At 49.4% G+C, this 286,261-nt stretch overlaps 7 protein-coding genes and 1 non-coding gene across 8 annotated transcripts; 4 read left to right on the forward strand and 4 right to left on the reverse strand.

The window, feature by feature from the left end:
• The first annotated feature begins 25,348 nt into the window (after nt 1-25,348).
• Nucleotides 25,349-25,450, forward strand: LOC130030823 (U6 spliceosomal RNA). Its single transcript, XR_008793503.1, has one exon. It is a non-coding gene; the product is annotated as a U6 spliceosomal RNA (small nuclear RNA).
• A 12,631-nt stretch (nt 25,451-38,081) lies between these two features.
• Nucleotides 38,082-39,621, reverse strand: PI3 (peptidase inhibitor 3). Its single transcript, XM_056121959.1, has 3 exons — nt 39,541-39,621; nt 38,428-38,713; nt 38,082-38,230 (listed from the first exon to the last, which is right to left on the reverse strand). Exons 1-3 carry the CDS (start codon nt 39,617-39,619, stop codon nt 38,227-38,229), a joined length of 369 nt encoding a protein of 122 aa, XP_055977934.1. The 5' UTR covers nt 39,620-39,621; the 3' UTR covers nt 38,082-38,226.
• A 23,384-nt stretch (nt 39,622-63,005) lies between these two features.
• Nucleotides 63,006-67,411, forward strand: WFDC5 (WAP four-disulfide core domain 5). The gene is made up of 4 exons (XM_056121985.1): nt 63,006-63,170; nt 66,683-66,820; nt 66,987-67,127; nt 67,339-67,411. Exons 1-4 carry the CDS (start codon nt 63,086-63,088, stop codon nt 67,341-67,343), a joined length of 369 nt encoding a protein of 122 aa, XP_055977960.1. The 5' UTR covers nt 63,006-63,085; the 3' UTR covers nt 67,344-67,411.
• A 9,421-nt stretch (nt 67,412-76,832) lies between these two features.
• KCNS1 (potassium voltage-gated channel modifier subfamily S member 1) lies at nt 76,833-81,649 on the forward strand. The gene is made up of 2 exons (XM_056121607.1): nt 76,833-77,877; nt 81,136-81,649. Exons 1-2 carry the CDS (start codon nt 76,840-76,842, stop codon nt 81,598-81,600), a joined length of 1,503 nt encoding a protein of 500 aa, XP_055977582.1. The 5' UTR covers nt 76,833-76,839; the 3' UTR covers nt 81,601-81,649.
• Nucleotides 81,650-93,117: 11,468 nt separating this feature from the next.
• On the reverse strand, nt 93,118-189,145 carry STK4 (serine/threonine kinase 4). The gene is made up of 11 exons (XM_056121639.1): nt 189,026-189,145; nt 182,980-183,060; nt 173,446-173,574; nt 171,239-171,353; nt 169,225-169,389; nt 165,754-165,921; nt 163,354-163,491; nt 161,550-161,678; nt 160,312-160,498; nt 135,349-135,506; nt 93,118-93,365 (listed from the first exon to the last, which is right to left on the reverse strand). Exons 1-11 carry the CDS (start codon nt 189,058-189,060, stop codon nt 93,207-93,209), a joined length of 1,464 nt encoding a protein of 487 aa, XP_055977614.1. The 5' UTR covers nt 189,061-189,145; the 3' UTR covers nt 93,118-93,206.
• A 10,307-nt stretch (nt 189,146-199,452) lies between these two features.
• TOMM34 (translocase of outer mitochondrial membrane 34) lies at nt 199,453-212,505 on the forward strand. The gene is made up of 7 exons (XM_056121786.1): nt 199,453-199,702; nt 204,854-204,953; nt 205,648-205,800; nt 206,294-206,427; nt 208,980-209,127; nt 211,990-212,116; nt 212,242-212,505. The coding sequence occupies exons 1-7, from the start codon at nt 199,576-199,578 to the stop codon at nt 212,344-212,346; spliced, it is 894 nt and encodes a 297-aa protein (XP_055977761.1). The 5' UTR covers nt 199,453-199,575; the 3' UTR covers nt 212,347-212,505.
• Nucleotides 212,506-213,672: 1,167 nt separating this feature from the next.
• On the reverse strand, nt 213,673-242,653 carry PABPC1L (poly(A) binding protein cytoplasmic 1 like). The gene is made up of 13 exons (XM_056121516.1): nt 242,461-242,653; nt 240,663-240,856; nt 233,753-233,868; nt 230,952-231,091; nt 230,745-230,839; nt 227,516-227,653; nt 227,150-227,245; nt 220,049-220,315; nt 219,457-219,544; nt 216,459-216,565; nt 215,601-215,721; nt 214,004-214,134; nt 213,673-213,753 (listed from the first exon to the last, which is right to left on the reverse strand). The coding sequence occupies exons 1-13, from the start codon at nt 242,651-242,653 to the stop codon at nt 213,691-213,693; spliced, it is 1,749 nt and encodes a 582-aa protein (XP_055977491.1). The 3' UTR covers nt 213,673-213,690.
• A 955-nt stretch (nt 242,654-243,608) lies between these two features.
• On the reverse strand, nt 243,609-251,993 carry YWHAB (tyrosine 3-monooxygenase/tryptophan 5-monooxygenase activation protein beta). Its single transcript, XM_056121844.1, has 5 exons — nt 251,691-251,993; nt 249,355-249,478; nt 248,131-248,294; nt 245,833-245,928; nt 243,609-245,562 (listed from the first exon to the last, which is right to left on the reverse strand). The coding sequence occupies exons 1-5, from the start codon at nt 251,988-251,990 to the stop codon at nt 245,506-245,508; spliced, it is 741 nt and encodes a 246-aa protein (XP_055977819.1). The 5' UTR covers nt 251,991-251,993; the 3' UTR covers nt 243,609-245,505.
• Between the last annotated feature and the right edge of the window lie 34,268 nt (nt 251,994-286,261).

Here is a 286,261-nt window from a genome sequence, read left to right on the forward strand (position 1 = left end):
GAGCCTGCAAGATCCCGGAAAGTGACTCGCAGTCCAGAGATTAGCAAGAACATGGGGTGCTCCAGCTCTGGGTACACAAGGGGCCTGGCAGATGCCATCTGGGCCCCAACTCAGGACACCTGAGTGCACTGTGAACTCGAAGTCTCTGAGTCAGAGGACCATGAGCACTGTGCCTACCAATGACCTTGTTTTCTGGCTGGTCACTCACAGGCTGCACTGAACAGTCCAGCTACTGGGGAGGAAACTGGTGAGAACAGGAAAAATGATGACCCCAGGACACTGAAATGGCATCCCATGCAGAGCCAGGGACTGACTTTCTGTTTAGGGAGTATTGTGTTGTGATGTTGAATCGCCCGAGAAAAACAATCACACTTGTTTACTGAACTAAAGAGCCGTTTTAACGTGCAGGGCCAGCGCAGTCTCGGAGCAAGGGTCCCGTCTGCTCGACAGTCCCAAACCTGGATCCAGGTCAAGTTTCATGGCGTCCTTTCTCACATCCCATTTGGCCACAACAGATGCCTTTATTTCAGCGAAGATCAGCACCACAACTTGGCTACAGAAGCCAAATGTGCTGCGCTTTCCCTTGAGTGCTTACGTTATGTTTTTCTCTCCTCTGGCAGCATCAGAGAAAAACACATGCTGACTATCTTGTCTAAATACAGTGTGTGTCCAGGGTGTCTTCTAAATATGTCTGGGTGTCCAGACCCGTTTTTCTCCTCTCTTCCTGGGTCACCTCATCCATCAGCACCTTGTCACAATTGAATTCTAGTGGGATTCCTCTCACTGTCACCTCCCACTTGTGAAGCTTCTTTGGCTTGAATCCACTGCCTTTGAATTCCTGATTCCACCTTGGCCTTGATTTCTGCTTCACTTAAGAAAAATAGTACAAGAAGCATTTTTGCAAGTTTTAGTCCTCCTACCTTCGTTGATATCCTATGAAAGGAAATAATCACATAATATCTTGACAGTTGGTTCCCAGTCCCAGTTTTCCTAAACTCCAAGTGTGAATTTTGTGCCTTGGTTTTCATTTAATTATTTTTAGAGAGGGACTGTAGAGTCACACCCAGCAATGCTTATACCAGATTCTTGGCTCTGTGTTCAGCGTCACTCTGGCAGTGCTCTGGACAACATAGGCAATGTTGGGGATCCAACAGGGGGAACTACATCAAGGGCAGCCTTAAACAATGCTAGAGCTCTCTGGCCCATCCTCATGTGAAGTTTGTTGTCCACACACTAGACTTCAGCTCTCTCATGTGAGGAGGAGGGTGAAAGTCTGGGCTAAACCAGATTCACTGCATGCTTAGAGCTTAGGGCAACTGTGTCAAGTGGATGAGCACCCTGTACTGACAAATATGACTTATCACTCCAGTCTCCAAGGGTCAGAAACACACCATCGAGTAGAATGGTCTTCTCATTCAAAGACCTTAGGACAATGATCCAGTGACTTCTCATCCAACAAAACTTTCCAAACTCCACTGTGGACACCCAAGCACCATATTGTGTGTTGTGCTGGTGACTGAAGTGGCTGGATCCCAAGTGTCACTGAGATCATGGCAAGGGGCACAGGCAGGAGCAGGAGATATAGTGTCTCAAGCTCATCAGACAAGGGGAACTCAGTCAGCTTTCACCTTATTTTTTATTTTAATTGTTAAATTTTCTACTTATTTATGAATATTCAATCAAGTTTTAAGCAAAACCTGGAGCTCTATTGACGTGACTAGAACAGGCCCATCAGGAGGTGACCTCACACGGCTCATATATGATTTCACTTCCAAGTCTGCACCGGTTGATGTGCTGGTGTGTCTGGACATGCTGAAGAACAGCAGGACCATGAAGGGGCACTGGCACCACTTGTGGCAACCACAGTGTCAGAGCCCTCTGCAGCAGTAAGAAAGCCCGTCCCACAACAATCCAAATCTCATCTCCCAGTGACCACTAAGGCCAGCCCCACACTCTGATGTCCTCAGTAGCAATTCCTGTTCAAGTCATTATGAGGACAATGTTCACACCAGGATTCATCTGTGTCCCCCTGATGAAGAGGACGGGTTTGTTGTCTCCTCAAACATAGAATGGTTGAACAGGAAAAACATTTACTTGATCCACTAGTGATTTCTCCTTTAAGTTTTGTGTCAAAAGAGGTGGAAGAGAAGCATAGGAAGATGCCTGGGATAGAAAGGCGAGCTCTCCTAACTCCTTAAATCCAGAGACCTTCGAATTCTCTTGTATCCGTCCTCTGGAAGCTCTCCGGATATCACCTCTCAGTCGATGGGAGGCCTGGGTCCTTCCAAGAAGTGACAAGGGGAGCCACCCCCACCAATGCTTCACTAGCTCTGTGGTCCTTAAGGCCTATTATCAGGTCCAACCATGCAGTCAGCTTTGGTCTTTTGGGCTGCGTCACCATGGATGTTTCTCCCAACATGCAGGAAAACTTGTGGGACAAGTTTTTAGACTCCAAAAAAACTGAAGGTGCACAAATATACAACCTGGAACTCATTGTTTCTTTCCTTCCTTCCTTCCTTCTTTCCTCCCTCCCTCCTCTCAGTATCACTCTTTCATTGTTTCTTTCTATTTTTTTCTTCATCCTGGCTTCCTTGGGCGATACCCATCTGTACATATGTTTAGCTCCTACCTCTGTGCCCAGGCTTCACTTCTTATAGTGCTCAGAGCTCATGAAGGGATGGACATCGAATCAGAACTGGCTGGGAGCAAGTCAAATGATATATCTCATGACTAATATTTGAAATTTTCTTCTATGTTTTGAAAGCATTTATCTCCCAAGTTTTATCTGTATATTTTGTACACATGACTTGACATCAGGTCTCCTGGGCCTTCACGTGTGGGTATGGGAAGCAGGAGAGATTGATCTGACACAGGATCTGATCTTACAAAAGTGCTTCTGACCGGGGGAACTGAGCCACACCCGTGGTGGCCGTGGGCAGGTACAATATAAATGGTCCTGCCTGCACCATTACAGAGCAGGGAGCAGCACCATGAAGCGAAACAGCCTCTTGCCACTCGCCCTGATCTTCCTGGTCTTCTGTCTGCATGTGGCACAACCTGGATTCCGTAGTCAGGAGACTAAGGGTCAGTAAGTGGGACTCTGCGTGGTTGGCTTAGGCCCAGGAAGCTTTTTTCAAGGATTCTGTGGGAAGAGCTGGCTCTGATGCTGGGAAGGGAGGTTGGGATAACAATGCTTCAGGGTTCCCACATCCCGCATGCTGTTTTAATTTCCATTTTAATTTCAGTTGTAGTGAAGCCTGGAACCTGCCCACCACCCATGGCATTGTGCTCAACCGAACCCAAAGCAGATTGCAAGGATGATTCCAGTTGTCCGGGAGCCCAAAAGTGTTGTTTATACATTTGCAAATATCAGTGCAAGGCTCCTATCGAGAACGAGAGTGAGTTGGGTAGCTCCAATTCTCCCCAAAATCACCCTCAGCCTCTCAGAGCTGGCTAAACACTTCCAGTGCCCTGCAGGAGTGTCCAGGACAGAGCTGGGCATTGATTCATCTCTGACAGTGGCCTGAGGGGCCTTGAGAGGGGTCCCCAGTGTCACCCTCACCCTCGCCTACAACACTTACAATTACTCTGGGACACGGGTAGCTCCCTGCCTTGGGGGGGTTGGTTGGACAAGACTGTCTCTAGTTCTTCAAGCATGAAGAAAATGTTTATGATTATTTATAATTGCTTCTTTTTCCCTTTTAGCACAACATACAAAATAATAAATAACATCCAGTTCACTTAAAAACTAAGGTAAAGGATTTTATGCTTTTATTTATTTTTTTTATCATTTTTTTTTATTAGTGAAACACCATGAAGTACACTTATAGACTAATAAATTTTTGTGCTTGGGTTTCAGTTATACAATGATCAAGTACCCATCCCTCCACCAGTGCCCATCCTCCCCCACCACGGGTCCTAGCATCCCTCCCACCCCCCAACCTCCCCCCCACCCCCCCATCCCACCCTGCCGCTGTGGCAGGGCATTCCTCCCTGTTCTCTCTCTCTTCTTTTGGGTACTGTGTTTTGCCAGAGAGGCATTGAGTGGCAGTCATGTTTGGTCTATAGACCACTTTTAGCATGTCTCTCCCACCCTGGGAGGGTCTTCACAACACCCTTTATTAGGTGCTCTCTTCTCTATCTGAGCTTCCTTCTCACCTAGCACATGTGGCTGGCCTTCAAGTCATGGAGCTAAATTCCTGGTACTAATCTGAGCCCTTCCTGGGTGTTAGTCTCCCGTTTTGTTGCTTTATGTTCCCCAGATGAATGCAATCTTTCTGTGTCTATCCCGCTCTTTCTGACTCATTTCGCTTAACATGATACTTTCCATGTAGTACCACTTGTATGTAAATTTCATAACTTCATCTTTTCTAACAGCTACATAGTACTCCATTGTGTAAATGTACCAAAGCTTCTTTAACCAGTCATCTGTTCTCGGGCACTCAGGTTTTTTCCAGATTTTGGCTATTGTAAAGAGTGCTGCAATGAACAAACAATTGCAGATGTCACTTCGACTATACATTTTTGCCTCTCTGGGATATATTCCCAGGAGTGCTATAGCTGGGTCAAATGGGAGATCGAATTCTAATTTTTTGAGGATTTTATGCTTTTAAATCTTAAGTTGACTTGCATAAATTAGGTATCCAGGCATTTCGATTCCTTGGCAAAGGTTTAAGTATTCTCAGGAATGGAGCACTGGGCTGGGAGTCCTGGGAGTTGGGCCATGTCTTCTGCTTGGGTACTTCTCATGCCCCACTGTCTCTTCTCTCCTCCTGCAGACGCCAATTCATTCCTGCAACTGCGAAGATGTTCCTGCAAGCTCAGGCCTGTATGCCGCATCTCCAGTTCTCAGTGCTCATCACACAGAAACATCCTGTTACTGCAGCTAAAGGCGAATCAGTATGAAACTCAATAAAGGAGCAAAGTGCTCTGTGCCAGCACCTTGGGGTGTCTGCCTCCTTCCTCTGTCTCTTTGTTCATTGGGGAAAGGATCTTTTGGGTGTGTGAAAGGGACCTGATTGCTAGATGTCACAGCTTTCATTGGCCAACCCTGCATCTCCCTTCTGCCATGCCTCCCTGACACGTGACTGGAGGATTCTCGGTCAATGTAGGGAATGTGGCATGTGTTTTGGTGTTTGGATCCCGTGTAGGAGACCCATGTCAGATTGGAAGGATGCTCATTTGTCCCCATCCTCTCTGAGAAGAGCAGTAGTGTCTGTGTTCGTTTGGTTGTCACTGCAGTGTGCTCTGGACTGGAGAGGACCAATGGGCAGGAATGGAGGTCTGGCCTTCTTTTTTAGGTTATGGGAGGCTGTAATTCTCAGGCTGTTCCAAAACAAGAAAGGACATCTTGTCAGCAGGGAAACACACCTGCTGTTAGCAAACAAACAAACCAACAGAAACCAAAACGGGAGCAAAATAAAACAAAACACAGACACTCCCGAAGGAAGCTTCAGCAAAGTACTCAATCTTGCACCCAGTTAGTCCTTGGAGGTGTCTTTGTTTGGAACCAAGTGTCATTCAGCATGACAGAGAGTCGAGAGCAATGAATGAAATTCACTGGGAAAATCGCCCCTCTGTCCATGTAGAACTGGGGTGTCAAAACTAGAAGGAGATGTGCCCCAAAGAAAAGGGAGTCATAGCTTAGTGGGAAATTTTTCCAGCTGGTGGGTTTTGGATTTTGACAAAAACGAATTGTGCCACTAAAGACAGTTATAGAGTTGGTTTCAAATATCCAAGTCAAGGTAACCAAATCGTAGAATGTATGAAAAAAAATCTTTTTTATATTCATCATTCACCTAAACTCTCCTCCTGATTTGCGTGTTGGCAAGAGAGGATAAAAAAAAAAAAACAGGATTTAATAAGGGCCTTTGTGTTTGCTTTATTCATCCTTTAGCCAATGCAGCTCTCAGCAAATAGCAAGGATAAAAAAAATGTGTTAAAGGTTACAAGATGATGAAACACCAAAAACACTAGGAACAGGATCAAATCCCTAGAAAGGGTACAGCAGGATGGGCGTTTGCCTTGCACACAGCTGACCTGGGTTTGATCCCCAGTACCCCTTATAGTACCCTATAAAACCCAGCTCCCGGAAGAGAACAGCTCAGAGTCTCCTGCCCCCATACCTGGCTGTCCTCACCAGGGCCCCTTGGAGGGGGGTGGTTGAGTTTCCCTCCCTGCCCCAAGCTGAGCCCCGGCAGCTTAAAACCTCAGGAACCAGTCACACCCATGCTTAAGACCACTCTCCACATGTTCGGACAAGCCTCACGCATGAAGGAACTGGCAGAGGAACCCAGGTGTGCAGGACCTGGTGCTGAGATCTCCAAGCCTGCTCAGATCAGGACTGGGCCTCCTCCACCCAGATCCCCCATCTTCCAGTAGCTAGGCATTACACCCACCAACTGCCTCCTTCGCCGTGATATCCCATCAACGGCCAAGACCCAGGGACTATAAAACCCAGCTCCCAGAAACATGCAGCCGCATTTGCGGCCACACATCCTCTTATTTTCTAGTTTTCACTCTTGGAGAACCCAACAGGCTACCGAGTATATCCTACCCGTACGGCAGAGTCTGGCAAGCTCCCCCGTGGCATATTTGATATGCCAAATCCCAGTAACAATGATGGGTCTCATTCCCCTGACCCTGAAGGAGCCTCCAATGTGGCACTTGCTAAAATCTCAGAAATAGGATGAATGGAGACATTGCTGGTGCCTGATAGAGGAAAGCAATGAACAACAGGATGACAGTGATACAGTGATACATCCCCCTGGACTGCTTCATGATAGGAGTAAGCCCTGAACACTGAAAGGATGGTCCCCAAAACAAAAATAAATAAAGGAAAACAAAATAAAATCAAAATCAGACCAAATGTAAAATTCTAGGCAAATTTCTGGGATCATTGCAGACTTACCACTTGCACCTTCACAGGCAGCTGTGGTCACCTCTCTGCCACTCACTTCCAGGCAAAAACACTAGGAACAGGATCAAATCCCTAGAAAGGGATCTTGGTGTCTCCTGTCCCCACCATCAGCCTGACAATGGCAGAGCAGAACCTCTGCACCTAACACTCCCATGGAGACATCGGCAGACTGTTCTAAAAGGCAGCTGAAGCACAAGACTCTCTGTTCAACCCAAATTTCAAATAAGACTTCTTCGTGTGAGTCTCACTGAATTCCCCTCATTTGTTTGTAAAGCAAATTCTGCTACTCAGATGAGTTGAAATCAGATCTCACTGTCAGCCTATATTTTTCTTTGCTGAAAATGGCAACCTGAACCCCAAAACCATTTGTCCTGATTCCCCAAATCCATATGTTTGGGTGAGTCTTTATTTTGATTACTGAACAAAAAGTTGTAATATAGACCATTAATTTCTCTGGATTATGATTTTGATTTCCCCCCTTTGTACTGATTTATCTTCCTTCCCATCTGCGTGTTTGGGGCTGGCAGACATTTCTCACTCTCTTCACATGTTGAAGCGCAAACACTGACTCTGCTCCAGGCTCTCCTTTGAGTATTGGGAACTTGCAGAGGAAGCAGAGAGCTTTCACTGGCTATTCTGAAATAGGAAGGGCGTTTTAAAAATGAAAAATAGAAGTCTATAATTGATACATGACTTGTGTTATTCCTTCTCTGAAAAGAGTCACTAGCTACAGAATCCCTGGAAGACAGTGACTTGGGAACATTAAAACACCTACAATGAAGTATTTGTTGGAGAGAGGAAAGGTCCCCATTCTCTCCAAATCTACAGGCTGGTGAAATAATCAGTGTCAGCAGTGGAAGGACATCACTTGAATCTCATGCATCCCGAGCCCAAGAGTATGAACTCTAGAGAAAATCCCAAATGATTTTGTGTTATCTTTTTTTAGACAATAAATATTGGAGAAATGGAACATTTCCAGATTAATGAAAAAGTGACCAATTCCATTGACATTGCCATTTTGACCCTTTTTTCTTTTTTTAAAAATTTTTTATTAGTGAATCACCATGAGGTACAGTTACAGACTTACAAACTTTTGTGCTTGTGTTTCAGTCATACAATGCTCAAGTACCCATCCCTCCACCAGTGCCTATTCTCCACCCCCAATGATCTCAGTATTCCTCCCACCACCCCCCCACCTCATAACCCCCACCCTACCCCACCTCTATGGCAGGGCATTTACTTTCTTTCTCTCTCCTTTTGGGTGTTGTGGTTTGCCATAGAGGTATTGAGTGGCCATCGTGTACAATCTATGGTCTACTTTCAGCACACATCTCCCATCAAGAGCGGGTCCTCCAACCACACTTTAATTGCTGTTCCCTTTTCTCTCTGAGTTGCCTTTTCCTCCAGCATGTGAGGCTAGCTTCCAAGCCATGGAGCAAACTTCCTGGTACTTATCTATACTATTCTTGGGTGCTAGTCTCCCATTCTGTTACTTTATATTCCACAGATGAGTGCAATCTCTCTATGTCTGTCTCTCTCTTTTTGACTCATCTCACTTTAGTATGATACTTTCCATGTTGATCCACTTATATGCAAAATTCATGACTTCATCTTTTCTAACTGAAAGATGCAAATCAAAATAACTATGAGATAACACCTCACATCACAGAGACTGGCACACATCCAAAAGAACAAAAGCAACTGGTGTGGTGTAGTGTGGATGTGGGGAGTAAGGGACCCTCCTACACTGATGGTGGGAATGACCCTACATTTTCATTTTAGGGCAATATATGGCTGTCTTTGGTCCTTGTTCAGTGTAGAAGTACTTTTCACACAGGCATTTCTCTATTTCTTATGATAAAAATGTTACAGGGAGCTACTTCTTTATTTCTCTTACAGGCTGCTACTGAAGTAACTTGACTTCAAAAGAATCAGAGTGCCAAGGTGGCCCATTTTTGGAATTGGGCTCTGATCTCCATCATAGTAACTACTCAAAAGTTTTTTATATGGGTCAGAGAAATAGTATAGCAGGCAAAGTGCTAGACTTGAATGTGGCAGAACCAGGTTCAATGCCTGAACTAAACTAGTGTGATTTTTGAATATAGATAGCCAAGAGTAACCCCTGAGCACCTCTGAGTGGACCCCAAAAACAAAATGAAAGTTTAAGACATATGTGTGGAGAGAAAATGAAAGTTGAAGGCTATTTACAAGAATCCTTAGTCAAGACTAAATCACAGAGCTCGGTGAAAAACAACAACACTGAATAACACTTCATTAAGGCTTGATTCAAGTCTCCCATGTGTTGACGTCGAAACTAACACTCCAAGGGACTTAGTGTGTCCACAGACACAACATCCTTTTCCACTTTGGAACAACCTGAGGCTTCAAGCCTCATGTAGCCTAGAATGAAGGCCAGGCCTCTATTTTCTGCCCAGTAGCCCTCTCCAGCCTAGACCTTACTAAACTGACCAGTCAAACAAACACAGGCAGCTCATGCTCACTCAGAGAGAATGGAGCCATCTGATAAAGTCCCCTACATGGGATCCAAACACTACAACACATGCCACACCCCTCAATGTGACAGAGAATCCCCAGTCATGTGACAGGGAGGCATGGCAAAGGAAGATGCAGGGTTGGCCCAGGGAAACCTGTGACCTCTAGCAATCAGGTCCCTTTCACACACTCAAAGAATCCCCTCACCCCATAAATGGAGAGGGAGGGGAGGACAACCAACATGCAGGCAGCACCGAGCCCCCACAGTGCTGGCACAGAGGACTGTGCTTCTTTATTGAGTTTCCTACTGATTAGCCTTTAGCTGAGTAACAGGATGTCTCTGCGCGAGGAGCCCAGAGAACCGGAGACCCAGCATGCAGGCCTGATCTTGCAGGAACAACATCTTCTCAGGCCTGGGGACAAATCGGTATCTCCCTGCAGGAGGAGAGAAGAGACAGTGGGACATGAGAAGGAGCACCACATGCAGAAGATATGGGCCAACTCCCGGGACTCCTAGCCAAGTGCTCTGTTCCTGAGAATACGAAAACAAAATTCCAGGATACCTTATATTAGGCAAGTCGGCCAAAGACTTAAAAGCATAAAATTCTTTACCTGAGTTTTTCAATCAACCGGGTATTATTTATTATGAGGTGCTAAAAGGGAAAAGGGGGCAATTGTAAATAATCATAAAATTTTGCTAATTCTTGAAGGATTAGAAGGTCTTGTCCAACCAACCCCCTCAAGGCAGGGAGCTACCCGTGTCCCAGAGTGAATTGTGCGTATCACAGAAGACAGTGAGGGCAATGCCGAGGGCTTCTCTGTAGGCCCCTCAGGGCCACTGTCAGGGCTGAATCAATGCCCAGCTCTGACCTGGGCATTCCTGCAGGGCATTGGCAGTGTTTAGCCAGCTCTGAGAGGCAGACGGGGCTTTGGGGGAGAATTGGAGCAATGCAACTCACTCTACTTCTTCATAGGTTTGAAGCACTGATATCTGCAATCATAGACACAGCACTTCAAGGGCCCCGGGCAATCGTCATCACTGTAGCAATATGGGTAGTAGTCTTGTGGGCAATCATTGTAGTTCGGTGGGCAGCTTCCACTCTTGTCTAGGACTGAAATTAAAATTGAAATTAAAACGGGGTGGGGGATGTGGAAACCCTGGAGCATGGTTATCCCAACCTCCCTTCCTGGCATCAAAGCCAGCTTGTCCCACTGAATCCTGGGAAAAAAAGCTTCTCGGCTCTAAGCCAATCACATGGGATGACACGGGCTTATACTCACTCTTCAACAAAATTCCAGGCTGTGCCACATGTAGACAGAGGACCTGGAAGATCAGGGCAATTGGCAAGAGGCTCTTCTGCTTCATAATGCTGCTCTCTGCCCTGTGATCGTGCAGAGCAGACCATTTATATTGTACCTGCCCAGGGCCACCACAGTGAAGGCCTCTGCTCCCCACGTCAGAAAGACTTTACTAAGATCAGATTCCATGTCAGATAAATCTCTCTTGCTTCCCATAACCACTCACAGAGGCCAAGGAGACCCGGTGTCTAGTCATGTGTGCAAGACGTACAGATGAAAACTTGGAGATAAATGTTTTTAAAACACATAAAAAATTCAAAATATTGTGTAAACTCAAAAAGAGCACAGCAGCAGCAGTGGTCTATCTGTTCCGCCGCCAGCATTTGGCAGTCTCGGGCTCCTTCCCCCACCCCGGGGAGGTCAATGGTGATGGGCAGGCGAAGGAAGGAAACGAGGGTCAGGCTGGTCGGTCTTAGTCACAGTTTATTCCAATACTCTCTCCATTCATTCCTGTCTCTCTCCTCTGCCTCCCCCTGCCCATTCTTACAGTCTCATCATATCCCCCAGCATGAGGGATTGGGGTAACAATTACACATAGGTGCGGTCACAATCAATAGGGGTAGAATTCTTTCCCTCGGGGAAATCCATTCCTAGGACAGATTCTCATTATCAGATCAATCCACCCTAGAGCAGAATCCCCTGGGTAAGTTTCTCCTCTCCTTGTCCAACAAACATATAAGCATATGTAATATAAATTATTTTGTATGGATCACTTGATCACTTGATCCCCCGTTATTTATCAATTTACTCAAGCGGGTGCCAGTAACGTCTCCATTCATCCCTGTTGCATGCTAGCGTAGCCCAATGGCATCTGTTCATTCTAGGAACATGCAGAGCCTCAAACCGATCATTCAGGGTCTTGACGAAGAAGTCTGACCATCTTGTAGGTGGGCGTCCACGTGCGATCTTTTGATGTCCTGTGGAATCCAGTCAGTAATGGCTCTAGTCCAGTGGTTGTCTGTAAACCTCATTACGTGTCCAGCCCATCTGATTTTTGATGCCTTGGCAAATGAGATAGCGTCCCTGATTCTTGAGCGTTGACGGAGATCAGAACTCCGGATTCTATCTCTCATTTGAGTGAATCGTGATATTCCAAGCATAGCTCTTTCGATTCCTCTTTGAGAGACCCTAATAGCGTTCTCATCCTGTTTTCGTAGGGTCCAGGTCTCTGAGGCATATGTTAATGCAGGAAGAACAGTGGAATCAATGAGATGTGCTCGTAGCTGGAGGTTCTTTGTCCTCTTAGTTATTTCTTCAATGCTCTTGAAGGCATTCCAAGTCGCTCTCTTCCTCCTGCGCAACTCAGGTGTTAGGTCATTCATCATGTTGATTTCTCGACCTAGGTATATAAAACTGTTGCATTCGGAGATGGTGGTTCTGTTGAGAGCGAATGGAGCGTCAGGAACGAGGCTCTTTCTCATAAACATTGTCTTCATAAGATTCAGCTGTAGTCCGACCTTTCCACACTCACGGTCAAAGTCGGTCAGCATTTGTGCCGCTTGACTGATGTTTGGTGTTATTAGAACGATGCCATCAGCAAAGCGGAGGTGGTGTAGTTGCCGACCATCTATCTTCACTCCCATTCTTTCCCATTCCAGTCGTCTCATGATGTTCTCGAGGGTAGCACTGAAGAGTTTTGTTGAAATGGTATCACCCTGCCAAACCCCTCTCTTGACATGGATGATTACTTCTTTGTAGAATAGTGAGATCCTAGTAGTGAATCCGTAATAGAGCTCACGAAGGATCCTGATGTATTGAGTTTGTACGCCCTGATTGGCTAGGGCTTCTATGACCACTTCCGTCTCAACAGAATCAAAGGCCTTCTTTAAATCAATGAACGTTAGACAGAGCGGCATCTTGAACTCCTGAGAAACCTCAATGAGCTTAGTCATCGTGTGGATATGGTTGATGGTACTGAATCCTTTTCGGAGTCCAGCTTGTTCACATGGTTGTCCTTCATCTAGTGTTCTGCTAATCCTATTCAGGATGACTCGAGTGAACAGTTTGTAGATGACAGACAATAGGCAGATTGGGTGATAGTTGCCAATGTCGTGGAAGTCTCCCTTCTTGTATAGTAGTACAGTCCTGCTGGTTTTCCACTGGGATGGAACCTTGCATGCAGACAGGTAACGTGTGAAGAGCCAAGCCAGTGTATTGATGAGTACTGATGGTAAGTTCTTCAGGTGTTCAGGTCTGATCTTGTCTGGGCCAGGTGCTCTTTGTTTCTTTACCAACGAGATAGCATGTTGGATTTCAGAAGGGTGAACATTGGGAACGACATATCCATCATGCGGAATGTGGTATGTGGGCAAGTGGGCGTGGTATTAAAGAGATCTGAGTAGGAGTCCTGAATAATCTTCTCCATTGCCCTTCTGGAAGATGTGATAGATCCATCAGGATGTCGGAGGGCAGTCGTCTTGGTCTTGTAGTTGGTGAAGGACAGGCGGGCATTAAGAATGCTTTTCCCGGCTTCTGCCGCATCTACCAGCACTGCTGCTCTCCTGTCTTTGAGGTCATCCTTGATGGCTTCTCTGCATTGTTTTGCCAGCTCGAACGTTCGCTTGCGGTTGCCTGAGGCATGTGCCAAGCCACGTTGGTGAATAAGTTCAAGAGTGTTCAAAGAAAGGCGGTTTTTTGTGGTTATCTCTCTCTTGGCATTCCTCGCACAATCATGGAGGTGCTGAATCATTCGATCGTATTCCTCATCAATGTTGTCAATGACGGCATCTTCCCATGTTGCCACAACAGAGCCAAAGAGCTCCCAGTTGGTGGTCGTTCTGGGAGTTCTCTTCTTAAACTTTGCATTCTTTTCTCCTCGTTCTGTGAGGTAGAATTTTGCACGAAGGAGACAGTGGTCCAATCCCGTTTGGAATTTTGGGACAACAACAACAACTTCGGTTAGGCAAAACCGCCGATTGAATATGATGTGGTCTATTTCATTGTGGAACCGTCCACCGGGAGACTCCCATGTCCAACATTTAGATTCAGCCTTTTGGAACTGTGAGTTACCATGGAAGGTCTTGGTTGACATGATGAACTCAGACAGTCTGTCACCCTGTTCGTTCCATTCTAGGCCATGGGTCCCGATGTGGAGTTCATCGGCTGATCTTCTTGGTCCTATCTTGGCATTAAAATCACCGACAATGATCTTGTAAAAGGTGCGATCTTCTCTATAGAACTTCTCCAGCTCCATGTAGAACTTCTCAATTTCTCTTTCACCATAATTGGATGTTGGTGCATAGACAACAAAGATAGAAACTGCTGGCAGTGAGCCACATCTATTCAAGTGTAATCGTCCGATTCGGGTTGTTAGGCATTCAAATGAATCTATGCTCATGGCTAAGTTTGTATTGACAAGGATACCAACACCACCGACGCCTCTTTTCTCACATGTTCCAAGGAACAGTTCTTCTCCAGTGTCAAAAACGGCGTGATATGATTAATGTATTCTCGTTTCAGTCAGACCAATGATGTCGTACTTGAGCTTTCACGCTTGTACCATCAGGTCCTCGATGGATGCATCAGATGCCAGCATACGTGCATTAAAAGTACAGACAATCATTTTTGTCTTTCTTCATTTTGGCAGCCTATTTCTGCCTTGGGATTTTATCAGCTCTCCTTCCACATCCTTCTCGACTCTGCCATATTCAGGGTCAGGGGAATGAGATCCATTTTTTTACTGGATTTGGCATATCAATTATCAAATAGACCACGGATACAGTATGTATGGATACAGTAAGAAATACCTTAAACTTATAAAATTGCCCTCCTAGGCCATCTTGATCTCAGACTACAGTGCTCAGGCCAGATAGTCTTTCCTATCCCTAGCAGGGTCCTAGTCTCGTTGTCACTTTTGGATCATGACAGCATTTGTCTATGATCAAACTCTTAACTTATAGTTAAGAATCGTGGCACTTTGGCCTGACCCATTTCGATACCAGGGTAGCTCATCACTTGCCCTGGGTCCATTCAGTCCCTCGTTGGGACCCTGCTTTTGGGGTGTTAAGAACCAAGGGCAACTGAGGCTTAAGTCGAGAAAGCAGGTGCCCAGGAGTGAATAATATTCAAAACCAATTAAATCCTAAGTTACAAAAGCATAATATTAACTGTCTTTCTGATCTATACAAAAAGGACATTGCATTAAACTATTCAAAAGACATAAGGAGAAGAGAAAGGCAATATTTCACTCATACATATAAAATCATAGATTTCTGAGGAATCTAACCTTACAAGGTAACAGAGTCTCTTTAGGGGGAAAGCTGATTAACTGGTAGGGGAGGAGAGCATAGGGAAGAATTTACAGATAAACACAATGGAATGGAATTGCCTCAGGAGCACTGTAATAAACTTGAGTTCCTAGTGGCAAGGGGGGAAGGGCAATCCAATGTTAAGCCTAAAATATTTGGAGCCATATTCCAACAAAATATTAGGCATGAGGATAGTGCAAGGAGTACATCACTTGATTTACAGCCAGTGCCAATTAGATCTCCATCCCTGCACAAGCTCTGAGCACCATAAGAAGTGACTCCTGAGCACAGAGGCAGGAGCAAACCATGTGTGCTTCACTGGGAGACACAGATGGGTGTCTCCCAGTGAAGCCAAGAAAAAGAAAAAATAGAAAAAGCAAAAGAAAGAGTGGTACTGAGAGGGAGGTAGGGAAGGAAGGAAAGAAGGAAGGAAAGAAACAGAATGGGTTCCAGGTTTTATATTCCAGCACCTTCAGTTTTGGGGGACTATGAAAACTTGCCCCACAAGTTTTCCTGCGTGTTGGCGAAAACATCCATGGTGACCCAGCCCACAAGACCAAAGCCAACTGTATTGTTGGACCTGAACATGGACCTTAAGGCCCACAGAGCCGAGCAAAGCACTGGTGGGGGTGGCTCCCCTTGTCACTTCTTGGAAGACCCCAGGCGTCCATCATCTGAGAGGTGAGACCCAGAGAGCTTCAAAAGGGCGGGTTGAAGAGGAGTTGAGGATCCAGGATTTGAAGAAGTGCAGAGAGCTCATCTTCCTCTCTCCAGGCATGTTCCTATGTGTCTCTTCCACCTCTTTCTGACACAAAGCTTCAAGGAGAAAGCAGCAATGAAGCAAGTAAATGCTTTTCCTGTTCATCCATTCTACGTGTGAGGAGAACAATAAATCCGTCCTCTTCATCAGGAGGACACAGATGAATCCCGGTGAGAGCATTGTCCTCATGATGACTGGGACAGGACTTGCTACTGAGGGCATCAGAGAGTCGGGCTGGCCTTAGTGGTCACTGGGAGATGAGATGTGGGTGGGCGTGGGACAGGGTCTCTTACTGCCGCATAGGGCTGTGATGCTGTGGTTGCCACAAGTGATGCCGGTGCTCCTTCGTTGTCCTGTGTTCTTCGGCATGTCCAGACACACCAGCACATCAACCGGTGCAGACTAGGAGGTGAAATCACAATACGAGTTGTGTTAGGCCGCCTCCTGATGGGCTTGTTCTAGTCACGTCAATAGAGCTCCAGGTTTTGCTTAAAGCTTGATTGAAAATTAACAAATAAGTAGAACATTTAATAATTAACATGAAAATAAAGTGAAAGCTGACTGAGTTCGCCTTGTCTGCTGAGCTTGAGACACTATATCTCCTGCTCCTGCCTGTGCCCCTTGCCATGATCTCAGTGACACTTGGGTTCCAGCCATCTTGGCCACCAGTGCAAACCCACAAGTTGGTGCTTGGGCTTCACAGAGGAGCTTGGAAAATCTTGTTGGATGAGAAGATGCTGGACACTAATCTCTCTGCAAGAGAAGACTAGTGTAGCCAACAATGTGTTTCTGGTCCTTGGAGACCTGTGATAAGGCCTGTTTGTCAGTATGGCTGCTCCTTCACTTGACAGAGTTGCCCTAAGCTCTAAGTGCCCATGGATTCTGGCTTGATCCAGGAAATCACCTTCCTCCTCACATAGGAAATCTGAAATCTAGAATAGAGACAGCAAAGTATCCTGACAATGGGCCAGAGAACTATAGCTATGGGTAGGAGCTTGCCTTGAAGCCACTCATCCTGGTCAATGCCCAGCATTGCCTCTGGTCTCCAGAGTACCACCAAGAGTTACCTGAACACAGAGCCAAGAATTGGCCCTAAGCACTGCTGGGGTGGCTCAGCAGTCCATGCTTCAAAAGCACAAAAATATCACCTCCAAATTTCACATAAGGAGTTGAGGCTGAGCTGGACTGGGAACCACCTGTCCTGATATTATGGGACTTCCTTTTTATAGGATGTTGACTAAAACAAGAGGACAGGAGCCTTCACAAACACTTTCCATACTATTTTTATTACCTGTACCAGAAATCAGGGACACAGCAGGAATTCTAAGGATGTGAAGTGACTCAGCCAAATATGGTGTGCATTATGGGAGGGAACAGTTTGAGGAATCCAGCTTCAAAGCAATAGTTCCCCAAACAGAACGTCAGTCCTGGCTCTGCATGGGGTGCCATTTCAGTGTCCTGCAGCCATCTTTTCATCCTGCTCTCACCAATTTTCTTCCCAACAGCTGGACTGTTGTGTGCAGCCTGTGAGTGACAAGCCAGAAAACAAGGTCATTGGTAGGCACAGTGCAAGTAAATGGCCCTCTGCTGAGACTTGAGTTCACAGCACAGTCAGGTGTCCTTACTCGTGGCCCTGATAGCACCTGCCAGGCCCCTGTGCACCTAGGGCTGGAGTGTCTTGTGTTCTTGTTAATCTCTGGTCTGTGAGTCACTTTCCGGGATCTTGCAGCTTCGGTGCTGACCATCCACGTGTGTTTGTCTCTCAACGTCTACAGTGTTAAAAACCATGGACAGGTTCCAGGTTCTTGGCTGCTGGTAACAGATGACACAATCTTACACCATTTGAAGTTCAAATTCCAGTTATTTTTCTGAAGAAAACTGCCTTCATATTTCTCCTGGAAAGACACTTTGTTAGTCAGAAGTGGAGCTGGCAATGGATGTTGTTTTCATTCCAAATCTTTTTGGAACTAGAAACCAAGTCATGGGATTGAAGGTGAAGGTCTTTTCCAGGAAGACACTGACAGAGTTGTTTTACCCAACCCTGGACAAACTCTCTAGGTTCTAGGTCAACACAATCCCTCATCTTCTCCAAAGTGGGGTCCCTGGACTTCCCTACTCATTCCTTCCTCCACCTGTTGAAAGTTTCTGCACAAGTTTTTTTTAATTAATTAATTTATTTTTAATGAATCACCATGAGATACAGTTACAGACTCACAAACTTTTGTGATTACGTTTCAGTCATACAATGGTAGAGTACCCATCCCTCCACCCTGTGCCCATTCTCTACCACCAATGTTCCCAGTATCCCTCCTGCCACCTCCTCCCCTTCCCACCGCCTGCCTCTGTGGTAGGCAAATTCCCTCTTAATCTTTCTCTGCTTTGGGTGTTATGTTTTGCAATACAGGTACTAAGAAGCCATCATGTTTGGTCCACAGTCTACTTTCAGCATGCATCTCCCATCCCAAGTGATCCCTCCAAGCATCATTTACATAGATAGTCCCTTCTGTATCCCAGCTGCCTTTTCCCCCAGCATGTGAGATCGCTTTCAAGCTGTGGAGCGATCCTCCTGGCCCTTATCTCTACTATCCTTAGGCATTTGTCTCCTATTATCTTACTTTATATTTCACAAATAAGTGCAGTCATTCTATGTTTGTCCCTCTCCTTCAGACTCATTTCACTTAGCATGATACTCTCCATTTCCATCCACTTATATGAAAACAATCATGATTTTAACTTTTCTAACAGTTGCATAGTCTTTCATTGCACAGATATACCAAGTTTTTCAACCAGTCATCTGTTTTTGCTGCACAAGTTTTTTACTACATTTTTTTTCTCTCATTGATTAACATTAAGCCATAGGCACTTTACCACTGGAAGAATCTGGGAAGATTTTTTGTTTGTTTGTTTGTTTGTTTGTTTTTATTGAATCACTGTGGGGAAATTTACAAAGCTTTCAGGTTTAAGTCTCGGTCATGCAATGATCAAACACATTTCCCTTCACCAGTACTTATTTTTCACCACCAAGAATCCCAATATACCCCCCCTCCTGTCCCTCCCAATGCCTGTGAGGCAGATGAATTCTAATTAACACTCTATCTACTTTGATTAGATTCATTGTTTCGACAAAAGATGCACCATTATTGTTTAGAGTTTACACCCCAAAATCAGACCTGCTGAAAAGGTATTGTGAAATAATTTGTTTTCTACAGCTGGTTAAGTAAAGTAAAGGCCCTCCCGTTGATCGTCGATTTGCTCAAGCGGGCCCAGTAACGTCTCCATTGGAGACTTTGTTGTTACTGTGTCTGGCATATCGAATACTCTCGGTAGCTTGCCGGGCTCTCCGAGAGGGGCGGAGGAATCGAACTCGGGTCGGCCATGTTGGTTACAAGAACCAAACGATGTCACGATTTTGGATTTCTGATATTTTACTTATTAAGCCTGGAAGTATTTCTGCTGAGAGTCAGATAATTATGAGATTGGTTTCTGTGGCTCTGGAGTCATGGCCTTACCGGAGAGCCACTCATGGGGGGCAACCCGTGACCTCAGTAGGGCATGAAGGGCGAGACAGGAACGCCCATGAGGTTTCAGTTGCCCCATTACCACCGGCTCATACCTGGCTTTCCAAAAACTCCGAGGCAGCCGCCATCTTGCTGTCCAGGGGGAAAAAGGTGGAAGGGAGCAACACACTTTCCCTCCTGGGCAGGCATGGTGCCGTGGATTAATGCATAGTCCATTCACTTTTCTGCCATAAGCTGCTGGCCTTTGCATTAAGTCCTTGTGCTTCTGGAGCCATGGCCGTGCTGGAGAGCCACTCATGGGAGGCAACCTGTGATCTGATAGGGCGTGAAGGACAAGCTGGGAATGCCCCCCTTGGGAAGATTTTTTTAAGCAACTTTTTTTCATGATATTTTTATAGCTTAAGTTTCTAATTTATCCTTAAAGCAAGAAATGTTATTCTTTTTTAAAAAAAAATATTTTCATTGAGTTGTTCACATTAATTGATTACATTCAATATTTCAACACCAATTCTACCACATTTACACCTTCTCACCACCATTATTTAAAATGTTCCCATCACCACCCTAGCCTTCCCCAAAGGCAGATGCTAAATCATTTATTTTTTATTCCTTGTTACGAAAAATTGACTAATAATGATGTAAAAAATTGTATCTCATTGGAGCCCTTAAGCCCCTGTTTTTAGAGTTGTTAGAGTTTGATCCTCGTGTGCTAATATACATATATATACATATGTGTGTATAAATGTATAATTTTAATCAAGAATGGTTGTCTTTTACCTCACACCCCACCAAATGTGGTATGCTACTCTTCGTATATCGGTGGAATAATATTGAAATGCTGTGCAGCGCTTTTGCAGCCGTGCATTCTTGGAATTCTAAAATTTTAAATAGAGTGCTAGAACTGAAGTTAAACATTTTAACTGGACGGTAATTTGGGGGCCCGAAGGCATCTCTACAAAGTGTTGCACTCTTCTGAGATTTATTTGTGAGTCTCTGGATCATGGTGCTTAAATGGCACCCAGTGGTAGTTCGTGGTCATGACTGCCAGGAACTCAGAAGCAGAGGGAGATGGGAGGTGGAGCCCATTCCTAGCTCCAGGTGAGCATGGAGATTTCAGTTACAAGTCCTGCGTACTTGGGTTTTTCAGCAGATTCATTCTCATGCATGTGGGGCTTGGGGCGAGCCTGTGAAGGACGAACAGGAGCATGGCGTTGATCGGATTCTGGAGGTTTTATAAGCTGTCGGGCTTCTTTCAGGACAGGCAGAGGGACACACTTGCCCCCCTCAGTGGTGCCCAGAGGAAATCAGCCTGGTGCAGGGTGGGGAGATATTTATTTGAGTTCTTTTATTACCTTTTTGGGGTTTAAAATAATTTTGCATAGTGATGATAATAGCACTGTCCTCCTGTTGTTTATCAATTTGCTAGAGAGGGTACCAGTAACATCTCCATTGTAAGACTTGTTGTTACTGTTTTTGGCACATGGAAGACGCCATGGGAAGCTTGCCAGCCTTTGCCATGCTGGTGGGATGCTCTAGGTAGCTTCCCGGGCTCTCCAAGAGTGGCGGAGTGTGTAAACTCACACAGAGTGGCGGTGGCTCTATCTCTCCCGCCGCCCGCGTTCGGTAGTCTCACCCTTCTCCTGCCCCGGGGAGGTCGATGGCGATGGTCAGGCAGAGGAAGGAACGAGGGCCAGGCTGGTAGGCATTAGTAGCAGTTTATTTCATTCCTCTCTCCATCTACACCAGTCTCTCTTGTCTGTCTCTGCTTCTGTCTCTCCTCTGTCTCTGCTTCTGTCTCTGCTCCCCGCTTCCTCCCCCATGCTACTTCATTCTCCTTCTCCATCCCCCTTCATCCTCCTTCTCCTCCTTCTGATCTCTGCTTCTTCCTTCTCCCCCTTCTGATCCCTTCTGAACATCCAGCCCACTCCTACAGTCTAGTTAAATCCTCTCTCCATGTGGAATTGGGGGAACAATTACACATGGGTGTGGTCACAATCAATAGGGGTAGAAATCTTAGCCTCATGGAAGGCCACTCCTAGGACAGATCCTTTCTCAGCAGGAGGACCCACCCTAGAGCGGAATCCCAAGGGTGTGTCTCTCCTCTCCTTGTCCGACAAGCATATAAGCATATATAATATAAATCATTTTGTATGGATACAGTAAGAAATATCTTAAACTTATAGAATTGCTCTCCTAGGGCCATCTCGATCTCAGACTACAGTGCTCAGGCCAGATAGTCTTTCCCAACCCTAGCCGGATCCTAGTCTCGTTGTTACTTTTGGATCATGACAGCATTTGTCTATGATCAAACTCTTAACTTATAGTTAAGAATCGTGGCACTTTGGCCTGGCCCATTTCGATGCCAGGGTAGCTCACTGCTTGCCCTGGGTCCATTCAGTCCCTCGTCGGGACCCTGCTTTGGGGGTGTTAAGAACTAAGGGCAACTGAGGCTTAAGTCGAGAAAGCAGATGCCTGGGAGTGAATAATGTTCAAAGCCAATAAAATCCTAAATTACAAAGCATAATGTTAACTGTCTTCCTATATCTATACAAAAAGGATATTACTTTAAGGTAAAATGTTCATAAGGCATAAGGAGAGGAGAAAGGCAATATTTCACTCATACATATAAAATCATGGATTTCTGGGAAACTGATCTTACAAATTAACAAAGTCTGATTAAGGGGAAAGCTGATTAACTGGGTGGGAAGGAGAGCATAGGGAAGACTGCTTACAGATAAACACAATGGAAGTGGAAGTGCTTCAGGAACACTGTGATGGGTGTAACCAGATAAACCTAAGCTCCTTGTACTCCAACAGCGGAGGAATTGAACCTGGGTAGGCCGGGCAAACCAATTGCATGGCAAACGCCCTACCACTGTGCTATCACACCAGCCCAGGAAAGTGATGATAATATCATTTGGAGTTTTTTGTATGTTCTTTGAACATATTTTTCAAATTTAGACAAACTTATTCAAATCTTTTACTTTTTCTTGATTATTTCAGAAAACTCTTTTTCCTCCCTCATTAGAGTACCAGATCCTAAGATTTATTCACTTTTTCTGTTTTCCACCTCACTGGTTTCTGCTTTCAACTTTATCCCTACATTCCTTTTCACTTCAGAAATGCATTTTTTTCTTTAGATTTCATGGAAGTCTACTCTAATGAGTTTCATAATTGAATGCTACCTTTCATCTGCAATTTCATTTTCTTTTTCTCTCTGGCTGGAGCGATAGCACAGCGGTAGGGCGTTTGCCTTGCACGCAGCCAACATGGCCAACCCGAGTTCGATTCCTCCGCCCCTCTCGGAGAGCCCGGCAAGCTACCGAGAGTATCTCGCCGGCACGGCAGAGCCTAGCAAGCTCCCCGTGACGTATTCGATATGCCAAACACAGTAACAACAAAGTCTCCAATGGAGACGTTACTGGGCCCGTTCGAGCAAATCGATGCTCAACGGGAGGGCCTTTTCTCTCTCACATTTTTGTTCGCTGGATTGGGCCACACCCGATTGTGCTAAGGGTTTGCTCCTGGCTCTGTTCTCAGAAACCACTCAGGGGACCCTGCGCAGCGCTGGAAATCAAACTAGCATTGGCTGCGAGCAACACAACTGCTTTACGGCCCTGAACTATATCTCAGCCCAACATTTGCAACTTTCTTATGGTTTTGAAACTATTTATCTCCAGGATTTTACAGTATCTTTTATACACATGACTAGACAAGGGGAGGGTTACTGGGTTTCTGCCTTTGGGTATGGGAGGCAGGAAAGATTTTATCTAGCAGGGACATGGGGGGTAAGGGGGTGTCTGATTAAAGACTGACCTTGGGCTCTGGGGAGCAGAGCTCCCCCTGCCGGCGGGCCGCGGGGTGAGACTAGGTAAGAGGGTCTGGCGAGCAGCATTATGAAGCTGAAAAGCCTCTTGCCACGGACCCTGGTCTTCCTGGTCCTCTGTCTCCATGTGGCGCAGCCTGGATTCCGTAAGAGTGAGTGCCGGGCGTGGGGTGTGGGTGGGGGCAGAGGAGCAAACAAGGATTCCTTGGGCTGAGTTCTGGTGCCAGGGAACAGGCATCCAGGCAACTATGCTCTATCCAGGGTGTCTGCTCTCCCTTCACCCCGGGGCCTTTCTATTCAGTCCTACAGAAGCCCGGGTACTGCCCGGATTCCAGGTTTGTGTGCCCGGCCTTTCTGCTCCCAAAGTGCTGGATCGATTCCAACTGTAAGGAAAACAAGAAGTGCTGTTTCTACCACTGCAAGCAGCAGTGCGTGATGCCCGTGTCGAGACAGGACCCTGGGCAGGACGAGGACCAGGACCAGGAGACCGACCATGCAGAGGAACCAGAAGAGGGTGAGCTGACCCACCGCTATGCACCCCTGCCCCCCAATGTTTAAGCATTCCCAAGTTCCCTGAGTTGCTTAAACATGGCCAGCCCCCTGCAGAAATCCCTGCTATCAGCACTTTGCTGGTGGCCAGGCTCTGTCACTGGCCAGAGACGCCTACAGAGAGGCCCGCAGCCCAGCCTGCAATATGCAAAATTCATCCTGGGACATGAGGGGGTTCGTGGAACAAGATTATCTCGAGTCCCTCAAGGGTTAGTGACTATATACGACTTTTTTTTTTTAATTTTTATTAGTGAGACACCATGAGGTACAGTTGTAGACTTACAAATTTTGTGCTTGGGTTTCAATTATACAATGATCAAATACCCATCCCTCCACCAGTGCCCATTTCCCACCACCACGGATTCCAGTATCCCTCCCCCACACACACACCACCCCCCATCCTACCCTGCCTCTGTGGCAGGGCATTCCCTTCTGTTCTCTCTCTCCTTTTGGGCGTTGTGGTTTGCAAAAGAGGCATTGAATGGCAATCACGTTTATTGATGGTTTTTATTTTCACTTACAGAGGAATACGTGCCGGAAATTTTTTATGGTTAAACTGTGAGGTAATGAATTTTATATCTTTAATCAGACACCCCTTTGGTCCTCATGTCCCTGCTAGATAAAACCTTTAAATCTCTAGGCTGGTTTGCCTAAAATAAGTTATCCAGGAATTTCGATTCCTTGGCAGATTGTCTCAGTGTTCTTGGGAGAGCAGCACTGGGCTGGGAGTTCCTGGGAGCTGGCCCATGTCTGCTGTATGGGGTGCTCCTTCTCATGCCCCACTGTCTCTTCTCTCCTCCTGCAGGGAGACGCCAACTCATCCCCGCACCTGAGAAGATGTTGTTCCTGCATGCTCAGGCCTGCGTGCCGGGTCTCCGGTTCTCAGTCCTCCTCACACAGAGACATCCTGTTACTCAGCTAAAGGCTAATCAGTAGGAAACTCAATAAAGAAGCAAAATGCTCTGTGCCAGCACTGTGGGGGTCTGTGCTGCCTGTGTGTCGGTCGCCCTTCTCTACCTCTTCGTTCATGGGGTGAGAGGATCCTTTGGGTGTGTGAAAGGGACCTGATTGCTAGAGGTCACCTGCTTCCCTGGGCCAATCCTGCATCTCCCTTCTGCCATGCCTCACTGTCACGTGACTGGGGGATTGTTGGTCATATCTAGGGGCACGTGGCATGTGTTTTGATGTTTGGGTCCTGTATAGAGGACCCCTGTCAGATTGGAAGGATGCACTTTTGGGTTTCAATTATACAATGATCAAATAACCATCCCTCCACCAGTGCCCATTTCCCACCACCACGGATTCCAGTATCCCTCCCCCGCCCCACACACCACCCCCCATCCCACCCTGCCTCTGTGAAGATCATGAAGATCTTCATGTGAAGATCATCTTTCTTAGAAGATCATGAGCTGCCCTTGTCTGTTTGATTCGTCAGTGCAGTACTCTGGGCTGGAGAGGGTCAGCGGGCAGGGAATGGAGGTCTGGCCTTCGTTCTAGGCTATGTGAGGCTCAAAGACTCAGGCTATTCCAAAGCAGGGAAAGGACGTCTTGTCTGTGGACCGGCTGAGTCCTTGACGAGGGTTGGCTGGAGGGAAGCACTAATTGAGCCAATAATAAAGTGTTATTCAGCGTTGTTGTTTTTTTCACTGTGCTCTGTGATTTGATCACTTGATCAAATCGCTTCGGCAGCACATATACTAAAATTAGAATGATACAGAGAAGATTAGCATGGCCCCTGCGCAAGGATGACACGCAAACATCCCTCAAAACTTTCTTTTTCCCTCACACATATATCTCAAATTATTTCACCATCCAGTAGAACCACACTCAGTGGTTCCAGGGGTTACTCCTTACCCTGCACTCAGGAAGAAAGAGATCTATGTTTTGTTTGTTTGGGGTTACACCTGGCAGCGCTCTGGGCTTACTCCTGGCTCTGCACTCGGAGGTTACCCCTGGCAGTCTTAGAGTGCAGGGGATGGAATCCAGGTCCTCTCGTTGTTCGTCGATTTGTTCGAGCAGGTCCAGTAATGTCTCCATTGTGAGACTTCTTGTTACTGTGTTTGGCATATTGAATACTGTCAATAGCTTGCCAGGCTCTCTGAGAGGGGCAGAGAAATCGAACCTGGCTCGGCCAGGCTGGCTGTGAGCAAGGCAAACGCCCTACTCGCCGTGCTATCACAACACAGCAGGTAGGGCATTTGCCTTGCACGCAGCCAACATGGCCAACCCGAATTCGATTCCTCCGCCACTCTCAGAGAGCCTGGCAAGCTACCGAGAGTATCTCGCCTGCACGGCAAAGCCTGGCAAGCTCCCTGTGACATATTCAATATGCCAAACACAGTAACAACAAAGTCTCACAATGGAGACATTACTGGACCCGCTCAAGAAAATCGATGAACAACAGGAGGACCATGACAGTGACTGCACTCAGGAATTATTCCTGGAGGTGGTCAGAAGGACCAGATAGGATGCAGGGGACTGAACCTGGCTCGGCCAAATGCATGACAAGCACCTTATCCACTGTGCTTTCTCTGGTGCATATCTTCAACGTTTGAATAATACTACCCTGAAGTTCAGAGCAGGCTTCCAAATATGTCCGCCTTTGGCACTATGATAATTTTGAAGTTACTTCAGTAGCAGCCTGTAAGAGAATCAGTAAGCAGATTTGCTTTTTTTGGTTTGTTTGTTTGCTTGCACAGGACAAATTCTGGTTCTGTGCTTGGTGATCATTCCCGGAGGTTCTAGAAGTCTATTTAATGTGCAGGACCAAACCTGGGTCAATAGCATCTAGGAAATTGAGGCCACTACGCAGCCACTGACCTGGAACCTGCCCTTCTGATTGGTATGGGGGATCCCAGGTACCTGCTTCCCACCCAGGTCCTTGGGATTCATCAGGCCAGAAGCGCGGGCACCGCTCTCTCCAAGCACAGAAATGCCCCGTGTAGAGAGTGCCTGGGAGACTGATCTGAAGCCTCTTTGTCTCTGTGCTGTGCCAGGGTAAAGTGCCTCAGTGCCCTGAATCTTCACTCACCCAGTTTCAACTCATTACACAAGATTAACCACATGAAGAGCTTCTCTCAGCCCAAAATGAGAGCAGCAGGACCCGCAGGACTTTCCAATGCTCTCTCTGTCCCCGTCCCAGTCAGCAGCCAACAGAGGCTGAGAAAAATACACTGGGCTGGAGTGAGAAGCAGGCTAGAACCCAGGATCCCTCATCCGGAGTATGTGCAATTTCCAAGACCCCTGTGAGAGCTCCTGCCAGGTTCGTCCTCATGGGCCCCTGCTACAAGAGTGCAGAGCAAGTGGCTCTACTGCAGAGTCAGGAATGGGCCCAGCACCTGCCCACCTCTCCATCACTACTGGAAACAGCTCTGTGGCAACGCACGGGCCTCCCAGAACACTGGTCGCCCAATCCAGTCACGCAGGAGCACCTGAGTGAGTGCCCCCTCACTCCCATCTCAGGGGGACATCTGGGACAGGACCCTGCAAAGCCAAGGGTCTTTGTGCGCAGGGAGGCCGCTCAGGCAAGAGCGGGGACTGTGAGCAGAATGGCCCTAGCAGTCACCTGTCCATGTGGGTGATGGAGGGGACAGGGAGATGGGCAGGGAGGGGGCAGCAGGAGTGAGAGGCTAAGTCACAAGGGAAACTCAGTCACGTGGGGTCCCCTGTGAGGGCTGACAGTTCCAGGCCAGGTCTGGGGGGTTGATGGGGGGAAGGTCACTGGCTGCTCTTTCAGCCACATGCCTCCCACCTCCTGACTGGCCCAGGCCAAGTTTGGCTTTCCCTGTCCTGGTGATGTGGATTTTGCCACCTGGGGTTGGATCCTGGAGTCTCACTATAAGCCATAAATGTAAGTTTCAGGCCTGTGGCAGCCCAGTGTCACTAGTTGCCTTGGAGGCTGCTCACCCAGGTTTGATCACAGCATGCCACATAGTCCTCAGCACCTGCAGGAGTGATCCCTGAGCACAGAACCAGGAATCAGCCCTGAGCACCGCCAGTGTGGCCCAAACAAACAGAAACAAAATAAAGCAAAGCACAGACACTCCTGAAGGCAGCTTGAGCAAAGGACTCGAATCCTGCACCCAGGAGGCCCCCTGGGGGCTCAGTGCTCAGGCTTGGAACAGGTGCCCTTGTGTGGGAAGCAAACTCCATCCAGCCAGGTGGAGGCTGGGGTGCAATGGCTGAAACTCACTGGGAAAACCACCACATCCGTCCACCCAGAACTGAAGAGTCAGACACCAAGGACTAGAGGGACCCAAAGAAGAGGAAGTCACAACCCAGTGGGAAAACTACCTAGATGGTGGGTTCTTGGGTTTAAGCAAAGAGAATTGTGCCACCAACTGAAGTTAGTTTCCAGGGCCAGAGCTAAAGTATAGCAAGTAGGGCATGTGCTTTGCATGAGATTCAATCCTCAGCATTCCATATGGTCCCCCAAGAACCCCCAAGAATGATTCCTGAGTGCAGAACAAGGAGTAACCATAGAGAATCGCAGGGTATGATCCAAAAAGCCAAAAAATAAAAAGAAAAGTTAGTTCCCATTTCTCCAAGTCAAGGGAGCCAAGATGTGGAAAGCACTGTAGCTCTGTCCTCCCGTTGTTCATTGATTTGCTCAAGCGGGCCCAGTAACATTGTAAGACTTGTTACTGTGTTTGGCATATCGAATATGCCAAGAGTAGCTTGCCAGGCTCTGCCATGTGGGCAAGATATTCTTGGTAGCTTGCCAGACTCGAGAGGGGCGGAGGAATCAAACTCGGGTCGGCTGGGTCGGCTGCTTGCAAGGCAAATGCCCTACCCACTGTGCTATTGCTCCAGCCCAAGATGTGGAAAGGTAGAAGAAAAATACTTGAATTTATTGTTCACTGACCTTATCATGGTGTGTGTGGTGAGGGGTGGTAAGACTCGAGGGCAGGAGGTGGGGAAGGCCAGATTTGGAGATACGGGAGAAAGGAGAAAAGCCATCAGAACTCACAATGGTCTTTGTGTTTGCTTTTTCACCCAATCACTATGGTAGGGGTAAGAAAATGCATTAATAGTTACAACATAATGAAACAATAAGAATACTAAAAATGGGACCAAATCTGGGAGACAGAACAGCAGAGAGGACATTAGTCTTGAACATGGCCAACCTGGGATGCATTCATGGCATTTCTTATTTGGAATGGTGGTGTCTCTTGTCCCCACCCAGCCTGACAATGGCAGAGCAGAACCTCTGCACCTAACACTCCCGCAGAGACATCCAAGGTCTGTTATAAAAGGCAGCTGAGGTACAGGACACTGTTCAATCTGAATCTCACTAACTTTTTTTTTTAACTGTGTCTCAATGAATCCCCCTGCCCTTTGATTTGTAAGGGAAAATCTGTTAAACTGATTAACTGAAATCAGATTTCACTGATCAGTAAATATTATTTCTCTTTGTTAAAAACGACAACCTGAAACACCGAAACATTTATCCTGATCTTCTGATTCCTAATTCCATGTATTTGAGTGTGTCTGCATATTGGTTATTGGGCAGAGATTTGTATTATAGAGCATTATTGTATCTCAATCATCAAATTTGGTTTTCTCCCTTTTGTACTTATTTGCCCTTTCTCTCCATCTGCATGTTTTTGGGTTGGCACACAGGTCACTCCTTTCCCTTTTTTCTTTTTTGTCACACCTGGCAGTGCTCACAGGTTACCCTAACAGTTACCCTGACTCTGCACTCAAGAATTACTCCTGACAGGCTCCGGAGATCTTATGGGATGCCAGGGATTGAACCCAGAATGGCCATGTGCAAGGCAAGTGCCTTACATGATGAGCACAGAAAGTTGTGACCCAACCAAGTGAAGGAAAAAAAAACCAGAAAGATAAAGAATATAAAATTGCAAAGAAAAACACATTCATTATGAAACTCATTAAAGTAGAGTTCCATGAAATAAGAAGAAAAATACATTTCAGAAGTGAAAAAGAATATAGGGATAAAGTTAAAAACAAAAACCTGTGATGTAGAAAACAGGAAAGGTGAATAAATGTTAGGATTTGATACTCTAATGGGGGAGAAAAAAACTCTTTCTGAAATAATCAAGAAAAAGCAGAAGATATGAATAATTTTATACAAATTTGGGAAATATGTTCAAAGAACACAAAGATTTCTATTGATATTATCACGAGGCAAAATTATTTTAAAGCATAAAAAAGTAAGAAAGGAACTCACAGTAGTTGATTTAAGGATAAATTTAAAACTTATGTTATCCAAATATCATGAAAAAATATGCCAAACACAGTAACAACAAGTCTCATGATAGAGATGTTACTGGGCCCGCTCAAGCAAATCGATGAACAATGGGAGGACCGTGACCGTGACTGTGACTTTAAAAATCTCTGTCCCAGAACTGCCAATGGTAAAGTGCCTATGATTTAATGTTCATCAATGAGAGAAGAGAATTGTAGTAAAAAAAAAAAACTCATGCAGAAACTTTCCTAATGTGGGAGAGAAATGGGTAGGACCAGTTCAGGGCCCCCATTAAAGTACCCAGGAGAAGATAAGGGATTGCACTGGCCTAGAACCTCCAGGGTTGGGTCAAGTCAATCTATCATGTCTTCCTGGAAAAGACCTTGAATCCTATGACTTGGTTTCTAGTTCCAAAAAGATTTGGAATGAAAATAACATCCATTTCCAGCTCTGCTTCTGACTCACAAAGTGTCTTCCCAGGAGAAAGATGAAGGCAGTTTTCTTCAGAAGAATAACTGGAATTTGAACTGCAAATGGTGTAAGATTGTGGCACCAGCCAAGAACTTGGTGCCTGTCCATGGTCCTTATCACTGTGGATGTTTGGAGACAGACACAAGTGGATGGTTGCAGCACTGAGGATGCAAGATCCCGGAAAGTGACTCACAGACCAGAGATTAGTGAGAACACAGCACAGGGGGCCTGGCAAATGCCATCTGGGCCCTGGCTCAGGACACCTGACTGTGCTGCGAACTCTAAGTCTCAGCAGAGAACCACCAGCGCAGTGCCTACCAATGACCTTGTTTTCTGGCTTGTCATTCACAGGCCGCACTAAACAGTCCAGCTGCTGGGGAGGAAATTGGTGAGTTTGGGGCAAAAAGATGGCCCCAGGACACTGAAATAGCATCCCACACAGAGGAAGGGATTGACGTTCTGTTTGGGGAACTATTACTTTGAAGTTGGATTCCTCTCACTCTTCCCTCCCATAACGCACACCATATTTGGCTGAGTCACTTCACGTCCTTGGAATTCCTGCTGTGTCCCTGATTTCTGGTACAGGTAATAAAAATAGTATGGAAAGTGTTTGTGAAGGCTCCTGTCCTCTTGCATTAGTCAACATCCTATAAAAAGGAAGTCCCATAATATCAGGACAGGTGGTTCCCAGTCCAGCTCAGCCTCAACTCCTTATGTGAAATATGGGGGTGATATTTTTGTGTTTTTGAGGCATGGACTGCTGAGCCACCCCAGCAGTGCTTAGGGGCAATTCTTGGCTCTGTGTTCAGGTAACTCTTGGTGGTACTCTGGAGACCAGAGGCAATGCTGGGCATCGACCAGGATGAGTGGCTTCAAGGCAAGCTCCTACCCATAGCTATAGCTCTCTGGCCCATTGTCAGGACACTTTGCTGCCTCTATTCTAGATTTCAATTTTTCTATGTGAGGAGGAGGGTGATTTCCTGAATCAAGCCAGAATCAATGGACACTTAGAGCTCAGGGCAACTGTGTCAAGTGGAGGAGCAGCCGGTACTGACAAACAGGCCTTATCACAGGTCTCCAAGGGCCAGAAACACATTGTTGGCTACACTAGTCTTCTCTTGCAGAGAGATTAGTGTCCAGCATCTTCTCATCCAACAAGATTTTCCGAGCTCCTCTGTGAAGCCCAAGCACCAATTGTGGGTTTGCACTGGTGGCCAAGATGGCTGGAACCCAAGTGTCACTGAGATCATGGCAAGGGGCACAGGCAGGAGCAGGAGATATAGTGTCTCAAGCTCAGCAGACAAGGCGAACTCAGTCAGCTTTCACTTTATTTTTCATGTTAATTATTAAATGTTCTACTTATTTGTTAATTTTCAATCAAGCTTTAAGCAAAACCTGGAGCTCTATTGACGTGACTAGAACAAGTCCATCAGGAGGCAGCCTAACACAACTCGTATTGTGATTTCACCTCCTAGTCTGCACCGGTTGATGTGCTGGTGTGTCTGGACATGCCGAAGAACACAGGACCACGAAGGAGCACCGGCATCACTTGTGGCAACCACAGCATCACAGCCCTATGCGGCAGTAAGAGACCCTGTCCCACGCCCACCCACATCTCATCTCCCAGTGACCACTAAGGCCAGCCCGACTCTCTGATGCCCTCAGTAGCAAGTCCTGTCCCAGTCATCATGAGGACAATGCTCTCACCGGGATTCATCTGTGTCCTCCTGATGAAGAGGACGGATTTATTGTTCTCCTCACACGTAGAATGGATGAACAGGAAAAGCATTTACTTGCTTCATTGCTGCTTTCTCCTTGAAGCTTTGTGTCAGAAAGAGGTGGAAGAGACACATAGGAAGATGCCTGGAGAGAGGAAGATGAGCTCTCTGCACTTCTTCAAATCCTGGATCCTCAACTCCTCTTCAACCCGCCCTTTTGAAGCTCTCTGGGTCTCACCTCTCAGATGATGGACACCTGGGGTCTTCCAAGAAGTGACAAGGGGAGCCACCCCCACCAGTGCTTTGCTCGGCTCTGTGGGCCTTAAGGTCCATGTTCAGGTCCAACAATGCAGTCGGCTTTGTTATTGTGGGCTGAGTTCACCATGGGCACCCTAACATCCAGGAGTGCCTGTGGGGTAGGATGGAACTTAGACTCCCAAGTGCAAAAACTGAAGGTGAACCTACAATCTAAAATTCGTTTCCTTCCTTACTTCCTTCCTTCCTCCCTTCCTCCCTCTCTTCCTCCCTCCTTCCCTCCCTCCCTCCCTCCGTTCCTTCCTTCCTTCCTTCCTTCCTTACTTCCTTCCTTCTTTCCTTCCTTCTTTCCTACTTTCCTTCCTTCCTTCCTTTCATCCTCCTTTCTTCCTCTTTTCTTCCTCCTTTCCTTCCACTCTCTCTTTCTCTCTCTCTTTTTTCCTTTCTTTTTTCTTTTTCTTTGCTTCATTTGGAGATACCTGCTTTACATATGGTTTGCTCCTGGTTCTATGCTCAAGAATCACTTTTGGGGCTGGAGTGATAGCACAGCAGGTCAGGCGTTTGCCTTGCACACGGCCAACCCGGGTTCAATTCCCAGCATCCCATATGGTCCCCCGAGCACCGCCAGGAGTTATTCCTGAGTGCATGAGCCAGGAGTAGCCCCTGTGCATCGCTGGGTGTGACCCAAAAAGAAAAAAAAAAGGAATCATTTCTGATGGCACTCAGAGCATATGCAGAGATGGAAATCGAACTGGCACTGACTGTCAGGGCCTTCCTCTTTGCACTATCTCTCATGCCTAATATTTGAAATTTTCTTAAATGTTTAGAAAATATTTATCTCCAAACTTTCATCTGTACATTTTGCACACATGACTAGACAGCAGGTTTGCTGGGTCTCTGCCTGTGGTATGGGAAGCAAGAGAGATTGATCTAACCCAGGGGGGTTTGATCTGATTACAGTGTTTCTGACGAACCGCTTTGCACATGCTACAGGGACTCCAACCATGAAGGGGAACACCGCGGCAGCCGTGGGCAGATACAATATAAGTGGGTCCAGCCGGCACCATCACGGGGCAGGGAGCAACATCATGAAGCGGAGCAGCCTCTTGCCACTCGTCCTGATCTTCCTGGTTCTCCACCTGCGTGTGGCAGAGCCTTTCACAGAGAGGTGTGAGCAGAAGTGCTGGCCTGCGGGGGGGTCTTGTGCAATTGGCTAAGGGCAGAGGAGCACTTTTCAAGGATTCTGTGTGATGAGCTGGCCCTGAGGATGGGCAGGTGGTTAGTGTTACCATGCTCCGGGTTCACCCATCTTCCATCCCCCAGTCTCCTTTTCAGGCCTCAAGAAGCCAGGACAATGCCCGATTTCCTATATATATTGCTCAGACGAACCGTTGTTTGCATGCTACAGGGATTCCAACTGTGAAGGGGAACAGAAATGCTGTTTGTACAACTGTTTAAATCAGTGCATGATTCCCTTGAAGAGCAGAAGTGAGTCGTGTCGCCCCGTAATCAGGCCCCCTCCTTGGCCCCAAAGCCCCCTCAGCCTCTCAGAGCTGGCTAAACACAGCCAGTGCCCTGCAGGAGTGCCCGGGTCAGAGCTGGGCATTGATTCAGCCCTGACAGTGGCCTGAGGCACCTACAGAGGGGTCACCAGTGTCACCCTCACCCTTGACCGCAACGCTTACAATCACTCCGGGACACGGGTCGCTCCCTGCCTTGAAGGGGTTGGTTGGACAAGACCGCGTCTAGATGTTCAAGCATTAGTAAATGTTTTTAGGTTGCCTCTCTTTCCCTTTGAGCATATCATAATGAATAAATTCCTCTCCGTTGACAAACTGTGAGGTAAGGATTTTATGATTTAAATCTCTAGGCTAGCTGGCCTAAAATAAGGTATCCAGAAATTTCGATTCCTTGGCAGATTGTCTCAGTGTTCTTGGGAGAGGGGCACTTGGCTGGGAGTCCTGGGACCTGGCCCATGTCTCCCGCTTGGGTGCTCCTTCTCATGCCCCACTGTCTCTTCTCTCCTCTTGCAGGGAGACGCCGATTCATCCAGTTGGCCTGAGAAGATGTTGTTCCTGCAAGCTCAGGCCTGCGTGCTGGGTCTCCAGTTCTCTGGGCTCCTCACGTAGAGACACCCTGTGACTCAGCTAAAGGCTACTCAGTAGGAAACTCAATAAAGAAGCAAAGTGCTCTGTGCCAGCACCGTGGGGGTCTGTGATGCCTGTGTGTCTGTTGCCCTCCTCTACTTCTGCATTCATGGGGCGAGGGGATCATTTGGATGTGTGAAAGGGTTTTATCTCTAGAGCTCATGCTCCTGGGTTGGGGGTGCACAAGATTCAAGTGATCTCCTCTCACTGCTGTCAGTCGTGACACTGATTATTTCACCAGCCAGTAGAATTTGGAGAGAATGGGGACCTTTCTCCTCTCCAACAAATACTTCCTTGTAGGTTTTTGGTTTTGGTTTGTTTTTTTGTTTTGTTTTGTTTTGTTTTTCACTTTTTTGGGTCACGCCCGTGATGCACAGGGATTACTCCTGTGGTGCTCAGGGACTATATGGGATACTGGGACTTGAACCTGGGTCCGCCATGTGCAAGGCAAACGCCATACCCGCTGTACTATCGCTCCAACCCCCATTATAGGTGTTTTAATGTTCCCAAATCACTGTCTTACCGGGATTCTGTGCATAGTGAGTCTTCCTAGAGAAGGAATAGCAACCTGAGTGACTAGCATATATACATACATATTTTTTATTTTGAAAACACCGTTTTTTTTTAAATTTCAGCATAGCCAGTAAAACCTCTCTGCCTCCTCTTCAAGATCCCAGTACTCAAAGGAGAACCTGGAACAGAGTCAGTGTCTGCTCTTCAACATGTGGAGAGGGTAAGAAATGACCTGTTCTCACCAGCCCCAAACACGCAGATGGAGAGAATGATAAATCAGAACAAAGGGAGGAAATCAAAGTTGTAATCCAGAGACAATAATGATCTATCTTACAACTTTCTGTCCAGTAACCAATATACAGACTCACCCAAACTGATGGACTTGGGAGATTCAGGACACATAGTTTGGGGGTTCAGTGAAATCTGATAGCCATTCATCAGATTAATACATTTTTGTTTACAAATGAACAAGAGGAGATTCACTGGGACTCACTTTATTTATTTTTTTATTAGTGACACACCATGAGGTTCAGTTGTAGACTTACAAATTGTTGTGCTTGGGTTTCCGTTGTACAATGATCGAATACCCATCCCTCCACCAATGTCCATTCTCCACTACCACTAATCCCAGTATCCCTCCCACCCCCTCATCCCCCCATCCCACCCTGCCTCTGTGGCAGGGCACTCCCTTTTGTTCTCTCTCTCCTTTTGGGTGCTGTCGTTTGCAAAAGAGGCATTGAGTGGCAATCATGTTTGGTCTAGAGTCTACTTTCAGCATGCTTCGCTCATCCTGGGGGGATCCTCCCAACACCCCCCATTTGGTGCTCCCTTCTACATCTTGGCTGCCTTTACCCCTAGAGTGTGAAGCTGGCCTCCAAGCCATGGAGTAAACCTCCTGGTATTTATCTCAGCTATTTTTGGGTGTTAGTCTCCTATTTTTGTTACTTTATGTTCCCCAGATGAATGCAATCTTTCTATGTCTATCCCTCTCTTTCTGACTCATTTCACTTAGCATGATACTTTCCATGTAGTAGCACTTTTATGTAAATTTCATGACTTCATCCTTTCTGACAGCTATGTAGTATTCCATTGTGTAGATGTACCAAAGTTTCTTTAACCAGCCATCTGTTCTCAGGCACTCACGTTTTTTCCATATTCTAGCTATTGTAAACAGTGCTCCAATGAACAGACAACTGCAGATGTCGATTCGACTATACTTTTTTTGCCTCTCTGGGGTATATTCCCAGGAGTGGTATTGCTGGGTCAAATGGAAGCTCAATTTCTAGTTTTTTGAGAATCGTCCATACTGTTTTCCAAAAGGGCTGAACCAGTCGGCATTCCCACCAGCAGTGAAGGAGGGTCTCTTTCTCGCCACATCCACGCCAACACCTGTTGCTTCTGTTCTTTTGGATGTGGGCCAGTCTCTGTGGTGTGAAATGATATCTCGTTGTTGTTTTGATCTGCATCTCCCTAATGATTAATGATGTTCAGCATTTTCTCACGTGCCTTTTAGCCATTCGGATTTCATCTTTGAGGAAATTTCTGTTCATTTCGTCGCCCCATTTTCTGATGGGGTGAGACTCACTTTAAAATACTATTATTTGAAATTGGGGTTTAACAGAGTGTCCTGTGCTTCAGCTGCCTTTTAGAACAGTCTCTGGATGTCTCTGCTGGAGTGTTAGGTGCAGAGGTTCTGGGGAACGGGGGAGTGGCAGGAGATACCAGGAACCCTCCAGATGCTTCTGCCTGGCAGTGAGTCATCCAAGAGATGACCACAGCTGCCTACCATCATGCCCCTAGTTGCCTAGCGTTTTACATCGGTCCAATTTTCTTTTCATTTTATTTTTTGGGGGGAGGGGGGCACACCTGATAGTGCTCAGGGCTTACTCCCAGGTCTGTGTTCAGGAATCACTCCTGGAAGTCTATGGATACTATCACGGATGCTGTGGATAGAACTCAAGTCTGCTGTGTGCAAGGCAAATGCCCAACCTGCAGTACCATCCCTCTGATTTGGTCCATTTCTAGTATTGTTATTGTTTCATAATCTTGTAATTGTTACCTCTGCTAGTTGCTGAAAGTGTACTGGGGCTAGAAGTAAATAAAGCAAACACAGAAGTCCCTATTAAATCCTGGCTGCTTTTCTCCTTTCTCCCAAAACCCCAAATTCAGCAGAGAGAGTAAATAAATGATGAATTTAAAAAAATTTTTTTCACAATCTACAAGTCAGCTCTGGGCTAGAAAAATAGCACAGTGGTAGGGTGTCTGCCTTGCATGCAGCTAGCCTGGCCGAGCCGGGTTCGATTCCTCCACCCCTCTCTGAAAGCCCGGCAAGCTACCGAGAGTATCTCACCTGCACGACAAAGCCTGGCAAGCTACCTGTGACGTATTTGATATGCCAGACACAGTAACAACAAGTCTCACAATGGAGACGTTACTGGGCCCGCTTGAGCAAAATCGATGAATGGGAGGACAGTGACAGTGACAAGTCAACTCCATTTACTTGAATAAATTGAAACAAACTATGATATGACTTCAGAAAAGAATTATGATATAATTCTTTTTGCTCAAAATTAAGAACCCACCAGCTGGGAACATTTCCTGCTGGAATGGGACTTCCTCTTCCTTGGGGTAAACTGGCAGTACTCAGCCATCTCTCAGTGTCTTCTTGGAGGTGATGATGATGGTGGGAGCTGGGTGACTTGCATGGAGGGGGCTGAGTAAGAGGCTGAGTCACAAGGAACCGTGGATTCCCGTGTCAGGGCTGACAGATCCAGGCCAGGTCTGGTGGTCGATGGGGGGGAAGGTCACTGGCTGCTATTTCAGACACAAGCCTCCCCGCTCCGACCTTTCCCAGGCCTACTTTGGCTTTCCCTGTCCTGGTGAAGTGGATTCTGCCATCGGGGTTGATTCCTGGAGTCTGATGTGAAGCCCCAACCTGGGAGCCCGGGCCCAGCCCTTGTGTTCCTCAGGGGACCAAAGTGAGCTCTCAGAGACCCCCGCATCCCTGCCCTTCTCTGCAGAGACTCAGTCCAGCCTCACTCCCATCCCTTGGAAGTACTCCAGGAAGCAGACTCAAGGAGACACAGAAGCACATGGAGCAGACCCGGGTTTTTATTGGAAGCTGTTGAGAGAGGCCGGCCAAAGGGAGGGAGAGGGGGACATCCGGAAAGAGATGGGGAGGCTGGTACCCAGGGACCAGGGGCTCATCTGGGAATCTGAGGAGGTGTGACGAACACAGGTCTACCTGCAGGAGAACAGATAACCAGAGACATGAGATGGCAGGTGAGAGCAGGGGAGGGGGACCAAGCTCCCATTAGTCCTCGGGGCCCCCTCTCTGCTCCTCCCCCCTCCGTCTGCTGTCTTCTGCCGCCTGGGATTGTTCCCCACCCAGCGTCTCTGAGCCCCGGGATCACTTCCTGCCCTCCCCAGCTCCGGCCTCACCTTGGATCCATACAGACTTTCCCGCACGCTCCCTCGCAGCACTTCATGGCTCCTGAGCACTCAGCATCACTCTCGCACTGGTTGGGTGGGTTGAACATGGCGCAGCGGATCATCACCTCGGGGCAAGAGCCGGGCTTAGTGGAGACAGATGGGTTCTGCCCTTTGACTGGATCTTGACCTTTGATGGGATCTTGACCTTTGATGGGATCTTGACCTTTGATGGGATCTTGATCTTGGGCTGAATAATGTCCTTGGAATGGACCACGGCCTCTCGCTGGAACACGACCTTTAAGAAATAAAACTGGGGCTGGAGCGATAGCACAGCGGGTAGGGCGTTTGCCTTGCATGCGGCCAACCCGGGTTCGATTTCCAGCATCCCATAGGGTCCCCTGAGCACCGCCAGGAGTAACTCCTGAGTGCAGAGCCAGGAGGAACCCCTGCAAAACGCTGGGTGTGACCCAAAAAGCAAAATAAATAAATAAATAAATAAATAATAAAACTCTTCATGGGGAACATGCGCCCTCATTTAGACCCAACACCCTTGTTTCCAATGCCTCTTCTTCCCTGTATGTCTGGCTGCGACTTACTTTAGCATCCCCTAACTGTGGCCGGGGTGGGGGTGCGAGTTGAACTAGCTGGGTTCTGGGATCTTAGGAAGCTGTACCCCTGCATCTGGAGAAACGACTTCCTTGGATCACCACCTCCCCCTTCCTCAGTTCCCAGGGGCAGTGGTCTCAGGAAGGAGGGGCAGGCAGGAGGGACCCCAGAGGGGACAAGGGACTTGGTTGGGCAGAAAAGGGCCCTGAGCTGAGGGTGGAGACAGGAGCCCCCAGCTCGCCCACATGCTGCCCGCCCACTGCCCCCTGGCTCTCTGACCCCGGGGTCTCCTCCTCAGGCATCTTCAGGCAGTGGGATTTCAGGTTCTTGGGTCCCATTGGTTCCTCACCCCCCTCTCGGGAACTTTATGGGGGAAATAGGCAGGAAACGGACCCCACGGCCAGAGCCCTGGTCCCTTCTTTCACACTGGAAGTGCAGGCTCCAGATCTGTCAGGGCCCATGTTGCCTGCACAGTGCAGCCCATCTCCAGCCGCACTCAGACCCCTGCCTACTCACCTCCTGTGACAGTGGCCTGGACAGCCAGTGTCCCCAGGATGAGGAGCACCGCCAAGACGCAGAGGCTGCTGGTCCTCATGGTGTCAGATGGGAGTGTGGGAAGAGCTGCAGCTGGCCTGGCCTTATACAGCCGGGCTGGGCTGGGCTCCTGGGGTGGGGCTCTGCAAAGCACAGGCATTTCACACGCTTCCGTCATTCTACCTGGAATACCCGCCCCTGGGCTGGACGCAACTTGGGACTTTCCTCAGTTCCCTTGGCAGGGACAAGTGCCAGCAATGTTACGTCACCTCTGATTGGCCAGGAGCCGCCTCACTTTCTCACAGAGATGCAGGGCTGACTGGCCCCCAATCCCGACCTGATCCTGCACATCTGCAAGGAGATAAGGTCACTCAGCAAGTTAGCGAGCCACCCAGTAGGTCCAGGATTCTGGTTTCCACACCTCTGTGTTCCCACATACTTCCTGTTCTGACAAGTCCCACCTAGACCTGCTCAAGCCTCTCATCACCCCAGCTTTTCCCTGGACCCCAACAAAATCTCTCAAAGGCTGGGGCTGGAGCAATAGCACAGCAGGGAAGGCGTCTGCCTTGCACACGGTCAACCCAGATTCAATTCCCAGCATCCCATATGGTCCCCTGAGCACCGCCAGGGTAATTCCTGAGTGCAGAGCCAGGAGTAACCCCTGTGCATCGCCGGGTGTGACCCAAAAAGAAAAAAAAAGAAAACTCTCAAAGGCAATACTGCCTTCCAAGTTTAATGGTTAGGGCTGGAAGCACAGCTCAGGGGCCGAGCATGTTTCATATTCAGGAAGCCCAGAGTAGACTCTGACCACTCTATGGTCTTGCCAGCACTGCAGGGGGTGACCCTTGAGCCCAGAACATGGAGAAGCCTATGAGCTCTGATAGATGTGCTCCCCCACCCCTAAAACAAAAAAAGTTGATGGCTTGAGAAGCAACTCAAAGGGCTGGATCACATGCCTTGGAGTCCTGGGTTCAATCCCTGGCACACCTGAGCCAGCCCCAAGCCCCACAGCCAGGGCCCAGATATCTGGGATTCCTCACATCAAGCTGGTGTTTGTTCAAAACACAAAACACGTTTCATTATTGAGATTGTGAATATGGCTCGGAGCAATGGAGCAGAAGGCCCTGAGTCTGATCACTGCCACTACACTACATCTTTCCTGCCACAGTCCCAAACGCCACTGGGAGAAGGCCTGGTGTCCCCCCCTGAGCAATGACTGAGTGGCCCTGATGGCCCCCACTACCACAGGCTCCTGAGCACTGCAGTGCCAGCTCACACGACCAGGTCAAGTATTACTGGAAGAAGCCCCTAGCAGGCCCCACACCATTTACCATATCACTTGCTGGGTGTGGCCCCTATTTATTTTATTTTTTATTATAACACAGTGATTTACCAAGTTGTTCATGATACAGTTGTTTCAGCTATTCAATGTTCCAACAGCAAACCCACTACCAGTGTGAACTTCCCTCCATCAATGTCTCCAGTTTTCCACCCACCACCCAAGGCTTTTGGCAGGTATATTTACTTCATATTGCTTATTAGAACACAAAGGCAAATGGAATTATCCAAAAAGAGATCAATAAGTCAATTCTGATCATTGTTATGTCTCACAAAGGTGTTACTAAGTCGTTGATTGAAGATTTACTGAGCTGGTTGGTGCTAGTTGAACCTTCTGTGTTATTGTTTGCACTCGTTGAGCTTGGTGGGATTCTAGGCAACTTTCCCATCAAATTTGCTGTGGTCCTATTGGTGGCCCCTATTTTTTAAACCTATTTTCAAAATGGTTTGCTCTTTGCCACATCCTAGTAGTCTCTGGAAGGAGGTATTGAGCTTGAAGTACCAATGAGCAGAGTGAAAATGTCAGGAGAGGCTCACAGAAATTCTGACCGTGATGGCCATCCTGGGTGAAGGGAGTGTGTGTGTGTGTGTGTGTGTATGTGTCTGTGTGTGCGTGTGTGTGCCTGTTTGTGTGTGCATGTCTGTATGTATGCCTGTCTGTGTGTGCGTGTGTGTGTGCCTATCTGTGTGTGCCTTGGTGTGTATGTGTGTGTATACCTGTCTGTATGTGTGCATGCGAGTATGCCTGTCTGTGTGTGCATGTGTGTGTGTGCCTGTCTGTGTGTGTGCATTGGTGTGTATGCCTATCTGTGTGTGTGCATGTGTGTATGCCTGTGTCTGTGTGTGCATGTGTGTCCCTGTGTGTGTACGCGTGTGTCTGCCTGTGTCTGTGTGTGCATGTGTGTATGCCTGTCTCTGTGTGTGCGTGTGTGTCCCTGTGTGTGTATACCTGTCTGTATGTGTGCATGTGAGTATGCCTGTCTGTGTGTGCATGTGTGTGTGTGCCTGTCTGTGTGTGTGCATGTGTGTGTATGCCTATCTGTGTGTGTGTGCATGTGTGTATGCCTGTCTTCGTGTGTGCGTGTGTGTCCCTGTGTATGTGCATGTGTGTATGCCTGTCTCTGTGTGTGCATGTGTGTGTGTATGCCTGTGTCTGTGTGTGTGTGTGTGTGTTGAGGCTATTGAATTCTTTATTTGAACAAATGCTAAGGGCAACCGGTCCTGTTGATAACAATGAAAACCAGGAGCTCTGAGTCCAGGCTGGGAGGAGCTCAGTTGTACGAGAGAAAGGAAATGGAGCGCAGAAGACCCAGAGGGAAGATGGCAGGAGCATTGGGGCCCACGCCCTTCATTCCCCTTGGCTCAGTCATTCCTTCCCACTCCTGCTCCATAGCCGGGTTACACGCCATAAATTCACCTCCTGCTTCAGCGAACTGGAGTGCTATTTTGTCACTGCTAACAAAAGTTTTGAGTAATAGAAATTAATACCGCAAGCTGGGCGTTGCCAGGCACAGAACCTATACTTTAAAGTGACTGAATTGAGGGCGGGTTGAGAGAAGTAAGAAAGCAAACTAATTATGAGATATTAAAACCAGTTGGCAAATCCCTGTACTTTGTCTCTTTGGGATTAATATCACATGCCAGAGTGCCTGAAAGATAAGGAGGTCATGTAAGCAAACAGAAATTTACAGTCTTGTTGCTTATCCTAATTCTTTCCTCTCCCTCCCTCCTTCCCACTTTCCTGAGTTGTCTTAATTAGCCTATTCAAGTATCTTTTCAAATTTTAATTGTGTTGGTCGTCTTTTTCTTACTAATTTTTTAAGAAAAGAAACTCTGGAGCCAGAAAAATAGTAGAGTGGGTAAGTCACTTGGCTCGCATATGGCTGACCTGAGTCTGCGTTCAATCCCCAGCACTAATTATGGTCCCTGATGTTCCACCAGAAGTGATCACCTCAGAGCAGAGCCAGGAACAAGAAAGAAAGACACATGACAAAGAAAAACAACCAATATTGACAAGGATTCAGGGGGAAAGGAGACACATTCACTGCTGCTGGGAACGCCAAATGGCCTGACCTGAACTTCTGTGTTCATTGCAGCACTATTCACAATAGCAAAAATCAAGATTGCATTCATCTGGGGAACATAAAGCAACAAAATGGGAGACTGACACCCAGGAGTGGCTGAGAATAGTACCAGGAATTTTGCTCCATGACTTGGAGGCCAGCCACACGTGCTAGGGGAAAAGGAAGCTCAGATAGAGAAGAGAGCACCAAATAAAGGGTATTGTGAGGATCCTCCCAGGGTGGGAGAAGCATGCTGAAAGTAGACTATAGACCAAACATGACTGCCACTCAATGCCTCTCTTGCAAAACACAGGACCCAAAAGAAGAGAGAGAGAACAAGGGGGAATGCCCTGCCACAGAGGCAGGGTGGGATGGGAGGGAAGGGAGGTGGGAGGGATATCTGGGACCCGTGGTGGTGGAGGATGGGCACTGGTGGAGGGATGGGTACTTGATCATTGTATAACTGAAACCCAAGCACAAAAATTTGTAAGTCTATAACTGTACCTCATGGTGTTTCACTAATAAAATAAGGTAAAGGTAAAGGCCCTCCCGTTGATCGTCGATTTGCTCGAGTGGGCCCAGTAATGTCTCCATTGGAGACTTTGTTGTTACTGTGTCTGGCATATCGAATACTCTCGGTAGCTTGCCGGGCTCTCCGAGAGGGGCGGAGGAATCGAACTCGGGTCGGCCATGTTGGCCACTTGTAAGGCTAACGCCCTACCCGCTGTGCTATCACTCCCTACCCATGATAAATGATAAATAAATAAATAAAAATCTGGAAACAACCCGAATGTCCAAGAGCTTGGATAAAGAAACTATGGTACATCTACACAGTGGAACTATACTCAGTCATAAGAAAAAGATGAAGTCGTGTAATTTGCTGCTGCGTGGATGGATCTAGATAGTATTATGTTGAGTAAAATTATTCAGTGGGAGAGAAACAAACTCAGAATGATCTCTCATATGTGGGGTACAAAGAAACTTCCTAGGAGGAATATCAAATGCCCAAAGGCAACAGAAATGAAGAGAAGGAGAATTGGTCTTCAGTAGGAAGCTTGCCACTGGGCCTAGGGTGGGAGTGGGGGAATAAATTAGGAAAGGGCAGAGTAGGACAATCTCAGAGGGGAAATATACCTGCCCCAGAGGTACAGGCTGGGAGGAATGAGGGAAATTAAGGACATTGGTGGAGGGCAGTGGACACTGGTGAAGGGATTGGTGTTGGAACATTTTACACCTCCTATTCAAACACAAATATCTTTGTAACTTTGTAATTCATGATGATTCAGTGAAATATATGGAGGAAGGGAGGAAGGAAGGAAGGAAGGAAGGAAGGAAGGAAGGAAGGAAGGAAGGAAAGAAGGAAGGAATTCTGGTGCTTATGAGAGTCTGATAGGTAAAGGCAAAGGTAAAGGCCCTCCCGTTGATCGTCGATTTGCTCGAGCGGGCCCAGTAACGTCTCCATTGGAGACTTTGTTGTCTGATAGTCTATGTTAATACAATCTGTTGAATATAGATTAGTATTGCTAGCAAAATTGAATCTGTGCAGTGTTTCATCCAGCAGTTATACTTCTAATTGCATACTTAAGATAAATATTCCTACATGTTTATCAGGAAACATACGCAAAAATATTTATAGCAGTACTGTTTTTAATACTAGCAAGGAAAAATAGAAACAAATTACACTACCCACAACTAAATTAAGGATAAATGTGCTATGGTATATATCAATAATGAAATACACATCTTGAAAATAAATTAACTCACATAATATAAACATTTGTCTAATATATAGACAAAATGTGATCGATTAAAATCGTGCTGAATTAAAATTTCAAGTCCCAAAATACAATATTTAGAATTAGATGTGTTTGTTTGTTGTGGGGCTACACCCAGCAATACTCAGGGGTTACTCCTGGCTGTTTGTTCAGGGGTGACTCGTGGCTGTGTTCTGGGGAATGTATGTCCTGCCAGAGATCAAACCTGAGTTGGCCACATGAAAATACAACATTTTAACCCCTGTACTATCTCTCCAACCCTAAAATTATATGTTTTTCCATAAAACTCATAACCAATGAAAATTTAAAAATAGATTGTCTAGACACTTGTAAGAGGTTTAAAAAAATTTTTTTTCATCACATAGGATCGAACCCAGGAACCAACTCAACCAAGCATGTGATCTACCACTGAGTCACATCCTTGACCCTTTTCTGGGTTTTACCTTAAACACTAAGGTAAGCACAATAGTCACTAAGTGAGAGAAGAAATATTTTGGGGTGAGTGGGAAGTGATTACGCAGGTGGAAGTTACTGGTCATTGGTAATTCAGGTGTGTGTGTGATTTAAGTCCACAGAGTCAGTCATCTGTGGACTGCCTTAGCTTTTCATAAAACCATATTGTTCCACTCTTTGTTCCAGACTTCTGCTCTTACAAACCACACCCCCATGTGGTTTTCGTGTGCTATATTGTAACTAGGTTTGCTGGCACAGTTTCAAAGGTTCTCCCAGTTTAAGATATGGTTGACAAACAAAAAGTGTATATATTTTAGGCATACCATGTGATGTTTATATATATACGTAGATGTATATACGTGTATATACATATATACACTTTGAGAAATAATTACCACAGTCAAGCTAATTCAATGTCAAGCCTCTCACCTAGTTACCATTTTTGTTTGCTTTATTTTGTTTGAGCACCACACCTGGCTTTGCTAAGGGCTTACTCCTGGCTCTGTGCTTTGAGATTACTCCTGGGAGGCTTGGGGAACCAAATATGGTGCCAGGGATAAAACCCAGGTGATGTTCAGGGCTCTGCACCCAGGAATTACTGACTCTGAATTTAAGAATTTCTCCTAGTAGTATCCTCTTAGGATGGGAGATGCATGCTGAAAGTAGACTAGAGACCGAACATGATTGCCACTCAATTCCTCTTTTGCAAACCACAGCGCCCAAAAGGAGAGAGAGAACTAAAGGGAATGCCCTGCCACAAAGGTAGGATGGGATGGGGGGAGTGGGGAGTGGGAGGGATACTGGATACTGGGATCATTGGTGGTGGAGAATGGGCACTGGTGGAGGGATGGGTACTCGATCATTGTATAACTGAAACCCAAGCACAAAAATTTGTAAGTCTACAACTGTACCTCATGGTGTTTCACTAATAAAAATAAAAATAAAACTGAAAAAAGAATTACTCCTAGTGTTTGGGGGACCATATGGGATGCTGAGGATTGAACCCTGGCCGGCCACATGCAAAGCAGGCAGCCTATCCACTGCACTATTGCTCCAGCCTTATAGTTACCATTTTAAAATTTCTTTTGATGTGTTAATAATACTGTATTTCCCAAGATGAAGATTTTATCTCTTTTTGTGCTCCTACAATAGAGAATGAAACACCCATTGACATTCCGCCACTCCTAGTGCCTAGTTTTTATATATTTTTTTATCAATTTGTAAGATGAGAAGTGAAATTTCACCGTAGTTTTAAGTTCATGTTTCCTTATCATTAAGTGCTTCAAGGATCTTTTCCTTTTTTTTACAATTTTATTTATTATTTATTTCTATTTTCATGATTTTATTTATTTATTTATTTTGGCATTTTGGGTCGTATTTGGAGATGCTCAGGGGTTACTCCTGGCTCTGCACTTAGGAATTACCCCTGGTGGTGCTCAGGGGACCATATGAGATGCCAGGGATCAAACCTGGGTCAGCTGTGTGTCAGGCAAACACTCTACCCACTGTTGTTTTCATTTTTTTTATAACATTTACTTGACATTTGTGTGAGAACTATGTGGACAGAACTACAAGGTTTCTGTAAACTTTCAAAATCACACCGTATTGGAAATCTGTTAGATCAACTAAAATGAATCAGCAAGACCATTGCGTATATTGCTGTGTGCTTCCTGCAGTTTCAGAAATAAAATTTACAAAGTAATGAAGTGCCCCTGTGTGGTCCTGCTAGAGAGTGTTCCCTTCTTCGCCAGCTGGAGGTAGCTATTCTCAGTCAGCTGGTGTCTGTTCCACTGAAGACAAAAGTTACAGGGGGCTGGAGAGATGTTTCAGAGGGTAGGGTACTTGCTTTGCTTGTGACCGGCCAGGGTTCCATCCCCTGCATCCCATACAGTACCCCAAGCACCAGGAGTAATTCCTAAGTGCAGAGCCAGCAATTCCTGAGTGCAGAGCCCTGAGCAGAGCCGGGTTTAGCCACAAAACAAAACAAAAATTTTTTTTAAATCTCTGTCTCCCTGTTATCAGAGCAAAGTTGGAAGCAAATGATCAAAAATTTTCAGGGAACACACAGGCCTGGGCAGGTCCTAGAGGAGAAACAATGGCCCCAGTAGGTAGCAGGGGGTGAGTTTTCAAAGGGAGATGCTTCTGCATTCTTGAGGGGGGCTTATCAAATGATATAATGTGTGAAATCAGGGTCCATTTTGATAATTAGAGAGTATTGCCAGGCAATCAGGGTGTATCAGATGCTCCCATGCTTTCTTTTTTGCTTTTTGGGTCACACCCTGCGATGCTCAGGGGTTACTCCTGGCTCATGCACTCAGAAATTGCTCCTGGCGGTGCTCGGGGGACCATATGGGATGCTGAGAATCAAACCTTTGTTGGCCATGTTGGCTGCGCGCAAGGCAAACGCCCTACCCGCTGTGCTCTGGCTCCAGCCCCTCCCACGCTTTCTTACACACACCATCTTTTCAACATCTTCTGGGTGGCCTTTTAATTTTGTCTTGTCTGTTCATCAATTTGATGCCCTTACATCACACACACACACACACACACACACACACACACACACACACACACACACACACAGTAGTACAATCATTCAATGCTCACCTTTTCCTTCCTGACCGTCACTTCCTGGTTTCCTCAGTTCTTCTCTGTGTCGCAAGCAGCCACATTTCATCTGCCTATGACTGAATAATATCTCACTCTACAAATGCAGTAGATTTTCTTTATCCAGCCATCCACTTACGGGCATTTTATTTGCGTCCATGTGTTATAGATTATAAATAACAATGAAAGAGACATTTGGGTGGATATAACTTTCTGTGTCAATGTGTTTATATTCTTCAGATAGTTACTCCCAAATAGACTAGAACTGTAGAGCTATCTTTAGCTTCACTTTTCTTTCTTTTTTTATTTTGTTTTTTTTTTTGATTGTTTGTTTTTATGGGGGGTGGGGTACACCCAGCTGTGCTGAGAGTGTCCTCCTGACTTTGGGCTCAGGGAGCACTCCTGGCAGGGCTCAGGGGACTATATGGGATACCAGTGATTAAACCAGGTTGGCCAAGTGCCAGGCAAGCGTCCTACCCTCTCTGCCCTGTCTTTTAGCTTCCCAATGTAGTTCTAACATGTTTTCCAAAATGTACCAATTCACATTCCCACCACACCCTCTCCAACACGACCTGTTCCCACTAAAATACAAGTCATTCTTTCGGAGATGATGTAGTATCTTACCACGCTTTTCATTTGCATTTCCTCAGTGGTCAGTGATGAGGAAGGTTTTTGACATGCTGACTGGTCATTTGTTCATCCTCTTTGGAGAAGTGTGTATTCAAATTTTTTTGGTTGGGTTATTTGGGAGTTTTGTTGATGTTAAGTTGTGTTATCCTTTCTGTATCTTGAACAGCAACTCCTTCTCAGAAGTATGTGTACATATCCTTCAGAACTTTGACTATTTCATGGCTTTCCCTTTGGTCTTGTATGGGTTTTGTGGAAAATTTCAGACAATCTTATGCAAATTCTCTTATATGTAAGTAACTTTTCCCTAGCTGTGTGTAGTATTTTATTCTTTCTTTGACATGGGGGATTTTTTTGGTGAGGGGGGGCTTTTGGGGTCAAACCCAGAATTGCTCAGGTCTTACTCCTGACTCTGGCTCTGTGCTCAGGGATTATTTCTGTCAGTGTTTAGTGGACCATATGTGGTGACCAGGAAGAAGACGGGGTCAGTTGTGTCAAGGCAAGCACCTAAACTCTTGGTACTATCTCTGGTCCCTTAATTCTTTACTTTTTAAAAACATTTTAATTATATCCTGATATGTGTCTCATATGGTTTGTTTCAGAGTCCTTGAACCGCTTGTATTTAGGTATTTTGTTCCCCTTCCAAATAAGGGAAATTGTTCATTGTTATTTCTTTAAATAGGTTTTTCTTTTTCTTTCTCTTTCTTCTCCTTCAAGCCCCATAATGGAGACATTGTTCGTCTCCACATAGTCCCATAGAGCTTCAAACTGTTTTCCTAGTTTACAATTCTCTTTTTTGTTGTTGTTAACTGTTGTATTTGGGTGTGTCACATTAGTGTGCTCTCCAACTCATTGACTCTATCAGCTTTTCAACTCTTTCATCTTGTTTACTGTTCACTCCCTCTATTGTCCTCCTTGATTGGCTATTATTACCATTATTCTTCTAAGTTTTAGTCTCACCCAGCAGTGCTCAAGGGACACTTCTGGTGGTGCTCAGAGGACCATATACCAGGAATCTAAGTAGGAGATCAACTACATGTAAGGCAAGCATTTCTCTGGTCTCCTACTATTTTCTTTATTACAAAACACATAGTTTTTCCATTGCTGATATGGGTCATACCCGGCGATGCACAAGAGTTACTCCTGGCTCTGTATTTTGTTACTCCTGGTGGTGTTCAGGGGACCATATGGGATGTTGGGAATCGAACCCGAGTAGGCCGCATGCAAGGCAAACGCCCTACCTGCTGAGCTATCTCTCCAGCCCCTATATATATATTTTTTAATGTAACTTTTCTTTTGCCTTGTTCTGGGGCCACACCCACTGGTGTTCAGGACTTATTCCTGGCTCTGTGCTAAGGAATCCTGGCAGTGCTCAGGGACCATATGTGGTACTGGGGACCAAACCCAGGTTGGCTGTGTACAAGGTGAGTTATGTACTTTCTCTCCAGCCATCATTCAGCAGTGTTCTAACCATTGCTTTAAACATTCTCCAGACCTGCTGCTCTGCTTCTTTTCATTAGGACTCCGAACCCACATCCTTGCCAGGTTTTGTTTTACTCCATCATTTGTGGTCAATTTCTCTGTTTCTTGATGTCTATGGTTGAGTTGGGTGGGTGCCTCCCCGGGCTCGCTGTGTACCCCTAAGTCAGATCTGTAGGCTTCAGCCCAGACTGCTGTGGTGTCTGCTGCTTGATGCTCTGACACTCCCATTTAGATGACCGGGGGCCTAGTGCCCACACCAGAGAGATGTCAAGACGGCAATGGAGAGGTCAGGGCTGGAGCAATAGTATGGCAGGCAGGCCGCTTGCCTTGCACACGGTCAACCCGAGTTTGATCTTCTGCATCCCATATGGTCCCCCAAGCAAAGCCTGGAGTCATTCCTGAGTTCAGAGCCAGGAATAAGCCCTGAGCATTGCTGGGTGCGGCCAAAAAACAAAAAAACAAAAAAGAAAAGAGAAGAGAAGAACAGAGAAGAGAAGAGAAGAGAAGAGAAGAGAAGAGAAGAGAAGAGAAGAGAAGAGAAGAGAAGAGAAGAGAAAAAAGAAAAGAAAAGAAAAGAAAAGAAGAGAAAAGAAAAGAAAAGGAAAGGGAAGGGAAGGGAAGGGAAGGGAGTGGGAGGAGAGGGGAGGGAAGGGGAGGGCAGGGAAGGAGGAGGGGACGGCACAGCAGGGTGAGCGACATCTAGAGCAGAGGGGTGGGCGTGGGTCGGGCTGCAGCCTCGGTATTAGTCTGCAGGTTCTGCCGGGGTTGTCACTGAATGGGGTCCCCTAGGTTCTGATCCCAAACCAGAAGCCTGACAAGGAGGTTGTGGTGTCCCAGCGTCACCCCCTCCCCCGAGTGCTGCAGAACCACCAACTACGTGCAGAGAAGAATCTCACGAGGAGGCCCCAGGGAAAACCACCTTGCTCCCAGCAGGCTACCCGCTCAGCACCCCACAGTCCGGCACCAGGATCTACTCCTGCCAGAGCTGCGCCAGCACCCGGAGGCAGGTCCGATGCCCTCCGCATGGAGGTGCTGTGTGTCTCCCCATCCTCCCTGGCTTCCCAGCTGTGTGCCTGGCGAGACTGGCCAGGTCTGCACCTGTAGCATCCTTCTGCCTCTACTCCCCAGTGTCCTGTGCAAAGAGTTAAGCTTCTGTCTGGTGCCTGGTTGAGCCCAGGGTCACCACCTCCTTCTGCTTTGCCCTAAATGGAGGCTTCCCTTTCAGCGGGGTCACTCCACCGTCTGACCTCATCCTGCCCTCCCTGCCCCTCTCCCTGGGGCATCCCACACTTCTGTTCCTTGTTGATTATTAAGTGGGAAAACGCAGAAAGAAAGGTCGGGATTTAGCTCAGAGATGGAGCGAAGGTTTGTTCTAAACAGCTCAAGCTGCATCCTTCCATAGCGCTCCTCCTGTTACCTGGCTAGTTCTTTCTTCTCTGGACCTGCATTTCACTGCTTCCTGGAATTCTTAATCTGCAGGTTTTCAATTCAGGAGCCTGTGGTTAGTGTGTGTGTGTGTGTGTGTGTGTGTGTGTGTGTGTGTGTGTGTGTGTCAAAAAATTTCATAGAGGGCTGGAGAATTCAAAGGGAAGGAAGGAAGGAAGGAAGGAAGGAAGGAAGGAAGGAAGGAAGGGAGGGAGAAACAAAGAACAGAAGGAGTGAGGGAGGGAAAGGAAATGGAGAGAGAGAGAGAGAAGAAAGGAAGGAAGGAAGACGGAAAGAAGGAAGGGAGTAACAAAGATAGAAAAAAGAAAGAAAAGAAAAGAAAGATTTTTAACTGACATAAAAATTTACTTCGAACTGCAGCAATTGTGATAAAGTCTTATTGAAACAATTATGGATGAATGTGCAATTATAAGAGTCCCAAACCAGATGTTTGCATCAGGGATAGTATGTTTTTTATGTGTTCATATTAAACAAACGTTGCTATAGGAATAAGGCTGTCTAGTATACCACTACTACCTGACAGAGGGTAAAGGTTAAGAAGGAGTGAGAAGACGGGGAGGGGGGCGCAAATAAAGCATAAACATGTTTTATCCACCAAAAATCCCATCGGCCTGATACAATTATATTTTATTATATACACATGTATTTGAAAAAGAAGAAACCACTAGATTTCTATCTACCGCTTTCTAGCAAAGACCATAAAATCTCAACGACAGAAATAAAACCAGTTGAGAATAGTTCAGCAGAAACACTTAGACTCTCGTATGTGCTTATATTTATGCATGAAAAGGGACAAGTATGAAAGAAAATAGCCCAAGCTGCTGACACTGGTTTTTTTCCTGGTACTGGGAACAAAGCATGGTTAGCTTCCCCACATGTCTTGTTCCTAAATTTTTTTTACTTGTCACAAAAAAAAAAAAAGGAGAGAGAGAACAAAAGGGAATGCCCTGCCACAGAGGCAGGGTGGGATGGGTGGGTGGGGGGTGGGAGAGATACTGGGACCCGTGGTGGTGGAGGATGGGCGCTGGTGGAGGGAGGGTACTTGATCATTGTATAACTGAAACCCAAGCACAAAAATTTGTAAGTCTACAACTGTACCTCATGGTGTTTCACTAATACAAATTTTTTTTAAAAGTTAGAAGTACTGTGATGTGAAAATATCAAGAAAATTAAAATAAGCAATAAGAATTAAATACACAGGAATCATATGAAGAAAACAGCATCATTGAATTGGATAGAAATGCGCGCGCACGTGTGTGTGTGTGTGTGTGTGTGTGTGTGTGTTGTGTTCTCTCTTTGGTTTTGTGGGTAGCCATGCCTGGCAGTGCTCAGGGACTACTTCCCTGGTTTGATCATCAGCGATCACAGTGTTACCCTCGGTGGTGTTCAAGGGACCATGTGAAAGGATCAAACCTGAGCTAACAACATACAAAGCCCTCTGAGCTGATTCCCAGACCCAGGACAGCTCTCTATTTTTACCTTTAATGCAAGTGTCAGAAAGGATACTGCAACCATAAGTATGTGAAATGTGTTACGATAGTGTGTGTCATGTATGACCCCGACGTAGTCAAAAGAACTCAGTCTCGGTAGTTCAAGAATCCAGCTACTGTATGAGTGCTTTGCAGTCTAGGAAATTAAATCACCTCAGAAATCCTGAATGTGATGGGTTGGAGAGGTTGTATAACAGGTAAAGCATGGTTGCGGCTGACTCAGATTCCATCCCAGGAACTGTCTGATTCTGCGAGCCCATCCCTGAGCACAGAGCCAAGAGTAAGCCCTGCAAACTACCAGATGTGCCCCTCCCCCCAAACAAAGAAATAAAGAGAAAAATCAAAATCCTGAATGCAAAAGTCTGGGAAGGGTGGGCACTCGATTGACAGCTTGTGCTGAGGGCAGTAGAAATACACATTGATTAAGATACTGCCCAGTGGACTGGAGCAACAGTACAGCGGGTAGGGCATTTGCCTTCATGCTGCTGACTGGGGTTCGAGCCCTAGCATCCCTGAGCATCGTCAGGAGTAATTTCTGAGTGCAGTCAGGAGTAACCCTTAAGTATCACCAGATGTGACCCAAAAGGAAAAAAGAAAAAAAACACTGCCTAGTACGTGCCTCAACTTTTCCTTTCGATATTCCTACTTCTGCTCCTTTCATATTTACATTTGCCTGCCTTAGCAGATATTCACCTTGAGTGGAAGCTGAGGCGAGCAGGACTGAGTGAAGGAGCCGTGAAACACAGCTGCTGGGAGCGGCAAAACTGGAAGAAAACGCATCAGGGAAAGGAAGGCTGCACTTCTGAGCGGCGCTGGCAAGAGAGTGACAGGGGAGGGAGCTCTCGAGCCAAGAAATCAAGAAACTAACTTTCCAGCTGTCCCCATGCAGCTATAAGATTGCTCTCGGCAGTGATTTCCAAAAACCTACTGATTTTAAAACAAGGAGGTGGGCGGAGTGGGGGGGGGGGGGCAATAATATCAAACAATATAAGAATACCATTTTAAAAGGCAGACTAGAGTAGCAATTCTTTTGTTGTTTTTTTTTCTTTTTGGGTCACACCCAGCGATACACAGGGGTTACTCCTGGATCTGCACTCAGGAATTACCCCTGCTCCAGCCCCTAGAGTAGCAATTCTTAAGAGAGCATTTTAGAATACTTAAAACTCCGGGCATTGGGGCGATAATAGAGTGGGTAGGGCATTTGGGCGTTTGTCTTGCAAGTTTGATCTCCAGCATCCCATATGGTCCCCTGTACAGCAAGGAGTGATCCCTGAGTGCTGTGTGATTCCCTCCTTCCCCCTGCCCCAAACCAACAATTAATAAATAAACGTATTTAAAACTCAAATCACGGGCTGGAGTGATAGCACAGCGGGTAGGGCGTTTACCTTGCACGCGGCCGACCTGGGTTTGATTCCCAGCATCCCATATGGTCCCCTGAGCACCTCCAGGAGTAATTCCTGAGTGCAGAGCCAGGAATAACCCCTGTGCATCGCCGGGTGTGACCCAAAAAGAAAAAAAACTCAAATCACTAGTAAAATATCAGCACAAAGTTGAGGAATAAGTGTTTAAAGTTGTCAAAGTTAAGTGGAAGGTACATAGAACTGCCAGAAAGTGAAAAAAAAAAAAAAAAGAAAACTCAAAGCACGAAGAGGAAGGTAACAAGAAAATATATAATGGAATTTAGGGCCAGAGAGATTGTACAGCGGTAATGCCTTGGCCTTCCACATAAATACCCCATGCAGCTCCCTAAGCATTGCCAGGAATGATCCCTGAGTACAAGCCAGGAGTAAGCCCTGAGCACTGCTGGGTATCACCTGAAAAGAAAAAAAGAGAGATACATGGAATCTAAAAGAACTCAACAGAGAAAGTGAAGAAAAGAACTAAAACACTTCAGAAATTCTGAGTGGGACCGGAGCCGTAGCACAGCATGTAGGGCGTTTGTCTTGCACGCAGCTGATCCGGGTTTGATTCCCAGCATCCCATATGGTCCCCCGAAGACCACCAGGAGTAATTCGTGAGTGCATGAACCAGGAGTAACCCCTGTGCACCGCCAGGTGTGACCCCTCCCAAAAACAAAGGAAAAAAAAAGAAATCCTGAGAGCAAAGTAAGAAAGAAAAAATGTCCACAAAACAAAAACAAATAATTGGCTACAGCGATAGTGCCTTCCCCACAGCCCACCCGGGTTCAATCCCAGGCATCCCCGTATGTCCCCCTAAGCACCACAGGAGTAATTCCTGAGCATTGCTGGGCGTGGCCCCAAGACAAACAAAAATAAATTATTTTAAAATGATTCAGAGAAATCTCTTAATATTCTATTGAAATTCAGTAGAGATTCAACAGCCACGTAAGTCAAATCCCACAAAGAAGAAAGCAAAAACAAAACTAGAAGAATTTAAAAATCATAATTGAGGGAAGTGATTCTAAAATAAAAGAAGACAGGGTCTGAGTATGAAAATTTCACATCATGAGAAACATGAGATGGAAACTAAGGGAATGCCTGGACTTTAGAGATTAAAATGTTAGAATCCAGGAACCAAACTCTCGAACAAACAAAAAAAGCCAAAATCTAAACAAATCAGACTGTATGATGGCAACATTCAATGCCAGCTAACAGTGGAGCAAACACTAAAGACGTTTTAAGAAAAAAAGTGTGTGTTGGGGATTTTTGTGTAACTAGTTCTTATTGATTGATTTTTTTTCCGAAACTCAAAACATGACTTTATTTGCAGATAGTATTTTTTACAAAGTTATTCAGGTAAAATGAGTTTATTAAAATGAATTCTGTTTTGGTGTATGTGTATGATAAGAACATCTTTTTTTATTGAATCACTGTGAGATACATTTATGAAGCTCTTATGTTTGAGTTTCAGTCATACAATGATCGAACACTCACCCCTCCATCAGTGCATATTTTCCACCACCAGTTTCCCCAGTATCCCCTCCCCCATCCCAAACCTCCCCCTGACTCTATGGCAGACAATTTCCCCCATACTCTCTTTCTACTTTGGGGCATTATGGTTGGCAACATAGATACTGAAGGGCTATCACATTTGGTCCTTTATCTACTTTCAGCACACACCTCCCATCCTGAATGATTCCTCCAACCATCATTTACTTAGTGATCCCTTCTCTATTCCAGCTGCCTTCTCCCTCAGCTCATGAGGCAGGCTTCCAACTTCCAACTATGGAGCAATATTCTTAGCCCTTGTGTCTACTGTACTTGGGTGTCAGTCTCATATTATGTTATTTTGTATTCCACAAATGAGTGCAGTCTGTTCCTCTCTTTCTGATTCATTTCACTTGATATCACGCATGATACTCTCCATGACCATTCACTTATAAGCAAACTTCGTGACTTCATCTTTCCTAACAGCTGCATAGTATTCCATTGTGTAGATGTGCCAAAGTTTCTTTAACCAGTCATCTATTCTTGTGCACTTAGGTTGTTTCCAGATTCTGGCTATTGTGAACAGTGCTGCAATGAACATACAGATGCAGATGTCATTTCTATTGTGCTTTTTTGCAGCCTCGGGATATAGTTTCAGAAGTGGTATTGCGGGGTCATATGGGTAACTAGTTATTCTTAAGGTGAAAAAGCATCAAGAATACATTTTGGAATCTGCAAAAACCCAAAGTTCTTGCTTCCAAGAACTTTCTTTCCTCTAGACTTTATAAGGGACAAGATTTACTTAACTAATGAACATTCACAGGAACTCACAAAATGACCCCTTGTTGAACACAAAACACTTTCACTGAAGAACCAAATATAATAAGGAGAGAGATAAAAAGGAAACAAATAATAGGCAAATATGAGATGTTGTGAAAATGCAGAAGTAGCAAAATGTCCATCAAATGGGAGAATGAAGAGAGAAGGTGGATAAAAGTAGAAGCCAGCTGATTGTTTTGTATCTAACAACTTGAAGTCAAAAGGTACTTAAAGTACAACTAACAAAATTTAAATTCTTGCACACAAAAACCCCCACTATTTAGATATCAGAAGACAAGCTATTGAGTGTAAGAAAATATTTGTAAAGTCTGTCTCTGATAAAGACCTACATAGAGAATGTGGGGAGAACTCTTACAACTCAACAATAACGAGATAAACGGGTGTTAGATTTTGGTTTTAGAGCCAAACCCAGCATGCACAGGAACTGATACTGGTTCAATGGGTCAGGGGTCACACCTAGGAGTGCTCAGGGGACCATGTGGTGCCTGAGATCGAACCCAGGACCTCACACATGCCAGGCAATGCTCTACCACTGAATCACTTTTCTGGCACATAAACACATTTTAAAACATGCAAAGGACTTGAATAGATTTTTCTGAATAAGATGGACAAAAGATCAGTAGTACATGAAAAGAAACACTACATCGTTAGTCACTAGAAAAATGCAAATCAAAATCACAAGACACCAATTCACACCCAATCATATGAAAATGACTAGATCTGGCAAAGATGGACTGAAATTAGAAGACTGGCAAAAATATAAAATGGTGCAATATCTGTGGAAAATTGGCAGTCTCTCAAAAAAGATTGAGTATAGAGTTAATAGGTAATCCAGCATGTCCACTCCTAGATATGATACCTGAAAGAACGTCAAGCTGGAAGATATAGACCATGATGACGTGAGTCTTGTGAATTTACCTCCATCCCTGCATGAACACTGAATCTACATGAACCCAGAAATTTCCTCTGAAAGACAATATCTAAGCAAATGCACAAGAGCAAAGACCCATATTAAAGTGGGTCTTGGCCTGCCTCTACTTAGAACAAAAAAGTGGGCTTGGAAGACCAAAACAGGATTGAGAAAAATCCATTATATCATTTATTCCTGAACATCAGGTTGATTTTTTTAATTTAACTTTATTTAATTTTGTATTTAACTTTTCATTCTTTGCTTTTGTTTTATATTCTTTTCCCTTTATTTATGTGCTTGTTTGTTTATTTTTGCTTTTTGGGTCACACCCAGCGATGCACAGGGGTTACTCCTCACTCTTCACTCAGGAATTACTCCTGGTGGTGCTCGGGGGACCATATGGGATGCTGGGAATTGACCGACCCCGGGTTGGCCGTGTGCAAGGCAAATGCCCTTCCCACTGTGCTATCACTCTAGCCCCTCGTTTCCCTTTAATATGAGTTTACTTTCAACATATTCATTAATTTATAAATGGCAAAGAAAAACAGGGTTGAGAGACCCATCCCACCCCTTCATTCCCCAACACCACCTGGTCTTCTGAGCATGAATGGGTGCAGGACTAGAGGGTCCCGAGCCCTGTCGTGGGGGTCTGGGTAATCCCCCATCCACTGGGCCCAAACAGCACCGCATCCTCTTGCCCCCCTGAGATACTAGCTTAAGAAGAATGCCATGGAGGGGCCCACTTTGGCATGGCAAAGCTCCTGCCTTGCAGTGCAGGTGTGAGGCTGCAAATTCGATCCAGGCTGCATCTAGTAATAACCAGGAGGGCACGCAATGCTGAGGATCACGCTGGTGTTGACTGTCTGCGTGGCATGCACTTTAACCCTTGTACTACCTCTGTCTCTTTTATTGTGCAGTTATTTACATTTTGGGGGTTGGGTCACATTCAGCAGTGCCCAGGGGCATACCTCTGGATCTGTGCTCAGGAATCATTCCAGGCTGGACTCAGGGGAAGATATTTGGGTGCCAGGAAATAGAACCTGGGTTGGTGACATGCAAAGCAAGTGTCCTACCCACTGTACTAGCTCTCCAATCTTCCAGGAGAGTATATTTTAGAAGTTCTTATCACAAGAGAAAAATTGTAACTATAGAAGAGGTGACTGTTTGCTAGACTTTTGATAAGGACTATTTTATAATAAATACAAGCATCAACTGATTAGTTTCTACACTAGAAACTAATCAAATGTATGTTCATATGTTCATATGAAAAGGAAAGGAAAAAGATCCCCATGACTCTTCTTGTCCCTCCAGAAAATTATAATAAATAATAAAAATAATAACCCTACCTCCATTTCCGGCTCTCTGAGGACTCAGAGAAGGGAATGGACTAAACTGGACTAGAATCTTGGCACCAACTCAGTTTGGAGTCCAAGCCAGAGCTGGTACTTCCATAACCAAATACCAAAGAAAAAGCAGTCATACATGGTAAGCTTGATTCTTATGTTTTTAAAAATATATTTTTTTAATTTTTATTAGCGAAACACCATGAGGTACAGTCGTAGACTTACAAATTTTTGTGCTTGGGTTTCAATTATACAATGATTAAATACCCATCCCTCCACCAGTGCCCATTTTCCACCACCACGGATCCCAGTATCCCTCCCACCCCCAATCCCCCCCATCCCACCCTGCCTCTGTGGCAGGGCATTCCCTTTGTTCTCTCTCTCTCCTTTTGAGTGTTGTGGCTTGCAAAAGAGGCATTGAGAGGCAATCATGTTCAGCCTATAGTCTACTTTCAGCGTTAGAAAAGATCAAGTCATGAAATTTACATACAAGTGGTACTACATGGAAAGTATCATGCTAAAAATATTTTTAGGGTCAGAAAGATAGTACAGCAGGTAGGATACTTGCCTTGCATGCTGCTGACCCAGGTTCAATCCTGGGCATCCTATATAGTCCCCTGAGCAGCCCCAGAAGTAATCCCTGAGAGCAGAGCCAGGAGTAGCCCCTAGGCAGCACAAGATGTGTCCCAAACACAAAACAAAATGATAATAAAATGTTTTATGCTTCAGCCTCTGTACTAAAAGGAATACTCATGAACTCACCTAACCTTATTAGCCTCCCAAGTGGCACTTCCTATTCCCCCAGGTCTGCAAACATTCAGCTGAGATTTAGCAAGTTACAACAATTCTCTGGACATACAAGCAGGAGTGACTCATGATATTAAATGTTAGCAATAATCATTTAGAAAATTTAACATTTATTTTTGGAAATTAAAAACGATTTGGTTTAACTGGGAGAAAGAAGAAGCATTTGCGCCACAGGGAACAGAAAACAAAGATTGACAGAAGGTAAGAACGCCGCCAGCAATAAAGCATGCCGAAAGGTTGCAACTGTTCCAGAAGCAAGACAGTTCCTGGACAGATTTCAGGAAAAAGAACTGGAGGCACTAGACTTCAAAAACAAGTCCACATGATTCCAGTTTCTACCCACTAACCACTTTCCCAGACCACTTGTCATGAATGACAAGTTCGTGGTATCTTTAATAGATAACAGCTCTTAAAATTCAATCAGAAAAAGATAAAAGTTTCCCCCAAGAAGTAAAAACAGGGGTGGGTGTTTGCCTTGCATGCAGCCAACCCGGGTTCAATTCCCAGCATCCCATATGGTTCCCTGAGCACCGCCAGGAGTAATTCCTGAGTTCATGAACCAGGAGTAACCCCTTTGCATCACGGGATGTGACCCAAAAAGAAAAAAAAAGTAGAAACAAAGTACAAAGATGCAATTTAGAAAGAAAGGGGAGGGTGGGAGGAAATACAACTGGTCATTATAAACATGGAGAAATTCTCTCCCTCACCAATATTCAGAAAAAGACAAATTAAAACGGGAGATGATTTTTCACTGGCAAAGATTCAATTTCTCTCATGTGAGAATATCTGTTAGGTGTCTTTGATTAAGAGGCAGAGCTACAGAATTTCACACCGTCCACTCTAGAGGACTACTTTCTCAGCTTGGAATTTGAGTGGAGGGATGGTCCATTGGGGGCTCTAACCCAGGCCCAGAGCATTCTGGTATGAGCAAAGGACCCAAAGTTTGTCAGCTAAACAAATGACAGGGGTTCAGGAGCATTGCCTTCACCAGAAGTGGGGCTGATGGACAGAATCGAGATATTCCACCTGCTAAGATGAAGCTGAAGACTCTCACATGCTCACTCACCTCCTTCCTGAAATGCAATCAGACCAGCTGCTCCCCAGAGCCATGCCCTTGACCTGGTATTCCCTGTGTCTGTTTTGTTCGTGGGGGAGGGTCTAACTGAGGTGTAATTGGTACATTCGATCCAGAAATACAAGACAATGAGTAGATGTATTGCAAAATGATCAGGCATTAGGTCTAGGCAACGTTCATCACCATTTTTTTTTTGTGATGAGAACTTTTACAAACAATTCTCTTGCAAGCTGGGGATCCCAGTGCTATGGAGACAAACAAGCCAAAAACTCTCTTAGTTACTGTCAAATGATCCAGAGAGCATAACTAATAAGTCACCAGGCTGCACATAACAGAAGTTTGTGCCTTTGGTCACATTTAAACTTTGACAAAGGAGCCTTGAGAAAACAGAGACGCTACTCTGTGTGCATGAAGGCATTTTGGTCACAGTTTTATTTCTGAGTGAAGAATTGGACACTGATCTCACCGCAGGGACCTGCTTCTCTGTGTTTCAGAGGATTCTTCTGTCTTGCCAGAGGCTATGAAGTTGTCAGCAATGAAAACAAAAAAAAAGCAACATCTTTGATTTTCATTTTTCTGTGGGTTTGTTTTTTTGTTTTTGTTTTGTTTGGGGAGGCTACACTCAGTAGTTCTCAAGGCTTACTCCTACCTCTGCTCTCAGGGACTACTCCTGCAGGGCACAGGTGAACTTAGGGGGTTCTAGGAATCGAATCCAGGTTAAACTGTGTGCAAAGTGAGTGCCTGACCGGCTGTACTATTTCTCTGGCCTTTGCAGGACACACCTTGACATAGGAAAGTAACTACAAAATCATCTTAACCTGGAAAATGCTTCTTCACAGAGCATGTGCAGTTTGTAAAGGAGTCGGAGGGGGTAGAGAGTCTCACTCACTTTCCCTCCTAAAAATGCTGCCATCAAGCTCAGATAGAGAAGAGAGCACCAAATAAAGGGTGTTGGGAAGATCCTCCCAGGATGGGAGATGCATGCTGAAAGTAGACTATAGACCGAACATGATTGCCACTCAATGCCTCTTTTGCAAACTACAGCACACAAAAGGAGAGAGAGAACAAAAGGGAATGACCTGCCACAGAGGCAGGGTGAGATTGGGGGGATGGGGGTGGGAGGGATACTGGGATTAGTGGTGGTGGAGAATGGGCACTGGTGGAGGGGTGGGTACTCAATCATTGTATAACTGAAACCCAAGCATGAAAGTTTGTAAGTCTACAACTGTACCTCATGGTGTTTCACTAATAAAAATTTTAAAAAATAAAGAAAAATGCTGCCATTGAGAATGTGGCCATCCTGTCACCTCTTTCTCTAAATGTTCAGAAGGCACCTGGAGGGATTCAAGCTCAACCCAAGGAAGAACTTCCTGACTGGGGAGCAGTTGGAGAGTCTGGACTGGATCTTCTGCTTCCTGTCTCGAGGTCAGCTGACTTCCGCCTGGTTGACAAGGCACCACCACTAGAACCTGAAGGGGAGGAAGTCCCAGTCAGTGGGAGACTATGTCCCCTCCCATCTCTGGCCTGCATTTCCTCATCCCTCATGGGAGGATGCTAAGGACTGTGTTGACCAAGGAGACCTGCTGGAGCTTCTGTTGGGGCATCTTTGGACCTTTAACTCAGCTCTCTCTTCTATCACAAGATGGATCCAGCCTCTCAGAGGGGAAATCTCACCTGGACATCCTGCTGAGTCCAGGGATCCCAAGGCCAAGGTCATCTGCTGTGACCAGGTACCTCAGCCAAAGCAACACCTTGTGCCATCCATTCTGGACAGCCCTGGTGAAGGCAGGTCTACCAGATGTCCCTGGAGGTGATGGCCCTCAAGAATGAAGGTCTCTCTCCTTACTTCATGGGGCAGGGGATGCTAGGACTGACCCCACTCTCCGTGCTCCCCTAGCCCTCCCCCTTTTTATCAGGATGCTCTCAGGGAGCACCTCTTTGCACTGCCACCCCTCACCTGGCTATTCAAAGCTGACTGTCTCCCCTTCCTACACCCGTGCTGGGCCTTCAAGATCTTACAGAGTCAGGAAAGATGGTGTCTGATCTAATAGCCCTCCCTCACCCTTTCTACAGATGAGAACAACTGAGGCTCAAAGAGGGTCAACACCTGCCCAAGATCACAGGCCACATAAGGGGTGCATGCAGGTCTAGGGTCTTAGCCCCTTGGGTCCAGGGTCAGCACACACCCACCCACAGTTCTTGCTTAAGTAACTGCAGGAAGGCTCTGAGGCAGGGGGTGGAGCTGGGATGAGGCAGAAATGAACCACTCCATCCACTCCCTCTCCTTCCTCCCCTGACTCAGCTGCTCGTACCTACCTGGGACTGCAGGTGTTAATTTAGGGGCCCCTAGGCACTGGTCTTAATAGGTGCTGGGAGCAGAAACATGAGATTCGGGAGCCTCCTCTTTCTGGTGGCCCTCCTGGCTTTGGGAAATCAGCTGCCGGCTGCCCTGGGCAGAAGGAAGATCGGTAAGTGTGGGAAGGTTCCTCTGCTCCTCAAGCCTGGCGCTTTCTACCTCTGGCAGGAGAAAAAGGGTCTGGGGGGACTCAGGTAGCCGAGTATGTGTGTGTGTGTGTGTGTGTGTGTACATGTGTGTGTACGCATGTGTCTCTGTGTCTGTGTATGTGCATGTTGTTTGTGTGTCTGTATTGGGTGTCTGTGTGTTTGTATGTGTGTCTGTGTGTTTGTATGTGTGCTGTGTGTATACATGTGTGTGCGTACGCATGTGTCTGTGTGTGTCTGTGTGTGTCTGTGTATGTGCATGTGTGTTTGTGTGTCTGAGTTTGTGTGTGTGTCTGTGTGTGTCTGTGTGTCTGTGTGTGCTGTGTGTGTGTCTGTGTCTGTGTGTGTGTTTGTGTTTGTGTGTCTGTGTGCTTGTGTGTGTGCTGTGTATGTGTGTTTCGGATATCAGCGCTCAATGTCGCCAGCAGCCTGTGTGATTTATGTGTCTGCGTGCTTGTCCTAAGACCTCATCTCCTGGTGAATGTGTTCTGCCATTTTCTCGGTACTTCTCTGGCCCATATGTCCCCCGAGTGAGACCAGGCTTTGCTGGGACAGGCACAGGAGGTCCCACTGGTCTGGGACATTCAGGTCTGCACACATGCACGCAGAGTGTGTGCGCCCGGGAGCCTACGCTCCTGTGAACAGAGTAGCTCTGGGCCCCTGACGGCGGGCGGGCACGGGAAGGACCTTGCTGGCTGGCATCCTCCCCACCTGGTTTCTGTCCTCTCTGTCCAAGGGGCTCAGGAGTCCCTCAGGGGCTCCTCTCCCTCCTCCTCCTCCTCCTCCTCCTCCTCCTCCTCTTCCTCCTCCTCCTCCTCCTCCTCCTATTCCTCCTCCTCCTCCTCCTCCTCCTCCTCCTCCTCCTCCTCTTCCTCCTCTTCCTCCGCAAGTGTGGAGCAGGTGGTAAATTTTGGGAGCTGCTGAGAGAAACCCCCAGACCCAACCCTGCTGCTCAGAGGCAAGAGAGGCCCTGGGCAGGACCTGGTGAAGCCCCTCTCAGGTGAGGGCCCCTGCGGGGGACACTTGGCACCCCACAGCCTCATCTGAGCCCTCCCCTGATCCTCGCCCATGAGACAGGTGCCGGGGATCTCCTCCCCTCCCACTGGGGTGTCAGAAGTTGGCAGGTGGCAGGGTGGAGGAAGGGAGGCCTCCCCCGGAACATTTTGGGTGTTTCCACATGAAGAGTCTGGTACCACCCCTGGTAAACAGTAGGTGCCTAACTAATGTTTCCAGTGGGAAGGGTGACAAGGTGAGGGCCAGTGTGGCATTGCCTGCGGGATTGAGGGGTGGCTGTGCACGCATCTGGATGTTTCTGCACGTGCTCACACATAGGCTTGGTCCAGAAGTAGCCGAGCCTGCGTGTGGGCCCAGTTATATGCGTCTGTGGGTGCAGCGGGGGCGTGGCCTGGCCTGGAGCCTCAGATCTGGGTGTGTGTGTGTGTGTGTGTGTGTGTGTGTGTGTGTGTGTATTTCCTGTGGGCCTACGTGGCTGTTTATATAAACACCACCTGGGAGCATCTGGATGCTTGTCTGGGTGACTCGCACGGGGGCACAGGCATCATCATTCAACCCACCTGAAGTCGGTCTTTGTCAATCAAAAGAGGCCGTAAATAGAAAAGCAGCTGAGGAAGGCCAGCTACAAATGCTGCACAGTGGCGGGTGGCGTGTTCTCGGGCATGCAGCATCTCTGCATCTCTGCGGGGTGGAGACACGTGTGTAACTGAACCTGGTCCTGGGCATGTCTCAATGACCCCTGTGCCCCTGTCAGGTTGCCAGGAACGGAGTGTCTGAGAGCCAGGAGCTGGGCTCCAGGGAAGGTTCTGGAAGGACCTTTGTGTAGTAGCCAGCCCCCCACGCTGACCCTGAGCGTGCCAGACTTTTCTCTCGTCCTCCAATCTCTGCTGTCACCTTGCTCTCCTGTGACAAACCAGGAGAGACAAAGTCATCTGTCTGTTCCTTCAGACGCCACCCCTGGCCCCCGATTCCAGATCTCCCTGGCTGTCCCCTGCTCCATTCCACCCAGCCCATGGGGAGTGCCCCCCTCCCTTTTGAATTCAGGGGCTCCCTTGGGTTCTTGGGCCCAAGCAGCTCTGCTCAGAGGGTCTGACAGGGCCCCTGCCACTGCACCCCCAGTCTGGGTGGAAGCGACGTTGGTTCTAGTCAGGGGCTCCCCACTTGGCTAAGTGTTCTCGCTCCAGTAGGACCCAGCAATCCATTCTCTGGCCATTTAGGTGGACTCGGTCTTCCTTTTTTTTTTCTACTTTGATTACATTCATTATTTCGACAAAAGATGCACCATTATTGTTTAGAGTTTACACCCAACAATCAGAACTGCTGAAAAGGCATTGTGACATAATTTGTTTTCTACAGCTGGTTATGAGAGCAATAGCGGCCGTGTGATTTTGGATTTCTGATATTTTACTTATTAAGTCTAAAGGGATTTCTGCCAAGAGCCAGATAATTACGAGATTGGTTTCTGTGCCTCTGGAGCCATGGCCGTGCCAGAGAGCCACTCATGGGGGGCAACTCGTGAGCTTGGTAGGGCGTGCAGGACAAGCCAGGAACGCCCCCCTTCCCATGAGGTTGCAGTTGCCCCGTCACTGGACTCAGTGTTTCTGTCTGAACCAGCAGGGTCCAGGGGGAGTTGCAGGGAAGAGCAGAGACCAGTCCCCAGCTCTGAGGCTCAAATGCCACCAACGCAGTAGGAACGCGCGAGCTGGTAGAGGAAGCCTCAGCCAGCACGGCCCTCTGTGTGTCCCAGCAGCCTCGTTTCCAAGTGTTTCCCCCCTAAACGGAGGGAGACGGCTGCTCCCAGCCCCCCATGTGGTTCTGGAAACAGCCCTGTGTCAGGAAGAGGCCCTGCATCTCCGGGACAGAACCTCCTGCAGCCGCAGAGATTGCGGGTGGACCAGTGACAGGGAAGCCTGGTCTCACTTCCCAAACCTTTGCTGCAAGAGGTGTTGGGGCCCAGGGCTCTGGGTCAGGAGTTTGGCTTGCAAGCAGTGTGGGCATCACCCACGGCGGGAACCCAGCCCGGCTGAGGGTCCCACTCTGGAGCATGTGGAGGTGGGGGGCAACCTCCTTCCCCAGGGTCCTCTGCAGACCAGACATGCGGTTTCCCCTAAGCCCTGACAAATCCCTGGGTGAGTGGGTGGAGGGAGGGGGGCGGCCGAGAGCACAGCACCCACCAAGCTCTGCCCAGGGGCTAGTGTGGAGAGAACCGGGGGGCCACCCAGTCCACAGGGTGAGGGCGATGAAGCGAGAGTCAGACCAGGCGGTGCTGAGGTTGTGGGGTCCTGGGGAGATGTGGAGCTCCCACCCCTCGACCGACCCCAAAAGAAACAAGACCCCATTCTTCGCCAAAACACAGGCAGGAAGGGAGGGAGGACTCCTCCTCGGACCCGGTGGCTTCTAGGGGTGCTGGAACTCAGAACTGCCTCCAGCTGCAAGGTTTTGGGGGTGGGGGGCTGTCTTACAGAGAAATTGGGGGGCTGCCCACCGGATGACGCGCCCTGCCTCTCGGTCCCCGACCAGTGCATGGATGACAGCCAGTGTCCCTCCACCATGAAATGCTGCTCCCGGGCCTGCTTCCGCCAGTGCGTCCCCAGGGTCTCAGGTGAGGGTCTGCCAGCGCGCCCCCTAGCTCCCCTCAACGCGCCCCACCCCCCACAGTTCGCCCCACCTCCCATCTCGCCCCCACCTTGCCCCATAACTCGTCCTCCCCACCCCTCCCCCTCCTGCCCTCCCCCGCCCACCGGGGCTCACTCTGCCCTCTGCCGCAGTAAAGCGGGGCCTCTGCCCCCAAGACCTCCTGCACTGCCTCAGCCCTGTGCAGCACCTCTGTCAGCGTGACTCTGACTGCTCCGGCTCCAAGAGGTGCTGCCTGGCCGCCTGCGGCAGAGACTGCCGCAGCCCCCTCAAAGGTAGGACCCCAGCTGCTCCCAGGGCAGCAGGAAGTGCAGGAGTGGAAGGGCTGGGAGGGGCGAGGTTCAGGTGCCCTAGGAACTGGGATCCTCCTTGGTACTGAGTTTGCTCTTACCTGGACACCGGCCTCTAAAGGGGCCCCTGGTGCAGAGAGGGAGGGGAAGGGGGTGGTCTTCCTGGGAGAGGATTAACCTTTTTTCCTTTTCTTAGGCTAATTGGGTCTCCAGATGCAAGGCTGGACCTCAGGATGGGATCCCCAGCAGGAAGAGATGACTATGGGGTCGTTCTCTCCAAGCCTTGACTGACTTGTCTCTGCCGTGACCCCTGAGGACATTCTTCCCTCACCCCTGCCTGAGCTTGGCCCCCACCATGTCGCCATGTCTGTGCCTGGGGTTTCCCCCTTTCAGCTCCCCCTCAGGCAAACCCCTCCTGGGGAGCCCTGAACCCTCCCGAAAAGCACCACCCACCCACCTCCAGGCCTGTTCTAAGCAGTTTCTGAACATCAGTCCTTGGGTGATTCCCCCGCTCCTGGAAAGAGCACCCCAGCTTTTGTGTCCTGCTCCTGCAACTGCTTATCGAACGTTGTCAGTTTGGTATGTAAATAAACTCGGTTCCAAAGAAAAACTTGATATGGCCACTCCGAGCAGGTCCTTGGCTACAGAGAATGTAACTAAATATCACGGTGAGGCAGCAAACCCAGGCACGTTCCACGGAACTAAACCTTGCCAGAAGAAGTGGTGGAATGATGCAGTTTATTTTAGGCCACACGTTGCCTGCTGGCCAGGCCTGCTCCCCACGGGCTGTCCTGAAGGAAGGTAGTGGCATAGCAGAGATTAAAAACTCCTCCTCAGGGCTGGAGCAATAGCACAGCGGGTAGGGCATTGGCCTTGCACGCGGCCGACCTGTGTACGATTCCCAGCATCCCATATGGTCCTCTGAGCACCACCAGGAGTAATTCCTGAGTGCAGAGCCAGGAGTAACCCCTGTGCATTGCCGGGTGTGACCCAAAAAGCAAAATAAAATAAAATAAAAGCTCCTCCTCCATGGATCCTCCCAGGATGGGAGATGCATGCTGAAAGTAGACTCTAGACCGAACATGATTGCCACTCAATGCCTCCTTTGCAAACCACAGCACCCAAAAGGAGAGAGAGAACAAAAGGGGATGTCCTGCCACAGAGGCAGGGTGGGATGGGGGATGGGGGGGGCGGGGGGATGGGGGGAGGGCTACTGGGATCCGTGGTGGTGGAGAATGGGCACTGGTGGAGGGATGGGTACTCGATCATTGTATAACTGAAGCTCAAGCACGAAAATTTGTAAGTCTACAACTATACCTCATGGTGTTTCACTAATAAAAATTTTTTTAAAAAATCATATGTGCCAGGGAAGTAGTACAGTAAGTAAGGTGTTTAGCATACACTTCATATGTTCCCCCTCACCCCCAAACCCTATCAGAAATTATCCCTATCTCTGTAGTCCAGGAGCAAGCCCTGAGCATAGTTGGGTGTGGCCCACCCCCCAAATAAATTAATAATAAAACAATTTTAAAAAAACTCCTCCTCCATGAGGCTGGAGAGATAGCATAGCAGGTAGGGCACGTGGCCCACCTGGGTTCAACCTCCACTATCCCATATGCTCGCCCCAACCCTCCCCCTTGCACCACCAGTAGGAACTCCTGAGTACAGAGCCAGGAGTAAGCACTGAATGTCACGGGGTGTAGCACCCAAACCAAACTATCAATAAATAAATACCAATAAAAAATTGCCCTCCAGTGCAGATGTTGGCCCAGATGTAATCAGAAAAAGCCACCGGAAAGTTCTCTCCCGTCACATCACCATTGCCTCTGCACCCTAGATCTCTTCAGATTCCACATTTAGGGAGAGGGGACCGGGAGCCTGCCATGTCGTCACTTAGGGATGGGCCTCGTCCAGCATGGGGTGAGGCTGCTATTCAAGACATCGTTTGTGACTCTGTAGACAGACCCTCAGCAGGCAAAGTAGGGGTGCATCCCCAGGGGAGTCCCAAACCTGCTGCTGGCTCTCTCCCTGAAGTCCAGGACTCACTTTGAGAAGAAGAGAGGCACAGGAAGCTCCCCCTTGTCCATCTCCTGGACCTCCCTGTGTGCCTGAAGTCGCTGGCCCAGGCTGTCCCTGGGTGGTGGATGTGGGAGCCGAGGCTTCTTTCTGGTCTCTGGGCATACACACGGCTCTCGGTACCTGTGTGTCTGTGGGGAGACTGAAAGAATTCCCTGTCCTCACTGCCCGCAGCTTCCAGTGGGATCCAAATTCCCTGAATGTGGGCTCCAGAGCACTGTAGCACTGTCGCACTGTCCTCTCGTTATTCATCGATCTGCTCGAGCAGGCACCAGTAATGTCTCCATTGTGAGACTTGTTGTTACTGTTTTGGGCATATTGAATACTGCACGGGGAGCTTGCCAGGCTCTGCTATGCGGGCGGGATACTCTCAGTAGCTTGCTGGGTTCTCCGAGAGGGATGGAGGAATCAAACCGGATTGGCTGCGTGCAAGGCAAACGCCCTACCTGCTGTGATAGGATGCTAATTGCATGGATGCCAGGAGAGGCTGACAGGGGCAGGAGGACAGGCGAGAAATTGCTATTTCCCTCTGAGTTCCAGTGTTTCCTTTCTTCTTTTGGACAGCAACTGGTGGAGGCCCTTTGACAAGGGGCTTCCAAAGGCATGCAGTGATATGGGCGAGGGGTATCGCCATAGGACCAAAATGCAGACTCAACAACACTGAACACATGAGATGGAAGTTGTGACCTCTGGAACTTTGTAATGTGCCTGTCGGGTTGACAGGTGTGGATGGAGAGGGAATATGGGAACCCTGGTGGAGGGAAGCCGATCCTTGTGGTGGTGGGGTTCATGTTGAACTGTTACATGCCTCAAAGTAAATCACAGTTCTTTAATACAAATTTTTAAAATTAAAAAAAAAAAAAGAAGACCTAACAAACATGCAGGATAAAGGGAAGGTAGAAAACACTGTTGCTAGGGCAGGAACACCACATGCTAGTTATCACCACCCCTAACCTGTGCGGTTTTGTCCCCATTTTACAGATGAAGAAGGTAAGGAAGAATTCAAGAGACGGGCCGGAGAGACAGTACAGTGGGGAGGGCGCTTGCCTTGCAGTGGCCAACCTGGGTTCCCGACCAGGAGTCACTCCTGAGCACAGAGCCAGGAGTAAGCTGAGCACAGTTGGTATGACCCAACTCTCTCCCTGGAACCCTCTGTGGCCCAGAAAAGAAAAAAAAAAGTATAATTCAAGAGGTGACATCACAGGTCACACATCCATCTGCTGGTAAGGACAGGTTTCGGAGTCAGCGTATCAGTTACCAACTGCTGTGACAAAGCCCTGCACACACCCCGTCTCACAGCCCCCGCAGGCTTAGGAATCGTAGCTGTGTCCTGGGCTTCAGGGTTGAAGGAAGGAGGTGGTTCTGGCGAAGGTGGGGGGGGGGGGGGTGGCCAAGAGCTGCCTTCAAGGTCGTGGTGGCTGGCTGGCTGAGCTTCAGCTCCTGGAAGGTGCTGGGCTGAGCCTGCAGCTCGGGCAGGTTGTCATGGAAAATCACCCGCCTCACCTTGTCCTTCCGGCACTGCAACTTGCAGGAAGCCGCAGCCCTGCACAGACTCTGGGAAGTGACATTCCGTCAGGAGGAATTGGGTCAGTGCTGACCTCACGCAAGCCGAAGGGGTGACCCGAGAACCCGATGAACACAGGGAAGAGGGCAGAGGAGATGTTCTAGAACCTTCTGCCACACCCATATCCATTTAATCCCATATCTATTTAATTCCTTTGGATTTTCTGCCACATCAAGCTTCTCTTGGTGACCAGGTGACTGAAAGAACATTGGGGGGGACCCATTCTGCGCCCCGAAAAGGACCCGGCTCTCCATTGAGCCCCACAGCTCTGCCTGCCCCTCCCCCACGACACACCTCTCACTCAGATTCCTTCCGTCCTGTTCACCTCCCATCACGTGATCCGGGGATGACATCAGACTCTGTTCCTTTGTACCCTGGAAAAACAGGTCTGTCTTTCCTCTTTTGGGAAGTGACCTTGACCTCCGCAATTCCACCGGAAAAAAATCCTGTATTGGGAAGGCATTGAAGATCACCCAGAGAGTATTGTGCCAGGAAGTGGGAGGCCTACTTTTCGGCAGCCCTGCCTCGGTTTCCCTTTGGGAATGTGAGGGCTTTGGGCAAGAGGATTGCCCTGCTCTTCCTGCTCTAACTCCTAACTTTGAGGGAAGAACTGAAAGTGCAGAACCTGCCTATGTGGCTACTGAGCGCAGAAACTGTCATTTGTTCCAAATGCGATTTACAGTCAGAAGGAGCAGGCAGGTTCTAAGTGATTCCCAGTGTCCCAAGTCCCTCCAAAGTCTCCTCCTCCTGCAGTCGAGGAAGACCAGAGAATTTGCTGATTTTGGGTGAAAGAGGGTGGGCCTGGCCAAAGCAGGTGGGCCTTTGCCAGCAGGGCAGTTTCTCTAACTGGTCCCAGACAGGACGAAAGCAGATACCCACATTGTGAACTGCCAATGGCCACAAAATAAGGAGCTTCAAGCAGTGCTGGAGTGATAGTACAGCAGGGAGGGCATTTGCCTTGCACACGGCCGAGCCGGGTTCGATTCCCAGCATCCCATATGGTCCCCTGAGCACCGCCAGGAATAATTCCTGAGTGCAGAGCCAGGAGTAATCCCTGTATATCGCTGGGTGTGACCCAAAAAGCCAAAAACCAAACAAATAAAGAAGCTTCAAGGGGCTGGATCGATAGCACAGCGGGTAGGGCATTTGCTTTGCACGAGGCCAACCCGGGTTCTATTCCCAGCTTCCCATATGGTCCCCTGAGCACCGCCAGGAGTAATTCCTGAATGCAGAGCCAGAAGTAATCCCTGAGCATCGCCGGGTGTGACCCAAAAAGAAAAAAAAAGGAGCTTCAAGCAGCTTCTCGGTGTTGGATGTGACTGCCAGCAGACTCCTGTTCCACAGCCATAAGGTAATGAATCTGCCATCAATATGTGGACTTGAAAGAAACCCCCAAGCCCCCAAGGCCCATACCTGACACCTTGATTCAGATGAGACCCTGAGCAGGAGGACAGACTTGGTGGCCAGGAAGGCATTGCGTTGTGTTGAGTTGCTATGTGGTGGCAATTTTTGCACACAGTTCGATACTGCTAAACTACTTTCAAAGACAGTATGAAAGTGAAAATGTAAAATATTTTATTAATAATCCCTTTATTTTTCTTTTTTTGTTTTTGTTTTGATTTTGTTTTGTTTTGGGGTCTCACCCCGCTATGCTTAGGAGCTATTCCTGGCTCTGAACTCAGGAATTACTGGTGGTATTCAAGGGACCATATGGGACGCCAGAAATCAAACTGGGGTTGGCTGCATGCAAGGCAAATGCCCTACCTGCTGTGCTACCAATCCAGCCCAAATCAATTTTTTATTGATTGCCATGTTGACATGATACTTCAAATCATGTAGGTAATATTAAATATTATCATTAAGATCCGGGCTGACGGCCCCAGAAGCACAAGGACTTAATGCAGAGCCCGGCAGCTTGGAGCAGAAAAGTGAATGGACTATGCGTTAATCCAGGCCATCAGGTCTGTCCAGAGGGGAGAGGGTGTTGCCCCAGTCGCCTTCTCCTCTCTGGAAAGAAAGATGGCGGCCGCATGGGAGCCTTGTGGACAGCAGGTATGAGCCGGGGTAGTGGGGGCGACTAAAACCTCATGGGAAGGGGGGCGTTTCGGTCCGCCCTTCACGCCCTACTGAGGCCACCAGTTGCCCCCCACTAGCGGCTCTCCAGCACGGCCACGTCTCCAGTGCACAGAAACCAATTTCTTAACTATCTGACTTTCGGTAGAAATACTTCCAGGTTCAATAAGTAAAATAGCAGAAATCCAAAACCAACATTTAATTCTTGAACCCAGCTGTAGAAAGCAAATCACTTCACAATGCTTTTTCAGCATGTCTGATTTGGGGGGGTGGGATAAACTCTAAATAATAGTGGTGAATCTTTTTATTGAAACAATGGGTCTGATGGGGCAGATAGAGTGTTAACTAGAATTCATCTGCCCCACAGGGACTGGGAGGGGTGGGGGGTGGGGTTTTATTGGGGTTCTTCATGGTAAAAAATAAGTTTTGGTAAAGGGAAATGTGTTTGATATTTGCATGACTGAGACCTAAACCTGAAAGCTTTGTAACCTTTCCCATGGTGATTCAATAAAGAAATAAAAAAAAAAAAAAAGATCCGGGCTGAAAAGATAGTACAGCGGGGAAGGTACTGGCCTTGCATGCAGCCCACCTGGGTTCAATCCCCAGCACCACCTATGGTCCCTCAAAGCACTGCCAGGAGTGATATCTGAGCACAGAGCCAGGAGTAAGCTCTGAGCACTGCAGGGTATGCCTCCCAAGCAAACAAAAAACAAATAAGATCAATTTCACCTGCCTCTTTTTACTTTTGGGGACACAGGACGGGGGCTCCCAATGGGAGGATCTACTGGTGATTCACAGCCAACCAGTCAGTTCAGTACAAGGTCCCAAGGCTGCCATGCTGCTGGGGCCCAGTGGTGTTAGGGCACCCCAGTGATGCTGGGACCTCCAGGGTCACCCCAGAGGTGCTCAGGGGACCAAGCGGTGCCAGAAATTGAACCTGGGCACTAATTGCTGTGCTATCTCCCAACCTCCCCCCCCTTTTTTTAATGCTGCTATAGGAAAGTTTTAAATTATATATATATTAATTGGCCAGTCTGGCCTAGAGGCCGCTGAAGATGGCATCAAAGCATGGCCAGTCGCCCCATCTATCTATCTATCGCAAAGCCTTTTTGGTTCTTTTTTTGTGAGATGGGATGCGCAGGGGTTCCTCCTGGCTCTGCACTCAGCCCCCAGACCGACTTGCAGCATCCTTGCGAGGAGGCCCATGGAACAGAAACCCCAGGTAAGTGTTCACCAAGTGTGGGGTCCTGTGTCGACTGTTGATGTTTGTAGCGTCAGAATCCTGCCTTGTACTCAAGTCCTAGAGACCCTTGTGTGTACACAGTAGGCACTCAATAAATGCTCGCAAATCATACCCAGAGGAGCTCCTTAGCACAGTGCCCCCCACCACTCCTTCCCCCAGTGTGGATCTCAGAACCCTGCAAGCATCAGGGACAACAGGGGGACCCAGCTCCTCTTCTCCCACCCCCAGGGTGCTCAGGGGTCACCTGCTCCCTAGCTCCCCTGGGCACATGCGACCCCAGCCCAGACACCAGGCTCCTCTGCTGGCTAAGTGTGTGTCAGGAAACTTAGCTCCCTCCCCCGGGGCTTGTTGTCATTCCTTTCTCTCTAGGGGAACCCCGCTCCCTGCGTGACCCCCGAGCGCCTGCCCACCCCGCTGGGTGGACGAGGCGGGATGTCCGGCTGTGGGGGCCCCTGTCTCCTGTCACCACCCCACTGCCCCCCCTCAAGCAGAGTCAGGAATAGCAACGACCGCCTCCGGCCGCCCGCGGCCTCCCTCCCTCCCTCCCGGCAGCGATCGATGCGGCCTCCGGCGCGGGGGACCGAGGGAGCCGGGGAGGGAGAGGGCAGCGGGGCCTCCGGCTGCAGGAGGAGGCCGGGCCGAGCCGAGCCGGGGCGCGTCCAGCGCTCCCAGCCCGCGCCTCCGCGGACCCACGCGCCGGCCGGCGGGCGGGCGGGACAGGTGAGGGGCCGCGCTGGAGCGGGGACGCGGGGGGCTGCGGGCGGCACCGGGGGCGCGTCCCCCCTCTCGAGGACACCCCAAGGTGGGAGCCGCGGGGCACGGCGGCGCTGGGGGGCAAGTCCTGAGCCGGTGCCGTGGGATTAGCATCGTCCCTGCCGGCTTCGGGGGGCGGCGTGGGGTGGGGGGGGGGCGCGTTAGCAGAGTGACGCGCGCTCACGGGATGGAGACGGTCCTTGCAAGGGTGCGGGAAGAGAGTAGGAAAGGCAACCGCCGGTTTCGCACACGGAATGTGCTGGGGTCTAGCTGCGGGATGGGAAGGGGTGACGGACGAACTCCACAATCTTTCTTACTCAAACGCAGCTTCTCGTCTGGAAACGTTGGTGGAATTACCGAGCCCGTTTCCAAGAGCGGGAAGAGGGATTTGCCCACCTGGGGATTTAGAAACTTCATCCTTTGAAGCCTTGGACCCAGGGGGAGGGAGGGTGGGAGAGGTGTGGCGCTCAACTCTGTGTGTGTGTGTGTGTGTGTGTGTGTGTGTGTGTGTGTGTGTGTGTTGCTGTAAGTGCCAGGGGCTCAGCTGCCTGAGACCTCTCGCCTCTTCCAATCCTGAGATGCAGGCTGCTCTTGACTTTGCAGCCGGGAAGCCAAGGCACAGAGAGGGAAATGGGTCTGTCAAGGTCAACAGGAAGAGACAGGCTAGGAAGGTGAAACCAGGTCTCAGGAAGAGGGAAGGGCCAGGGATCTGCATTTATGGAGCGTCTACTGTATTCCAGGGACTTTGCACACATGCAGTAACCCTTTGGAGAAAGGGTTGTGACCCCATTCTGTAGATGGGAGAGCTAAAGCCCAGAGCAGTAGGAGACAGGCCTGAGTTCACCAAACAAAGCTAAGGATATGCCAGGGATCCACTGATCCACTTAAGTCAGGTTAGTGTCCCTTTCTCTACCTTGATACACACACCCCCAAACTGGAATTTTTTAAAGTGACTTGCTGAAACCACAGTGCCATGAGGTTACTGAAGACCAGGTTGGAGACAGTGGACAGTGGAAGAATCTAGCATAACCCAACTCTAACAACAGCTCGGGCTAGAGCACTTCCCATCACTCCCCTTGATCCTTCAGGAGAGGCATGGGGCCTGGTGCACAGTGCAGGGGCCAGATGGGGAAGAAATGCCTCTCTCGGGATTGCTGGGGAAAATCCAAACTGGAAATGAAACTTGGTTTGCCTGACTCCAGGAGGCTGTGAAACAGGCAGATAACTCGCCAAACCCCTCTGGGAGAGAGAACCAATTGGAAAAAAAAAATTGTCTCTGAATCTTTTCACCCACACTTAGAAGTAGATATTTTCTCTCCGTTTGACGGAATCTCAGCAAGGTGAGGAGACTTGCCTAAGGTCACACAGGAAGACCACATCCAAGGTGACATATGACAGGCTCTAGGATACACTCTGAGTCCTCTAAACCGGAGGTTCCTCCGCTTAATCGGGCACCCGCGACGTCCTCGAAGCGTTATTGAAACTCACCGCGGGTCCGCACTCTGGTTTCTATTTCAGCATGTCTAGAGCAGGCTGAGAACTCGCATCCGGGACAGATACGCAGGTGATGCCCAGGCAGGTGGAGGGAACAGACTTTGAGAACTAGGAATCTTCCTTGCAAGCAAGCATTGCCGTCCCGGCTGTGCAGAGGAGGAGAGTGAGGCTCAGAGCGATGGCAAGTCCCAGATCCCACAGTAAATTTCCTATAGAAAAAAAAAAACACGACCCCCCCCCCCCCCCGCCATGCCACCCTGCAGGATGCCCAGATATGCTCCTGCCACTCAGTCAGCATCCTAATCCTCCGAGATCGAGAGCTCAGCTTCTTTCTGCCGGGGCGGGGGAGCCTGGACACCTGCCGGGCACTTCCCGCGGGGTGGGGGGCTCCCCTGGCTGGCGGGTGCACGGAGCAGGCGGGCGGGTCCGGGATCCCCGCTCAGTGCACCACCCCCCGCCGTGTCCGCAGGTCCCCCCCAGTGCGCGTCACAGCCATGGTGAGCGAGTCCCCGGGGCCCGGCGCCGGCGTCCCCTGGCGGCGGAGCGACGAGGCGCTGCAGGTGAACGTGGGCGGCGTGCGGCGGCGGCTGAGCGCGCGCGCCCTGGCGCGCTTCCCGGGCACGCGGCTGGGCCGTTTGCAGGCGGCGGCGTCGGAGGAGCAGGCGCGGCGGCTGTGCGACGACTACGACGCGGCGGCGCGCGAGTTCTACTTCGACCGGCACCCGGGCTTCTTCCTGGGGCTGCTGCACTTCTACCGCACCGGGCACCTGCACGTGCTCGACGAGCTGTGCGTCTTCGCCTTCGGCCAGGAGGCCGATTACTGGGGCCTGGGCGAGAGCGCGCTGGCCACGTGCTGTCGCGCCCGCTACCTGGAGCGGCGCGTGGCGCGGCCGCGCGCCTGGGACGAGGACAGCGACGCGCCGAGCAGCGTGGACCCGTGCCCGGATGAGATCTCCGACGTGCAGCGCGAGCTGGCCCGCTACGGCGCGGCGCGCTGCGGCCGCCTGCGCCGCCGCCTGTGGCTCACCATGGAGAACCCGGGCTACTCGCTGCCCAGCAAGCTCTTCAGCTGCGTGTCCATCGGCGTGGTGCTCGCCTCCATCGCCGCCATGTGCATCCACAGCCTGCCCGAGTACCAGGCGCGCGAGGCGGCGGCCGCCGTGGCGGCGGTGGCCCCGGGCCCCGGCGGCGGCGGCGGCGTCGAGGAGGCGCGCGACGACCCGGTGCTGCGGCGCCTCGAGTATTTCTGCATCGCCTGGTTCAGCTTCGAGGTGTCGTCGCGCCTGCTGCTGGCGCCCAGCACGCGCAACTTCTTCTGCCACCCGCTCAACCTCATCGACATCGTGTCCGTGTTGCCCTTCTACCTGACGCTGCTGGCCGGCGCGGCGCTGGGCGGCTCGGGCGGCGCGGGAGGCGAGGACCTGGGCGACCTGGGCAAGGTGGTGCAGGTGTTCCGGCTCATGCGCATCTTCCGGGTGCTCAAGCTGGCGCGCCACTCCACGGGGCTGCGCTCGCTGGGCGCCACGCTCAAGGTAGGGCCTCCGAGGGCGCGCGCGGGTGCGCGGGGTTCGGGAGGCCGGGGGCACGGGGCAGCGAGGCCCCCGCATAAGCTTCGTCCCAGGTGTAGATTTTCCCGCCAATTCCACCTCCCCTGGCCCAGAAAGGGCGTTTGGTTACCTCTGTGTCCCTGGGCAGGAGGAAACGGAGGCACGGCTTTGCTTGACTTGCTTTCCAAGGCGAGGGTGGGGGAGAGATGGTCTTTATTATTTATTTTTTTATTTATTTATTTGTTCGGGGCTGGAGCGATAGCACAGCGGTAGTGCGTTTGCCTTGGGCGCAGCCAGCCCGGAAAGCCGGGTTCGATTCCTCCGCCCCTCTCGGAGAGCCCGGCAAGCTACCGAGAGTATCTCGCCCGCATGGCAAAGCCTGGCAAGCTCCCCGTGGTGTATTCAATATGCCAAACACAGTGACAACAAGTCTTAAAATGGAGAGGTTAGTGGGCCCATTCTGAGCAAATCGATGAGCAACGGGAGGACAGTGTTTGTTTTGTGTTTGTTTGTTTACATTTGGCTTTTTTGGGGGGGGACCACACCTGGCGATGCCCAGGTTACTCCTGGCTCTGCACTCTGAAATTACTCCTCTTAGTGCTCGGAGGATCATATGGGACACCGGGATAGAACCGAGGTCAGCGGCACGCAAGACAAACACCCTACCCGCTTCGACCCGAGGGTCTTTTTTAATTTCTTTGGGTAACGATTTGAGGGTTTGGGGTTGGGGGGAGGGGAGAGAAATCAAACCCAAAGCCTTATATGCGCAAGGCATGTGCTCAGCCACCCAGCTCCCAGCATGGCTCTCAATGGTCACTTTTTTTTTTTCTCTTTTTGGTTCACACCCAGCAATGCTCAGGGGTTACTCCTGGGCTCTGCACTCAGGAATTATTCCTGGCGGTGCTTGGAGGACCGTATGGGATGCCAGGGATTAAACCCTGGTCGGCCGCTTACAAGGCAAATGCTCTCCCCGCTGGTCCCTCTCAACGGTCACTTTTGACCTCTCTGTCAAACACTCAGTAACACAGGAGCACAGAATAGGCAAAGTCGGGTGCCCACTGGCCGAGCCTGCCTCCTGGCATGATCAGGCCCCAGGTTTTCATACCCAGCTCGAATTCTGTGCCAGTTTCACATTCACCAGGCATCCCCTCCCCAGGAAGCTGCAGGTCCTCCAGCTATCCTCAAAGATTCTGTTGTGGGGTGTTGGCGTTTTCCACCCTGTTTGGGTGGAAGTTTAATGAGCTCCCTTGTGCTGTGTGGGGCGTGCTCTACCCTGGGGGTGGATCTCTGTGCCAGCCAGCTTCCCCACCTGGGATGGGATGAATCCGGTTTCAGGAGCTAGGAGGGTAAACCCCTTGGATCCAGGAAAGAGCCAGGGTGAGTGCTGGGGGGACCATAAGGAAGTGGGGTGCCAGGGGATCTGGCTCCTGCCTACAGGGATTGTGGACTCTGCCCAGAAGCCTGGGAAGGGCAGAAGCAGCACGTTCCCTGACACTGCCTTGCAGCTATGAACCGGGAGGCTCTAGGAAGTGACAGGGCTTGTCAGAGGGTCCCTCGGGAGCAAGTGGCAGGGTCCAGGGGAGAACCGGAGGCACCTGCCACCACACTTCAAGCTCTTTCTCTAAAAGTTCCCTGCAGCCTGGCATAGGGGTGCGAGAAAATGCTAGAAGTTGCTTCTGCCCATGGCCAGAGATGCTTTGTGCATGCCCTCCAGGGGACTCCCCCTGCCAGCCTTGAGGGTCCCCAGCCCCTGCCCCTTCCTGGCCCCAGCACTTGATCCTGCCTGCAGGACCGTGGCCTGGCCTGAAGCTCCTGCTTTTCCTGCCAGGAGGCAGCAGGTGCTGGAGAGTGTGGCTGGCTGGATACATCTCCCTGCTGGGGAAGCCCCAAACAACAGTGGCTCCCTCAGCCCCAGCAGCACCAACGGCTGGACTCCAACTTTTTATCCAGGATCTTGTCTCAGAATCTGCCCGGTTGACCTTGGACTCTGTTTGAGGGGGGCGGGGCATCCTACAGGATGGTTAGCGGGTGGATTGCCTTTACTTCCTCTGGGTGCCAGTACTACAGCTGCCCCAGGGGGACAAACAGGAATGTCTCGAGACACCATCAGCTATTCCAGGCAGGATGCCCCACCCCCAACCTTTGAGAACCACTGCCCCAGGACTGGGCCTCAGGAGCGTGATACCCTCACCTCAGCCTGCTCTTCCATCATGGTCTAGGGCCACTGCCCCTGGCCCAGTGCTGGAATTAACCCAGGGAGCATGTGTTTTGGCTTCCCCAGAGCCAGTTTATCCTCCTCAGCAATGCCAGAGACCCGGCAGAAAGTACACGGGGCAGCACGCTGGATTGTGGGGTGCAGACTGTGCGGTGCAGATTTGAGATGAAGACTGGTGTCAGCACACTGTGGGGTATAGACCGTGGGTGTAGATTTTGGGGTGCAGACTTGGGTGCAGACTAGGGTAGAGACTGTGGATACAGACTTGGGTACAGACTGGGGTGCAGAATTTGGGGCGAATGCTGTGAGGTGCAAACACTGGGATACACACTAGACCTCAGACTGTGGGGTGTCTGTCTCTAACTCTGCAGTGCTGCAAAAATCACATTCTCTTCAGTTACTGCTGACCCCCAGGTTTATTTATTTTTTAAATATATATATACATACATATATTTTGGGGGGGGCCTGGCAAGCTACCCACGACATATTTGATATGCCAAACACAGTAACGAGTCTCACAATGAAGACGTTACTGGGTCCGCTCAAACAAATTGAAGAACAACTGGAGGACAGTGACAGTATATATATAAATATATATGTATATGTATATATATATTTTAAATTGGGGAGCTGTCTGGGCCATACCTGGCAGAGCTCTGAGCTCACTCCTAGCTCTGCACTCAGGGGTCACTTCTGGCAGGGCTTAGGTATTTTGTGCCGGGCATCCAACCCAGGCTGGCCACTGGCCTTACCACTGTGCCCGCTCTCCGACCCAGCCCCCAGTGTAGACGCATCCGCTGTGCCCTCCGAACTTGCAGGCACCTGGCACCCCAGAAACAAGGCCCCTGTTCAGTCCCAGGAGTCTTGCTTCCTCTTCTGGTTTAGAGCCAGGAAATGGGGACTTGTTGCCAATTCTCTCTCTCTCTCTCTCTCTCTCTCTCTCTCTCTCTCTCTCTCTGACCTCTGACCTGCCCCTTGACCTCCGTTGTCCTCCATGCCCCATCTGACACCCCTACCTTCTCTTGCAGCACAGCTATCGGGAGGTGGGCATCCTGCTGCTCTACCTGGCCGTGGGCGTGTCGGTATTCTCCGGGGTGGCCTACACCGCCGAGAAGGAGGAGGACGTGGGCTTCGACACCATCCCGGCCTGCTGGTGGTGGGGTACTGTGAGCATGACCACGGTGGGCTATGGGGACGTGGTGCCCGTGACAGTGGCGGGCAAGCTGGCCGCCTCGGGCTGCATCCTCGGCGGCATCCTGGTGGTGGCGCTGCCCATCACCATCATCTTCAACAAGTTCTCCCACTTCTACCGGCGTCAGAAGGCGCTGGAGGCCGCCGTGCGCAACAGTGACCGGCAGGAGTTTGAGGACGTGCTGAGCCGGGCGGACGGTGTGTCCCAGGCGTCCCTGGAGACATCAGGGGAGAGCTCGCAGGAGGGGCGGGCTTCAGACCTCGAGGGCCTCAGGCGGCCTCCTGACTCTCACCTGTATTAGAACCAGGGCTCCCTGTCTCCCCGGACCCCGACAGCTAACTCTGAGCACATGCTCCTGGCCCTCTCGCCTGATGCCCCTAACTCACCCCTGGGCCCGAGAAGACGCTCCCTGCAGAGACGTGAGCAGGATGGTGCCACCCCAAGATTCACAAGTTGGAGAGCAGCCCGGAGGCTTGAATCCCAGAACCTCCCGGAATCAGCATGAGGTGGGGGGTATGCTGGGACAAATGTCAAGGCTCCTTCGTGTGTCCTGCCCAGCCGCCTTATCCCCCGAGGTCCTGAGCCAGAGGAGCAGAAGCCGAGAGGCTCAGAGAGGTGCCTCTGTTTCCTGCCTCGTAGGCAGGAAAGGTTGGCTTCCATCATCGGTTCCTTCCACCGTCTCTCGGCTGCCTCACCAAGTCTGCCTGCTGTCTGCGGTGCTTCGTGGATCCCCAGAGGCCAGCTGGAGGGTCCTACAAACCCTCTGTTGTGTGCACAGAAATCGCACACTGGACGAAATCATGCACCGTGCAGTGATTTCTGTATGGTCAGTCCTGTTAGCGGCCGTGAAGTACATCACTGCGTCTGAGTTGGGAAAAAGTCCCAGAGAGATCCCAGTGTTGGAGCTCGGAGCCTCGGCCATGCTGCTATAGCTTTTAGAGGGGCTCCCAGCCCTGTGCGGGCACCTCGGGACGGCTGGCTGAGCACTGGACAGGGGCTGGTGTGGCCTTGGGATGAGGGCCGGATGGCGCAGAGGGTAAGAATCTCAGTTGACACAGATGCCTCCCTGCCTGCCCCCACTCCACCCGCCCCCCCAACTCCCCAATCTGACCTGGTCAGTTCCTTCTGTCCACTGTGCCCATCTCAAGCCCAGCCTGAGTTACCATCCAGGAAACCCTGAGACTCTTGTCCTGGGCCCCTCTTGCCTCCTCATCCCTCTGGGGGCAGAGTTCTCGCATCCGCCTGCTACTCAGGATGGGGGAGAGGGTCCCGTGACAGTTGGCTCCTTGCCTGACTGTGTCTCTCCCTGTCCCGCACTCCCTGCTTCCCCGAGCCCACCCCGGGTAGCCCTGCGCTTGGCGTGAGCTGGTCTGGACAGTGAATGTTGAGCGGGTCCCCCAGCTTGTACAGCCCACTGAGGTGGGGGCTGAGGGAAGAGGAATTCGCAGAGACCAGCCAGGAGAGGGTGCAGACAGCCTGGGGAAGGAGTTTTCACGCCCCACCCCACCCCCATCTTCCAGGCTTTTGGCTGCTTTTACAATGATTGCCTTGTGGATTCTGACTCAGCCAAGCTGGGCTGGGAGTGTCGTGAGCTGGGGCCTCCCAGGCGGCCTTGGAGACACGTTTTGTATCACTGAGCAGTATTTTTAGTGCATATTTTAAAATTCTAATGTCTGAAATTTCCTCAGCGCGTTCCCACCCACTCCGAACCAGGCACAGGCACCCTGTGTGAGCTCGTAAAGTCTGTGGCCTCCGGTTTATGGATGGCTTTACTGCCGCCAGGAAATGAAAGGGCAAACCAAATACAGAGCCTCGTGAAAGTTGGAGCCTAAGTGGAGCAAGAGCGCTTTTATTTTATTTGGCATGGGGGGCCACACCCGGAGATGCTCAGGGCTTCCTCCTGGCTCTGTGCTCAGGGATCATTCCTGGTGGAGCTCAGGGATCGAACTTGGCTCAGCCAATGGGATGCCAGGGATCAAAGTTGGGTTGGCCGCGTACAAAGCAAGCACCCTGCCCGCTGTACTATCGTTCCAACCCGGAAGAGCGATTCCTAACCCAGTGACCAAAGACCTGTGAGTTCATGATTTCTCAGCACCGGGGCTGTGTCTCATGTCCCAGGGCCACTAACCAGCAAGGACAGAGAAAAGTCTTCGAGAATACCCCACTGGTTAGGCCCTGGGAGCTCCAGGGGGCGATTGCCCAACAGAGGGGACTGTGTGCAGACCCAGATTATCCGAAGTGCTTGGGATGTCGTCAGCCCCAGACATGGATGGATTCTCCAGATGGGAGCAGAAACGGAAGCAAACCGAGGGGCCCCCATAAACTCACCAAGCGCCCACCTGCCCTCCCGCATGCTCACCTCTTCATGGGGCCCGGAGACCCGGAGGGCTGCAGGCACCATCTGATGGTCGTGTGGAAGTTATCGAGGACCCGACCATTCCTGCACTTGCTAATCCTGCATTCAAGTCCCCAAAGTTGGCGTGGGATACAGTGGGGCCTGTGTCCATGGTAAGGCCGTAGGTCGCCTCGGGGTCCTGGTTCACTCTCCTCATTCTGTTGGTGAAAACTTCCATGCAATAAAGAAGTCCCAGGGACTTGGGTGTGTCTGATCAGAACCCACTGCCTGGCTTGCTTTCTGGGTGACTGGGGAGGGGGCGGGGCACAAGTGGAGTATGTTTGGAATCCACCTTCTCTGGCTCCTGTCTAGGATTTGACACCGGGTACAAGCGGCAGCTGAAACAAACTTAGTCAGCAGCAAGTAGTAGAGCGATGGAGCTGGAGAGATGGTCCAGAAGGTGGAGTGTGTGCAAGGGTGGCTGGACGCACCAGGTCCAGTCCCTGGCACTGCATGATGCCCTGAGCACTGCTAGCAGAGACCCCTGGGCACCACCACATATGTCCCAAGACCCCCCTATCAAAAAATAAGTAACTCAAGTGACAATGAACAACCATTAGAATTAGGGTCTTCTGGTCCTAAGTAACAGGACAGATGACCTTAGGGATGAAAAGAATTTACTGAATGGTTTCTTGGTTTCCAGTTGCTGCCAATAGCAAACAAAGCACATTTGGAGACTTTTTTTTTTTCTTTTTGGATCACACCCGGCGATGCACAGGAGTTACTCCTGGCTTGCACTCAGGAATTACTCCTGGCAGTGCTCAGGGGACCAAATGGGATGCTGGGAATCAAACCCAGGTCTGCCGCGTGCAAGGCAAATGCCTTACCTGCTGTACTATTGCTCCAGCCCCACATTTGATGACTTCAAACAATTGAAATGTGCTGATGGCAAGGACTCCAAAGGCAGGGTGTTGGCCAGGACGGCACCTCCGATTCTCGAGACCCTGAGCAGTCCCTGTAAGTCTCTCACAGCTTTGGGGGTTGCTGGCTCTTCCTTGGGTGCTGTCTGGGGTACGTTACCCCATCCCTCCCCTGGCCTCCCTCTGTCACCTCTCTGAGGAGGGGATCTTTGGTATCTCTTTCTCATAAAGACACTTTGGCATTTTGGACCAACAATCTTGCCTCAAGACCCCTCATCACATCTGCCAAAGGACCTTTCTCCAAATATAAGCAGTGTTTATGGGTTCCAAAGATCTGGGGGTTCTCTAGAACTCCAAATCTTTGGGAGTTGGGGGACTTTCATCCAAGCCAAGAAAGAAGTTGTTGGCTGGGGCCAGAATAAAAGTACAGCTGATAGGTGTTAGCTTTCCACACAGTCAACCCAGGATCCCATCCCCGGCATCCCAGATGGCCCCCTGAGCACCACCAGGAGTGATCCTTGAGCAAAGAGCCAGAAGTAACCTTGAGAATCATTCAGTGTGGCAAAAAAAAAAAAAAAATTTTGGCTGACCGGCCCATGGGAAATAAAGAAATGGGAACACTAGGGACCTTGGCAGCAAGACCAAGAACCTCAGGACACCCCACCACCCACAGGAACCACCTCGCCTCTCCCCAGTGCTTTCTTTTCTTTTTTTGCTTTTGGGGCCACACCAGGTGACGCACAAGGGTTACTGCTGGCTTTGCACTTAGGAATTACTCCAGGTGGTGCTCGGGGGACCATATGGGATGCTGGGAATGGAACTCGGGTCGGCCACAAGCAAGGCAAACAGCCTACCTGCTATGCTATCACTCCAGTCCTCTCTTCCCAGCACTTTCAACCTCCAGGTCAATCGTGGGGGAGGGTGGATGAGCCTAGATTGAGTTCAAGCTGGGGGTGGGCGCGGGGAAGGAATGGGTGAGGCCACAGTACCCAGCTTCTTGTCTACAGATGCTTTGCATGGAGGAAAGGTGGTCACTGCAGAAACAATGTCCCCAAAGGAGAGGCATTCAAGACACAAAAGTAGGCCGTGTCCACCGAAGTCCAGTCCTCAGCATCTCCGCATGCCATCCACACACCCCCCAGATGTGGTTATCAGTGTTTCCAGTGTATACTGGCTCTTCTGAGCTCAACTTTCCCGAAAGCCAGGACAAAGGCCCGAGTCAGAGATGCCTGTGGGACGGCGGGCAGGCGAGATGGAAGGCCTATGCCTTTCTAAACCTCCAAATCCCTTCCGCCACCGGATGCCAAGGGGGCTTGTGGTCTGTGAGTTCCATTTCAGGGAAGCCAGTGTTTGTCCAAGTTTGCCTGAGCACCCAGCCAGCTCCTGGAGTGAGCCCAGAGAAGGCAGAACCCCTGGGCATGGTGGCAGCCCCAGAAGACACGCTTGAAAATGCCGTTTCCCCCTCCCTCATCAAATGCCACCGAGTGATCCCAGATTTCTGATGCTCTCCACAAACAAGTCTCTGTACTTTCCTGCTCAGAGTCTGTGTTGCCCTCCAGCCTCTCACGACACAGCCTAGGCAGAAAGTGTGTGTGTGTGTGTGTGTGTGTGTGTGTGTGAGAGAGAGAGAGAGAGAGAGAGAGAGAGAGAGAGCGCGCACAGGGGCGGGGGAACCTAAACCAAAAAGCTTTCTCCCAGAACATGAGTTGGGGAGGCTAGAGCAATAGCACAGTGGGTAGGGCATTTGCCTTGCACAAGGCTGACCTGGGTTCGATTCCCAGCATCCCATATGGTCCCTGAGCACCGCCAGGAGCAATTTCTGAGTGCAGAGCCAGGAGAAACCCCTAAGCATCGCTGGGTGCGGCCCAAAAAACAAACAAACAAACAAACAAAATGGATGGGGATGCTTCCTTCTGCCCAGGGCTCTGTTCTACCTTAGGACCATCTGCCACTGCCTGTCATAAGCCCAGGCCACTTGTCACAGGGTCCCTCTTGCTGCCAGTGCCCAGCCTCACTCTAGTGCAGGAGGGCTGTGAGCCACCATCAGCTGTCAACTTTGAGTTTTGAAGGTGTGAACCCTGCCACCCACGTTGAGTCATTCCTTCCCCGAGGTCGGACAACGGGTCCACATTTCATCCTTGCCCCTCTGATTCTATTTGGGCTTACTGTCCACTCCCTTCAGGTTATCTACACAATCAGAAAGAAACCGTTCTATCCACAGCCCAGGCATGCCTCACCTTCTTGACACAGTGACCTGAGTGCCACCTCCGATGCCAGGAAGACTCAGGGCACCGTGCTCTATCACTGTGTCTAGGCCGAAGCCCAAGAAACACCCTCATCGGCCTGTAACAGCCCACCCCTTTGTGGGGCCCCGGGGTCACTCCCATCAATACTCGTCTAAACTGGCCAGGACAGCTCAAGGCTCAGGCCCAGTGATGCGACGCTGCTCGGGTCTTGGGGTCGGGGTGGGGGGGGAGGTCACCAGTGGTGCTTGGGGGCCACGTGGTGCCAGCACCAGAACTCAGACACCTCACTCACACATGTCAGGACGTGCTGCAGCTCTTTGAGTTCTCTTCCTGGATTGCCTCCCATTTTTATACACCCACGTTTTAATACCCCCCCCCCTTAGGGATCTGTGGCTGGTAACTCCACTCTACCATATGTTTCTGTGTGGGGAGTGTCTGAATACAAATAACAGAACGCCACTCTCCAACACCTCAGCAGAAGTGACCGCCTCAAACAGCACCTGGGGAGGCCCCGGGTCCAGGGACAGGACCAGGCTTCCAGAAAGGCCGGAATGAGGGCAACACGGGAGCGAGGGTATTAGAATTCTCAAGTTACTTTTGGCAGACACACACTGAAAGGCAGAAGCGACTTCCCGGGTTCACTCACATGTGCCTCCTTCAGCTGGTGGAAGTCTGGGAGAAAGCAGATGACAGGGGGGTCATTCCCAGGGGATGGGGAGGGGGTTATCATTGTCAAGATGAAGGACAGGCCTTTCTCCTCTTGGCACCAGGCGCTAATTCTGCGCTTCTTCCTTTCTTCGTGGTCCACGTGATCCGGCAGCCCCCAGCACCATGTGCTGGGGACCCAGAGTCCCGATTCAACAACTGCCTGGCAGTGAAAGGCTCCATCCCCCAGCAAGGACGCATGCAGTGCAAGCAGCTGGGGCCTCCTCCGGCCCACCTCCTGCCGACGCGTCTCCTGCCCTATGACTACGGCCAGGCCAGTGCGTCAGGAGAGGAGAGAGCCTCGGACAAGCACAGCCCTGCATGTAGAAGTCACCCCATAGAGTGGGGCTAGGTGAGCAACGATGATGATGCCGGGCTACTCCGTCCAAGTGTTCTACTACCGTATTTGTGCAGGACACAGTCAATCTACACCCACTTTTTAGTGTGATTGTCCCCTCCCTGTTATGGAGCTAACTTTTTGTATTCAAAACCCAGTGACCCGAGAGAGAGAGTATAGTACAGTGGGAGAAGGCTTTGCATGCGGTCCACCTCAATTCCCAGTATCCCAAATGGTCCCCCCGAGCACCACCAGCACTGATTCCTGAGTGCAGAGCCAGGAGTGAGCCCTGAGCATCGCTGGGTGTGGCCCCCAAATCAAACCAAAACATAAAGACTCAAAACCCAGGACTGAGTTACGGAATTACAAGGATGGGCTTGGGCCAACAAGAGGTCAGGATGCTCCTCTCCCTGCTCAAGGCCAGGCCATGCTGGCTGAGTTTCATCTAACACACGGGAGTGAAGGCATGTCGAGGGGATGCTACATGCAGACTCCTCCCTCAGGTACATGGTGGACCCCTGCCCCGGGCCCCTTTTATCCCTCACCTGCCACCGTCCTCTGCCTACCTATCTCGTCCTCATTTTTTTTTTTTTTTGGCTTTTTGGGTCGCACCTAGTGATGCACAGGGATTACTTCAGGCTCTGCACTCAGGAATTACCCTTGGTGGTGCTCAGGGGACCATATGGGATGCTGGGAATCGAATCCAGGTTGGCCACGTGCAAGGCAAATGCCCTACCCGCTGTGCTATTGCTCCAGCCCCTCATCCTCATTTTTAAAGCACAGGGTCTATTACTTGGTCCGGAAAAGCTTCCCTGGACAAACCAGAACTGACTGGACACAGAAGGGCCAGCTACGCCTTCTATCACAGCACAGAACTATGCTGATCAAACACTGTCAATCAGTTACTAGAAATGATGACTCGAAGGAAATGGATCATGAAAAAAAAAAAACAGGGTTCTCAAATGTCGTGACTTCACTCATCATCAGCCGGGATGGTGTTTTGCTCATCCATTTGCAACAAAAAGGTGTGGAGTGGAACTTTGGGGAACCCCTTATACTTACAGTCCTGTGTCCTTGAGGAAACTTTCCCATGTCGTGTTCCTTCCCAGATTTCCACCCTCCAGCTTTGGAATCAAGAATAAACACAGTATAGTGGCTTGCCACAAAGGCTCACCCAATTATCACACTGGCCACAGAAGGAGAATTCACTTGTAGAAAGAGGACACTACATCATCCAAAGGACAGTTTATTTAAGACAAAGGTGACAAAAATCTAAGAAGGAGAGAAAATAAAAATTTCATAAAAGTACACAAGAGGTGTTCAAATGAGGGTGAAAAAAGGCAATGGAAGAAGCTACTTCTTATACATACACAAACTGCTGACTTCAATTAATTATTTACATCCAGACCTTATAAAATAGCATTTCTAGTCAGCATTTCGGCCAGTGTTAATCATTTTGTTACAAAAAGTTAAAGCTACAAACTTCACATTTTTAAGCTGTACATCTGAAACAGCATTGAAGTTTTTGTTTTTCCCCCCCAAAGTTGGTCTGAGTGCAGGTTGGCGGAAGAGACTTTTTTTTTTCCTCCCCCAAACTCAAGTAAGAACATAAATTCCAAAGACAATGAATACAGTCCTGATGAAAAGGCAGTGCCTAAGAGAGAATGGAGTACGGGGTGAAAATTAGGTGGGAACCGTTTGACAGAGAAAGTAGGAGCCGCAGTCCTTAGAGGCAACTTGGTCTGTGGAAAGGGCACTGCAGAAAGGATCAGAAGAACCTGTGAGGTGACATGGCCAGGAATGACCGGGAGCGACAGACTTTCTCTAAGCCTCACATTTCTTACCTGTAAACAGGCCTAGGGCTATTCTGACTGTATTTGCCCAGTGAACTGGATACTTTGTATCTTGCAAGGAATTTGCCCACCTGAGCATAAGGTTGTTCAGAATATTGTTGCTAGACTTTTAGTTATCTATAACGAGGTCATATTTCTCATTTCTGACACTGGGCAAAGTGATTTGGTTTTAAGAGTTTTTGGTACCTACCTACATCTGGTAGATACAAAAAAAAAAAAGAACATAAATTGCAAAGACAATGAATACAGTCCTGATGAAAACGCAAAGGCAGTGCCTAAGAGAGAATGGAGTATGGGGTGAGAATTAGGTGGGAACCGTTTGACAGAAAGTGGGAGCCGCAGTCTTAGAGGCAACTTGGTCTGTGGAAACGGCACAGAGCAACAAAAAAAAAAGTGTTGCCGGGACTAGAGTCTATAGTTGCAAGAAGCTGAGGCTATAGTCCGTTTGGGGTGGGGGGAGGCGGCTTCCTGGCAGTATCACACTGCAGGGGGTGCTATGGGGGGAGTAGGTGGTCATCAAGAGATCAACTCAAGGCCTCTACACGGAAGGCATGTGAGGTGCCCTCTGAGCAGTCTCCCCGACCCGCCCCTACAGCTCTTAATTTGCTTCAGAGTACTGGTTCGCGTCTCTATCCGACAAGCTAAAGAACTAGGCCAGCAAGCCAAACACTCATCTGCTCACGTCACCAGTGGCTGGGAGAAAGAACAGAGGCAAAGAGAAAAATAGACATTTGCTTTACAGTTCCTGTAAAGATGAGGAATCGTTTGAGACATTCCTAGAGAATTTTAGATTTTTTTTTTTTTCAAAAAAGATAGAAATCGAGCGTGGCTCACTTCTCAGAAGGAGAGAAGGGGTCAGGGGCTAAGGGTTCCTGAGGAGACGGAGTCACAAAGGCTCATGCAGGGACTGACGCTCTGCTGACCCGCCCTGCAGTTAGGAGTCAAAGGGCGAGACGACCAGGACACGACTAGGACGCGTTTCTCCGCCTGTCACCAGCAGATCAGTGGACCTTGTCAGGAAACTGATCCAAAGGAAACTGGCTTCTGGCCTGAAATGGTGTCAAACGAGAGCCAGCGCGACGCTCTCAGAGGGACCTGTGTGGGGGATGGGCACAGGCTGGAAACAAAAGCCAGTTCAAGGCAAGAGCCGCAAACCTTCACAGGGGACAGAGGGACCTCCTGTAACTTGCATCTCGCTTGAGATGACGGGCAGTCCCTGTCCTGTCCGGCCAAGTGCAGAGTCTTTAAAAAAAAAAGAGTTTTTAAAAAGCCACCGAGCGGCAGTGAGGCATGCTCTCCAGTTTTGATCTTTCAAACTCGCTTGGCTCTCGGACTTCAGCTACTTCCCCATCAGAAAGGTCAGCTAATTTAGTCTCTGCAAGAGAGGGTGGTGGATTGCTTCGCACAGGGCTGACCCTGGCTGGCTTCCTGTATGTATGGTCTCCTGAGCACCACCAGGAGTTACACCTGAGTACAGAGCCAGGAGTAACCCCTGAACACTGCCAGGTGTGGCCCCCAAACCAAAGAAACTTTTAAAAAGAAAAGAAAAAAGATCACGGATGTTCCCTGCACATACAGACTCCCCCGGGGGTGCTGAGAGACTCATTCCACCACTTTCTGGCTATCCTGGCGAGACAAGAGAGCCTTGCCCTCTCCGGCGCCTGCTTCTTCACCTCTAACTCAGACTGAGGGTGAAGCCCGGAGCTGACATGCAGTCTACCCAGCCCACTGCCTGGCAGGGGGGTGCTGGCTGCACTGACTTTAATCAAGGGGGATTCTGAACCGCCCTCCAGCCTCCGATTGGTTTAACGGGCCCAGCTCTGCAGATCAACAATTGCTGCGTGAATCTGTAAAATTCATTTCCCAGAGCAAAGAAGAGCATCTGGGTGCAAGACCAGGGACCTCCTCTCCGCCTTCCCAGAGACACCCAAGTTGGGGGAAATGAAAGCTATCATGGAGTCAAGTCACAGTACCCTAAGGTGAAACGCGGCCCGGACACCCCTACCCAAGGGGAGAGCTCTCGGAAGAGCTGGCATCGCCCAGCGGGGTAGCAGAGGACACGCAAAGGACATGCAGCCTCATGCCAGGGCCGTGGACGAGACAGCACTATCTCCTGAAAACCCTGCGGGATGCCTTAAATCCGCCCACCTTGTCTCGAAGCTTATGCGTCTCCGCAGGGGAATCCCTTCCTGGCCGCTCGCCTGGCGAGTGTCCACCTCCTGGAACCCTTGACTGAAACTGGGTTTCGGTCAAGGAAAAAAAAATCCTTTCTTCCCTCGGAGAAGGGGATAACAGTCCCGTGAACCAAGAGCAAGGAGCCCCAGGCCTACTTCCTGCTCCTGCCTTCTCTTGCTCGGTCTTTCTGGCCGTGGCCTCTGCCCCGAAGCCTGTGGTCCCTTACAGCTCTGGCGGGCCCCAGGGTCTGGGCCGAGTCTCCTGGAGAATGAATCTTAGTATGGTCTTGGTTTATCCTTTCCCAAGCCCTGAGCATAAAAAGAAAAAAAGAGAGAGAGAGAGAGAGAGGGCACCTGTTTGAATGTGGACTTTGCAAGCCATGCCCTTCACAGCCCATTCTACACGGGATGTGGAGCAAACACGCCACGGGGTGACCGCTGCCTGGACAGTGACGGCTGCAGAAGCCCCTGGGCTTCGGTGGCCTGTGTGCTGAGGGCTCCTGCTAGGCCGGCCCCGTCCGCGGCTCCTCCCCTAAGGCACTGGGCAGTATCTGAGCTGGGACTGGAGGCAGCTGGGAGGAAGGAGGGGGAGGAATGGATGAAAGGCATTGAAATCGCAAAGAGGGTGCCAGGCTCATCCTGGGTAGAAAAAAGTAAACTTGACCACTCTGGGGCTTGCCCTGGGACCCCGCCTATGGCTCCAGGGCCCGGGCTGGCCCTCTCGAGGCAGAAGCCGGGCTGGAAGAACCGGCCCGAACCCGAATCTGTCAATGCAGCCCCCCGCAGAAGGGTGAGGCCAGCTGGGGGGGGGCAGGGCGGGGGGCGCCCGGCTGCGGTGTCCTCTGCCCGCAAACTCCACAGTACCGTCATCTTCCAGGAGAGAGGCGAAGGGCGAAGACTGTACCTGTACAGAGATGCCGCCACCCGGGGCATCTTGGCCATAACTTATATATATATGTATATATGTGCATATTTATACGTTTCTTCAAAGTCTTCCCGAAAGAACGATTGAAAGCTGCTACTGGGAGGAGGAAAACCAAAGACCATGGAAGACTCGCCCGGCTCTCCTGCCAGAGGTCTCTCCCTCCATGCCTGGGCTCTCAAACTTGGACTTGACAGCGCCGGGAGGAGCCCGTGGAATTGGTAAGCCCGGTGGCTCAGACACAACACACACACACACACACACACACACACACACACACACACACACACACACACACACACACACACACGGCCTGGGGGCCACAGACGCACACAGAGACGCCGGCCCGGCCTGGACCCCCATGCCCCCAAGGTCAGTGTGGACACGAGCTCCCCCCGCACGGGGCCAGCACTGCTCAGAAGTTCTGCTGCCGCCGCTTCTTTGCCTCGATGGCATCCAGGATTGGCTGCCGCTTGGACTGGTACTTCTGCCGGATCTCTTCGATCTCCTGCTCCATCATGGGGTCCAGGGCCAGCAGTCGCTTCTGCAGGTCCTCCACGGTCCAACTCTTGAGCTGAAAGAGAAGCGCACAGTGGAGTGAGGGGAGGTGGGGGGGACACACACGGCCCCGCTCGCTCTTGTTGAGGGACACACTCCAGGCCTCTGGCGGGGATCTGAGGAGTTCCTGGTGCTAATTTCTTTCATTTCCTTGGGGCTCAACGAAAAGCTTACTAAATAACAGTTTTCGTTGCTCTGGCTTTTGTTTGTTTGTTTTGCTTTTTGGGTCACACCCAGCGATCCACAGGGTTACTCCTAGCTCAGCACTCAGGAATTACTCCTGGCAGTGCTCGGGGGACCACATGGGATGCTGGGAATCGAACCCGGGTTGGCCGCGTGCAAGGCAAACGCCCTACCCAATTCCTGACATGCAGGGTCCCTGCTGGTGGATTAAAGTCAAACAGTGCTTGATACAGATGAAACAACAGCAGTCCCTGAGCTCTTCTGGTGGCTGCCTGCAGCCTTCTCTGGACACCGCCCCAGGGTCCAGCACTGTGACGCTAAAAGCCGTTGGTGGATGATGTACTGGGGACACTTCTCCTGGGAGGAGGAAACAACCTGGGGAAGACGGAGGGGTGGGGAGGTGGAGTTTGAAAGAAGCCCCGAAACTTCTGAGATTAAGCTCCCATCATCCGGAGGAGATAAGCAGGATTTAACCTACACGTTAATATCATGCATGTTGATAGTGACACTAGCAAACAGCACTTACGATGCCGCAGACACCAGATGCTTCACATACATCGCCCCCCTTCTATCCTGGCCATGACCCTGCCCTGTGTGTACTGGGACTGTTTTCGACTTACTTAATCGACAAGATGGAAAAGGGCGCCCGAAGGAGAAGCGTGCTGGTGCCGGCGGGTAGCAGAAGCGAGACACAAAGCCCAGCAAGGTCGTTCCGGCACCACCTGCTGAAAACTGTCCCAGGAGCAACAAGCCTCAGCAGCGGCTCAGCCGCGGTCCAACACCTTGGGATGCGGCTGATGCTCAGAATGGAAGAACTAAGTGGGATCGTGGCCGCAGCACAGCCCTGGCGCAGGGCCTGGCGCGCGGTGTGTGCCAACACGGCCGTCCATGCTGCTTCCCAGAGCCCAGGAGCCTGCACGCACCAACCCTGGTGGCTGCGGCTGGGGGCATGTGGAGGATTGGCTGCTTCGGGCAGGAGGGACGAGGACTCCCCACTCAGAGCGGCTGGGCTGTGAGCTTGGTGCCCGCTTAACGGGTACAGCGTTAAAGGAGCCCAGAGCCCAGCCAGGTCCTCTGGGAGCTGCAGAGGCGGGTGAAGGAGACCCTTTCTGTGACCCTCGGGGGCTGGGGACAGAGCGTGGCTAGGGTGCTGCAGTGCCTCCTGAGACAGGGCTTAGTGATCTGTCTCCAGAGGAATCCCCTGGGAGGCCCCTTTAGGAAGGTGACCTGAGTGAGAAGCCAAAGGCGCTCTTACCCCATGCCGGCCAAAGACTCTTCCCTGACTTGGATTTTAGAAAACCCTCTAGGCTTCTGCTCTTGGCCCCACAGGGGCGCCAAAGAGTGATGCCTGCCTCATCCTAAAGTTTTTTCAGTTCCTGGGGCCGGAGAGATGGCTCAGTGGGTAAGGCCCTCACCGTGCACACAGCCAAGCCAGGTTCAGTCTCTGGCACCCCATATGGTCTTTTGAGCCCCACAAGGAGTGATCGCTGAGCATCACCAGGAGTGGCCCAAAGCAAGCAAACAAATTTCTCCGGCTCCTTCTAGCTAACACTGAATGGTCCTGGTGGCTAAGGGCTTGGTCCTCAGGCACCCAGCTCCTAGCCCCCACTGGCTGCGGAACTCGGACGCTTCTCGGAGCCTTGGTTTCTTCATCCCTTGGCAGGCAACACTGAGCTCCTCCAGCTCTGAGGCGTGAGGAGAGTCAGAGGTGAGCTGGGCGTGGGGCCTTAGGACAGATCCGGGTCCAGCAGGGCTGGGCAGATGCCGAGGGATCCCTAAGAGGGAATTCTCGGAGCTGTCATGACTAACCGCTGTTAGGATCACTCTAAATACCATTAGACATTGCTGGAAAATCTCCAAACAATCTCCCATCAGCACATCACTCCCATCCCCTCTCATCTAAAGTAGAATTAAAAAAAAAATTCTCTATTTTGAGCTAACAGTACCAAAAGGCTGGGACTTCCCCACAGCTCCCACTCGCGTATTTATTGCTCACTGAGACATTTCCAGCCAGCCATCAGCAAATATTCATTGAACACCTGCTTTGCCAAGCACGCAGGAAACTTAGGTGGAAATGACAACAATAAAAATGGTGCAGGGGTAGAGAGAGAGAACTTAAAAGGGCCGAGTGCATGCTGTGCATGCAGGAGGCTCAGGTTCGAGCCCCAGCACCCCAAGGACTTGAGAGTTCTGGGGATGTGGTCCTCTCCCCCCCACAAAACAAAAACAAAACAAAACAAACAATCCTTGTGACGCTTACATTTTGGTGACACCAGACGGACAAACAAAACAATAGTCAAAGAGAAAATTATGCCTACATGAGAAGGGGCGATGGGTACAGAAGGCAAGTCTGGAGAAGGAAGGAAGGGGGCCTGGGAGGGATGCTGGCTTTTTTTTTTTTTTTTGGTCTCTGTTAGGATGGAGAACCAGTAGCCAAATGAAGAAAGAGAACCAGGAGTTAAAGAGCAGAGATCAGCCCAGGGCTATGAATTGGACCGAAGCCCAGCGGGGTGCCCCATCGCCCCCCCACACTGTGTCCAGTCGTTGCCCCAAAGCTCCTTCCTGGGTGGCCAGGACTAGCTCCAGCCCCCCACCCCCACCCCCGAGCTTGAACAGGAAGGAACACACGGGTTGGCAAGTGAGAGGACAAAGGAAGGCGGCACCAGTGATGGTTTGAGGTTAGAGGAGTTCTGGGTCTTTCTTTAGGTGGGTGGGGAGATTCCTGAGGCCACAAATATGCCGTACGAGTTTGCCTTATTAGTCTATCAATTTGCCTCTGGTGGAATTAGTCTCATTATCGCTCGTTTTTTTGCTTACTGCTTCTTCAAGCAGCTGTTTCCAAGGCCCAAGTAACCACGCTAAATGAGACGGACTATAATTAAGTCTTACCTAATCAGACTTAATCAGGAAGAGAGACACAGAGGGCCACACGCTGACGAAGCTTCTGGGGGCGTCCCCAGCGCCCTCCTCTGATGAGCAACAGCGCTTCCTTCTCGTTCTCCTCTGAGCAAACCTCTCAGGAGGTAACTGCTGCCTCCAGTGGAAGGATTTCCAGGCGACGTCTCTGCCCTTGCCCGGGCCCAACCACAAGCAGCCCCCCCCTTATCCCCACCACCTCCTGACTAATTTACTTCCCAGAGGCCATGGTGGTGGTGGGGGGGGGGGGGGTAGAAGTTACATCTCACCTATTAGAACGGAGCTGGCCACTGCTAATGAGTCGGCCCCGCCGGCCAGATATGGATTTTTTCTGTAAAACAAGCTCCGGGAGTGGGTTAAAGGCGCCAGGCGGAGCGTTTCACCTTCCTGGTCCTTGGTGGCAGAAATCAATTTCCAAGGGGCATTACGTGAAACTCCGGTGGTTCTTCCGCTATGGGCAGACTCAAGAGTGGCTGTGGTCTCTCCGTCCCTTCATGCTGAAGCATCCTCTCTCAACTGTGACCCCTCCCCCCCCCACCACTTAGATTTTCAGATCTGAAGTCTGCTCTCTGCATGTCCATCAGACCAGTGGCACAGGGCAGGCCCTGAGTGCCCGGCAGGCACCTGTGCCATCCGACAGCCCCAGCGCCCCCTCACCCCCAAGCCTCTTTTCTCCTTATAACCCCACGACTTCTCTCAGGGGCTTGGTACTGCTTGAAGGGATGAGCCTTAACGGTGCCAGGTGGCCCCTCACGCAAGCCCCTGGAACGTGGGGGACACAATCCTCGCACACCACTGCAGGCAGCAAGCAAGGCTCGGGGTGAGGGGTTGGGGGAAGGAAGAAGGGGCGCTACGTCCACAGGAGGGTAACGCACGGGTCACTCAGAAGGCCGGGGGACGGTCCTCTCTCTAGGACACGTGCTTCCTAACACTACATTCAGGCCCCAGACAACCAGAACTAGGCTGGGGAGAGAACGAGGCAACCCAAAGGCAGACGAGTGACCCCTCTGGACAAGCCAGGATGGAGGTCAGGCCAGGGCGCACACCAAACAATAGGGCCTCAGGCGCCCTTCCCGAAGAGGGCACCGAAGGAAGAAGAAACTAAAATAAGGCTCCTAATCACGGCTATTGAGAAGTGCCCGGCCGTTGGGCGTTAATCAACCCGTCAGTTTTGGGAAACGGCAAAGGCAGGGCTCGGAGTCTCACAGGCCACCCTGATGTCATGTGGCTGCTCACACTGGCCCCTGCCTCGGCTCACACAGCTGCACCCCCCCAGCCCCCCACGACTTCCGCCTGGTCTCAGGAAGGCTGAGCCAGGGAGGCCTCAACTCCACTGTGTAGAAGTTTCTCTTTAAAAGGTGAGGCCCCACAGCTCAGATAGAGAAGGGAGCACCAAATAAAGGGTGTTGGGAAGAACCGCCCAGAATGGGAGATGCATGCTGAAAGTAGACTATAGACCGAACATGATTGCCACTCAATGCCTCTTTTGCAAACCACAGCACCCAAAAGGAGAGAGAGAATAAAAGGGAATGTCCTGCCACAGAGGCAGGGTGGGATGGGGAAATGGGGGGTGGGAGAGATACTGGGACCCTTGGTGGTGGAGAATGGGCACTGCTGGAGGGATGGGTATTTGATCATTGTATAACTGAAACCCAAGCACAAAAATTTATAAGTCTACAACTGTACCTCATGGTGTTTCACTAATAAAAACTAAAGGTAAAAGGTAAAGGTAAAGGCCCTCCCGTTGTTCATTGATTTGCTCGAGCGGGCCCAGTAACGTCTCCATTGGAGATTTTGTTGTTACTGTGTTTGGCATATCGAATACGTCACGGGTATCTTGCCAGGCTCTGACGTGTGGGCGAGATACTCTCGGTAGCTTGCCGGGCTCTCCGAGAGGGGCGGAGGAATCGAACTCGGGTCGGCCATGTTGGCTGCGTGCAAGGCAAACGCCCTACCGCTGTGCTATCGCTCCAATAATAATAATAAAGAGATGAGGCCCCATCCAGATCACACACCCCTTCTCTCCCAGAAGGGAGCAACATGACGCTTGCCATAACCATGCCACCGGACCCTGCACCGGGCTGTTTCACTCGGGGCACCCCAGAGGAGGGTGGGTGAGACCCCTGCCCGCCCCAGGGACCCAGCCCCGGCAGCCGAAAACCTCCAGGACCCAACTGCCACCACGCTCACGGCCACCTTCCACACGCTCGGGGCGAGCCTCACACACAAGTGAACGCTTGCCTGGACCGTACAACCATATTTGCGGCTGTGCCACGCTTCACAGGACACACCCTGCCCACAGTCCAAGAGTACCGTCCCACATCTGACGGGATTCAAAGTAGGAGGCAACCAACCTTCTTAGAGGGAAATAATGATATTATTTCGGTTCTGCTTTGGGGCAGAAATTGGGGTCTGGAAACACCCGAAGTATGGTGGTGGGGAAGTGTAATGGGGGTGGGATTGGGTGTTTGAATATGAAATGTAATCAAATATTGTGAACTACTTTATAAAATAAAAAAAAATTTTTTAAATAAAATATGAGGCCCTGGCCCTCCAGGAGTCAACGCTGTGGTCTGCGATTCAGCCGCCCCGGCTAAGCACGACATAATGCTCTCTTCCCGCTGGACGCCACCAGATGTGGAGTACTCAGGTAGGGGTCAAGTGCTTGGAACTCAGCCCCACATATCAGCTACCTGCTTGAGCTGCAAGGCAGGGTGCTCCTACTGCGCCTTCACGGCAGGGGAGTCAAGGAGGGTCCCCAGGGAGTAAGTCCTCACCCCAAGGGATACGGTGTGAGGACAGGTGGGATGTGGCCACCACCTGCCGGAATTTCTGCAAATGGCCTGCAACCACGACAAAGACAGGAAGGCTGGGAGAATTCTGGAAGTGCTACCTCTGGGTATACCTGGTCCTCACATTCCCAAACACTGCACTGAGCAACTTGAGGCAAGTTGCCCGGCCGCCCTGGGAATTCAGGTTCCTCCTCCTGTGCAAAATGGGGGTGACAGCTGCTCTGTTGCCCTTGGCCGGGTCTGAACACCAGGAGGGCACTCATCATACTGCCGGCCGAGCGCTGCCGCTGAGATCCAGGGACTGGACAGCAGGCTGCTGAAGCTGATGCAGAGCCCGTCACCCAGCCCTGCCAGCAGCTCTCGGGGGCCGGAACATGACTGGCCAGTGAGTCCTGTAGGGCTGTATGTGCGGGAGGAGCAGTTGGGCCTTGGGACGTGAGCACCAGTTTCGATCTGGCAGACCTGGGTTCCACGGGAGGTGGCTGTGTTGAGGGTAGACCACCTCTAAATGTGCCTCCTTTTCCCCACTTTCAACACAGCGTGACAATATCCTACAAGGAAAGCTGTAGTTTTACAAGGCATTGGTAAGACAGGCAGAGCCTGGCAAGCTCCCCGTATTCGGTATGCCAAAAACAGGAACAATAATGGGTCTCACTCCCCTGTCCCTGAAAGAGCCCCCAATACGGCAGCGTTGGGAAAGATGAGTAAGGAGAGGCTGCTAAAATCTCAGGGCTGGGACGAATGGAGACGTTAATGGCGCTCACTCGAGTAAATTGATGAACAACGGGATGACAGTGATTCAGTGATACAGTGACTGGTAAGACACACAATGTCCAGTGCACACGGAAATAAGTGGGTAAGCCTGAGTGACCACCTGAAATCCTTTGCTTTGGACGAAAAGGGAATATCTGAGTACCATAAATAGTAGCTGCTCGTTTCCTCCTTTGACCAATACTGCCCAAAGATTCTTGCCTGAGCAGATTGTTGTGCATCTACTGAAAACACTGTCAGAAACATAAGTAGCAGCTGCTGCTGTGATGAGGAGGACCAAGCCTGCTGAGCTCACAGAGGGTGCATGGCACAGACCACATATCTGAAAGTGCCTTCTGTGTGCACCCCCGGATCACACGCATTGCGTCTGTTTCCCGGGACGAATCGCCGCAAAGATTCTGGTTCCTCGTACTGGCACAAACGTCGAAGGCTGACAGAAACTGCTCTCTCAGATGGCCTTTGCCTCCCTGAAATTCTGAATTACACCTTGTCAATGTCAGCCGTCCAGCTGGTCAGGAGAACAAACGAGAAGATCCGGCTGACGCTGCGTCACGAGACGAACTTATAGGAATCACACAATTAGTCCTTCCGGAATCGGCAGTCGAGCTAAACACATCAGAATGCAACGCCGAGCTTCCCGTGGCCCCAGCGACAGAGGCCCAGGGGGAACGAATGAACAGGTGGGCTCACTGCCCAGGGCTGAGGCCCACGGATGCTGCTCCCCGGCTTGAGACTCTCACCTCGGAAGGTTACTGTCAGCCATACCCATGCCATGGGCCCCACACCAGGCTGTTTCAACTGAGGGCGCCCCAGAGGGCTGTGGGTGAGAGCCCTCCCTGCCACAAGGGACCCAGTCCTAGCAGCCAAAAACCTCCAGAACCCAACCACTGCCATGCTCACGACCGCTCCTCACACGCTCGGACTGAGCCTCACGCACAGAAGTGAACAATTCCTAGACCACACAGCCACGTTTGCGACTGTGCAACACACCATAAGATACTCCCTACCCATTATCCAAGAGTACCACACCACATTCAATGGGGTTCAAATAGTAGGCAATCAGTCATAGAGGGAAATATGTGTGTGTGTGTGTGTGTGTATATATATGTATATATGCATATATACATATTTTTAGATATATATATGAAAGCTCACATCACTCAACCTTTAACAACATGTTAATGATATCCTAAAGAAGTCTTAATGACCCCTGTCAAAACAGAACAATCTTTGGGGGCTGGAACAATAGCACAGCGGGTAGGGCGTTTGCCTTGCACATGGCTGACCCGGGTTCGATTCCCAGCATCCCATATGGTCCCTTGAGCACCACCAGGGGTGATTCCCGAGTGCAGAGCCAGGAGTAACCCCTGTGCATCGCCTGGTATGACCCAAAAAGTCAAAAAAAAAAAAGAAGAAGAAAAAAAGGAAAAAAAGAACAATCTTCACACTGTTTCCTCTATACATTTTTGTAGCCTTTTCAGTGGTTTTTCATAACAGACAATACAAAATATATTATTTCGGTTGTGCTTTGGGACAGGGATTGGGGCTTGGGGTGGAAACATCCCAAATATGGTGGTGGGAAGGTGTCATAGTGGTAGAACTGGTGTTTGACTATTACATGTAATCAAATATTGTGAACTACCTTGTAACATTAAAAAAAAAAAAAGGTGTTTGTCATGAGACGACCCCAAAAAGCCTCCAAGGAGATGGTCAACATTTGTAAAGACAAGCTTCAGCACATACGTGAGCATTCTGATCAGAGCAATCTCAATGTCACCGACAGCCATCCTCAAAACACCCTGTTCCTGCCAGACGGGTGTCAACAGCTGCCCTGGCACTGACGGTGTCTACTGTGGCCAAGAGTGAGGGAAGAACACACCTTTGGAATTCAGCAACATGTCAGCGACGCTTGAGTGAAGCCAAAAGGTCAAACGAAGCATCCGTCTGTCCAACCTTCAGCAGGAACCCCTTGGGAGCCCCCAAAAGCGCATCCCTGATAACGCACAGAGCCCCAGACGGAAGGCAGAGGTTTCCTTCTCTGTGCGTGGATTCCCACCGGGGAAGAGGTGACCCTACTAAAGCAAGATTCTTCGGGTGCTGTGGCGATCTCTCAGCAGAGGCGTGAAGAGACAGTGGCGCAGGAAAGCAAGGGAGTTGACAATCCAATCACACCCCACGGGGCTTACGTATGCGCTAGATCATCCCACTTCAGACGCTCCTGCCCCTCAAAGAACCTTTGGAGAGTTTTAATGAGCTATTTCCTCTGATTCAAATTATGGCCATGCCAAATTATGCTTCCATCAGCCCCTTATAAAATCTTCCTACTGCTTCTCCAGTGAGGAAGAGAAGATGCAAAAGCACTGTCAGTGAACAATTACCGCAATCAATGCATAGGGTTATTTCAAGTCAATTCACAGAACCGTTATTAGAATTCTAACCAAAGAACGCATGACTGCGAGTATACGGGATATTTACCAGGGAAACTGGAATGAAGTATAAAAGGTAAAGGTAAAGGCCCTCCCGTTGATCGTCGATTTGCTCGAGCGGGCCCAGTAACGTCTCCATTGGAGACTTTGTTGTTACTGTGTTTGGCATATAGGCCTTGAAAAAAAACTGGTTCAAAGGCGGGGGGCATGGTGATGTAATGGCAAGGGGGTTGGAAGATTGGGTTCAGAACTGACCGCACGAGAGAGAGAGAGAGAGAGAGAGAGAGAGAGAGAGAGAGAGAATGCGCAAGTGGTTGTCTAAGCATGGCTTGATTACAAGTACAAACAGAAACCAAAAATTTTTTCCTTAAAATAATGAGGTGTTACTATAATATAAAGCACTTTACTTGCATACATTACTTATTTAAAATTTACTGAAAAAAAAACCACTCTTAAATTTACATGACAAAATTAATTTCTGACGTACTTCTGCAAAATTAGAATAGTTTGCAGCTCTGCGCTGCCATGAGTTGTCACCACACACTCCGAGAAGCACGGTGCACCTGCCTTGTGTCGCATCTGCCATTTTATTTTGGTCTGTGAGCATCAGGGTGATCTTTGGCACAGGCAAAGCCGTAACGAAGTCAGGTATTTTTCCTATGACCATAAGCCTGGCTTTCGCCATGTGGAATATTCATCGCCCCAACCCAAAAGTCTAAGAGTATCTAGCTTTCTAGCATGACTTGTGAGGCCTGCTCTGTTTCCAGACTTGCGCTGGGCTGGGCAGGAGCAGGATGGTAAAGGGATGTGAGTGAGTAGGGTGTGCATGAGACAAAAAGTGTGTGATGGCATTCAAAAGAACAAAAGCAACCGATGCTGGCGCGGATGTGGCGAGAAAGGGACACTCCTTCACTGTTGGTGGGAATGTCGACTGGTTCAGCCCTTCTGGAAAACAGTATGGACGATTCTCAAAAAATTAGAAATTGAGCTCCCATTTGACCCAGCAATACCACTCCTGGGAATATATCCCAGAGAGGCAAAAATGTATAGTCGAAGTGACATCTGCACTTGTTTGTTCATTGCAGCACTCTTTACAATAGCCAGAAACTGGAAGAAACCTGAATGCCCAAGAACAGATGACTGGTTAAAGAAACTTTGGTACATCTACACAATGGAGTACTATGTAGCTGTTAGCAAAGATGAAGCCATGAAATTTACATACAAGTGGTACTACATGGAAAGTATCATGCTTAGCGAAATGAGTCAGAAAGAGAGGGATAGACATAGAAAGATTGCATTCATCTGGGGGATATAAAGTAACAAAATATGAGATTAATGCCCAAGAATAGCTGAGATCAGCATCAGGAGGATTACTCCATAGCTTAGTGGCCAGCCAGGCATTCTAGAGGAAAGGGCAGCTCAGAAAGAGAAGGGAGCACCAAATAAAGGGTGTTTGGAGGATCCTCCCAGGAGGGGAGATGCATGTCGAAAGTAGACTATGGACTGAACATGTTTGTCACTCAATGCCTCTTTTGCAGACCACAACACCCAAAAGGAGAGAGAGAACACAGGGGATTGCCCTGCCACAGAGGCAGGGGGGATGGGGGGAAAGGGGTGGGGGGGATATTATCCATGGTGGTGGAAAATGGGCACTGGTGGAGGGATGGGTATCTGATCATTGTATAATCAAACCCAAGCACAAAAAATTGTAAATCTACAACTGTACCTCATGGTGTTTCACTAATAAAAAAAAAAGTGTGTGATGGGGGGGGGGGGGCCGGTGGTTTTCACACTGGAGGCAAAGATACATGAGGTAGTTATGGAAACAAGTTATGATCCCAGACATTCCTAAGTGTCTCATGACCGCGAACGGTTATCAGAGCTACTCTTGGCTGGGTGGCACATGTTAGGTCTTGTGCTCAGCACTTTGCACACATGATCTTTGGGAGGAAATCTTCATGGAAGAAACGGCAGCATCCTATTGCACAGAGGCACCCAGGGAGTCTTCTTAGGTGAGATACAGGAACACGCCAGGGCCCCAGAGCCAGCAAGACTTAGGGTGCAAGTCCCAGCAGAGCCCTAACCAACTCCATGGATGAAGGAAACATGAGCTGCAGGAGATGACGATTCCTGTCCTCAGAGTCTCTGAGACGGTATAAAAAAATACATCTGAGAATCATATAATGTCATGCCGCTGCAATTGCGGCCGCACGATTTTGGATTTCTGCAAAGAGCCAGATAATTGCGAGATTGGTTTCTGTGCGTCTGGTGTTATGGCTGTGTCAGAGAGCCGCTCGTGGTATATTGGGGTTCCTGGTGGTGAAAATTGAGTACTGGTGAAGGGAAAGGTGTTTGATCATTGTATGACCAAGACTTAAACCTGAAAGCTTTGTAACTTTTCCCACAGTGATCCAATAAATAAATATAAGAAGAAGAAAAAAAAATCTGAAGTGCAAAGATGGGGCACTCCCTCTAATTCGGGACAAGTCTGAATTACATAATTTTAAGAAACAAAATATGAATCCTGTTATTTCAAGTAACAGCCTTAAGACACAAAGTGAAATTGTACCAAAAAAAAAAAAAACAAACCCAAAATGAAACTGGGTTAAATAAAGCAAGCCATTCTAGCGCCGCAGTGAATCTCCAGAAGAACACCAAGCCCCCAAATTGTCACAGGTAGGACGGTCGCCAGGCTGAGGGCTCTGGGACCATCTCAGAAGCAGGGCAGGACAGACTGCTCTCCCTGCCAGAAGGCCCAGCTGCCCCAAGCCACCCCTGACACCCTCTGGCACAGAAACAGCCCCACGACTGAACCTCATCAAGCGGCCAAGCCACAAAACCGTGCCAGTGCCACAGCTCCTGGAATGTTCATGACACCTCCAAATTTCCTAGTACTGACAGGCTAGTAGGACCACAGCAAATCCAACGAGGAAGTTGCGGAGAAGCCCACCGAGCTCAGTGAGCAAATGCAGTGACACAGAAGGTTTATCTGGCGCCAGCCAGCCCCGGAAATCCTCAGACAACGATGCAGCACAACACCGTGTCAGAGAGAACAGTGATCACGAAGTGTCTATGATTTATCTATTTTTCTTTTTCTTTTCTTTTTTTTTATAATTCCATTTGCCAATATGTTGCAGCAAATAATCTGAAGTAAATCTATGCCTGCTAAGGGGCTGGCAGGTTTGGGTGGTGGGTGGGAAACTGGGGACATTGGTGGAGGGAAGGTTACTTTGGGGGGACGGACGCTGGAATCCTGAAACAACTGGATTATGAGCAACTTTGTAAATCATGGCAATAGAATAAAATTTTTTTCCTGTCTTTTTTTTTGTTTTTGCTTTTTGAGTTATATACAGCGATGCACATGGGTTACTCATGGGTTATGCACTCGGGAATTACTCCTGGCGGGGCTCGGGGGACCAGATGGGATGCTGGGAATCAAACCCAAGTCGGCCGCGTGCAAGGCAAATGCCCTACCCGCTGTGCTATCTCTCCAGCCCCAGAATAAAAAATTTTTTAATTATGGAGTTCATTTGTCAGTATTATTAGTCGTCACAGAAAATTTCTTCGGCTGCAATCCATTCCACAGCTCCAGAGAATTTTCTGTCTTCTGCGGGGGGGGGGGGGGGGGGGGGGGGGAAGAGGTCCCTTCTCTCTTCCGGCCCCTCTGGCTCCATTCCCGTCCCCAGCCCTCTCTTGCTGTTACTGAAGTGGGAGCCATTAGGAACAGGAATCCCATCTAATATACATTCAGAGAGTCTGGCCAGCAGAAAAGAGTTCTCGATAAATATTTAATAAAGAATATATCCTTAATCTTTAAGCCTTTACTTGAAATTGGTACTTTTTGCTGGGTTCCCTCCATTGCACTGAGCTTTGCAGACGCTCTGGAAAAAATATGTAATCAATAAATAAAGCTGGAGAGCGTAATGTTCATTTGTTAAATAAGATTATGGCAGCTACTTCCCACTGAGCTCTGCATGCCAACATCAAAACGAACAGCTCATCCAGGGTCACCAGTGCAAGCAAAAAAGGCACATCAAAATCCACTCCTGTCTTGGTGGCTTATGTCTGTTCCTGGAGAATCCTATTTTTAGAGGCCCTCTTTAAACTGGTTTATAAATTTCACTTGAGGAAACCAAACTGTGAAAGAAAAATTTCAGGAAGTCAACAAACATAACCTCCTAGAGTAATTGCAAATGTCTACGGGCAGAGTATAAGAACAGAGCAGAATACGACTCTCTCGCTATCCAAGAGCACTAAAGGGAGGCACCAAATGTATTCTCAGGCTTGTGGGGACATTAATCTTTCAGGAGATAGGAAACCCAAAACACCAACAGAACCAAGCAGTTGTTTTAAAAGGTAGCTTAATAATTCAGAAAAAGAGCGAGCGAATCGCACAAGGATCCCCGCAGGCTGTGCCTCTGTGCACTTTTATGGGGTAGAAATTCCCAAGGAAACCGAAGGGTCAGGCCTTCTTCCTCTCATCTTGTCAAATTAAAGCTTCAAGAATCTCAAGGAAGGGGCTGGAGAGATAGTACAGCCGGTAGGGCGTTTGCGGCCGACCCGGCTGGGTTTGATTCCCAGCATCCCATATGGTCCCCTGCGCACCGCCAGGAGTAATTCCTGAGTGCAAAGCCAGGAGGAGCAAACCCTGAGCATTGCCGGGTGTGTCCTAAAAAGCCAACCCCCCAAAAAAAAAGAAATTCCAAGGGGGGAAAAAACATTCAAAGTGAAAATGCAGACGGATCCTACTTCATCTAACAATGCACTAAAGAGGATTCAACTTCAGTTAATAAGTTAAAAACTAGAATCTGCATACTACAAAGGCCAGGGCTGTAACTCAGTGGCGGAGTGGCGGAACACTCGCTTTTCAAGTGTGAGGCCCTGGGTTTAATCCCCCACACCACGAAACAAACGAAACAAAATACTTGTCAAGCAAGAATGAAAATGGAGCTGCAGAGATGGTAGGGGAAGTAGACGCTTCCTCTGCACGCATCCTGGTGGCACCGACCCTGGTGCACCCCCGAGCACCAGGCAAGGTCTTCTAAGCCCAGAGCAGGAAGGGCCTCTGAGCACCACCAGGGGTGATGCTCCTTCCCCCTAATCTTGCCCCCCCCACACACAAAAAAATGTAATGAAGATTAAAGCTCTCTGAGGGGCTAGAGCGATAGCACAGCGGGAAGGGCGTTTACCTTGCACGCAGCCGACCCAGGCTCGATTCCCAGCATCCCATATGGTTCCCCGAGCACCGCCAGGAGTTATTCCTGAGTGCAGAGCCAGGAGTAACCCCTGAGCACCGCTGGGTGTGACCAAAAAGAAAGAAAAAAAAGAAAAAAGCTCTCTGAGTGAGGTACTTTCGCAGGCATGAAGGCTTTGGGATTTGGGATTTTCTGAAACTGGGAAACAGATCTCAAGAGCATTCAGACTGGAAGACTTCCATAATCCTACTTCTGGGAAGTCATATGTGATGAAATATCAGAGATTTACAACTGAAATACCCAAAAGAGAAATAGCCTAATCTCCTCGGAGAAAAAATAATGCTGCAGTAACTCTACAAAGTTCCATCTGCAGGCAAGCCAGAATCTTCAGGCCCCAGAGCCCCGAACGACAGTGCTCACAGTAGAAATGCAGTTTGGGAGTTGTGACTGCGTGGCTGGAGGTGGGAGGTGGGGGGGGGGCAACTTTCAGTCGTGGCAAAACCACTAAACACTCGTTTCCACCATTTTTATTCTTTCCTTTTTCTGACTTAAGCCGGTCAACAGAAGACGAGTTTGTTCCCTATTCTTACATAACGTAGAGTATGTCACAGATGCATGGGGATAGTCCTTTATTCCTTTCAACAAGTTTTTAATTAGTATGGATGAAACTGTGACTTAATGTATGCCACGGTAATACTTTCCAAATGTGCAGAAATTCGCCAACCCGGGAAAAATGCTTTGGGAGGCCCATGTGTCCTAGTTTTTCTGGTTCAGGAAGGATGACACTCCATTCCTTGCGGCAAGCTAATTTAAGCTCGGAGATAAAGGCTGGGGAATGGCCTGGGCCTGGCAGGGGTGAGCCCTGGGTGGATTCCAAACACTGTGGGGTGGAGCACCGGCGGCCCCCCAGCCACTAGGGCATCCCCGCCCCTGCCCTGAGGAGCCCCCACACTGGGGGTGATCCCCAAGGCAGCAGTGGCCACACAAAGGGCATCCTGAATACTGCCACAGCGAGCAAGCACGGAAAGGAGAGAAACAGACTCCAGCGTGGGGTCTGCGGTAAAACCTGGACTCCCAGCGCAGGGAAGGCGGGAGGAGACCCCACTGTGTACCAGGACAGATTAGACGGTCTGTGTGTGCCTCGATATGCGACGGTGAACATCCTCTTTAATCCGGAGACACGGCAGTGAATCCCGGAAGACAGCAGCTCGCTGGAGACTTCCCAGACCCTGCATTGAGCCAATTCCACCAGGGCACCACGAATGGAGTGGGTGTGCCCTCTCCGCCAGTTCCAGATGAAACTCTGGTGACCACGAGCTTCCAGAAGCAAATCCCAGGTACATAGGTTCAGAGACTAAGACTCTAGACCTCATGGCAGCAGAGATGGCCGGCCCTTCCCGTCTCCCCGCCCGCTCGGGGTCCTGGCTGCCACTCCCGAGATCTGCCTCCGGCCACCATCTCAGTGCATCATCGGCCTTGATCCAGAGACTCCCAAATGAATCCCCAAATGGATCAGCTCCCTACAGAGAAGTCTCTGGACCCCAACCACTTACAATTTTAGAATTCCAGGAGCGCGTGGCTGCTTTTGCGGCTGCATGACCTCTTATGATATTCATAATCACAGTCACGGTCCTCCCGTTGTTCATCGATTTGCTCAAGCGGGCCCAGTAACGTCTCCTTCGTGAGACTGTGTTTGGCATATTGAATACGTCACGGGTAGATTGCCAGGCTCTGCTGTGCAGGTGAGATACTCTCGGTAGCTTGTCGGGCTCTCCGAGAGGGGCTGAGGAATCGAACTTGGGTCGGCCATGTTGGCTGAGTACAAGGCAAACGCCCTACCCGCTGTGCTATCGCTCCAGCCCAATATTCATAACAAGCAATAGAAAATAAGGTACCTAGCATCTGCCCCTGGCTTGAACCGTGGTGGGGAAAATTCAAAATAATGGTGGTGGGAAGGTGCAATGGTGGGGGGGGGGGGGGGATTGGTGTTGAAATAGTGAATGCAATCAATTGATGTGAACAACCTCATGAAAATAAAATTTAAAAAGTAAAGATTTTTAAAAATTAAAAGAAAAACACATTCTCTTTACCAACCCTCACTTTCAAGCCCCTTTCCCTTGGTAAGAGGCTGGACGCTGAACCCGCGGGCACTGCCGTCACACTTTTCGATGCAGGGGGGTCAAAACAGCGAGCCAGGTGCTGCCTCTCGAGTCTGAACGGGCCCTGTGAGGGGCAGACTGTGACCAGCCCCCAACCTCTCTCCTGGTAGGCCGTCTCAGTGGGAGGAGGACGGGGTGCTCCTGGGAGCACAGCACAGGTGCGGAGGGGAGAGCACTCAGGGCTCCCGACCTGATGGTGGGAAACCCTCTCAGCAGCCCTTCAGACACAGACACGCGCCCCACCTGCTGGTGCCACGCCCCCACCCTGCACACCCACAGAGGGGCTGCACACCCACTGCTCTGCCTGGTCCTCCAGGGCTGGCCAAAGTCAAACCCACCAAGTCCTACACCGTGCCCTCAGGAGGAGCCCAATCTTCCCCTTGGCCGTCTGACTTTTACTGCATCCGGTCCTCAGCCCCTGGGAGCCATCCTGAGCCTCTCGCCACGTCTTCTCAAAGGTCCTGCACCCCTGCACTCGACTCCTGCTCAAGCTAGTGCCTGCTTTCCAGCACCCACACAACAGTGAGCTTCTGGCGTACCAAGACCCAGATGAAAACTAAATTTAGGTCTGGGGAGGGAACTCGAACAGCTGGAGCACAAGCACCCTGGAGCCCAGGGACGGTCCCCCCCATAATGCTGGCAGTGGCCCCGGACTCCAAGTCAGAAGAAGCTCCAAGCATGCCTGGAGCAATACAAAATGAACAAATAAAAAATATGCCCCTGGAGCATTTATATTAAAACAGGGAATATCTTGAAACCACATGTAGGATAAATTTCGCTCAACCACCTCCACATGATTTAAAGGCATAAATAAATCCAATACTTTCTGACATGCATCACTCATAAATAGAGTCCTATCAATCACCAAAAAAAAAAACCATAAAACACCAGAATGAAATCCAAAAGAAAAAATTGAAAAATTGGCCAGATAATTTCAAATTGAAAATAACCAGAATGCTTATTTATAGTCTAACGTCAAATGACAACAACTCTCACTTTGTTTCCATTGAAAACTGTATTAATGGTGAATAGTTAAATAAAAACGTAAGTTAACTACTATGAGTCAGTCTCCACATTCAGCCCTTTTCCTATAATCCCCTCATTTGATTTAAACTAATTTGTACAGCTGTAATTATTAACCTCTCCTCTAGATGGGAAACTTGAGGCTTGCAGAATTACACAGGTGATTTAAGGTTACTCAGTCAACAAGTGGTAGAGACATGAACTGAATGTGCTGCTGAATAACTTTTGGCTTTTGGACCACACCTGGCAGTGTTCAGGGCTTACTTCCAGCTCTACGCTCTGGAGGGCTCAGGGTACCATATCGGGTTTGAGGAACTAAACCCAGATCAGCCATGTGCAAGGCAAGCATCCAACCCACTGAACTATCTCCCCAGCCCCTCCAAGTTGTACTTCTATTTATTTATTTATTTATTTATGCTTTTTGGGTCACACCCGGCGATGCACAGGGGTTACTCCTGGCTCTGTGCTCAGAAATTACCCCTGGCAGTGCTCAGGGGACTATGTGGGATGCTGGGAATCGAACCTGGGTCGGCCGCGTGCAAGGCAAACGCCCTCCCCGCTGTGCTATTGCTCCAGCCCCCAGGTTGTACTTTTAATAACCCAACAGCGTCTACCACGTTGGGACTCTGACACCATAATCAATCACAGACACCGCCAAAGAAACAACGAACAGAGAAGATTCCCCCAGATCTTGGTGCTTTCCTGGAACTCAACGAATTAGGCTGGGTTGTTTCGCTCATGGAAGATCACAATACTGAGTCCCTCAGGTGAGGCTTTTGCCATGTCAGACGTAATCTTCCAATAACCCCAACCAACCTTTCTTGACGAGTAAAAATAATCACATGCGAAGAAGTTTCCCAGGGTACAGATTTTGGCTGACTCACGATAAGTTATCTTCAGACGGAGCCCTTCCATAACGGGATGGACTAATTTCTAGCACGCAGAATTCCCCCCTCGTCTCTCAAGCGACCACACAACTAACCAAAAAAATCCTGATGTCTCTTGGTGGAGAGGAAGCAGGAGCCAGAATGCACGATGCTCTTTCGGAAGTCTCACAATCTCTGAATCATACAGAGAAGGGAAGAACGGAGAGAGAGGGGAGGCCAGGAAATCAGGACACATTGCACCTGAAGTCACATGGAAGTGACCTTGAGTCAGACCAGGTCAGGTCAGAAAGTGCTGAAACTGAAGGAAAGAAATCTACCAAGCAGTGACAGATCTAGCAGTCTCAGAAATGAATCAAGAAACACACGGGGCAGAAGTGGCAGTACAGTGGGGAGGGCGTCTGCCTCGCATGCAGCCAACCCAGATTCAATCCCCGGCATCCCACATGGTCTCCTGAGCACTGCCAGGGGTGATCCCTGAGCACAGAACCAGGAATAAGCCCCGAGCACTGCCAGGTGTGACCCAATGCTCCCCACGCCCCCTGAAAAACAGAGAGCGTCCAACTCCCATGGGCCGTTACCAGTTCAAGCAAGTTCCTGGGCCACAAGCCACCAGCATGCAGGTCCTGCTCGCTTAGCTGAGAACCCAGCTGGCGCGAGTCGCCGGGAGGGAGAGCCGGGCGCAGGACGCCAGACAAAGACGCCCTTCATGCGCGCTCGGTCCCGGAGAAAGCCTTTATCTCAACAGCAGGCTTCCCTGGCCATTGCGGATACAGGTTTCTTTTTTAGACTGCTGTTCTTGGCTAGTTTTCCGCAAGTAAAAGAAATACAAGATCTCCTTATATTCCCGAGTACACATGCATTCAGCTTTAACATACTTTTTATAAAACCAGCTTTGCAGGGGGAAGGAAAAAAAAAAAGGAAATCTGAAACAAAAATAGGGTGCCTTGTCAAGAATGATTTGGGGCAGCCTTCTCACGAGGCGCTGCTGGGCGTGGTGAACACCTCCGGTGTGGGGTGGGTGAATGACTCGGGCGTCCACATCTCTCCAGAGGGTTGCAGACCCAAGCTCTCATCAGGGTCTCCATTCAGCTTGCTTCCAGAGGAGGATTAGGGGCCAAAAAACAAAAACCAACCCTGGGTAGGTGGGAGGTTAAAAAGCAAACAATCAGGGAGACAGTCAAGAGTCAGGCAAGAGTCTGGAAATGCAGGCTCTGATATTTTAAAGCCTTGTCTTAATCTGTACAACAGACAGGAAAAGATTTTCAAAAATAAAAAAAAAAAGCAAACATCAAACCCACTCAAGTCTTTTTTATTTTTGCTTTTTGGGTCACACCCAGCGATGTACAGGGGTTACTCCTGACTCATGCACTCAGAAATCATTCCTGGCGGTGCTCGGGGGACCATATGGGATGTGCTGGGAATCGAACCCGGATCAGCCATGTGCAAGGCAAACACCCTCCCCGCCATGCTATTGCTACTGCTCCTGCCCCCAACTCAAGCCTTAAAGCTCGCCCTGACAAAAAGAGAGCCTGGCTCACTGGGTTAGAATGACATGAAAGCAACCTAACTCCAACCACAAAAGTTCCGAGACAGCGCCAAGTAAAACGAAGCCAATCAAAATAATACCGTGTGATGGGCTATTAGCTAACTGTCACAATTATGATTTTGTGTGCTTTTCCTGGTGAGGAGATGTGGTTAGATGTGTTCAAAGCGAAGAAAACAAAGACACCACGTTATGCACACAGAATCATCTCAGCTGTGTCCACGAGGATGAAAGCATAGAAAAACATTACTGGAAGCCAACATGCAAAGTAAAACATGTGCAATGTAAAGTGTGATGTCATCGGCGCCGTGTAATCCCATCAACGGCCAAGACTCAGAGACTATAAAATCCAGCCCCCGGAACCATGCGGCTGCATTTGCGGCCACGCGACATCTTATTATGACATCTCATTCCTACTTTGACTAACTGGCAGGCTACCAAATGTAGCCTGCCCACATGGCAGAGTCTGGCAAACTCCCCGTGGCGTACCCAATATGCCAAATACCAGTAACAATGATGGGTCTCATTCTCCTAAAGAGCCTTGAATATAATCTCAGGGCTAGGATGAAGGAGACGTTACTGGGGCCTGCTCGAGGCAATCGACGAATAACAGGATGATGAATGAATGAATGAATGAATGAAAGTGTGATCCGATTATTGCTGGGTTGTGGGATATGAGACGGCAGAAAATTTCTTCTTTAAGTTTGGCTTCAATTTCCAAATTTCCTAGAATAGGTCTATACTTTTTCTATCAATAAGAGGGGAATAATTGCATCGCAATGGCCCAGAAGAGCCAACAGAATACTGAAGTGAGGAAAGAAAAAAGGACATTTATTAAGACTTGCCGCCTGACCCCGCCCTAGGTGATTTACGCCCTGCATCCTTTCACAGGCTGGTCACCATAGTTCTGGGAGAGGGGTGTCAAGTTTCTTTTTTTTTTTTTAATTTCTTTTTGACCAACAACAAAATCTTTATTCTACTAGATTTAATTGCATAAGTAGATATAACAAGTATCTCAAATTTCATTTTACTTAAATAGATTATTTTGGCCTATTTAACCATTTAAACCAAATTTTTTTAAATTAGTGAAACACCATGAGATACAGTTATAGACTTACAAATTTTTGTGCTTGTGTTTCAGTTATACAACGATCAAGTACCCATCCCTCCACCAGCGCCCATCCTCCATCACCACGGGTCCCAGCGTCCCTCCCACCCCCCATCCTCCCCATCCCACCCTGCTTCTGTGGCAGGGCATTCCCTTTTGTTCTCTCTCTCTCCTTTTGGGTCCTGTGGTTTGCAAGAGAGGCATGGAGTGGCAGTCATGTTTGGTCTAGAGTCTACTTTCAGCATGCTTCTCCCACTCTGGGAGGATCCTCCCAACATGAGGGGTGTCATGTTTCTTCATTTTTTAATTCTGTAAAAAAATTTTTTCTTTATGATACTATCAATAATGGTTTCTCATGGACATAATTTCAACATCATAGCCACCACCCGTGTGCCTGTCTCCCTCCCACAAGGACCCCAATACACATCTGATGGGTAAGGAAACGGGGAGCTGGTCCAGGGAGGGAATGGGAGCAAAAGATGGGGGTCTCGGGTCGCAGCTGCTTCGCAAGCAACGGCTGGGCTGACCACCTTGCCTGCACATGAGGCTCTGCGTGGGTGATAATGACTCTGAAGAGAACAGGCCCCCCAAAGAGCAACTGGCCAGGATGCCGAGATGCTCAAGGAAAATCTCCACCTAGATGAAGAGTCCCTCTAGACAGAGAACCAAAGTGACGGAGGGACACAACGACAAACGTGACAGGAACAGCCCAGAAAACGCAGCCCCTCGCCCAAGTCAACAGCACAGGAGCAGAGGGGCAGGGGGCGGGTGGGGGGAGACCTCGGAAACCCAGCTGCCAAACAGCCAGGGGAATCGGGGCCTTTCACAGATACGAATACTAGGAAGTGGACAGAGAGGATCCCCCAAGATGCAGGAGACACTGACCGAAGCCGGAAGCTGGAGAAGAGACATACGAAGGAAATGAAAAGCATTCTGCAAGACGCCAAATTATATCATCTGCAGCCAGCCTCAGAGAACTCCTGTCTTTTTTCAGCCCAGCCCTGAAGGCCTTTGGGTTAGATAGGATCAATTTTGCCTGGCAAAAGGCATCAAGACACCGAAGTACTTTGGATCAAATTTTGTAGAACCAGCCTATTTGAGATGCATTGCAGTTAATGCCAAAACCAATATCGTGTTCTGCTCACAACTCCTTTTGAGACGCTTTAAAAGCCGAAAAGCAGTGAAGTTCCAAGTTTGACGTGGAAACTTACACTCTTATAAAAATCAAGCCACTTTTCCATACTTGGAATCACTAAGGTTTGGTAACTCCAAATTCACCATGCCTATTAAAAATCACAGGTTGTTAGGAAAACTGACAGGCTGATCAACAACAACAACAACAACAACAAAAATGAAGCAGAATTACTGCTTTTATCATTTACACCAAGACAAATTCCAGACAAAATGGAAGACTGAGAAAGAAAAACAAGAGCATTCTCAAAGGACTAGTACTTTTATCCCCTTTGCCTGTGAAAGACTTCTACACATAAAAAATGACCAGAAATTGCAAAGGACAAGCTGTTCAATCAAGATATGTAAAAATACAAAATATCTGAACAGTTAGGATGTGGCACTGGGGCACTTAGGAATCGAAACCAATGTCTTGGGGCTAGAGAGATAGCACAGCGGGGAGGGCGTTTGCCTTGCACGCGGCCAACCCGGGTTCGATTCCCAGCATCCCCTATGGTCCCCTGAGCACCGCCAGGAGTAACTCCTGAGTGCAGAGCCAGGAGTAACCCCTGTGGATCGCTGGGTGTGACCCAAAAAGAAAAAAAAAAAAAACAATGTCTTATAAGCTCTTGCCACTTGAGCCACTTAATCATTTTTAATTCCCAGGCCCCTAAGTATTTTAAGAAGTGAGAGGCTTACCTATTCCATGTAAACTCCAAAATATATTAACACAATTGCTTTAAAAGTTTTATTAATGAGAGGTGAAATATGATTATTACCGTAATGAGGTCCAAGTATAAAATAAAATTTAATGTAATATACTTAGATTCCAGAGTTGAAAATATGTGTAAATGAGAAGAGGCATTTTTATTATATTAAATGGTTTTAATTTTCTTATTTACGTAGGTCAAAATCACGTTGTCAATCACAAATTGGCTCTTACGGATTTATTTTCTGATCATTCTGTTTGCCATTTCTTAAAGTTTTGTTGGAATAAGAAATATAAAGTAAATTTGTTACATGCCTAAGGGGGCAGGCTAGGATTGGGAGGGAAATTGGGACATTGGTGGAGGGAAGGTGACGCTGGTGGTGTTGGAACCCTAAATGTTTGAAACAACTGTATGATGAGCAACTTTGCGAACTGCCATATTTTTAATAAAAATTGAAAACAAAAATTTAAAAAGAAAAAAAAAAAGCTAGAGGCCACCCAACGTCCCTGATGCGGAATCAGGTAACCCAGAGGTCACAACACACGTGTTTGTGAATGCTGGCACAGGCACCGAGAGTAAGTTCCACGCAGGGGTGACCCACATGCTCACTGAGCGCTCACGTGCATTTCAACAAGTCCAGCTGCAAAACACATGTAACCTGACCGGCCCGGCCCTGCCTGCAGGGTGAGAAGTGAGACCCGTGGCTCTGGACTATGACACGGATGGAACAACCACGGAAGAGCTCGTGGAGGCGACCTCACAAATGCTCAGGACCAGAAAGAACCGCACCAGGTACCAAGTCTAACGCTGGGCTCCCCCGGGCTCACGTCGCGGCAGAAGGGCCCAGACTGACCTGGCCGCGGGGAGGGGAGGCCCGGGCTGGGTGTGGGGGGCCAGTGGGATGGAACATGGTATTGGTTTGGACACAGAGACTAGGTTTTCCTGAGGGATGTTCAGTTCCTGTAAGAACAAAATTGGGTCGTGAGAAGAGCCGGTGTGAAGGGCAAGAGGGGAAAACCCGGGGCCGAAGCGACAGCACAGCGGGTAAGGTATCTGCCTTGCACGTAGTCGACCCAGGTTCGATTCCCAACATCCCATATGGTCCCCCGAGCACCACCAGTAGTAATTCCTGAACGCAGAGCCAAGAGGAACCCCTGAGCTGGGTGTGACACTAAAAGTTTAAAAAAAAAAAAAAAAGAGGAGAAAACCCTCTGCATGGCAGGTAGCTTCTGCCTCACTGTGCAGAAACTCTTCATATGACTTCAACAATGAGAAGGCAAACACTACTTCTTTTTCGTTTTAGGGCTACACTTACTGGTGATGCTCAGGGCTTAGTCCTGGCTTGGTGCTCAGGGATCATTCCTGGGAGGGCTCAGGGGCCCTTAATGGGGTGCTGGGGACTGAACTCGGGTTCGCCATGCGCAACCTGCTGAACTATCTCTCCAGCCCCTGATGAGCACTATTTCTTGAAGTTTTCACATCGCGTGCTGAAGAATGCATAGTCCCACTGTACAACATCCCTTCGGCGACCAACTTCTGGACAGCTGGAACTCTCTTTAACCAGCTGGCCCAGGGAAGAGGGGCCACAGATAATGTGACAGATGGTTGGTGGTGGCTGGTATTTTGATCACAAGATCTCTGTGCAACCCAGGAACTGGCCTAAGTTAGTTCTAGAATGGCTGCAGTTTATAATTACAATGTCTGCAGCACTTTGAAAGTAGAAACCTTCATCTAAATCTGGAATGGAATGTTCCTTCCCAATGTGTGAAAATGACTTGGTGCCTGGTCCTGGCATATCTGGGAATAAGAGCAAATTTTCCCAACTTGACTTCATTTTAAACACCATCCCCTTAAAATGTGTTAAAACTCCAAAATAGACCAGAGGAAATGGAGAAGGGATTCATAACTGCAGAGGGCAAGACTGTGGCAGTCAGGGAGGGTCTATGTCTTAAAGTCTCGAGATTTTCATGTCCTGGTTGTGATCCTGTACTATCATTTTGTAAGAAGTTAGATGGAGAAACACGATAAAAGCATACACAGGGATCTCTGTACTGTGTCTTACAGGGCACTGCATGTGAACTTATGAGTATCTCCACTTAAAAATCTTAGCTTTAGGGGTCAGAGAGAAAACCCAACAGGCTGGTTGGATGCTCTGCTCTTTGGGAGGCCCAGGTTTGATCCCCGGCATCCCGCGGCCCTGAGTACCACCACACAGAGATGCAAGTAGCCTGTGGACTCGATGGGTGTGGGATCTTCCCAAACAGAGTTGTATAAAAGGACACAAAAGCTATAAAGTCCCAGAACGGGTCTTTAAAATGTCTCCTAATGGGGCTGGAGCAATAGCACAGCGGGTAGGGCGTTTGCCTTGCACGCGGTCGACCCAGGTTCGATTCCCGGCATCCCATGTGATCCCCCGAGCACCACCAGGAGTGATTCCTGAAAGCAAAGCCAGGAGTAAACCCTGAGCATCGCCGGGTGTGACCCAAAAAGCAAAAAAAAAAAATTTTTTTAATTAAAAAATAAAATGTCTCCTAAGTACATAAAAATGGTAAAATGCACACAAGTTTGGGGTAGTCTGCTAGACACTCTAAAAAGCACTTTCTGGAGCTCAGATAAAGAGAGGAACACCAAATAAAGGTGTTGGGAGGATACTCCCAGGATGGGAGAAGCATGCTGAAAGTAGACTATAGACCAAACACGATTGCCACTCAATGTTTCTTTTGCAAACCACAACACCCAAAAGGAGAGAGAGAACAAAAGGGAATGCCCTGCCACAGAGACAGGGTGGGATGGGGGGGATGAGGGGGTGGGAGGGATACTGGGATCCGTGGTGGTGGTGGGAAATGGGCACTGGTGGAGGGATGGGTGTTTGATCACTGTATAATTGAAACCCAAGCACAAAAATGTGTAAGTCTGCAACTGTACCTCATGATGTCTCACTATTAAAAAATTTTTAATAATAAAAAAAAGCACTTTCTACTTTAACCTTCCCGACAACCCTGAGATCCACAGGACTGGGGTCATCACTGTAGACTGGGCAACCTGCCAGTCACAGAGCTCACACACAGTAAAGTCAGGACTGAATCCAGGTCTGTTCACCATCAGGCTGCTTCAATTACAGTTTCTGCTTATTTGGGTCTTCAGGGTGTTTAAAGCATATATCTGCATAGTGAAAAAAGAAAAACCTACACACACACACACACACACACACACATTGCATGGACACACATACACACCCTCTTTTACATCATGGATCAGGTTCTCTCTTTCAGTGGCTGGAGTAACAGCACAGCAGAGAGGGAGCTTGCCATGCATGTGGCCAACCTGGGTTTGATCCCCGGCACCCTAGACGGTCTCCTGTGCCCGGCCAGGAGTGATCCCTGAGCACAGAGTAAGAAGTAAGCCCTGACACTGTTTGGTGTGGTCCCCAAACAAAAACAGGTTCTTTCTTTCAGGCTCAAAGAGCCACTCTAGCTAGTATGCTTTATCTCCATTTTAAAGATAAACAAAGACAGAGTCTGAAGGATCACTGCTTCATTTCCTTTTTAGCAGACGCAGCAGCAAGAGCTCGAGCAAGAATAGGTGGCTTGTTCAAGGACACAATGCTGTTTACTGTCAGAGCTGAGAGCTGAATCCCAATCCACTGCTCTCTGGAACTACAGCTGAGCTGTCACTCTGGAGGAACCACACATTAATAATACAGCAGGATGCCAGGCACTCTGCTAAATGCGTTACCTGTGTCGCCTAACTCTGATCTCGGGGATTCCCAACAACGCAGCTCCAGTCAAAGCTTTCTGCAAACATTTGACCAAAGAAGGGTGGCGGAGGGAAATTCCGCATCTAAGGAGCTTATATATTTAACATGCATTGATGCACACACACAAATGGGCACGAACTAGAGAAAAGATGAAGTGCCTTGAAAAATCCCACAGGACTGCACACAAGATTCAACCAACGTCACCAAACACTTTTCAACGCTTGGGTGCTGAGGCTGTTTGCCAAGTGAGGGCTTTTCAAAGAAAGAAAAAGTGCATTTCTTGCAGCAAAGAAACACCCACCACCAGCGCCAGTACAATGCTTCCACCCGACAATGTGCACTACTCAGAGAAAAACAATGTCTTGACATCAGAGACTGCGTTTCAAACTGAACTCTACAAACAAATACGTGAATACATGAATGACCAAAATGAAAGAATCAGAAAGCCCAAGACCGTCCTTATTTACAGGACACCTTAGCTAGAATCTCAGAGCCTTTCTATCAAGCGAGTAGAAATAAAATCAGTTCTACAAGAATATTGTGAGATGTGAACAGGGAAAACACACCAGGACCTAACACACAATATGTGTCAAACTAGGGACCCAACACACATAGTAGTGTCTCTCTCTCTCTCTCTCTCTCTCTCTCTCTCTTTCTCTCTCTCTGCTGCAAAGATGGGCATGTTTCACCAGGGTAAAATTAAAACAACGAAGCATTACTATTTATACACAACAAACCAACACCAAACGTAAGTAGCCATATAATTCTCCCCTAGGAGGATCCTACCATCATTTTCAAAATCCCCTTGGTTCAAAGCGGCCAACCAGCCTTTCCCAGGATCACTCATCCACCTCTGCCCGTGGGGAAGGCGAGACGGGGAATACCAGGCTCGGTTCTTACAGATCACAGAGCAGAAGAGGAGAAAGACTCCTCGGGGCTCCTGACTAGTAAATCAGGACCACTGGCCCACGCTGCTTCTAACGGGACTTGGCGCTCCCCTAACAGGTCTGTGTTACTGGCACTCTTCATTTTCAAAGACACTCAGTTCATAGCACGTCTTACTTCTGGACTGAGGAAGCAATTTGAGCATCCCCATTCCCCTGCCTGGACCATCGCGGAGTCACGGCATGAGAGAGGGGAGAGGGTGGCCTCTAATGGTGAAAAGTGGGTATTACGGGGGACCTGCTCCCAGACCGGCAGCTGACGAACTAGAGATGGGTGTGAAGGGAAACTCCGTGCATCAGGAACGTGGATCAGGAACGTGAGGGGAAGCAAGCACTGGGGCAATTCTAAAGCCACCAGGCATTGGGCTGGTCAGGCAGGCGCAGGGGGGCGCACAGGTGCCCAGTGGATGCCAGGCCCTGAGGTCGCTGCCCCAACACCCTCACACAACAGGACGGAGCCCTGGGGGCCCCTGGCACGGCTGGGGTGGCCCCTGTTGAAAACAACAACTGCTCCCCACGAGCACTGTGGGCGATCAATTTCCAGCTGGTATCGGCTCCAATTCCTTCCTTTCTGGAGCCCCTTCTAAGTCTTAAGTCCCTTGGGGAGAAGGCTTGTGGCAGGTCTCACGATGGGAATCAGTACCAAGAGGGAATCCCTGAAATGTACTTGAAAGAACAGTTCTCAATAAAGGGACCCAAGAAGAGATGAGTGGCGGGTGGGGAAGGGGCAGGGCAGAGATGGAGCGAGAGTACAGGGGTTACAGCGACTGTTGACCTCTGGCACTGCACTTGGTCCTCTGGGCACTAGCAGGCGTGATCTCTGAGCACTGCCAGGTGTGCCCCACGACCAAACCAAACAAACAAAAAAGGAAGGGAGGGAGGAAGGAGAGAGGAGGAAATTAAATAGTTATGAAGTGGCTAAGAAGTCCCCAAATGGACAAAAACACCCCCAGTGGTCCAAGAACCATCCCAGGGGGTACGAGTAGCCTTAGGTACAACTGCAGGGCAATTGCAACTAGAGCTGTTTGGTTTTTTTAAAGGGGATGTTCAGCCAAACAAATGTGGGGACCACTGACCCAAATGACTACCTTAGCTCAAAGACACACAAAATCAACGTATCGATACTAGAGTTGCCTCCACTTTATTGATGATGAAAATGGGGCCCGGAGAGAAGAAACTGGCCTGAAACTGCTCAGTAACCGGGAAGGGAAGTCAGGACTGGGACCCAGAGAGCCTGGCCACAGTGACGGACGACAAGCTGTCTTAATCGCAACAAGATGCATCCCGGCACTCTGAAACCCTTCGAAACAAATGTGGACCCGAACAGCCTCCTGTCTAAGGCCTGGGAGGCAGGAACAGCCGCTACCCAGAGCTGCGGGTGTTTTCTCAGGAGGACCATCAATGGCCATCGGTCAGCTTCTCTCTGAACCGGTGTCCTCTGCCTCCCTACACTGTCAGCTGAGACCTCAGCGGCACCAGCATCCGACTCCGACGGCCGGAGGAAGGAAAGAAATGAGATTTCCATTCCGCTGCTGGTGCTGAATGTAAACTTGTCCTCATGTCAAGAGAGGCCCAAGTCCGGGGCTTTTCATTTCCACTGTGGAGTGTCAGGAGAGGGTGAAGGGAAGTTGTCAGGTGAGGAGAGGAGACAACAGACAGGGAGACACTGCAGGCGACGAGAAAAGACCGACACCATGTTTCTCCTCTCAGAGACACAGGCTTTGGGGTCTGAGAGAGAGTAGAGCGGGGAAGGTGCTTGCCTTGCATGCGGGTGACCTGGGTTCAATTCCCAGCACTGTACAGAGTTCCCTGAGCTCCACCAAAAAGTGTCCCTGAGCAGAAAGTCTGAAGGACGTGTGACAGCTCAGAGGTCTTGTGAAAAGTTACACCCAAGTCAGCAAGACCACAGTTCAGTGTCCCGGCTGTGGCTTCAGCAAACACAAACATAATCTTCATTTACCCCGCCTGCAAATTTAAAACTCCGCTTTCTAGGACGGGAGAGACAGAACAGGGGTTAAGACACTTGCCTTGCACACTGGCAAATTGCCAGCACTATATATATGGTTATCTGTCCCCTACCAGGAACAGTCTCTGAGCACAGAGTCAGGAGTAAGCCCTTAGCAATGCAGGGCGTGGCCCCCAAACAAAGAAAAAAGTTTAAAAAATTAATAGAAACCTCTGCTTTCTCAACAAGGAATTTACATGAAACACTCCTTTAGCCTTTGCAAACTTCTGATTGAGGAGTTAAAAAAATACACAAGTTTTCATTTTCAACTTCAAATTGAACAAAATTAAACAATCTGAACCAACTCTGGCCTCGGCTGTAATGAGATTCAAACTTAGGAAATTCCAGGTTCTCAGGACGGCGATGAGGAATTCCAGGCCTCCAGGCCTCAGCCCTTGTCAACACCAACCTGGCCACATTTTATACCCGAGGCGAGGCGTCTAGCAGACAGCGTTTGACAGGAGAGGAATTACTCACCCTCCGAGCCCATGAGACAGTTGTTATGACTAAATTTGTGTCTAGTTAGTTTATACAAATAGCACCAGATTGCGGCAGAGACACACAAATAAATCTGAACAAATCTACTCGGGGCTGCTGATGATAAAAACAGCATTAGCTCCAAAAATAAGAAAGCTATAAAGGCTTAAAATATGTAAATTGCTTCGCAAAACGGAAAAGCTAAAAGCCTTAAAAGACAAAGGTAACAGCTACAGAGTTTCATTCTCTGTTATAAATAGGTCTATGCAACAATCCACTTTAAAATCATTACAATCTGTAAATCTCTCAGCAGAGAGGATTGGTTCAATGAACATTCTCAGAGCAGGAGAGTAAAACGTCAAGAAAAAGAAACAGGATTTTGGGGTCGGAGAGGTAGTCTAGCAGGGAGAGTCCTGCATGCGGCCAACGTGGTTCGATCCCTGCCATCCCATATGGTCCCTGGAGCACTGCCAGGAGTGATTCCTGAGTGCAGAGCCAGGAGTAACCCCTGAGCATCACTGGGTATGAACAAAAAAGTCAAGGGAAAAAAAAAGAAAGAAAAGAAAAGAAAAAAAAAGAAACAGGATTTCCTCTATACTGATTAGCAGTGACTTCAGGGTACATTGTTAAGTGACAAAAGAAATATGTTTGGGCCAAAGCATTAGTACAGCAGGAAAGGTGTTTGCCTTGCACATGGCCTACCTGGGTTCAATCCCCAGCACCCCGTATGATCCACCACCAAGCCCACCAGGTGTGATCCCTGAATACAGAGGCAGGAGTAAGCCCTGGTGTGGCCCGAAAACCAAAGAGAGAGAGAGAGAGAGAGAGAGAGAGAAAAGAAAAGAATTCTAAGTTAAACTGTGAACTGTTAAATTGTAAATGCTGCAACTGAGAACCAAAATATAACAAGAGGTAGGAAGCGGTAAGAGGGCAGAGAGACTGAAACTCAATCTAACCTTCCTGCAGATGTGCCTTTAACATCCCTCCTGAAAACCAAGAATCAAAAGAACAGAAAGACAATGAAACAAAAAGTCTCTCTGTGCATCTGTGTTTGCTAACCAAAGCCACAGAGACAATTCCAAGAAACAGTAACTTAAGTGTGCATCTCAACCTGGCTGTGGCCGGAAGTCAGAGAGAAATGCCACTGAAAAAGGCTCCAACTGCCTTGAGTCATTTCTGTGGGCGGAATTGCCTGGTACCATTATTCTGGGGCTGACACTGATTGTGGGAGAAGAGCGAATGAACACAGTGGCCTGCTAGGAAGCGACATCTGGCCTGGCCTGAGCCAGGAGCTGGGCTTTAGGATCCATGTGGTTAATTGAAACCTGGGGTGTTCGGAAGGGCCCGGTGGGTTTGAAAGAAACAAACTTCTTGTTCCCTCCACCCGGGATGGCAGGGGCACAGCTCTGACCCACACCCCGGGGGCCTCCTCACTTCCGCCTCACAACACCTCGTGCAGTAACAGGAAGCAGAGCTCCTCTGGAAAAAACGGTCGTTTACACGAAGGCCAAGAAATAGGGAGCAGGTTGGTGGCTGGCGGGGCCGAGGGGGCTAAAACTGGGAGGTGTGAGGTCACAGGGAGCAACTTCCTAGTTCTAAATTAAGTACGCTTGGGAGTGGGGGGGGGGGTGAGGGGGTGAGGGTGGCAACTTGATGCGTAGCATAGAAATGATGATTAAAGCTTTTTAAATGGCTGTTTTCAGGTTTGGAGCAGGAAACGTTCAAGCCCTAAACATCTTATTGTACTAGAAAGCTATCAAAAACCAAGGGGGGGGGGGGGGTAGAAGGGAAGAATTAAATTCTTTAATATACGACTGAAAAACCCTAAAAAGTATCTAATAATTTAAAAACAATGAACAACAAACTACCGGGATTAGATCAAAATAGGAAATTTGACATTAACAAACTATGGGGCCAGGGAGGAGCCCCAAGCACGCTAGAGCTCTGAGTTCAATCCCTGGCAGCACTCAGGGAAAAGCCCCCCAGCACCACCAGTTGTGGCCCCCAAAATTAGGGGGGGGGAAGCAGTAACTGTAAGAACTGAAACACACCAAACAGTTTAAATCCATGAATTCCTAACAAAAATCACAAGTAATCAAAAGAATACTCGGGAACCAAGTCACTGGTTTTGAAAAGAGCGGGCACGGCCTGAAAGACCTCTTTGGGGGGGTTCTCAGTCACATTTCAAAGTGTGAAGGGGTCCCGAGAAGCTCTGCTCTAGACCGAAGTACCATTTTTCCTAAAAGTCATGGAAGATATTAAGCAGCGCCTTGCAGAGACCACAGACGCATCCCGAGTCGGGTGAGCTACAGGAACCGAGTACCAGGCTCTTCCATAGTATCAATACTCTCCAGAGGGGGGTGGCTGCAGAGAGCCCCCTGATTGCAGTAACCAAAATCTCAGGGAACAGACCACTGCTGCTTTCACGACTCTGAGTTACGAGTCAGGCCGGAATAATCCCCACCTCCAACAAATGCCTGATTTCTAAAATGTATAACCAAAAGCAAAGGTAAGAACCTTCATGGTTTATTTTTCAGGCTTTGGGGTCACACCTTACAGGGCTCAGGGCTTACTCCTGGCTCTGCATACAGCGATCACTGCTGGCGGGGACCAGGGGATTGTGCTGGGGCAGTGACCACCCTGGCGGGGATCAGGGTGCTGGGGCTCAACCAAGGTCAAGCGGTGTGCAAAGCAAACACCCTGCCCGCTCTGTCCCTACACCCTAAAACTGCTTGGATAATTCTATAAAGCCTGTTTTTTTTTTTTTAGAAAATTTCCCCAAGAAATTGCTTATCAATCGTTTGAAGCCCTGATCTAGAGCAGAATGTTAAGGTAAGGTTTCATTAAATCATAGGCTGTTTATTGTTCACAATAGCCAGACTCTGGAAACAACCCGAGTGCCCGAGAACAGATGACTGGTTAAAGAAACTTTGGTACATCTACACAATGGAATACTGTTAGGAAAGAAGAAGTCATGAAATTTGCTTATAAGTGGATGGCCATGGAGAGTATCAGGCGAAGCGAAATGAGTCAGAAAGAGACAGACACAGAATGACTGCACTCATTTGCAGAATAAAAACTAACATAATATGAGACTGACACCCAAGGACAATAGACACAAGGGCCAGGAATATTGCTCCATAGTTGGAAGCCTGCCTCATGAGCTGGGGGAGAAGGCAGCTCGAATAGAGAAGGCATCACTAAGTCAATGATGGTTGGAGGGATTGTTTGGGATGAGAGATGTGTGCTGAAAGTAGGTACAGGATCAAACATGATAGCCTCTCAGTATCTGTATTCCAAACCATAATGCCCCAAAGTAGAGAGAATGGGGGAAATTGTCAGCCATGGAGGCAGGGGGAGGGTTGGGATGCGAGGCAGAGGGGCGGATACTGGGGACATTGGTGGTGGGAAATGTGCACTGGTTGGAGGGATGGGTGTTCGATCATTGTATGACTGAAACTCAAACATAAAAGCATTGTAACTGTATCTCACGGTGATGGCAATTTAAAAAAATCATAGGCTGTTTGTTGCTCTCAGGGGGGAAATATTAGGGGCTAAAATTTCTCCTTCCCTACATAAAAAGCCACCAGAGTGGCTCCCAACTCTGCAGAGAATCCTGACAACTGGTCCACTTTAGGTTCAGTAACACTTTCCCAACCGGTTTGAATTAAGTCTTGGGTGGTTTTACATCCTGATCCTTTATCATACAGCTTTAGAGAGAGACAACAGCTTATCTAGCTCTTTGCACTGCGCTGGGACTCTATTTCGAATTTCTCTGAGACACCAAGGAAAACCTAAAAGAGTCCTTAACTATTTCCGGAGAAAGGGTATACCGGTCACTAGGGCCCTGCATCAACCCCCACACCAGGCAACCTCCGCCACAACCCAGGCCCCCCCCCCAGTACTGCGCCTCCCCTCACCCTGCCCTGCCCTTCCAGGGCTGAGATTTCCTGCCCACCCCCCAAAGCACCCCTCACACTCCACTTCCCAATGCCTTCCTGAGGGTTTCTGCCAGGGCTTGGGCTCCCCCTTCTGGGCGGTTACAGTACGTCTTACAGGCACAGAATGGAGCAGAACCGCCTAGAGCATGACCAGCTGAGTGGCTAAGAGAATGCAGAGAAACTGCATTCAACTGGGTTCAACTCCCTGCTGTGCTGCCAATGACCTGTATGGCCTTCGTCAATGGCTTCTCCCTTAAAGCCTCTGCTTTCTCCGTCCTTACCATATAGATGACCTACCGAGTGGGGTTCTGCCAAAACCTCTCTTTAGGTCAATGCCAGGCACACAGTCAATTCCCAATACACGGGAGCTTAACAAGACAGCACAACAGATCAAAACAATCTGGCTATCTGTCATCTTTCCTGCCACACTGAAGGATTTGTTGAACTCGGGAGAGCGTGTCGGAGTTTAACTGAGGATCGTAAACTAGCTTCATGCCAGGCAACTGCTAACTGCGGCATCCAAGAGGAGGGAAACCAAGAGCCAGCTGTCAAGGCTCTTGCCTCCCGAGTTACACGGCAAACAGCAGGCTCCCATCCAGAGACGAGGGAGGACGCAGGGGCCCGGGAGAAGGCTCAACCTGCGGGGCCAGAGGAACAGCACAGCGGGGAGGGCGTTTGCCTTGCACGCGGCCAACTCGGGTTCAATCCCCAGCATCCCATACGGTCCCCTGAGCACTGCTAGGAGTAATTCCTGAGTGCAGAGCCAGTACTAACCCCTGAGCATTGCCGGGAGTGACCCAAAAAGCCAAAAAGAGAAAAGAAGAAGAAGAAGGCTCAGCAGCTTCTGCTCACACATGCAAAAGGCCCAGGTTCCATCCCTGGCACTCCAGAGCCCCGAGCACTTCAGGGAATGACCCCTGGGCACAGAGACTTGTAGTAGCTCCAGAGCACCACTGGGTCTGGCCCCCAAACCAAACCAAACGAATATGGGAAGGCCAGTTACTATCAATTTTGGGGTTTTATTTTTATTTGAGGCCACACCCAGCAGTGCTCAGGGCTTACTCCTGGCTCTGCCCTCAGGGATCACTCCTGGGGCGGGGAGGGGTTTGGGGGACCTTAAGGGGTGCTGGCATGGAACTGGAGTCACCCCACGCAAGCGCCCTGCCTGCTATACTATCTCTCCAGGCTCTTCTGCCAACTTTGTATAGAATAAGCCAGAAGCCACAAGAAATCTGAAAATAACCTTATTTGAGGAAATAGGAAATGCTCTGAAAACTACGAAAATTTTAAAATACTGCAAAGTCAAAAAGTCACACCACACACAAATGATAAAATAAAAAATAATGCAAATAACATGAAACAATTTGTGTACCTGAAACACTGATTCTAGGGGCTGGGGTTATAATGTCTGGAAAGTAAGGTACTTGTCTCTCGTGCCCAGCCATCTGGGCTCTACCCTTGACACTCAGATGAGCGGAGTTGACTGCCCCACTCACAACCGACATATGCCAACGGTGTGTTCTGGAAGGCTCAGGCGTCAAAAATGGATTTATTTTCACAGCTTTTTGTGGCTTTGCTAATGGTAAAAATGGGGCCGTTGAAATTCTCATAAAAGTAACATTCATTTCCAAAAACTCGATCTGTTTGCTGAATCTGAGATTCCAATTTTACTGAATATTGCATTTCCAATTTAATTACTCGTTAAATGCCTAGATGGCTTAAATATTAAGGGAATCTTTGTTGCTTTTCAACCTGGCAAATAAGGCAATTCGATTTTATAAATACACTAAGTACTTGATTTCAGATGAAATTATGAAGTGTGACAAACACAACCCCCCACCCCCCAACCCCCAACTCCTGCCACCCTAGCATCAAATTCTGGCACTACTGCCTATTTGCCATTCTAGGCAAAAAATTTATTTCAAAATAGAAACTGCCTTCACAGGAAGGAAGAGAATATCTTTTTCATAATTAAATACTGCCTGCAGGAAACGAGAAAGTCTCCCTCTAAGGGTCTGGAGCAACAAGTTAGCTATTTGACACACATTTTATTTAAATTTAATAGGCTTAGTCTAAGTCTGTCTTCACACAAAGTATTTATCTCTTTCTTTGCCAGATGTCTCATAAAAATGTACATTTCTCGGAGCCGTGCAGGGACATGGACAAGGTTTTTCCCTTGCTTGGGGCTGACCCAGGGTGGAATTCTTGTCACCATGTGTGGACCCCAAGAAGCACTGGGGATGAGTCCTGAGCACTGCATAAAGAACAGTCCCTGAGCAATTTGGGGTGTGCCCCAACCGGCCTGTCCCTCAAATAAAAGTGTATTTTCCTTCTTTCATGCTTCCATAGAATACGGGAGACTTAAATGGAAAGTAAGAACATTTTAAATTATGCATTGATAAAATATATCTACAAACATTATTCCTTTGTCTCTGACTTTCTAGCGCATCTAATGGGATCATTGTGTCACTGTATCACTGTCATCCTGCTATCAATTTCCTCAAGCAGGCACCAGTAACGTCTCCTTCGTCTTAGCCCTGAGATTTCAGAAAGTGCCACATTAACATTAATCTAATGAGAAGGAAAGAAAAAAGTTTAACAAACATATGTGAGACTCAAAAAGTATTTTTTTGTTTGTTTGTTTTTTGCTTTTTGGGTCACACCTAGTGATACTCTGGGGTTACTCCTGGGCTCTGCACTCAGGAATTACGAATTACTCCTGGTGGTGCTCGGGGGACCCTATGGGATGCTGTTAATCGAACCCGGGTCAGCCACATGCTTGGTAAACGCCCTCCCCACTGTCCTATCGCTCCAGCCCCTCCGAAAGCCTTTTAGGTTAGAATACAGAGGGCCAGAATCCCATGAGGCAAAGGTTCAAATGATTACTGGGCACTGTCGCTAGCTATCTGTGTGTGGCCTTAAAGTGCATGTCTATGCCTCCTCCAGATGGAACCCCGGTGACCATGAGCCTCTACATGCAGAGCTCGAGTATGCGGGAACCAGGACTTGGACTTTTATTCCAAACTGCCGGGACTGCCCCGGCTCCCAGGTAACCTCTGATTCTGGAAGTCATGCCCACAACCTGCCCTCCAGCGCCATCTTTACAGCACACGGCCGCAGAGAAGAAAGGCCACCGGGCGGCTCCACAGCTCCCGGAGAATGCACCAGGTCCCAAAAAGAGCCGAGATCACCGGGAAGTCCCAGATGGGGTAGGTGCTGCATCCCACCTTCTCCAGATGGAACCCCGGTGACCATGAGCCTCTACAAGCATAGCTTGGGCATGCGGGAACCAGGACTTTTACTCCAAACCGCACGGCTGCTTAAGCGCGACATCTCCCTATATACAAAGTGATGAATGGAAAGTAAATCATCCAACGTTTCTCCCTGAAAATCAGGCTTAACTCTTATACAAACCACAACACCCAATAGGAGAGAGAGAACAAAAGGGAATGCCCTGCCACAGAGACAGGGTGGGATGAGGGGGGGAGGGGGTGGGAGGGATACTTGGATCCGTGGTGCTGGGAAATGGTCACTGGTGGAAGGATAGGTATTCAAAATAAATTAACTAATCTTTTTTAAAATGTGCATTTCTAACACACTTCGACTAGAGGCCGACACTGCTGATGAGAAACTTGACCGTAGGAACTGCCGCTCGCTTTTATGATACCACACGTAACAGAATCTACACCACTCGGGGAAGGGGTGAGACCAAGTGTCTCTGGTACAGCTTCCATAGCCGAGCTCGTCTTAGCTTTATTCTAGAAGACCTTCAGTTGTCTAGGAAACTTTTCCCGAGGTCAAATTGTACTCAGAAAGCAAGTGAGGTAAATCCTCCCATGTTTACAGGGATCCCCCTGGCAGGCTGCGCAGAGCTGGACCACCCTTGGCAGTCCTGAGCAGGGAGACATGGGGCAAAGGGTCAAACTCGGGGCCTCAAACATGCCGGTTTGCACTCACCCACGCGAGCTGGGACCCCAGTCTCCTGAGGTGTTTACTTTTAAAATGCTTGCTATTTCTTTTCTTTTTAAGAGAAACTGAAAATAGATTTTATTGAAAAGAAATTAGAGAGAGGAGAGGGAAGGGAAAAGAGACAGATCTACGTTGGAGAGAGGACACAGGCTTCTGGGGGCGGGGGGCCGAGTTCTCATCATTTCAAACTTCCTTTAAAAAACAAAAACCTTGTTTTGATTTTATTTGGTTCTGGGACCACACCCGGCAATGCTCAAAGTTTACTCCCGGCCTCTGCGCCCAGAGATCAGGTAGGACTCAGGGCACCTTATGGGGTCTCGGAGATCAAACCTGGGGCAGCCACGTGCAAAACAGGTGCTTTACCCGCTTATATCACTCTGGTCCAAAATTTATTCTATTTTTAAATTAAGGTACACTGGTTTCAGGTAAACACCACTGCACCCCAATCTTTGTATATGAACCAACCATTTGACGCTCTTACTTCAAGTGCCAGCATTGGAAAAGATTGTGAATTGTGCAAGTAAGGCTATTAAGGCATTAAAAATAGTTTTCATTTGATCTCCGGGACTTTGGGTAGTGAAGCAGGTCACTGTAGACACTTGACTTTTCTCTCACTGCTTCGTTCCAAGATCTCAGAAAAGAGAGCTCTGTCCATTTTAAAATGAAGAATGTTTTATACACTTATAAAATGCAGTAAAATGGCTAACATTTATTAATCCGGCTTGCTCCTTGGGATATTTCCTAAGAATAAGCCCCAGGAATAGCCAGCTGGAAGAGACCCGGAGGGCAGGAGCTGGGACAAGCCACAGAGCCCAGTGGCCTTTCCAGAGGGGTCACTTTCCCCAACCCCACGTGCTCACCAACCCAGGAGCAACGAAGTGATTTCCCTCGATGCTCTTAAAAGGCCCTGAAATGATTGCTTTCTGTGTTCATTTGACGCTGGACCACCTCGGGTACTGCTCATCTTGGGAGGGTCCATCCTAGAATACGCGGGACCGTGTGGATGGTCCCGGGCCTCCTGCGTACAAAGCGTGTGCTGGTCCCTTCGGCTCGCTGTGTCCCTCTGACCTAGTTCCCGAAATTCCAAAGGGACAGACAGGGAAAACTTGGTATGTCGTGATGAGGTGAGTGGGGCACAATGTGTACGTATGACTTGGAGCAAGGGTCTCATTACCAGACGACCCTAGTGAAAGTCAGATGGTGAATACAGACAAACACCGCAGGCCTGAAACCCAGGGGAAGTTGGGAATTTGTACCCAGAGACGGCAGCTGCCACGCAGCTCTGCCCAGCGTCAATGATGTGGATCTACCCCTGGCAAGACAAGCTGAACTCCAACTTTTTATGCAGACACTTTCCTTTCCTTTCCCTCCCTCGTGCCTTCCCTCCCTTCTTTCCTTCCTTTCTCCCTTTATTTTATTTTTGTTTTGGGCGACATCTGACTATACTCGGGGATCACTCCTGGTGGGATTTGGGGACCACATGGGGTGCCAGGGATCGAACCTGGGTCAACGGCCTGCAAGGCAAGTGCGCTACCCACTGTACTATCTGGTGCTATGTGATCGTTTTCGATTTGTTAAAGACCAATCACTGGAAAAAATTTAAACAGGATAGGAGACATAAAGAGGACTCTGGGCCGAATGTGAGCTGTTTAAAACCTCTGGTTTACAGGAAAGTGTCAGGTCGGGAGTTACAGCAATCAGGTAACCTGCCCCTCTGCTCCTGAGCTCAGAGACTCTCCCTCCTGCCGCTGTCCACGTCCACAGGAGGAAACCCCTCTGCAGAACAGCTGGCCTCATGGGACAAATTCCCTACTCCAGATCGCAGTATGGGAAGGCGATGGCAAAGAGAAGGGAATTCTTCAGATGCTGGATTACCGATCCAAATACAACGAACAGCTTCAAGTGACAGGAGCTTTAGGATTACTTCTGTAATAGTACTTATGGAATTATTTTATATTATAGATAACTTCCATAAATTTTTTTTTTTAAAGAATAGAAACCAGGGGCTGGAGCGATAGCACAGTGGGTAGGGCATTTGCCTTGCACGCAGCCATTATGGCCAACACAGGTTCGATTCCCAGCATCCCATATGGTCCCCCGAGCACCGCCAGGAGTGATTCCTGAGTGTATGAGCCAGGAGTAACCCCTGGGCATCGCCTGGTGTGACCCAAAAAGCAAAAAAATAAAGTTTTTAAAAAAAAAAAAGAATAGAAACCAGACCTAGAAAAATAGATGGGAAGATTCTTGAGCGATAAAGTGGCATGGTAACCTGACGTCATTTCATCTTTGCCTAATAACGAAACTGAGAAAATCTGTCCTTAGAAAGGCTGAAGAGAAGGTTTGCTCCATGGCTTGGAGGCCAGCCACACATGCTAGGGGAAAAGGGAGCTCAGATAGAGAAGGGAACACCAAATAAAGGGTGTTGGGAGGATCCTCCCAGGATGGGAGAAGCATGCTGAAAGTAGACTGTAGACCAAACAAGATTGCCACTCAGTCAATCAATCAATCAAGTCAATCAATCAAACATGATTGCCTCTTTTGCAAACCACAACACCCAAAAGGAGAGAGAGAACAAAAGGGAATGCCCTGCCACAGAGGATGGAGGGTGGGAGGGATACTGGGATTCGTGGTGGTAGAAAATGGGCACTGGTGGAGGGATGGGTACTTGATCATTGTATAATTGAAACCCAAGCACAAAAATTTGTAAGTCTACAACTGTACCTCTTGGTTTGTCACTAATAAAAATTTTAAAAAAAGAAAAAGAAAGGCTGAAGAACAGAGGCAACATCAAACAGCAAACATAATCATTTGCATCTCCTAAGTCTAGACGAGCAAATGGTGGGAGCCTGGGAACATGATGTGAAGAAGGGTTTTTAGGCTGATGCTGGCCTTAGAGAGAAACGCTACCGACCAGGAAGAGGAACGGGCATTCGACATGCTGACACTGGCTTCCTCCATATGGGTAACTAAAAGCGCACGTGAGCTCTGAAAACTCAATCCTCCTATTGTGTACTTACAGGGCAACTAGAAAAACAGTTAAGGAAAGTAGAATCAAGTCACATCTGGCTGATATTTCTTCTCACTTGGAGTCAAAGTCTCATTCTTAAACAAAAAGCCCCACAGCTCTCACTTCCTGCTATGCACAGTTACAATCCTGTCCAGGCCAACCATTCTCTTTGTTGCCTCACTAAGTAAGGCCCTTGTCCCTTAGACGCAGACCACAGTACCCAAAACTCAGCATCTGAGCACTGCCGGGAGTGCCCGCCATCACCCCTCAAAAGAGAATTAGAAAGGGTGGAGTTCATGCCCAGTCAAATCAGCTAATCACTCGCTGAATAAATAGCAGTACTCCTACATAAAAAAAATTAAAAAATTAAAAAAGAAAGAGAATAAAAAGGAGAACACTCCTAAAGAGAAAATCCTTTCCTAAAATCAGTCTGGAAAGGACTGCAGACTCCTTAGCTGACTTTCTTTTTCCAAATTTTATTTTATAGCCTCCTCCTCATTAAATCTCTGAGCATTAACAAGTGTCTGTGGCTGAGGGAGAATGTTCCACAGCAGAGAAAGGAAAAACACACCCAAGTTTTCAGAAGAAACTGTGGAACAACTTAACATTCCTCCTTCGACCAAAAAAAAAAAAAATCAGAATTAATCAGCTCCAAGAGCAGGAAATTAGGGTAAGGGCAAGCGAACCAACAAAGTCACAATGAAACAGCATTAGCTGCCCTCCAGACCAATCCCTAAACACGAAACCACAACCCCGAAGAAACTATTAGACAGCAAGTCTTCATTTGATGACTGAATGGTTCCTTTAACAACTGAAATGAGGGACTTCAAATCCATCAAAAAGAAAACTGGCGCGTGAACAGAGGCGTTTGAAGGTGGAAAGCTGTCACCGGTGCGGCACCAACAGCAGCGAGTTGGACACTTGCCCTGCAGGAGAATATGCCCTGGCACCACCAGGGAAACGCCAGCACCGTGTGTGATCTTCCCAATCACTTTCCCCGGGACACATTTACTTACAAACTCGTAGTCGCCATCCTGGGGCACTTTCCAATCCGAAGAGTTTTTCAGGGGGCCAGGCACACTCTGACCGAAGCTGTTGACCTGATTCTCCTTTTCTTTTTGCTCAAAATATTCCAGGAAAGACGGTCTCGCAGGCTGCATAGTCTCATCCCTTCCTGAAAACCAACAGGATTAAAAAAAAAAAGTTGAAATACAGTATTTTTTTGACTTCAAGTCAGTTTATTAAATAGATCTATCTTCAGAATCTGGAGGAGAGGTTCTTTTGCGTTAGCTAAGGACTCCTTCGAGAATCTAACAGAAACTGCAGGAAAATGCACAAATGCTCACTCAAAATACTTCTCACATGAAATGACACGCAAACCTTTTCCCCAGGTCCCCTTTCCAAGCCAAGGGGCAGGCAAGCACTGCTTTCCGAGTCCCTGATAGCAAACCGTTCTGATAACAGGGTGAAAACTGAGAGGCAAAAATATCCATTCCTCATCTATAGACGCAACATTCTCTACAGGCACTGCGGCAGGAAAGGAGGACATTAGGGGAATTTCCTCTGATGATCTTACAATTTAAGTGAACTAATGAGAAAAAATAAACATGGAAAAGAAAATATAAGTAGATCCCAACCCAGCCACTCCATGAAATAGTATAGAACTTTACAAATACTACTTGTGTGCCAGAGAAACCGTACAAGGGCATCTGCCTTGCATGGAGCTCATGCTAGCACCATTTGGTCCACCCTGGCACCATATACTCCCCTGAGCAAATCCAAAAAAATAAAAACAAAAAATAAATAAATAAATAAATAAAAAGCGGTATGGCATTTGTCTTGCATGTAGCCGGCCTGGCCGAGCCGGGTTCGATTCCTCCACCCCTCCTGGAGAGTCCAGCAAGCTAACCAAGAGTATCTCGCCTGCACGGCAAAGCCTGGCAAGCTACCCATGGCAAAGCCTGGCAAGTTACCCGTGACGTATTTGATATGCCAAACACAATAACAACAAGTCTCACGATGGAGACGTTACTGGGCCTGCTCGAGCAAGTCGATGAACAATGGGAGGACAGTTCTACAGTGCTATTTATAAACTGTGTATGAAAAAAGTAGAGGGGAAAAGACGGCAACGGTATCCATGGAGTATCATCTTTGCTTTGGAGCCACCTCTGGGAGTACCCAAGGCTGACTCCTGGCTCTGTGCTCAAGAGACCACAGGTGTCATGTGTACCAGAAATCAAATCCCAGCCATCCCACCTGCTCACTCTACTATCTCTCGGGTCCCAAGCAGCAGATACCAACTCTATAAAACTATATGTAGAGAGAAGAGACAGACCGACAGACAGAGACAGAAGCACAGAGAGAAAGAATGGAATAAATGCAACAAGGTTTAATGGGATTCGTTTTTGATAGTAGGATTATGATGATGTTTTCACTTTCTCTTTTGTCCAGTTTTTCTGTTTGTTTGGGTTTTGTTGTTGGGGTGTGGGGGTTGGTTCTGAGGCCCTATCTAATGGTACTCAGGACTTACTCCTGGCTCTGTGCTCAGGGATCACTCCTGGCAGGGTTGAGGGAACTTAACCGATGGGTTAAATTTATACAGTGGAGGAAACAGGGTTCCTGTGACCGGCATTTCCTTAATAACACCGTGATTTAATTAAAATGCCAATTTTCAGTCTAATTTTACAGACTGGGAACAGTCAACAACCATCTTTACCATCATTAACCAGTGACAGCTAGTCTCTGCTTGGAGCCCTGCTGTCCTGGCTGACTTGTAGTAAGCTCCCATCAGGACTCTGGCGATTGTTACTTGTTTTGACCTCTGAGACCAAAGCAAATGTCCTACTATGACGTAAGCAGCTAATACCATGTGGCAACAGATGTGAGCTGAGAACCTTAGGAATTTCACCAGCCCGAGTGCTTCCCCACACTAGCAGACTGCGAAGTTTTGGAGCTGTTTGTCAAGCACCAAAAAAATAACCGACACAGGATCAATCCGTACACCTGCTTCTCACTCACTCACACCAATTACACAAGAAGCAGCTCGGTTCTTCAGGAATCCGGATTCAAACTCAGCCACTATTTATCAACCGAAAACTCTCCCTAAGCTTCAGGCTTAAATAACAAGGTGCTTTCACCTAATGGTCCGTGTAATCCCATCAACGGCCAAGACCCAGAGACTATAAAACCCAGATCCTGGAAGAGAAGAGCAGAGTCTCCTGCCCCCGCACCTGGCTGTGCTCGCCGGGGCCCCTTGGGGCGGGGGGTGGGGGGGAGTTGAGTTTCCCTCTCCGCCCCGAGTAGAGCCCCAGAAGCTGAAGACCTCCAGAATCAGTCACAACTCTGCTGAGACCACTCTCCACACACATTAAGGTACCGGCAGAGGAACAAAGGCATGCGGGTCCCAGGGCTGAGATCTCCAAGCCTGCTCGGATCGGGCCTGAGCGTCCTCCACCCAGCTCCTTCATATTCCAGTAGGCAGGGGTCACACCCATCAACTGGCCCCCTGGCGCCGTGTAATCCCATCAACGGCCAAGACCCAGAGACTATAAAACTCAGCTCCCGGAAGTACGCGGCCACATTTGCGGCCGCGCAACATCTTGACATCTTATTATCTCATTCCTACTTTGGACAAACTGGCAGGCTACCGAATGCAACCTGCCCACACGGCAGAGTCTGGCAAACTCCCCGTGGCATACCCAATGTGCCAAATACCAGTAACAATGATGGGTCTCATTCTCCTAACCCTGAAAGAGCCTTGAATATGCACTTTTTAAAAAATCTCAGGGCTAGGATGAAGGAGACGTTACTGGGGCCTGCTCGAGGCAATCGACGAACAACAGGATGGTCGTGATGAATGGTCCAACGCAAACCACATAAATGAAGATGGGAGAACTTCCTGTACTTGCTAGAAATCTACCAAATGCAAGACCCAGGTACAGCTCCCTTAATTCGCCCATCTTCTCAAGTGGGTACAATTTTGTCCACTTTCAGGTGAGAAATCTGCCTGGTACTATACTAGACTACCACGAAATCATATTGTGTTGGAGGCAGCTACAAGGAGAGAATTTGAAGCCCGGGACTAGCAGGTTTTAGATCTGATGAGCTACATCTCGGGTTGCAAATGCTCAAAAATCAAAAGGAAAATTCTGGACATGTCAGAATTTCCCCTGGGTGTCGCAGGCCAGGGAATGGAATTTTCCCAGTAACCTTATCTTGACGGCTCCTTTCGGTGCTCCTGGGCCAGATGATCAGGCGTGCTGGACAACAGCCTGTCAGCACCGAGAGCACAAGCCTCGCATTCCGAGCTGATCAAAGGCGAGCGGTGCTCCCTGGGGTTCCAGCTGGCTGGTGGGCTTATTGTCTCAAAGTCAGAGGAGTATTTTTTCAGACCTATCCCAGGAAATGAAGACGTTCAATTGAATGATAATACCAGAAACCTAAAGCCATTGGGAGACCGGGCAGAGCAAAGACGTCAAGCTTTGAAAACGGCCCGCCTTGCTCTGTTCTTTTATCTGATGCAGGACAGGCATGAACTTCTATATTAGGACTGGTTCCTTTTTCTTTGTAATCAGCATCTGGCAAGCTAAACAAATGGCTAATCTGTCCAAGCGCAGAGACAAAGGGGTGAATTCACAGGCGACCATAAAGGCTTCTGCTTTTTCTTTGGAGAAAAAAAAATAGATAAAATCAGAAGGGTCCACAACCCAGGAGTGTACCAATTAACAGATAAAGGAGATAGGAGGAAACATTATGAATTTAAAAAAAAATGAAATTCCATGTTCGGTACTGCATGAAAGAACACTGGAAACACTGTTAAGTGAAAGGTGTCACATATTCTAAACTTGATTTATAGGAAACGTGCAGAAGAGGCAAATCTCTACACAGAAAATAAAATTAGTGGTAGATGGGGGACTAGAGAGAGGAAAGTGAGAGGAATGGCAAGCGAGCTAATGGAGACGCGATTTCCTTTTGTGGCGATCAGTAATCAAAGTGTCGATGATTAGGCCATGGCTAAACAAACTTTTGTGTATCTCTACTAAAGAACATTATTCAGCCACGAAAAGGAATGGTATGGGCATGTTATACCATGGAGGAGCCTTAGAAACATTCTAAGGGAAATAAGCCAGATACAAAGGGTCCTGTTTGGGGGGCTGGAGAAACAGCACAGAGGGTAGGGCATTTGCCTTGCACGCAACCACCCTGGGTTCGATTCCCAGCATCCCATCTGGTCCCCTGAGCACCGCCAGGAGTAACTCTTGAGTGCAGAGCCAGGAGTAACCCTTGTGCATCACTGGCTATGACCCCAAAAAGCAAAAAAAAAAAAAAAGGGGGGGTTCCTGTTTGGTCCTTTTATACAACGTTTCCAGAAGAGGCAGAGTCATGGAGGCAGAAAGAGAGAAATGGCTTCCCAGCCTGGGGAGAGCGGGAGAGGGCCTAGAAAAACGCCTGCACACAGGACTGTGGTTTCTTTGGGAGGGGATGAAACTGGGTGGGGCTCAACAGTGCTTATGGTTGTGCAATCCTGCTAGTTCATATCTCAAAAAGCTACAGAACTGTGACTTTTAAATAATGGGCTCTATGTGTATTATTTCTCAATAAAATAAAATTTTATGGCCAGGGATGTGGTTCAGTCACAAAGCTCTTGCCTTCACAGCACTAACCCCCACCCCTCCACACCCACTCCAAATAAAATTAGATCGTGACGATGGTTGCACAACTCTGTAAATACTGAAAAATCATAAAATTGAATTGTGTGCTACGTGGATTTTATGCCAATAGATCATTTCTTCTAAAAAGCACAAGGACCTTTTTTTTTTCTCTACGGTTCACTTTTATTTCCGGGCTCCTATGAGTCGTGACATAAGATCAAAGTAATCATAGCTGGGAAGAAGCGTGATCGAAAACTGAAGACCATCTACCTGTTAGACATTAAACTTCATGCCCTTCCATTTAAACATTATTTTTAAACTATACCACAATGCTGGAGCAATAATAGCACAGCGGGTAGGGCGTTTGCCTTGCACACAGGCCACATGGCCGACCCAAGTTCGATTCCTCCACCCCTCTCGGAGAGCCTGGCAAGCTACCAAGAGTATCTTGCCTTCACAGCAAAGCCTGGCAAGCTCCCCAGGACATATTCAATATGCCAAACACAGTAACAAGTCTCACAATGTTACTGGGCCCGCTCGAGCAAAATCAATGAACAACAGGAGGACAGTGACAGTGACCACAATGACTGGGTAGGAGTGATAACACAGCGGGTAGGGCGTTTGCCTTGCACGTGGATGACCTGGGCCGACCCTGGTTCGATTCCTCCGGCCCTCTCGGAGAGCCCGGCAAGCTACTGAGAGTATTGCACCCGCACGGCAAAGCCTGGAAAGCTCTTTGTGAGGTATTCAATATGCCAAGCACAGTAACGAGAAGTCTCATAACAGAGACGTTACTGGTGCCCACTCAGCAAATGGATGAATAATGGGAGGCCAGTGCTACTGTGCTACCACAATGACTGACCCTTTCCATAAGGTCTACAATAACAACTCTGTATCTCCACGGCAATTAATTTTAAGCTAGAGACCTGGGCAGAGTTTGCAACTTTGTGTCTATGTTCTGCCTGAAGATGTGCAAGGAAAAATAAATAAATAAAAGAGTAATCCCCATCCCTCAAATGTTTTCTTCCAATTTAGGCTTGTTTCTAATTTCTTTTTCCTTTTTAATCTAACATTTATTATGGGCGTGTGGTTTCTGATGTTGTTACTGGGCACTAAGTGCTTTCCACGTATTAACACAGTTATCCAAGTGAGTATCCCAGGCTGGTGTGTGTGACCGCAAATAGTCCTTTGACTGTTCTCTGACACCCTGTGACTCGCTGCGATCCTGGACTGGAAGATCCCCTCACGTCCAACAGGAAGTAAGCTGTCCAGCTAACCAGTGTTGGAATCGCCTTGGTTTTCAGGCACGCTGCTCTGTCCTTCAGCCAGGGAGCTGCTACAGAGCCAGTAAAAGAGGTTCGACCCAAACCTCAAAGGGTTGGTTGCTAACAGGTCACTGAGGCAGCGCCACCGACAGAGTAAAGAAGGAAGGACTGAGATATGGCTCGGGATTAAGACGTGCCTGCCTGCATGTAGCAGACCACAAAATCCAGGCCTGGCACCAATGCTCAGATCCTGTGATCCCTCGCATGCCAATCCAGCGGCAATTCCCACAAACAAGTGTGTGATCCCTGGCTCACCACAACAATTTCGACGACGACGACAAGAGGAAGGGGAAGAGAGGAGGCGGGGGTGAGTCAAACGGTACACAGGTGACGGTGACCCATACTGCAGCTATGGCAACAATTTCCTCCTTGGTCTCCTTTTCCTCATCTTTTCCAACCCCCTATGGTCCAACTGACTCACTCACAGAAAGCCCCTTTGTAATACCACCGTTAGGATAAAAGTGTCTTTATACTACCCTGTTACCAACAGCATGAAAGTTCATACTTCTTCCTCGGGAAAACAAGGTTCTCAATATCCTCCCAGCCACATTTAATATTCAATGTGTTTTTCTACCTTGCCAACTGTGCACCTGGTTGAAATATCCTGCCTTGGGTTTCTGTATCTCCAAGCCCTTGCTTTCCTTCTCACAAACGCTTCGACATTCTCTTCTCCTACCCATCACCCAGCATTTGGTCTGCCCAGCCCTGCATGAGGGCTCACTCTTGTCCGCACTCGGGACTCACTCCTGCCAATGCACAGGGGACCAGGTGGGACGTGAAGGATGGAACCCAGCTCAGCCACGTGCAAGCCCACAGCCTCTTTCCTCAGCTGATTTAGACGAACATCACAGACCCCCGTGGGAAGCACCCAGGGTACCTCTCCCTTCACGTAAGGAAGCAGAGCAGTCGGTGCTCCATCAACGGGAGATAATAACAAGAAACGCCCACAGATTCCTTAGTGTCAGGGAGTCTTCCTTGGTTTCTGCACCGTCCACGGTAACAAACACAGATTGCTTAACAAATGCTTCCTGTTTGGCATTAGAATTTTTGTTGTTGGGGAGCCACGCCCAGCTACGCTCAACGAAGGGCTTACTCCGGACTCTGTGCTCAGGGATCACTCCTGGTGGGGCGCGGGGGCCGTAAGTGGATCCACAGGGGGTGCATCCAAGGCAAATGCCTTACCCACTGTACTTCTGCTCCGGGGGTGGGATGGGGGAAGAGCTGGGGCTGGTTGGTTTGGGGGCCATCCCTGGCGGTGCTCAGGGGGTCACTCCTGGCTCTGCACTCAGCAATCATTCCTCCCTGTGCACGGGGGACCATATGGGATGTCAAGGACCAAACTGGGGTCTGCCACATGCGAGGCAAGTGCCCTGCTTGCTGTACTATCACTCCAGTCCCGAGTATTTTTGAATACTGATCGCAAGCTGATTTTTTAAAACATAAGGGCCTGGGGCTGGAGAGATAGCACAGCGGGCAGGGCGTTTTCTTTGCATGCGGCCGACCCAGGTTTGACTCCCAGCATCCCATATGGTCCCCTGAGCACCACCAGGAGTAACTCCTGAGTACAGAGCCAGCAGTAACCCCTGTGCATCGCTGGGTGTGACCCAAAAGGCAAAAAAAAAAAAAAAAATACAGGCCTAAGAGAACAGTCTGCTTTTCTTGTTCTGTTTTGTTTTTTGGGGTTTTTTTTTTGGGGGGGGTCCATGTTTGGCAGTGCTCGGAGGGCTACTCCTGCCTTTGCTCAGAGGTAACTCCCAGTGGTGTGCAGTGCTGGGGAGCAAACCCAGGCCTCCTGCACACAGAGAATGTGCTAGGCCTTCGCTCCACTGGGGCCATCAAGCTGTCTCTCCAGCCTCCCGGCATCTCCTTATTTTGTTGTCTGCTTGCTCGGTGGTGGTGGTGGTGGTGGTGGGTGTGTGTGTGGGGTGGGGGGGAGGAGGAGGATATTTGTTTTGACTAAACAAAATAAGCAGGTCCAAACCGTTTAGAACATCAGAGAAATGCATTCCTCTGTAGGATCAAAACCACTCAAAGCAGCCAACGAACACCTCCTCCTACGGGATCAACATCGGTGTCTCTGCCTCTGAGGCATCAGAGCCAAGGTCCGTTCTGTGGGACTCGCTTCCCTTTGTTCCCATTACTGGTGGGCTACTGCCTTTCTTGGAAAATATATTTTCCCCCACACGATTCTTGGCTCTCCTTTTGCCATTTAACGAACGGGGGGGGGGGGGGTACCCTATATCTTCCCAGAAACATAGGCCTTGAGCCTTTCACTCAAGATACAAGAAAATCTGGTTACTTCTGTAGCCTAACATGTGGTCTGGCTGAGTGTCCTGAATGAATTTTCAGGCACCAAGAGTCTATGCTTTTTGGCTTGCCCCAAAAGAATCAAGAATGTAAACGGTTTCCAAAGATAAAGCCGGGTCCAACATCTGGACACAATTAGAAAGACTGCACAAACAATCAAATCTCCACTCTAGTGGAATTCCTCTGAATGATCTGTGCAACTGTGAGAAAAGTTGACCCAGGAGCCTGACCTCGATCGTAAATCTCACCTAAGATAGAGCTTCTGATCAATCAATAGTAATGAACTTTCCAGAGTTGGAAGACACTCGAGTCAATAAAAAAAAAATTCCAAAGAATTTAGCTAAGAGTTGAAACTCTACAAAGGAAAGTTCATGCAGACCCAAAGTCTAGCCTGCTTTAAAATCTCCCGTCTTATATTCTGACCCATTAACAGTCTCAGCATCTGCCCACCAATTATGGAATCTGACTGCAGATCTCTCTCTCTCTGTCTCTCTCTCTCTCTCTCTCTCTCTCTCTCTCTCTCTCTCTCTCTCTTTTTCTTCCTCTCCCCCCACCACCTCTCCCTCTCAAGCACACTTTTTTAAATATCACTGAAGCTGGCAAGCAACCTTTCTTTAGATAAACAACTTTCATGCCAGGTCTTAAATATAAAGGTGGCACTTAGAAGACACCATTAATATTCAGCACTGAAAGCACAAAAAGCATAAGAAACAATTAGGGGAGCTGGAGCAATAGCACAGCGGGGAGGGCGTTTGCCTTGCACGCGGCCAACCCGGGTTCAATTCCCAGTATCCCATATGGTCCCCTCAGCACCGCCAGGAGTAATTTCTGAGTGCAGAGCCAGGAGTAACCCCTGTGCATCGCTGGATATGACCCAAAAAGAAAAAAAGAAAAGAATTAGGGCACAAAAAAGTAGTGCTGGTTGAAGGAAGTGGAAGAGTGTGTGTGTGTGTGTGTGTGTGTGTGTGTTTGGGGGTCATACCTAGCTGTTCTCTGACATCACTCCTGGCTCTGGGCTCAGCTGCAAGACAAGCACCTAAAACCACCTATTCTCTCTCTGGAACCCTCACTGAAGGAATTTTTATGTCCAATGAAAAAGCTACTGTCATACATGAAAAAACTCAACTACTTGTAATATTACAACATGACCTATTTTTGACCATTTAGATGTTGTATTATATAATGCATAACTGTCCCACATCTTGACATCCCTATTAAAATAGGAATGCTTAGGCCCCCACTTTCTCAGATCAGGAAACTAAGGTGCAAAAGAAGAAATAATGGGCCTGGAGCGATAGTACAGTGGGTAGGGCACTTGCCTTGCATGCGGCTGACCTGGGTTCGATTCCCAGCATCCCATATGGTCCCCGAGCACCGCCAGGAGTAATTCCTGAGTGCATGAACCAGGAGTAACCCCTTTGCATCACCGGATGTGACCCAAAAAGCAAAAAAAAAAAAAAGAAGAAATAACTTGCTCAGGCTGACTCAGTCTCTAAGACTACCAAAGACTGATTCCCCAAATTATTATCCCTCCACTGCTCCTTCTTGAATTCTTTCTCTTCTCTTCATGCAGAGATATGATTGTAAAGGAAAGCCCGGAAGTTTTAGCTTTGGTTTGCACGATGACAGATGCCCTCTGAAATTTTGGGGGGTGTGTTTGTTTGGGGAGCCAACACCCAGCGATGCTCGGCGGTTACTCCTGGGGGTGCTCAGGGGAACCATATGGGGTGCCGGATCAAACCTGGGTCGGCCATGGGCAAGGAGAATGCCCTCCTCACAGTACCACTGCCCTGGCCCCAGGAAGCTCACTCGTGAGGCGTGGGTAAGACACATGGGCAGTGGAGGTTCTCTGGCGGCAGAGTCTGACGTCTTGAGGGGATCAAAAGGCTACTGTGGACAGAAAGGCCGCGGGACAGAAAGGCTGCTGTGGTCAGGAAAGCGGAAATATCTGCAGTGCTTTCACGTGGTGCTCTCGCCCTCCTCAGAAGCGCTGAAACCTGAGTCAGAGTCCGTGCTCTGATAACAGACAAGGGAGGCAATGTTGGAAAAATCCCCTTCCAGGAACTGCAGGTGGAGAGAAAACGAGCCAGGAGTCAAGAATTTCCATCGCAGGCTGTTTTAAAATTAGTGTCGGATGCGTGAGGTGAAATAAAATCATTTCCACACGAGCCCGGGCTTGGGCTGGGACACGTGGCACCTCACACCAAACAAAAGGGGCCTTCAGGAGACGCAGGATTTCTGGGAAGTTTGAAATACATGAGTTTTTACCCCCACGGTACTATCACAGTAACTGACTTATTCCAGGTTTCGGAGTTGTCCTCGCTTAATTAATTATGCCCCAGAGCTTTAAAGCTTCATTTCACTGAAATGAATGTGAGCCAGAAATGAGAAATTTATTAATTCAGTGCGAGTTCTAAATCATCCACTCACTCCCCTTACTTCACGAGGTCTACAGTGGAAGTCTTGAGTCAGTGGAAAACGATTCTTCAATGCATCAGGCCAAGATTTTGCAACTCCCTTTGACCCAGGAAGACTGAGGCAAGGAAGAGGAACCAGTTGCCACGCATCTTTGGGGAATGTAAGAAAACTATGCCGGGCCAAGAGCAATCATACGGCGGGGAAGGCGTTTGCCCTGCACGTGGCCGACCCAGCTTCAATCCCCAGCATCCCATACAGTCCTGGGAGCACCGCCAGGAGTAATTCCTGAGCGCAGAGCCAGAAGTAACCTGAGTATCACCGGGTGTGACCCAAAAAGAAATAAAAAGGAAGAAATAAAAGGAAAGAAAACCATGACATCGCAGTCAATGAGCTTTGACAGGGGGAACCTAGCGTGTCAAATCATCAGTAAATGGGATACATATAATTTTCAATGCCCCTCCTCTGGCCTGTCATTTCCTCATTTGAAGCAAACACAGTTAACTGCTAAACTATAAATTTGTACAAATCAAACTCAGCTATTCCAAGATCAGTTCTTATTATTTCTGCCTCTGAAAAGACGATTTTCTGCTTTCAAATATGCTTCACATTTATACAAAGTACACTAAAGTGTAACAGTATACTTTGCTTACTGAAATTATTTTAATGTGGTCTTAAAAGTTTGACTCCAAAAAAAAAAAAAAGTTTGACTCCATGCATTTCTAATATGTAACTGTAGGTCCTCAAGTAGTTTCTAAATATGCATGTTCTAGTCGATCCTGATCAAGTAGAGCATGGTAAGAATTCTCTGACTTGATCAAAACCACAATGAGATACCATCTCACACCTCAGAGACTGGCCCACATTCAAAAGAACAAAAGCAACCGATGCTGGCGCGGATGTGGCGAGAAAGGGACACTCCTTCACTGTTGGTGGGAATGTCGACTGGTTCGGCCCTTCTGGAAAACAGTATGGACGATTCTCAAAAAATTAGAAATTGAGCTCCCATTTGACCCAGCAATACCACTCCTGGGAATATATCCCAGAGAGGCAAAAATGTATAGTCGAAGTGACATCTGCACTTGTTTGTTCATTGCAGTACTCTTTACAATAGCCAGAAACTGGAAGAAACCTGAATGCCCAAGAACAGATGACTGGTTAAAGAAACTTTGGTGCATCTACACAATGGAGTACTATGTAGCTCTTAGAAAAGATGAAGTCATGAAATTTACATACAAGTGGTACAACATGGAAAGTATCATGCTAAGCGAAATGAGTCAGAAAGAGAGGGATAGACATAGAAAGATTGCATTCATCTGGGGAACATAAAGTAACAAGATATGAGATTAATACCCAAGAATAGCTGAGATCAGCACCAGGAGGATTACTCCATAGCTTAGTGGCCAGTCGGGCATTCTAGAGGAAAGGGCAGCTCAGATGGAGAAGGGAACACCAAATAAAGGGTATTTGGAGGATCCTCCCAGGAGGGGAGATGCATGTCGAAAGTAGACTATGGACTGAACATGTTTGCCACTCAATGCCTCTTTTGCAGACCACAACACCCAAAAGGAGAGAGAGAACACAGGGGATTGCCCTGCCACAGAGACAGGGGGGATGGGGGGATGGGGGTGGGGGGATATTATCCATGGTGGTGGAAAATGGGCACTGGTGGAGGGATGGGTCTCTGATCATTGTATAATCAAACCCAATCACAAAAAATTGTAAATCAGAAAAAAAAAATAGAATTATCTGACTTAAAAAAAAAAAAAAAGACCATGCCGCTGGACCCCAAGCCAGGCCACGTCACTCGGGGCGCCCCAGAGGGGGGTGGGTGAGAGCCCTCCCCACCCCAAAGGACCCAGCCCCAACAGCCGAAAACCTCCAGAACCCAACATCTGCCCTGCGCCCAGCAGTTATCCACTCACTCGGGCCGAGCCTCACCCAGAGTGAACCTATTTTTGGACCGTCATATCACACACCACCCACACTCCAAGAGTACCACACCACATTTGATGGGGTTCAGAGCAGAAGGCAACCAATCTTAGAGGGAAATAAAGTTTCTTTTTCTACAGATATATAAGAGCACACAAGGCTCAACCTTTAACAACACGTTAGTGATCTCTTAGAGAAGGGCTTAATGGACCCTGGGTGAAATACAACAATCTTCACACTCTTTCCTCTAAGGAAACTTTTTTTTTAGCATTTTCAGTGGTGTTTCATAACAAACAATGCGAAACATATTATTTCAGTTCTGCTTTGAGGGCAGGGGTTGGGGTTCGGGCTGGGAACATCCGAAATGGTGGTGGGAAGGTGTAATGGTGGTGAATATAGCACAGCAGGTAGGGCGTTCGCCTTACAAGCGGCCAACATGGCCGACCCGAGTTCGATTCCTCCGCCCCTCTCGGAGAGCCCGGCAAGCTACCGAGAGTATTGGATATGCCAGACACAGTAACAACAAAGTCTCCAATGGAGACGTTACTGGGCCCGCTCGAGCAAATCGACGATCAACGGGAGGGCCTTTACCTTTTACCTTTACTTTATAAGATATAAATAAGTAAATAAATAAGTAAGATACTGGGGGCCAGGGGTGTGGCCCACACCCGGCTGGCGCGAGGTCCTGGGCCCGACCCTCTGCAAAGCCAGGTACAACACCAGTGGCAGCAAAAGAATATTTTTGAAAGATGTTTGAGGATGAGATGGCAAAGTCATTTTCTGACATGTTAAGACACAGCAAAAATGTATAGATAACTTAATATATCATATACAAGACAGCTGATCGATTTCTCAGCACTGGCAATGGGAGTCAGGGTCAATACACTGCTTTGATCGTGTATGTATCGTGGCTGGAAAGACAGAACCAGGGTAAAGGCACAAGCTCTGCGCGAGCCTGAATCCAGTTTGGTCTCTGGCATCACATGGGCCCCTGGAGTCCCCTGGAGCGCCGTGAGCACTGCTGGGGGGGGACCATGGGGGCAGGGGGGGCAGAGCAAGGGTGGGAGGGAGGAAGGGAGGAGGGAAGAAGGGAGGGAGGGAGGAAGGAAGGAAGGAAGGAAGGAAGGGAGGAAGAGTGGGAGGGAGGAAGAGTGGGAGGGAGGGAGGAAGGAAGAGAGGGAGGAAGAGTGGGAGGGAGGAAGAGTGGGAGGGAGGAAGAGTGGGAGGGAGGGAAGAAGGGAGGGAGGGAGGGAGGGAGGGAGGGAGGGAGGAAGTTGGTTAGTTATTTATGGTATCTGCCTTACATGTGGTCACCCCAGTTTAGTCTCAGCACCCCTTAACAGCCCCAGAGAACCTCCAGGGGTGACCTCCACGCACAGGACTGGCAGGAGCCCCCAGCACCACCCCTAGCGGGGAGGGCATTTGCCTTGCACGCAACAGACCAACCAGTATTATCCTAAACCTCTGTAATAAACTTATTTTTCAGGAGCACACTTATCTATCAATATTAGTGGGGGGAAAAAACAAGCAAATGAGTTAAAATAAAGCGTATGTTGGCTCTCCGAGCTGCCGGACCACTGCGAAATCCAGCCTGAGACCAGACCATCCCCTCAGGGGCTGTCCACACGCAGGGGGCGAGGACCCCACGGCACACGGTCTGGGACCCGAGAGTGGGCTCTCTCTTGCGGCCAGGCATGCGGGACACCCCAAGGAAAGACATGTGAGCACGCCAGCCAGGAGCACAGCCCCCACAGAGCCTGCGTGTGACACCACAGTGCCACTTCACAAGCAAAACTCGAACGTGCACGAGTACAACTATAGGGGACCTCCAGAGGGCACATGCAACTGTGCCCCTCCACAGCCCCCTCCCTCCCCAGCAAGCAGTAGCATCGGGTGTGCTTGGAATATGCACCACAAAGAACATACAAGCCCTGGTCAGCCTAGCAACAAAGAGGGGGAATGTGAGGAAAGCTGAAAAGACAGTCCCTACTAGCAAAAAAAAAAAAAAAAAAAAATTAAAGAAAAAAAAAGAACATAATCTTCCAGCTGCTGTGGTCACTTGAAAGAGATTTTCAAGTCAATCCGTCAATCAACAGTGGTCTCTATCTAGAATTAAACCTACGATAGGGCTTTGTGAAAGAAGTGGAAACAAAATTCTCTCATACCCAATGACAGAGCTCCCTCTTCTGGTGCTGAGAAAGCATGGTGATTCCATCCCTGACACAGACCCTCTCCCACCACTTCTGAAACGTTCAGTTCTCAGGGGCAAACAACTTTTCCTACGGCCTTTATTAAAAACAAACAAACTGGCCGGTGCGATAGTAGAGGCGGTAGGGCGTTTGCCTTGCATGCTGACAACCTGAGTTCTAATCCCCGGCATCCTATATGGTCCCCTAAGCACCGCCAGGAGAAATTCCTGAGTGCAGAGCCAGGAGTACCTGAGTACCTGAGTGCAGAGCCAGGAGTTTCCCTGAGCATCGCTGGGTGTGATCCAAAAATCCAAAAAGCAAAAAAAAAAAAAAAAAAAAAAAAAGCGTGCATAAAAACAAACCGAACACAAAAAGCACAAAACCCCCACAATGTAGGTAAACAGAAGAAGTTTTCCAAAATCCCCAGACACTGGACCTCAAAGTAACGTGGGTCACAGGGTCCTCCTGTGGCTGAGGTCTCAGAAAGCCACTAAATCTGCCCCAACTCTAACCTCCCTCTAGCGGCTCTCTGCTTCTTTGTTCGAGACGGAGATACAGACCCACCATGACACTGAGGTAACATCACCACCAAACTGTGCTTTGAAAATGCTCGGCCGCTGGCATCTAGAAATCCTGGGAATGTATGCAGGGTAGCCCATCACTCCAACCACCCGCGGGGAGAGGCTGAGACTTACCAGCAGGCCCTACGACTCGGGCCTAAACAAGGGGCTCTATGAGGAGCAGCACAACGGAAAGAGAAAGCACTTGGGGGTTTGGTTTTTCTCTTCTGGAGCCATATCCGGTGATGCTCAGCGGTCACTCCTGGCTCTGCACGCAGGAATTACTCCTGGCGGTGCTCGGGGGACCACAGTAAATCCCAGGGATCGAACCCGGGTCAGCCATGTGCACAGCGAGTGCCCTCCGGGCTGAACTAACATCCTGGTCCAACAGCAGGCATTTTAAGATGAAACACATCTGGCTTAAACTCTTGGCTTTCATTACTCTGTAACCATGAGCAATTATTTAGTCTCTTTGCAATTTGGTTTTCTGATGTTGTCAAATGGGGTGTATATATTTACCACACAGCACGGTCATAATGATTAAAACATGTGAAACGCCTAGAAGAGATTGAAGCACCGGGCCTGCTGTGCGTTAAATATCATAATGCCTAGCCTCCTGGATATAATAAATTTTACATATAACATATGCTTGTCCCCAAGAAAGACACCTCTGGGATCTCATCAGAAGCCGTCACACTGGCGTTAGCGTGATTTTTGATGAGTTTCATACGATGGCTCTAATGCCCATTAACATATGATGGCTCTGATGCCCATCAAACAAACCAGAAGTTTAGGAGCATGAGAAGGGCACAGGCTGTGGGTCTCTCCATTCCCTTCTCTACTGCTTCCCAGCTGTAGAAAACCTCCCAAGAGGAGAAAACCTCTCTGAACTTGCTTCCTCCCAGAGAACATACAGAAATGCCAGCAACAGTTGATTGCTCAAAACCAGACAGGAAAGGCTGCAAATTGAAAAGCAAGAAAGGCAACTGCAGTGACGTGAGTGACCTGTGCAGAAGAGAGAAGCAAACCACAAAAACAAGCTGTATGTGTGTGTGTGTGTGTGTGTGTGGAGGGAGGGGTAGGGTAGTGTGTGTATGTGTGTCTGTGTGTGGGGGTGGGGAGGGTAGTGTGTGTGTGTGTGTGTGTGTGTGTGTGTGTGTGCGCGCGCGCGCCCCGAGGACTGCCGGGAATTGGAGGCAGGCAGCCACACCCAATCGTGCTCAGGGTTTGCTCCTGGCGCTGTATTCAGGGTTCCACACGCGGCACCAGGAATGGAATCGGGCTCAGTTGCACACAAGGAAGCACTTGAACCTCTGTACCATTAGAGACTAGTTCTAAGACTGATGTGGGGGGCTGGAGGGTTGGAAGGATAGCACAGCGGGGAGGGCGTTTGCCTTGCATGCGGTCGGCCCGGGTTGGATTCCCAGGATCCCAGAGGGCCCCCTGAGCACCGCCAGGAGTAATCCCTGAGTGCAAAGCCAGAAGTAATCCCTGCGCATCGCCGGGTGTGACCCAGAAAGGAAAAAAAAATACTGATGTAGAACAAGTATGAGGACAAAGACAAAGTCATGACTTATCTATCCAGAGCCAGCTCTGTCTCGCCTCCCAGCCCGAAGTGAGGAACCACAAGAAATGCAAGCCACAAGCTCCAGGGCGGCCTAGAAATGCCCATTAACGTATGATGGCGCCGCCAATGGGAGGCGGGGAGGAAGGGGTCACTTTCTAGAAATGCGATCCCCTTGGCTGTCCTGCAATCCCACTTTGGGTCTGACACAGTCCCAAGAGGGCTCTGGACAGGAGCACTTCTTTGGGCCCCAAAACCAAAGAAGAGAAGGGCACACTAAAGAATTAGATCATTCCCATGGGAGATAAGCTCACCAACAAAGGAACAGAAATTCAGGGTACCGCAAGTCAAATTTAAAAACAACCAAAACCCACAGAGCATTCGAAGACACCGAACACAAGCCAACGGGACACAACACTCCAGGGAACAGATGGATCTAAAAGGTATCTCTTAACATTTATAAATGTTCGAGCACTTCCAAAGGTTTTTCCTAGAAAATACTAAAATGAGAGTATTCGATATGCCAGACACAGTAACAACAAAGTCTCCAATGGAGACGTTACTGGGCCCGCTCGAGCAAATCGACGATCAACGGGAGGGCCTTTACTAAAATGAAAGAACATTTTATTTGTAAGATATGGCCCACAGATTCATTAAAACATTCTGGGCAATAACAGGAAAATGGCTTTAAAGCTGTTAGCTGTAATAAATATGAAAGAGGACCACACAGCATATGGAAAATGCACACGCTTACCTACTAAGTGAAAAATAATCAGAAAAAATAAAAGATGAAAGGGGCTGGAGAGATAGCACAGTGGGTAGGGCGTTTGCCTTGCAGGCGGCCGACCCAAGTTCGATTCCCAGCATCCCATATGGTCCCCTGAGCACCGCCAGGAGTAACTCCTGAGTGCAGAGCCAGGAGTAACCCCTGTGCATCGCCGGGTGTGACCAAAAAAAAAAAATGAAGTTAGACAAAGTACAGTATCGAAATACACAGAAACGTGGCCAAAATGAACACTGTAAATGGAAATGAAGTCACTGTTTTTAACAGCACATTAATATTACTATAATGCTGTTAGTGTGTTAATTGTTAACAAAAAAACAAATGAGACCAAAGGCCAATAAAATAACCTTCCCTTCCTAAGAAGGAAACTTTAGGCGCCAGGTCAACAGTACAGTGGGTAAGGCACTTGCTTTGCACACAGCCGACCTGGATTCAATCCCTGGTACCCCATGTGGTCCCTGAGCCCAGGAGGAATGATTCTCTGAGCCCAGAGCCAGGAGTAAGTCCTGAGCATTGCCAGGTGTGGTCCCAACTAAAACAAAAAACGAACAAAAAAATCTTTCATTTTTTTCTAAAACTGTCATGTAAAAAAGTATCAAAGGGGCTGGAGCCGGGTAGGTGAAATGGGCAGGGTATTTGCCTTGCACGCGGCTGACCCGGGTTCAAATCTCCAGCATCCCATATAGTTCCCTGAGCCCCACCAGGAATAATTCCTGAGTGCAGAGCCAGGGATAACTCCTGAATACCACCGGGTAGGACCCCAAAAAGCAAAAAAAAAAAAAAAAAAAACCACAGGGGCCAGAGAGATAGTACAGTGGGTAGGGTGGATGCCTTGCACACAGACAACCTGAGTTCAATCCCTGATGTTCCGTATGGTCCCCTGTGCCCACCAGAACTGATCCCTGAGCACAGAGCCAGAAGCGAGCCCTGAGCACTGGTGGATGTGTCCCACCCCCTAAAAAAAGAAGAAATTAAAATTAGATTATACAAAACTAATGGTGTGGATCTTTTCCTGTTAAATTTTTCAAGGTAGTGTCTATTTTAACTTTCGAGGATTAACCTTTTCATAACTCAAAGAAGATACTTGATGAAATTTCGCCAATTTTAACTTCTAGAACCTCCAGTTCTACATTAGTCACGAGCTATGCAATTTCTTATAAATATGTGGATTACCACAGCTGAAAGGGACAAGAAAAATAAGTGTGATAATTCTTTAATTTTACTGGCTTCGAGACTGAGGTCCACAGGAGAAAATAAATTATCCAATGTAACCCAAGCAGTATCTGTGTCAGGTTTGGCCATATAATCACATGCACAGACCAAGTCCAGTCAAGAATGTCTAAGATTGGCTTAAATTAATTTAGTTCTCTGTTTCGGAGGTGCTGAAATCTGGCGAACAATGAGTTAATCATCTTGATACCAGGCGCTAGGTCCTGAAGAATCACAAAACTCAACTGGGCAATTGTGGACTTTAACAACTACCACAACAATAAGGGCTCAAGATACAAAAAATAAGTGCCAAATGAGTCCAGCTTGTCACCCCAAAATTGAATTCCAAGACGAGCAGCAGGCTGAAGTGAATTCACTCAATGTCACGCCGGCAACTGCTGCGGCTTCTTAATGACTTTTACCACCATCGCTGGAATAACGGGTGTGTGTTCCCCGTCAGGCACACTGAAACTATCCTCGCTCAGAAACCGAGCAAATGACTCTTGAATTAATTAGCACTTGAGAGACAAAAATAACATTTGGGACAAAAAGGATTCTTGAAATAAAAGGGCAGATTTTCCAAAACACATTCACGCCCAACACATGTCAAAGGATCAGCCCAGTCCTATTAGTGATCGTGGCCATTTGCCTAACGAAAACCCCTAAGACCAGTGAGACACACGCCTCTCTAGAGTCAAGGAAAAGAACTGGAGGTCGGCAGCTGATTACTGCGGAACAGTGCTTAACAAATCACACTGGCTACTCGGAGAGAGAGGGACCGAAGGCAGCGTCGCACACAGAAGGCCTGGGTAAGGTCCCTGTCACTACAGCAGCCACCAAGCACCACCAGCTGTGACTGACAAGCACTAAAACAATAGGGAGTGGCCAAAACCCTCAGTCCAGAAAACAAAAGAGAAACTAAATTTAACACTTAGCATTCACTTCTCTTTTTCCTCATAAAAAAATGACATTATTAACAACGGCATTTTGAAGCTAGTCATTGTGATCCCAGTCACTGTCACTGTCCTCCCATTCTTCATCGATTTGCTCGAGCGGGCCCAGTAATGTTTCCATTGTGAGACTTTGTTACTGTGTTTGGCATATCGAATACGCCACGGGTAGCTTGCCAGGCTTTGCTGTGTGGGCGAGATACTCTCAGTAGCTTGCTGGGCTCTCCGAGAGGGGCGGAGGAATCGAACTCGGGTCGGTCATGTTGGCTGCATGCAAGGCAAATGCCCTACCACTGTGCTATTGCTCCAACACCCAGTACTTTACTAAAAAGCTGTATTAAAGTAGAGGGGGGAGAGAGGGAGGGAAGGAGGGAGGGAGGGAGGGAGGGAGGGAGGGAGGGAGGGAGGGAGGGGGAAGAAAGGGAAGGAGAAGGAAGGGAGGAAGGGAAAGAGGGGGGAGAGAGAGAGAGAGAAAGGAGGAAAGTGTCTGCAAGTTAGGGAAAGTGGTGGGAGGGAGTTGGTGGTGGAAAATGTACAATGGTTAAGGATTGGGACATGGTATGACTAAACCCAATCATGACAACTTTGTAACTATATCTCACGTAATTATTTTTTCTTTTTGGGTCACACCTGGCTATGCACAGGGGTTACTCCCTGGCTCTGCACTCAGGGATCACTCCTGGTGGTGCTCAGGGGACCATATGGGACGCTGGGAATTGAACCCGGGTTGGCTGTGTGCAAGGCAAACGCCCTACCTGCTGTGCTATTGCTCCAGCCCCTCAATTTTTAAAAATGTATTATATCAAACATATAATATATCAAGGATGTTTCTGTTTTGAGTCTAGGCAATAAGAAACATATCACAAGCACACTGAATGAGATAAAAACTTAAATGATGAGGGAAAGGGGGAGGGGGAGGAGAAAGAGAGAGAGAGAGAGAGAGAGAGAGAGAGAGAGTGTGTGTGTGTACCGTAAGACACTTGCCTTGCACTCCTGACCCAGCTTCAAAACCCTGGTGCCACACATGGTTCCCTGAGCCACACGGGGGTCACACCTGAGCACAGAACCAGGAACATTTCTGAGCACTGCCCAGGTAAAACCCAAACATCCCACTCCTCACAAAAAAATTTTCAAAGACTTGCGGTGCACCAATGAATTTTTATAACTCCTTGCAAATATCTACTGGGGGAAGAGGCATGAGCTTGCAAAGAGTCAATGGTGAGGGTACGGGGGGCCCCCAAGCTGTGCCCAAGAGTCTATGGGTCATTCCTGGTGACACTCCGTGAACAAGACCCCCTGGCAGGGGAAGGGGGAGGAGCCGTGGGGTAACAGTGGAGTGTTCCTGAAATAGTGACGAAGCAGCTCTGCCACCATAAACCAACTTCAATCGTATTATAAACGACGATTCCTCAATAAAAAAATTAATTAAGGGGCTGGAGCAACAGTACAGTGGGTTGGGCATTTGCCTTGCACTCGGCCAACCCGGGTTTGATTCCCAGAATCACGTTTGATCCCCGAGCACCGCCAGGAGTAATTCCTGAGTGCAAAACCAGGAGGAAACCCTGTGCATCGTCAGGCGTGACCCCATCAGCAGGATTTCTGATGGAACTTGTTTTTCCTACCCACAACCGTAAAAACAATTTTGAAAATAGCCTATGAAAAATGCCTATTACCCTCTTAACAGTAAGAACTGCTTGTAAAATTTGATATATATCCCTGTGCCCTTGTCTTCAGTCTTTGTTCCAAGCACATAAGAAGAATGCATCCTCAGCCATCCTTCTAGAAGACTCTAATCACATTTAAATTTGATTCCTTCCTTGTTGCCCTCAGCAACACAGGTCTCCCACCAACTCACTAAGGGTTCCTCAAAGAGCAGGGCACTCCAACACCAAGATTCTTATATTTTTTTTTTTGGTAGTGCTACAGTGTTCCAGGCTGGAGCGATAGGACAGCGGGGAGGGTGTTTGCCTTGCATGTGGCCGACCCAGGTTCGATTCCTTCGTCCCTCTCTGAGAGCCTGATAAGCTACCGAGTGTATCTCGTCCGCAAGGCAAAGCCTGGCAAGCTTCCCGTGACGTATTCAATATGCAAAACACAGTAACTAGTGTCACAATGGAGATGTTACTGGGCCCACTCGAGCAAAATCAATGAACAACAGGAGGAGAGTGCTACAGTGACAGTGACAGTGTTCCAGTCTAGGGATGTATTTTAACTGATGTGGACCATCACCTGCCACTCAACATTTTCAATTAATCAGAAGTTTTAACTCTTATGAATAACACATGTGGGGAGAATTCTTGAGCACTGTGTGTGAATCTTCCATTTTTCTTGGACTACATTCCTAGAAGTGGCATTTACTGGGCCAAGGATCTGGCGGTACCAAGAGCTCTGAACCAAGTGGCCCGTCCATCAGCAGTACCGCCGCCCTTCCCGACCACAAGCCAAATGCAGACGGGCCTCAAAACTGAAAAAAAAAAGAAAAAGGAAAACTTTCCCTTTCAGCAACAAAGAGCTGACTGTATGGCAGAGAACCTGCCAGAAGAAAAAGAGGGGGAGGCCTGGGAGCCGGCGCCTGCCTGCTGCCCACGTGGCCAGCCCAGCCACCTGTGGTCCCCGTGGCTCCCCTGAACTCACAGCTGCTGGCCTCCAGGACCGTGTGGACACGTCCCCTCACCTGGCCCGGCTCCCACCCCTGCTCACTGCCAACCTTCCTGCCGCTGGCCGCCAGGAAATTCTCAGTAATTCCCCAGTGTCCAGCACTCTTGCACTTGGCTTTGCCCGGGCGCTGGGCCGCCCACCCTGTTCAAACCTGGGCTCCCCCCACCAGGACGCACTCCTCAGACCGGAGCGTCTTCAACCTTTTCCCACTGGTGACCCCGTGTCACCCGAGACACGCAACACAGGTGCAGGCTGCCAGGAACACCTCAGATGCACGACACGGTTGGTTCTGAAGTAATGTTTGGGCCCTGAGCTTTCAGAAACCTTTGATGGCTGCCAAATTTTCCACAGCTCCCCCAGATCCAATTACATACCCCTACGGAATGGAGACCCAGAGTTTAAGAAGTCAGGCTTTGGGGTTGGAGTGGGGATGGCGCTTGTCTTGCATGTGGCTGACCCGGGTTCGAACCCCGGCACCCTATCTGGAACTCCAAGTCCCACCCAGAGAGAGCCCTGAGTGCGGAGCCAGGAGTGAGCCCTGAGCACTGCGAGATGTGGCCCAAAAACACAACCCCCAAACAAAAAGGAAGGGAGGTCTCACGGCAAGAGCCACTTCACCGTTCCCTACTGAATCCTCAGCACCAAGAAGTGCTTGAGACACCGCGGGTACCGTGGCTGACTCGGGTTCAATCCCCAGTATCACACACGGCCCCCTGAGCCCCACCAGGAGCGAGCCCAGGGAAGAGCGGGGTGTGACCCAAACTCTAAAACCAAACCAAACAGGAAAACCAAAATGTACAGAACAGTCAGCCTAGAGCAGGATTAGAGAACTCAGTCTGGAAATGACCTTCAGGCTATGGGGACCATCCAGTCCCTGTCACCACTCCCCAACTCTGTCTTGGCAATGCAAAAGCAGCCACAGACAGTGGCCTGACCAAGAAAGGGGGTACTGCCAAAGGCAGGGCCAGGCAAATGGAGCCCGTGGACCATGGTTTGCCGGCATCAGGCTTAAAGAAAAGACCTTTCTATTTTTTTTTTTTTGGGTCACACCCAGCAATGCTCAGGGGTTCCTCCTGGCTCTGCACTCAGGAATTACTCCTGGCGCTGCTTGGGGGACCCTATGGGATGCCGGGGATCGAACTCGGGTCAGCCGTGTGCAAGGCAAGTGCCCTCCCTGCCATTCCAGACCAGAAAGGACTTTTCTGCAAGTTTAAAGAAAGGCAGGGAGAGAAGTCAGAGAGACGGTACAGCAGTTAATACACTTGTCCTCACGCTGCTGATCGGAGCACGGAGCCAGAAGTAGCCATTTAGCAGGGCCAGGTGGGACCCAAAGCACCCCTCCTTTTCCCTCCCTCTCCCCCCCCCCCAAAAAAAAACAACAAAAAAGATGTTGTGCAGATCGTGGAGACTCAACAGTTTTGAACCTATGCACAGTCCCGCTAAACTATATGGCTACAAGTCGAATACAGCCATCGTGTCCTTCCAAGTCCTGGGCCCTGTGAGCCGGCCTGTAATGAGCAGAGCAAGGGCAAAGGAAACAGCTAAAAAGCTAAAAAGTGGGAGAGGGGGCTGGAGTCATAGCACAGCGGGTAGGGCGTTTGCCTTGCATGAGGCCGACCCAGGTTTGACTCCCAGCATCCCACAGGGTCCCCCGAGCACCGCCAGGGGTAATTCCTAAGTGCAGAGCCAGGAGTAACCCCTGTGCATTGCCGGGTGGGACCTACAAAGCAAAAAAAAAAAAAAAAATCGGCAGAGGGCAGTGAGCGAGAGCCTCACAGAGGCCAGGCCTCCGTCATAAGCAAACAGGACGAAGAGCCCAAGTGAAGGCAGAGGGGCCTGCTGGGTCTCCTGGGTGTGTGCAATCGTCCGTGAGAGGCGGAAGGAGCACCAGCCGACCTGGGCCGGGCCCGCAGAGAATCAGGATGTGAATAGCACTGAGCAGAACACCCCAGCCCCTGACGCACATATACCCAAACATGTCTGTGCTCTGTGCAGAGATGGGGGGAGAAGGGAGAACGGACATGCTCTCAGACCCACGCTGTTGGGCTCTGAGATCAGTGCTCCGAGCTCAGTGTCGTATCACTGCTCATGTCTTCAAGCCTCTGGAGTCCATCCTCCCCTTGCCGAGCCCCAGGGTCCCCAGCCCAATCCTCCAAGGCCTCTGCTCCTTGGCTGACAGAACAGAGAAGCAGGCGGGGCCTGCGTGACCCACGGAGAGGAACGTCTCTGAAAAGATCCTCAGGGGGCTGGAGCAATAGCAAAGTGGGTAAGGCGTTTGCCTTGCATGTGGTTGACCCAGGTTCAATTCCCAGCATCCCTTAGGGTCCTCCAAGCACCGCCAGGAGTAATCCCTGAGTTCATGAGCCAGGAGTAACCCCTGTGCATCGCCGGGTGTGACCCAGGAAGAAAAAAAAAAAATCCTCTCAGAGCCTTACTTTTCATAGTCCCCTCCTCCTCCTCGTCTTCCGCGTTGATCACCATGGTCCCCAGCTGGGAGGGCAGCGTGTCCCCGTGCTCAATCATGGTATTGGCTCCGTCGCTCAGGGTGCTGGCGATTCGGACAGTGCCCATCTCCTCGCCGGCCGCCCGCACCATCGTGCCAGAATCCACTTCCTCCTCATCCTGGGAAAGAGAAAAATCTCAGTGGGGAGCTTATTGGATTCCGTTCCCTGAACCACTGTTCCTCATCTTGGTGCGAATGTTTTTGGAGCTGATGGTGTTTCCAGTTGGGAAACAGAACGGAGAGCCCTCACATTTAACCAAAGACCACACGTGGACAACGGCGACAGTGGCACCCCTGGGACGTGCTCCCTCTCCTCCTCTCTTTAGTCAAGTGTATTAGCACTCTGGGCCTGGGGTCGGCACCTGTGCTGACCTTGGGAGTGTAAAATATTTTGCTACGTAGCTCGGGCATGCGGGAACCAGGACTTGTGGCCGCATAAGCGGCCGCGCGACATCTCCCTACATGCAAAGTGATGAATGGAAAGTAAATCATCCAACGTTTCTCCCTGAAAATCAGGCTTAACTCCTTTACAAACCAAAACACCCAATAGGAGAGAGCGAACAAAAGGGAATGCTCTGCCACAGAGGCAGGGTGGGATGGGGGGATGGGGGGTGGGAGGGATACTGGGATCGGTGGTGGTGGGAAATGGTCACTGGTGGAGAGATGGGTATTCAAAAAAAAAATTTTTTTGCTACGGCTCCTCACTTCCTCCAAAACGACTCGGGGGGCTGGAGCGACAGCACAAAGGGTAGGGGGTTTGTCTTGCACGCGCTGACCCAGGTTCGATTCCCAGCATCCCACTTGGTTACTCGAGCACCGCCAGGAGTAATTCCTGAATGCAGAGCCAGGAGTAACCCCTGTGCATCGCCAGGTGTGACCCAAAAAGCAAAAAAAAAAAAAACTTCAAAATGTCTCAGACCTGAGCATACTCTCTCCCCACTCCAAAGTCAAACAATATAAAAAGAAAAGAGGGTGGGAGAATCATGTTGGGCCGCATGTTGCAGGGAGAAGGCCACGCCCAGATAGGGCAGGTCCCCAGTCAGCCTTGCTCCAGGACAGGAAGGAGGGAGGCGAGAAGCGTCTCTCACTCCGGGCCAGCCCAGCCTCTCCTGCTCTCTTACCCCCCGGCGGTCAGGAAGTCACCAGGTCCCCAGAGGGCCGGCCACTCACTGAGTTTTCTTCATCGTCCTGGTCCACCTCTCGCTGCTGGGCCTCCTGGCGCTTGAGCTTCACGTCCATGGCTTCGTTGATGAGGTCCCGCAGTATGGACACTCCTTTGGCACTCTTCACAAAAGGGTGCTTAAACGAGAAAAGCAGAGACCCCCCTCGAGACAGAGTCTGGTACCCGGTCGTTCCCTGAGAGTAACGACCGGCTCCACGGGGTATAAGCTTCCTCTTTGGGGCCTGGACCATCCCAGGACGACATTCGCACAGCCAGACTCTACCGTCTGTTTCAGCCTCGCTGCAATGTCTGTCTCCTGTTCCTCTCTGCCAGACTTCGAGATCCTCCGCAGGGTGGCACTGCCCCCTAGAGAAAGTTTGGTGCAAGTGCTGGGCACTTGCATGGCAAAGTGGGCACAAATGGCACGGGTGGGAGAGCAGGGACACAGCAACGCTGCGAAATGCGCGTTCTGCACCTCTGCTGGATGTCGCAGAGTACCTGCGCTTCAATAAGGAACAGAGAAAACACTCGCAACAAAACGTCCAGTAATTTGGAAGGAGGCTTTTGGAGGGAGGCTTAAATGAAATGAAGACACTGTTTAGAAGTCACGGAGTAATCTACTCAATCTGCTCTATTTAATGTACTCGATCATTCCCAAACTACAGACGCAAGTGAAAAGGGACTTTGGTGCAGGGCTACTGAGACAGCTCAAGAGGACTGCAGCGCATGAACGCTTTATGGGCAGAAGTCCCAGGGTGGATGCCTGGCACCAAAGAGTCTCCCAAGAATCACTGAGCATGCCCTGCCCCCCTGCAAAAAAAACAAAACAAAAACTCCTTAAATAAATAAAAAAGACTTCAGTGCGAAAGTGCAGGTACTGTAGAAATACTAAAACTAGGGCTGGTGGGGTAGCTCAGTGGTTGTCTTGCACGGTGTGAGGCCTGGGGGACAATCCATCCCCAGCTACACACACATACACACACATACACACACACACACACACACACGAACACGAACACAGATCACATGTATGTGACGTGGGTTCAAATATTCTTTAATCAGCAAAGCCACTTGAAACACAGAGATCCTGCTGAATTTCATTTAGAAAAACAGCTCTGAGGTTGTGAGTACAGCTCCAAGGGCTGGAACGCATGTCTTGGTCTCTGAACCACCCCCACCCCAAGTATAACCATGATGGCCACTAAGACTTCTCATGTATAGCAGCGGTGGCCCCAAGAACCCCACTCCTCCTGTGCCCGGCCACACCTGCGTAGTTGGGCTGCCACCCGGTGTGCAGACTCTGGCCCTGCCCTTGACCAATGGGGTGACTGAACAACTCCGGCCCTCTGAGCCCACCTGCACTCACCTGCAGTAGGAACATCATCCCACACAGAGACGAGCAGCGATGACATGGCACCCTGCACAGAACCCCACACAGCACCAAGCACAGCACCCAGCACCCAGGAAGTGCTAACTGCAAATTCCACAGTGCCCTGGGTTTTCTTTTCTTTTTTCTTTTTTTTTTTTTTTGGTGCCACACCCTGAGCATTGCTCAGGGCTGACTCCTGGCTCTGTGCTCAGGGACCTCTCCTGGTGGGGCTTGGGGGACCATATGGGGCATCGGAGATAGAAACTAGGTTGGCCACGTGCAAGGCCAGCGCCCTCCCCGCTGTCCTCTGGCTCCGGCCCCACCTCTGGGTATTTCCCGGCCAGTCATGTTCAACGATCTGACCTTCTTCCACTCTGTCCTTTCCCACTCAGAGTCTAAGCTCCCAACACAAACCCTCGTCGCTCCCCAAGGCCAAGCCGTACCTGCAGGAGCTGAGTGGCCGTGGCTCTCTGCTCGGGGCTCTTCACCAGACACTGCTTCACAAAATCCATGAAGCTATCCGACCACAGCTCCGGCTTCCGGAAGGTGGGAGGAGGGTTCGTAGGAATCATGAAAATCGCCTGGTTGAAGAGAGAAGGTTCTGGGAAAATGCCGCTCGGCGAGAAAGACGGGTAACAAAATTCCCTGAACACATACTTTTGCTCTTTCTCGTGGATGAGCCCATGTGAACATCAACGAAAGTGAAAGGAATCTCAAAACAGCAAGCACGGCAATGAGACCCTGATGGAGAACTGTCCCTTCCTCCCACTCCCTTCCCTCCCCATGTCCCTCTTCCCTACATCTCCGACACCTAGCCCGCACAATGCCCGACATAACACTAATGGTCTTTGTTTCTGCTTTTTGGCTCAGCACAGTGCAGCGGCTTCCAGACGTATGATGCAGATCAGACCTAAGAGTATCAGTGTCCTGAGAGCAGCCCCAGGGCTGAAAGGTTCCCTCCGCCCAGTTACCAAAGCATCACTTTATAGACCAACGGCCCCTCGGGAGCTGAGCCCAGAAACGCCGGCTCTCAAACAAAAGGAATCCATCAGACCCCAAGCCACATCTGTACCACATACTTGGAAAAAAATATTAGGGGCCGAGACTCTATACTGCAGTTACACTCGACTAATAAGAGACTCATTCTTCATTGAGTTTTCTGCTTACTGCAGTAAGCAACCTAAATTAACCTAAATGAAGTATATTTTGTGGGGGTGTTTAAGTCACTTCGAGCAGTGCTCAGGGCTTACTCCTGGCAGGCTTGTGGGTGCCAGGAGATCGAACCCAGATTGGCTGCATGCAAGGCAAGCTCTATCTACTGTACTATTGCTCCAGGCCCTAAATAATATTCTTTAAATTTACAAATATAACCAGTAATTCCTCCTGTCCTTTTCTGGTTTTGCCTGCACCGCCGAGCCCCACCCCGCCGAAAAAAGAGGAAATCTAATCTTTGGACCTGGTAATACTTTGGTTGCCTTTTGTTTGGGGGCCACCCCTGTACCAATCTGCATCTGTACCTTTCCATCTGACTGACTTCCCTCGACATGATACCCTCTAATCCCACCCACTCCCTCTGACTGATTTCACTCCGCATATACCCTCTAATCCCACCCAGGTAGTGGCAAGCTACGTGACTTAATTCTTTTTTTAACCACTGCATAGTATTCCAACGTGCAAATATACTAGGACTTTGTCATTTATTCAGTCAAACATGTAGGTTGTTTCTGTATCTTTGCTCTGTATTAAGTACTAGAATAAACATAGGTGTGCAAATATCCTTTAAGAAAGAACGCTTCTGTGTTTGGCGGGTAGATGCCCAGAAGTCAAACCGCTAGGTGGTATGGGAGTTCTCGACTTACTTTTTTTGAAATCAGTAAGATGGAAAGGGGCAGAGAGAGACTGATACAGGGGTGACCACCAAACCAAAAACAATCAAAGTAATAACATGTCCAAGGATTAGCTTCCCCCTTTGTTTCAGCAAGCTGGGGGGTCGGTGGTGCAGGCAAAAATAGAGAAGGACAGGAAGATTTACTGGTCAAATTTTTTAACTTGTATTTATGCTTTTTTAATGGAGAATGAATTATGAATTCATTATCTATTATGAATTATGAATGAATTGCGGAGGAGCTGCAAGGCTGGGGGTATGGAGAGGGCCGTGGGGGCCCCTGGGGGGCACGGCGGGGACAAGATTCTAACACGGCTTCACTGCTTAGATGCGACTCTGAGGGAGTGTCAGCAAAACTGCGTCTGGGGCACTGACAGTCTAGAGAGGCAGGGAGGCTGGATGGCGCCCAGCCTCTAGGGGCCAGGCAGGAAAAGGCTCAATTACAGGAGTAAGAGCTCAAGAATTCAGTTTACCTTCCTCTCAATACCACTCTAAGAGAGACACGAACAGATACACTGCGATGAGGGTCAACTGATGCTTGATGAAGAGGAATTTGTGGCACAAATTGCGTGGAAAGCCTGTGTTCAGCAGAAGAGAGAAGACCAGGGCTTGGCTCCAGTTAATGACGTCATGTGAAAATGTGGGTACATGAACTATTCATATATAAACATGTGTGTATATATGTGTCCTTGCGCACACGCACACATGGATTCTGTGATGTGCTAGAGAGCTACCAATACCCAATACGCCACCTCTGACATGGAGATGAGTGGATTTCACGTGAACTGATGACTACAACCAGAGTTCATGAAAGTGTCTCATGCAGCATCTAGACTGATACTTAAGAATCCTACAACGCTCAGGTATTGTTCGGTGCCTAACAAGTCAGCCATTTCACTGACTTTTCAATGACGACCAGGAACTGACCACCCTGCTGGCCTCCTGTCCATTTCCTTACCCTCATCGGGTGAATGTCGGCATAGGGGGGTTTCCCTTCAGCCATTTCTATAGCCGTTATTCCCAGGGACCAGATGTCTGCCACACAGTTGTACCCAATTTCCTGAATCACTTCTGGAGCCATCCAAAATGGTGTTCCTATCACTGTATTCCTCTTGGCCATGGTATCCTAAAAGAGAAACGACAGACTTCAACACAGCGCATTAAAAACTCTTGAGGGCTAGAGGAAGAGTAGAGGGATAGTACCTTTTTTTTTTTTTCGCCTTTTGGGTCACACCCGGCAATGCACAGAGGTTACTCCTGGCTCTGCACTCAGGAATTACTCCTGGCGGTGCTCGGGGGACCATATGAGATGCTGAGAATCAAACCCAGGTCAGCCGCGTGCAAGGCAAATGCCCTCCCCGCTGTGCTATCGCTCCAGCCCAAGGGATAGTACTGTCTTGCATATGGCTGACCCCAGTTAATTCCCAGCACCGTGATCACGGCCCTCTGGGCAGGCCTGGGATCAACCCCTGAGCAAAGAGGAGGGTCAGAATCAAACCGGCCTTCTGAAGGAAAAGCATGTTCTGCACACACTCACCCACTGAGCTATTTTTCTAGCCCAAGAGAGTTTTTCAAAACTAAGAAATGGTTTGATTTTCTATAACACATAAAAAAAATTTTCAAAACATTATTAGTTAAGTAACAAAGGAATTAAGAATTAGTTAAGAATTGTTAAGTAACAAATCATCGCTAAGACTGACAAATATGGGAAAAAGTAATAACTTGTGCTGATAACAACATAGAAAATCAGGCACTGAAATACATTACTGAGTACCAGGAGGTTCACTCCACGGCTTGGAGGCCAGCCGCACACGCTAGGGAAAAAGGCAGCTCAGATAGAGAAGGGAGCACCAAGTAAAGGGTGTTGGGAGGATCCTCCTAGGATGGAAGCTGCGTGCTGAGAGTAGACTCTAGACCGAACATGATTGCCACTCATTGCCTCTTTTGCAAACCACAGCACCCAGAAGGAGAGAGAGAAAAAAGGGAATGCATCCCACCACAGAGGCAGGGTGGGTTGGGGGGATGGGGGTAGGGGTTGGGAGGGATACTGGGATTCGTGGTGGTGGAGAATGGGCACTGGTGGAGGGATGGGTACTGGATCATTGTATAACTGAAACCCAAGCACAAAAATTTGTCAGTCTACAACTGTACCTCAGGGTGTTTCACTAATAAAAGTAAAAAAAAAAAAAAGATATACATTACTGAAATTGGTTCAACTTATCGCGGGGTTGAGGGGCCCACACCCAGCAGTGCTTAGGGCTTACTCCTGACTCTGCTCACTCCTGAGGACTCCGTGGATTATATGGCGTGCAAGCGTTCTACACCCAGTCCCTGATTCAACTTTTTAGTAGGTCGTTTTGAGAATATGTCAACGTTTAGTAAATGTCATTATTTGATGCTAACTGTTTGAAATTTTTTATCACATAAGTACAAATTTAATTAGTATGGGGGGCTGTTTTGGTTTTCTGGGTGTTTTTGGTTTGGGGGCCACACCTGGAGTGCTCAGGGCTGACTGCTGGCTCTGTGCTCGGAGATCACTCCTGGTGGGTTCAGGGGAACACTGGGGTTGTCGGGGATCAAAACTGTGTTGGCCACATGCAAAGCAAACACCTGACCCACCACACTATCGCTGCAGCCCCTGACTGTAAGAGTTGCGGAAGATAATCTACAGCGTGAGGCCTCCCAATTCAGTTTTACTCTTCAGAATTGCTCTGGCTAGTCAGGACCTTTTGTGGTTCCACAGAAACTTGAGGTCTACCTCTGTGAAAAATACCACTGGAATGTTTAAGGCAACGATACTATATCTATGAATGGCTTTAGATAGATAGGATGAATATGCAACCAATGTTAATTATTTAGCATACTACTTTATTTTCAGATTGCCCACTGCTAACATATAGTAATTTAAGAGAACACTGTATATCACATATTGGGATACTCCAATGCTGAACAAACTTGCTTACAATAAGGTAATATTAATACCTTATTATTGTTTTATTATTATTATTTTATTATGGTCAATTTGACAAACTGACCACACTATTATTAATTTATTAATAATTAAGTTTGGTAATGAACTTTTATTAATATTAAATTGATAATGATGCTGGTGTTAATTTATTAATATATTTAACATTGACAATATTACTAAGTAATGTGAACAAGTGATATCTTCTCATCTGTGTCCTCTTCCTTTCATCGATATTTTATAACTTATAATACAGTATAACTTTTATTTGCCTGTCAAAGTTGTCCATAAGCACTTTATTTTTAGTGCTATTGTCAGTGAAGCTACTTCAACTAAAATGCTCTAACACAGCGAAAAAAAAAAAGCAGCAAAACAGAATGAATAGAAAACCCACAATATTAGCGATCCATTAACCTGGTATGGGATTAATATCCAAAAAAATATAAGGGGGGCCGGAGCGATAGCACAGCAGGGAGGGCTTCTGCCTTGCACACGGCCGACCCAGGTTCAATCCCCAGCATCCCATATGGTCCCCCAAGAACCGTCAGGAGTAATTCCTGAGTGCAGAGCCAGGAGTAACCCCTGAGCATCACTGGGTGTGACCCAAAGAGCAAAACAAAACAAAAAAATACAAGAAACTCAAACAACTTAACAACAACAACAACAAATCAGTTTTTCAAAAGGCAAAGTACCTTATAGACATTATTTAAAGAAATCGTACAAATGGCCGGCAGGCACATGAAAAGAAGCTCAACACCAGTGACCACTGCAGAAAGGCACAAACCAAAACCACAATGAGGCGTCACCTGTGGCCTGTGCAAACGAACCCTCTCTGGGATGGTGAGAGTAAATTAGTGGCCCCTCGCATGGTGCTGGCGGAGGCTGAGCTGCTGCAGCCCCTCTGGGTGACGGCACCGAGTCCTCCAAACATCAAACACAGAAATACCAGATGGTCGAGCCGTCCCAGTAGTGGGGGAGAAAACAAGTGGTGGGGAAAACGTAGCCGTGAGTGACTACAACTAATCCATGTAGGAAAGCTTTTGTTGTTATGTTTAAGGCACGGCCAGCAGTGCTCAGGGCTTACTCCTATTTCAGTGCTCAGGGGTCAGGCCTGGTGTGCTCAGGAGTGCCAGGGATTGAACCTGGGCATGCAAGACAAGTGCCCTACCACTGTACCATCACTCCGTTCCCGAGAATTATAATTTTTTATTTATTTATTTATTTTGCTTTTTGGGTCACACCCAGTGATGCTCAGGGGTTATTCCTGGCTCTGCACTCAGGAATTATTTCTGACGGTGCTTGAGGGGCCATATGGGATGCCAGGAATTGAACCCAGGTCGGCCACGTGCAAGGCAAACACCCTACCCGCTGTGCTATCGCTCCGGCTCCAAGAGAATTATAATTTTAAAATAAAGAAGCAAAAGAAATTCTTTCATCGATACAAGTGCCATTTTTACTCACTGTAAGTTGACCTGCCACACCAAAATCTGCAAGTTTCGCATGTCCTTCTGTATTTAGCAAAATATTTCCTGCTTTGATATCTCGGTGTATTTTTCTCATAAAATGAAGGTATTCTAGTCCTTTGAGTGTTGACTGTAATATCGTAGCTATTTCATCTTCTGTTAACTGAAGAAAAACACACACATATACACACAAATGAAAAATAAGCCAGAATTCTATCAACTTACACCATCATTTCTTTTGCTTGCTGGTCTGGGTTTGGGGACCATACCCCGTGGTGCTCAGGACCTACTCCTGGCTTAGTGCAGGAGGACCATATGCAGGGCTGGGACTAGAGGCCAACCATATGCAAGGTGAACACCATACCCCTGTAACTCTCTCTGGTTCCTACATGGACATATTAAAGTTATTACTTACAACTTTGCAAATACTTTATATATTATTGCTACTCTTTTTTCCTTTTATTTTTTTTTTTAAGGCTAAGAAATCCCCTACTTCTACTCTTATCTACTACAGCCCACAGAGAACCAAGTTATCTTGGCATCTTTCATGTGTGTGCATGTGCGCACCAGGAATCACATCTGGGCCCTCCTGTGTGCAAGAATGTGATTAACTGCTGAGCTACATCTCGACCACAGACCACAGCTATCTTTTAAAAATCAAAATCGGGGCCAGAGCGATAGTACAGCGGGGAGGGCGTTTGCCTTGCACACGGTCGACCCGGGTTCAATTCCCTGCATCCCGTATATGGTTCTCCAAGCACCGCCAGGAGTAATTCTTGAGTGCAGAGCCAGGAGCAACCCCTGGGCGTCGCTGGGTGTGACCCAAAAATAAAAAAATAATAATAAAATTAAATTAGAGTAAAAATAAAAATCATACGGCTTATTCAACATGCTTAGAAATGGTCCCACCGGACTCAAGATAAAACTGAATATGCTCAGAGCCCACAATACCCAACAAACCCTGCCCAGCCTACACCCACCCCTCAGACCTCCCCTCCTGTTTCTCCACAGTAATGGTGGCCTTGGTTTTTTCTTTGTTTGGGGGCCACACCTGGCGGTGCTGTAGCAGTGTTTGCGATCAAAACTGGGGGTGGCGGGGGGGGGGGGGGGCCTGCATGCACAACATATGTTCCACCCTCTGAGCTCTCTCCCCGAATCTTCTCACACTCAAATGCGCCAAATTCATTCAGGACCTGAGCCCTGGTGATTCTCCTAAAAGGAATGTTTTAGAACTCCTAGCTCTTTCTTGCTCATCAAGTTTTAAGTCCAGTCCAGGGGACTGAATCAGGGCTGGCCGCAAGGCAAGTCTGCCTTATCTGCGAAACTATTTCTCCAGTCTCTCAAGTTTTTGACTTTAAATGTTATTTCCTTTAAAAAATACATTTTTTTAATTAAAAAAAGAAGTTACTTCCTTAAGAGAAGAGGCCTCTCTCAACCGTTTGCTCTGAAGTAACCCCTCATCGCTCTCTCTCACTACCCTCATTAATTTTCTTCACAGTGGTTAACACTGCTTGCTCTTTCTTTTCCGGTTATGACAAATTTGCTTTTTGTTGCTCTACTAGAAAACCAGGGTAGTAGGATTCAGACCTTACTACCAGATTCTTAAAGCTCGGAAAGTTAAATTGTATTTGTGGTTCATATTTTTACTGCACATTTCATATTTGCTAAATAAAAAGTTTCAGGAACTGAATCAGAACTCGTACCCCAAACTTAAAATTAAATACTGAAAACTCATTGCTTACCCAGGATTTGGTAATCAATTCTTCCCAGCAGAAAAAATAAATAAATAAGCAAAACACAATAAATATCACGATATAAGGTTGGTGTCCAAACTGTCATGCTGAGAAAATACCAAAAGGCAGGAGTATTGTTAAGGAGCATGAAAGGGTGGAAAGCTGAGACTCATCCCTGAGGACACGGTAGCAGCAAATAAAAGGTCACCGAATAAAAGGTCAGAGAGGGGGAAATGATGGCCAAAGAGACAAGCTCACTGTTCGCGAAGGCAGCCTTACCGTCTTATTTCGGAGGCGGATGATATCGGACACAGAGCCAGCCCCGCAGTACTCCATGACAATCCACAGGTCAGTGTTCTTAAAGTAACTGCCATAATATTTGACGACGTGAGGGCTGGAGAGAGCCAACAGGTTAGTGGGGCGGCCTGGGAAGACCTCCAAGGATTCATGCTGCGAGCTACTTCAAAATGAATTTCTCAGCTCAGGTCAAATTCTCATATTTTTAATGTTAAAATGAATACAACCCTGATAAGAATGCAAAAATAATATGACTTTTCTCGGAGCTGGAGCGGTAATACAGAGGGTAGGGCATTTACCTTGCATGCGGTCAACCCGGGTTCAATTCCCAGCATCCCATAGGGTCCCTCAAGCACCACCAAGAGTAATTCCTGAGTGCAGAGCCAGAAGTAACCCCTGTGCATCGCCGGGTGTGACCCAAAAAGCAAAAATAACGTAACTTTTCTGGAAGTCCATAAATAATGGATGTGCGAAAATTTGGTGGGTCCTGGGGCCAGGGAGATGGCTCAAAGGGCTGGAACCACTGGCTGGCTTCTCCCAGCTCCAATCAAGTCTGGAGTCATGAATAGCTCCGGGTGGTACCCAGGGAATCCTGCGGAGCAGAGGACTGAACACAGGGCTCACTCACGCGGAGCATACAGAACATGTCCTCCGGCCCTTTGAGCAGTCTCCCTGGCCCTAGGTAAGTTTCTTACAGGGCAGATCAATACACTTGTTCTCTCTTCCCTAAATGTCTATATTTACTGCCCCAATGGGGTAATTGCCATTGATACTGCTGGCATGGCATTCTATACAATCGTACTGTTCACTAGCTTTTCATATCAAAATATTAACTGGGCCTATCCATTTTGTCTCAAGAATGAAAACCCGTTCTACACTTCTTTATTTTTGTTCTAACGCTTAGGTTCTTCAATATAACCCTTTTATTAAGGATGTCTGTATACCCCGTTTAAACCACAGCTCTTCCAGAGTCTATCCAGAGTCTGATGGGTAACAAAGAGATAGAGCAGTGGGTAGGGCACTGGCCATGCATATGGTTCCAACACCCAGGTTGAATCTCCGACATCCCATATGTTCCCCTGACTACTGCCTGTAACAATTCCAGAACGCAGAGCCAAAAATAAGCCCTGAGCACAGCCAGCTGTGGGGGAAAAAAAATTTTTTTTTTCTTTAACTCTGAAGCACAATTTACCAGTTGAAAAGAAGTTTCCATATTCTATCTGAGGTGGAAAAGGGACACTGCTATCTCACTCTGATCAAACTGACGAAGAAATGGCAGCATTTTATCTAGTACAGAACCACTACGAGCACGTGAAGGATGAAAGGCAGGAAGAAGAAAGAAGAGAACTGACTGCACTCACAAGTCTGGGCAATGGAAGGACACTGGGGCAGACATCCCAGAGGGAGACCCACTTGTCCTGAAGCTGAAACTACACATTGCAAGGACTCAGTTGAACAGCTGATGGTGAGGGCAAGAGCAGAATGAAGAAAGCCTTGAGTATTAACACTTTCTCGTTCCCCTTTCAACTCCCAGGAGCTGGCACGGTTCCTAGCTTTCGTGTTTTTCTCAAACTGACACAGGACGGGGAAACCCTGCCCCATCACCAAGCCCTTCTATCATGAAATTTCAGAGCAAACCACGTGCTTTTCTGTGGTTTACTGCTGGTCTGGCTTCCTGCTTATAGCATTTGACAAATCTTAGTTCCCCAAAACTAAAATACATAACGCTTAGCTCGATTATGTTTTTAAGTGTGAAGGGATGGATAAATAATGGTAAGTATTCTCTTTTAAGAACTCTGGTAGTCTTAAGGTTCCTATTTCTGAATGATCTCGTCTTCTTAGCTGTCTCTGCAGAAATGTTTTCTCAATAGGAAGTAGAAGAGATCGTTATCAAAAAAAAAAAAAAACCACCTTCTCTGCCTCTACTTCCTAGTTTTATAAAGGGCTGACTGAAAAAAAAAAAATAGAAAAAAACCATGCAGCGCAGTAATCGAAACTAGAAAAGTTTAAACACTAAAACAAACTTTTCATCATGTTTTTGGGAAAAGAGTTCCTATTCAATTTTCTCTTTCATATTTAAACAAAAAGGATTTCAACGTGACAATCTAAATCATCTAAAAATCTACCTCTAACTAAGCACAGCAAACGCAAGATCATGTTCACTCCGAAGTAATAACATGTGTCTTTACCTGTCACACTGTTGCATTATAGAGATTTCTTTGATTATTTCCTGCAGGTCTGATTCCACAGGAACTTGCTTAATTGCGACTATCTGACCCGTCTCTTTATGAATAGCTTTGTACACACTGCCATAGGACCTACAGGAGAAGAAAACATTTATAGAGTCAAGGCGAGAGATAAAAATTGACAAAAACAAAAGCAACTCGGAGTTCTGATACTTCTCAGTCAGTGCCTGGTATCTAAGTATGCAGTATGTATACTTGCAAAACTGAAATAGTTAATGTCCTTTTGGAAACACTGGTATCAAAGGAAATAACACAGGGCCACAAATAGTACAGTGGGTAAAGCGCTTGCCTTGTGCGTGGCTGACCCAAGTTCGATGCCTGGGGTCCCTTAAGCATATTCAGTGATTTCTGAGGGAAGAGCCAGGAGCTCAGCCCTCAATTATCACAGGGTGTGTGGCCCCCCCAAAACAAAACAAAGAACTAAGACGCGATAGCACAGCGGGTAGGGTGTTTGCCTTGCATACAGCCGACCCGGTTTCGATTCCTCCATCCCTCTCGGAGAGCCCAGCAAGCTACTGAGAGTATCCCGCCTGCACTGCAGAGTCTGGCAAGCTCCCCGTGGCATATTCGATATGCCAAAAGCAGTAACAACAAGTCTTACGATGGAGACGTTACTGGTGCCCGCTTGAACAAACCGATAAACAACAGAAGAACAGTACTACAGTGCTACCACCAAAAAAAAAAGTATTATTTTTGGCCAGAGAAGTAGCTCAGTGGTAGACACTTTACTTGCATGCTTGAGGCCTTGGGTTCAATACAAACACACACATACACACACACACACTCTTAAAAACATTAAAAATGACTGGCTGTATTAGTATTAACTATTATATAGCTATCAAGCATAATGAACTTGCCTATTAGAAACGGATCATTTCCAGTCGTTCTTAAAAAAAAAAAATGAAAACGTTACCATCCTAATTTGACAGGAAAATGTTGCAAGCTCAGATACTTGCCCAAGATAACATAAGTGAGTAACAAGCTTGGTCCACATAAGTGAGTAACAAGCTTGAACCCAGGCTGTGTCCTGCTGAACACTGAGTCTCACGTTCCCTCCACATCTATCCAGATTTAATATGGAAGCAGAGGTATCTACTTTCTTGTATTCACTCTAGTATCATGAGGTCTTTCAGTCCTTGCTCCTCTTCCTCTTGCAGTACTTAAAATGAAAAAATTAGGGGCAAGAGCCATAGTACAGCGGGTGGGCCCTTTGTCTTGCACACAGCTGACCTGGGTTCAATTCCGGGCATCCGATATGGTCCCCGAGAACTGCCAGGAGTAATTCCTGAGTGCAGAGCCAGGAGTTACCCCTGAGCATCGCCAGGTGTGGCCAAAAATAAATAAATAAAACAAATGAATAAAAATCAAAGCTTATTTATATTTATAAGCCCCTGTAAATGCTAGTATCAGGCGACCAGAGCACATACACAGTTTTACCCTTTCACTCCATCTTTCCTTAAAAGCTTGTTATCAAAATAAAAAAAGCTGATGTATCAGCTCAACTTGGAGGCTGAGAGAACAGCCTATTTAGAACCGCAAAGACCTAGGATTTTAGTCAGTTATTATTTACAAATATATTACTATCCTTCCTGTGTCTCAAATTTCTCAGCTACAAAACAACCACAAAGACAACTGTGATGTTCAAATAAGGTATCATTATCATCCTACATAAATTACATTCCTCCTGGAATAGCTGTCAATGAAAAAAAAAATGAGTAAACTGTATCACATATTTCCCAAACACTCCTGTTCCTTCATACTGTCTGGATATGAAGAACAAACAAACAAAAAAATTCAAGTTACAATACAACTTAATAAATCAAAGAAGTAACTAAAGGCTCTAGCTGCCTGAAAGGTAGTTTAAAATTGTTTCAATGTGAAAATAATATAAGCATTCTCTTTACAAAATAATAACAATCATGGTCTGTGCAGATCACATTTAAAAACTTATTTCATGAAAATACTTTAAATTTGAAATTTCTGCATAACAGTCCTTCAACGCTGGGTATAGTTTTGGGGTCAGAGAAAGGCAACCACTCCCCTACATTACTGCTAATGCCCCCCCACTCCACTCTGTTCCGGTGGCAACGCTTGGTGCCAAGGTATGGTAGTTCACGTCAGTTGACAGAATTCTCACTCACGATGGGGTTGAAGCCGTGGTAAGATGATGACTCAGTTCTGGTCAACGAAATCCGAGGGAAATTCTTTTGAAGGGTTTCTGGGAAGATCCTTCCCAGAAGAACAGAGAAAAACACACGAGAAAGCCCACTTTCACCCGCCGCCGCCTTCCCAGTCTTGGTGACAGCCATGTGAGGCCTGGTGCTGGAAATGAGTGCAGCCCTCTCGAAACCAGGAGAAATACACCCAAGATGCTGAAAGCGATCAACCATTATCCATGGATTGAACCTTCCTGGAAGCAATCACCTCCAGATTAACTGTGACTTAGTTATTCAACCCCCCTTATCAGTCAGTCACTGTTGGTTGAGTCGTTTCTCTCATCCACGAGGATTCGTGCCCATCTTCACGTCCTCTTGATGCTGGAGAGTCGGGCGGGAGACAATTCTCCCTTGACCATCGCTTCCTCGCAGCACTTTTAATGCAGTTTCCCAGCTTCTACTGTCGCCATCAACAGATGATCACTGTTCATGGGTCATGATCTCTTTTCTGCAGCCTTTGGGAGCTCCTCCTTACCATTAATATTCTCATAATTTACTGTAATACAACTAAAAATTGACTTCATAAGCATCTTCGGTCTGAAGGCAGAGGTCTTACCTCTGGTTTAGAAAATTCTTAACGTTGTTTCCCTTGTCCACTCTACCTCTTCAAACAGTTCCTTCTAAAATTCCTACTGGGACTATATTGATTTCTTTAATACCAGTCTTTTTATTTTCTTTTTGGGTCACACCCAGCAATGCTCAGGGGTTACTCCTGGCTTTGCACTCAGGAATTACTCCTGGCAATGCTCAGGGAACCATATGGGTTGCTGGGAATCGAACCTGGGTCGGCCGCATGCAAGGCAAACACCCTACCCACTGTGCTATCACTCCAGCCCCTAATCCCAGTCTTTTTCACTTCCAACATTATATTGCTCAACCTGTATTGCGTAGGGTCTCTTTTGTGTGTGTGTTGGGTGTGGGGGGGGGCATACCCACCCAGGTGGGCCCAGGGCTTATTACTGACTCTGCTCAGAGATCACTCCTGAAGGTCCCTGGGGGACCATGGGCAGTGCAGGGTGAGTGCCTTACCCCCCATACTATCTCTCCAGCCCCAGATCCATTATTCACTTTCAAGTTCACAATTCTCGTCTCGGCTTGTCTAATTCACTCACTGTCTGTCCAATGTATGGAGCTATAAAATTTCAACAATTATAGTTTTCCTGGTCAAGATTCCCCACCCTTTTCCAAAAAGCTGACTCTCAATGCTAACTGTCTTGTGCTCTATCAGGAGTGTCGTTTCTGGGGCCGGAGGAGGGCAAAGGGGGCGGGCGTGCGAGCTTTGTAAGCTGAGCCCCAGCTCGACCCACAGTACTTGCTGGTTCCCAGGCCCGCAGGCCTGCCTCCTGAGCTGGGAATACTCCACGTACGGCCAGGAGTGGCCTCCCCCAAAAGGGAATGTTATTTCCATCTTTCATCTTCTGGAAAATCATATACACACAAGCCAGATCCTTTTCCACACTGCTCCCTCATGTCTTATTTCCAAGGGAGGGGGTTCTCCCATCTGGTGGTTCTGCTCATCACCTGGAGGCAGTGATCTACTGTCAGAGGCTCCCCTCTTCCTGTAGGGTGGGGGAGTGGGCACACCCAGGGCAGCTCAGGGTCCGGGAAAGCATGTGGCACCCAGAATAGAATCAGGGTCAGCTACAGGCAAGGCCTTAATCTCTCTCCCTTCTCTGCTGTTCTCAGGGGTTTCCTTTTCTCTCAAATGATACTCCGTCACACAGTGCTCACTCTCCTGGACTCTGCAGGTGGTCCCGATGGTTTCAGGGTTCCCTCAGCCTTGTCAGCTAACCTGTACAACTTAAATCAGTTTTTGGGGTTTTTTTGTTTTGCATTTTTTTGCTTTTTGAGTCACATCTGGAGACGCTCAGGGGTGACTCCTGGCTCTGCACTCAGGAATTACTCCTGGCAGTGCTCAGGGGACCATATGGGATCGAACCTGGGTCTGCCACGTGCGAGGCAAACGCCCTCCCCGCTATCCTATCATTCTGGCCCAAATCCGTTTTTATTTTAGGAGCTTCTGAGCTGTGCCTCTCAAAACACCAAGCCTGACTGCAGCGCGATAGTCACCCTACTATCACGTGATAGTCACCCTACTATTACGCTGGAATCTCCACTGTTTCCCAGGCCACAAGCCCGAGATGCTTGCTAGGAGTCATCCGGCAATTTCTTTCAACTGTGGTCAATGAACGGGAAGCTCATCCCCACCCACGACTTCACACAGAAGGCCCATGGCAATTTCCTTATGAAGAAAGGACACGCTCTACCTACCTCACCATAACCAATACCGGCCTTACCCCTCATCCATAGCTGGATAAGCATCCTTAGGTTTTCATATCCTTAATTGTCATTCATTGTTACATATCTGAAGTGCAGTATTACAGATGGCCTCACGCTCACTTGTGGGCAAGTTTCTTTTTCCTTTTTCTTGTTTTGCAGTGCTCAAGGTTCACTCCTTGTTCTGCACTCAGTAATTACTCCTGGCTGTTCTTGGGGCACCACATGGGATGGCAGGGATCGAGCCACGTCAGCTGCATATAAGGCAAGCGCCCTACCCACTGTACTATCAACTGGCAAGTTTCTTGAACCCTGATATTCTGTCCCCCAAAAATGAGGTAATTCGAATAAACCAGGGGTCCAGAAAGTTTGGGGCCTACCGAACGGTGCTCAAGGCTTAAACCTGGCTCTGTGCTCAGGGAACATTCCTCATGGTGCTCAAAGACCATATGTCACTGTCACTGTCCTCCCGTTGTTCATCGATTTGCTCGAGCGGGCCCAGTAACATCTCCATTGTGACACCTGTTACTGTGTTTGGCATATCAAATACGTCACTGGTAGCTTGCCAGGCTTTGCCATGCGGGCGAGATACTATCGGTAGCTTGCTGGGCTCTCAGAGAGGGGTGGAGGAATTGAACTCGGGTCGGCCACGTTGGCTGCTTGCAAGGCAAACACCCTACTCGCTGTGCTATCACTCCAGACCCAAGACCATATGCCACACAAAAAAAAAAAAAAAAGAGCCAGGCCAACAGCATCTCCAGCCCCAACGCAACGAAATTCAACTGTCAGAGCACAAAGATGATACAGGAAGTAGATATTTCTCCAGACATACAAGTGGAGGATCAATGTGAAAAACAAGAACTACAACGGCTCGCTTGTGAGTCCCAATTCAGTGTGTACACATCGAGACCTTACCCCTCACTAGCTACGGAGCCTCAGGCAAGATGCTTTTGTTATTATCCAATAATTAAAATCTTAAATAAATCCATTTGCAGAAGAATAATAGGGGAAAAAAAAACATTAATTCCAAACACTTTCCAAAGGCTGTTCACTTATCCTGGTCGGGAGTTTTGACTCTGCCACAGATCCACATGACCTCTTCAAAACACAGCCCAGCTTTGCCTCTGGCTTCAGGACAATCTTTTACCCGGGTTCCTCGCATAAGGTGGAAGTCAGTAGGAGTTCAGTCTTTTCATTCTTTCAGGACCATTTAAAGGTGACATTAAGTTTGTTTGATGAAAGAAACTGAAATTCATTTCTTCCTTCAGGTGAGTGACGTGTCTTCGGATCTGTTCAATTGAAGGAAGGTCTCCAAATGCTTGTGGTATCATTTGTAAGAACAATACAGTGGCAACATGAGAAGATATTAAGTATTTCCCCTGATGATGTCTTTACAGAGACAGTTCCAAGTTCCCTGATGAAAATATCCATAGCCCTGAAACACAATTTAAAATCATTATTAGCTTAGTTTTCCTTTATTATTACAGTCCTAAAATATTCTCTATATTTTTTTGTTTAGGCATCCCCCCCAAACTCAATCAGGACTACTTTCAAGAATAGCCAAATACGGTTGGAAAGAGAGCACAAGGGGCTAGAGCACACGCTTCTCATGTAGGGGGCCCAGGTGTGATCCCTGGCATTGTGTGGGTCATCGGTAAGAGAGACCCCTGAGCAGAGAGTTGGGGTTCCCTGAGCACCAGGAATAGCCAAATCCATTCCCTCCACCCTCCAAAGAACACCTACTTATTGAATATACTTTCAGGCATAAGATTTAACATGAAAAGGTCTGAAAAACTGTTCTATTAAAATGCTTAAAAACAGACTAAATAGATATCAACTACTGATGACTAAGTGGCATAAATGGTACAATATACACTTGACACCCATTATTCCAAGGAATACTACTATTATCCCCTCTCTAGCCAAGGGTGTAGAGCTTAAAAAATATTAAGCAATTACGGGCCAGAGAGATAGGGTAGGGCACTTGCCTTGCACACAGCTGTACTAGATTTGACCCCAGGCACCACAGATGGTCTCCTGAGCCCCTACCAGGAGTCAGCGCTGAGCACAGTGCCAGGAGGAAGCCCTGAGCACAGCTGGGTGTGGCCCCAAAACATTAACAAATAAAAACCTAAAACTGTTGATGCTTATTTTTTTCTTATCACCCATAAACAAGAGGAAGGGTTTTAGTTCAGAATGAACTCCGGTAACCAGACACACTAAAAGTGAAAGAGACCAGTTCATTAAACAGGCGTGATTCCAAGCACAACCTGTGAGCACAGTGAAAAACGAAGGGCCTTGGAGTAAGGAGCGATAGGAAAAGAGCGAGTGGTGCAGTTAGAAAGTGGCGGGCCAGGGGCAGAGGGCTCTTACCTCGTCGACACCAGCGGCCGCGGTCTCCGCTACATCCCATATTTGTCTTCCAGCACCACAGCTGCCATCATCTTTTACTTCCTTTCTTGGCATGATTTTGCACTTGACTCCAAAGAGCACTTTTTTTTCCAACTCACAAAAAAGATAGTGACTTTTTTTTTAAAAATAAGGCAGAAACCCATGAAAATCTACTCCATGTAATCCAGCATTGGGTTTGACGTTACTGACGATCTATTAGTAGGCATGAATCAGACTAAACCCCCAAATACTCTGCTAGAGGACCTGCTTTTAAAGAACATACGGTAATTAGGCAATAGGCCTCTTTCAGAGCTAAAATACAGGTTTTTTTTCTCTTAAACTAAAAGTATCCCCAGAGATTTAACATGCATATACACATGTGCACACATGCGCACATACACACACATTCTCATATACACACACACACTCACATACTCTCTCACACACACATACCTACACTCTCTCACATACACACAAACACACATTCTCTCTCTCTCTCTATCTCTTTCTCTCTCTCTCTCTCTCTCACACACACACACACACACACGTTCTGATAAACACATCCTAGCTCTAAAGGAAATACAAAATATTGCTAGGTAGGTTGCTTCTGGGTGGCTGAGAGAGAGGAAACGGGGGAGATACTGGGGTTACCTGCACTTTTATGTTTTTTATCATTTTGGATCACAGGAAGTGGTAACCGATTCAAAAATTTACAACACAAACTTAAGGGCTGAGCTGGGGAAACAGGTGAAGAGGCGGGGCACCGTGGGCCGTGTGGGCAAAGAGGGCTGTGCGGGCACCCCTGCACCACACAGCTCCCCACGCACAGTCACAGCGGGCACCGCCAGCCTCAGGACGCCCATTTAGTTCCACCCCAGCTGAGCTCTACGAGAGTGGCCCTGGGAACTGGGAACCTCCACCATTGCTGGGTGAGGGCCCTATTTTAAAAAATTAAATTGGAGCTGGAGCAATAGTACAGTGCGTTAGGCATTTGCCTTGCACACAGCTGACCCGGGTTCAATTCCCAGCATCCCGTATGGTCCCCAGGCACCACCAGGAGTAATTCCTGAGTGTAGGGCCAGGAGTAACCGCCAGGTGTGACCCAAAAAGAAAGAAAAAAAATTTAAGGCTGTCCCTGATATTTGAATGTCCTGCTCATGACAAGAAGAAGTAGGTTATTTTCAGTACCAGAATTAAACTAAAAGGCAATGTAGGATGAGGATGTAGCCCAGCAACAGAGAATTCGCTAAAAATATGTAAGGTCCAGGATTTTATCTCTAGCACCGCAGAAAGTTTTTTTTTAAAAAGTAAAAGTACAGGGGCTAGAGTGATAGCACAGCGGGTAGGGCGTTTGCCTTGCACACAGCCGACCCAGGTTTGATTCCCAGCATCCCATATGGTACCCCGAGCACCGCCAGGAGTAATTCCTGAGTGCATGAGCCAGGAGTAACCCGTGTGTATCACTGGGTGTGACCCAAAAAGCAAGAAAAAAAAAAAAAAAAGAAAGTAAAAAAAATATATAATGCAACCTCTATTATACCATGGAAATCCATGGGGGCCACCATATATTGCTAATTATCATTTTACCAGTATTCTATAAAATCGTTCACAAATCTGGGTTTTAACAACTTAGAACTGGGTTTCCAACTTAGAATTCTGGATCTCTAAGAAAGCTATGAAAGTAAAGAGGGTTCAGAATATATGTATATGTATACACACACACACACACACACACACACACACATATAGGGGCTGGAGCTATAGCACAGAGGGTAGGGGTTTGCTTTGCTCACAGCCGACCCAGGTTCAATTCCCACCATCCCATATGATCCCCTGAGCACCGCCAGGAGTAATTCCTGAGTGCAGTACCAGGAGCAAAGGAGTAACCCCTGTGCATCGCCAGGTGTGACCCAAAAAAAAATTATCAGACTAAATATACATGTTTTTACTGTAGTTTACAAAACTGTACTAACTAAAATGGTGAATTCCGTTTTTCTTTTTTTTTTTTTAATTTTTATTTATTTATTTATTTATTTGCTTTTTGGGTCACACTCAGCGATGCTCAGGGGTTATTCCTGGTTCTGCGGTCAGGAATCACTCCTGGCAGTGCCTGGGGGACCATATGGGATGCCGGGGATTGAACCCAGGTCGGCCACATGCAAGGCAAACGCCCTACCTGCTGTGCTATCACTCCGGCCCGAATTTCATTTTTCATGGGAACAATAAATGCATACTGAACAGAAATACTGAATAAATTTAAATGTCCACTTCATTCTTTAATTAAGTATGAGTTAACTGGTGTTATCTGTCAAACACAAATCCTGCCAACCCAGGACTCTGTAAGAGCAAGAGCAATAAAACAATATGAAGACTCACTAAGTCTCTGCCCAATAACGACGGGAAAGAGAAAAGGGTTGCCAAGCTGCACATCCTCCCAGCCCACACAGGCTGTGCTGACACGAAGACGCCCCTTTCCCCATCGTCAACTTGTGAGTCATTATGAACCTTCAGTGATGAAGGTGCAGCTGCTTCCTGGTGTCAGAGCGGAGACCAGCACCTACAGGCCTGCCTGCATTTTCTTACACTCACTCACCCTTCTCCAAGTTTCTCCAAGACATCAAACACTTCTTCTGGTTGCTTCGTTAAACTATCTTCATCCAACTTCTTCAGCTGCCTGCGTATGAAGAAAAAGAATGCGCTAAAAATACAAAGCACACGGGGCTGGAGCGATAGCACAGCGGGTAGGGCGTTTTGCCTTGCACGCAGCCAACCAGGGTTCGATTCCCAGCATCCCATATGGTCCCCTGAGCACCGCCAGGGGTAATTCCTGAGTGCAGAGCCAGGAGTAAACCCTGTGCATCGCTGGGTGTGACCCAAAAAGCAAGAAAAAAATACAAAATATATGAAGTACGTATGGAGAAATAAAATGCGTTATTACGCAGTAGCAGCTACAGTACCACCCATTACTTACTACACAATTAGCATCTTAGGATTTTTTTTTTACAACATCGTCACTAACAAAGAGAAGCGAGGAAACTTTACAAAGAGAAGGAAATGGCTGCCCTACGGAAGTATGACACTTGTTCTGAGCAAAATCAGGACAAGAGGATGGAGACCAGGGTGAGATTTCAGCAGGAAGGGGTGTAAGAATTTTCTAAGCAGAAAAGTTGTTCCAAGAGACCTGGAGGAAAAGCACTGTGCCTAAGAGCACCTTCCTGACAGTCGTGTGGTCACAAGTCCAACTTCCCGGTGTCCCACGTGCAGTGAGCATCATACCGGCACATCCCCTGGTGGAGCCCGGAAGCTGTGCGATCCCCACTGATTTCCAGCTGTGTCACGGCCAGCCATGTGTGTGAGCGACAGGGCGGGACCTAGGCAACCACCACAGCGACTGCTTCACGCCCCACCAGCGTGGCATGTGTCTCAACTAAGAGCGCAACTCCCCACTGCCCCACCTGCCTGCAAGCAGGTATGCAAACACCACAGGGAAAGGAGAGCAACCCTCGGGGAGCACCGCAGGCAAGAGTACAGGCAGCCAGCGAGCACTGTGAGAAATATGTGAGCAACCAGAGCGACAGCACAGCGGGTGGGTGCTTGCCTGGCATGGAACCAACCAGGGTTCAATCCACAACGTCCCCCACAAGTACCGCCGGGAGTGATCTCTGAGTGCAGAGTCAGAAGTAAACCCTAAACAAGGCGGGGTGTGGCCCAACAAGCCAAAAGCAAAAACCATGCAAGTATGTGTTCGAGAGGGAGCAACCAATCCCCCTGGTCCTTACAACGGTAACAATGAAGGAATAAAGGCTGGAGAAGGGAATGAAAAACAAAAATAGGACAGGAGGGGTTGGAGCGATAGCACATCGGGTAGGGCGTTTGCCTTGCATGCGGCCGACCCGGGTTCGATTCCCAGCATCTCACCCATAGGATCCCCTGAGCACCGCCAGAAGTTAATTCCTGGGTGCAGGGCCAGGAGTAACCCCTGGGCATTGCCGGAAGTGACCCAAAAGGCAAAAAATAATATAATAAATAAATAAAATCATTTTAAAAAAATAGGACAGGATAGATAGTATGGGGATTAGGGTGCTTGCCTCGCACCCCCCAGACCCAGGTTTAAAGTCCCAGCACCACATATGGTCCCCCAGAGATCACCCCGCTGCACCGAGGCAGGAACAGGCCCCAGCACCACTCGTGGGGGCCCGACCTCCCCCACTCCCCAGGAAATACAGTTAAAAATAGACTTGCTTCTACAGATTTGTTCTAAGATGGAGTTGGGGACTTTGTGAAAGCCCGGGTTCCCCGCAGCACTGAAGCGCACCTTGCAACAGGGGTATCCCGTAAATACGGAGAGTCCACGAGTTACAGGGGTGTGGCCACCGCCTCGGAAAGGACACTGCTCTAAGGTTAGCAATGAGCCTGAATGAGGGGCAGAGGCCACGGTAGACAAAAAAATTCCTACTCTCGCTAATCAGTGGCTGAATAAATAGCAGTACTCCTACATAAAAATAAAGAAAAAAATTAAAAATTAAATTTCTACTCTCTCCATCACAGAGCCGGTCAGTGATTTCGTGAGCTTGCAGGCGTTCTAGGGAGGTCGGAGAGGGGGGAAAACGGAACGTATGCACAGCAACCTGACCGACAGTGACAAGGCAGCTGGCAGTTTCAAACGGTCTCCCCCTGCAGACTGCTGGTCCCCTAATCATATATGGCAGCTTCGCATTTCCAGGTAACTCTGGTTTTTCTGGCTATGCTTGAAAACCACTTTAAAGGGAGGGTAGGGATAATAAATTAACCATTAAACTGGGAAAATTATTAAGTTGGTTTAAAGGAGAAGCTGGCTAAGGAATTTGTGTGTGTGTGTGTGTGTGTGTGTGTGTGTGTGTGTATACATGCACGAGAGTCTTCTACACAATGGCTTCCTGAAACGACAAAGGACAACAAAGAAGAGAGAACTAAGGAAATGGTAAAATATAGAAGTGGTCTCACTGGAGATTTCTTTGTAAAGAAAAAAGCTTAAACTCGCTGAACAATACCAATTTTCACAAGAAAAAATAAATAAACTTGAATTAAAAACACACACACAAATGGTTCTCAACTTAGAGAAAAGAACCTCTCTCTAGCACTGAGACTGGAGTAGCCCCCAAGTAACCCAAGTGTTAACCCAAAAGTAAATAAATTACATTTATAAACAAATAAATAAACAAAGGCTGAAAAGTGGAGAAGTGTCCTGGGTCAAATGATCATGACCTAAAAACTTGAAAACTAACAAAATAACCACAATGACCTTTGGAAACCAAAGGGCTTTAAAAATTAAATTCCAATGACATCACAAAAACTCCTAGCCTTAAAACAAAGGGAAGAAGTGAAACTTCCCTTAAAACTCCGAAGTGACACTGCAACAAACTCATAGTTAAAATAAACAGAGCATAAACCAGAATTTTTTTTTTTTTTGGTGAAGCACTGAATTTCTAACTGTATAAACAATGGGCACTGCCTCGTTTCACCAGTATAATTCAAGCCCTATAAACAGTTTATGTAAAGGAAGGTCAAATGTGTCCCTCTGACATGCCGACTTCATGGTTTATAAAAAGCAAAACTCACTATTTGAATTACTCCAGAGACCACAGTCTCACAAAGGAAACGGCCACTACCTTCAGAGATGGCTGCAAGTCGCTGATAATGCTGGACGGACTTTACGGGATTGCTTAAATGCTTCTTGACAACAATCTTAAGTGGCTTTTGTTTGGTTTGGGTTCCAGCTCAAGGGGATTTTTACATCTCTCGGGCCTAATAACTCCGCAGCGGACGGCAAATATTTGCTACGCGGCGTGATGAATAGAATGATGGGACTCCGACCTGCATGAGCGGTCTCTGCAAGTTTCAAAATGAAACAGACGTTTTACCTTCCTTACACACGACTTGATTTTTCCACCAGGAAGGTGTCTGTGGGAAATCCTTTCATTTATTTATTTATTTTTCAGAACGTTTAAAGAGACTTTATGGGAGAAATTCTATAAGCCAAACTGCCAGACTCTGATAGTTCAGGTCCCAGCGGGGATTTCCCCCTGGTCCCTGGTAGTTTCAGATCAAAAACGAAGAGGGTCAGGCCAACACAGCCCCCAGGGACCAAATACAGTGGGTTCTCTCCAAAATGAGAGAGCCAAGCACATGACCAGCACCCCCAAGTCTTCCAGACAGCATTAACTGATGCAGTTCACCTTTCGAAAGCTCTTACACAAGACAAGAGGCTTTACTCTCTCATCGCCACTTAGTCACACACGTCAGGCTTATGAACACAAACTGCACTTCCCGTAGTGTGGCCGCAACCCCTTGCTGGAAATTCAGGCCACCTGAACCTCAGAGAAGACAGCTGCATCGTTCCAAACACAAACGAGGCTGTTCCTGAAGCAGTCCCTCAAAGATCAGGCCCTGTTCTCTTAAAAAGCCTCTTTGCTTCATCTCACTAAGAACTATTTCTCTTCCACAAAAGAAGAGTATACCTGGTATGCTGGAACAAAAACATAAGTGAACTTGAAGAGTCTTGGGGGATGAGGGGGATTATTTTTTTCCATGTCAGGGATTGTACCCAGGGCCTCACTCATGGGAGGCCAGTGCTCCACCACTGGGCCATATTCCCAGGCCCTTGATGAAGTTCTCTTTGGTGATGATGAAACATGTGCCCCTTGGGGTCAGAGCGGATAGGACAGCGGGTAGGGCGCTTGTTTTGCTCGCAGCTGGTCCAGGTTCGATCCCCAGCATCCCATATGGTCCCCCCAAGCACCGCCAGGAGTAATTTCTGAGTGCAGAACCAGGAGTAACCCCTGAGCATTCCCAAGTGTGAACCCCTCCCAAATACACACAAACAAAACAAAAAGGAGGAAGGGTGGGTGGGGGGTAGAGACATAGTAAACTGGGTAAGGCACTGCCCTTGCAAGTGGCCAGTCTGGGTTTGATCCCTGGCACCTTATGTGATTCCCAGAACGCTGCCAGGAGTGATTTCAGAGTGTAGAGCCAGGAGCAAGCCCTGAGCACCTCCAGAAGTGGCCCAAAAAAGAAATGAGTATTCCTTTGCCAAAGATATCACAACACAAGGCAAACGTAGAAACAAAACTTTGAGTCCAAATCCTCCATTCCATTAAGCCAAGACCTCGGAGAAGGAACGGACATACTTGAGAAAAGAAATGTTACCGGCCTACATCTAAAAGGTCCTCGTGGATTTGCTACAGCCAACATTTGCTAACAAACATAAAGCCCTGTGTAACAGGAGCACTCCCAAAGAGGCATCAGAGGGAAAGCAGGGCCCAGCATGGACTTTGGACCAGCCTGATTAATACCCAAGCCCGGCCACCTGGCAAACCACTCTCCACTGCGCGCCTCACTCTGGTGGCCTGCAAAGCAGAGGCATCAAGAGAACCCTCTTAGAGGATTGCTAAGATCCAAGGAGTCCGTAAATCCAAAGACAAGAAACCGATGATTCCACAGGCCCAAGATGCTGGAGCACCAGCAACTTCATCAGGTTCACCAGGCAGAAGGTGCTGGGCACTCGGTGCTATGCCAGGGTCACGGTCCTCCTAATTTCAGCCTCAGCACTCTGCAGCAGGGCGTGGGGCGAGCCACTCAGGCCAGCCAAAGGCATTCTACATGGGCACCTCTGCACAGCCCCACTCCCACGCTGAACACCCTCCTGCTTGGGAGCTCACTGGGCTGTGCCCCCGGCCCCCTCCACCGTGCAGAAAGGCTCCCTCCGTCTCTGCGCTCCACTTCACACCGGTGCCACCTGGGCACGGGCTGCCACCGGGCCAGGCGAGGCCACCTCCGGGGGAGAATGACCTGAAACAGCTCCTGGTGGGAGTTGGGGTTCGGCAGCAGATGCCCACGGAGCACTGGGGATTTGCAACGTGCCGGGATCGGGTCGGGACTGGGATCCAAAGTCCAGAGTGTCCCCTCCACACACACACACACACACACACACACACACACACACTCAAAAAAGAAAAAAATACAAATACAGGAACCCCGGGATACTGGGTCTCAGCTCTGCCGGACCCACGTGTGCCCATCCTGGAAATGCTCTTGCTTCTCCCCGACGTCTGGGGGGTGGGGGGTGGTTAAGAGGGACGGGGGTCAGGAAGACAGACCAGCAGCAATGACAGACGCCTTCCTCCGCGCCCCGCGGGACCACCCTCATCATCACCGGCCTCCTCCCGGGCCGGACCTCCCCCGGGCACCCCTTTCAGCCCAGGGGCCCAAAGCGTCGGCCCTGCACCGCGCCCCCCGCCCCCGCTGCCCCTAGCAGGGGCGCGATCCCGCCCCTGGAAAGGGGCGCCCAGCCCCCCTCCTGCCGGCCGACCCCTCCCCTCTCCGCACACGCCCCTCGCGGGCTCCGCTCCAGCACCCCGCGCCCCCAGCCCACCCGGCCCCTCCGAGACCCCTTCCTAGGACAGCCCTTCCCGCGCGGCTCCCCCGGACTGGTGGTCCCCTCCTTCCCCCGCCTGCAGCCGCGCCTTCCACGCCCCCTGCGCCTCCCCACCCCGACAGCCAGCGGCTCCCCCGGGCCAGCCCCGCGCCGACCCCCGGGGGCGCGAGCCCCCCGCGCCCGCCCCAGCCCTCCCGCCCTCCCGGCCCAGCGGCCGGCCCCTCACCGCCGCGGCGGGTTCCTCAGCTGCACCGTCTCCATGGCGCTGCCGGCAGCCGCGCGGACCTGCTCACTGCCCCATCCTCCGCCGGGACCTCCCCGGCCCGCCCCGCGGACCCTCCCACGCTTCCGCTTTCCGCCCCGACCGGAAGCGGCGCGCGGCCCCGGGGCGGGGCCCGGAGGGGCGGGGCCTAGGGAGGGCGGGGCCTGAGGGGATCACGTGGGGGCGGCGCGTCACGTGGGGCGCGAGGACCCGGAAGCGGGGAGCGAGGCGGGGCGCTGGCCCTGGGTGATGCTGCCTGCCCATTGCCCTGGCCGCCCGTCCGGCACAGTCGGGGCTCGGGCCGGCCGTTCGTTTCTCGGACCGACACGCCGAGGCGCCCCCACGAAGCGCTGCTCGAGGGGCTCCTGGAGGTATTGGGGTGTTTTGAGTTTTGGTTTTTTTTTTCCTACCGCTCTTACCTGGGTCAGTGCCTGGTCCTCAGACAGGATGGTCATCAGGTTGGTCTCGACATCCCAGCAGAACATCAGCCGGAAATCGGCCCAGTGCTCTTTCTTTGTTTGGGAACCCGAGGGTCCCCAGGTGCCGGTTTGGCCCACACCCTTGCGGAGCTCAGGGATCACTCCTAGCGATGCTCAGGGACCCGGGTGCGGTGCCTTGGAGTCGACCCGGGGTAGGCTGCATGCACGCCAACTTTTTTACTTCGCAGCCTCACTGTCGGTCGGTTTGCAGACATTAAACCAGCAGATTCCTGAGCTCTTCCCCCGGGCTTGCTTGCATGCGTTATTTCATTCAGGCCTCTCTCTCGGATTTCGTGTCCTATTTGACAAATAAATGTTTGCTGTATTCTAGGTGACTCGCTAGTACGAATTCATTTAGCAGTCCTTGAAGGTAATTAACGACTATTCTTATTTTATAAAGGTGAAGATCACAGAACCAAAAGTATAGGTTTGGGGTGACGAATTAATATACTTCAGACTCCCTTGTGTACCCACAAAGTGGACAAGAACCACTACCCACCAGAACTTCTGGCCAACTCAGAGCTGAAATAGTGACTCTAGAATCAACCCAGAGTTCTGATTCAGAAGTGTTCAATTGCTACCACCAACACTGAGCATTAGGAAAGTGGCAAATACTGACCAGCTCTTGCCTGGGGCAGATCAGAGAAGAAAATACCCAAAGAGCCAGAGAAGCCTCTTACTCCTTTGGTTTTGGTTTGGAAGCCACACCCCGGGGTGCTGAGAGGCTATTCCTGGCTCTGTGCTCAAGAGTGAACACTGGTAATGCTCTGGGGACCATGGATCCCGGGATTCAAACTAAGGTCCACGGAACTCAAGGCAAGGTCCTCAATCTCTGTATAACCTTTCTGTCTTACTGCTCTTATTGTCCCACTTTTTCCCCTTTTTTAGCTTTGAGTGTAGGAAGTTAGACTCAAGAATGTCTCTGAAACACCCTACAGAAATACCGAGGTATCTCTGGAGTTAAGCCCCACCCCATCTGCTTAAACTGGGCAAATCAAGTCATTTTCCATTCACTGTATCACTGTATCACTGTCATCCTGTTGTTCATCGATTTCCTCGAGCAGACACCAGTAACATCTCCTTCGTCCTAGCTCTGAGATTTTTAGAAAATGCCACATTCGAGGCTCTTTCAGGGTCAGGAGAATGAGACCCATCATTGTTACTGGTTTTTTGGCATTTTGAATACGCCACAGGGAGTTTGCCAGACTCTGTCGTGTGGGCACTTTCTGTTAAAGGGGGGAAACGTTGATGGATGGACCCCCAACCAGGAATAGCCCTAGACAAATCACAACCCTGAGAACAACCCTACAAAGCAAGAATTTATTAGACCCAGTTTACGTCTGAGGATCTGTGACTCACATTCACACAGCAAGAGAGAGCCAAGACTTTACCACAGGTCCAGCCTGACTCCACAACATCCCTTTTGATTGGCTACTTTGCCCCTTGAGGATACTGTAAAAATGGCACAGGGAGGGGCTGGAGCAATAGCACAGCGGGTAGGGCGTTTGCCTTGCACGCCGGCCAACCCGGGTTCGATTCCCAGCATCCCTTAGGGTCCCCTGAGCCCTGCCAGGGGTGATTCCTGAGTGCAGAGCCAGGAGTAACCCCTGTGCATTGCCAGGTGTGACCCAAAAAGCAAAAAAAGAAAATGGCACAGGGAGGCACAGGAATTGAAGATCAAAAACGTTTGCTGCTTACTCTTCAAGCCCGTGTTCTCTCTTGAACACGTATCTTACTTGCTTATCTCTTTTTTTTTCTTCTTTTTCTTCTTTTTTTAAAATTTCTTTTGTTTGGTTGGTTTTGTTTGGTTTTGGGGAATTGGGGGGGGTCATACCCAGCAGTATGTCCCCCCTCCCCCAGTAGCTCAGGGGCTACTTGAGCGCTCTGTGCTCAATAATCGCTTCTGGCAGTGCTGGGGGTGAAACCCAGGTTGGCCATGTGCAAGGCCAAAGCCATATCCGCTGTGATATCACTCCGCCCCCACCCCCATAGTATTTTCAGAGGTGATAGAAATGCTCTATATATGTGCTAGCCAAATACAGTAACCTCTAACCACATGTGGCTTGTGTAGTGGAAATTATTTTACTTCATTAATTTTATTTTCAACAGCAAATCACAATCAACCATTACATAACAGCTTAAGAGAGGGGGAAAATTCAGGGATTGGAAAGATAGTAGTATGTAAGTAGTATGTAAGCTGCCTTGCAGGCAGCTGCCCACGTTTCAATCCCCAGCACCCAGGAGCACTGCCAGGGGTGGTCCCAGAATGCAGAGCCAAGAGTAAGCCCTGAGCACTGCTGAGTGTGACTGGGAAAAAAAAAACTATTGTGCTAGGTTCTGAATGAATTAAAATGTTCAAGACAAGGGCCAGGAAGGGGGCCAGAGTCATAGGACAGTGGGTTGGGCACTTGCATATGACCAACCTGATTCAATCCCCGGAATCCCGTATGTTCCCCCAAGCCTTGCCAGAAGTAATTCCTGAGCATCACCAGGTATGGCCCCGTCACCAAAAAATTTTAAAGAGCCAGGATGTAATTCTGCATTAGGAACATGTAGGCCTTGGATGGGTTCAGTCCTTAGCATTACGTTTACAAAAATTCAAAACATAAGTGCTACCTTTTTTTTTTCAGATTGCTGTAGAAGAAACAGTTTTTGTACAGATAACTAATTAATGTAATAAATGCTAATGGAGAACTAACTTGAGAACCTTGGCAGCTCTAGTAGGGTCAGGAAAACTGAGCAAGGTGGAATAGTGAATCATTCAAGAGGCATTTATTGAATATGAGCTCTAGCCTGAGCACAGGACTAGATGCCAAGCAAAGAACAAAACAGATGAAACATCTGTCACCAGGGATCCTGCATTCAAGTACAAAAGGCAGTAAACAAAGTCAGCAAATGCAGAGGAGATGTGACTGAAGTGAGAGCCATACTAATAGCTAGAGAAAGAATAAGGCTAAACATTTAAGAAAAAAAAAAGAGTATTTAAGGCATAATGCAACAAGAGGATTTTGTAGATATCCCAGGGGTGGTGGGGTGCATGCACCATGGTACCCCAACCCCAGGCCTGCTACAAACACCACTACCTTGGCCCTTGTGGCCACCAGGGCTACTGGCCCAAGCAGCACTGGCATCGCCACAGGCTAGAGCATTGAACCATTCAGCCAGTCGGCTGAGTATTGCAGCAGTTACATGCCAGGAGGCGTGGAGCACTGCTTGAAAAGACCCCACCCCAAAACCCACCAAAAGAGGGGGGAAAAAAGAATGCAAGCAGTAAGAAGTGCACTTGTTTGGAGCTGAATGAAGTAGGAAAAGTAGGAGAGCTGGAAAGAGATGTAGCCAGATTGAATATGGGCTGTGTAAAGCTTTAAAAAATAAAATTACTGCCTGGAGCAATAGCACAGCGTGTAGGGGGTAGGGGTCATTTGCCTTAAACGCAACTGACCCGGGTTCGATTCCCAGCATCCCATACGGTCCCCTGAGCACTGCCAGGAGTAATTCCTGAGTGCATGAGCCAGGAGTAATCCCTGTGCATCACCGGGTGTAACCAAAAAAAAAAAAAATTACTGGACTTCAGTTGAGTGTATGAGCTGTCATTAAGCAACAAGCAAACCCAAAGTCAAATGGTTTAAGGATGGTATAGCATATCAACACCTGAATGTGGTTTAACATAAATTGCAGCACAAAGTCAACTTCAAAATAGTAACATTTCCTGCTTGTTGGTTATTTATAAAGAAGTTATGACCATGGGCTGGAGTGATAGGACAGTGGGCAGGGCATTTACCTTGCATGCGGTCAATCCAGGTTTGATCCCTGGCATCCCATATGGTCCCTTGAGCACCGCCAGAAGTGATTCCTGAGTGCAGAGCCAGGAGTAACCCCTGAGCATCATCTGTGTGACCCAAAAACAACAACAAAAAAGAAGTTATGACCATTTGTCTATTTGTATAGACATAAATACAGGCATTTGTATAGACAAGTACAGGCATATATTCCATTTCTTGTAGAAAATTAACTGATAAGAAATGACTGGATCATGTGAAAGATACACATTGGATATATTAAATTTTTCCAAGGTGTTTTGTTGGACATTTCCTTCAGTAACATATGAGAGCCCCAGTTGCTTTTCATTCTCACCTACAGCTGGTATGATTAGTATTAATAATTTTGGACAGGCATTAATAGGTATATAGTCATGCTTCATTGTGATTTTAATTTTTGTTTCCCTAATGACTAATGATACATAGCAATGTTTGTATTGTTTGTATTGCTTGTCATCTGTATTCTTTTCCAAGGATCTATTCAAGTCTATTGCTTATTAAAACTGTGCTTTCTCGTTACTGAGTTTTGAATTTTGAATATGCGAGACGAAAGTCCACTTTCAAATACATGATTGACAAATTTTTCTGGGGCTCGTATTTTCATTCATTTAACATCTGAAGAGCAAAATTTCATTTTTAGTAGGTTCAATATATCCATTCTTTCATTTTTTAATTTTTTTGACCTGGTGATGCTCAGGGGGTTGGTTACTTCTGGCTCCGCACTCAGGAATCAATCCTGGTGGTTCTTTGGGGAACTATATGAGATGCTGGGGTCAAACCTGGGTCAACTGCATGCAAGGCAAATGTCCTTCCCACTGTACTATCCCTCCAACCCCCTCATTCTTTTCATGAATGCTGCTTTTATGTCACACCTAACGAACTTGGAAGGGAAGCTGATCCTGCAAGCTCACTTTCCCAGTTCCCCTGTCAGCTGATTCCCACTGGTCTCAGTCAGAAACAGAACATGGGAGTGAGAAAGAAACCATCGTCCTTTTCTGACCAAATAATCTGCAGGGTCTTTGTTGTTGTTGTTTGTATGTGTGGTTTGGTGTAGGGGCCTCATCCACAGGTTCTCAGGGGTTACGCCTTGTTCTAGCTCAGGGATCATGCCTGGCTGGTTCTGGGGACCACATGGCATGCCTGGGATCAAACCTGGGTCGGCCGCATTCAAGGCAAGTGCCCTACCTGCTGTGCTATCTCTCCACCCCAAGGGACAATGTGTGTATCAGTGCAGTGGTGTGAAATGTGCAGGAGAGGGAAGTATGTCCATCAGCTAATAGTTGCCTAAGGTTTGGGGGAGGAGAAGACTGAATGGGTTGTGATTAAAGATTAAAGGGTTTCATTTGAGGCAATGACGGTGTTCTGAAATTGTGATGAAGGGCTGGAGTGATAGCACAGCGGGTAGTGCATTTGCCTTGCACGTGGCCGACCTGGGTTCGGTTCCCAGCATCCCATATGATCCCCCAAGCACCGCCAGGAGTAATTCCTAAGTGCAGAGCCAGGAGTAAGCCCTGTGCATCCCCAGGTGTGACCCAAAAAGCAAAAACAATAATAATAAAATAAAAAATGGAATTGTGATAATTACACAACTCTACGAATATGCTAAATCTCTTTTAGTCATGCCTCTTGGGTGCTTTATACTCTCCTTCATTTGTATCACTTGTCATCCCGTTTCTTGCTGGGGCGCCAGGTGAGACGTCTGCGCAGCGGCCAGGACAGCGAGCGGGCGGCAGCGCCCTCTGGCCCCGCCCACTTTGTTTTCGTTTTGGTGACTAGAGGTGGCACACACTTAATTCCAGTGCACTGGTGACCTCCCCTTTGGTTGTACCACTGGGAATCCTAATTAGCAGGACCACTGGAACTATAATGGACTGTGTTGGGGTGGGACTGACCATGAAACCCCGTGGTCACTGAGCCATTCCCTGGCCTCTCTAGCTGGTTTTTTGTTTTTGGTTCTTTTGGGGCTTTTATTCTTTGTGCGTGTGTGTGTGTGTGTGTGTATGTGTGTGTTTTCTTTTTGGGTCACACCCAGTGATGCACAGGGGTTACTCCTGGCTCTGCACTCAGGAGTTACTCCTGGCGGTGCTCGGGGAACCATATGGGATGCTGGGAATCGAACCTGGGTGAGCCGCGTGCAAGGTAAATGTCCTACCTGCTGTGCTATCACTCCAGCCCCCTCTAGCTGGTTTTTATATACCACCTTCTAGAAACCTTTCCTAAGTTTCTTCCTCCCCTAAATTCCTTTCATTTAGGATTTTATCACTCCTGGCATTTATGCAGAGCATACACAATCCAAAAGGATTCCAACTATATGATTATGTATAAGAAACTACCCACAAGTGGCCAGAGAGATAGTACAATGGGTAGGGTAAGGTGCTTGCCTTGCATTGGGTTGATCTGGGTTCAATCCCTAAACCCCCTGAGCCTTGCCAAGAGTGATTTTTTTCTTTCTTTTTGGGTCACACCCGGCAGTGCTCAGGGGTTATTCCTGGCTCTGCACTCAGGAATTACTCCTGGCGGTGCTTAGGGGACCATGTGGGATGCTGGGATTCAAACCTGGGCTGGCCACATGCAAGGCAAACACCCTACCCGCTGTGCTATCACTCCAACCCCCTAAGAGTGATTTCTGTGTACAGAGTCAGGAGAAAGCTGAGCTCAGCTGGGTCTGGCGGAAGGAAGGAAGAAAGGAAGGAAGGAAGGAAGGAAGGAAGGAAGGAAGGAAGGAAGGAAGGAAGGAAGGAAGGAAGGACTACCCCAAATCTATGGGCATAGTTACTTTTTTCCCCAAAAATCTACATCTTAACAGGTCAGTGATGTGGCTTAGTACTAGACCTTGCATGTGTGAGGAATGTGTGTTTGATCTTGAAACTAAAACTTTTAAAAAAATCTCCATTTGAGCATGGCTCAGCAGGGAGGGCCCATCTCTTTCCCAGTGTCCATCAGGGTCAGCATTTGGACAGATCCTGTTCAAGAACAAAGAAAGCCCCTCTCCAGATGGGCAGATTATGGTGCTGGCCTGTGTGTGACCTGGAGCTCATTTGGTGCCAGGCTGCTGGGGCAACGTCTCTTTTGATGAACCTCCTCACAGAATAAAGGTTAGGTTTTAGATTACATTTCTGCAGAAGAGCCACAAGAGGAAGGTGTTATGCTTTTAAATAGCAGAACTTGAAAGAAGCATAATGTAATTTCCACTGTTGAGGGGGTTCCAAAGACCCCTGTTTTCGGAGAGAGCAGACATAGACTTCATCTCTTGATGGGGAGTAGCAAAGTTCTAGAACAACTGGATGGCCAGAGTATTCTTTTGACTAAGACTTTTTTATTTTCAATTTGTTTTACTTTGGGGACCATACCTGGTGGTGCTCTGGAGTTACTCTTGGCCCTGCACTCAGGAATCACCCCTTTGGCAGTGCTCCAGGACCATATGAGAACCTGGGTCAGCCACATGCAAGGCCTTACCTCCTGTACTACTGCACCCACCCTATTTCTAATTTCTTTCTTTTATCTTAATTCTGGGACATTTATTAGAAAATACAACTTGTCACACAGGATAAATGTGCCTGTGGCGGACAGTGCCTCCGCAGACTCAGGGGGCTGCGGCGCCATCCCGGGGCTGCAGGGAAAAGAAAAAAAGACATCTTCGTGGTGCGTAACTTATTTATTCAGAAGTCAGAAGTTCCAGCGTTGATTCCATGGCTCACTAATTTCAAACTCATCTTCCCACTCTTGATCCTACTCAGAGTCTTGACTTTCCAAACTTGGGCTCGTTACCTCATAGTTCCAAAGTGGGTACCATCTCTCCACATATCATAGTCTTAACCCAAAACTACCCAAAGCAGAAACCAAAAGAAGCTATTCTGGGGTCCTCATAACCAAGGAGGAAAGGAAAACTTTACAATATCCAACAGATATCTTCCTGTATCATATTACTGTCATATTACAGTCGCATGTTTAGTGATTCATGGCCAATCACTGGCTGAAGTTGAAAAAAGAAACATTTTCCTTGATTGATACAGAAAACCCGGTTCATACTGCAACTGGAGAACATTTAGTAAAATTCAGATTTCTGGAAGCTAAGATGGAAGCTTCCACCCAGATCCTCCAAATTCCAGTAGGCGGGGGTCACACCCACCACCTGGCCCCCTGGCGCCGTGTAATCCCATCAGCAGCCAAGACTCAGAGACTATAAAATCCAGATCCCGGACGAGAACAGTGCAATCTTTTGCCCCCGCGCCTGGGTGTCCCTCGCCGGGACCCCTTGGAGGGGAGCGGGTCGAGCTTTCCTCCCCGCCCCGACCGGGGCTCCGGCAGCTGAAGACCTCCAAGACCAGCCACCACCATGCTGAGACCACTCTCCGCACACATGAAGGTACTGGCAGAGGGACAAAGCCTCGTGGGTTCCGGGGCCGAGACCTCCAAGCCTACTCGAATTGGAGTCGAGCATCTTCCACCCAGATCCTCCAAATTCCAGTAGGCAGGGGTCACACCCACCACCTGGCCCCCTGGCGCCGTGTAATCCCATCAGCGGCCAAGACTCAGAGACTATAAAATCCAGATCCCGGAACCGCAAATGCGGCCGCGCGACATTTTATCAGAACTTTTCTTTATGACATCTTATTATCTCATTCCTACTTTGGACAAACTTGCAGGCTATCGAATGTAACCTGCCCACAGGGCAGAGTCTGGCAAACTCCCCGTGGCGTACCAAATATGCCAAATACCAGTAACAATGATGGGTCTCATTCTCCTAAAGAGCCGTGAATATAATCTCAGGGCTAGGATGAAAGAGACGTTACTGGGGCCTGCTCGAGGCAATCGACGATTAACAGGATGATGAAATGAAATGAAATGAAGATGGAAGCTGTTGCGTAGGTAACCAAGGTGTGTATGCCTTATTCAGTTTTTCCACCACACAAATGTTCGTACTTTCCTCTTATGTGGGGCCTGAGCTGGACTGCAGGGATTCCGAAGTAATAGCTACCCAGACTCAGAAAATATGTGATCTGCTTAGTTTAACAGATCACGCAAACATTTATAACTAAATTCCCAGGAGAGCAGATTTTTCACCAAACCCTTATAAGAGCATGTAAAGAACCAGATCATATTAGTGTAAAGGAGACAAAGATCAAATTCTCCTTCCTGCCTTGAAAGATCTCAGTCTTTGAGAATATGACAAATGGAAGAGAAACCCAAAAGCAGCAGGAACTGAGAACAGGCCTGGTAGAGGAGAGGAAACGTCTAGAAAGGTCTTCAGGGATAAAGTTTGGCTAGATGGTACTTTGAGTCAGGACTAAGGAAGAAAAAACATTAAAGTTTGCAGAAAAAAAAAAATTTCAGGCGGCTCCAAAAATGATCAAGCAAAGGTCTGCAGTCATGATAAATAAGGTAAAGCAGTTTTTCAAACAAGCAAGAGTCCTGAGTAGCGGGCTGGAACGATCGCACAGCGGGGAGGGCATTTGCCTTTCATGCCGCCGACCTGGGTTCGATTCTCAGCATCCCATAGGGTCCCCTGAGCACGCCAGGAGTAATTCCTGAGTGCATGAGCCAGAAGCAATCCCTGTGCATCCCTGAGTGTGACCGAAAAAGCATAACAATGTTAATAATAATAAAATTTTTAAAAATAAACAAAAAAAAGAGTCCTAAGTAGGACTTAGAGTAAAATCCAGAGAGGCTGAAAATAAGCGGTGGTCTCAGCAACGACCCTCACCTTTCATTTCTCAAAATCAACAGCTGCAACAAGTAATTTCCCTTGCACCTGCTATTCCTTCTGTCTCCAACAGGTGTTTCCCATTTTCAGCTCAGTAAGTGCCTCTGAGAGGCCTTTCCCCTCGCCCTGCTTTAGTTTCTCCCGTAGCACCAATCCCAGTACGAGATCCTCGGCTTCTTCGAAGGCCCACAAGGCACCAAAACGCCCGGGACCTAGAAGTCGAAGCCCGGAGCCACCACTGCGCAAGCGCGCGGCGGCGGCGGCAGCGGCGGTTCGGGAGGGGTGGGTGGGCAGCGTGTGCGCAGGCGCGCGCGGCTCTGGGGTGGGGCGGGGTAGTGGGTAGCCGCGTGTGCGCAGGCGCGCGCGGTGGCGGCGGGGGCGGGGCGGCCGCGTGTGCGCAGGCGCGGCCCCGCCCCCGCCCGGGCCGCGCGCGCCGTTTCCGGCCGGACGGCCTCGGGCGCGATTCCCCCGGGGAACGGCGGCGCCGGGCGTCGCGCCGGCCCAGCCCCCGGGATGGCGCCGCAGCCCCCCGAGTCTGTGGAGGCGCTGTCCGCCGCGGGCAACGAGAGCTTCCGCAACGGCCAGTTCGCCGAGGCCTCCGCGCTCTACAGCCGCGCGCTGGAGGCGCTGCAGGCGCAAGGTAGCCCCCCCGAGCCCCCCAACCCGCCGCTGTCCCCGCCACCGCTCCCCTGTGACCCCCCCAAAGAAAAAACAGAACAGCACCCTAGGGCCCCTATTCCCGGCCCCACCGTGTCCTGACCCCCCTTCCCCGCCTCCACCGTTTTTCACGAGAATCCGGCTCACTGCTGGTTCTTTTTCACTTAAAATGCGACTGAACAGACGTTTCTTGTATCTCTAGGTGTACTATCTTTTTTTTTCATTTTCCTCTTAGACTGTGATAAACCCCGGTTTGAGCATCTTTCTGCTCTGTTTTGGTGCGGGAGGGGGAGGGGGAGGCCGCCCCCCCCACCCCCCGCGGGGCTCCCGGGACCCGCTGCATTTCCCGGCCGCGTTTCCGGGTTGGAGCCCGGTGGGCCACGTGCGGGGGTTGCGGGTCCGCCTCGCCGCGCGTCACGTGTCCGGGGCTTGCTGACCCGGCGGCACCGACCCCTGCCTGCCCGCAGCCGGCCTGGGTTCCTGCCTCCCTCTCCCTGGCCCCCGGGACTCCGCTTTTCCTGCTCTCGGTGCCTGGGGTTTTGAGTGCTTTGCACAGGTCGGGGGATAGGCACTTCCGTGTGACCCAACTGAAGTCACTTAGCACCAAAGCCTCGAAGAATATAGTCCAGCCTGGGTGCATATGACGGGATGGTGGGGGGGCTGGAGGGGGAGACGGACACCTCTGGGGTGCCTTGACCCACTGTGTACTAACTCTCCAGCCCCTGCTTTTTTGGTCGGGAATCTACCCCCTTCCTCTGCCCCAGGTCACTCCAGGTAGCCCCCTGGGGATCGAAGTGAATGCGAAGCTAATGCTCCAGCCTCTTAGCGCTCTTCCCTTCCCGCCCCTGTTTTGAATATGCCCTTGTACCATCCGCTGTTTCTTTTTTTTTTCCTTAATCCTTCCATCCGTGGGCAGACACGTGTAAGATTACTTACACATCTTGGCTGTTGGGAATAAAGGTGTGCATATATCTTCAATGTGGATATATTCCCAAGCGAGGAGCTGTTGAATCGTATGATGATTGTTTTATTATTATTTTGATTTTAGGGGTTTTTTTTTTCTGGCTTGAGGTCTATATCACGGATCATTCCTGGTGGTTTTCAGGGGACCATATTTGGTGTCCTGGGTTGAATTGGGGCCAGCCACATACAGACACTTGATGACCTCCTGTACTCTTTTTTTTTTTTTTTCCCCCAGTGCAAGGTGTGAATCTTACATTAGTGAATAAGTGATGTGTAACAACTTTCTGGTAGTGTTTGGGACAGTGAAGATGAATGTGTTGTGATTGAGAGCTGACGGCAAGGGGCCACAGTGTGGTGCAGGGGCAGCACAGCGTCTTTGAAGAACTCATATTTGGGGGTGATGCCTGAATGGTGAGAGGAAGCCAGATACCCAAAGTCTGGCCTGCGGACTTTCCTGGCAGAGGAAACTGTGATTACAGAGGTCCCCAATCAGAGCAAGCATAGTTCTGGAAGCCACAGCTTAGTGAGCCAGTGACCAAGGAAGGCAGCTCAGGTGGACAGGTTTGTTCACAGAAAGCCAAGGTAAGGGGTGGGGTTTGAATCCCCCCCAGGTGAGCCACACCTTACGGTGGTCAGTGCCTTTGGGGGCTCTGTGCTCAGGAGTGATCCCTGCAGTGTTGGAGATTGAACTTGAGTTGCACTTGCCAGGCAGATTTCTTTACCCTGGTGCCATCTCTGCAGCCCACACTTGTGCCAACCTGCGGCTCATTTCACCAGCCACAGCCCTTCCTCCAAAGCCTCTCCCCCTAAGGTTCTTGCCCTCCCGGGAAGCCCTTGTGCCCCACCCCGCCCTGTACTCATTTTCTTTCACCTGCTTCTCTGTTTCTGTCCTCGGCTAGCATCTGTCGAGTGCTTTTTTGTGTGCTAGGCATTATGGATGTTACCCCTTTTTTCTCTCCGTGTTTAACTGTGACAAAGACACTTTGTAAATGAGGACCCTGAAGAGCTGAGTTGCCATCCCCAAGGACATGAGGACATGTCAGCGGTGGGATTCATCTGTGGGGCGGTCTGACTCCCAACTCCACATTTTTAACAAGTTTGCCAAACTTCTCCCCCCAAATCACCTCTTAATTCTCGTCTTGCCTGTTTGAATGCTTATGGTACAAGCCGCTCTTGCCTCCTCTGGAAATCTCTCTTTTTTTTTTTTTTGTTTTGTTTTGTTTTGGGGCCACACCTAGCAGTGTCCTGGCTTTCTCCTGTCTCAGCACTCAGGAATCGCTCCTAATAGACTCGGGAGACCAGTAGGTGCTGGGGGTTGAACCCAGGTCTGCGGCGTGCACCGGAAGTGGCCTCCCCGCTGTCCTTTGGCTCCCGCCCCTGGAACCCTCCTCATCTCAGCCTCACTTGATGAAGTTGCTGAGAAATCTGAGGTATTTTTCCTGCCTTTGCTTCCAGTCCTACCCCAGCCAGCCCGGAAGAAAGGAATGTGCTTTATATGTCTATTCTGAATTCCTAGAGCAGCTGTTCTGATGTCTGGACTTGGTAGGAAACCAGAGTTTGGTCCTGATCCTACAGTTTCTAGGTTCTAGGCCATTCATTTCGGGGTAATGAATGGTTTATTTCTCTGGTTACTTTTCCTGATCTTGACAAGGGAGCAGGTAGCCGCCTCGCACCGTGAGCGTCTTGTGAGCTGCTCCCTTCACCTGACACGAGGGATGGAGTGACAGGCGGGTCTGGGGGCCTGTGGTTCTCGTCCCCTTCCACCACACGCCGCTGCTTTTCGGAGTCGCCCGCCCCTGGTGTGGTGAGGCAGGTGACGCGTCCAGAGACACCCGTGCTTTCTCGTCCAGGGCCACGTGTGTTTTCTCACCTCTGCACGTTGGAGCTCTAAGAACCTCGTCAGAGAAGTGATGGTGTGTTGCTGGGTCTGTTATTACCGAAATTGAGTGAAAGATGCCACATCCATTGCAGTTGCAAGAAGCCAGCTGCAGAAAGAGGGGTGCCATGCTGCCCAGGCGAAGCTTTCAGAGGTCTGGAACGATGCTGCAGCTTAGCTGCGACTGTCAGACCCTCCTGGCCCGATAATCCTGCAGGATAATCCTGGGCCAGTGTTGTCCCAGCTTCAGGGTAGACTGACCTCTAGGTTCAGGAAGAGAGCAAAGGACAGGGTGGGGCTGGGTGATGCGGCCCCCAGGGGGAAGGGGGAAGGGCTGCGGGCAGAATATGCGTGTGGTGGTGTGGTGGTAGGGCGGAGGTCGGCCTTCTCTCTCTGCTTCAGATGTTTCAGGAGAGCTGCTTGTCCGCTCCTTGAGGTCTGTTCCTAGAAATGGAATCAATACGTGGTAGTTTCTCTTTCAGTTCTGGCCCATCCTGTGGGATGAGTTGGTTGAAAGGTTGAAAGGTTACTGTTTTTGTACTGTATCTGAAGTTGCGTGGGTACGGTTGTGCTGAGGGTTAGGCTTTGGTCCCGGGGCCACATTACCGCATTCCACCAGTCCTGGGGGTTCCATCCCTAGCCCCAACCACACAGTCCCCAGCATTGCGGAGCGCCCCCCCCCCCAAAAAAAAAGCCCCTGGGCAGTTCCTGGCACTGTAGGGCCCAGGCAGCACGGTGTCCTTAAGCCCTTGCCTGCAGCCACCAGCCCAAGCCCCACCACCCCTCAGGACACCCCTGCCGGTGTTTTTTGTTTGGTTTTTTGTTTTGCTTTTTGGGTCATACCTGGCGATGCTCCGGGGTTACTCCTGGCTTTGCACTCAGGAATTACCCCTGGTGGTGCTCAGGGGACTATATGGGATGCTGGGAATCGAACCCGGGTTGGTCTCGTGCAAGGCAAATGCCCTACCTGCTGTGTGCTATTGCTCCAGCCCTTGCCTGTGTTTTTAAGGGACAGAGTTTCTGTGCCACCGTCGTCACCGCAGTCCTAGTGACCCCGTGCTGCTACCCTTAAGACATGCGAGTCCGAATTTACCATCCCCACCTAGAGCTGCGCGACGCCTCCCTTCTGTAGTCAAAGCCTGAGTGTCTGCACTCATTCCTGTCAGTCCCCTCTCGCGTGTTGATATGCTGCGTGTGAGAGATTATTCTGGTTGTCCTGTTCTCTCTGAATTATCTCGCTCATCGTGACCTCCTCCTCGCTCTGCCTGAGTTACAGCAAATGGCAAGATTGCTTTCTTTCTCATAGCTGAGTATGTTGAGTGTATGTGGCACACCTTTTTTATTCGCTCGTGTGCTGCACGTTTGTGTTGGTTCCAGATTTTATAAGTAGTGCTGCAGTGAACTTAGGTTGCATATGTCTTTTTGAAGTTAGTGGGGGGGAAATCTTTTTTTCAAATAAAAATTACAGGGCCAGGGAGCTACCGTGATAGCGTGTAGTAGGTAGGGTGCTTGCCCTGCACAATGCTGAGCTGGTTCAACCCCAAGCCCCGCAGAAGTGACCCCTGGCACTGCCCGGTGTGGCTGAACAATAGAACCAAAAAATTACTGGGCCAGAGAAAAAGTACAGTGGGTAAGGCACTTGCCTTGCACGTGGTCAACCTAGGTGCAGTTCTCAGCACCATGTATGGTGTCCTCCAAACCCATCCCAGGAGTGATCCCAGAGGGCAGAGCCAGGAGTAAGCCAGGAGCACAACAGGAGCTCTTCGCCCCCTCATTGAAAATAAAATTATTGTGTCCATATGGCCCTAATGGACCTGAGCCTCTGTGATTCCTTAGGGCAATGAAGCCTGTAGGAAACATCTGAGAAGTCCCCCAAGTCCTTCCCCCTCCCCTCACTCAATCAGGCAAACTCAGCCTCCGTAACACCCATCCAGGCGATTCAGCCTGAGGTACTTTTACCCCTTTTTCCCTTTCTTTGGCTTTACAGGCTTTAATAAGATTAACACAATCACACCCCGAAATGATTAAGGGTGTGGAATGATTCGAGGAGAGGGGCGCGCTTCTCGCTTCTCGTGTTCAGGTCTGCCCAGCGCCAGGCCTGGTGTTGGCGCGGGCGAATGAGAGGACGCCAGGTGCCCCCGGAGGCCAGGCTCTGGGGCTGTGTCAGGTTTCAGCTGCCAGCTGCCCGTCCCCGCCGCCCGCCACGCTTGGGGTGGGGGTGCATCTTCCTGTCCTGGGCCGCCTCTCCCGCGCCCGCTGATGGCCCTCTCGTACTTTCCACCTCCGCCGGGGCAGGTTCATCAGACCCCCAGAAGGAAAGTGTCCTCTACTCCAACCGGGCCGCCTGTCACCTGAAGGATGGGAACTGCGCTGACTGCATCCAGGACTGCACTACGTGCGTGATGTAGGGGTCGGCGGGTGGGGGGTGTGTTTCTCTGGTCCAGCGCTACTTCATGTTTGTTTGCAGTGCTGAGTCAGGGCCTCACACGGGCCTTCTGAGCTGCATCCCCTGGTTTTCCTTAAGCGGATCCCACCACTTTTATCAGTGGCCAGTACAGAAAGTGGCACCAAGTGCGTCCAGGTTGTGACACTTTGAGGAATAGTCTCAGTTTCTCTCAAGAGTAGAATCCCTGCTCGGTCCTTTTGGGCCCTGCCTGTGTTTGGGGATCTTGGCTCCGTTGGTGCAAAGGCACCGGGTAGGTAGGCCCAGACCTTAGTGTCTGGGAGGAGCTCCCCTTACGGCGTAGTGACTGGCTTGCCCGAGTGTGTTTCTAGGTAACCAGCCAGTGTGTGTGAGAAAGACAACGCCAAGAAAGAGAGCTGGGGATCGCCTAGAGAGGAGCAAGGAGAACGTGGAGGCCCAGGCTCCTGTAAGCTAGAGGCAGTCTGGTAGCCAGCCTGGGGTCCCCTGGGGGCACTGCTGTTCTGGAGAGCGGACACACAAGTTTCACACTGGTTCTCTGCCCGCTTGTGCTTCCCCCGGTCAGTGAGCAGAAAAGCCCCAGTTCCAGGGCGGGGTCTGTCCGTTCTCCAGAAACGGCCTCCTGTCTCCCACGTGCTCCCAGGTGACCTGTGTGCTCCTGCTCTAGGGCCCTGGCCTTGGTTCCCTTCAGCCTGAAGCCCCTGCTGCGGCGAGCGGCAGCTTATGAGGCCCTGGAGAAGTACCCCCTGGCCTACGTCGACTACAAGACAGCGCTGCAGATCGATGACCGCGTGACCTCAGCCTTGGACGGCGTCAACAGGTGAGCCCGCCTCTGGCACCCCCGTGCCCCCGGCGGGTCCAGGCCTTTCAATTTGGTCATCCTCCGGGAAGCCCCCTTTTGCTAGGCTGAGAATGGGCCTCAGGAACTTCTGGGGGGTGGGAGTGGGGAGAGGGAAGGGTGTTGTATTCTGCAAGTGCTTAAGGGGTCACAGTTACATGGTGGGGTCATTCACAGCGCAATTTGTTTTGGAGTCTGCCCCAGCAGTACTCGGGGCTTGTTTCAATGGTGTGTAGCGCATCAGAGCACGCGCTGCAGCCGTGAGCAGTGTCTGCGGTCCCCACAGTGAGGTCTGTCAAATGCCGACCCTGGCAGCCAGGCAGCTGGGGCACGGGACTGGCGGCACGTCCCCTGGCTCGGGTTGACCCTCAGGCCTGACCTCTTTCCAGTCCTCCGAGCAGTTCGTTTTCCTCTCAGGCGGGCGCCCGTTTGTACGCAACCCGGAAGCCCCCTGTAACGCTGCCGTCTTTTGCAGGATGACCAGAGTGCTCATGAGCTCCCATGGGCCTGAGTGGCGCCTGAAGCTGCCCACTATCCCCTTGGTGCCTGTCTCCGCTCAGAAGCGGTGGGATGCCGTGCCCCCCACGGAAGCTTCCACGGCAAGGAGAGGTAAGCCGCCGCCGGGTGCACTCAGGCTGTCTCCCTGCAGCAGTCCCTGGAGCGCCATCCCCTCTGAGTCAGTCACCAGATAGACGCGGCCAGAACCCAGAGTCTCGGCCCTCAGACGTGCAGTGACGGCCGTGGCGAGGGCCATGCCGTGCTCTGAGCAGGGGCCGGCCCCAGTGCCCTTCTCTTCCCTGGGGCAGCCTCTGGGTCCCTTAGGATGTTTAAGTGACCGTGTGTGTCTTCTTGGGGACATAGGCTTAGTTTATTTTTGATGGCACGCACACCACTAAGAATAACCAGGAAAATGTATTGACTCCAGGAGCGTCGGGTCAGGGTCAGGCAGGGTTTTCTCCAGCAGCTCAGCATGTTCCCGGGCTCAGCTCCACTTCTGTTGTTCTCTCAGCTCTCTCGTCACCACTGTCCGCTCTGTCTCTGGCACCTTCTTCTCTCGGGAGTTCAGAGGGGAGAGCATTCCCATCTCGTGTAATCTCCCCTGCCTCGGGACCCAGGGAGAGGGCCAACGGGAGGGTTGTTTTGGGTTTTTGGACGGCTCCCCTGAGAGAGGGTGTCCCTGAGTCACCAGCCACACTCAGAACTAGACCAGTGGGTGTGGGTGGGATTGCCCTTGCCTTGTTCCAGCTCTTAGCATCTGCACTCCTGTCGGGGCTAGCTCGGGTTTGGGTGTGGAAAGCCACAAGGCCAGTCTTTGGGCAGAGGCCAACCAGGGAGCTCCAGAATGTTCCAAGAAATGAGCCTTGCCCCAACAAGCTAGATACTGAGGTGTTAAAGGGGTCGGGGCTGGGGCCCAGGCAAATGCAAAGGACCTTGCGGTTAGATCCGGCAGGGTAGGGTCCTAGTGACTGTTGCCGCTCTTCCTGCTGAGGTGTTACCTGGGGTGTTAGTGAACTCGGTTACTTCAGTACCCGTCACTAACTCCGCTCCTAGTCGCTGAGTCGTTTGTGGTCTAGGCCCGGTGCTCCATAGTGGAGCACTGAAGACAGGGCAGGGCCCGCTCAGCCCGACGAGAGCCAGAAGCAGAGCTCTGTGAAGTGCGGGAGGAAGAACAGCGCGGGAGCCCCGTTAGTCTTTAGGGAACCTGGGCAGGCCGAGCAGGACTGTGCCGGGTGGTCGGGAAGGGGCTCGCAGGGCTGTAGTGAGGCAGGGCTGGCGGGAAGCTGGAGAGGGTCGTGGCAGGGGACAGTTGCCGAGCAGTTCTGCTCCTGGCGTCAAGTGGGAAGGATGGGCCACGGCTGCCGGCTCCAGCACCCTGCTGCCTCCCTGCCGACTGACCCCGGGTCCGAGAAGGCTGATGGCAGCTGTGAGTTAACGGCAGGACTGGCCACCGCCAGAAGCCCCGGAGGCTGGGTGTCCGCTGTGGGATGGCGGCTGCGAGAGGACTAGGACAGGTTCCAGTCAGTCTGGGTGACGCTCGGGAACGGGACAGGGACGGGGATGGAAACAGGTCAGAGGAAAGCCTGTGGCATCTTTTGCTCTTCAGGAAGTTCAGAAGCGAAGTCAGCAACTGACATATAGATACCGCCAGGCCTGCCCAGAGAAACCCAGGAGGAGACTCGGGGCCGGAGACCCCCTCCGTGGGGGCTGCTTCCGAGGGCTTAGGAGGGTTCCTTTGTCTCATGTGGTGGTGCCAGGGATCAGACCCACACCTCGGGGCGAGGGATGCACTTTGCCGCCCAGTCATAAATACTTAACAAGGCAGATGGGGGTATTGTTTTATTCCTAAAGCCTAACCCTCGTCATCAATATTCAGTAGGGTGGCTTTCCTTTTTTTTTTCCGAGTTTTTAAAAATTAAAAACTACTCTAGGAGCCAAGGCTGGAAAGACTCGCTGGGGCCGCACAGAGGAGGGCTGAGGCTGTGAAAGCGCTTGGATTTCAGCCCGTGTGCCTTCTCTCTCCTTGAAGACCGGGCGCAGCTGCCCGTGGTGGGTGAGAGCAGATACTCACGGTCCGGACTCTGAGGCCCCACAGGAACACTGGTTTCTCCTGGCTTTTTCTCTCTTGCTTTTTTGGGTTGGGGGGGGGCTCCACCCAGCAGTGCTCCCAGTCCTTAGAGCGTCTCCCTGGTCCTCTGTCCTTTACCGAAGACCTGAACTCTGTGCCTTCAGATGCTTGCTTGAAGTACTCACTCTTCCGCTCTCTGCTTGTAGGGGGTGCCGCATTTCCTCACGTACTTTCTCAAACCTTAACCCTGACGGTAGCCCTGTGTCAACCAGGCCTTGCCCCATGGCACTGGTAAGGGAACAGAGTTAGGCAGCTCAGCTGTTTGGTGGTGCCATGGGCAGACCCAAGGCTATGTGCATGCTTGTTTCTACTGGAGGGCTTGATCTCTTCTGAAAAAAAGAATCACGCCCCTTAGCCCCCCGGAAGCCATACGCGGGGGGGTCTGGTTAGTGCAGAGGGACCCGCTGCAGCTGTGCAGGAACTGTGCGGAGAGCAGCTTGTGCAGGGACTGAGCTGAGGTGACGCTGAAGAGCTCCCGTGCCCTCAGCCGGGCGCCTGCTCTATGTTTTTTTCCCTCTTCTGAATTTGCATCTAGTGCCTTCTGCTGGGGATCTGGAGAGAGCCAGAGTTCTGAAGGAAGAAGGCAATGAGCTTGTAAAGAAGGGAAACCATAAGAAAGCTATTGAGAAGTACAGTGAAAGCCTCTCGTTTAGTAACCTGGAGTCGGCCACATACAGCAACAGGTACCTCTCGCCAGCCGCTGGCCTGGGCAGTTTGGGGCCTCCGCTCCCTGTCTCCTTGGTGCTTCATCCCGAGCACAGAGTGTCTGGTTCAAAACAGGTCGTGAGGCAGGCATTGCTGGGGGGTGGGGGGAGGGGCTGTCATACCTGCCACACCACAAGCCTTTCTTAGCCCCTCACCCTGCTCTGCTCCAGTATCCGCGCACATTGGGAGTAAGTTTAGGTCTTCGAGATTGAAGGTTGGCCAAACCGAGACTCAGAAGGAAGGGCTTTGCCTCGGCTTCCCAGTGGGTAAACGGTGGGACCCAAGGACGCCAGTGAGTCATTCTGTTCATTTTATTTACTCTCAGCAAGGGAGCACTTCTGACCCACTTCTCAGAAACGTTATCATTTCGCCTTCCGCCCCAATGTACACGTACTCTGATTTGGTTCAGAATCTTTGCTGGAGATGAACCATTCCGTAGCCAGAACTCTTGGCAGAAAATGTTTCAGGCTTTCTAGTAGGGGCACGTGGTCTCACTGGAATTGTTTGCTGTTCTACGGTGAAACTCCTAGAAATTTTACCATCATGTGGGTGGTACCACGACAGACTTTTTAGCCCAACGTGAACGCAGGTATTTTGCACCCAGTGAGTCGGACCAGGGTGCGGCTGTGCCTAGTTGATGCAGCGGAAGGCTGAGCGCTCAATATTCTGGCCTTGCTGGAAACCTTGATTGGCCCATTGCCTTGGACTGTCCCACGTGCAAACCATGTCATTTACTGCTCTTCACAAGTAGGTATCAGTGCCACCGTTTTGTTTTGTTTCAAACCAAACAGATTATTTTACTTGTACACAGGCTTCCTCCTGGCAGTGCACGGGGGACCATTTGTCGTGTCAGGCTCAGACTGGGGTTGGCTGCGTGCACAGTCAGCACCTTGACCCTGTCCCTTCTCTGGGGTCAGTGTTTGTTTCTGTTTAGGGGCCATGCCCAGCTGTGCCCCGGAGGCCACATATGGTGCCTGGATTCAAGCCAGGCCTAGTGGGTTGCAGGGCAAGTACCTGATGCCCTCCACTCTCCCTGGCCTGAGCCTCAGCTGAAACTCCTGCTCCTCTTCACAGTGCACACTGCACACAGTTCCTTTTCATGAGCATGTTCCTGGTTATTGCCCCAGATTTTTCTCTTTTTTTTTTTTTTTTGGGTGGTGCTCAGAGCCGACTTCTTCTGGCTCTGCACTCAGGAATCCCTCCTGGTGGGCTCAAGATTTCCTTGTGGATGCTGAATCCAGCCCGGGCTGGCTGCTGCAGGCTGCTGCAGGCTACTGCTCTGGCCCCGTTCTAGTTCAACTTTGGGACCCTTTTTGTCGAGCTGATAGAGAACATGATTTAATTCAGAGAACTGAGAACTGATGCCCCTGCAGAGCTGAGTTTCACACTGGCTGCGCTGACCCTAGTCCCAGAGCCCGTCGGTGCCCCGCCCCGAGCAGCAGTGGCTGCAGAACCTGCAGTTGGCCGAGGCCCTGAGAGGCCAGAAGGGTCATTGCAGAGTCGGAGAGCCGGAGGAAAGGCCTGGGGCCCAACGCCTCAGGCAGAGCTGAGGCTTACCCGGGTGCACGTGGCGTAGGATCCTCTTACTCCCTCCTCCTCCTCTCACTCATCCATCGAGCAACCTCTGGCCAGACACAGGAACAGTCTGTTTGCAGCCGGACCAAAGACAGTTTTGTTTTGTTTTGTTTTAATTGAATCACCGCGAGATGCAGTTATTCATGATGTGGTTTCAGTCATACATGCCCCAGCACCCCTCCCTCCCTTCCCCGGTGTGCATTTCCCACCACCGCTTTTCACATCTGGGTCTTCAGAGTCACCATGTGGCCCGACTCATCACACCGTCTGTATTCCAAAGTCGCGGCAGAGCGCATCAGGCTTCTGGGGTGGTTGCACTGCTTCCCACACCATTTCACTGCCTCAAGCCCGTGGGGAGGCATCTTTGGTCTCCCTAGAATCCTAGAATCCCCAAACACACACACACACTCACACTCCCCCTACTCAGAGTTGATGTCAGGGACTAGTATTCCCTAAAGCTGACTCCCCATTAGTTTCCTTGTGACCCAGGAATTGACAAGAATTCTACCTGGGGATGCCAGTTGGGGTCCACAAGGTGGGGGGACTGGAGTCAGACCACAGAATCTCGTAGGGCCTGTCCAGCATCAGGGCTGCAGAGACTCGGGGTTGTGCGGAGGGGGGACAAGACAAGACAGAGCCTGGTCAGAGGCACCGGGCAGCTTTGGGACACTCGGTCTTCTGGGGGGCAGCTCTGGCCCGGCACTGGCCTCGCACCCTGGCCCACCTGCCCTTCCCACCATGTGCTTCCCTGGGCGGGGGCCGCAGTCTTGGTTGCACTTGGGTGATGCTGGGTGGGGAACATAGCTTTTCTGGAGCGCATTTCATCAGTTAACGGATGTTAAGTGCTCCGACTCTTTTCCCCGGGGTCCCACCCGTGTGGACATCCAAGAGTCATCCGTGCACACGGACGTTCCGGAGTGTGAGGTCTCGCGGGCTTTTTTAGAAGAAAGGACACACGTTTCCATACAGTTTCTGTCTGGCGCACCTTTTCACCTCCCCCCGACATAGTTGTGATTCTGGCTCGGGACTGCTGTGCTCGTTTTTTCTTGGGGCAACCTTTTCTGTCCATCAAGAAGGACGCAGGAAGCCTTCTGGTGGTCTGAGTGCGAGCGTGACGGGGTAGGGCAGGGAGGGGCCGGGGCTTGAAGAGAGCAAGTGGCAGGTGCAGAGCAGAGGTGGCGAGTTGGGGTGACTCCCCGGAAGAGGAGGGATTGCAGCAGCCCCTGAGAAGTCACTGGTGCTTCGGGCGTGGCCTCTCCCCACAGAGCGCTCTGCCATTTGGTCCTGAATCAATACAAGGACACCGTGAAGGACTGCACCGAGGCCCTCAAGCTGGACGGGAAGAACGTGAAGGCCTTTTACAGGAGGGCTCAAGCCTACAAAGCACTCAAGGTAAGAAGATCCTGACCTGGCAGGACCCACAAGTCGATAGACCCGGGCGTGCGGGGGCACGGTTAAGGCCAGCTGGGGTCTGCCGCGGGTCGGGCAAGGCCGAACTCACCCCCCTCTCCGGTCAGGATTACAGATCCAGCGCTGCCGACCTCAGCAGCCTCCTGCGGATCGAGCCCACCAACGGCCCCGCGCAGAAGCTGCAGCAGGAAGTCAAGCGGAATTTAAACTGAGACCCCGGGAGGGCCGCAGGGACGCTCCTGCCCGCCCTCCTTCCTCCGTGCCTGCCTGCGGGCCCCAGCATGCCCCAGCCTGAGCCCTGCGCGCTCCGTCCCTGTCCTGACCGCGCTTCAGCTCCAACGCTGCCCCTCTCTCTCCACTGGGCATGGCGAGGGGGACCGGGAGGCCCTGGGCCCTCGGCGGCCCGGTGAGCTGGTTTCACTGGCCGCTGCCTCTGCCCTTCAGGCGCAGTCCCGGCCTCGGGCCCCACAGCCTCTTGATTGGGGCTCCCTTGGCCCTTCCGACGGGGGTGTGGAATCCGGGTTGGACGTCGCTGCGGTGACCGTCTGTGTCACTGCCTCCCGCGTGGAGGTGTCAAAGCTGTCCCCAAAGCACAGAATGGGTGGCCACCCCGGAGGGCGGTCGGGAGAGTGACCATCCGCATCCTTCCTGGGACCTTCCCAGCGGCCCCTCCAGGCAGCTTCATTCTTTGGAGCATGTTCGTTTGGACTCTGTCTTTCCCTCTCTCTTTGTTGAATGTATTATAAGTTACATTAAAAGATTTTCTTCTACATAAATTGGGGTGGGTATGTGTGTGTGTGGTTTTAATTTGGGGCCACACCCAGCAGTGCTCAGGGGACCATTTGGCTGACCCACCTGGGTCAGCGGCCCATGGACCAGCCGCCTGCCCATCCTCCCTCCAGCCCAGTTGTCCTTCCATTCTCTGCCAGCTCTGGGCTTGGCCTGTGCAGTCAGGAGGAGTCACCCTCTCGCCGAACTCTGAGCTGTCTGCCCGATGGGGGCCCAGCAGCTCCTTCCATCCTGCCCCTCGGGGCACCTCCAGCCTCTCATTTGGGTTTCTGTCCCTTAGACTCAGTGCTGCCCTACCCCCCCCACCCCCCACCAATCTCACCCCCACCAGACCCAAAGAGCCTCCTGGGAGCTGAGCCAGTTTGCAGCGCTTTTAATGATGGAGTGGACAGTGAGGAGCTGATGCCGCCCGGCTGAGCTCCTGCTCACGGGACAGGAAGCACCATGCGCCCCACGGGGACGGGGGCGGGGGCGGGACCTTTCCTGGGGCTGAAAGCGTAAAACAAGCCTCTCAAGCAGAGGACACAGCCAGTCTTCATCCAAGAATCGAGACTGCTTGGCCCGGCAGCCGTGTCTGCCGAGTGCGGCCAAGAGCAGGTGCAGCTGGCGCTGGATTTCCTCCTGCCCTTGGCACGGGCGTCAGCCTCGCACTGCCCCTGAGACCCCAGGGACCCCTGTCCCCCAGTTCCGCAGTGAGTTGGCACCAGCCCCTGCACAGTTCCAGCCGCTGGGTGCTGCTCCCGTGCCCACCACCTGCGCCCCCGGCCTCAGTGCCCACTTGTGTCCTCCATGGCCTGGTGCCCCTGCAACACCGCCAGAGCCTCTTCCACCTGCAGGACACAGAGGGGCAGCACTTGGCCTCGCTGTCCCTGCTGGGACCCAGGGGCACCTTGGTGCGCCACAGACCAGCCCGCCCGCCTGCCTCGGTCCGTTGGCACCTCGCCACCCGCTACTGAGTCAGCCCGGCCTGCTGTGAACCTCGGGATCCGGACCCTCTCCCACTCCCAGGAATGCCGAGGGGGTCCACACCCAAGCAGTGGGGGCCTGGGGGGTGGGAGTCAAGGAGGTGCCCATGCCCACCTTGGCGTTAAGGGACTCGGGCGACTCCAGCATGAGCAGCAGCTCCGAGTTGTCGATCTCCAGCAGCATGCCCGTGATCTTGCCTGCCAGCTGGGTGTGGAGAGCGGAGATGAGGGGGAAGAGACGCTCACCTGCATGGAACAGCCTGGGATGGCGTCTGTCCCCACCCAGCCTCGGCCCAGGACTGCTCCTGCCCAGCCCACATGGCCTCCCGGAAGCTTCTCCCAGCACCACACAGCCAGATGAGGGGCGTAGCACAGCAAGGAGGGCACTGGCCTTGCACGCAGCGGACCCGGGTTCAATCCCCAGCATCCCTACGATTCCCTGGGCCCCGCGAGGGCAGAGCCAGGACTAACCCCTAAGCATCGCCAGGGGTGGCCGAAAAATTAGATAAGAGGAAAAAAGGCTCAACCCAAGCAGGAGGGCCACAGAGCCCGAGGCTGGAGGCTATTGAAGCCACCCTCACTCCTGCAAGCTGGGTTTCCACTTACACGCTGACCCAAGTGGCAGCTGGACACAACAGACCTAGTGGCCCACCACCGTCAGTGCTTCTAGCCAGCCCCGAGGGGCTAGTGAGAAGAGGGTGCACAGGGGTATCTGGGAGACATTTTCCCATGAGCCCAGTGATGCCTGCCACCTCCATTAAAGCCCACTGAGAATTCTTTGGGCGTAAAGTGGCAGAAACTCGAGTGAGTTGAGCAAACATCCGAGAAGGAGCCCAAGCTTGGGATGAAGCGGCCGGCCCTTAGCAGGGCCTGTTAATAGCATGGGGCAGAGGTGGCGACACACGGTGTCAGTTTGGCGGGGACTGCTCGGGTGCTCCCCTCATCCTCCCGTGGGTTCTGGGAGACCGATGAGAGGCAGAGACCGTTCTTCCCATTCAGGAGGGGCGTGGGAGCCACGATGCCCCCCCCACAGGTCCTTTCCTGGCAGACGCCCGTCTGGGACCAACCTCTGAGCCTGCTCCCAGCCACGGCTGCTTGGGCCCAGGGCCACAGAGCTAGAGGACTCCCGGGCAACACTGGGTCTCCCTCTGTTTTTTGTTTTGTTTTGGGGCTACACCTGGCTCTGCACTCAGGAATCACTCATGACGGTGCTCAGGGGACCATATGGGGTGTTGGGGATGGAACCCAGGTCAGCCCTGTGCAAGGCAAATTCCCTCCCACTGTGCTATTGTCATACACACACACACACACACACACACACACACACACACACACACACACACACACACACACACACCCCGTTCAGTGAGAGAAACAGGCCGGGGGAGTCCGGCAAGGTCACACACACACACACACGGCTGGGGGAGTCCGGCAAGGTCACACACACACGGCCGGGGGAGTCTGGCAAGGGGTCTCTCTCTCTCTCTCTCTCTCTCTCTCTCTCTCTCTCTCTCTCTCTCTCTCTCTCTCTCTCTCTCTCTCTCATACACACACACACACACACCCCGTTCAGTGAGAGAAACAGGCCGAGTGAGTCCAGCAAGGTCCCCAGCAGCTATCCTGTCCTCCCACCTTGCTCTCACTTGGGGCCTTTCCCAGCATCTCGGGCTCCCCTCCCCCGGCCACGCCAGAGCTGGGGAACAGCCACTCACCGATCATCTGCTTCTGCTCGTGTGGCAGTGCCGCGGCCAGCATGGAAGCACTCAGGGGCTCTGTAGCCGGGACGTACACGGGGGACTCCCTCCCGGGCACGCACACGCTGGGCTCCTGAACCTGCAACAGGGCCAGGACACGCTGTTCAGCCACCAGAGGAGCCCAAGACGGCGAACATCTAAGAGACACCTGGGACACGGGCAGCACACGACAAACTCGCCCTCTACTGCCCGAGCCCCCCTGTGAAAGCACAAAGTAAAGTGCTTTTCCCTGGGCCCCTGGCATTTGCTGCTACTCTCGACGGTGGCACAAGGCAGCCACACTGGAACCCTCAGCGGGCTGAGAGCGCTGGCTGGGAGGTGGCAGGGAGGTGCGTCCCTGGCTGGCTGCTAAATGTTCATCACTGCCAGTTTTCTGTTCTGAGTTTTGGCGGGTGTATGTAGGGGGGTTGCTTGTTGCTTGTTTGTTTGGGGCTTTTGGGTTACAGGCCAGTGTGCTGCGATGCTCAGGGGTTACTCCTAGCTCTGCACTCAGGAGTCACTCCTGGTGCTGCTCAGGGGACCATACGGGGTGCTGCGGATCAAACCCGGGTCAGCCACATGCAAGGCAAACACCCTCCCCGATGTACCAGTGATCCGGCCCTGTTCCGTTCTGTTTCATGACAAATCACACCCTTCCCCCGCCCCAGTTCATGTGGGTCGGAACCCAGGCAAGGGAAACGGTCATTAACATGCTGTGACCCGGGCCCTCTTTCCCCCAGTCGGTAAGACCAGGTTCTGGATCGTGCTTGCTCACGAATGACAGCCGACAGCCCAGGAAACAGAAAGGGCACTGGGTGACAGCTGGGCCAGCCTCACCCCGCACACGCCGCCGTGTACCGCAGACGAGTAGCAGTGCGGCCCGAGAGGCCGGTCCGGCAGAGAGCCCGTGTCACAGAGCCTGGGGGTCTGGGTCCCAATGTTGGCTGTGAGGGAGAAGCGGGGAGATCAGGGCGTGGCAGCCCCTGAAAGCCCATGGGCGAGCAAGCCCGGTCCCCAGCACGATGGGCCGGCAGACGGCCACCACGGGCTCGCCTATCCCCACACCAGGCACCTGTTTCAGGGCCGCTGCTGGCTGACGGGCTCCTGCCCTCCCAGGGGGCTGTTCTCAGCTGTATGGGACCTGCTGTTTATTCCTCCTTACTAGCTTCTTTTGGGTTTTGTTTTTTTTCAGTTTTGGTTTTAGTTTTTGGGTCACACCCAGCAAGCACAGGGACTACTCCTGACTCATGCACTCAGGAATTACTCCTGGCCATGCTCGGGGGACCCTATGGGATGCTGGGAATTGAACCCGGGTCAGCCGTATGCAAGGCAAACGCCCTACCCGCTGTGCTATCACTCCAGCCCCAGGAAGAGAGACTTTCACCACTCTTAATACTCCTACCATTTCTTCCTGGACTAGCTTGAAAAAGTCAATATATATATTGTATATAAAAGTCAATATATATATATCTATATATATATATATATTACCGTCACTGTCCTCCCATTGTTCATCAATTTGCTCGAGCAGGCCCAGTAACATCTCCATTGGAGACTTTGTTGTTTTATATATATATTACAAGCGGCCAACATGGCCGACCCGAGTTCGATTCCTCCGCCCCTCTCGGAGAGCCCGGCAAGCTACCGAGAGTATTCGATATGCCAGACACAGTAACAACAAAGTCTCCAATGGAGACGTTACTGGGCCCGCTCAAGCAAATCGACGATCAACGGGAGGGCCTATATATATATGTAGCTTGCCCACAGGGCAGAGTCTGGCAAACTCCCCGTGGCCTACCAAATATGCCAAATACCAGTAACAATGATGGGTCTCATTCTCCTAAAGAGCCCTGAATATAATCTCAGGGCTAGGATGAAAGAGACATTACTGGGGCCTGCTCGAGGCAATCGACGATTAACAGGATGATGAAATGAAATGAAAATATATATATATATATATATATATATATATATTTGCTCGAGCAAATCGACGATCAACGGGAGGGCCTATATATATATATATATATATATATATATTTGCTCGAGCGGGCCCAGTAACGTCTCCATTGGAGACTTTGTTGTTACTGTGTCTGGCATATCGAATACTCTCGGTAGCTTGCCGGGCTCTCCGAGAGGGGCGGAGGAATCGAACTCAGGTCGGGCATGTTGACCGCTTGTAAGGCGAACGCCCTACCCGCTGTGCTATATATATATAGACACCCCACGATGCACAGGGGTTACTCCTGGCTCTACACTCAGGAATTAGTGGTCCTCAGGGGACCATATGGGCATCGAACTCGGGTCAGCCGCGTGCAAGGCAAACACCCTACCCGCTGTGCTATTGCTCCAGCCCTCCTCCTCCTTACTAGTTTGGGGGGGGGGGGCTCAAAACCAGGGCCATTGTGTCAAAAACTGGGCTGATAAGACAGAGCAGCCAGCAAGGCCATCGGTCCCAGGAACAGACGCTGGGAGTCAGGAGCCACCTTCACTGAGATACCCCAGGGACCCCCAAAGACAGTCCTACTCTCCAACGTCAGTGTGGCAGCCACCCCATATCCTGCGGCCCTCCCCCCATCGCCAGGGCCAAGCCCAACCCTCACCTCTCCCTGCGCCCGCTCCCACAGCCCTACCCACGCTTACCCATGCTCTGGGTGGGGGGCACTGGGGGTGACCCCAAAGCAGAGGCCTGTCTGGTGCTGCTGAAGTAGGCCAGGGGACGCTGAGGTGACATGACAGGTGTCCGGGACATTGAGACAGCTGGATGGTAGGCAGCTGGCGGCACCCCCCCCAGTCAAAAGAGAGAGACGGGAAGGGGGTAAGTATAGGGTCTCCTGGGTGCTTTAAGTTTTCCTAGGGAGGGGAACCTAGAACATCTCCAGCAGAAAGGCGGGTGGATTCGCTCAGACCACCCCAGAACTCCATGGTAGGGGCCAGGGGGAACATCTCTACTTCCAAAGCCAGGGGCCAGAGAGATGGCACAGTGGTTAGCGCATTTGCCTCGCACGCATCCACCTCAGGTTTGGTCCTCAGCATCCCATATGGTCCCCCAAGCATCACCAGGAGGGATTCCTGAGTGCAGAGCCAGGAGTAAGCCCTGAGCATCATCGGGTGTGGCCCCAAACCAAAGCCACCTGACACATAGCTTCAAGGGCACGTCCTGGTCCCCTCCCTGTCGTGTGTCCGAGTGAACAGGAGCACACGGCAAGGCAACCCAGGCTTCATTCCCTGTTCCTCAGGCCATCAATTGAGGGTCTGGAGCAAAGTGAAACCCGGCCCTGTGCCAGCCAATCCCACCAGATCACTCAGGCTCCAAGGGGACCATGCTTGCCCGTGACCCCAGGGGAGGTTGGGGGAGCAAACCTGCACCCAAAGTCTGTAATTTTGGGGTTCTGTTTGTTTTGGACTTGGGGGTCGCACCTGGTGGTGCTCAGGAACTGCTCCCAGCCCAGGGGACCAGATGATTCTGGAGCTCAAAACCCGGTTTCCCACGTGCCACACGTGTGCTCTAACCCCTGAGCTAGCTCTGAGGCCACCAGGACGAGAGCACAGCATGGAGGGAAAGTGCCTTGCAAGTGACTGACCCAAGCTCAATCCCCGGCATGGTGTGGCATCCCCCAATTCCACCAGGAGTGATCCTGGAGCAGGAATAAGCCCTGAGCACTGGCCAGGACTGGCCCCGAGGCAGAAATAAAACCAAATGTGCTACCCCTGGCCCAAAACCTGTGCTCTGAACAAGAACATCACACACACACACACACACACACACACACACACACACACACACACGGGGGACCCACACCGGGAAATTGAGAGAGTCCAGGGGAGTGTCACTCACATGAGGCTCTTGCAGGTTGGTCTGTCCAGCACCTGGGGGCAGGCTGCATGGACGCCACAGGGCCGTAGTAGGCAGCCTGGGCTGAGGGCTGGGGGAGAGGAGAGCCTGGAGTGAGGCGGGGTGGGGACCCCTTAGCCCAGGGACGCCCGACCCTCCTGGAAACGGGGTGGGGACACTCTCAAAGCTCCCTCCCTCAGGGCCACGCCCTGCCCGGCCATACACAGGTGCTGGTGTGACAGCCTCAGGTCATCTTCCTTCTTCCTCCAGCCCCCCTGGGTACTGCCCCAAGCTTTGCCACTCAGCACAGGAGCATTTAGGAGTCAAGTGAGTAGGTGCCCCTCGAGTGACCATCTCCACGGAGTGGGCAGTCACTGCTCCTGGCCAGAGTTCTGGGCGTCCCCGGAGGCCACGTTCCCCACACTTGTCTGGTGATGAGTCTCAGGATGTGGGACAAGCGTGTCGTCCAGCCTCAGGCGTGCGGTTGCTGCCTGACAGCCACCCGGGAGCCCCCGTTTCCGGATGGGGCAGGGAACGGCCAGCTGGGAAGTTTCCTCTCTCCCGCGTCTCCCCAGAGGTCACCAAAGGGGGTCACCTGGGGCACGGCGGGCAGGAAGTAGTTGACGGGCTGCTGGAAGGAGCCCAGGAGGGGCCCCCCCAGGGCCCGCATGGTGGACAGGCGATGCATGTACTGGTTGGTCAAGATGGCCTTGCGCTCCTCTTTGCGCTGGGCCAGCGCCACATAGAGCGGCTTGGTGCCCACAATGCGCCCGTTCATCTCTGTCACGGCCTTCGTTGCCTCTTCTGGAGAGGAAAAACACACAAAGCCAAACCCCTTGCTGTGGCTACCCTCTGTCATCACCTAAAAGCAAGACAAGACAAGGGCTGCTGGGGTGGGGGCAGGCCCTGGGGCCCCGAGCCCCGCCAACTCCCCCTGGCCCGGCCCCCCCACACACACACCGGGCCACCCGGAGAACTCTCCATTTAGGGGGGTCCCGTCACCCCCACATTTACTGAGGCCCACTGCGTGCCAGACACTCGGCCTGCCTTTTCCCTTCAGCTGAGGCCCAGTCATCTGAGGCAGATGAGGTTGGTGAGGGGAGGGCGCCAACCCCCGTAAGACAGGGCTGCTTGCTGTCTAACAGCGGGGCAGCCTTCTCCTTCCTCAGAGACTTTCCCACACTGTAAAATCTTATCACGCCGAAGGTTGTGTGTTCACGGGCTCACTGGATGGCCCTTTCTCACCACCTGCGTTCAGTGCTCTTGAGCCCTGTGTGTGGCCTGGATCAGGACGGCTGTTCTTTCTCTCAAGCTTGAGCCCCTCTCGCTCTGACTCCCCTCTCTGAGCTTATAGTCTTAGTTTATATAGCAATCACGTAAGGCGGTGACATAAAGGTGGGTTGAATATTGACAAATCAACAATGAGAGGTAAAACCACTCCTCCAGGAGATTAACTCAAGGATAAAATCTCACCTAAAGAGATTACTCCAGATTACTAGGAGATCTGCTCAAGGGTGGGATCCTAACAAGGGTGTGTTCTTTCCCCAGCTAGTAATCTACTTAAATAGTTTTAGTAAATCTACTTCTAATATTCCTAGCAATGTCATTCTGTGTGAGCACAGTAAGAGATATAAACATCTCATTATACATTCCGCAGTCCTCAGGCCAGGTTAGTCTTCCTAGCCCTAACAGGGTCCAAGTCTCGTCGTTACTTACTTTGGATCATGACAGCATTTGTCCATGATCATGCCTTCAACTTATAGTTGAGTATCGTGGTGCTTTGGCCTGGCCCATTTTGATGCCAGGGTAGCTCAAAGCTTGCCCTGGGTCCATTCAGTCCATCGTCGGGACCCTGGTTTTGGGGTGCTAGGAACTAAGGGCGACTGAGTCAAGAAAGCAGATGCCCAGGAGTAAATATTATTTGGAGTCAATCAACTCCCAAGTTACAAAGCATAATATTAACTGTCTTCCTGTGTCCACACAGAAAGGACATTGCTTACAAGTTCAGTGTCCTTAGATGGGTGTGACCTGATAAACCTAAGCTACCTGGAGAAGGACAAAACAGTGTTATCCTACACCACACCACCTTGCAAAGCAGCTGAAACCATGACCCAACGGCCCTTCACCACAGGGAACAAGTCAGTCAGGTGCTTCTCAAGAGTTTCCGAAGACCAAAGCCAAGGCTCTTCAGTGAGGGCAACCATCTCAAACACGTCAACTGAGGTCACCGTGATGAAAACCTTCCCGAGCCCACTCAGACGCCCCCAGTTATGGACATTGCATAAGAGAATGTTCTGAAAAGTTATGTTTCGGGGAGGGACTGGAGTGATCATATAGCAGGTAGCGTGTCTGCCTTGCACACGGCCCACCCAGGTTCTATCCCCAAAACCCCATTTGGTCCCCTGGGCCCCACCAGGAGTGATCCCTGAGTGCAAAGCAGGAGTAAGCCCTGAGCACCACTGGGTATGTTCGCCAGACAAAAAGAAAACAAACAGGTTGGAGCGATAGCACAGCAGGTAGGGCATTTGCTTAACACATGGCCAATTCAGGTTCGATTCCCAGCATCCCATATGGTCCCCCGAGCACTGCCAGGAGTAATTTCTGGGTGCAGAGCCAGGAGTAACCCCTGTGCACTGCCAGGTGTAACCCAAAAAGCGAAAAAAAAAAAATTCCTCGGAAGTCTTATAAAATAAAAGCCCTAGGGGCTGGAGCGATAGCACAGCGGGGAGGGTGTTTGCCTTGCATATGGCTGACCCAGGTTCAATTCCCAGCATCCCATAGGGTCCCCCGAGCACTGCCAGGAGTAATTCCTGAGTGCATGAGCCAGGAGTAACCCCTGTGCATCGCTGTCACTGTCCTCCCGTTGTTCATCGATTTGCTCATGACATATTCGATATGCCAAACACAGTAACAATTGTCACAATGGAGATATTACTGGGCCCACTCGAACAAACCCAAAAAGCAAAATAAAATTAAATTAAATTTTAAAAAAAGCCCTAGTCTCCTGGGGGGCATGGGGAAGTGGGGAGAAAGTGGAAGGTGAGCTGTCCAGGGCAGCCCCAAGGACAGGCTGAAGGTCAGCCAGGCTCTGAGGACTCTCAGTCCACAAGGACCGAGCTGAGTCCTTTAGGGAGCGGGGAGGAGGCAGCTGCTCACCCTTTTAGATGAAAATAACAGTTTGGGGGCAGGGATGCATCTCAAGTTGTGAAGCACTTGGCTTGCATGTGGGAGGCACTGTATTTGACCCCCCCACCCCCCAGCATCATATGCTGTCCCCTGGCTGTTTAAAAACAAAATGTAACCTTTATGTTGGAATAACTTAAGGGTTCTAGAAAAACTGCAAACAAGCGCAGCCCCCAGCCCCAGGGCTAAGTGAAACTGTCGGAACCGGAAGCTGGGTTGATTCCACCCTGGTTGTGTTTATCAACCCCAACTTCACTTGACTCATTCCTCCCCGACCCAGTCACATCGCATTTAGGGTCCGTGAGATTTTTTAGGGGTTGGGGTGGGGTGAAGACAATGGCCTGGCTCACACACTCCATCAGAACCAGAGCTGAAATACTCCGCCTGTCGGTTCCAAGGGTGCATGCTCCACACCGCAACTTCCTCACCACGCTTCAGGGCGTCCCACCCTGTGGGTCCCAGCAGGGAGGTCTGGGGACGGAGGCCCGGAAAGAGTGGCCTCCTTCACTCCACATCAATATTTCCTTCTGTGTTGAATACGGTGAATGAAAAAATATATATATCAGAGCAACTACATCACTAATCATCAGGGAGATGCAAATCAAAACAACTATGCGATACCATTTTACACCACAGAAACTGGCACACATCGAAAAGAATAAGAACGACCAGTGCTGACATGGATGCAGGGAAAAAGGGACTCTCATTCATTTTTGGTAGAAATGCGGACTGGTCCAGCCTTTTTGGAAAACAATATGGAAATTCCTCAAAAAACTAGAAATTGCACTTTCATATGACCCAGCAATACCATTTCTGGGAACATATCCTGGGGGTGCAAAAAAGCACAGTAGAAATGACATCTGCACCTGTATGTTCATTGCCAACACTGTTCACAATGGCCAGAATCTGGAAACAACCCGAACAAATAACTGTTAAAGAAACTATGGTACATCTACACAATGGAATACTATGCAGCTGTTAGGAAAGATGAAGTCATGAAATTTTCTTATAAGTGGATGGCCATGGAGAATATCATGCTAAGTGAAATGAGTCAGAAATGGACAGACATAGAAGGACTGCACTCATTTGTGTAATATAAAATATCATAATATGAGACTAATACCCAAGGACAGTAGAGACAAGGGCCAGGAGGATCGCTCCGCAGTTTGGAAGCCTGCCTCATGCTGGGGGAGAAGGCAGTTGGGATAGAGAAGGGATCACTAAGTCAACAATGGCTGGTTTATGTGGGGAGGTTTTGGGTCAGCCTTTTCAGCATTCGGGAGCACCCCAGAGGTAGACAATGGGGGCCTCACACCTCACTGCTGGGCAAATCAAGAATTCTGCCTCAGAAATACTTCCAGGCTTAATAAGTAAAATATCAGAAATCCAAAATCATGAGCCATCATCATTTGATTCTTGTAACCAGCTATAGAAACAAATTATTTCACTATGTCTTTTCAACAATGGGCTGGAGCGATAGCACAGTGGGTAAGGTGTTTGCCTTGCATGCAGCCAACATGGCCGGCCCGAGTTCGATTCCTCCACCCCTCTCGGAGAGCCCGGCAAGCTACTGAGAGTATCTCGCCCGCACGGCAAAGCCTGGCAAGCTACCCGTGACATATTCGATATGCCAAACACACACATAACAACAAAGTCTCACAACAGAGACGTTACTGGACCTGCTCAAGAAAATCGATGAACAACGGGAGGACAGTCTTTCCAACAGGTCTGATTTGGGGGTGTAAACTCAACATAATAATGGTGCATCTTTTGTCGAAACAATGAATCTAATGAAAGTTGATAGAGTGTTAACTAGAATTCATCTGCCTCACAGGCACTGGGAGGGATGGGAGGAGGGTATATTGGGGTTCTTCTTGGTGAAAAATAAGTACTGGTGAAGGGAAATGTGTTTGGTGATTGCATGACTGAGACTTAAACCTGAAAGCTTTGTAACTTTCCCCACAGTGTTTCAATAAATAAATAAATAAATAAAATTTTCAAAAAAGAATTCTGCCTCAACAAAACATAATGCCCAAGAGTAGAGAGAGAGGACTGGAGAAATTGCCTGCCATGGAGGCAGGGGGAGGACTGGGATGGGGTGGAGCGGGGACAGATACTGGGGACACTGGTGGTAGAGAGAGTGCACTGGTGGAGGGATGGGTGTTCGAACATGAAAGCTTTGTAACTGTATCCCACGGTGATTCAATAGAAAAAAAGAAAAAGAAATAAAAATAAAAGTAATGCGGAGTTCGTGCCCAATTCAGTCAGCTTAATCAATGGTTGAATAAATAGCAGTACTCTTACATTCAAAAATAATAATAAGAAGAAGTCTGCCTCAGGAAGGCAGTTTCTATTTCAGGATCCACAGAAGCTCATCTCATCTAGGGCGGTGAGATCCAGAGCTCGGTGGGTCCTGAGCCCCTCTTGAGCACAGCAGACCACCATGTCTATGTTTCCTGGGAACGAGCCCGCCGCTGGCTAGAAGGTTCCATCAGACTTACCTATGCTTGGTCTAGATCCCCAACAGCGCACTGCTAGCCTCCAGAGGTCCCCGAATGACGTTCAGAATCGCCTTCAACACCCAATCGAGAAAGTCTAAGCTCAGGGTTTCTTACACCTTTTCCATTTTCATCTCCTATTCACCTGGGAAATGCAGCTTGGGGAACCCCATTCAGAAGCACCTCGGATTCACGATGTGGTTGACTTCCGATTAATTTTTGATCAGGCCCTCAGAAATGTTTTACGGGTCAAAGGGACAGGACAATGGGAATGGGAAGGGCGCTTGCCTTGCACACAGCCAACCTGGGCTTGATTCCTGGCATCCCATATGGTCCCCCAAGCACCATCAAGAGTAATTCCTGAGTGCAGAGCATTGCCAGGTATGGCCCCCAAACCAAAAACATAAATAAATAAAATAGAAATGTTTACCGTTGTTCAATTTCTCACAACCCTCTGCCTCTCATCACACAGCACCATGTGCTTAAGAATCCAGGGACTAAACCACTCCCTGAGATCACAGGTGGGGCCAGAGATTGTGGTCACTTACATGCAACTCTGGCATCTGAGACCCCGGTTCAAACCCCTAAGCACCATGCTAGGGGTCACTCCTGAGCACAAAGCCAGGAGCAGTGCCTAAGTGCAACTGAGTATGGCCAAAAAAAGAAAAAAAATATTACAGATGCAGACCCCATCCAGCAACTGCACTGATCTCTCTGGAAAGTTCCTCAGGACCCATCAGCAGTTCCCTGCCTCCTCACAGCCAAGTCAAACATACTACCACTTCTTACAGGAAGCCCTCCTTCCTGTTCCCCAACGCTCCACATTCAATGCTCACCCTCATCTACAGATGCTTTCTAATATGTGTGAGTGAGTGATGAATTGATCTGGCCACTAGATTCTAAGTTTCTTGAGGGAAGGACAACAGTGAACCTGCTACTGCTTCCTCAAGGCCTGCTAAGACAACAGGTTTGCAAGTGGAATAAACGAACACCAGATTGCCTAAAACTATATGGGGGGGGGGGAGCAGAGAGATAATGCATGAGGGAGGACGCTTGACCCGCATGCATCCAACCCTGGTTTGATCCCTGGAGCCTCATATGGTCCCCTGAGCACAGAGCCAGGAGTAACCCCTGAGCACGGCTGGGTGTGCCCCACCCCAAATCTGGGGAGCTTCTAACACTAAAATGAGCAGGTTCTGCTCTCAGAGCGGGACATGCGAGTGTCTGACTGAGGAGCCTGCGTTTAAGAAGCCCCTTGGAGCTCTATCAGGCGCAGCCAGGTGGAGGAAGACACCTCCCGGCGAAGCCAGAGGCATCAGCTGAGACAAAGCGCAGACTGGGACCCCTGCTCTGGTCCCAGCCCTAGCTACAGACGCACCGCGCCAGGGCCTGGGCACAGACAACGTGCTCCAGAAGCCAGAGAGATGGAGAGAGAATGAGGCAGCCCAACCCAACATTCAGCTGAACCAGAAACCAGGGCCCAGAAGGGGGTGGCGCCAGGGGTCCCACAGCAAACGCAAAATGCTAAGTCTGGAGCCAGAGCGGTCATATAGCAGGGAAGGTCCTCGCCTTGCATGCCGCTGCCAACCTGGGTTCGATTCCTGGCACCCCAGAGGGTCTCCCAAATCCCGCCAGGAGTGATCCCTATGCACAGAGCCGGGAGTAATGCCTGAATACCGCCAGATGTGACCCCCTCAAACCAAACCACCATCACAACAAAATGGAAAATCTAGGAGCCGCATTTCTGGCACACAGTGGGCACTTCGTAAATGTATGTGAGATGGACCCAGGGTCCCACCTGCACCCCGCAGTGCCTCTATGTGACGGGAACCAGATCCTGCCTCGCCCCTCTGCCCAGACAAGGCTGCAAGTGGGCCAGGAGCAAGGGGCAGAGCCCACCCACTCCAGAGGGAGCAGTTCAGCCCCAATTCCTTGGAAACCCTGGGGTGAGGGGGTGGAGCCTGGGAGGTGGGGGCTGATCAGGGGAGGTTACCCACAGGGGCCCCAGCCCTCACCTTTGCACTGGTGATCACCCCGTAGGGGGAGAATTCTTTCCTGAGTCTCTCATCATCAATGGAGTCGTTCAGGTTCTTCACGTAGAGGTTCACCCCCTGCAAGGGAAGGGTTTGTGATGGTGGGGCAGCATGGACCATGGGGGCAGGGAGCAGGGGGTGGGGGGGGGACATCGGAAGTCCTGCTCACCCACTATTCTGCTCCCAATCCCCACTGCTCTGATGGTCCCATATGCCCAGAAGCTACTGGTCTCCACGCCCCCGCCTCCCGCACATCCCAGAAGCTGCGTTCGGGGCAGGACTGCGGAGATGGGTAGGCTCAGCATTTCTGCTCACTGGTCCCTCTCCCCAAAAGCCACTGCCCCTCACCTGGTAATGGCTCAGACGGTCCTGCTTCATCTGCTCGAACTTTCGCTTGAGCTCACTCTGCCGCTCAGCCCGCTTCTGGGCCCGGCCCACGTACAGCAGCCGTCCGCTCACCTCCTTCCCGTTCATGTCCGTCACCGCCTGCACAGCCAAGGGGGCACATAGCTCTCAGCCCGGTGCTCGCGGCAAGGCCCGCGGGCCTGGTTAGCCAAGAGGCTGCGGGCCGGAGCCAAAGGTCAGCAGGGAGGGCACTGGCCTTCCACACAGCCAACTCAGGTTTGATCCTCGGCATCCCATAGGGTCCCCTGAGCACTCACCGCCAGGAGTGATTCCTGAGTGCAGAGCCAGGAGTGTCCCATCCATCCCTGTCATTTTGCTTTTTGGGTCACACCCAGCGATGCTCAGGGGTCATTCCTGGCTCTGCACTCAGGAATCACTCCTGGCGGTGCAAGGCAAACGCCCTACCCACTGTGCTATTGCTCTGGCCCAGGGAACCCATTTTTAAAATACACGGCCCAAGATGCCAGAGTAAACTGTAGCTTGAAAAGCTGGACTTCAGTTCTGCTTTCAAAAGTGAAGTTAAGGGGCTAGAGAGATAGTCCAGTGAGCCAGGTGCTTGCTTTGCACTCAGCCAAGCCAAGTTCAATCCCTGAATCCCATATGGTCTCCTGAGCCCTGCCCAGAGTGAGCCCAGAGCCAGGAACAAGCCCTAAACACAGCTGGGCGTGATCCAAAATTTTTTTTTAAAAAACAAGAAAAAGGAATACAACACCCCAAAATTTAAAAGTGCAGTTGAAATGTGTCCAGTTGGCCACATTTAGCATCTAGAGCATTTGAACAAAGCCGTGAGCGTAAATCATTCTTCCCAAATGGTACCCTTGGCCCAGAGGAGAGGCTTGGACCAGGAGCACCTGTTTTGCAAGTGTCTGGTTGTAAATTCACATCCCAGGGGCCACACACACAGAGCCTAGGCCCTGGTGCCACTGACCATACCCAGCTGCTCCCAACCTGCTGTGTGCGAACCCAACTGTGGGCAGACAGCTCAGCCTAAACAGATTGGGGACATGGCAGCAGAAGGGGGTTCTTTGGTGAGCTCCAGGGGTGACTGTGCCAGAGACCCCCGCCAGCCTCTCCCGGTGAGCACATTTGCACGTCCCAAGAAACGCAACCTCAGGGGTCATTGCCGGAGACCCCTGGGGTTCACGATGCAGCTGATTCTGAAGTCTGTTTTGGTTGTTGCATGCTCTGAATCCTTTTCTCTTTTTTTGGGTCCCACTGGCAATGCTCAGGGGTTACTCCTGGCTCTGCACTCAGGAATTACTCTTTGCGGTGCTCAGGGAACCCTAGGAGATGCTGGGAATCAAACCCGGGTTGGCCGCATACAAGGTAAATGCTCTATCTGTTGTGCTATCGCTCCAGCCCCATGCTCTGAAACTTTCTGCATGGCCAACATTTTCACGACTGCCACATTCAGCTCTCTGACCACCCCTCCCCCTGGGGTCAACACCCCCAGGTCAGGCAGCTGGGGATTAGGTGATGGAGGTATGAGCTCCGGGCCTGAGTGACTGCCCCTGGTCACACTGGTGCAGAAATGAAAGCTTGGAGCTCACATTTCTCAGCCCCGTTAGTCCGGGAGGGCAACGCCAGCTTCTGATGGCCCCTAAATCCGGGTGGGGAGGGGTGTGTGCTCTAACATTTTCAAAAGTCAGTACCCCCCAAAGGGCAGCATCAAAGACACCAGTGTTTACATGAGTGCACGCTGGAGTGACAAACTGAAAAAAAAATCCGTTGTTAAAATTAGGGGCCAGAACAGTAGTATAGCAGGTAGCATTTTTGCCTTGCCCATGGCTGAAGCAGGTTCCATCCCTGGCATCTCATATGATTCCCAAACTCCACCAAGAGTAATTCCTGAGTGCAGAGCCAGGAGTCACCCCTGAACATCGCCAGGTATGGCCCCCAAAACCCAAAAATAAAAATTAAGAAATAAATTAAATTGCATTGTTTGGGGCAAGGAATTGAGCACATCCTTAGCCAAGTCAGAAGTCCAGATTCAATCCCCAGCACCCAATAGTTCCACCCACCACCCACCCAAGCACCTCCGAGAGCAATCCCTGAGCTTTGAGTTGGAAGCACCCACTGAGCAATACCAGGTGTGAACCAAAATCCAAAAAAGTAATTTTTTTTGAAGAAAAGAAAAAGGTACTGTTTGCAGGGGGAGGGGTGAGGCGGCAAGGAGTTGTCTCTGAGGAGGGATGGAGTGTAGGCTTTGCTTGTTGGAGAGACCTAGATTTAATCCTTCGCACTGCATAGTCCCCTGACCACTGCCAGGAGTCCTCCAACCACCGAGCCAGGAATAGCCACCAAGGACTGCTGGGGATGACCCAAAACACCCAAAAGAATAGAAGTGTGGACATGGACCTGTATCCCAGTCATATGTCTATTGGTCAACACTGAGACACAGTGAATGGAGAGGTGACACAGTGGGGAGGCGTTGACCTTGCGTGCGGCAGACCCAGGTTCAATCCTGGGCACCCACAGGAGTGATCCCTGAATGCAGATCCATGAATAAGCCCTGAGCACTGCTGAGTGTAGCCCAAAAACCAAAAAGGGAGAGGGAGAGAATGAGGGAGGGAAAAAGAGAGAGAGAGAATAGAAGTGTTTTTGTTTCATTTGGGGGCCAGCCCTGGTGGTACTCAAGGGTTACTCCTGGCTCTGCACTCAGGAGTCACTCCTGGCGGTGCACAGGGGACCATATGGGAAGCCAGGGATCAAGCCCTGACAGGCTGTGCCTGCAAGGCTAGTGCTCTACCCACTGTGCAATCTTTCTGGCCCTAAGTGAAGTGTGTTTGAGGAAGCAGCCTTTGCAGTAGCCCAAGCAAAGAATAACTTGGCTCTTGGGCTCCATCGCCCTCCTACGTGACCAGAGTCGGGAACCAGTCTCTGCCCTCACCACAGCAGCTGGAGCACCCTGCTCCTGAAATCCCTCCTTCCCAGCCCCGGGCTGGCACCTCCTCCAGGCAAGAGGGCATGGGGAGGGGCTGGAGCAATAGCACTGCAGGTAGGGCATTTGCCTTCCATGCGGCCAACCTGGGTTCGATTCCCAGCATCCCATATGGTCCCCTGAGCACCACAGAAGTAATTCCTGAGTGCATGAGCCAGGAGTAACCCCTGCGCATCCCTGGATGTGACCCAAAAAGAAAAAAAAAAGAAGAGGGCATAGGGAGCCGCCTACCTTTTGAGCCTCCTCGTGCTTCTCGAAGTTGACAAAGCCAAAGCGCCGGGAGTGGCCACTGCTGTCCCTCATCACCTTCACACTCAGCGTCTTCCCTGGGAAGAACCTCCGGGTCAAAGGGCAGTTCGTGAGCACCCGGAGGGCCCCTCCTCTCCCACCCTGGGCCCGCAGCAGCTAAGTCGGCCGCCTCCTGGAGAGCACGCCCACCAAACGCAGAGAAGAGTTCCTGCAGGCCCTGCTCGTCCACGTCCGGGTGGAGGTTCTTCACGTAGATGTTGGTGAACTCCAGGGCCTGGGTGCCCATCTCCGCTTCCCGCTCCCGCCGGGACTTGAACTGGCCCACAAAGCTGTGGATGTGCCGAAGGGTAAGGCCTCTGCTGGTCCACTGCCACCAGCCCGCACCCAGGCCCAGTTCCCCAAGACCCCCTCCCCGGGGCCACCTGCCTCCGTCCTCCAACAGAAGGGGCAGAGGGCACTCTGCAGATGGAGTCCAGCCCCACTGCCCACTCAGTCTGTTCCAACACAGAGATCCTCAGGGCGAGAGATGGCACCCAGGCAGAAAGGCCTAGCTCCGCCCCAGGCACTGTGTGGCCCCTCCAAGCACCTCCAGGAGAGACCCCTGAGCACAGAGCTGGGAGGAGCCCCTGAGTATAGCGGGACGTGGGCCAAAAGCCTCCAAATAAATAGGATGAGAGTTTCTGGTGACAGGTTCCTTGCAGGATTCCCAGCAAAGCCAGGCAGCAGAGGGCCCAGGAGACAAAGGCATGAACTCAGAGGGGAGAGAGAGGGGTCACACAGGCCCAGGCTGGAGTCCTTGCTCAGCAGCTACCGAGTTGTGTGGCCCCAAGCCAGTTACTTTACCTCTCTGTGCTTTCTTGCAAAAGTGGAGATAAACTCACATGACAGAAGTTGCTTATTAATGCAACACATGCTAGGTGCACTGGGGACAGACAAGGCACAGCTCACCAGTGCGGTGATGGATTGAAATCACTAAACACGGATTCACTTAAAAGTTGTGATTCTGGGGCTGGAGCGATAGTACAGTGGGTAGGGCATTTCCCTTGCATGCAGCCAACCAGGGTTTGATTCCCAGCATCCCATATGGTCCCCTGAGCACTGCCAGGAGTTAATTCCTGAGTTCAGAGCCAGGAGTAACCCCTGAGCATCACTGGGTGTGACCCAAAAAGCAAAAAAAAAAAAAAAGTTGTGATTCTGGGTCTTGTACATGGCTGACGTGGTTCCATCCCCGACATCACATATGGTCCTCTGAGCACTGCCAGGAGTGATTAGGAGTGATTCCTGAGTGCACAGCCGGAAGTAAGCCCTGAGCATCACAAGGCATGGCCCAAAAACAAAAGAGAAGGAAAGAAAAAGAAAATGAAAGGAAAAAAGGAAAAGAAAAGAGACCATCAATCAGCTAATCAGTGGATGAATAAATAGCAGTACTCCAAAAAAAAAAGAGAGACCAAAAAAAGCATATAAAAAGGAAGGAAGGAAGGAAGGAAGGAAGGAAGGAAGGAAGGAGGAAGGAAGGAAGAAGGAAGGAAGGAAGAAGGAAGGAAGGAAGAAGGAAGGAAGGAACAAAGAAACAAAGAAAAAAAGAAAGGGGCCAGAGTGATAGTACGGTCTTTTCTCTTGCAAGAGGCAGACCCAGGTTTGATCCCCAGAATCCCAGCATCTCATATGGTCCCCCGAGCATGATCAGGAGTAATTTCTGAGTGTAGAGCCAGGAGTACCCCTGAGCATTGCTGGGTGTGACCCAAAAAGGGGGAAAAAAAGCGGGGACTGGAGCAATAGCACAGTGGATAGGGCATTTGCCTTGCATGCAGATGACCTTGGTTCAATTCCCAGCATCCCATATGCTCCCCCAAGTACCACCAAGAGTAATTCCTGAGTCCAGAGCCAGGAGTAACCCCTTACACTTTGCATCCCTGGGTCTGACCCTAAAAGCAAAAAAAAAAAAAAAAGCCACAGGGCCAGGGAGATGCCTCAAAGGGCTGCAGCTCCAGCTCGGCACGTGGGCGCCCTGGGTTTGCTTCCCAGCACGAAGCTTCCTCTGAGAAGCCGGAACAAACGGCCTCTCAGCAGTGCATCCCCAACTCACAGCTGCTCCCTCCCAGCACGGCAGGGGCCGGCCAGTAGAGGGGCAGAATCAGGAGCCCCAGAAACTGATTCTCACCATCAGCTTCTTGCTTCTCCCCTCTCTGCAGTGGGGATAGGGCCAACCCCGGGCTGGGAGCTGGCACACCTGCAAGGCCAGGGACAGGCCTGTTCTTGCCTTTGAACAGCAGAAGAAAGGGGTTTCGAGAACAAAGCTCAAGGGCAGAACAAGTGGCAGGACAGTGGGGAGGGTGCCTGCCTTGCGCGCAGACGGCTGGGGTTTGATCCCTAGCACCACATATGGTCTCCCGAGTCCTGCCAGGCGTGATCCCTGAGCATAGAGCTAGGAGTGAGCCCTGAGCAAGTCAGGTGTGGCTCACCCTCCCCAAATTTTTTATTTATTCATTATTATTATTATTAATTTGCTTTTTGGGTCACACCTGGCGATGCACGGGGGTTACTCAGGAATTACTCTTGGCAGTACTCAGGGAGACCATAGGGATGCTGGAAATCGAACCCAGGTTGGTTGCATGCAAGAAAAAAGCCCTATCCACTGTGCTATCACTCCAGCCCCTATTTATTTTATTATTATTATTATTATTATTATTATTATTATTATTATTTTGGTTTTTGGGCCACATCTGGCGATGCACAGGGGTTACTCCTGGCTCATGCACTCAGGAAAAAAATTTTTTTCAAAGAACGAAGCTCAAGTGGACAGAAAGCAGTGACATCATGGGTTCCCCCAGAAACCAGCCACAAGGAGGGGACATCAGAACATTCATGCCAGCCCTCCCTAGGGCCACACCCCATCCTCGAATGTGCCTCTGAAGCCCCATTTGACCTGAAGATAGCACCCCCTCCCCCGGGGGGGGGCACAGCTCCAGGGCCACCGGGCCGTCACTCACACTTTGCGGTCATTCAGGAGCATCCCGTTCATGGTGCGGATGGCATGCTGGGCCGCCTCCTGGGTCTCAAAGTGGACAAAGCCAAAGCCACGAGAGCCGTGTTCATCACTCACCACCTGGGCCACAGGGAAAGAATGCTGGAGACTACCCCAGAGGCTCCCATAGGAAAGCCAGAGAAGGGAACAAAGGCCACCTGTGTGTGGGAAGGACTGATGTCCCACCACAGCCCATTTCCCAGGAGGCAACCCATTTTCTGAAGATCACACAGGAGGGGGAGCCTGCAGCCTCTTGCTCCCACAACCCAAAATAGTTGCTGGGACCCTGACCAGACTCCATTGTCTCAGGGAGATATCTGTAACACTGTAGCACTGTCCTCCCCCGTTGCTCATGGAGCGAGCTCAGTAATGTCTCCATTGTGAGACTTGTTGTTACTGTGTTTGGCATATAGAATACATCACAGGTATTCACATAGCTTGCCAGGCTTTGCAAGTGGGTGAGATACTTGCAAAGATAGCTTGCCGGACTCTCCGAGAGGGGCAGAGAAATCAAACCCGGGTAGCCTGGTTGACTGCATGCTAGGCAAACGCCCTACCCTCTGTGCTATCTATCGCTCCAGCCTGAAAATTCAGGGATGCGGGTTTTGTGACTGAAATCTCCAGACTCTCTCTGGGTCGGGATGAGTTACCTTCCCCCACTCCCCTGTACTTTTGGAAGCCTGGGCAACCACGTCCATATCCCAAAGCTGCCACCCAGTTACAAAGCTACTCTAGCCTGAGCTCCCTGATAAAAACACTGAATGCTCTGAGCAAACACAACGACCTCTTAGTACCTGTGTTGCAAACCATAATGCACAAAAGGAAGAGGAGAGAGAGGGAGAAGGAAGAAAAGTGCCTGCTGTAATGGCAAGCTGGGGGTAGGGGGTGTTGGGGGGATGGTGAGAGAGAAGTGAAGGACATTGGTGGTGGGAAATGTGCACTGGTGGAGGGATGGGTGTTGGATCATTGTATGACTGAAACCCAATTCTGAACAGCTTCGTAATGGGCCATCTCATAGATATTCAATTAAAAATTTTTTTAAAAAGTAATATGAGGGGCTGGGGTGATAGCACAGCAGGGAGGGTATCTGCCTTGCATGCGGCCAACCTGGATTCAATTCCCAGCATCCCATATGGTCCCCCAGGCACCCGCCAGATGTTAATTCCTGAGTGCAGAGCCAGGAGTAACCCCTGTGCATCACCGGATGTGAACCAAAAAGCAAATAAAAAAATAAATAAAAATATGGATTTCATGCCCGTTTTAGTCAGCTTAAACAGTGGTTGAATAGCAGTTTTCCTACATTAAAACACACACACACACACACACACACACAATCAATTACCTAATTATTTTGAGGGGAAAAGAAAAACAGGAAAGACCACCAAAACATTTAATGATCTGGCCCCTAAGGCGATGATCAAGGACCAGCTTCCTCTTCAGAACTGAAGCACAACAGGAGCAGTGTTGATGACTCAGAAATACAATGTTGCTACTGCACACGCCGCCCCCCCCCCACACACACACACTAGGGCTACCATGTCCCCTGACTACTGTGGCCTTCTACTCCCAGCAGGCTCAACCCTCTTGGCCGAGTCTGGGGTCTGATCTCCCGTGCTGCTCTCCTGTTTCCTTCTCCTCCTGTTCTGCGGAGAGAACATTCGGTCCTTGTTCTTCTAAAGCACTTGTTCTTCGAATGTGACTCATTTTCGCTCAGCGTGACACTCTCCAGCTCTTATCTGAGTTGCAGGAACTGTGGGCTTTTTTGTTCCCCTCTTTTCGACTGAATCACCGTGAGATACACAGTTATGAAGTTGTTCATGATTCACTTTTTCTTACAGCTCAGCAGCCTCAGGATCTAATCCAAACCCCCATTTCTGCATCAGCCAAAAACCAGAAGGATGCCCAGGCAGCCAACACGGGATGAGCTCGATAAAGCCCACAAAGAGCAGCCTCCGGCCCGGGGTCAGAACCCAGCAGATTATACGGCGACAGTGAGAGCTCGGGGGCCCGGGATGTGGCTCAGTATATATTTGCTTTGTATGCGTGAGGTTTCATTTCCCAGCACTGCCAAAAGCATTATTACATATCTGACAATCTGGCATATCTCCTACACATGTTCTATTTCGAAGATATATCTTATAGTGTTCAATATAATATATATATAGCATATTATAAAAGAGCTTAATTAATTAAATATAATTTAACTGGGCTGGAGCGCAGCAGTAGGGTGTTTGCCTTGCATGTGGCCAGCCCAGCTGAGCCAGGTTCGATTCCTCCATCCCTCTTGGAGAGCCCGGCAAGCTACTGAGAGTACCTCGCCTGCACGGCAAAGCCTGGCAAGCTACCCATGATGTATTCAATATGCCAAAAGCAGTAACAAGTCTCACAATGAAGATGTTATTGGGCCCGCTCAAGCAAATTGGTGAACAACGGGAGAACAGTGCTACAGTGCTAGAATTTAACTAATTAAATTCAATAAATATAAATAATTTAACATAAAATAGTATCCATCTGTCTGTCCATCTGTCCTCCCGTTGTTCATCGATTTGCTCGAGCGGGCCCAGTAACGTCTCCATTGGAGACTTTGTTGTTACTGTGTTTGGCTTATCGAATATGTCACGGGGAGCTTGCCAGGCTCTGCCGTGCGGGTGAGATACTCTCGGTAGCTTGCCAGGCTCTCCGAGAGGGGTGGAGGAATCGAACTCGGGTCAGCCATGTTGGCTGCATGCAAGGCAAATGCCCTACCACTGTGCTATTACTCCAGCCCATAAAATAGTATAGTATAATATATATTATACAATATGTTATATCTTATAATTACAATAAAGATAGGGCTGAAGCAATAGCATAGTGGGTAGGGTGTTTGCCTTGCACATGGCCAACCCGGCCAACCTGAGTTCAATTCCTTCGCCCCTCTCGGAGAGCCCGCCAAGCTACCTATAGTATCTTGCCTGCACAGCAAAACCTGGCAAGCTACCTATGATGTATTCGATATGCCAAACACAGTAACAAGAAGTCTCACAATGTTACTGGGCCCGATGAACAATGGGAGAACAGTGCCACAGTGCAGTGATATTCTATATTCTTACAGATATAGAATAAAGTGTATTAAGTGGAAAAGAAAAAAATCAAGAAAAAAACGTCCAAATGGGACAGAGTTGGCATCTATACCCAGGAACTTTCTGAGAATAGGCCTCACAAATTTGAACATTATTACCTTTGGCAAACAAGAGGACCAAAGAACGGAATCTTCTTTTTGACTAGATTCCTCCCTGTGTGATTAAATCTCTTCCAACCCATACCTTGTTTCAGTTAACTTATTTTGGTTTGGGGGTGCTGCCGTGCTCAGTGCTCAGGGCTGACTTCTGCTCTGCAGTCAGGAATCACTACTGGCAGGGTTTGGGGGACCAAACCAGGGTGAGTGTTGTGCCAGGCAAGCACACCCAGGCTTCTTTTGATTTCTCAGAAGCCTACAAATGACCTAGATGCATGATCCATATGCCGTCTGCCTCATTAGGGCAGAGCTTGAGGAAGGAAAGACCTTCACTTGCGTCCATTCTCTGGGCTGAACCTGTACTAGGATCACCAGCATCATTCCAAGGGACCCCAGTGCCGCCATCCCCGTAGTGACTACCCAGCTCAGCTCAGCGGGACTGCCAATACCACCCTTCCTCCCCTTCCAACCCCGACCCGGCCCAACACACACACACACACACACACACACACACACACACACACACACACCCCTCTCTCTTCACCCCCACCCACCATCCATCTTCTGCTGGTTCTGAGAAGCTTCTCACAAAACTTAACAGTGATCATCTTTTCCCCTTAGAGATGGAACCAGCTTCCAAATCCTTATTTTACCCACCCCACCTTCCTCTCCTTTCTCACACATCTGTCAGTCCTTGGCACCCAGCACCTTTCAAGAGTTGCACAAGCCGCTTCGGAGCTTTATAGAAAGCCAGGTATGAGCCAGTCGTGATGGGGTGATTGAAACCTCATGGGAAGGGGGGCGTTCCCGGCTTGTCCTTCACGCCCTACCGAGGTCACGAGTTGCCCCCCACGAGCGGCTCTCCGGCACAGCCATGGCTCCAGAGCACAGAAACCAATCTCATAATTATTTGACTCTCAGCAGAAATACTTCCAGGCTTAATAAGTAAAATACCAGAAATCTAAAATCATTTGAGTCTTGTGACCAGCTGTAGAAAACAAATTATTTCACAATGCCTTTTCAGCATGTCTGATTTTGGGGGTGTAAACTCTAACTAATAATGGTGCATCTTTTGTCGAAACAATGAATCTAATCAAAGTAGATAGAGAGTTAACTAGAATTCATCTGCCTCACAGGCATTGGGACGGTTGGCCGGGGGGGCGGGGGGGTTATTGGGGTTCTTCATGGTGAAAAATAAGTATTGGTAAAGGGAAATGTGTTTGATATTTGCATGACCGAGACTTAAACCTGAAAGCTTTGTAACTTTTCCCACAGTGATTCAATAAAAAAAATAAATAAATAAAAAAGAGTTGCACACATGTATGTTGTATTTGCACTTGGAACTCCTTCCAGGAAGATTTATTTTGTATTGGGGCCACACCTGGTGGCGCTCAGAAATCCCTCCTGGCTCTGTGCTCAGGGGTCCCGCCTGGCAGGGCTTGGGAGACCATTTACGGGGCCGGGGACTGAACTCAGGCCAGCCACATGCAAGGCAAGCACCCTATAGTGTGCTGTCCTATCTCTTGGGTCCCTACAGGAAGATTTTTTAATAGCAGACATCCCGGCAGAGCTCAGGGACATGGGGGTCACTCTCGGTGATGCTCGGTCCCTAGGTGCAGGTGTGATAGTTGGTTGCTCAAGCCACACCCAGCAGTGCTCAAGGAACAAGCACAATGCCGGGGTCAAACCCAGGGCCTGGCACATACTAGGAGCCTGCTTCACCACTTGAGTGATCTTCCCAATCAACCCCTAGAGAAATCCTTCGTTCCTTCCTACACCTAGCAATGCTCAGGGCTTACTCCTGGCTCGGTGCTCAGGGATAATTTCTGGCAGTGCTCATGGCTTTATCCTGGCAGTGCTCAGAGGACGAGGACCATATGTGGTGCCCAGGATTAAACAGAGTCAGCCCTGCCTTAAGTACTTCTACACCTGTCTGAGATCCAGCTGCCCCACTGGGGAAAACAGAAACAAATGACTGAAATGAGGTCAAACTGGGTTGCTGATGGCTTAACAGAATGCCACATACTCTCCCTTCCCAGGTGAGAAGATCACACCGGTGAGTGCACAACAGGGCCAGACCTCTTCGAGGAAACTAGAGGATGATGAGGTTGAGCTCAGGGTGCAAGGTCACACTGTCAAGAAGCACAAGAGGCAGGGCCGGGGCCCCGTCAGAGACCATCACGGAGACTGCACCCAGCAGCAGCTGCACCTCTTCATGCCTGCCTGCACCCCTGAATCTCAGGCTCTGCCCCCTCACCAGGAAGTGTGTGACAGGGAGGACAAGGTCCCACATAGGTGGCATGTAAAGAAGGACCCACAGGGGCAAGAGATAGCACAGCAAGTGGGGCGTTTGCCTTGCATGCCGCTGACCAAGGTTCAATTCCCGGCATCCCGCATGGGTCTCAAACCCCTCTAGGAGTGACCCCTGAGTGCAGAGTCCGGAGTAACCTCTGAGCACTTCCAGGTGTGGTCCCAGAACCAAAATTAAAAAGAGAAGAAACCAGGGGTTGGAGCGATAGTACAACGGGGAGGGCATTTGCCTTGTATGTAGCCGACCCGGGTTTGATCCCTGGCATCCCATATGGCCCCCAAGCATCGCGAGGAGTAATTCCTGAGTGCAGAGCCAGGAGTAACCCCTGAGCACTGCCAGGTGTGACCCAGAAAGCAAAAAAAAAAAAAAAACGAAACAGGGGGGGCCATCACTATCTGACCCTGCCCAGGAGGAGAACTAAATGCCTTCTTCAAAAAACCTGGGGCACAACACCCAGATTGAAATCCTTTGCTCAGGACCAACTGACCAACTGTTCCTTGGGAGCCTCAGGCACAGGGGCTGGATGACCAGAGCCCTCCCAGGGCACTAACCACCCACTGGATGCTAAATTCACACGGCGCTTCAGGTCCTGGGGCGACAGGGACCAAGAACAAGCCCAGACTCCTTCCGGAACTCCCATTCTTGTAAAAGGGAAATCGCGCAGACTCCAGGTGCAGCCACAGAAGGCCGCTAGGGCCCTTGGCGACCTTCCTGCCCCCTCCCACCTGTACTAGCATCTCAAATCTCGGGATCTGCTCCAGGAAATGCAGAGGCAGCTGGTGAGAAGAGTGAGCCCGCCACCCCACCCCCCGCCCCCAGCACTCAGCAAGCAGAGGAAGGAGCTCAGCCAAGCCAGAGGAACTGTCCAGCTGGACTCCAGTGCACTGCCTACTGCAGAACTAGGAGGAAAACGCAAAGCTGTGGATGGCCACCACTACGCTGTAGATGGCGCCAGAGCTGAGAGGTGACGGGCACAGGCGTGACACAGAAACTAAAGGAACCGTCATTTAAGTATGAGCTGGATCTGACTCATTTAAAAGAACTCTGGAGGGCTGGAGCGATGACAGCACAGCGGGTAGGGCATTTACTTTGTACGAGGCCAATGCGGGTTAATTCCCAGCATCCCATATGGTCCCCCAAGTACCGGGAGTAATTCCTGAGTGCAGAGCCAGGAGTAATTCCTGAGCATCGCCAGGTGTCACCCAAAAAGACAAAGAGAGAGAGAGAGAGAGAGAGAGAGAGAGAGAGAGAGAGAGAGAGAGAGAGCGCACTCCGGAGACTGTCAACCACAGGGCTGCCTGCCACCCCTCTGCCCCTTGCCCCATAATCCCTGCCACACCCCACACCCACCTTGCAGGAGAGGATGTTCCCAAAGGTCGAGAAGGTGTCGTACAGAGCCTTGTTGTCGATGGACTCCTCCAGGTTCTTGATGAAGATGTTGCCCACGCCCGACTTGCGGAGTCCCGGGTCTCGCTGGGACCACATGATGCGGATGGGCTGGCCTCGGATCACCTCAAAGTTCATGGTGTCCAGAGCCCGCTCCGCTGGGACGGGGGGAGGGGAGAATGAGACATATTAAGGGGGGCTTCTTTCTCTCCTGAGCCCTAAGGTAAGGGAGAAGAGAAAGAACTAACAACACAAACAAAAAACAACTCTGAAGTGGGTCTCAGGAAGAGGCTGAAGACTCAGGAGGGATGGAGGGATTGGCAGGATGGGAGCTGGAGAGAGAGAGCAGTGGGAGGGTGCTTGCCTTGCACACGGCCACCCCAGGTTTGATCCCCGGCATCCCATACAGTTCCCGCCCCCCCTCCCCCCCCCGAGCCTTCCAGGAGGGATTCCTGAGCACAGAGTCAGGAGGAAGCCCTGAGCACTGCTGACCTTGGCTCAAAAAACAAACAGAAAAACCCACGTTTTGTCTTCCTGTAGAGATCTCACTCTAACCACCCCCCGCCAGCAGACACGGAGTCAGAATTTCTGTCTCCATTTTACAGAAGGGAAATCTGAGGCTCAGAAGGAGGGAAAATCAGTGGCAGAGCCAGGTCTGGGATCTCGCCAGTCCACAGACAGTCCATCGGGTAAGGGTGGCATCTGTGTAAAGGAATTAATGCCCGTGGAGCTGAGCCTCAGAGCGAGATTCCGCGCCAAGTCGAGCAGCTTTGGGGGCCGCCCACAGCACCTCTCGGAGCCCCCGTCTTCATCAAGTGGGGCAATGATACCCGTCCCCTTCCCACGCCCAACAAATGGAGAGGGTACCGCCCGCGGGGAGGTGGTCAGACAGCCATGGAGGGGTGCCAGGGAGAACCGAGGGGTGCCAGCCAGGTGCAAGAACTCAGACTTTACATTCCCTCACTCACTCCTGCTGCTGTGAACACCCAGGGTCAACCTGGACCAACCTCCCTCTGAAGCTCAGTTTCCCCAAGTCTGGAACATACATCCGGGGGTGAAGGGAGCTGGCAGAGACCCAGTGAGGACAAGAAGCAGGGAGGCTCCCCTGGCAGCTGGGAAACTGGCAGCCCCAGCCTGCAGAGCCCCGGGGACTGAGGGCACCATCGCCAGGGGGAGCCAGAGACTAGAGCATCACTATAGCATCCTTTTGCAGGAGTTCTTGGGGGGATGCTGAGGGGAGCTTTTCTTTCCCCCTTTTGGTTGTTTCCTGCTAACTGGGCCTAAACAACCAATGATTACTTAACCATCCTCTAAGCACTTACCAAGTAGTAATGGAGCTAGACTGCGCCCGGGCTCCCTGGTGGTAGGGGTCTAGCCACCTCCAGTGGTCCTCCTCCCTCCCCCATCTCGCCAGACCCACGGGGTAAGCCTCACCGCGCCCGCTCTGTGCTGAGCACCCGGCTGGGGAGCCCCGGCCTGGAGGCGACTTTCCAGGGGTCCCAGGCATGGGGGCACCCGGCGCCGACCTCCTACTACGCCGGCGCGGGAGCAGGACGGGGCTCTCCGGGGCTCCCCAGGTACCACCTGGATGGGTCCAGCTCTTCCTCCCTAGGTGCTTTGAGTTTTTCCTTCCCCTCTTCTGCCTCCCCCCGGGGAGGCAGGCACCAGTCCCCTGGGGTCGGACAAGGGAGGCTCAGAACTGCCTTGGCACCGAGGCACGCGGCGTCGGGCCCTGCCGGCCGGTGTCCCTTCCCGGGCTCACCATCCGCCGGCTGCTGGAAGTTGATGTAAGCGTAGCCCAGCGAGCGGCGCGTGGCCACGTCGCGGCACACGCGGATGGACAGGATGGGGCCGGCGGGCGAGAACCTCTCGTAGAGCATGGACTCGGTCACGTCGGGGTGCAGGTCGCCCACGTAGAGCGAGGCGAGCGGGTAGCCGGGGCCGCGGGCGCTCATGGCACAGATGCGGCGCGCTCTCCTCGCGGGCGCCCGGCGCGCCCGGCGCGCACTTGACCGCGCCCCAATCGCCGGCCCCGCCGCACCTGGGGCCGCAGCTGCGTGTCCCCGCCCCGCAGGGAGCCGGTGCGGGCGCTTTTCCTCGTCGAGACCGCCCCGAGCCAGCCCCCTGCCCTTCCCGACGGACCGAGGAAGCAGCTTTGGGGGCGGCCCAGGGCTCCGGTGCAGGCCGAGCGCGCGCGTCCTTGGCACCGTGCCTTCCAGTGGCGTGAGCCCGTTCCCGTCCTCTGGCCGGGCCCCGCCGCTACCAAGAAGGCTCACCAAGAGACCCCGAGCTGGGCGGCAAGGCCCCCGTCCCTGGGTGCCCGCACAGCTTCAAGCCACGCGTGGCAGAGGACACTGAAGACCAACCCCAGTCCAAGTCCTGGAGCAGGACATTAGTGAGCCGCTGCCGGGGGTCTGCGGCGGGGCCCAGAGCTCCCAGCTAGCGTCTGGCCGGCGACAAAAAAAAAAGGTGAGTGGTGGTACAACTTGGACGCGGTGCTCAATAACCACCCGTCCGCAATCTTTCAAGCCAAAGAGGGCCTGGGAAGGTGGAAAGGTGGCAGGCAGGAGGTGGAAAGCAGCTTTGTGTTAATTACTGGCAATTTCCTTCCCTTCACACCTTGACTCTAGCTCTAGGTGAAATAAAGCAGTTGCCTTTTTTTTTTTCCCCTTTAAAGTGTCAATTAGAATACCTAACTAGGGCTCAATAGTTAAGGTGCTTGTCAGGCATTCAGCTGACCCTGGTGATCCCCAACACACACACACACACACACACACTATGCCTTCCCACCATACACTAGTTCAACCAATGGTGATCCCCCCCCCCCACACACACACACACAATGCCTTCCCACCATACACTAGTTCAACCAATGGTGAAGATGGTGCCACGCATCAATTCACAGGCAACTAACTGATAAAATTTTTTATTTTACTTTTGAGTTTTTACACTTTTCCTGATTATTCCGTGTAAGGTGGAAACTAGAACTGTTTAAAAGACACACACAAATCTAGTACATCAATAACCGGGGATTTTTCTTTTTTTCTATACTATTTTCACAACCACGGGTGTGCTTGCTAGGCAATATGACCACCACAGAAGCAAACGTGAGGCAGAACACTGGTAAGGAAAAAAACAAAGCAAGAAAGAGCGACCAGATATACAGACAGGCTCGTTCCACACTCACTACTGCATTTTCAAGCGCCAAGTATTAACTGCACGTTTTTGTTCAGCTAGAAAGGGAAGGGATTTTTTTTTTTTGTGGTTTTTTTTTTTTGGTTTAAAATCAGTGCATGAATTTTTTTTTTTCTCATTTCAGCAGATGGACAAACAGATGGACACTACAGCTAGGTGGAATGTTGAGGGGGGTAGGGAGCACTGTGAGACTGGTAGGCCTGGCTCGTCTGGATTCTCCCCGTTGCAGTGTTCACGCGACTTCCCTGTGCTAAGAGTCTTGTTGAAACTTGTCTGTGAACCTGGCTGGGTGAGGAGACTTGGGAGATCTGGTGACAGGTACTAACAAGCGTAATCGGGGCTGGCTGCAATGTAGGGAGAAATCACGGCTACTTCAAATACTTCGATGATTCAAATCTCGGTCTGACTGTGGAGCAACCACTGTGCTGAGAACCGGAGGAAGATGGAATGCGGGGACGGGGGGTGGGGGGCGGGCAGACGGGAGCCGGAAGTTCCTCCCATGTCTCCGGAAGGACCTGCTCACCAAAAGTGCTCAGGTGTCTCTCACCCCTCCAGGTCCCCCTCCCTGCCCGGGCAGTATCAAACAACGAGCAAATAAAAGTAGGATTCCAACAAACAAACAAAAAAATCCCAAAAGTCCAAAAGCAGGAGAACAGAAAGGTAAAGATTAGGGAAGAGGAAATCAAAGCTGCTAACCGTGAAAGAAAGGGCAGCAGGAGCCAATGTTTTGATCTCAAAAATTTCAAGCCCCGAGCTGGAGGAAGCCGAGATGGCGTCCTCCTCCTCCTTGGGTGGAAGGCAGGCTCTGCACAACACTGGTCTTGTAGGTGTTTTCCAGGAGACAGATAAGGCCAGTCATGAGAGACACGACTTTCTTAAGCTTGTGGTTACAAGGAAAACAGATTCCACCACTGAAGCAAATCGGTGACATATTGCTGGAGGAAAAGGGGACTTAGGCGGTTAGAGCACTGGACCTCTTCAGGATGTCAAGAGCTCAGTATCTGCCACAAGGAATTTCGATTTTGGCCTTCGAGTCTCCGTAAGAGACTGCAGACATCTGCAGTTAGGAACATTTGAGCAGCAACAGCCCAAGTGTGTCTAAGGCCTGAGCCACAGGCAGAATCACTGTGAATCACCAGGAAACCTGAATGCCATGGATGACAGGTGTCTCACGCCAAGTCCCAGCGTCACAATATAATCTCTATAACTTTCTGTACAACTTTACAATGGAACTGTACTTCAGTGACTCTTGAGATCAGATTACACTTTCCAAAAAGTTACACATCATTCAGGTCTGTTTTTTTTTCTACCAGTAAGAGTTCTGCTAAGTTACAAAACCCCATAATCACAGTGTTCAGTTTTTGAAAATTAAACACACAGTAATCCTGTCAATGTTAATCAAAATCAAAACTTCAGAATGCCGTGGCATTTATGTGACCAATCTGAGATTTAGATACGAATACCAGCTGTTCATCCCATGAACCATTTTTGCTAGGCTGAGGCTGTGAAAAATCGAAAGTCGATGTACGATTTTTTTGTTTTTATATCGCACAAAGGGATATATGTGGAGGGTACAGAGTGACAGTGAACAGATCACGAAGCACGGCAGGCATTAGTTCTCTCCCTCCCCAGCATCTCCTTCATCTCCCTGGTTTTCCGACGTCCACAGCTGCAAGAGAAAAACAAAAGGCATAATCAAAACAAGCTAAACTATATTCAGAGGTAGGATGGGGGGGGGGGGGGGGGAGCTGTATCATTGTGTTTTCTCTCAAACGTTGACAATTTTCCTGGACCTACTGCAGAGATGACTGCAAAGATATTTAGGTCACTCCTAAACCAATTTTACTATACTCACAGGCTACGAGTCACTACTGGTCAACAGTGCACTGCCAAGAACCGTAAGCCCTCCCCAAACAGTGACCCCATCCGCTGTACTTACAGTGAGATTGTCCCTAAGCAACTGCATGATCAGAGTGCTGTCTTTGTAAGATTCTTCATTCAGTGTATCCAGCTCAGCAATTGCTTCATCAAATGCCTGAAACAAAGAATGCACGGTGCAAATAAGTACTGCCTCTTCCTATACAGGATCTGGGTGGGGGGTACCAAGGTCATACTCACAGTTGTCAGCAAAGATGTAATACATGTTTAAAAGCACAAAATATGGAAGTGAAACCAGGGGCTCTACACTGAGAGTACAGACCTCTACCTCCCTCCCCGGACACAAATGCCCTGAGCAGTTGCTGTCCATGTCGTATTCCGACTGGTGATGAAGGCAAGTTTGAATCTGGCACCTACTCTACTTGGGATATTCTGAAGATCAAGAAGCAAACCTTTGAGATTTCTTTTTGCTTTTCTGGGTCACACCCGGCGATGCACAGGGGTTACTCCTGGCTCTGCACTCAGCAATTCCCCCGGCAGTGCTCAGGGGACCATATGGGATACAGGGAATTGAACCTGGGTTGGCCGCATGCAAAGCAAACACCCTACCCCACTGTGCTATCACTTCAGCCCCCCCAAAAGGCCAGTCTTTTTTTTTGCTTTTTCTTTTTGGGTAACACCTGGCAATGCACAGGGATTATTCCTGACTTAGCACTCAGGAATTACTCCTGGCGGTGCTCTGAGGACCAAATGGGATGCTGGGAACTGAACCCGGGTCGGCCGCATGCAAGGCAAACGCCCTCCCTGCTGAAGAAGCAAACCTCTGAGAAAATACAGTGACGGATGACAGAAGGAACCAAATCATAAAAAAAATTTCTTAAAAGTGATCTGACCAAAATTCCCAAATTAAAAAAAAAAAAACTATTCTATTTCAAATCAGCAGGTTTTAACCTATTAACCCAATATTTACACAGTTATCCCAATTAAGTTCATTTTCTGAAGATTCATGATTTCTTCTCTAGCAGCGCTGAGGGCCCCAGGGATGACTCCCGGTGGTTCCTGGGAGGGACATTTGGGTCACCCATGCAAGGCATATGCTCCACCCCCTTTGAGATTGGGTGGATGATATTTCAGTTACCAAAGATGTTTCTAGTAGTCTTCTTCCACCCAAAACTAAAAGATATGAATACAATGGGCAATGTGAAAACTTAAATCTGATGCAAATGACTGACAAAGCTTTGAGAATTCATTTTAGACACTTAAAGAAGGGGCCAGAAAGGCAATACAGTGGGTAAGGGGGTTTGCCCTGCACACGGCTGACTTAGTTTTGAACCCTGGCATTCCATACTGTCCTCTGAGGACTGCTTGGAGTAATTTCTGAGTGCAGAGCCAGGAGTAACCTCTGAGCATTGATGTGATCCAAACAGTCAAAATTACCAACCAAAAAGTAAGGACCCATTGTGCCACCTCCCCACCCCCCCCAACTTAAAATCTACAAATTTTCGTGGAAAAGCTAGTAGGAGATGATCCAGCAGTCTAATTTCTTTGATCACTTCAGGGGCCAGGGCACCGTACAGCAGGTAGGGCGCTTGCCACGCACATGGCAAACCTGGGTTCAATCCCTGGCATCCCATATGGTTCCCCCAAGCCCCCCAGGAGTTATCCCTGAGCACAGAGCCAGGAGGAAGTCCTGAGCGCCTCTGAGCATGACCCCAAACAACCTCCCCCCCCCAAAAAAAAGGTCATAAACTCAAATCAGTGCAACATAATAGCCCTAAAGCTTCCAAGCCTGACAGGAAGGGTCAGAACAGGGAGGGTGCACGCCTGCCCTCCACGCAGCTGACTCAGGTTTGATCTCCAGCATTCTATAGGTCCCCCTGAGCACTGCCAGGAGTAATTCCTGAGTGCAATGGAGAGTAAGCCCTGGGCATTGCTGGGTGTGGCCCAAAACAAAAAGCTTGACAAGAACTACCTTCACCAGAGTTCTAGAGTCTTATGCCACAATTATGACACACAAAACCAGTTTCTTGAAAAGGTAAAATAGGTCTGTATTTACTTCATAAATAACAAATATAATAAATATTCCTACCCCAGAAAATCTTTGAAAAGCACCCAGTATTGGGGCTCAGGAGACGGCATCAGGGAGGGCTCTTGCCAAGCACACAGTAACCCTGGTTCCACCCCCAGCACCCCATACGATCCCTGAGGCCCACCAGGAGTAAACTGTGTACGGCCCAGTGTGGCCCCCAAATAAAAAAAACAAGCAAAAAGTTCCAATGAAATATATTAAGGTAATTAGGAAGTAATAAAAGCACGAGGCCTACTTCACCATGATCAGAAACCAGAGGGTTTTTCTTACCGTTTTCGCCAGGCTGCAAGCCTTTTCCGGGGAGTTTAGGATCTCATAGTAAAAGACTGAGAAATTCAGCGCCAACCCAAGTCGAATTGGATGTGTAGGCTGCATTTCCTTCTTACTAATTTCAAAAGCTTCCTGGTAAGCCTGCTGGGAGTTTGACACAGTGGCTGTAAGAAAAACAACATACTGTTAAAGGCCGGGTTCTCGCTGAGGTTATATCATGCCCTCTGTTCATTATAAAAATGATGCTTAACAAAGTAGGATGGAACAAATGACCTACCAAATGAGGCTGTACTCTCACCATTTCATTAATAAGCATTTGTTAAATGTTTTACGTCAAATACTATATTAAATGCAAGAGGAGAAACGAAACCCATTATCACCAGGTCATCCAAGCAATTAACAGGGACAATTAAGATTTAGGGTCAGGATCATATATTCGGCACGACACACGAAAAGAACGAAACTTGAGGGGCTAGAGCTATAGTACAGCAGGTAAGGCGCTTGCCTTGTGGCGGGTTCAATCCCCAGCATCCCATATGGCCACCTGAGCACCTACAGGGTAATTCCTGAGTGCAGAGCCAGGAGTAATACTTGTGCATAGCCAGGTGTGACCACCCCCCCCCCCCCCCAAAAAATCATCAAGCCAGAAAGTGGGACTGGAGCGAGTGTACAGTGGGTCGGGCATTCTCCCTGCACATGGCCAACCTGGGTTGGTTCGATTCCTGGCATCCCACATGGTTCCAGAGCACCGCTAGCAGTGATTCCTGAGTGTAGGGAGAGCCAGGAGTCACCCACGCATTGCCAGTGTGGCAAAAAACACTCAACCAAAAAAGCTACCCAATAACCTGTCTGTAAATGCACTGCTGCTGAAGCAGACTTTCAATGCCCGACATTAGCCCCCGGATACACTCTGTCAACTCCCACCCTCTCATTTATCACAGACCAATCTTTAAAAACTCTCGGTGTGGCGGTGAATGGACAGAACAAACCTGCCCATCCCTGGCATTACCCCCAGTGGGTGCGCCCCCATGGGGCTGTGCTCTCAGGAGCCATTGGGGGATGGGGCTGCCCCTTGGGCCTCCACTGAGCGCCAGTCCTCTCACAGCGCTCGTCTTTATTCGCAACATTATTCATCCTGAAGGAAAAAGGGTTAAAATGACACCGAAGGAAGGCTGGCTCTCCGATCAGCCAATTCTTAAAAACAACAGCGACCAAGTCACTTACTTTGCTTATTGTCTCCAGATGCCACCTCAGAAAGGTATCTAAAGTAATCGCCTTTCATTTTCAAGTAGAACACCTTACTTTCTGGTTGTGTAGCATTGGGAATAAGGTATTTGTCCAACAGCTCCTAAAAAAAAAAATTCCATTCTGTTAAGATTCTGAAAGTATTATGTACAAGACGCTAAAAGTATGTGAGACTTGAGGAACATTACTATTTCTAAATAATTCTGAAGATGACAAGAAAGCTTATTTTTTCATCCAAAGTTGTTAACCATCGTTCTTAAGGTAAGTCATAACAGCAGGTGCCTACTTTCTTCTGTTAAAAATAATTCTGAGCAACCAGAAGGGGCTGATTAAATCATTCCCATATCACTGAATGCTAGTTAGGCCTTAAAAATGACAATATGAACTCCACTGATAACAACAAAAAGTATGGGTGGATAAAAAAGCAGATGATCAGTATCACGTGAATCCTGTTTAGATACCACGATGTACGTGTACATATACACAAATAGGTCAAAGGAAAGCCTTTTTAACAATATGTTAATATGGTTCTCTGGGTGACAGAACTAGAACTGATTTCTCTTTTTTTATACTTCTCTGCCCTTTACTGGGGGGTGGGGGGGGGGGGGGACAAACCAACAACCCCAAAACAGAATAAACAGTTGTATTCCATAATCAAAAAGGAAAATTCTTTTAATTATGGAAGGAAAAATGGTTATTAACAGAGCTAACTGGCATGATTAAGCTTAGATTCAACCAGACCTGGGTAGAATTCCTGCCTGAGCTGCGACTCACCCCGGACTATTGCCTGATCAGCTGAGCCTCAGTTTCCAGGGCCCAGTAGGGACATGGAATAACCGTCTTCCAGGGCAATTCTGAGGACAACGGACACATTCTGAGCCAACGTACAAAAGGTGCTTAACAAGTTGCCTGGCATGTAGCAAGCACTCAAAAGTAGCTAAAACTATTATAATATATTCCTTTAAACATTTATGCTTACAACAAAAGCAGTTCTGAAGGAGTCCAGGCTTCTCATACAGAGCAATATTTTCAAAGCGCTGTTTTAGAATGTGGCGTAAAAACTGAAAAACTGCTTAAGAGGCAGTTAAGGACCATGCTTTCCCTCCCATTCTTTCAGATGCTCTTAAAAGCACGTCTACATTTCAAGAATTATGGAACTTTCTTGCCCCTGGAATGCATGCCGTACTTCATCCGAATACCAGATGAACCTAACATTCAGGAATTGGTGCATCGGAACAAACTCCCAAATTACCGACAGGCAACGAATTTAGCCAGGACACTGACAGAGAAAAGCTCAATGCAGCAGATGAGCTGTAAGGGGGTTTTACCCAAGCAAAAAAGGGGCAAGAGTCAGCGGTAGTATTCTCTGCGGAGAAACAGGGTCCAACTCCTTATGGGTCAGAGGTACCCGGCTTTCCAAAGAAAGGTGGCACGGGCAGGATTCTGGAGAGGCAGCTGGGGAAGGAAGCAGGGCCCCAAGAGTGGGATTCTTTTTCCTTTCAAAGCTGCCCTCACTGTTCATTGTTACCTGGTTCTATCTGGAAGAAAAAAGAAAAGTTCCCAGTGGGATGAGGATGGGAGGGAGAAACGGTGTGATCGTGAGACTTGCTCTAGGACACGTCCCTCTCCCAGCCTCCTGGTTATGGTCAGAGTGAAGGCGGTCAGGAATCCCTCATCCGACTAAGATCCAGAGAACACAGGAAAGGAGCGGCCCCTCCTTTGGCTCGGAGATGCAGGCCTGGACCGACAGGTGTCCTTGAACATCAGACAGAAAACAGAACTTAACACCGTCAGGTCCAGGGTGTGGAGGCTGAAAGCCAACTCAACTTTCTGCTTATCTCCTGTCCAGGAGGTGACACTCCTACTAAAATATGTAAAACAGCCTCTTTGTGGCGCATCTCTCTATAATGCCACCTATCTGGCCTGTGCGTGTGTGCGTGTGTCTGCTGGGGGCGGGGGTGGAGGGGCACACCCAGGGTGCTCAGGGCTCACAGGCCTCTCTTGCAGTTCTCAGGGGACCGGCTGTGGTGCTGGAGATGGAAGTCAGGTCAGCCACGTGCAAGGCAAGTGCCTTTTACCTAGACGATCTCTCTGGTCCTGGCCTCAATTTCTAAGGAAAAGATGAAGGGATGCTGATGGAACCTTCTTAATTCAAGAGGAAAATCACAGCCTATCCTTCAAACCAGGTGCAAATGGTGTGCCGCTTTCCAGCATCCTCAGAAACCTTCCTCTCCTGGGCTGCTTGAAAGCATGGGTCTGTGCACTGGATTAATACCACCCAGAAACCGCTGCGAGCAGAAAAACCAGCCTCTCACCAGCACATCGTTGCAGATGTCCTGCAGCTCAGCCTCGATCTTCTCGCGGTACTCCTTGCCCATCTGCTGCTTCTTCTCGTTCCTCTCCGTCTTCTGCTCAATGCTGGAGATGACGCGCCAGGAAGAACGGCGGGCACCCACCACGTTCTTGTAGGCCACTGAGAGCAGGTTTCTCTCTTCGTTGGAGAGTTCGTGCCCCTGCTCCGTGACCGCCTTCATGGCCGCGGCCATGTCATCATAGCGCTCGGCCTGCTCGGCCAGCTTGGCTTTCTGTACAAGCTCACTTTTATCCATGGTCATTCCCTAGAACCAGAGCAGGAGAAAAAGGAAGTCAACGCAAATGTCAGGATGCGGTGCCCAGGAAACCAAACGGATGCGTCCTCCTCCAGCCAGCTGGGAAGCAGCCTGCCTGCCATGTGCGAGAACTACTTCCAAAGGCCGCCAACATACCCACCATGAGCCCTAGAGGGTCAAGATGTTTTTATTATTTTGGCCAAGAAATCTTCCTAACAGCCGCAAGGGGTAAAAATGTTCACAATGCCCTATTTTTTGGGTGACAAATCTGTTTTTTTATTGGGATAAGCGAGGAGTGCTCCGAACATCCCTAAAGCAAAAGATGATTTTCAGTGTATGCTGCACAGTGCCCATCAAACAGATACTTGAAAAATAGGAGCCATTATTACCACAGCTTCTGCAACTTCCTGATTCTATTACAAGGACTCACTGCAGATGAAAGCACAAATGGAGGGCAGCCACACCTGGCTCTACCTAGCCTCGTTCTGCTACTGACAAGGGGAGCGGAAGAACACTACAGCTCACTAGGGGGCAGAGGACAAACTTCATGAAAGGAGCCTGAAAGATTTAAAGCCCCTTCATGAAAGGAGTCTGAAAGATTTAAAGCCTTACATAAAAATAGGCACTTATTCTCTAGCAATAAGTATAGTGTATGAAAGAACTTGTATTATAAATGCACAACAAGAGAACTCTAACCTGTAAGAGTGATTTAAACCATTTAAAAGTGATTTTGAAATAGACAAAAACCCTCATGACTTCATTCTATCAATCTGCCACATCCTTTGTGTTTTAGGCCACACCTAGCGGTATTCAGGCTTAGTCCTGGCTCTGCACTCCGGGACTTGGGGGGGGGGGGGGCACCAGGGACTGAACCCAGGTAAACTCAAGGCAAGTGCCCCACCCGCCGTACTTTGCTCTGGCCTGGATCATCCTTTATACACCAATCAGCAAGTACCTCTTAAATGAGTCAACCCCTCTTAGAAAATCTACACCATGGCCATCACTTGTTATTTATTAACCGTTAATTTAACTTTCAATACATTCACCCTACCATGTGAAAAACAGTAAGCCTTTTTTTCTTTCATTCTGGGTCCACAACAGGGGGTGCCAGGGCCCAAATCTGGGTTGGCTGCAAGCAAGGCAAAGGCCAATAATGCCCTACTGACTTCGGCTCCAGCCCGGTATGCTCAATATCTCAGAACAAAATTCTCTTGGTACTGAGACCACGATTTAAGCCTCTAAAAGTGAGTGACAATTTTTAAATAGCAAAGTAACTAACACGTACCCCTTCTCTCTTAAAAGGTTTTTACTCATTTAGTAATTCCAATTTCAAGGGAGAAATTTGTTTTGAGTCACACTCGGTGATGTTCAGGGGTTCCTCCTGGCTCTGCACTCAGGAATTATTCCTGGTGGTGCTTGGGGGACCGTATGGGATGCAGGAGATCGAACTTGGGTTGGCAGCGTGCAAAGCAAATGCCCTATGCACTGCACTATCGCACCAGTACTCAAGGAGAAATTCTATTAAGCTCTACCTCATTAAAAAAAAAAGTTTTTAGATGGTGTCCAACAAAGAGATACACCTCTTGGGCCTGGAGACAGCACAGCGCACGGGGTGCTTGCCTTGTGTGCAGACAACCCAGGTTTGATGCCCAACATCCCATTTGGTCCCCTGAGCCTGCCAGAAGTGATTCCTGAATGCAGAGCCAGGAGTTACCCCTGAACAGTGTTGGGAGTGAATCGCTCCTCAGAAAAGATACATCTCAAATCTATATAGTTCAGAGTTGGTTCTCTGAACAGAATTCCACTTTTCCTCCCCACTGCTAATCGTGTAACATCAGACTCTGAGCCGTGCCCTATAGAAGGTTTGCTAATTCTTCACCTTGCTCCGTCTGACATTTTCACCCACATCCCTAGAGCGAGACTGTGATAGAGATAATGATCCTCAAGAAATATTCCACTTGTCATTCTACACTTCCTGGCACCCGCATGTTCCAAGAAGTCATGTCACGAGCTCTCCCCAACAAAATGTAAGCAGAAATGATGCTAGTTTCAGAGCAAACCTGCTCAAGACCACGTGAGTCCCCGGCTCCTCTCCGACAGAAGCCACCTCGAGGTCATGTGCTCTAGGTCACTGCTGCTCACCACGGGCCACGTGGCCCCCGTGGCTCCCCAGGATATTCCAAAGCGGCGAAAGTATTACACCTGAGGGCCGACAAGGGCCAACCGGTAGGACAGGGAAACCCCAGGAAGAAAGAGAGGTCAGAGGGAGGTCATGGTCAGGAAGAGGCTGAGAGACACTAGCCGTCGCCCAAAGGCTGCCGAGTGCAGAGAACCCTGCCGCCCTGCACTGAGATGCTGGTGGCTCCTTGCCATCTCCACATACACAGCCTCGTCTGCATCCACTGCAACATCCAAGGCACGCTATTCCTGTCTTCAAATGACATACTCTCAGGCTGTCTAAACTCCTTGGCCCGAGGTCCTTCGTTTTCTGTTCTGGAGCCACACCCAAGCAGCGCTCGGGGTATGCTCCTGGCTCCCCAGAAAGCCTTTCTCGTTAGGATGCTACCCCCACCATTAAGTCACCCCACTCGATCATTCCTAAAAGTGAGGAAGAAGCAGAGAGGGGCCAGCTTTTTCTAAGATCAACTATGGCAATGTTCCAGTCTGCAGACCAATTCAAAGGGAAGAGCCACGTGGTAGCGCGCTCCCCTGTTCATGGAACAGGGCCAGGGAGGAGGCCCAAAGGCCTGGTATGGGAATCATGAATGCCGGAGCCCTGGGTGGGTTCGATCCCTGGCATCACAAGGTCCCTCTGCACTGCCAGGGGTGGCCCCACGGCACACCACCCCACTTCTCCCCACAAAGTTCACAAATAGCATCTGTGCAATTCAACCGAAAAACCACTCCAATTAATAAATCACTGGCCAAGAGTCAGTTCAAGGCTAACTCTTCACATGAGGCATTCCAAACAAACAAAAAACCCAACCCATGCAGGTAAGAGGATGCCACAAAGCCTCTGGACTTATTAGACCCCTCAAAATTAACCTTCCTTTCTCATTCTTGAACACGAGAAATTTAACCTTCTTCTCTGAAGAATGCTGATTACTCTTAGGACCTCCCAAATGGAAATGCCCTATAGCTCAAAAGTAAAAAGTAACCTTCTTCACTTTGGACGGACCGTTTCAAGCTTGTTGTCACTGCAAAAAGCAGTTTGAGGTTGAAAGACACCAAATAAGCCTGAAAACATACATACATCCTGGGGGTGTATGCCTAGATCCCTCGGCCCCTGAGTACAAGGAGGACAGAGAAGGAAGGAAATTAAGGGGGATGGGGAAGAGAGAGATGGGAAGCAAAGGGGAACAGGGGCCAAGGGGACCCTAGTATCCGGGGAAAGAAGTGGGAGAGCGAAATCTCCAAACTGCAGCCAACCACACTGAAACAAGAGACGCAAGCCTAATAACCAGACTTAAAAAACTGCCTGTGAAGGTGGCAGGCTGGGAAGGGGTGTGGGAAGAGGGAGGGACCTCGGGAAACGTGGTGGAGGGATTGGTGCCGAAACACAGCATGTCTAAAACCCAACCATTAACTTTGTACACCATGATGCTTTTAATAAAAGTAAATTAAAAAATCTACACCCTAGGTCCTAGGATGCAGCTCACAGTAGAGCACACACCTTGTATATCACGACCCTAGGCTTGATCCCCAGCTGCACCACCACCAACAAAATGTATTTATCCATGTTTAAAATTTTTATTACACACACAACTTATAACAAACAAAAACAGCCAAATGTCCTGATGCCTCCTGCTTATGTAACTTTTGACTTATATAACAAGGATTTTGAAGCAGCTAAACCAATTTCAACAGGAAATGGGTTACACAACACCAGCAGTTTGGAGGAAGGCAACAGGCGAGGGAGAAACGAAATTGTTCCTATTTCTCCATCTACAATCAGCCTCCCATCCGAAATTCTCCCCTAGTCCCACTGTGCTCTCAGTCTCATTAGCTTAAGCCCCCTTCCTGCCTTCGCTCCCGACACCCTGCTTAAAGCTGTGAACAAGTCACTTCCTGCTCAGAATTCTTTGAAGTCCCCTGCTGCCTGAGTCAAGTCGCTCGCTGGCCGCCACCCAGTGACAGCTTTCTAACCTATCTTCCCAGCCTTTTGCCCAAATAGCTTTCCACAGAGTTGTGCTTCTGCCAAAAGGCTTTCCTTATATGGAGTGTGCTTTGCAGGGCCTTTGCTCACCAAGTCTCCTGCCCTACCTGGAAGAACTTTCCCGTTTTCTCCGCACACGAAGTTCTGCAGAGCATGGCTCAAAGGCCTTCTCCTCCTTACGGCCCTTCTTAGGTTGTTCTGCCCAAGTGAGTGCCACATGTAGTGGCGACTTCATTCTGAATATAAAAGGAGCGAATTTAAAAAACACTGTCCTGGCAACATTTCTTCAGAACTGAGAGAGAGAGAGAGAGAGAGAGAGAGAGAGAGAGAGAGAGCGCTTAAGTCCCTACTAGTCCCAGACTCCTTTAAGGGATATTTCCCACAGCTCCTTACACATAATCAATGTGAAAATTATTTGCTAAGTGAGCAATTCCAAAATGAAAGAATAAAACACAACTGCTTGCGTTCTTCTCAAAGAACTCAGTACCTTTTCTTCACAAGCGAATTAAAGCTGTTTGGAGCTCAAGCCTCACACATCAACACACAGCCTCAAAACTACTTCTAGTCAAAGGCCTCCACAATTTGGTTCTTCCCTTTACTCCCTTGACTTTTTTTTTTTGAGGGGGGTGCTTGGGTTTGGGCCACGTTGGCTGTGCTCAGGGCTCAAGGGACCACACGGGAGCCTGGGCGGCCACGTGCAAGGCAAGTGTCCTGCCCTCTGTACTATCTCTGCGGTCACATTCCTCCTTAGGGTTTCTTTCTCCGCCACAGTTCTCTAACGTGGGCTTTCCTCTCGGGCCAACTACCACTGAATACCCGATACATGTCATGCTCAAACAGGCCTGAAACTGCTTTTGTAGTTTCCTTCACTTGCTCTCTTAGCTACTTCCTGTCTATGTAAACCCAAAACATCCACGTGACTCCCTCACACCCGCCTCGGAATCCACAACCACCCGCGGGCTTCTTCCTTCACACCTGTCTAGGGCACAGATGAGGAGCAGGGACCATTGCGAGTCAAGTATGCATGTCCTCAGAGGAAACCTGCACACTGGTTTCTCACTGAAAGCCCAAAATTGTGCCAGACTCCCAACTCACGCTCAAGCCCGTCTCTGTTCATTAACAAATTATTATGGGGAGAGCAAAAAGAACAAGTGCTACCAGTCTGTGAGACAGTGCCACAGGACTGGGTAAGTACAGACTTACTGGACATCTTCTTACTTATGAATTGAGAGACAGCAGCATCTCCCTCGAGAGCACTGTGAAAATGAGGCAGGGAATTTAAAGAACAGTAACTGTGGAAATTTGAAGTGCTATCGGTCCTCACAGAACTCACACATTACTGCTTCCGCCCATGAAATGCACACTTGGACTGAATACATGCAAAACACACACACAAGGAAAAGTCCAGATTAGTACCACAGAAAGTAAATATTATAATGCGTTTTATTGTTGTTGTTCTTGGGACACACCCAGCGACGCTCAGGGCTCACTCCTGGCTCTGCTGGGGAAGCATACGGGATGCTGGGAATGGAACCCGCCCCACCCACTGGACTATCTCTGTGGCCTTGTGAATGTTATAATGTTAAGATTCCGAGGCATACCCTCTCACTGCGAACACATGCTGATTGTTCCCCTTCTATTTACTGGCTCGTAACTGGATTTCTCAGAGATGCCAAGCAAAGTCACGTAGGAATGGTTTATAATCAGGACATAAAGTGCACAGCTTACTAGGCTGCTCAGTGGGCCCAGAGGTCTGTGAGTGCACAGCCAGGTCTGCCTGATAGATGTCCCCAAGTCCAGTGGGTGCCACACTTCAGAACACCGGGAAGCGCATTCAGGCTAAATAAGCAACTGCTTAGCGAAAAGTTGCAAGCAACTCAAACAGCCAATCAGGGGGTGAGATTACATAGCCAACGAAGGGTTTTAATGTCATTGGGAGATTTGTTAGAGAGATAACTGGAGCAAAAGGAAGAGAAGCTGTACAGCAGTATTTCATTTTTGTTAAAATCCCCTAAAGAATACTATAAATTCTAAAAAGCTACCCACGAAAATAGGGTAGGTAATACATGAAATAAAAAATGAAATCAGACAGCAAATGCTGAAACAAGAGTATCCAGGAACCAACTAGGCCCCACTACATATCCATTCTTGGTCCTAAGTATTTTTCTCTTCAGGTTTGAACACAAAGAGGCCATTTCCCAGTGGCCATAGCAGACACAGAAGTGGGGGTGGGGTCCGTGGAACAAGAATGTGTGTCCATTGCTGAGACAGACTTTTGGGTTTTTATTTTTTCAGAAAAAGCATAGCAAGAACCGAGAACATAGCTCGAGTAGAGAAAGTCTTGCAAACGTGAGTCCCAGCATCTGATCCAAACCACAAAACACAGAATAAAAACATTGCCAAGGGCAATCTCACAATTCTAAAATCTTGAGCTTTAATCTGGTTTGTTAGATTTAACGTAAGAAGCCATCATCTATCAGGTGTCAAGATTGTAGAGACTAACATGAAATTAGTGGTGTCTGCATTTATGAAGGTCCTAACAAATGGGAAAAAATCTGCCTTCTGAAAAGACATGGGTGACAAAGAAATTACTGCTTTCAATCTATTTCCATGTTAAAGGAGACGACTGGTCACTGAATGCAGTGATGGACAGAGGGGAGGTCAACAGGCAAATATTCTTATTGCAGGAACTCTTCTATCATTCACAGAGAGGAATTAAAGAAACACAGAGAGAGGGGCCGGAGGGACAGTAGGGCGGGGAGGGCGCTTGCCTTGCGTGGGACTGACCTAGGTTCGATCCCAGCACCCCACATGGTCCCCTCAGCACCACCAGCAGTGATCCCTGAGTGCAGAGCCAGGAGTGGCCGAACTCCACCCCATCTGCACACCAAAGTCGCCAAGTGTGGTTCTGCCCTCAGAAAGCTTCCGCTCCCTGCCCAGGAAGGCCAGAGGAACAGAGCACATTCGGAGGGTTACAATGCTGCTCCTGCGGGCGCTAGATGGGAGGGCTGGGGCAGTGGCAGGTAAATTCCAGGTACCCCCAAACAGGGTACCAGCTGGTTTTATGAGTTGGCGGGATTTTGTACAGGAGAGAAAAAGGGTAATTCTAGGTAGAAACATCAACGTACAAAGTACAAAGATGTTTTTCCTAGATGAACCAGGTATCAAAGGCCACAGCAGATAACAATACAAGAAATTCTGACTCCGGGGAGGAATCCCGCAGGAATGAGCTGACAGACCAGGCTCTAAAGTTTCCTCTGAGTCTGGCACTATCAGCGGATCGTGCAGGGCAAGCTGAGATGCTGAGTCCATCCATGGGGCACTCTGCCGAAGCAGGCATGGATGCCGAGCTCCTGCTGGAGGGACCGAGAAAGTTCAAGGGACCAGGTGGTTGGTGGGTGTTACCCGGAAAAGTACTCCCGGCTCTTCAAACTACTCACTGAGAAACGCCCACTCTAAGAATGTCTGTATGCCATTCCACACACAATCCTCGGAGTCCTGTAATAAGTGCAATTCCATTCAGACTCACAGGCTTTTTGTTAGCCAATTAAACACAGCATGCCTGAAATACAAAGTCACTGGCTTTGACTGATGCTCAGAAAATACTGAATTGTGAAAGGAAACGGCACTTGTATTTCAAACATCCACCCCTCACTCGCATGCTTGTTGAATACTGTCAATTATGTCCAACTGAAGGGTTAAGTGGTAATAAGCCCTTGAAGCCACATGTCAAAGGATACACAGTAACTTAATTTCTTGACTTCAAGTGAAAAATCCAAAATACTGCATGCAACTTAAAGACCACCCAACCAGCTGATCTTCTGTACAGGGTTCCAAAGTTCCAGGCCTACCAACACAAAAGGGGACCCAGTCCCATTTGCCAGCACCACACACGGACCCCAGAGTTCATCTGACCTCTGTGAAATCTGTTTTCTCCCTCATAAAACCAGCAAAGCTACTTAATACAGCCCTTCTAAGGAGTGTTCGTGCAACATTTTGTAAGCTATAAGCGAATGGCAGCCAAAGTGGATGTATACAACACAAAGGCTACCAAAAATGTCAGCCAGTGAAGGGCATTTACTGTGTACCTCAGTTCTTCTAAATCCAGCTGGAAAAAACGAGAGAAAGATCTTTAGAGGAGAGAGGCACATGACACATCAGAACCTGGGAGACAGCTTCAGGGACTGGAGCGCCTGTTTTGCAGGCAGGAAGCCTGGATCGATCCCTGGAACGGCCATATGTGGAACCAAAACCCAAACAAAACAATGGGAAAAAGAAAGGAGCAGGTCGCCCTACCTACCCCTAAGTCCAACAGAGCAATCATCGGGGTGGGAGACAGCACAGTGGGGAAGGAGCTTGCCTGTCCGGGGGAATATTCCCAGCACCCCAGATGGTCCCCGGAGCATGCCAGGAATGTTCCCTAAGTACAGAGCCAGCAGTAAGTCCTGAGCTGGACCACCCAAAATAATGACCAATTAAATAGCATTTATCAGCTTATATTAAATGTCTATTGGCTTCCACACTAGATTATGAGCTTCAGGGAGGAGCCAGGCTTTTATCACTGGGTGCCGAGTTTCAGGCTAATCTGAAACCATTTGGTTAATTGATGCTTTTTTTTTTTTTAAGTAAAAAGGCTGTCATTTCTTATGTGGACAGAGGTAGACAGACCACACCTCATCTATAAAATGCAGGCTCTATGTATTTATATTGCCTCAGACTCCTTTTTGAAAGGCACCAGCTTAGCTCCAACTGAGATGACCCTATGCTCTTTGACTAAATGTTTTTTACTTACTGCTACATAAATTTAAGCTTAGCTTCAACAAGCCCTTGGGAGTATATTCTATCACCTCTATTCAATCAGGTGGCTACTACACAAAAGTCATATCACCGGTTTTCAGTTTGCTTCTTTTTTTTTTTAAAGAAAAAACCCACAAAATATTCATTTTTTACCATCTACTTAAGTGTGCAAAGCCCTTCAGGTTTTATTTCAACTCACTGAATCCTGCCTCCTCTGCTGCAGGTGACACAGTTCCCCTTTTGAGATGCCAAGGGTAACCTGCCCATGTCACACAGGTCTATCTGCTGGTTCCTCTTTCTTCTATGCAGCACTAGTCCCCAAAGATCAATTAAGATCCTCAATGGTTATGTACAGGCATTTTCCATTTTCCTTTCTTTAGTTACTTTAGAAATCACATCTGTTTTAGAACTGGCCTTAAGTTTTTTGTTTTTGGCCACACCTGGTGATGCTCAGGAGTTACTCCGGGCTCTGCACTCAGGAATCACTCCTAGCACGGCTTGGGGGGAACAATATGGAGGCCAACCTGGGTTGGCAATATGCAAAGGCCAACATCCTACCTGCCTGTACCTGCTATGGTCCCTGGCCTTAATTTTTAATTGTTTATCTTTAAAATGATGCTTTTGATGTGGACACCCAGGGTTAGGGACTGAACCGAGAACCTCACACACGCAAGGCAGGGGGCCTACCACTTGGACCATATGCTTTGACCCCCTTAAATAAATACAGAATCCTGAGATATTAAAAACAACAAATGGGGGCTGGAGTGATAGCACAGCGGGTAGGCATTTGCCTTGCACGCGGCCGACTGGGGTTCGATCCCCAGCATCCCATAGGGTCCCCCAGCACCGCCAGGAGTAATTCCTGAGTGCAGAGCCAGGAGCATCTCCAGTTGTGACCCAAAAAGCAAAAATAAAATAAACAAATGCCAAAAATTCATTTGTGGCTGTCACGCTTTTTTTCTGTGTGAGTAGTTCTATTTAGAAAATGAGAGAGAGAGAAAGAAGAGAATGAGATTATCCCATAAAGAAATAACGCACTCCAAGTTGGGATGAATGGGAGAGTCCAGAAAGAACGGCAGCTCTCCACACCTGAGAACATTCTGTGGGAAAACATAAAAGGTGAGGGCTCTATCTACTTCACTCGCTCTATCTACTTACTCCTAGCTCTGACCTAGTCATTCAGAAATAACTTACTGTTGAATCTCTTAGGAAAAAAAAAATGAAATTAACTAAGCAGGATGGGGGGGAGTAAGCTCACAGAGGACAGGTTCGGATTCTCAACCCTCTCCCCTCAGTCATAAGGATGGCTCATTCTCAAGGTCATCAATTGCACTCTAATTATGGGGGAAGGGGGGGAAAACCCCAAACACCCTTTAACTTTGCCCATATCTTTAGAGGATCTTTAGGAAAAGAAAGCTGTGATGACTGTTAGCACATATCTCACAAAATACAAGGTGTTTTTGCCTATTTTGTCTCCTTAAGTGTTCGCTCTCCCCCTCGGAAAAAAAAAAACCTGCATTCATTTATCCAAATGTGATACCAATGACATTCCAATAGAGACCAAGAGAACACTCAAGTTTAAAAGTTGCTGTTCTAATTAATTTCTTGCTCCTGGAATTAAACAATTTAGTGTGAACTGTCACCTCTAGAAAAATGAGGGAATACAGGAACTTAAAAGTCCTTTCACAAGTAAATCCTAGTTCAGCCTCTATGGCAGTGATCGGGAACAAAGAACCCCGCACGTCCCCAGGATATCTCGGGGGGAGGGGGGGGGTCACAGGTGAAAACCGAAAATGTTGGGGAGAAGATACGGCATAAAATTAGGGAGTCAACTGGCAGGATGGGGGAACATGGCAAAAAAGTGCTCTACTGTATTCTTCAAGTAAAATGGCTTCATCTGGTGTCATTCACTTCAAAAGCAGGGAGCAAAATAGGATGTGATTATTTAGAATTTCCCCCCTACAATGTAGATACCTCTTCATCTGCCTAACAAACTGTGGAAAATCTACAAATCTATAGGAAAAGATAAAGACATTAATGCTGAGGGTTCAATCAAATTCCATTAGAGCAACAACCTAGACGACTACATAACACAAAAATACTTATTTTGTTCCATCACATTAGGACCAGGATCATTATGACTGCGTGACACAAAGTAATCAATGACACTTTTTCCTAGCATAAGACAGGATTCAAAAATCTAGGTTTGCCATAAGATGCTCCCTGGTGGCAAGCTAGCAGGGTCATCCCTTCAGGCTAGATGAATCGATTTCTCCCAGTAAAATCACATTCTATCTATCCACAACAAGAGCTGGAAATTCCACTGAACACTCAACAGGATACAGTAACAATAGAAAAACAAACAAAAAAAAATGTATCCCTTTACATGTTTTTAAAAGATGTATTTAAATACTTTCTTTCATATGAAAAACACCTAAGCTGTTCTAGCACTAGCAGAAATCAGTAGTAGGGACAGAATTCCTGGATTTGATTTCTGCTTCCAGCACTTACCTATACCTTGTGCTGTGCTCACTCCTGGCAGATTCAACTTCTCTGTGCTTCACATCCCTGTGGAGATGGGGCCTGTAGCACTTGTGTATCATGGGAACTGGGTGTTATGAAGACCTAACATGTGTAAAATGCTTAGAACAAAGGTTGGCACATAGTAAGCAACATAAGTGGTAGGCATCTGATGACAGATAATTGTCTGACGCTGGTGACTAAGTGGCTGGAGTCAAGACGGGGGGGGGGGGGGGGGGGGAATGGATTCTCATGTGACCACACTATAGAGGGCACCTTACACACGAGCCCATGTCTCATCTGGTGCATTCATAAATGCAGCCAAATAACTCTTATTACATACAATACCCCAGATACTTGTTTTGAGTTCACCCTAACAACACATTAAAGACAAGCACCCACTTAGTTGCACAGTGCACATGAAAGAATGGTCGCAGAACACGGAGATGCTATGCACAGGATAAAACCATCATTTCTGGGGGAAAGCAACATGCATACAGCATGGGCTCGTCAGAATACACCAAACAACAGAACATGCTGTTTAACGATTTAGTTTGCTTTCAAAGTCCTCACGAGACAGGTGAGACTGGAGAGACAGGAACTAAAACGGGAGATTAAGTAATATGCTGAAAATCCAGTTAGAAAATATGGCGTGCAAGACCTGAAATCAAATGTATCTGGGTCCAAGTCCAGTGTTCTATTTCTGTGCCCAAATGGGCAAAAATGCACTTTTTGCAGTTGCCCGAATCCCTGGAAAGGCTGCCTGAGGAGCTAGCGATGTGAGAATGTGCCCCGCCTGGCTTGATGAAGGCTGCCTTCCCAGCCTACAGAGTTCCAATTCTAAAATGGCTTCAAGTTAGCACAAACGCAGCACGATGGGAGGTGTGGAGAAGATTATGGGGTAGAAACCAGACTCCAGGGGTTGACAGTCCAGAACCCTGCTACTGATGCATGAAGATACTCGGTTTGGGAACACTAGGTGTGTGGCCACCTCCCTTCTGAGCCTTCACCTGCAACACGGGTGGAAAGGTTCCCCCACCGCCCTGCCAGAGGCAAGGCCGTTCTTCGGCAGTTCCTCCCGGATTATTAAATCTTCCATTTTGGAGATGACACGTTTTTAAATTGGCAACTCGGGCCTTTTGCTCCCCCCCCCAGCCCCCATCCTGTGCTGTTATGGAATTAGAGGCAGGAAAAGATGAGACCTCGGACACAGAGCTATTCCTGAAGAAGAAAGGGTTGACACAAGCCCAGGAACTCACACATGCAAATATATTCACATCAGGGAGGGGGGAAAAAAAAAAAAAAAGAAAACCCGAGTAGCCAGCCAGCCTTGGCTGCCCAGGCGCTGCGTTCTGCAGAGGGCGAACCCAGCCCGGTTCCCTGCGCCTGGTCCCTGTGGCCACCTGACAGTCTCCTTTCCTAACACCATCTTGCCAGCAGATCCCGCCTCCCCCCAAGGAGGGCAAGAAGAATCAGAGCCCCCGATGCTCTCTGGCTTTACCAAAGACGGAAGAGAAAAGGGAAAAAAAGCAAAAGCGAGAAGAAAAGGGTGCAAGAGAGAGGCATTTTCACAGGAAGGCTGGCAAAACCGTCTCGCCCAGATCGCCACCTTGAAACACACGATTTCTCCATTTGCAACAGACATCCCCCCTACACCCCCCCCCAAAAAAAACCCCCCAAAACCTCATCTTCTGAATAAAGGGGGCCGATCCACCCCCACCCACCCCCCCAACCATCCAACCCCTTCCCCCACCCCCAGGGGAGGCCACCAGGCAAATTCCAGGCGGAAAACGTGCTAACGCACCGTGATGGGGGGGATGGGGGCGGAGGACACAAAAGACCCGAGCTTTAAAACGCTGGTACCTAACCGTGCGGTGGGGGGACGAGAAGACCCCCCCATCCCCCGTTCTCGGCGAGAATGCTGGCGTTTCCGATATCATTTATTTATATAATTTATTGATTTATTTGGGGTTTCGGTGTTGGGAATCGGTTCTAGAACCAAATCCTTTTTTTTTATTTTTTTTTTTCCTCTTCCTCCTCCTCCATCCGAATCTCAGAGGCCCGGGGCATCCCCCCCCACCCCCAACACCCAGACCCGGCCCGGGGGTCGCCGCCGCGGGGCGGGGGGGGCCCGGCCCGCGCGCTCCGCCCAAGGTTAAAGCCCTTCCCCGGCCCGCCGGGCCCGCGCCCGCCTTCGGTCCGACCCGATCCCCGGGGCCGCGGGCCCGGAAGCAGGGCGGGGCGGGCGGAACGGGGGTGGGGTGGGGCAGGGCAGGGCAGGGCGCGCGCGGCTCCGGGGTCCCCGCGCGAGGGGCCCACCCGGGCCCCGCGCTCCCAGCCCGGGGGCCCCCGGGGGCCCCGCGCGCGCCGCGCCCCGCGCCGCACTCACCGTGGGACGGCTCCGGGCGGGGGGGTTGCCGAGACGCGGGCGAGCGACGCTGCAAGCGCGGGGACGGCTTCCTTCGCGAGCGCACTCCTCCTCCTCCTCCTCCTCCTCTGCTTCCTCCTCCTCCTCTTCCTCCGGCGGCGGCGGCGGCGGCGGCGGCGGCACCTAGCCCGGCTCCGGAATCCGCGGCAACGGTGGCGGCGGCTCCACTTCCGCTCGGCTCGCCACTTCCGCTCCGCCCGAGGCCCCGCCCAGGGCCCGCAGGCGGCCGCTGATTGGCCGAGCGGCGCACGGGGTCGCCCCGGCCGCCCTCGAGGGGCGCTGACGGAGGGCGGCGGAGGGAGGAGCGCGGCGGGCCGGGCGGAGCGGGACGGAAATGGGGGGTGGGGAGCGGAAGGAGGAGGCGGCGGCGGGAGAGGGGGTGGAGCCCAGGGGCCCGGGGGGCTGTCCCGGCGGCGGGGCGTGTGGGAACGGGGTGGCTGGGCGTCGGGGGGAGGGGGCTGGGCTCGCCGCTTCCCGCGCGTCTGGGCCCGGGCTGGGTCGGGGGGTGCGAGGCGTGGAGGGGTCCCCGGCCCCGCAGCATCCCCTCGGGAGGCCCTTCCCGAGATGCCTCGAGGAGCCGAGCCTCCGTGGTCCCCCCCAACCCCGCTTTCTCAACCTTCTGCTCTTCCAAGGCCCCCCACCTTTTTTTTTTTTTTTTTGCTTTTTTTTGGGTCACACCCAGCGTTGCTCAGGAATTACTCCTGGCGGCGCTCGGGGGACCACATGGGATGCTGGGACTCGAACCCGGGTCGGCCTCGTGCAAGGCAAACGCCCTCCCCGCTGGATTATCGCTCTGGCCGGTTTCCAAGGCCTCTTAAACCCTCGTTCTGCAAAAAACGCCTCTCACCTGGGCTCCCTCCCTTTCATTCATTCTTTGAACAAGAAATAAATAAGTAAATGAAAAGAGGCCTTGAGTAGGCTTGGAGACAGCAGGGAACAAGACAGATGGGAGACTGCTGTGGAAGTTTGCCTTCTGGTGGGAGAAAGTACAAAGTGAATCAGCCTTTGCCGTCTCTGTCTTGCCCTTTGCTTCGTGATGGGCTTTGCACCCCCGTTGCCCCGCCCCTCCGCCCTGCCCCCCATCGGTTGCCGAAGTGAGCTTTGATTTTTCTTTTTTCTCTCTGGGCCACACCCAGTAGAGCAGAGGGCCTATTTCTGGCTCTGTGCTCAGGGGTCACCCCTGGCGGTTCTCAGGGGAGCATCTTCAGTGCCAGAGGGGTGTGTTAGATGCAAGGCAAATGACAACCCTAGTACTCGCTCTCCAGCTCTCAAAGTGATCATTTAATTGTTTTAATTATTATTATTATGCGTTAATGGCATTTGTGCCAACTACCTGCTCTGTGCTCTGGATCCAGGCCTTCTGCATGCAGAGTTTGCCTTCAGCTCTGGCAAGCTACTCCAAGTTCCACAAAGTGAGCTTTTAGTTCCAGCGAAATAGTTCAAAGGGAAGGATACTTGCTTTGGGTTTGTTTGTTTGTTTGCTTTTTTGGGTCACACCTGGAGATGCACAGGGGTTCCTCCTGGCTCTGCACTCAGGAATCACCCCTGGAAGTGCTCAGGGGACCATATGGGATGCTGGGAATCGAACCCAGATTGGCCGCATGCAAGGCAAATGCCCTACCCGCTGTGCTGTCGCTCCAGCCCCAGGATACTTGCTTTGAAGGCAGCTCACCCTGCCTCCAATCCAGGCACCACATATAGACCACAACACTGCCAGGAGTGGTCTCTGAGCACTAGGCCAGAGTAAGCCCTGAGCCCCGCAGGATGTGACCCCAAAACCAAAACCAGAATCAAAGCAAGCTTTTTAAAGTGCTGTTCTTTTTATTTATGTATTTATATTTTATTTATTATTATTATTATTTGCTTTTTGGATCACACCTGGCGATGCTCAAGTTTACTCCTGGCTCTGCACTCAGCAATTACTCCCGCGGTGCTTGGGGCAACGTATGGGATGCTAGTAATCGAACCCAGGTCAGCCTTGCGCAAGGCAAATGCCCTACTTGCTGTACTGTCGCTCAGGCCCTAAAATGCTGTTCTAATCATCATGCTTTCTCATTCAATCCTCTGGTGCTGCCTCAGACCTTCGTTGTTAGTAAGCTTCTTGAGTGTGAAATTCGGCTGCCCTGCCCCCGATATCTGCCCTCATCATAAATTCATCAACTGGATTATTCCTTTCTCCACTGACATACCGATACTGGTTGTGCCATTTCAGAGCCATTAGTTGTCAACCTACTTTACTTATCAAATTTTTTAAAAAAAATTTTTATTAGTGAAACACCATGAGGTACAGTTGTAGACTTACAAATGTTTGTTCTTGGGTTTCAGTTATACAATGATCCAGTACCCATCCCTCCACCAGTGCCCATGCTCCACCACCAAGAGTCCCAGTATCCCTCCCCCCCTTATCCCCCCCGCATCCCACCCTGCCTTGGTGGCAGGGAATTCCCTTTTGTTCTCTCTCTCCTTTTGGGTGTTGTGGTTTGCAAAAGAGGCATTGAGTGGCAATCATGTTTGGTCTATAGTCTACTTTCAGCATGCTTCTCCTATCCTGGGAGGATCCTCCCAACACCCTTTAGCAAATTTTATTTTATTTTTATGAAGCAGTTCACAGTATTTGATTACATTTAATATTCGAACACCATTCCCACCACCATTCCACCTTCCCACCACCATATTTTGGGTGTTTCCATCCCAAACCCCAACCCCTGCCCCAAAGCAGAACCGAAATAACTTATTTTGTGTTGTTTGTTATGAATAAACTGCTGAAAATGCTCCCAAAAACTTTCCTTAGGGGAGAGTGTGTGAAGATTGTTGTATTCCACCCAGGGGCCATTACGCCCTTCTCTAAGAGATTACTAATATGTTTGTCCATCTACTTTAAAGACTGAGATCCCTGTGTGAGCAGAAATCTGTGTTTCTGCCTTGTTTGGCAACACCGTGTTCCTATTCACTCTTGTTTTGTGGCAACAATTGGCCAAGGCCAAAGTGAGGCAGGGGCTTCCCACAGGGCGTCCTGACCTCCCACCCAGAGCCTCCTGTCCTCCTGTATGTTGCCCTCAGAAAGGTGTTTGTACCCGTGACCCCAATGCACTATCTTCTCATTTGAGCAAGACTGAGAAAGAGCCTTGTGCAATGTGAACCAGCAGGGGTCTGAGAGCAAAACCATGAGATTGTTTCCCGGAGCCAAAACGGTCCCACGGGAATCAGGAATCTGTCTAAGGCCAACCAAAGATCACAGACCGCCCCCCCGCCCCCCACACCCAGCAGACCGTTCGCATTGAAGTAAGTCTTGGAGCGATCCGAGAGGCCTGATGTCCCCATCCAGAAAGTGGCCTGGTGGGTCAGAGGGCTCGTGGTATTGCTCCACAGATGGCATCAGCAAGATGTTGAGGGAACAGAGGCGCCTTTGCCAGGCCGCCCCGAGTGTGCCCATTCGCAGTTTACAGGGGCTGGCCCCTTGCACCATCTCTGTGTTCCAGGCCAGGGGTGAGCAAAGCCCAGCTGTTCCTGGGCAGAGACACACAACGAGTATTCCAGTTCAGGATAATAAATGCATTCTCGGGGGTACGTGTGCAGGGATGTAGGTGGAGGGGGGTCTGTGGAGGGGAGCCTGGAGAAGGGCACTAACCATGCTGGGCATGGGTTGGAGAACAAGACTTCCCGAAGGAACGGTCTTCATGATCGTCGTGGAGACCTCCCTGTGGTACTTGGGCCCAGGGGTGTTCTGGGGGTCATACATGGGGGTGATGTGGGGGGATGCAGGGGTTCTGGGGGAGAAAGTCATATGGGGCTGGGGTGGAAAACAGGAACCTCTCACGGGTAGGACTTGAGCCATATCCCAAGTCCTCTATAATGAAATTTTTCTTTTTTTTTAGTTTTTTATTGGGGGGGGGGTCACACCCAGCAATGCACAGGGTTTACTCCTGGCTCATGCACTCAGGAATTACCCCTGGCGGTGCTCAGGGGACCATATGGGATGCTGGGAATCGAATCCGGGTCAGCCGCGTGCAAGGCAAACTTTCTACCCACTGTGTTATGGCTCCAGCCCCTCCATAATGAAAATTTTTAATGAATGGACTGTTTTGTTTGAGGGACACACCTGGTGGTGCTCAGGGCCTTCTCTTGGCTCTGCTCAGAGATCATTCCTGGCTGTGCTGGGGGACCATCTGGCCCAATAGACTTTATGATTTTTTTAGGTTTATCAAAAAATCACCAGGTATTATAGAGAATTTTCATATGCCATTCTCTCCCACCCACTGTTTCTCCTATCATTAACAGCTTGCATCAGTGTGGTACGTTTGTTCCAACTGGTGGACCAGTACTGATCTATTATTATGAATGTAAATTCACAGTTTATATGAAGGCTCACTTTTGTTTTGTTTTGCTTTTTTGGTCCACACCCGGTGGTGCTCAGGGCTTGCTCCTGACTCTGTGCTCAAGGGTCACGCCTGGCAGTGCTCAGAGAACCATCTGGGATGCTGGGGATCAAACCCAAACGACCGCATATAAGGCAAGCCTCTTACCCGCTGTACTATCACTCAGGTCCCAAAGGTTCACTCTTTTTGTCCTATCTGTCTAAGAAGTTGACAAATGCATAATGTTGTGTACTCACATCATACTGTCAAGACAATCTTTTTTTTTTTTAAATTGAAACACTGTGAGATTCAGTCACAAAGCTTTCATGATTGAGTTTTGGTCATAAAATGATTGAACACCCATCCCTCCACCAGTGGACGTGTTCCATCACTAATGTCCCTAGTATCCCTCCCACTACCCCCTCCCAACCTTACCCCCGTCTCTATGGCAGACGTTTTCCTTGTTACTCTCTCTCTACTTTGGGACATTATGGTTTGCAAGACAGATACTGAGAGGCCATCATATTTGGGCCTTTATCTACTTTCAGCACACATCTCTCATCCCGAGCGATCCCTCCAATCATCATTGACTTTTTAAAAAATTTTTTATTAGTGAAACACCATGAGGTACAGTTGTAGACTTACAAATTTTTGTGCTTGGGTTTCAATTGTACAATGATCGAATACCCATCCCTCCACCAGTGCCCATTCTCCACCACCACTGATCCTAGTATCCCTCCCACCCTCCATCTCCCCCATCCCCCCCGCCTCTGTGGTAGGGCATTCCCCTCTGTTCTCTCTCTCCTTTTGGGTGTTGTGGTTTGCAAAAGAGGCATTGAGTGGCAATCATGTCCGGTCTATAGTCTATCTCAGCACGCATCTCCCATCCTGGGAAGATCCTCCCAACACCCTTTATTTGGTTGCTCCCTTCTCTATCTGAGCTGCCTTTTCCCCTAGCATGTGCGGCTGGCCTCCAAGCCATGGAGTAAACCTCCTAGTACTTATCTCAGCTATTCTTGGGTGTTAGTCTCCTATTTTGTTACTTTATGTTCCCTAGATTAATGCACTCTTTCTATGTTCCTCTCTTTCGTGATCCCTTCTCTATCCCAGTTGCCTCAAAGAGGACAGTCTTATGTGAAAGCCCCTGCAGCTTCAGCTATTCCACCCCACCCCAACCTTGGCAATCCCTTGTCTGATTCACTCTTTTCAGTTTTGTTTCAGCTCTCAGTGAGGTGGTACCATACAGCATGAAGCCTTTGTCCAACTGACTATTCACTCAGCAAGGTGATGTAAGTCTCCCCTATGTCTGTTTTATTTTTTGGTGTTTGGATCACACCTGGCAATGATATGGTTATTCCTGGTTTGACCCTGATGAATTACTCCTGGCAATGCTCAGGGGACCATATGGGATGTTGGGTATCAATCCCAGGTTGGCCGCATGCAAGGCAAACGCCCTGCCCTCTGTGCTATCGCCCCAGCCCATCCCTATGTCTTTTGATGGCATAACAGAACATTTCTTTTTTATTATTATTACTGGGTAATATTCCCTTGTATAAATGCATCACCTGTGCAATGAATAGAAAAGATCCATTTAACCTGACCCCTGGTACTGTGAACATTGCCTTATTTGGAAAAGAGTTTAACATCTCTATGCAGATTTGTGTATGGGCACTGCATTTCAACTCATCTGGGTAAATACATGGGGCGTATCTGCTAGATAATTAAGTTGAACTTTGTAAGAAGTGGCCATATGGACGGCTGTGCTAATTTTGCATTTCTTTCCCCTTTCCTCTTCTCCACTTCTCTCCTTTCTTTCCTTCCAACCTCCAGCTGTGCTCAGAGCTTACTCTTGGCTCTGCATCCAGAGACCACTCCTGGTGGGACATGAGGGACTTTGTGTGATGCTAGAGATGGAACCTGAATCAGCCACGGGCCAGGCAAGCACCTGACTCACTGTACTATCTCTCCAGCCCCATTTTGCATATCTGTCAGCAGTGAGACTTCTAGTTGCTCCAATCATGTCAGTGTTTGGTATTTGGATTTTTATTTGTTTATTTTTAATTTCAGCCATTTTCACGTAGAGGTGTGATGATGTCTCAATATTATTTGAATTTGCAATTCCCTAATAATATACTATGGTAAATATCTTTTCAAATACATAGCTACCACTTACATATCTTCCCTGATGAGGTTATCTGTTCAGATATTTTGACCATTCCTTTTCCAGCTTTGAGATAGTTTTGACATATAATTTTGTGTAAGTTTAAGGTGTGTGAGATGATGCTTTAATAGATGTATATATTATGAAATAATTGCCACATAAGATTTGGTGACTTTCTATTATCTCACAAATTTAGAATCTTCTCTCTTAGAAAATCTCAAGGATAAAGCACACTGTTGTTAAGTCACCATGCTGTCCACTTTATTCTCAGAGCAGATGAATCTTGTAACTGGAAGTTTGTGCCCTTTGACCAACATCACATTTCTCCCACCCCCAAGTTCAACTGTGTTCTTGCTGATTTTTTTTTTTTGCCTATTGGTCCAGTTATTAATACAGCTGTGTTAAAGTTCCCAGCCTTAATAGTGTGCTCACCGGGGGCTAAAATGATAGTACAGCGGGTAGGGCATTTGCCTTGCATGCGGCCAACCTGGGTTTGATCCCCTGCCTCCTATAGTCCCCCGAGCACCACCAGGAGTGATTCCTAAGTACAGAGCCAGGAGTAAGCCCTGAGCATCGCTGGGTGTGATCCCAAAAGCAAAAACAAATAGTGTTCTCACCTACTTATCCCTCCAGGTTTATAAGTTTGTGTCTCATAGTATTTTGATGGTTTGTTGCCATGGCTGTGCACAAGTTATTTTATCTTGGATATCCCCCCCCCTTTGCAGAGTCTCCTGCCCCCGCGCCTGGCTGTCCTTGCCGGGGCCCGTTGGAGGGAGCGGGTTGAGTTTCCCTCCACGCCCCAACCAGGGCTCCAGCAGCCGAAGACCTTCAGAACCAGCCACCACTATGCTGAGACCACTCTTCGCAGGCATGATGAGTGTTCCTGCAGAGGAACAAAGGCATGCGGGACCCGGGGCTGAGATCTCCAAGCCTGCTCAGATTGGGGCTGAGCATCCTCCACCCAGATCCTCCAAATTCCAGTAGGCAGGGATCACACCCACCAACTGGCCCCCTGGCGTCATGTAATCCCATCAATGGCCAAGACCCAGAGACTATAAAACCCAGCTCCGGAAGCACGCGGCTGCATTTGGGGCCGTGCGACATCTTATTATCTCATTCCTATTTTGGACAAACTGGCAGGCTACCAAATATAACCTGCCCACACAGCAGAGTCTGGCAAACTCCCTGTGGCGTACCCAATATGCCAAATACCAGTAACAATGATGGGTCTCATTCTCCTAACTCTGAAAGAGCCTTGAATATGGCACTTTTTAAAAAAAAAATCTCAGGGCTAGGACGAAGGAGACATTACTGGGGCCTGCTCAAGGCAATCAATGAATAACAGGATGGTAGTGGTCATGATCCGATCCCTTTATGTTATGTAATACCCATATTTATTATTATTACTGTTTGTTTGTTTGTTTGTTTTTGAGCCACACCCGGTGATGCTCAAGGCATACTCCTGGCAGGCTTAGAGGACCACTGTACCATTTCTCCAACCCCTCTTTCTTTCAATTTTAATGATGATCATTTTCTTTTTTCTTGTTTTTAATATTTTGCGTCACACTCCGGCTCTCATGATAATAATTTTCAAGCAAACACAAAGATAGAGAGAATAGTAAACTCCTTGTATCTATCACATGGCTGAATTTTGCTACTCTATCTTTTCCTTCTGCACTTTGTGGAGGTAGGGAAACCACATCCAGAAGTGCTCAGGGTTTACTCCTGGCTCTGTGCTCAGGGATCACTCCTGGTAATGCTCAGGAGGCCATATGCTGGGGATTGAACCCTAGATGGCCACATGCAAGGCAAGCACCCTACCCACTGTACTATCACTCTGGCCCCCAGATCTTGCGTCTTGAGGCTTAATTCTATTCCTATCATTTTTGGCAGAAACATGTTACAGTTGGGGACTGTACTTCCCTAAACCTCATCTTAGAAGGTTATCTGATTGTTCCTCAGCATCTCTCTCCACTTGAAAATCCATTTTCTTCCTCTGTGGAATGTTTTTGTGCACCATTTCTTTGGAGATTCCCTTTCTTCATCATCCTATTTTCCATACCTTCACTTTTCTGAGTTGGGCCCTTGTAATGACTCCTTAATCTCACATTGCCTTTTCTCTCCTTTATTTTTTCATATTTTTGTGTCTGAATATTATCCTCTATTATTTATTCAAAATTCAGAAATAGGACAGAAGCCACTTCAGGTATTTGAGGCAGAAATGTGTTGATAGCAAGAATCAGAGACATGTTGCAAATGTCTCAGGTGAGCTGGGTTTGCTAAAGTGGTGTGGGACAGCTCCCGGAGAATGCTCCAGGCCCCAAACAGAGCTAATATCAGTGGGAGGTCCCAGATGGGGTAGGTGCTGCCTTCCCACCATCTCCAGATGGAATCCCGGTGACCATGAGCTTCTACAAGCATGGCTCTGGCATGTGGGTACCAGGACATTTTTCCCAAATCACGCGGCTGCTTATGTGGCCGTGCGACATTTCCTTATATGCAAAGTGATCAATAAAAAGTAAATGAACCTGCCACAGAGGCAGGGTGGGACTGGGGGATGGAGGTTGGGATGGATACTGGGACCCGTGGTGGTGGGAAATGGGTACTGGTGGAGGGATGGGTGTTTGATCATTGTACAGTTGAAACCCAAGCACAAAAATTTGTAAGTCTACAACTGTACCTCATGGTGTTTCACTAACAAAATTTTTTAAAAAATGTAAATGATGGAGAATGGGCACTGGTGGAGGGATGGGAACTGGATCATTGTATAACTGAAACCCAAGCACAAACATTTGTAAGTCTACAATTGTACCTCATGGTGTTTCACTAATAAAGGTAAAGGTAAAGGCCCTCCCGTTGATCGTCGATTTGCTCGAGCGGGCCCAGTAACATCTCCATTGGAGACTTTGTTGTTACTGTGTCTGGCATATCGAATACTCTCAGTAGCTTGCCGGGCTCTCCGAGAGGGGCAGAGGAATCGAACTCGGGTCGGCCACGTTGGCCGCTTGTAAGGCGAACGCCCTACCCACTGTGCTATCGCTCCAGCCGTTTCACTAATAAAAATTAAAAAAAAAATAAAGTGGGGTGGGAGATGAGTCCAAAGTCACCACAACTTTGAATGGGAGGTTAGAGTTGCTGCTATCACCATAGTGTCTTGACACAGGTGAGCTTGAGGACTCAGAGGTCTGGCCACTGACATTTGGCTTTAAAAGTAAAGTTCAGGAAGAAGAGCTGGACATCAAACTTGTGAGCAAGACTCTCCATGTCATGCGTAATGAGAGATTCTAAGATGGGTCAGGAAGGGCAAGATGGGTCAGGATCAGGAAGGGCAAGAAGATTTTTGTCCAGAAGTGTGCTCAGTACCGTACTGAGGGAGGCAAGCACAAGACAAGGTCCAGTCTCCATGGTCTGTTTGGGCAAAAGACAGGTCAGGCCCCTGAATTCTCTTACACCGATGCCAACCTGAACAAAGGCACCACCTGCGGAGAGAACACGCTGATGGAGTGTTTGGAGGATCCCAAGAAGTACATCCCTGGAACAAAAATGATCTTTGCTGCCAAAGAAGAAGACCAAAAAAGGGCAGAGTTTATAGCTTGCCTCAAAAAAGCTACTAATGAGTAATAGTTGGCACCACCTTATTTATTACAAAACAAATGTCTCATGACTTTTTTTTCTTTTTCGGCTTTTGGATCACACCCAGGGATGCTCAGGGTTTATTCTTGAGTTCTCTGCAATCAGATATGATTCCTGGTGGTGCACAGAGGTGGGGGTGTGGGTACCATATGGGATGCTGGGGATCAAACCTGGGTGGGCCGTGTGCAAGGTATATACTCTACCTGATGTACTATCACACTGGTCCCAGTCTCATGACTTTTTTGTATGCACCATACTTAAAAACACCTCGTTCACCAGAATTCAGATCATATATGACTGATAACATATTTTTGTTGAGCAACCCTGACTCGAATAAGATTGGCTTGTGTTTAACTGAGTGTGATCGACTTTTGGGAGTTTGATAATAATTCCAGGTCAGCAACCGCGAGTCACTGTCCGCTTCCAAAGACATGATTGAACTTAACTCATTCATTCACCTTTCTAAGAGATGGCAATTACCATACCTATGGGAGAATAGTTTTCTATTCAGATTTGTGGAACTGATTATATTAATATATAGAAAGATTGAGGATATCACCCTCTCTGGGAAGAATCAACTGTGTTTTAGGTTGTGCTTATTAGCCTGATATAGGCAAAAATTGAAGATAAGTTGGCAGTGACCCCAATATCATTTTGAACTTAATTATGCCAATTTAATTAAAAATTCTCTCTATCGAAAATATTGCCTTTCATTAAATGTAAAGTATTTTAGTGTGATGTGTGTATCACATCGAATAAAGAATGCTTAACGCTTCTCAAAAATTTTAGGTGATCTTAAGGTCAGATGTTTTTAAAATTTAGCCTGGTGAGACAAGAACGGCAAATTTTGCTTATAATTTCTTTACTAAAGTCAAGCCATCATGTCATTCAGAAGTGTCTTTTAAATAGCTTTTCAGAAATACACATTTAGAAAACCAACCTGATACATGCCATTGATAATGGTGCTTTTGCCAACTCAATTACTAAAGGAGATACATCATTGGCACAAATTTGTAAATCGTGTGATCATAAGAATTAAGATGATCAGGGGCAGGAGCGATAGTACAGTGGGGAGGGCATCTGTCTTGCATGCGGCCAACCCGAGTTCAATCACTGTCATCCCATATGGTTCCCTGAGCACCACCAGAGTCAGGAGTAACACCTGAGTATCACTGGGTGTGACTCAAAAAGAAAAAAGAAAAGAATTAAGATAATTAAAACAAAGTCACAGGTAAAATAATAATAATAATAATAATAATACAAACAAAACAAAACAAACACTGTCCTCCCATTATTCATCGATTCGCTCAAGTGGGCTCAAGTGGGCCCAGTAGCGTCTTCATTGTTTTGAGACTTGTTGTTACTGTGTTTGGCATTTTGAATTCTTCGCAGGTAGCTTGCCAGGCTTTGCCGTGCGGGCGAGATAATAAATAATAATAATAATAATAAAAAAAAAGTAAAGTTCAGGGCTGGAGAAGACTGTACAGCGGTTAAGGGGTATACCAAGCAATGTGGCTGATCCTAGTTTGATCCCAGGAGTCACACAGACACCTGAGTCCTGAAGATACTTGAACACCACCTGGGTGGCCCAAGTGATCCATGGCACTGTAGGGCTCCAGCAGCCCCATGGGCCTTCATGTTGAATTGCTGACCTAGTGGTCCAAGACTCAGTGGGAGAGTCTTGAGGGTCTCCTAAGCAGGGCTGGGGAGACCCCGTCCCACTCCAGAACAGAAGGAGGGATTGCAGGACTATCTCTCGCCTGTCAGTTTGCCCAAGCTCTTGGGTGCAACCTCCTCTCCCAAAGAATTCCGTCTTTTCACTTTTGTGAAGTAAGGGCTGAAATCTGGACTCATCTCTAGCTGTAACCAGAGCTCCCACGACTTTAACCAGCTTGTCCGGGCAGGAGGAGAGAGACTGGATCAAGTGAAGGAAATTCTTCAAACTCACTAAATAGAATTTTAGTTCCATGACCTTTGTGTTCGTATAAATGGGGTCACAGAAAATGTAAGCATTATTAATTTTTAAAAAAATGCTTATGAGGGGGCTGGAGCAATAGCACAATGGGTAGGCCTTGCACGTGGCTGACCCAGGTTCGATTCCCAGCATCCCATATGGCCCCTCGAGCACCGCCAGGAGTAATGCCTGAGTCCATGAGCCAGGAGTAACCCCTGTGCATAACTGGGTTTGACCCAAAAAGCAAAATAAAAAAAAATGCTTATGAATCTGTATTTCCAGTTTAAGATAACAGAACCAGAAATAAGTTTCTTTCTTTCTTTTTTTTTTCCCATTGGAAGTAAAATAACTTTACTGGGGAAATAAAGGGACGAAAGGAGAGAGGGAGATCTTGATATGTGCTCAGGAGAGAACCTGGTGTTCTCCAGGCGGAAGTAAGTTTTCTAGTTTTGGGGGCTTATTGATTTCTGCCTGCAGAGATGGCAACTTGCCAGACTCCAGGACTTGTGTGAGTCTAACCAGGAAGGTCCACAGAGTTCCCCGCCTCCAGTCTCTGGAATGCCGGCTGGGTAAAAAGAACGATTAATTTATTGGGTGTTTGTGTGTGTATTTTAAGAATGATATTTTTTTGGCATTTAATTTTAAGTAAGAAAACACCTGCTGTAGTCATTTTTAAATCATCTATTTTTAATGACAGGGTGATGCGTGCATGTGGGTTCATTGTAAGAAACTGAAAATACTAAAGAGATAAAGGAATAAATCTGACTGTGATCAGTACCTCCAGTCCCATCCCCAAGCCTCCAAGCCATCTCCCCTTCCCAGAAAGTCGCCAAACAGCAACCACATAGCAGGATTTATTTCTTATGGGTATGCTGAAATAACCAGCATCCTAAAGAAATCTTTCCTGACTCCGCGCTAGGCTGTCTTCACCCGGACAACTCAGAGGGGAGCTGGTTTCCCTCCCAGCCCCAGTAGAACCCGGGGGGCCGAAAACTTCCAGAACCCAACCCAACTCAAGGCCATTCTCCACAGGCTCAGACAAGCCTCACCCATGAGCGAACCTGCAGAAAAACACAGATATGTGGGACCTCTCACTAAAATATCCAAGCTCACTCAGAGGGGGACTGGGCCTCCTCCCCCCAACTCCCAAGTTTTCCAGTAGCTTGGCAGTCACACTCACAAACTACCTCCCCACCTCCCTGGCACCATATAATCTCACCAACGGCCAAGATCCAGAGACTCTGAAATAAAGCTCCCAGAAGAGAGCAACATAGGCCTTACCCATGAGTGAATCGACTCTATAATTGTATTCTAAATTTCAGAATTCCTGGAGCATGGCCTCTTTCTCCGTCGTGAAACCTCTCATACTCTACCCCTACCAATGCACCAAAAGTTGCACATGTTTGTTTGGGTTTAACATACATGTTTGTAATCTCTGGCTTAATGGCTCCAGGATGAAACACAACAATCTTCACACACTTTCCTTTTATGGTGGGTGGGAAGGTATACAATGGTGGTGGGATTGGTGTTTGAATATCAAATGTAATGAATTGTTGTGAACAACTTTATAAAAATAAAATTAAATTTAAAAAAATCCCAGTGCCTTTCACCAAGGCTTATTTCTTGGTCTTACATGTTTTGTATGGGCTGGCTTCAGCCGTGTGTCTGGATACAGGGTAAAGAAGCAGATGGGGTAAGATGGGGGAGGCGGAGACAGGGGAGAAAGAATGATGGAACAGCTTAATGATTCCACTTGGAAGTCTTCTGTTCCTTTGGTTGAAGCCCGTAATTTGGCTGAGCCTGACTTCGGCAGGGCAATGATGGACGATCTTCCCTTAAGCATCGCAGATTTCCCCATCACTGAATGGAGTATGAAAAAAATATATAGAAATTTCCTGAATTCTTTTTTGCAGAATTTATTTTATATTTGAATTTTTTGCAGGAGGAGATGGGTGGGCTCATTACCCAGCGGCGTTCAGGGGCTATTTCTGCTATTTCTGGCTCTGTGCTCAGGGGTCACTCCTTGGTGGTGCTCAGGAGACCAGAGGCAGTGTCAGGGATCAAACTAGAGTCAGCAGCATTCAAGCCAGGTGCCTTCACCCTGAACTCGTTCCCCAGTCCAGACTTGCCTTTTATCCCCTCCTTGCCCCCCCCAAGCCAGGGATCAAATTCAGGGACTCACCTCACTTATGGAAGGTGAAGCTTCCTGCTGCCCACATCTCACCACCCCGGCCCTTGAATCTTACTATCTTTATGCAAAAATATGCATTAAGCATGAGAGATCTCCAAGAGATCTGGAATTTGAATCCTATTCTTTATTTTGAAGTGAGCCTCGCAAGCAGTGCTAGGGGTCCAAGGATCACCCTCAGTGATGTTAGTCAGCCAGGTCAGACAGTTCAATGCCCAAATGCTACTTGGGCCCAGCTGTACTGGGGACCACAAGGGCTACCTACTGTTATGCTCAGGGGGCCAAGTAGTGCCAGGGATCAAAGGTGGGGCCTTGTTCACACATGTACCCCTGACCCTTAGACTGTCTCCCTCTCTACTAAACCCTATTCTTTATACTGCACCAAGCTTCATACATGTAAAACATGTGTGTGAATTTTTCCATTTATCTCTATCCAATCTAATCTAATCTATTCTAATCCAATCTCTATCTAATCCAGTTATCTAATTCTCTCATTTTTATTTACACATTCAAAAATTTCTACATAAAAAATGCTAATGGAACAAATCTCTTTTCATCTTGCTTTTAATTGTTTACATAATAAAGAAAAAGGATATTGCAAATAAAGCTGAAATCACTTTGACAGCCTTCCCCAGCTCACATTCCCAGAGAGAACCTCCAGCACAAATTGGTTATATATCTTTTCTGCCATATTATAATATTTTGACCATATATAGATAGCCATCTGTGAATTGTAGCACTGTCCTCCCATTGTTCATCGAATTGCCAGTGACATCTCCATTGTGAGACTTGTTGTTACTGTTTTTGACATATCGAATACGTCATGGGTAGCTTTCCAGGCTTTGCAATGCAGGCGAGATACTCTCGGTAGCTTGAGGGGCAGAGGAATCAAACTCTGGTCAGCCGGGTCGGCCGTGTGCAAGGCAAATGCCCTATAATACATAGAATTTCTTCATGGAGTTAAAAGGTTTGCACACATGTCACCTTATTCTGTGTATCATTGAATACTTTGCTATTATTAGCCGGCATTTGGGGTCTCCAGATATCAGCATGCCCACCCTCACAAATAAAGTTCATATTCAGTGTTGTGCTTCACTGTTCAAATAGACCACAGTATACTTAGCTAACTTCTTTCTACAGTATACTTAAGATTGGGCTGGAGCGATAGCACAGCGGTAGGGCGTTTGCCTTGCACGCAGCCAACATGGCCAACTCGAGTGCAATTCATCTGCCCCTCTCGGAGAGCCCGGCAAGCTACCGAGAGTATCTCACCCGCACGGCAAAGCCTGGCAAGCTACCCGTGATGTATTCGATATGCCAAACACAGTAACAGCTGTCACAATGGTGACGTTACTGGGCCCGCTCGAGCAAATCGATGAACAACGGGAGGACAGTGACAGTGACAGTGATACTTAAGATTACAGTGGATAGGGCATTTGCCTTGCTCCAGGCTGACCCAGCTTCGATCCCCAGCGTCCCATATGGTCCCAGAGCACCACCAGGAGTGAATCCTGGGTGCAGAGTCAGGAGTAAACCCTGAGCATCACCGGGTATGACCCAAAAAGCCAAAAAAAAAAAAAAAAGATTAGAGGTGGTTTCATCGACACTGCTGTAGAAATCCTGGAGCTGCTATGGTTCTACTGGGAAGGGCGTCACTGGGATCTCATTTTCAAAGTTGAGCTGTTGGGTCCCGTGATACACGTTACCCAGCTTTAGCATGAATGGGTAATTTTCATCCACCACAGCAGGGTGCATTCCCACCAGCATTGTATGAACATTCCTGCTGCTTCTGTATTTACACCAGTGTCTGGAATAAAGAGCCTTGTGGAGGCTGTCAGTCTGTTGAGAAATCCTATCTGCTGGTTCTCATTTGCACTCTGCATTACTAGGGAAGCTCAGTATCTTTTTGTGTGTGTTTTTTTTTATTTTTTGGTTGTTCTGCTTTGTGTCTAATTCCCCCCTTTCACCTAGGAGAGAATTACACCAAGGCGCAGTGTTCATTTAGAACAGCATCTTGGGACTTCTAACTTTATCAACACTGCACTGCTTCCAAAGATAGCCTTCTGTTTGTTTGCATGTTTGTTTTGGGGCCACACCTGGCCCGGTGGTGCTCAGGGGTTACTCTTAGTACTGCACTCAGGAACTACTCTTGGCGGTGCTGGGGGGTTATCATACAGGACACTGATGATCAAACCTGGGTTGGCTGCATACAAGGCAAGCACCTTGCCTGCTATACATACTATCTCTCCAGCCCCACGAAAAGTAATTTTTAAAGAAACTGTTGTGAGGGCCACTCCTGGCAGTGCTTAAGGGCCCACGCCCACTCTTAGCAGAAGTTGCGGGCCCATTCAGTGGGGAGAGAAACGATGGCTTCACACATGCTGGGCATATATTCTTCCACTTGAACCACAACCCCAGTCCTTCCAACAAAAATTTTGAGTGTTATTGTTTCTACTCACAGTACAAGAAAAAGATTCCTTCCTGTCAAATGTGGCACATGTGAATTGCCAGTCCTTGGATGCTATACAAGTTAAGGTTATATTTTTCTCTGAAGAAGGAGATGTCAATTATCAGTGATTTTAGGGCCACACCCAGTGATGTTCAGGGCTATTCCTGGCTCATTGCTTGGGGGTCAATCCCAGTGTTCTTGGCCAGGGATTGAACCTGGGCCTCCTGCAATGCAAAACATTCATATCAGTGGCCATCATGAGTTAAAAATGTCGTCTTTTCCCTCTTTCATAGAAACTGGATACAGGGTCAGGGAATAGTTCAAAGGACTGGAGCACGTGCTCTGCATACCAGAAGCCTAGTCTAATCCCCAGCACTGCATGATGCCCTGAGCACCACCAGCCCAGACTAGCCTCGGAACAGCACTGGGTCTGGCTACAAAGCAAAATCACACACACACCCCACCCCCTGCCAAATTGAAGATAGGAAGTCTGGAGTTAATTTGTAATTTGTGACTTAGAAGCTTTACCCTTGTTCTTCATTTTGCAGAACTGCTATTTCCAAATTGACCTCATGGACCCAAATGGCTGCTCCATTGCCTGCAGTTACATCTGCATCCAAGTCAGAGGATGAAGAAAGAGACAGGAGGTGGGGAGAGGGAAAGCGAAGGTCTTCAGGACAGCCCAATGTTCCTCCATGAAGGTTTTAGATCTGCTATGTGATGGGCTGGTTTTACAACCAGTTAGACATCAATGACATGGCCACACATCACTCTAAGAGGGCTTGGGAAGTTCAGGGAAGCACATCACTAGTCAGAGTCCAGAAATTATTATTTTTTTTCTTTTTGGGCCACATCTGGCCATGTTCAGGGGTTACTCCTGGCCCTCCTGGCAGTTCTCAGGAGACCATATGAGATGCTGGGGATCTAACCGGGTCAGGTGCGTGCAAGGCAAATGCCCTACCCGCTGTGCTATTGTTCCAGCCCATAGTCCAGTAATTAGATAAACTCTATCTCTGGCAGATGAGCTGGTCTTGCTTAGGAAGGACCAAACTGAAAACAAAACAAAACAAAAGTGAAACACAAAACTGTCCTCTGACTTCTGTGACCTCTGCCATACTCCTCTGGGGCCACTGGAGTCTCACCTCGTGGGGACAGGACAGTTGGGGGATCTTTGAGTTTCTTTTGTTGTGTGGAATGGAAATATGTTTTGTTTGTTTTTTGGGCCACACCCAGTGGTGCTCAAGGCTTACTCGTGGTTCTGTGCTCAGGGATCACTCCTGGCAGGCATGGCAGACTATCTGGGATGCCGAGGATGGAACCCAGGTTGGACATGTGCAAGGCAAGTACCCTCCCCACTGTGCTATTGCTTCGGCCCCAGAAGAGAAACATTTATTAGGGAACATTTAGTGGTCTCTGCCACCGATGGTGAGAAAAATACCTGGCCCAGTGTTTTCCATGTTTAAGTACAGGGGGTGTATAGAGATTTAAGCCTCAGGGCAGTTCTTTAGGACAAATCATGCACAGTCAAAATTACTCTTGACATATCTATGTGTGTTAGCTTCAACAACCTTGATCAACATAATAAGCCATGGCCAAACTGAGGGGCATATGACATTAATGACTTTTCAGTCATACCTCAGCAGATTGGCTGATGGAGATGGGGCTCATCAGGGCCTTGCTGGGCTTGACCGGGCTTGATTCCTAACTGCAGGCTAGATCAAGGTCTATTCTATGTCGTTCATCTCCCCTGGACTAGCAGGTTAACCTGAGCACAATCACTGGGATGGCAGGAAACATGGGCGGGCAAGGTAGTTGCATATACCTTTGTGGCTGTCAAACCTGCTAACATTTTTTTGACTGAAACAAGTCCCTTGATCAAGTCCATGGGTGAGGAAGTATCTACTTTTCTTGACAAGGCTAAAAAAGTCAGGTGAGGGAGATAGTGCTGGAGAGAAGGTGCTTGCCTTACAGGTATCCCACATGATTCCCCAGGGCACCGCCAGGAATGATCCCTGAGCCGGAAGTTAAACCTTGAGCACAGCTGGGTGTGACCCCCCAAACAATCAGACAAAAAAGAAGTCACACGCCTAAGACAAACATGCCCCAACATCGATAACTAATTCCTCCCACGTAGGTGGAAGGTGGTGTGGAGAAAGAATACAATGTTTTGTTTAGTTTTTTTTTTCCCAAGGATGACTTTTAAATTATTTTTGGGCCATTCCCAGGGATTACTCCTGGCTCTGCACTCAGGAATCACTCTTGGTGGGCTCAAGGGACCATATACAGTGCCAGGGATTGAACCCAGGTCAGTTGCATACAAGGCAAATACCTTATCCGCTGGACTATCACTCCAGGCCCCCAGGAACACAAAGTTTTAATTTTTTTAATTGTTTCTTCCTTATAAAGGGTTTTTAGAATTTTATTTTCTGCCTCGGACACTTTTGTTCAGACCTCCCATTTTGTCTCTACCCCTCTTTCTCCTCGGATAACCTCAATTCTGTTCGTAACATCCACTGGTTTGACTTTTCATTTTGCTTGACTATTATTCAGTTTCCTATCTCATCCATGAACGTAGTTGCCCAATACTTGTCTTTCCCCCTCTGGTTTACTTAACTTCATATCATCCTCCTGAGCTCTTTCCATTTTTCTGTGAGTGGCAGGGAGTCAAGGGTTTTGGAACAATCGAATTTCCAGAAATTGAATTTTCAAGTCTGTTGCTCCACTGCATTAACCAATTTGTGATCTTTGGTTCTTCCATTTTTTTAAAAAAAATTGAATATGTCAAGGAATCCATGATCCAAAATTAAAAACTGCATTTTTCAGTTTGGAGACAAGAGCTGAACAGACTCTTCTCCAAAGAAGCCATGCAGATGGTCAGCAGGCATGTGACAAAGTACTCAACCTTGCCAGGAAATGCAAACCAAAATGTCAGTGAGGTATTCCCTCTCACCAAGGTAGAGGTAGAGAAGGACTGGAGCTGTAGCACAGTGGGTAGGGCGCTTGCCTTGTATGCAGCTGGCCTAGGTTCGATTCCCAGCAGCCCATATGGTCCCTCAAGCCCCACCAAGAGTGATTCCTAAGCAAAGAGCCAGGACTAACCCCTGAGCACCTTGGGTGTGACCCCCCACAATAAAACAAAACACAAACAAAAAAATCTAAAGACAAGAGTTGATAGAGCGGTAGAGAAAAGGAACCTGCATTCAGTATTGGTGGGATGTAAACTGGTCCAGTGTCTATGGAAAATGAGATGGGAGTTTCTCAAGGAGGAAAGAAAAATAAAGCAATAATAAATGCAGTAATTTCACTCCTTTGGGGTCGGTATCTGTCTCAAAGAACACAGAAACATTTATTCCAGAAGATCTATGTATGCTCACCTTTGCTGTAGCAGTATTTGTGTTTGCCAAGATCTGAAAATAATCCAGGTTATAAAAGATATGATATTTATACACACAATAAACTATTACTTTGCTCAAGAAAAGAGGCATCTTGCCTTTTACTACAACATGAAAAGAACAGGAGGGCGTTATGCTAAGCAAAATAATTCGGGAGATAAATATCAGATGATCTCATTCATATTGTTATATAAAGAAAGCAAGCAAGGAAGTAGACAACGGCCAATGCAGACAAACCCTTAGA

Source organism: Sorex fumeus, unplaced genomic scaffold (genome assembly GCF_029834395.1).
Source record: "Sorex fumeus unplaced genomic scaffold, SorFum_2.1 ptg000044l, whole genome shotgun sequence".
NCBI lineage: Eukaryota > Metazoa > Chordata > Mammalia > Eulipotyphla > Soricidae > Sorex > Sorex fumeus.

Bases quoted from the DNA above. Each gene is read 5' to 3' on its own strand.
- PABPC1L (XM_056121516.1), bottom strand. From the start codon at position 242,653: ATGAGCGCCCGCGGCCCCGGCTACCCGCTCGCCTCGCTCTACGTGGGC. The intron at 231,092-233,752 runs GTGAGTGACGGC...GCACATCCACAG, and splicing joins CTCCTGAATGACCGCAAAGT to CTTTGTGGGCCAGTTCAAGT. The intron at 213,754-214,003 runs GTGGGCATGGGC...TGTGTCCTGCAG, and splicing joins CCGAGTCCCTTAACGCCAAG to GTGGAAGAGGCTCTGGCGGT.
- TOMM34 (XM_056121786.1), top strand. From the start codon at position 199,576: ATGGCGCCGCAGCCCCCCGAGTCTGTGGAGGCGCTGTCCGCCGCGGGC. The intron at 204,954-205,647 runs GTGCGTGATGTA...CTCCTGCTCTAG, and splicing joins TGCATCCAGGACTGCACTAC to GGCCCTGGCCTTGGTTCCCT. The intron at 212,117-212,241 runs GTAAGAAGATCC...CTCTCCGGTCAG, and splicing joins AAGCCTACAAAGCACTCAAG to GATTACAGATCCAGCGCTGC.
- YWHAB (XM_056121844.1), bottom strand. From the start codon at position 251,990: ATGACCATGGATAAAAGTGAGCTTGTACAGAAAGCCAAGCTGGCCGAG. The intron at 249,479-251,690 runs GTGAGAGGCTGG...TTTTTTTTTTAG, and splicing joins ACATCTGCAACGATGTGCTG to GAGCTGTTGGACAAATACCT. The intron at 248,295-249,354 runs GTAAGTGACTTG...TTTTTCTTACAG, and splicing joins ATCTGGAGACAATAAGCAAA to CCACTGTGTCAAACTCCCAG.
- KCNS1 (XM_056121607.1), top strand. From the start codon at position 76,840: ATGGTGAGCGAGTCCCCGGGGCCCGGCGCCGGCGTCCCCTGGCGGCGG. The intron at 77,878-81,135 runs GTAGGGCCTCCG...CTTCTCTTGCAG, and splicing joins CGCTGGGCGCCACGCTCAAG to CACAGCTATCGGGAGGTGGG.
- STK4 (XM_056121639.1), bottom strand. From the start codon at position 189,060: ATGGAGACGGTGCAGCTGAGGAACCCGCCGCGGCG. The intron at 183,061-189,025 runs GTGAGGGGCCGG...CTTCATACGCAG, and splicing joins CTGAGGAACCCGCCGCGGCG to GCAGCTGAAGAAGTTGGATG. The intron at 171,354-173,445 runs GTAAAGACACAT...GGCTCTCTCCAG, and splicing joins ATAATGCAACAGTGTGACAG to CCCTCACGTCGTCAAATATT.
- PI3 (XM_056121959.1), bottom strand. From the start codon at position 39,619: ATGAGGACCAGCAGCCTCTGCGTCTTGGCGGTGCTCCTCATCCTGGGG. The intron at 38,714-39,540 runs GTGAGTAGGCAG...TATTTCTTAAAG, and splicing joins CCAGGCCACTGTCACAGGAG to GTCGTGTTCCAGCGAGAGGC.
- WFDC5 (XM_056121985.1), top strand. From the start codon at position 63,086: ATGAGATTCGGGAGCCTCCTCTTTCTGGTGGCCCTCCTGGCTTTGGGA. The intron at 63,171-66,682 runs GTAAGTGTGGGA...GCTGTCTTACAG, and splicing joins CCTGGGCAGAAGGAAGATCG to AGAAATTGGGGGGCTGCCCA. The intron at 66,821-66,986 runs GTGAGGGTCTGC...CCTCTGCCGCAG, and splicing joins GTGCGTCCCCAGGGTCTCAG to TAAAGCGGGGCCTCTGCCCC.